This window comes from Sarcophilus harrisii, chromosome 1 (genome assembly GCF_902635505.1).
Source record: "Sarcophilus harrisii chromosome 1, mSarHar1.11, whole genome shotgun sequence".
Lineage (NCBI taxonomy): Eukaryota > Metazoa > Chordata > Mammalia > Dasyuromorphia > Dasyuridae > Sarcophilus > Sarcophilus harrisii.
In genome coordinates, this window is record NC_045426.1 from 479664762 (window position 1) to 479953119 (window position 288358).

The 288358-nt window shown below is 35.0% G+C and overlaps 1 protein-coding gene and 1 pseudogene across 1 annotated transcript; one reads left to right on the plus strand and one right to left on the minus strand.

The window, feature by feature from the left end:
- Positions 1 to 52187: 52187 nt before the first annotated feature.
- On the minus strand, positions 52188 to 56995 carry LOC116420592 (annotated as a pseudogene).
- Positions 56996 to 57014: 19 nt separating this feature from the next.
- On the plus strand, positions 57015 to 194401 carry KLHL14 (kelch like family member 14). The gene is made up of 8 exons (XM_031946473.1): positions 57015 to 58073; positions 97717 to 97838; positions 161067 to 161156; positions 175196 to 175274; positions 185037 to 185227; positions 185307 to 185465; positions 189409 to 189566; positions 192278 to 194401. The coding sequence occupies exons 1-8, from the start codon at positions 57109 to 57111 to the stop codon at positions 192416 to 192418; spliced, it is 1905 nt and encodes a 634-aa protein (XP_031802333.1). The 5' UTR covers positions 57015 to 57108; the 3' UTR covers positions 192419 to 194401.
- Positions 194402 to 288358: the final 93957 nt, after the last annotated feature.

A 288358-nucleotide genomic window follows, 5' to 3' on the forward strand; every position in this document is an offset into this window, starting at 1 on the left:
AGTGCCTTGAACTTAAAATTTATTCTGTTGTCAATAAAGAGCCCCTGAAAATTATTGAACAGAGGAGTGACAAGTAATTTCAGGAAGACTACAACAAGAAGGAGTGCAGTGAGGGAGTGGGGAAGTGTTGATTCTAGAGAAATATGTCAATTCCTGCAATCTCTGTGTGAGGTGACTAGCTTCCAAATTCTTTTGGTGATGGTACGAATCAGAAAAAAGAGGGTAAAACGTTCAGATCTGAGACAGAGAGAGAAGAAAGACTTCATCACTGATTCAATATGAGGATAAATAAGGAGAAGTCAAATCCAACTCTAAGATTTCAACTATGAAAGACAGAGAATTCTGATTAAACAAATAATGTGTTAAAAATTGTTCAAGGCATTGTTTTCTTAACTGAGTTAAATATTCCCAATCTAATTTTGTTATTCACTTGCTTGTTAAATCTTTTTTTTTTCATAAAACAAAGGTAAAAAATAAGCATGTCTTAAATAAATTATAATATTTATAATTTTAAATTAGTGAAGTCTTAATTCATACATTTTTCCTTTGACTTCAACTTGCTTATCAAAGTTCAAGCTATGTGATGTCCAGGTAACACATCAAGGTTTCCAAAATAATACACATACACATACACACACACACACACCTCATTTGATATTTATAGTCTTATGAGATAAATGCTTCAGTTATTTTTTAACTTACTTTTTATTTTTAAAATTAATTTAGTATTTTCTTTTTCTCCATTTATATGTAAAAACATTTTTAACATTTGTTTTTAAAATTTTAAGTTATAAATTCTTTCCCTTTCGCTCTCTCCAACTTCCCTCATTAATAAGGCAAACAATTCAATATAGATTATAATGTGTAATCATGCAAAATATACATACAGATTATATCTATATCTATCTATCTATCTATATACATATATATAATTATGTTGAAAAAAAAACTTGGGGCCAAAAAACCCCCTCAAGGAAAATGAAGTTTAAAAAAGGTATGCTTCAATCTGTATTCATAAACCATGAGCTTTTTTTCATTATGAGTACTTCATAATTGTCTTGGATAATTGTATTGCTGAGAATAGCTAAGTCATTCAACTGATCATCTTACAGTATTATTGTTACTTTGTATGTAGTACATTTCATTTTGCATCAGGTCACAAAAATCTTTCTAGATTCTTCTGAGAGCATCCTGCTCATCTTTCTCATAACAATAGTTTTCCATCATAATTACATACCACAAATTGTTCAGCCATTCCCCAATGGATGAATAGCCTCTCAGTTTCCAATTCTTTGCCCCCCAGAAAATAACTGCTATAGATATTTTTGTACATATGGATCCTTTTCCTTTTTTTGCTTTTTATCTCTTTTGGGATAGTAGTGATATAGGAACTAAGTCCACATGCATAGTTTTATAGCCTTTGCTTATAGTTTTAAATCGTTCTACAAAAATGGTCGAATTTTTCCCACACCCTTTCCAACATTTTTTATTTTCCTTTTCTGTCCTATTAGCCAGCCTAATAGGTATGAAGTAGTACTTAAAATTGTTTTACTTTGCATTTCTCCAATCAATAGTGAATCATTTTTCATATATCTGTAGATAACTTCAATTACTGCAACAGAAAACTGTTCAAATCTTTTGATAACTAGATCAATTGAAGAATGGTTCTTATTTTTATACATTTGACTTAGTTCACAATATGTTTGAAAAATGAGATTATCATTAATTATCATTATCAGAGATTATCATTAATTATCAGAAAAACATACTTCAAAAGTCTTTTCACAGTTACTATTGCTAACTCTTTTTCCCTCCATTCTCTTTTCCCATTTGTTTAGGTCTCTCTCTCCTTTCATTCTGTGCCTACTCAAAAATGTTTTTCTTCTGATTACTCCCTCCCCCAATTTACCCTTCCTTCTATCACCTTCCCCTTCTCTTATCCCCTTTCCCTCCAATTTTTCTGTAGGGTAAGATAGATTTATATGCCCAATTGAGTGTATATGTTATGTACTTTCTGAGCCAATTCTGATGAGAATAAAGCTCACTCATTCCCCTTTACCTCTTCCCTCTTCCCCTCCACTGTAAAATCTTTATCTTGCCTCTTTTATGTGAAATGATTTACCCAATTCTACCTTTCCCTTTCTCCCAGTATATTCTTCTCTCACACCTTAATTTCATTTTTAGATATTGTCCTTCATATTTAACTCACATCTGTACCCTCTGTCTTTTTATACTCCTCCTATTTGTCCTAATAATGAGAAAGTTTTTATGAGTTACAAATATCATCTTCCCAGGTAGAAATACAAAGTTTAACTTTGCTGAGTAATTATGACTTCCCTTTTCTGTTTGCCTTTTCTTTTTTTCTCTTGAGTCTTGTATTTATTTAAAAGCCAAATTTTCTATTCTGTGCTGGACTTTTCATCAAGAATGCTCAAAAGTCCTTTATTGCATAAAATTTCCATTTTCCCCCTGAAGGATTATACTCAGCTTTGCTGGGTAGCTGATTCTAGATTGTAATCTTGGTTCCTTTGCCCTCCAGAATATCACATTCTAATATAGAAACTGCTAAAGTTTGTGTTATCCTGATTGTGGCTCCACAATGCTTGAATTGTTTCTTTCTAGCTGCTTGCAATATTTTCTCCTTGACATTTTAGCTTTGGAATTTGGCTTTAATGTTCTTGTTAGTTTTCATTTTGGTATTTCTTTCAGGAGATTATCAGTGAATTCTTTCCATTTCTATCTTACCCTCTGGTTCTAAAATATCAGTGCAGTTTTTCTTGATAATCTCTTCAAAAATGACTAAGTTCTTTTTTGATAATGGCTTTCAGATAGTACAATTATTTTAGTTATCATCTTTCTTGGATCTAGTTTTATTTTAGTTGTTTTTCTAATAAGATATTTCACATTGTCTTCTATTTTTCATTCTTTTGATTTTATTTTATTGTTTATTGATTTCTGACGGTCATTAGTGTTTATTTGCTCAATTCTAATTTTTAAGGAATTATTTTCTTCAGTGAGATTCTTTATCTCCTTTTTTCCATTTGGCCAATTCTCTTTTTTAAGACTTCTCCTCATTGGCTTTTTTAATTCTCATTAGAGAATTGGCTAAAATTCTCCTTTACCATTTAGTCTATTCCATTTTTTAAGATGCTATTTTCTTCAGGTTTGTTTGGAAAGGTTGTGTGTCTCCTTTACCAAGTTGTTGACTCATTTTTCATGATTTTCTTGTATCACTCTCATTTCTCTTTCCAATTTTTCCTCTGCCTCTCTTACTTAAATTTCAAAATCCTTCTTGGGTTCTTCCATGATTTAAGATCAATTCTTATTTTTCTTGGAAGTTTTGGATATGGGAGCTTTACTTTATTATCTGCTTCTGGATATGTTTTGATCTTTCTTGTCACCACAGCAACTTTCTAGGGTCAGAAACTGTTGTGCTCATTTTCCCAGTTCAATATTTAGTTTTTAATTCTTTGTTAAAGTAGGATTCTGTTTCTAGGGTGGAGGATGCTATTTTCAGAAATCTTCTAGAGATTTATAAATTTCCAGTTCTTCCAAAGTGGTCTATTGTAAGGAAAGGAGTGTCTACTACTCTCCTGGCCTTTGCTCTGATCTTTGAATGACCACAACCGCTCTTTTCTATGTTAGCATTATGACAAGTATCCTTGTTCCACTGAGGCTACAAGCTCTGGTAAGCTACTGTTCTTCCTCACTCTGGGATTGCTATCCAGGACTGTGACCTATATCTGAGTATGGACAAAGTAACAAAGTCATGACTTGGTGCTAGTGAAGAGACCACCTGTAATCTCCTTCTAACCAATTGATTGACCCCTTTACTGTCTGTGAATTGAAAGCTCTGAAAGCAGTTGCTACTGCTGTTTCTGCTAATGATTCAGTAGCTCACAAGGCTGCTCCTGGTTTGCTCAAACAGGTGCTATACTAGTGAGGTCTACCTTTGCTTGCCCTCTACTCTTATCCTAGTGAGATAGATCTTTCCTGCTAACCTTAATTTTTTTTAAAAGTGTTTTATTCTTTTCCATTTCAAAATGATTGAGAAATTTTACACTGTAGATGGCAAGTTAAAATAAAAGTATCTGCTGACCTTCTAAGTTGTCTTAAGCTAGAAAATTGTTTTACTCTATCTTTATGTGGGTTCTGCTGCTATAGAATTTGTTTAGAGTCATTATTATTTGCAAGGCTTTGGGGGAGAGTTCAGATGAGTCCTTTCCTTTACTGCACCATCTAGGCTCCACCTCTGCTTCAGGTAATATTAACCCCATTTTACAAAAAAGGAAACTGAACCTCAAGAATTTTAAATGTCTTGCCCATCACCACACACAATGAATAAATACCAAAGAAGGGACCTAAGTGCAATCATCTCCTGATTCCAAATCTAACACACTCTTCACCATAGCATATCAGAATATGGAAGTATCTTTGCTTCTTTAAAATATGTTTAATCCAAAATAGAAGGCCAGAATAGGGCCAGGAAGATAAATATTAGGCAAACAATGACTGGTGCATTTCAATCACCCTGACATTGACTGATATAATGAATAGAATCAGAAAGATGCCTGCCTAGTAATGTTGGACTGAAATGTTTCTTCACACAGTTTGCAAAGCAATCAACAATACCAGGGGCTATTCTGGACTTAGGCCAAGGAAAGGAGAATAGGTAAAATGAATACTATAACATAGAAACAAGGAAACCCTTAGGGGAAAGTTATAATAATATCACCAGATTGGAACACACTTCTGAGGATATTTGTGAATGGTAATGGAAGTATAAAAATACCGAGAATGTGAAATGAGTTGAAAAAAGTTGATTGGAATCAACTGTTGTGCTTTATATTAGTAGGATGTACAGAGAGAAAAAGAGAAGACACACAGAAAGAGAGAAAAACATTTACTTTTGTGAAAACTAATTTTAATAACATAAGTGAGCATAATTTCTTTAAAATATAATCATAGGACTCTAAAATAATTTCCTTGATTAAAATGTCATTCATTTTTGGTAAAATATTAATTATAGAGAGCAGAAAGAATGGGGGGAGGGGGAAGTTAAGACTAAAAATATATTTAAAATTTAACTTTCTATGCTAGTTGTTAGCCAGATGTCATCTCCATTTCTCTTTTCCTAGCTTTGGTGATAATGCTATTATGGGCCCAAGTCCACGGCTAGCCTTATTATCTAATGTTTAGGTAGTGGAAAAGATAGAGGCATGGAAGATATAGACTTATACTCTTGGGAAACTAGGCAAATAGAGACAAGAAAGTGAATGATGTCACTTTATAATTAGTTAGTAAGCATCCATCAAAGCACAGAGCTACTGGGATAGAACAAGCATTAAATATTCAAAGTCCAAGTGAGGATTGACTCCTTTTCTGGAAATGCTAGAGGGGAATTAGAATAGAGGGTTTCTTCAAACTTTTTAAATTAAGCCACATTTACCTCCTCTCTTCCTATATGGAAGGAAACAAATCCGTGAAGGGGTTTGAGTGAAGGCACTCTTATGAATATATTGTTGGGTAGTGTTACGATCAGCATAATGGACCAGAAATGCCCAAGATTCTAGCAAAGTTACAAATAAAAATAGACACCACCATCACATTTATCTACATTAAGATATATACCAATTCCCAATTTAAAAAAAATTCAGAATTAGCCAAAGAAATTGTAATTCTATTTTAAGATAAGCCTTTTTTAAAATTACCTGTGTTCTCATCTAAAAATAAAATGTGAAATTAAGAAGAATACAGATGCATTTTCCTGTAGCATGATGGTATTGTTGGTAAGAACTTCTACAATTTTAACAATGGACATAGCATGATTTGATAGGAAGAACACTGGTCTGAAATTTGGAAAATATGGCTCAATTTATCTAAAAATGCAGCCCCTTCTAGCCCCACCATGCTGAGAATAACCAACCACTGCAATCATATTGAGACTCCTTTCTTGTTGGGGGGTCTCGGCCCCAATTCCTGAGTGGAACAGGCCTTATGTGATCAGCACTGCCTGTCCATCTGAAATAGTGACCACTATAGGAGGGATGAGAGCCAGGGTGGTGTGAGACCCATTTATTACAAAGACTGCCAATGCTTTTATCATCTTGGTGTTTGTTTCTAGTTACTACTTCATACACAATCACATTCTAGCCTGTAGTAAGTACATGATTCTCTACAGGAAGCTACATGTAGATATGATGTGTGCATTACTTTCTTAATAGGGATATTCAAGGTACTCCCCTCTAAAGTCTGGCATGCCTCTCCTGGAAACTGACATGTTGCTCCTTTGAGTGGGACCCACTTCCTCTCAGCACCATCTTGTTAACCCTTATAAGGCAACCATCAGATTACCTGAGCCATGCCCTGTGTGATGTCCAAGGCCCCCTTACACCTTCTCAATAAACCTATGTCATTGTCTCTCATATTTTCACTTTCTGAATGTCATTTCCTCATTATATAAGATTCTACCCCCCACTTAACAAATTTAAACTATGTTGACTATTTAAACTATAAGTGACATTTCTAGAGCACCTCAAAGTTTATAAGACTTCCATTAAAATAACTGTACATTGTACAATTATTTTATCCTTACTTTAAAGATGAGGAAACTAAAACACGGAAAGAAGTAAGTGTATAATTAGGCTGCTTTAGACTATTATACTCTTTTCTGGGATCCTTAAAAAGAATATTGACAAACAGAGGAGTCTCTGGAGAACAACTAAGATGATGAATTCCCTAGAAACCATAACATATGAGAGCTGATAGAAAAAAACAGAAATATTTGGCATGAAGAAATAAAGGATTTGAAAACCAAGATGGCAGCCCACCTTTCTTCTACTGCTCCTCCACAAAGATCTAGAAAATGTGATGTTGTAAATTCTAGGTGGGGATTGAGTGAGGAATAAAAGCAAGGTCCAATTATGTAGCTCTGATCCCAGGATCAAAACAGAACAAGGATCTCAATTTTAGCCTTCTTCCCAGTCTGGAGCTAGAGCAGAAAAATCAAGGCAGAAAACTCAGATCAAAGGGGAGGCTGAAGTTCTGTTACTCTGAACAAATTGAGCTTTCTAGTTGTGTCATAGTGCTTACATTCAGCCACACTCTATTGGAGTTCTAAACAAGAGAAAGCCCATAAATGAATTGCTCAAACCCAAACCCAAGTCAGACCAGGAGGGTAGCAACTTGGCTTTGCCCTGACTCAGACTGTTTTGGAAATACAGAAAGCTTGTAGGTCTCCAACTGTCCCTGGGGTCCTGGAGTAATACAATACTCACTACCCTGCCCTGAGGAAGTAGCAATAAGTCTAAAAAGAATAAAAATTAAACCCAGAGATTTCCTCTAAAAGTACACAGAATCTGGCCCTAACATAAAGGCCAAAATTAGGAAGTAGGTTTTAAGAATGAGCAAACAAATAAATTTTAAAAATTCATCATAAAGAAAAAAATTTAATCATAAAGAGTTATTTTGGCAACAGGGCACTCAAAACACAAATCTAGAAGAGGAAAAAAATGATTCCAACACATCTATAAACAAAGCCTTAAAAAGAGCTTAGGTGCAAATTCAACTAGAATTACCAGAATATATAAAGCACTAATTTTTTAAAGACTTATTTTTTACAAATAAAATAAGAAAGGGCAGAAAACAGTGGAAAATAGACAAGAATTATAGAAGAAAGATTGGAAATAAAATTAGCATCTTGGCATTAGGTAAAAAGAAATCTCACTCAAACAATAAACTTTCTGAAAATTACAATGACTGAAATAGAACTTGATTTCATGAGACAATAAGAAATATTAAACAAACTTAAAATCCTGAAAATGGAGCAAGGCATCATACAGCCAAAACATTTAATCTAGAAACAAATCAAAGAAAGTATTTAAGAATCACTGTTTTGAACACCAAAACCAAGAAAAAAATTTCAAGAAACCATAAAAGAAAAACTGGCCAGATCTTTTAAAACTAGAGGACAATGTGAAAATAGAAATAATCTATTGGTCATATACTCCAAAATGAAAACTATAAGGAACATAAAGACCAAAATTCAGACTTTCCACCTTAGAGGAAAAAAAACCATAATCTACTAGAAAGAAAGATTTTAAGTACTGAGAAGTTACAGGTAGAATCACATAAAATTTAGCAGCCACCACAAAAAGAAGCAGAGAGCTTAGCATACAATCTTCCAGAAAGAAAAAGAGACACACTTATGGCCAGGAAGATTTTACTCAGCAATACTGAGTTACAATCCTAAAGATTGAAAAAAAATGGATCTTTAATAAAATAGAGGATTTCCAAGGTGTCCTAATAGCAAGGGCAGAGCTGAGTAGAAAATTTGAAATATAAATACCGGAGTTAAGAGAAACATAAAAAGGTAAACATAAGTTAGCAATCAAAAGGGACTAAATAGGAATAAATTGTTTTCCTTCTAGTTTCAAGAAATGATAAAGGATTCCCTAAGAATTCTATCAGAGATCATTGAGGAAGTCTAATAAAATAGAGGGCCTACGAGTGGTTCTGTTATGTTTTGATGAGTATAAAATAAGAAATGAAAGGAAAGGGGGAAAGAATATACTAGGAGAAAAAGAAAGAAAAAGAATCAGAAATAATCTCACATAATCTATATGTGTAAGTAGAAAACTACTAATAAAGAGAAAGATTTGGGATAAAAGATAATACTTGAACTTCACACTCATCCAAACTGGGTAAAGGGAGAAGGAAGAAATACATAGTTGGGTATTGAAATCCATTTCACTCAATAAGAAAAAGATGAAAAGGAAGAAAAGGCAGAGAGGGAGAGAGAGAGAGAGAGAGAGAGAGAAGGATGAATTAAGAAATAGATTAATTCTAAATAAAACTAATTAAGGAGGATGGATCTTGAAAAGAAGTTTAAACAAAAACAAAGAATAAAAACCCGCAATTGTATTTTGGGTAAGGGAAATAAAGGAGGGGTAGAACAGGTTTGCACCAAACTTTAAGAACTAGTGCAAAAAATCCTTCTCTCACTGTTTACCTATTCTTTATAAAGAAAAGGTGGAAACTAAAGAGAAAGAAAAACATCAGAAAATTACAGAGGAAAACACATAATTTTGATAATTTAATATGATGAACTGGGATAATTTGCTGATGAAACAGAGAACGATAGCAGAATGGAATAGAAAGCAGAATCCAACAATGTATTATTTATAAGAAATAACAATAAATAAACAATAAATAAAATATGAAGATTCTCACAGACCTAAAATAAGGGACTGGAGAAAAATACATTACAATGCCAGCTGAAGTTAACGTAATAACTGATTCATCCAATGGCCAATCATGATTTCAGAGATCTAATAATGAATCATGTTACCCATCTCTTGATAGAAAGACAGTAGACAGGGCACAAAATGAAACATACATTTTTGGAATTGACCAATATGTGAATTTGTTTTGCTTCACTACATACATGTTTACATTCAAGAGTAATAAGTAGGAGGAAATACAAGAAAGAAAAGTTTAATGTTTATAAACTGACAAAAAGTAAAATAAAAGTTACTGTAAAAATTGTCAGAGAAGCAAAGAGCAAGACAGACATATTTGAATGTTTGAAATTAGACTTGGGCTATTTGGGTACAAAAATGTAAAAGTAGAAGAAGAAGATAGAAATTTTTGTGAAGTACTTTTTGGTCTGACATACGGGAAAACTTCTTAACCATGAGAACTGTCATACAAAGAATGGGCAGCCTCATCAGGTTATGAGTTTCCCTTCATTGGAATTCTTTAATTACAAGGGTTCTTAACAGTTCTGAAAGTCTGATGATCCCTAAAGATCCATTTTCAGAATAATTGTTTTAAGTACATAAAATAAAATATGTAAGATTATTTTAAAAAGTTACATTAAAATGATAACATTTCCAAAATATTTGAAAATATAGTTATCCTGTCCACATCATAATATTCCTCATCACAATTTTGGCATATCATAGGTCATTATAAGAAATTAAATGGGAATTTGGGGGAAGTGTAGTGGATGTTGCAGACAATATGCAAAGGCCAGCAGATAACACAGAAAAATTTAGAAACCAAAAATGCATAAAATATATGTACAGTATTATATAATAAAGCCTATGACCAAATATTTAACCCAAATTTTACAATAAGGCACTTCAAATACCCTGTAAAAGAAAAAGAAAAATAAATTCAGACTTATTCTCTGGTAAGAAAATAGAGCCAAAAAATTTATGCAGATTTTCCAGACTGTGTTGGGTAACACACCCCTAACTTCTGGGATATGAAAGAGATAGCTAAATTTTCTTCCAATCCTTCCCCTTCCACAATTAGTGAGGGAAGAAATCACCATGGAAAAGAGACCAGTCATTTTCTACAACTGCCAAACAATTACAACTCTGAGTAGGTAAAACCAGCCTGGCTGAAGCAACCAAGGTACCTTTAGGGATTGACAGGAAGCAGTATTTACTAGGAAAGTCAAACTATCACCATCACCTTAAACATTACCTTTGCTCAGATCTTGATGATCCAGGACCCTGAACTCAAGAGCTTCTGGAATAGCAATGTTTATAATTCAGAGAACACAGCTATTTTATGGGGAAGCAATCTCTGTAGAAGTACAATCTTTCAACCATCTTGGAAGGTAATGACATTACTTCTCTTGAAGATCCAGAAAAGAAATTTCTTACTCCCAAAGTCCTTGATAATGTCAAATGCCCTAATGTTAGGAATTGATAAAATTTTATCAGTGGAAATAGAATTTTTAAAAAGGCATCATCTGCTTTGCCTCTGAACCCTATGGACCATAGTACCCTTCCCTCTAATTTGCATCTAAAATCTTCATATATGTTATCACCCCTCAATAGAATGCAAATTCCTTGAAAGTAGGGGCTATCGTATTGTATCCCCAAAATTTAAGTACAATTCTTTGCATATAGTAAATGCTTAATAAATGTTTTATTCATTCATTCATAAAGATGCAATTTTTTTTCTATTCAACTCTACAGATCCTCCTAAAATCAAATGCCACATTAAGTCTGCTTTAAGGGAATGCTTGATAATCATTTGCTGTGGATATTTTTAAGATATTTAAGAGAGAAATTCTGGTCAGATTGAACTAGATGACCACCTAGATGCCTTGCAACTCTGAGATTCTTTGATTTTATAACTTTCCCAAGGTTATACACCTACTTTGTGACAGAGCCAAGGTTCAAATCCAGGATTTCTATGTCCAATTACAATTTATTCTACCACAGCAGTTATTTTTAAGTAAATATATACAAGATGCAGCAAGTCTCATTATATAAAAACTGGAACATATGAGGTGAGATTATTATCTGAAATCCCTGCCAAGGTCTTGTGTCATTGAAACCTGAAAGTTCACATAATGAGAAGCACTTCTTGGGAGAGCAACATGGATCAGTAGGTTAAGCAACAGCCTGGAAAGGACTCTGCGCTTATGAATTTTAATTTCTGTTCTGCCACTAATTTTGTGACCTTGAACAAGTCATTTACCATCTCTATATCTCAGTTTCCCCTCTGTAAAAGGGGATAGTATATTGTGAAATGATAGTGGTCTCTTTATTATAAATAATTTGAAACTTGTTCCTCATGCCTCAAAGAGGTAGATTGATAAAATTACTTCCATTTTGTGAAACAGATCATAGATGCAGAAAGGAAGATCCAAAGAATTATTTCCTATTTGTACACCAATCAATATCCTTCCTAAGATTAGAATTGAGGTTCTCCAGGTCTTCAGCCTACCACCTGGATCCATTATATTCTTTATATACTTTGTGACAATGAGAAAGTAACAAGAAAACATCAAGGTAAAATAGTGCTTGAATTCGATTCTTGTGACCTACATAACAAAGAAAAAAAAATCTACTCTATTTTTCCCCCTGGAAGATGCTCAGTTTAAGAAAATTGCATCTGGATAACTTCTCAGTCACCCCTGGAAGTTGTGTTCCCATCATGTAGACCAGATAGCTGCCAAATAAATGGGATCCTGCTCATTCAAAAATTTTGATTAGGACAAATTTCTATTCAAGGCATAGAACTTCTTCCTGAAGACACCTGAAGGAATGTGCTCACCAGCTTGATTTCTTAGTCAGTGGAATTTAGGGCAGAAAACCTTTTATTAGAAGGCTATTTTGAACTTTTCTAATGCTATTTCTATTTTCTCTTACATCCTATGATGTAAGCTTTCTGAGGGCAGCAACAAATCAAAAACCGATATTATGTGATTACAATAACCTGGGCACCATGTTGAATGCTGGGGATACAAAGAAAGGAAAAACTCTATTTTCTGTCTTATGCACTTTGTATCCTCCTCCCACCTTGCACAATACCTTGCATAGGCTAAACAGTTGACAAAGGTCCTATAGCTGGGTAGAAACCAGAGAACCTCTAATTCAGTGATGAATAAAGTGAGTTCCAGAGGAAAAAAATGATAAATTGAATTCTTCTTATTTTTATTACTATGATTGTTAATATTTCTATTACTATTTTTATTAAGCAAGAAACTTATAAATCATTGCATTACTATGATAATCGAACCCATGAGAGCTGATGAGATCAACAAGAAAAAGAAAAAAAAGAGGGTCCAGGGGTGATTTACTCACTGAACAGGGATAGGACATAATGACCTAGGAGGTCAACTAAGGAGGAACAATCAGACAAATATGAGGTTCATGTGATAATAGATTTAACATTAGAAGGTAAGTCTTGAAGGTTATTTAGCCCATTTCTCTCATTTCCAAAGACAAAAAAACTGAAACCCAGAGAGTTTAATGGGTTCACGCAATGATATATAAAAATTGAACTTAGGTCTTCTGACCTCAAATAGATTGTACTTCTCTTGTGTTACTCTGAAAATAACCATGGAGGAGAACTGAGAATGAAAAAAAAAAAAAAAAAAAAGAAGTAGGAAGAGGAAGATGATGTTGTAAACACTGCAAAGAGGTCAAGAAATATGAGGTCTGAGAAATGCTACTTAACAATTTCAGGATCTTAGTAATCCTTAAAATATTCAACATCTCAGTTATTATTATTGATCTCAACATCACATCAAAATTCACATTCTTTTTATTCTTTGTAGCAATGTAAAACTGTCCACTTGTGAATCACTATTGGAATTAATAGATGAAAGAAATCATAAAAAGGGAGAAAAGATCCATCGGCATTCAGAGAGAGAACTATGGAGGCTGAATGTAGATCAACACAAACTATTTTCACCATTTTTTCCTTGTGGTTTTTCCCCTTTTTGTTCTGATTTTTCTCTCCCAACATGATACATATGGAAATATGTAAAAAAATTGAATGTACATATATAAAAAAACAAAAGATGAGAAAATGGAGTCACAAAGAAGGGAAATCACTTGTTGAAATTTATATAAAGTGATTGCAGTTTTGGACCTGGAATGAACAATTAGAACAGTCTGAAGTTAGAATGAGTAAAATCTCCATTAGTAAATAGTGAAATTTCTATTATTAGAAGTCTTTAAGCTAGAAGACCACTCATTAGCCACAGAATTTCAGGAAAGAAAAGAATTAATGCGCAAAATCTCTAACTCCAAAACCCAGGTTTGCTTTTTGGAGTACTATAGAAAACTTTTTAAAAGTCTATATAGCAAGAAATTAAGACGCTTTAAATTGAGCTTCTGATCCAATTTTATTTAATGTGATTAGTAACATTACTACCTGACTCTCCTTTGTTGTTCTTCAGACATTTTTTCAGTCATGTTCAACTCTATGTGAAAAAAAAGGGAAAAAAAACCCTCTATTTTTTTCTTAGAAATGATACTAGAGTGATTTATTTCCTTCTCCAACTTATTTTAAAGATAAAGAAACTGAAGCAAAATTAAATGAGTTGCCCAAAATCACAGTTAGTAAAGTGTCTGAAGTCAGATTTGAACTCAGAAAGATAAATCTTCTTGATATGAGGTTCAGCATGCTATCCACTATACCACCTAGCTTCCCTTGACTTTCCCTGAGAATATTACAATTATTCAAAAACTATACATTATAGTTCCGGATCTTTGAAATGGGAAATAAAATCACGGGCTTCTTTCTCCAGAGCCAAGATAGCTATAGATGGAGCAAAAGAGAAGAGCAAAGGGTCATATGAGTGGGTTCAGGTGATATCTTTATGAATTGGATTGCTATTTAAGAGGGCAATACCACTTATGTATCTCAAGATCTATTTACAAAACTTCAGAGGATGCTGAGGAACTAAGTCTCTAAAGGCTCCAATAAAAGGTAGTGAAATATGACCTTCCTAAACATGTTGGAAGGACAAAAATATGCCTAAGGCTTCTACTCAGCCCTTCAGCTCCTAAACATTCCTTCTGACCGGCAGGGCAGCAGCTAACAACAACATTCATCCATTCTTCCCATCAGCTTTTTGATGTTTGCTTTCTGATAAGAGAATAAACAGCAGCATTTCTATCTTTGCTTTGGGTTGGAGTTGGAAGGTACATATGGACTCATGTGATGGTTTTACTGAGTTCAGAAGGAAAAAATGTTTCCTTGCTATTTGTAGAAATTCTAGTTTGTTTAGGGTTAACATTAAAATTATAGCTTCAGTTTCTAGACACTATCAATAATATATTTTCAATGAACTTGAAATTTTTCTTAAAATACATACGCTTGTAGTTCCCTCACTTTTTATCCCTCTCACTCCAACAATTTTATTGAAGTAGAATTTTGTTTATTCGACATTTTTGCTTCTATAAGGACATGGGTGTTTCTGCCCCATTTCTGTTAATGCAGTTACCAAACCCAGACATCAGGGGTGGTAGTCACAGAATCAATTAATCAATGAATGGACATTATTAAGTTTTAAATGTGAAAACAATATGGTTTATGTCCTGTGATATCTTTATGAGGTACAAACCTCTTTGACTAGGTCAACAAGAGAATCCATTGATTGACTAACCAAATAAGCTAATTATACCTATGGGGACCTTGAAGTAATTTTAGTAAAATGATAAAGTCGCCTATTGGGAATAGATTTCAAGTTTGGAACTTGATCATTTGAGATTTGTAGCCAGGTCCTTAAGGAGGAATACATCTTATAGAAGGACAGAGTGTTTCTTTTTCTCTTATTTCTACCCCATATCCTAAAACTGACCATGTAAACCAGAGAAACAGCATTGGTAGGAAACAATGAATTCAATAGGATGCTAAGAGAAGCACACTTATAATGAACACAGAAATAGATAGCTACAGAAAGATAAACATTTTAGGAAGGAAGCGGTTTCAAATTATATGATCTTTAATACAATAGGATAACAAGGAGTTGTGAATTATTCCTTTGCCATAGATGTTCCCAATTTATGTACTTCTCTACAATTGAACCTTAAGTTTGACCTCAATTTTTCCAAGGACTTGTATATTTGCCTGAGAGTATTCCCAGGCTTTGGTGAGGGGGCTTTGTCCCAATTAATCCTACTATAGTATCTTAGTAAAACGCCTTTGCTAAAGGCTATTTGAGTCTACTGGCTGGTTATTAATTGAAAGCTCACTGGTGGGAGCCTGTGAACCACAATGTTAGAAATCCAGCCCTTCAGGGTTACTATAGAATTCTGATAACAGTAGGCATCATCCATCAATGAAAACTCTAAACTATGAGTAGGATGAGTTTGTCTTGTTATCAAAAAGGACCAGTGACATCAGAAATGTGATGTTCTGACTTGTTAAGTGAATTAGATTTAAGTGAGGCAGCACTGTACAAAGTCACCAGCCTCACTCTCCCCTCCAGAGCCATCTGGAACCAGTAGATACAGATCAAGACATCTAGATTCGGCCCCAGATGTAGTGAGAGACCGTGGCCTTTTTAAGCTAATGTCTTTCCCAGGTCTCAGTTTGTTTGAGGCAACACACATTCAGTGATTAAGGTTAGGTAAGAAATGAAACAAAGAATGGTACTCTTTTATGTAGTTGGGGGGGAGGGTGTCAATCTGAGAAGGGAAGACCCTCAGTTTCTGACCAGAATGGAAACAATTGCTATTTACACTTATTCCGAGCTATTAGAACTCAAACAATGACCAAGAGAAGCTTTGGCTGGGATCTATTGTTACCAATCAATGAAAACCAGATTGATTTGGGTTTAAGGCCCATCCTTAAAAAAAATCTAGCTTGTGAACCCCAAGATATCTTATGATGTTTCAGATATATATATATATATATATGTAAATATATATAAATATTTACATTCCTTTGGGCAGAGCACCTGCAGGTAAAAGTATAATTCCCCAAGTGGACAGAGGAGAGAAAGGAGAGGAGGGAGAGTATGAATACAAGTTGAGAGTAACTTCAGTATTTCAATTTCTGAAACTTTATTACCCAAATTTCTATCAGATTATTGATTCTTACTGGCTGATCCCCCTATAGTCTTCTTTTGTCTACTTCTTTCTTGTCATAATTTCCCTCTCCGAACTTGGCAGATAGTCCATGTGTCTTGTAAGCCCTGTTCTGCAGTAATTCAAATTCCTGACAGGAGTTAATCTGTTCTGAAACATAGTAATACTAGATTTGACTTTTAGATGTTGTATACCATGAAAGCAATAGCACAGTGCAGAGGATAGAGTGCCAGGTCTGGAGTCAAGAAGGCTCATGTTCCTGAGCTCAACTCTATACTTAATACTTGTATGATACTGAGAAAATTGCATAAATTTGTTTCAGTTTCCTCATCTGTAAAGTGATCTGGAGAAGAAAATGGCAAATAGCTCCAGTATCTTTGCTAAGAAAACTTCAAATACGGTCACAAAGAGTCAAAAATGACTGAAAGGATTGAACAACAAAATCGCCATGACAACAAACATCCACAGAATAAAACTGGAAATTGTTGGCTCTTTCCAAGGGAGGTGGGGGTGGGGCAGGGAGCAGCAAAGTTGTAGCAATCTAAAGATCAAAGAACCATTTGCATCAATTGGCAATCAACAGTTCTTTGATCTCTAAATCCCTCCTGGACCCCAGCAGATCCACAGGTAATTGGCAATTCTAACTCTATCTACCTGTTTTCTCTGATCACAAGAAATATAGAAGGCAGAGGAGCCTTCTATAGGAGAAGAAGGCAGAGGAGCCAGAGAAATGTTTTGGTTTGGTTTGGTTTTGATAACTGAGGGCTATCAAAAACTGATTCCACAGAAAGGCAAGTGAAAATAAATGGGGAAAGAACAATGGGAACACACAAACTCTAGTCAGTGTGGGTCAGCCCTGTTTGAAGAAAACAGATGCTGAAAGAACTTGGTAAAACTAAATTAGGTTTCTGAATGCAGAATGAATTTCAGAAGGAAGCATAACTTTCAACTTAAATTATGTTTTTGAGAATGAGAGGAGAAAGTAACTTTGTTACTTTGAAAATTATGAGGGTGGTACCCAGGATGCCAAAATGGACTATCCATTTTTCTTTCTATAGAATCCAACACTCATTAAACAAAGAACTAGGGAACCACATTTGTGACTTAAGAGTCCCCTTCATGTGTATGAGGTAAGCAGCTCAGAGGAGGGGATTTCAAAGAAGACTTTGTATTGTTCACAGAGGCTGTCAAGCATAAAGAGGGTGGAATTCCATCTGTTCAGTGCAATTTGGTTCAGTGAACTGGTTCACTTTTAATGGTTCACTGAGTTGTGACACCTAGTTGAAATTACAACAAATGTTTAAAAAAAAAAACTTATATATGACCATTTAAGAAATTGTAAGACAAGATTATTCCCTCCTCAAAAAAAAAAAAAAATCTCTTTAAGGCACTATTGCCTTATGTCCCTAAACTCCATATTTAGGGGGTTTTCTCCCCTTGATCACTAGACATGTAGTCCCAAGAATACCATCAAGAATGAGGGATTTATTCAGTGTGTCCTATTTTGCATACAGCCTTCATTTGTCGTGGTTGCAAACAGAGAGGTAGAAAGCATGCAATCAGAGTTTACAGTCACCTTTGCCTTTGCTAGCCTTGGCTTAGGGAATGTTATAAATGCCTAACAGCCTTTGAGGTAACTTAACAGATACCCTACCTTGAGGACCAGGTAGAATTGCACTCTATTTGCTTGAATGGTTCTTTGAACAATACCAAGTTATTAAGTTTTTCAGTCATCCAGGGTGGTAGGGGGTGGGGGGAAGGAGCTCTCTCTATCTGATATCTGCTCAGTGGCGTCTTACAGAAAGTCAGTGTGCTTGCATGGACCTTTGCAGGAGGCCAAGTTCTGAACAGCATAGATTATGATCTCAACCAGATCTTCATTCTCATTTGCCTAGAGGTGAGGGGGTGGGGGTGGGGAAGGGACACGGAAGGGGTGAGGAGTGCTGAGACGCCAGGACCCTGTACAGTGATGGATGCTGGGGCAAACTGTAACTTTAATCATAATGAAGAGGATTTGAGGATTAAGGTTCTTGCCACAGTTTGAGCTTCTCCTATCAAAAAATTCATGCGGGTTTCTCTCTCTTCAGGTGATGATGGCAACACATTAGAAATCAAGTCTTTTTTTGGGGGGAAGGGGTATACTTAAGGAAGTTTTCCATTATATGCATTCTAAGAGTACTAAAAGAAAGGGAAAAGAATCTTTAAAGTAGTCATTGAAGCTAGAGAAAAGGGCAGAGAGGCTTAACCTCTAGGGACACCCCACAGAGTTGGTTAAATCATCTGGATAAGGTCACAACAACCTCAGATGCTTCCAGCCACTCTGAACTGTGATTCTGGGACTGACTCCTGACTTCATCTGCTCACTAACAGAAGAGTGAGTATAAGGGACCTGCCATCCCTATCTCAACAATAATGGACATCTTGGGAAAGGTCATTTGAATGGTGCCCGCTTCATTTGCAAGAAAAGGAAAAAAAAAAGATTGGAGCTCATTTATGTGTTGTTGTCTCTGACATTTTCCCCTCCATTGATACCCTAGGATTACAATATTTATCCTGAAGAGCTGTTCAGTTTTCCTGATGTTCTGTTCCTGATGCTGCTTTTTGACTTGCTCTCTTAACTTCCCTTAGACATCAGTCAAGGTACCTCACTGCCATCTCAAAGCAGGTAGGGATAGATGCATTCACTGAAAAACATGGAGGTAAAAGATGCAATGAATATGTTTTTTTTTTTTTAATTCTATAATTTTTTTTTTGTTTCCTTAACTTCTTTTTTCTACTGATAGGTTTTATCTCTTCATCCTGAAACTGACTCACTCATATTTTCCCCCTTTTCTTTCTATCACGTTCTATTTCCTTTAGATGTTTCAGCTGTCATCCTGCTTGGATATCTTTGGCTTCCCTCAAAAGTGGTCTGGGTGACTAATTTTGAATGGGGGGTGACACAGGTCAACTTTGTGATCTGTTAATATTTAGATCATTTGATTTTTGTTCTGACTCTTTTTATCTGATTTTCTGCTTTTCTAACCTTCTTCCTTTGCCAAAGCTTCTCAGTTAGGGCAACGAGCTCTGTTGATCAAGTGAGTTTTTATTAGATGAAATCCAGGTGACCTGAGAACAGTTTATAGCCAAACTCCACCCCCTTGCACGTCCTGTTTCTATCTTTTCTTTTTTTTTTGTTTTTGTTTTTTTTTTTTAAGAAAGTATAAGAAAATGCCTTGCTTGGTAATATGTTTGATCTCAGTTGTAAGAAAAAAAAAAAACAAATCACTTCTTTTCTTTGTAATAAGGTCTTACTTATTAAATTAAAAGTAAATAAATCAACAAACAAATCTAAACTATATTTATCTTAGAAAGAAACTTTCCAGGATTTGGAAAACCAGATTTAGAGCTAGGAGAAAACCATTAACAAAATAAGAGCAATCAGGCATCTGAGGATTATCTGAAAATCATAATCTCTCATTTAGGTGTTTGTAGGAGAAAGTTTTGTTTGAAACTGTTTCAGGAGCTTGGGTGGCATTTAGAAAATCACAGCTTGATTAAAGAGAGCTGGCATACTTTGCAAAAAGAAAAAAAAAGTCAAGCCTCACTAATTTCTTGGAATTTTTGGAAGATACAACTAACCGTGAAGACCAAGAGGATATAATGAACAAACTATTCTTTGAGTTAGGGTTTTGGATGTTTGTTTTTGTTTTCAAAAAAAACTTATTAAATATTATTGAAAGGGCTTTTTTTTTAAAGTAGGTTAAGGTATAAATAGGGCTAGCCTAGAGGATAAAAAACAAGCACCATTTTTAGTTGAGTCCTAAAAATATGACAATGAGTCCTTTCAGAAAGTCCATAAAAGTCAAATTTAGAGTGATAGAATCTCTTCTTCACCCACGATGATGATTGTCTTCACTTTTGTGCTTTTATACTAGTGCTAAATTCAATGTTATACCATATTATAAGCATTTGATAAATCTATCCCTCCCTCAACTCCCCTCAACTTAACTACTGTCTTCTTCCCTCCTTTCTCCTTTCTTCCCTTCCTCTCTTATTCCTCACATTTTCTTCCTCTTCATCACATTAATGAATAAAACCTAATCAGTATCTGGCATTTAGCTAGACACTTTTCTACTTAATAAGACTGCACAAAAGATGGGGTTTATGTTTAGTGGGGGGAGACAAATTCAGAATAAACATCAGAGCCTATCTGACAACAGAAAGAAAAAGGAGAGGTATACTCTCAGTATTCTCCCAGTTCACATAGTGAGCATGATTATTTAATATCCAAAGTCTCTGATTCTAAATGAGTATTTCTGAAATAACTGCTTGTTGATAGTGGGCATGATTTCTGAAACACTTAAAGTTTGTTCCCATGCTAAAAAATGCCTTGAGGGCATAACTAATGCTGCATAAACTCCCTGTGTTTTCATGCACCCAACTGGGACCCTAGGCAGCAGGACAAGGTATACCTAAACTTAGATTCCAAAAAAAAAAAGAGACTAGGTATGGCTTATATCAGAGCTCCCTTGATAGTGACTATGAACTGCTGTGGGGTTGGGACATCTGATTATTAAGTATTATCAATTATTATTATTGAGCATAATCAATTATTATTTATTATTGTTAGTCTGAGCAATATATAGACCCTCTTCCTAAAAAATAAACGGCAAGTATTCCTTTTTCTTTTAAAAAGTAAAATGAATTAAAATTCATTTTATTTGGGGAATATTTTAGGAGCTCCCTTAAGATAATTAATGTTACTCTGGGGTTTCATAAAATCAAAATAGGAAATTATTTGCCCTGTGTTTTTCAGACTTAAAAAAAAACCTTCTATACAGTTACTGTAGCTTTAAGCCTTGTCTACTTACTCATCTTCCTGTCTTCACAGCACAGTACCCTCAGCACTCCAGAGATAGATGGGTGGAAGGGAAATCTCTCTGCTCCTTTGACCCTCCTGGGTATACATTTAGGTACATAAATTTGTGTTAGGACCAATGTCTACCAAGTTTCCTCACCCCTTCTCTAAATTGGTTTAGGAAAACTCAACAAAGCCAGGATTTAATTGGCCAGGAAGTAGTGACAGGGTCAAATTATGCCTCCCTTAATCCAACTTCCTGATAGCCTCTGTGGATTTCTGGTTACCTAAAAGGTTTAATAGGTCTCATTTACTGAAGTGAGAAAGACATATTCCTAAATTCAAATCTACCCTCAGACACTTACTAACTGTGTGACCCATGGGCAAATTATTTAACATTATTTGCCTCAGTTTCCTTATCTGTCAAATGAGTTGGAGAAGGAAATGGCAAACTACTTCACTATCTCTGCCAAGAAAACCTCAAAATAAGGTCAAGAACAAGGTGTTTGGGGATGGGAAGCAGTGTATAGGTATTAACATGACTCCTGCTTTTTATATATCCTTTCTTGTTAGGACTAAGTAAACTTTTGTTAACTCTTCAATTACTTAAGAGGGCTTTATTCCTTCTCAGCATCAAAACTGAATTAATAGAGTGCTATACTCAAGTGTACCTCTAACAGGTCTAGAGCCAGCAATCACCCTGGGGAAATCATATACTTAAACACTCAATTTAATAGATAAGGAAATGGGGGCTCAAGGAATTTCGCTGACACCCAAAGTAAATGTGAAAGGTAGTATTTGAACCAGTATCCTTTGGCCATTAGTCAGAATTCCTTTCCCAGTGTAGAACCAGGTTCCTCAGAATTATTAAGGATACAGCATCAAAGACAGCCTCTTGCTAAGGGCCCCTAAGTACAAGCCTCATGAGCTAGTACAACCCCAGAGGTAACTAAGACAGTCATCTAACCTACCTCTTTGGTTTCCTCCAATGGCCGCTACAGTATTTGTAGGACATATTACTTTTAGTAGTCTGACTCTGTCTTGAAGACTATCAGATATCTTCACAGCCTCATTCTGGGTGTTCAACTTGAGTATTTCAATACTAAGCATAATCCTTTATATGTGCTTTCTTCTCTCTATTCTCTTTAAATAAGTACTATTTCAAATCTTTTCACAGCAGTCATAGGGACCATATGACTCATATTTAATTTTTTAAATTATTTTTTGGGGACTGGAAGGGGAAGAATTTTGCATATCTTCCTCCATAAACATCTTATATAGCAGAACCATATTGTTGTGTATAAATCTTTGAGCTTCAGACTCACTTCCATATTCCTCTTCACCTGGTATCTCACTGGCACTTCAAACAACATATTCAGAATCAAGTTTTTTCTTCCAGAGCTGTTCTGACTTCTGAGTTCATTGAGTTCAGGACAGTGTCACCTCTATTCATCCAGTCTCCCATACTCAAAACTTTGATATTATCTCTAACTCTTTCAGGCCCCTCATCTCTCCCGTTCCATCCATATCTGCTGATCTTATCTTTGTGACATAAAATTTTTTATTATTTTATTTATTTCTCCTTTTTTATTCATCTCTCCCTTTCTTTCTATACCCTCTGCTACCATCCTAGTAAATGTCCTGAATGCCAACTGCCTAGATTATTGCAACAATATCCTAACAGGCTTTCTTACCTTTTCTTTTTCCTTACTTTGCATAACTACCAGATTTATCTTCTTTTATGCACAAATCTGATCCTATCACTTCTCTATCTTCAGTGATTGCCTGTTGAATACTAAACATCGTTCAATCTCCATTGCTTGGCATTCAAAGCCATTCACCATTTTGCATGCCCTGCCCTCCTAGCCTTATCTTTTGCTGCTCTGCATAATTGGAGTCACTCTGGCTGTTCTTTTTGTCTGGAGAACTGCGATTTGAATACTAGCTTTACTACACACTGTTTGTGTGATCATAGGTGGAGTAATTTTGCTTTTCTGAGTCTTGATTATTGCATCTATAAAATGGGATGATACTACCTGCCTCCAAGGAAGGTTATGATGCTCAAATGAATTGATGACTATAAAGAACTTTAAAGGGCTAAGCATAGGAGAGAAAAGGAAAATGACAAATTATGGAGGAGATATGGGGAAAATTAGATATTAATGCATTGTTAATGGAGTTGTAAACTGATTCAACCATTATGTAGTGCAATTTGGAACTATGCCCAAAGAGCTATAAAACCACTACATAAAAGGGAACAATCCTTCTCTATTCCAGCCAAATTGGACCACTTATTAACCCTCAAGGAAAATGGAGTAAAAAAACCTATGCTTCAATCTGTATTCATAAGCCACGAGGTTTTTTTCATCCTAAGTCTGTCAGAACTGTCTTGGATCATTGTATTGCTGAGAATAGCCAAGTCATTCACAGCTGATCATCTTGCAATTTTGCTGTTATTTTGTACACAGCACATTTCACTTTGCATCAGCCCATGCAAGTCTTTTCATTTTTTTTTTCCTGAAAGCATCTTGCTCATCATTCCTTAAAGCACAATTATATTCCATCACAATCTTATACCACAACTTTTTAAGCATTCCCACTTAAAGGGAATTTCCTCAATTTCCAATTCTCTGTAATATTTTTGTATATAGGGGTACTTTTCCTTTTTGCCTTTTATCTCTTTGGGATATAAACACAGCAGTGGTATTGCTACATTTAAGGATTTCATAGCCTTTTTACCATAATTTCAAATTGTATGACAAAATGGTTGAATCAGTTCACAATCCACCAACAGTACATTAATGTCTCATTTTTCTCATATCCCTTCTACCATTTATCATTTTCCTTTTCTATCCTATTAGCCAGCCTAATAGGTATGAGGTAGTACCTTAAAATTTGCATTTCTCCAATCAATAGTGAGTTAGAACATTTTTTCATTTGTCTACAGATAGCTTCTATTATTACATCAGAAAACTGTTCAAAACTTTTGATCATTTATCAATTGGGGAATGGCTCTTATTTTTATAAGTTTGATTCAATTCACAATATGTTTGAGAAATAAGGCTTTATCACAGAAACTTGCTTCAAAATATATTTCATAGTTACTATTAACTCTATTTCCCTCCATTCTATTTTCCCCTCTGTTTATTTTGTTCTCTCTCTCCTTTCACCTTATCCCTCCTCAAAGTGTTTTGCTTTTGACTAACGTTTTCCCCAGTCTACCCTTCCTTCTATCAACTTCCCCTTCTTTTATCCGTTTCCCCTCCTGTAGGATAAGGTAGAATTCTATACTCAATTGAGTCTGTATGTTATTCCCTTTCTGATCTAATTCTTATGAGAGTAAGTTTACTCACCCCCCCCCCCCTTATCTCTGGGCTCTTCTTCTTCAAGATAAAAATTTTCTTTATCTCTTTTATGTAAAATTATTCATCCCATTTTTCCTCTCCCTTTCCCTTTCTTTAAGTATATTCCTTTCTCATACTTTAATTTAATTTTTTTTGTATCATCCTTTATATTCAACTCATATCTATGCCCTCTGTCTATATATACTCTTCCCATCTGCCCTAAAAATGAGAAAGTTCTGTTGTCAGTTGCAAATATTATCTTCCCATGTAGGAATGTAAAGAATTTTAGTCTTATAAAGTTAGTTATGATTTCCCTTTTCTGTTTATCTTTTTTATGCTTTTCTTGAGTCTTATATTTGAAAGCCACATTTTCAACAAGAATGCTTTAAAGTCCTCTATTTCATTAAATTTCCATTGTTCCCCTGAAGAATTATAATGTTTTTCTGAGTAGCTGATTCTTGGTTGTAATCCTAGCTCCTTTGCCCTCCAGAGTATCATATTCCAAGCTCCCCAATACTTTACTGTAAAAGCTACTAAATCTTGTATTATCCTAATTGTGGTTCCACAATGTTTGAATTGCTTCTTTCTAGCTGCTTGCAATATTTTCTCCTTTAGCTCTGGAATTTGGCTATACTATTCCTGCTAGTTTTAATTTGGAGATTTCTTTCAGGAGGTAATCCTTTAAATTTGTACTTTATCCTCTGCTTCTGGAATATCAGGACAGTCTTCCTTGATGATTTCTTGACAGACAAGCCTTGAAAGACAAGACTTTTTTGGGGATTATGGCTTTTAACTAGTTAAACAATCCCAAAATTATCTCTTCTAGACCTATTTTCCAGATCAGTTTTTTTTTCAATGAGATATTCTACATTGTTTTCTATTTTTTTTCATTCTTTTCATTTTGTTTTATTCTTTCTTGATTTCTCATAAAGTCATCAGTCTCAACTTGCTCAGTTCTAATTTTTAAGGGATTATTTTCTTCATGGAGCTTCTGTACACTTTTTCATTTGGCCAACTCTACTTTTCAAGGCATTTTTCTTCTCATTGGCTTTTTGTACTTATTTTACCATTTGTTTTAATCTGTTTTTTAAAATGTTATTTTCTTCAGGATTTTTGTCTCCTTTACCAAGGTGTTGAGTCATTTTTTCATGATTTTCTTGCATCACTTTCAATTCTCTTTCCAATTTTTTTCTCTACTCTCATTTAATTTTCAAAATCTTTTTTGAACTCTTCCTTTATGAATAGACTAATTCATATTTTTCTTGGTGGCTTTGGATGTAAGAGCTTTTACTTTCTTATCTTCTTCTGTGTGTGTTTAGATCTTTCTTGTCACCATAATGATTTTTTATAATCAGAATGTTTTTTCTGTTGTTTGCTCATTTCCCTAGCCTATTGCTTGATGTTTTAACTTTTTGTTAAAGTAGCACTCTGCTTCCAGGAGGAGAATGCACTGTTCCAAGCTTCATGATTTTAGTGTGGCTATTTTCAAAGATACTTCTAGAGACTGTCAATTTTCAGTTCTTCCAGGGTAGTTTGATCCAGGTATGTTTACTACTCTCCTGGCTTATACTCTGATCTGTGGGTGACCACAAGTGATAGTTTTTGGTCCTGGAATTATGACAAGGGTCCCTGATCCTCGATAGCTATAAGCTTTGGTATGCTAGTGCTCCTCCCCCTGGAACTGCCACCTAGGATTACAAATTGGATCTGAGTAAGGGAAAAGCAACAGAATCCTACCGGCAATGCTAGCACAGGGACCCCTGTAATCTGTTTCTGACCAGTTGTTCTACTCCCTTACTATGTGTGGGCTGAAACCTCGGAAAGCAGGTGTTGTCATTACTGATTCAGTAGTTCCCAAGGCCTACTCCTGGTTTTTTGGGATGGGACTCTGTTCTACTTTTACCCAGGTGATGACAGACTTTTCTGCTAATCTTAAAGTTATGTTTGAATTCTGGAGTTGGAGGTCTGGAAACCACCACTGATTCCACTGAGTCAGTCACTTGGAAGCCCATTCTTGGCTTGCTGGGGCCTGGTCTATGCTGGTGCAGCCTATACTGGGCTGAACCCCTCTCTTACCTTAGTGCAATAGACCTTTTCTGCTAACCTTCTAAGTTGTTTTGAGCTGAAAAATTGTTTCACTCCATCCATCTTTTTCCAGGTTCTGCTGCTATAGGATTTTTTAGAGTCATGATTTAATAGTATTTGGAGGGATTTGAGGGAGAGCTCAGGCCAGTCCCAGCCTTTACTCCACCATTATTGCTTTTCTTTACATACATAATTCTTTCCTGCCTTTGCTTAAAATGTCTTTCACCTGCCTGCTGAACTCCTAACATTTATAGCCCCACTTAAATGCCACCTATTCCAGCAAACATTCACTGGCACAGGCAATATGAATGACTTTTTCCTTTCAGACTTTACATAGACTTTACATAGGACTTTGTACCTTTCTTATGCACCCCCTATTTATCACTTTGTGAATATTTCATATTACTTGTTAGATTGTGAGGTTAGGTTTCATTTCATCATTTCAGCTATTTAGTAGTAGTCATTAATTAAACATTTGTTAAATTGTGTTCCCTTCTTCAATGCTAACAGATTGTATATGTTATTTAAATTGAGGTAACAGTAAATATTTATTAAGTACCTATTATGTACTAGGTACAATACTAAGTGCTGGCAATACAAATATGAAAAAGAAAAAGTCCTTTCCCTCAAAAAGCTTCCAATCTAATGCTGGAACACAACCCCAAAAAGAAGATAGAAGGGGGAAAGGGGACATGAGAGAATCCCTAGGGCAGGTAGCATTCAGTCAGAGGGAAGAAAAACCTATTGAGGTGCTGAATATCCAAAGCTGAGATAAATGGCATAATGATGAGATTTAAGGTGATCAGCTTATCCTGGGCTGGGCATCATGTTTCCTGAAGTCCAAACCATGAAGAACTATTGATGAAAAACATGGTTTAAAGAAATTAGAGTGTTGGATTTTGAGATGGGAAGACTGAGTTCAAATTTCAACTCAGTTTTTTAACCTCTGTCAAACTCAGTTTATTGTTGTTCAGTCATTTTTCAGTCCTATTTGACTTTTCATGACCTCATTTGGGATTTTCTTGATAAAAATAATAAAGCAAATTACCACTTAATTTTTCACCTGAGGAAACTGAGGCAAACAGTTAAGAGACTTGCCTAAAAATCACATAGTTAGGAAATGTCTGAGGCTCATTCAGGAAGATGAGTCCTTCTGATTTCAATTCCAGCACTCTATCCACTGAGCCATTTAGCTGCTCCAACCTCAGTTTACTCATCTGTAAAGTGAAAATTAGAAGAACGCTACTTCACAAGGTTATTATGAGGATTCAGTAACATGTAAAGTACTATATGTGAGCCTTAACAAACTATATAAATGCTAGCTTATTATCAATGTTGGATTTTTTTTTTGGGGGGGAATCCTTATATTCAATGTTTATTATCAACTAATCATTCAACATGCATTTATTAAGCACCAACTATATCCCAGTCATTATATTTTTATTGCTGTTCAGTTGCTTTAGTCATGTCGGACTCTTTGTGACCCTCTTTGGGGAATTGGTAAAAATACTGGAATAGTTTCCTTCTCCAGCTCATTTTCCAGATAAGGAAACTGAGGCAAACAGGGTTAAATGACTTGTACATGATCACACAGCTAGTGTCTAAGTTGGATTCGAACTCAAGAAGCTGAGTATTCCTATCTCCAGGACTAGCATTTTATTTATTATGCCACCAACTGACAAAGGACATTGTTGTTTATCCCTCATTTTCCAAGAAGACTATGACATTAGGGAGCTGATGCTAGGACATGTAAATGAATTGGATTTAAGTGAGGGAGAGCTGTGCAAAGTCACCAGCTTCACTTTTTCCTCTGGTACTATTTAGGTACAGTGATAAGATATTGATGAGGACAACTGGATGTAGTTGGAGATGCTGGTCTTTTTAAGCTAAGTTCTTTCCCAGGTCTCAATTTGTTTGAGGTAATGCCCAATCAGTGATTAAGGATAGATAGGAAATGAGGCAGAGAATGACCTCTTTTATCTAATCTTCCTTTTTCTTCTCTTCCCTTCCCTTCCCTTTCTTTTCATTTCTTTCATCTTTCCCTTCCTTTCCCTCTGTCCACACAGGGTATTATATCCTTACCTGTGGGTACTCTGCCCAAAGGAATGTAAATTTTGATCACAGAGATCTCACAAGATAACTTGGCATTTATAGGCTAGGACCATGTCTTAAATGCAAATCACACTGACAAATGGAATAGAAATACAAGGAATGAATCATACAAAATATGGCAAGTATCCTGGACCAAAAGCTCATGGAGGTTGGGAATGGGTTTTACCTAAATTTTGCGTTTCCCATCATCTGGCACATACTGAGCAAAGTGGGAGCTTACCAAGTGTTTGTTGAATTATTGTGGATTGTTAACAATGATAAAATAAAAACCAGGGTGGTATTTATGATACAGTTGAGTCTCTAGTAGTACCCTTGCTTTATAATCTTTAGTTTTATAACACTCTTGTTCTGGGGCTTCTTTAAGAATGGTCTGACCCCCTTAGTTTGTTCTTCGGGGCTTCATGAACAGTTGCTCCTCTGTCTGCTCTGATGAGCATTTGAGACAAATATAAGTAGTTTTCTGTTACAGGTTGGTATAGGTCCTTAGCAGTTTCTCCCCAGCTTTCCATGAATCTACAATGTAGCACTAAGCTTTACAGTGACTTAGTCTCTCCTCCATGTATTTTTGTGTTTCTCTGTTGGGACAGGAGGGACACAAGAAGGCTGGTACTCTCCAATGGCAATTTTGAAAATCACTGCTCCCCATATCTTTGGGGGCATATGTGTGTGTGTGTGTGTATGTGTGTGATCACACAATTGCTGAAGCAATTGTGGTTAAGTGACTTGCCCAGGGTCACATAGCTAGGATGTATTAAGTGTCTGAAATCAAATTTGAACTCAGGTCTTCCTGACTTCAGGGCTGGTACTCTATCCACTGTACCACCTAGCTACCTCAATAATATTTTTGATGTGATGAATTTTCATCAGAGAGTAAATTACGTTGATGGAAAAAACACACACAAAATATGAAATTCATTCAAAAATATTTATAGACATGAATTCATACTAACTTACATAATGTCACAGATTTAGAACTGGATGACCTTATACATTGTCTAATCATAAATCCAGTCATAAGAGACTCTAAAAGCTATTTAATACAACTTCTTCATTTTAAACATAGTATACAACTAGTTCCTCTCTTCCTTCTCACCTCAGGTTAATTTCCAAATTCCCACTTGAATTGCTAGGCAATTTTAGCAATTACTATACATCCCCTCAGGATTCTATCATTGAGTAACCCTGAAGGTCAGTGGGATGTTCCAGTACTATCATTCATGACCTCTTTCTGGTGTGTTTCCCTTTATTATGAATAAGACAACTTTTAAAATGGGTATTTACAAAGCAGATCCAGCTGAAATAGTTGATATTAAAATAATTTTCCTGAAATCCCCTGGTATACTCTTCTACAAATACAATAACAGATCTGTAGGCAGAGTGGACACAAACTTAAAGTATAATGATAATGAGGCATATATGAAGGTAAATTGTATTGCCAAAGGGTAAGCTTCAAAGTCTCTTTTCTTGAGTCCATATTTTTCTGGGGAAACATGGTCTTTGAAGCTGCTTCCTTCCATAGGTAATCAACTTTCTCTGCCTTTTGACTGGATACATTGTTTGTTATTGGTACAGTCTTTGATGACATGGCTAATGATAATGTTTAAGAGAGGAGTTGAAAGAACTATAACACTATCTTTGTTTCCCTCTGGTACAGTCACAAGAGTTTGCTTTCTCAGAGATAATATCAAGCCTGGAAACTGACCATTTTGCTTGTGAACTCATGCATCTGAATTGGTTTACTTTTGTGTAACTGTAGCCATTGCTAATTCTTTTTAACCAACCACAGAATATTTCCTTTTGATTTGATCATCTATTTTTATTCATTGACCAAAGCACTTACTCCTCCCCATTTGATTAACCATTTGTAATCCCCTAATTTAGCTTTTTGATTGATTCAATTGAGAAATCTGGACCTTTCATGTTTTCTTTCAACTTGCTGTGGAAACTATTACCTAAAACACAGATAAAGAAATTGGGGCTAAGGAATATTCAGTAACTTGCCCAAGGTTGTGTATATACATATAACACACACACACACACACACACACACACACAGGATGTGTATGTCAGAGGCTGATTTTAACCCAAATCCTGAGACTCCAGAGACAATGTTTTTTTCAATGTTTTTTCTTGTGAGGCAACTGAGGCTGAAAAAAGGGAAAGTAACAACTAAAGTCATAGTAGAAGAGATAGTATTCAAATTCAGATTCTGTGACCTCAAATATAGTACTTTGGCCCATACACCATGTTGCTGAAGAGGTAGCAAATGAACTCTAGGATGAAAGGGGCTTCAATTGTAGTGAATTAGCCATCCATACCATCCCCCAAGAGAGCAGCAGAATATTTGAAAATAATTGGAGTGGCAGTGTTTGGCAGCTTGCATCTGGGTAACTATAACAGAATGTGGCAAAAGTAATATATAAAATATATGATGACAAAGCCCCAGCAGATGCTATATCTCATTGGCATAGTTCTGAACCTTCAGTAGTCAGGTGGAAATCTTCCATGCCCAGGCTACAGATGTCCCAGTTCCCTTTTCATTGGGTATAGACATTTAATTTGTGATAAACTTATCACACTGGCCTCAATGGAAAAGCTGGATGTTACCCATACTGCAAATTGAATACAGATGGGGTAGAATTAAGATTCCACAAAAGTTTCTTTTTAATGATAAGATAAGCAGGCCAGGACAATCAGAGGGTAAATTTTATTTGTGTTCAAGAATAGAGTCAAAGGTAAAGAGGAGCAATTTAGTAGCCTACTGGCTCCAAGGGAAAGAGGATTATATAGGCTAATACTTCAAAATATGCATCTAGTCCAGTAGAAGCTAAGATGAGAGAAGTCACCAAGTCAAGCTTCAGATTACTTGTCAGTAGTATATACTACTGAGGAAAAAACAATCCATAGAAACAAAGGCTAGAGGGTTTGGAGATAAGTATCTGAGACAGAATTTGAACTCATTTTTTTTTCTGATTTCAATTCTAGTACTCTACTCACTATGCTACCTAGCCATCTCCATCAATAAAAGAAAATTGAAGGATAAAGGAAAAGTATTATAAAAACAAAATTAGAACTGAGTTAAGTTGTGTGACTGTTTATGAGTGGAGTCTGTGTTATTTGAGATCTCTTACAGTTTTATAAATGTATGATTCTTCAATTTAGCTAATCTATATGAGTAAGTAAAATATCCCTCTATCATTTAACTACATTCATAATTTCATTCAAATTCAGTAAACATTTATTAAACTTAAAAAGTTTACATTCTACATTTTGCTGGATACTATGCTGGATTCAAAAATATGCATGAAATGATAAAATCAGTAAAGAATCAAATGAGACATCATGTTTGAAAGTGCTTTAAATATATAAGTATCAAAGAACCATAATTAAATCCCAGTGGGTATTCCTCCCAATAATAATTTGGAAGAATTCTCTATACATACAGCTAGTCTTCAGACAATAGACATGGCTTACTGCCAGACTCACTCATGGAGTATTCCAGTTTGAGAGCACCTGTTAGAACTTTGAGTCCATTGGCAAAAGCCTTTGAGTTCTCAGGGAGGGTTAATATGAGGTACTAGAGTACATCTTTGATAGGATTATGAAAATCCCTTTATAAAAGTAGAATAGTACTTCCTCTATAACTGAAGCAATGAGAGGGTCACATGGTCAGTGTGTATCAGAGGCACAACTTGAACCCAGATCTTCTTGATTTTGAAGCCTGCTACACAGACTCTGGTGGAGATAAGAATAGTAGAGGGAGGGGAAGTATTATAATTCATCATTTGAATCTCCCATGCTGAAATGTAAGAAGCATAGCTGGACAAGGTCTAATTAAGTAGCCAAGAGTTAACAGATCAGGTTATCTGAGATTTATGTCATGTGGCAACTGGGAAATACAGACTCAGAAGATTCAAGGTGAGTTCTTTAAAGAGAATACCAAATTAAGAATGTCAATGTCAGAGTTAGAAGCTTCAGAATAACCATTTCAACCCTAGCACTGGAACTATGAGGTTTAATAACAGTGTATTTGTGTAAATGATATGGCAGTCATTTCATTAATTAATGTACCAGGAAAGGTAATCAAGTTAAAGGTTGTTACTGCATTTATAGAGGACCTGAAGGGAAAGGAGGAGAAAGAAAAAGCATTGATAAATCACTCTAAAAACTTAGTAAATGATAAAGATAGAGATAGACAGATATACTGGCGGAGGAGAAGAGCACAGAGAAGAAGAGAGGAGAGAAGAAGAATGATACACAGAAAGAAAATTAGAAGGAAGAAACAAGAAAGAAAGAAAGAAAGAAAGAAAGAAAGAAAGAGAGAAAGAAAGAGAGAGAGAAAGAAGAAAGAGATGAAGAAAGAAAGAGAAAGATGAAGAAAGAAAGAAAATGAGAAGAAATAAAACAAGAGAAAGAGAAAAAGAAAGAGAAAGAAAGAAAGGAAAGAGAAGGAAAGAAAGAACAAGAAAAAAAGGATAAAAGAAAAGGAAAAGAGAAAAGAAAAGAAAGACAAAGAATGAATGAATGAAAAAGAAAGAAAGAATAAAACAAGAAAGAAAGAAAGCAGGAAAGAAAAAAACAAAAAAGAAAGAAAGAAGGGAGGAAGAGAGGGAGGAAGGAAAGGAGGGAGAGAGGAAAGGAGGAAGAAGGAAGGAAGGAAGGAGAAAAATAGAACCTTAAGACACTCATTCTACTTGAATGTTAACTTAAGCTTTGGGACCTTTAGTGTATTAAATGCACTCTAAGGATCAGAGTGGCTCAGTAGTATTGTGTTTGACCTGGGGAAGAATAAAACTATTAATGTGAGGTAGGAAATAAAAATACATTTTACAAACTTTTTTTCCATCCTAACAAGCCAAGTCTTTCTAAATTTTCTTCAAAAGTCTTTAGAACATTGGGACTCGTGGAATTCCACACATATGCACAAATCTTTTTATGTGGATCATAACTATGTGGAGGCTATCCCCGACATATTAATTAATCAACAAGCATATGGATCTATGTGTATTTATTTTCTTTTTATTTATTCTGCATATGCTTATACAGGGTGAGTGAAAACTCAATGCACTTTGAAGTCATTAAAGCTTATTGTCTAGCTTGTTAGAATGTCAGAAAGATTCTTGAGGTCAGGAACAGTTATTCATTCATTGCATTTGCATCCCTTGTCTAGCACATAGTAAATACTTAATAAATGCTTGTTGTTTCATTGATTGATTTAGCACTTACATATATCAGATACTTTTTATACTCTGGGAGATTCAAAATGCAAAATGGCTTAAAAGAGCTTGCATTCTATTGGATGTCTTAAAACCAATAGAGAGTGACATAGAGTTTTTGAAAGTTTCTTAGTCAGACTTCCAAGTCCCCTACCATGGAGAGTGGTTACAGATATGGTCTTTGCTCTGTGGTCATCAACCACAAATCCTTCTCCATGTCTATCTGGGATGAAAACTGGGGAAAGGAGGAATGCTGCAAAATCTTCTCCCTACCAAATTATTCATTGTTTCATCATTTTCAGTCACGGCTAACTTTTCATGACCCTATTTGAGGTTTTTGTTTGTTTGTTTGTTTTGTTTTGTTTTAGCAAAGTTATTGGAGTGGTTTGCCATTTCCTTTTCCAGCTCATTTTACAGATGAGGAAACTGAAGCAAACAGGATTAAGTGGCTTGCCCAGGTACATAAAACTAGTAACTGTCTTAGTCTGGATTTGAACTTATGAATATGAATCTTTCTGATTCCAAACCCAAGTACTCTAGGCAACTAAGTGGCTCAGTGGATCAAGTACTTGGGTTTAGAATTAGAAAGAGTCATATTCATAAGTTCACATCCAACATTCAAGATCAACTCAACAAATATTTATTATTCTTCTACTATGCATATAGCATTTTCTTAGACATTAGGGAGAAACAAAGTTAGAGAGGATGTGGACTTTGCAATCATAGAATTTATAGTTTAGTAGGAAGCTAAAATACAAAAAGAAGAAGGAATTAGCAGGTAGCAAAGCACAAAGAAAAGAATACTAGTTCTCTTCAAAGGGAAGATTTGAATCCATGTCCTCTGATTTCAGAACCATAGTATGCATAAGAGCATTTGATAATTATAACAGAGAAATATGAAGCAAAATGGTGTCAGTATGATAAGAATAGTATTATTTTTATATGGAAAGGGAGTAGAGACATAGGGGAAATCAAGAAAGGCTTCAGATATGACATCCTAAAATAACTTTGGTGTAGGATGGGAGTAGAAATGGGGTATGTTTATGCATAATATAATTTTAGCACCATTTGTCTACCCATAACCAAATTGACCCTCTTCCTGTCCTTAATATACCATCTCCCTAATTCTGGGTCTTTATGCTGAATATCTCCCATGTCTGAAATATATAACTTCCTCATCTCTATCTCACAGAATTTTTCCATTCCTTCAAAATGAAGCTCAAATACCATTTTCCCCATGAAGCCTTTCCTCTTGCCCTCAATTGTTAGTATCTCCCCTCCTCTACTACCTTGTATTTAACTACTTTGAATGTATTTGTGTTTATTATCTTTATAATATTCTGCGTATAATTACACATACCCTGGTTGTCTCCCCGATTACAATGTATATAAACAGGAAATAAATATTTATTAAGCACTTACTGTATGGCAGGCACTTTGCTAAGCACTGGGGATACTAATAGCAGCAAGAAGAAAGACGACCCCTGCCCTCAAGGGGTTTATAATGGAGAAAATACATGATCAAAGGGAACTAAAAAGCAAGAGGAAAAGGGTAGCCTAGACATATTCTTCCAAAGTTCTTTCACTCTCCAGAGTAAAAATATATCATCATCAGAATGCTGCTATTCTCCAAATGTGGTTCTTAGAAATGAAGGGAAGCCAAGAATTATTAATTATTTAGTTGTTAGTTACTTATAACCTTAATTGAGTCACCAGCAAAATTCCAACCCTGGATTCACAATGGAGAATCAAACATTTGCCTTTCTGACATTCTGCAAGTTCCAAGCAGACTGGGTCCAGCACAGCAGTCAGTCTAATGAGTGATTAATAGCTGAGCTGAGTCTCTGGCACTTTATTTCCTATTCCCTGCTCTACCTCCTCTTTAACACTCTGGTAACTGTCAAAAATGGACCTAGGGATTATAGCTGACAAGGGGTAAATGCCTTCCTGTTGTCCTCCAAAGGTTAAGGTTTACCAGCCTCAGTTGGAAGCTGTGATCTCCAATAACCATTAATCCACTAACCTCCGGTAGAAGTGAACATATTTATGACAGCAGTCACTAAAGGGTGAAATAAAGATTAGTTTTTAGTTAGGAACGCAAAGCTTTTGAGATCAATACCAACCCACTGCTGAAATCAATCTAAAGTTTGGAATTTTTAAGTAAAGATTTACTGGGCTTCTTTGTACAGTTCATTTTCCGGAGGGAGAGAAAGTGAGCTAAGGAATGTAACAGTAATCAGATTGAATAAACAGGAATCAGTTTTCAAACTTACTCCTGTTTTGCACGTAGGAAATGAGGATACAGCAATAAAAAAAAACCCATAATGTGGATTGTAAATTTGTCAATTAATAGGTAAAATCAAAATGTACATTGAGACTTAACACAATAAAATATTAGAAGTTACATTGGCCTATTTGAAAACATAAATAATCAATAGACATTAATAATGAAGTTGTTCGAGCGTTTCCCTATTACTGTGCATATTAAGTGTTTCAATTATTTCTACTTAGTTTGATAGATAAATGTATACCCACATTTTACACAAGCCTTCAAATATAATATAGAATTGTTCTTGAAAACAAAAGCCACTGTTTAGATTAAGGGGGATAAAAATGTGCTGGAAATACATAGCTTATTGTATCCCTCTGCTGTTCGTGTTTGATGCATGTATACAATTTATTATGCAATTTCTTGAGGTTTAACGAAGTAATTGTCTTGTAAACCATAGCTTTAATGATTTTTTTCTCTTTTCTACAAAAGGTCTGTAGATAAGATAGGAAAATGATTGAATAGATGAGTGTCTATTATATCCATTAATGCTCATTATACCTGCATGTTTGCATATGTACTAGGTGATGATTCAAATAATAGCCCAAATTCTAAAATCCCATAAGCTAAATTCACTTTTTTCAAAAGGGTAGATACACAAAATCCCACATATAAAAGCTGCAACTTCAGAAATCATTTCATCTATATGGTAGATTAAAAGAGAATCCTGTATTTGGAGCCAGAGAGCCTACATTCAAATTTCTCCTCTGATGCTTATTTGGGTAGATAAATGCACCTCATATCTACACAATGATCTTGAAAAAGTCATTTTACTTTTTCAGGCATTTGTTTCTTTAGCTGAAGAATGAGAGCACTGGACTAGATACAGAAGGTCCTTTCCAGTTCTAAATCTAGGATCCTACTGGTCACAAATATTGACCATTTGGTGACACCAGGAGACAATTGGATTGTCCTAATCCAATTCCTTACATTAATTGTAAGCTACCTAAAAACGGGGATAGTCTTGCTTCTGTTAGTATCCTAGCATAGTATTTACTAAATATTTTATTTATTTCTTCAATTCCTCTCATAAAAAAGTCTTTTGACAGACCCTGAGATTCCTCAGGCTAGTTTTTACAGTTTTCTTTATGCTTTCAACACAGGCCATTGTTGCTTATTGTCTCTTGAGCATACACAAACAATATTTTAGTAGTCTGAAGAAAGAGAGCATTGGAATTGGGATCAGTAATTTGAAGAAAGGGAGCATGGGATTTGGGATTAGGTTTGAATCTCAGCCCTGCTACTTATTAGGGTAGCTAGGTGCTGTAGTAGATAGAGTGCCAGCCATGGAGTCAGGAAAACCTGAGCCAAAATTTGGCCTCAGATACTTACTAGCTGTGTGATACTGGGAAAGTCCCTTAACTCTGTTTGCTTCAGTGTCTCATCTGTAAAGTGAACTGGAGCAAAAAATGGCAAACTACTCTAGTATCTTTGCCAAGAAAACTCCAAAGGAAATCACGAAGAGTCAGAAATGATTGATCAACTAAACAACAACATGATTTTGAGTAAGTCATTTCCCTTCTTTCTTGGATCTCAGTTTTGCTCAAATGTAAAAGAAGAGAATTAGGTTGGATATGCTCGAAGGTCTTTCTCATCCCTATGTCTTGTGTCTCTGTGAATTGTCACAGCTACCTTGTGACTAACCATATCTTCAGCTTCCAACTCTCAGGAAACCTAAGGTTTTTTCTGCACAATCTTGCAACCTGGAATTAGGAAGTCATACCTTAGATCAACAGGCAAGGCAAATCCTCAGGATTCCTCGCTTTAGGCAGAGCTTCCTGGAATTGACCTGTGGTGCATTGGTGAATGTCTCATATATTATTAGGAAGGACAGAAGCAAACTTTTATCTGGACACTGTGGTTCTGGAACAACATCAAGATGCTGAAATTAGCACAGAAGATATTGGGAAAATATACCAATGCCTTCTCAGTTAGTCCAAAATATGAGGAGCACAGTACTGTCACTTCTTCCTGAAAAGAGAAGTGACTGTCATCCCACTAGCTAAAATCATCTAAAAATATATTGGGGTTAAGGAGCAGGTTAGAGACATTTTGTACTGCTTTTTAAACTGATTGCTTAAGTTTTCACTGTGAACATTTACATCTCAGAAATTGAGAAATGCTACAAATTGTGTTTTGATTTACCATTTTGTTCATTATCTATACTAAAGAAAGTGATGGGGAAAATGACAATATGAGGATTAAATTTTAAAGTGCCTTGTATGTACATGCTTTTACTTTTTAGAAAGCTGGTTATTAAATATAGGCAGCACATCACTATTGTAGTCCTTTATTCAGCACTACAATAAATTAAATCTCTGTTAATTCACCCATCTTGAAAATATCATAGAAAAAAGAGCTCTGGATTGGGACACAGAAAAGAGCTGAGTTCGAATCCCACTTCCAATATTTGTTAGTTGTATGAATATGGGTAAGACAACAAAATCTCTCTGAGTCTCTAATACTTTTTGTGTGAAATAGAAATAACAATATCTTCATTTGTGTCACATGGTTATTGTGAAATTTAAATGGGACAGTGTATGTGAAGTACTTTATATACTTTAAATGTCAATTATTAATAATGGAGGTACTCTTTTTTTCTCTATACTTTTATCTCTAGTGCCTAACACATAGTAAGCACTTAACATACATAGAAAGAAATCCCTTATAGATAGATATAAATAGATAGATTGATTGATTGAAAGAAATCCCTCAGAGCTAAATGTTCATCCATTTCCTTACTAATATACAGATTTATGGTGGCTCAATGGATAGAATGCACTGCCTAGAGTCAGATTTATCTTTCTGAGTTCAAATCTGGCCTCAGGTACTTATTAGCTATGTTTATCATGGACAAGTAACTTAACCCTGTTTGCCTCAGTTTCTTCATCTGTAAAATGAGCTGGAAAAGGAAATGGCAAACTACTCCAGTATCTTTGTCAAGAAACCCCAAATAGAGTCACAGGAAGTCAAACTTGATTAAAAAGACTAAACAACAAAAAGCATATGCAATGTGTCAGTGATTTCTACCCAGCTTTTCCTTGGTACATACCCTGTGCAGGCATAAGCTACTTATTATATAGATAACCAAAAAATTTCCCAGTCTCCTCTCTGCCCTCTATTTTCATAGAAAGGATAATTATCTAATGAAAAGAAACATCAGCAACCTGAGGAGATTACATTACTGATGCTGCCGGTTATATTTGCTATTTTAATTTAAAAACTTTCTTACTGCTTGCCTTATTTCTTTTAGGCTAAGGCTCATGTTTATGAGGCCTTGTGGCTCTGAACTCATGCTAGCTTACATGGTTAGCTTTATATCCAGTTCTTGGAAGCAGTGGGCTGGACTAAATGACCCTTGAGGTGTCTTCCAGCTCAGTAAATCTCTGAGTTTCTAATTAAGCAAATGCTAATTTCTGTGATGTCTGTAGATAAATTAATATGTGTCTTTATAACATAGCTATATATTCATAGTCATCTATTGTCTTTAATCAATTATGCTAACAGGATTTTTTCATATGCACCAAGGGCAGTATATAGCCCTAAGCATGATAGATAGCATTTATACAGAAATGGACTGAGTTTCCGTTATTAACCTTGTTTTCAATAGTCACGACTAGAGGCAGAATGTGCTTTTATTTCTTTTTTAAACCAAATCTCATTGCACTTGCTTATAAAGCCTAGGATTCAACAAGGAGAAATGGAAGCTTATTATTTGAAGTGATTAAGAGAGCAACTTCTTTAATACATTAAAAGATCTTTGAGTCCATCCATATGGAAACTCCTTCCACTGACGCCTTACCCATATGTGACTTTGTAGACTATCTCCATGAGTCATTGTGGCCAAAACCAGTTCTTCACTAGGTGGCCCACACTTTGACCATGCAACTTTCTATGAACCTTAACCAAGTTGACCATAAACAGTAGACATATAATCCATTATGAGACCCATACTCATACTCAAGTCTTTCCAGCTTCCCAGAGCTAGCTTCCATTTATGTATTTAGTGCTTTATGATTTCAGAATGTGACCTCCATATCACTTTGATAGACCTTGCTATTTGCAAGCTGCTGGCATGAATAGTTAGCATTTATATAATGCTTTAAGGTTTGCAAAGTGTTTCACATATGCAGTCCCATTCTATCTGCATATTGACACTATGAGGTAGCAGCTATTATTATACTCATTTTTCAGATGAAGAAATAGAAAATGAGAGAAATAAAGTGATAAAGAGATAAAAGTGGCAAATGTCTGAGGTTGGGTTTGAACTCCAAACTTCCTGTCTTCTGGTTCAATATTCTATTATGGCACTTAATTACCCTATTATGAATCTCTATGGCTCCATGCTTGGCAAGAATCTCAGACTACCAGTTCTGTGGTAAAAGACAGGACCACTTGCATAATAGTACTTCTAGGTTTGGGTGGAATTACAAAACGCTTTGTAGATTCACAGCAATAGCCCACAATGCTCATATCTTTCAGTTATTCCAATTTCATTGATATATGCAAAGTTGTAACAAGGAAGAGGAAAGTGAGATACTTGCCCTGAGAGTGCAGAGCTGAGGCATGCAAAAACAGATTTAAAATATGCATCTGCTATCCCAAGCACAGAGCACACCATGCCAGTAGGACAGAGGGTGCACAGTTTGATATCTTTCCCTCAGGGGCAAAATGGTGCAAGCTCCATGTATAGATCTGTTCTGAGGCAAAATCAACATCCAAAGAGTCATAGAAATCTATAACTTAGGAGTAATCTTGGAGACCATCTAATCCATGTTATACTAAACAGAAATCTTTTCTACAAAGTTCTCCAGAGGCAATTTTTCAATTTTTCTCCCATTGATTTGGAACTCACTATTACCAAACAAACCCATTCCATTTTTAGATAGTTCTATTTGTTAGGAGATTTTCCTTTTTATCAGCCTAATCTTGTCTCTTTGAAATGTCCACTATTGTTCTTTGTTTTTTCCTTTGGTACCAAGTCTGGTTGAAATACAGTGAGACAGATAGCTTGTACCCCTTCAGTTTTGTTTTCCAGGATAAAAATCTCTAGTTCTTTAAATCATAGTTTCTAGTCTTTTCACTATCCACCTGGTTCGCCTGCCCCTGAATTTTCTTCAGTTTATTTTGTTCTTACTATAATGTAGTACCCAGATCTAAACACAGAATTCCAGATGTAGTCTGATCATCTGGACACCTGGTTCTATTCATGTAGTTTAGGTTTCAATCAGCTTTTGGGGAGAAGGAGAATTTCTGTTACACTGTTGACTCATAATCTATTTTTTTAAAAGATCTTTTTCATGCAACTGCTGTCTAGCCACATCTGTGTCAGTGAATTTTAATAATGACCATGACTTTCAGTTGAACCGAATTGTCATGGTCCATCCACACAGCAATATAGTTAAAACAATCCTTAGGTCTCAGACACTTACAAGACAAGCTGACTCTGCTCCTTCTACCTAAGCATCAAGATTGCAGAATGGCTTGTAGAAATGAGAAAGTTCTCGTATTTTACAGTTTAGTTTGGAGTCTATAGTTTGGATTATCCCCTAAGATTCTGGATCTAAATTCTGAAGCTCATATAACTTAGGGGCAACAGTCCAAAGGAGAAGAACCAGGCTGGTGAGAGAGAGCTCATCCCATAAGAATCTCAGTTGACAGTACTGACTGAGAATGTTAGACTAGAGAGGAGAAGATTTGGAGGAAATATAGAATCGTTGTCTTCAAATACAAGAAAGATTGGTATGTGGAAGAGGTATTAGATTTATTCTTCTTGGCTTCAGAAAATAGAACAGAGTTATAGATGGATGTTCCAAAGAGATCATTTTAGGCTCAGTTAAATTTCCTAACAGCTATCTTAAAGTAGCATGGACTATTTTAGCAGATAGTGCCAATTCCTCTACTCCCCAAACCCCCTGGCACTGAAAATCTTCAAGCAAAGGCTATATGACCCTTTGAGAGTATGTTTTATTGGGCATTAATTTTCAGGATTGTATTGGACTAAATAGCTTCTGAGGTCTCTTCCAATTCTCATATTCTTTAATTAATTCATCCCTTTGATGTCTAATAATTTTCCTTTCATTTTTTGTTTTAATCTTCTTTGTATTAGTATTTTATTTTTATATTGCCTCATTTTGTATCATCTCCATTTCCAAATATGTTCTTTCTCTTTCCCCTAACTAGTAAACCATTCTTATAACAAAGATTTTTTTTTAAAAAAGGGAAGAAGCAATTTATTAAAATCAACTGAGATTTCAATTGGGGTTTAAAGTATATGTAATGTTTGATACACATAATCCCCTACCAAAATGCAGATGTTATTAAATTTCATTTTCTTAGTTCTTCTTTGAAACTAACTTTGCTATTATCATTACTGTTTTCACTTTTATGCTTTTTTATTCTTTATGTGTACAACATTTAAGTGATTGTGCATAATGTTTTCTGATTCTACCTATTTCACTTCATAACATGTCTTCCCCAAGGTCTTCAGATCAATACTTTATTATAGGACATTAAAATTCAAATACATTTAAATAACACAATATATTTAGCCATTCCACTCCATTCTAATTTAATTAGGCATTATTTTGGTATGTCCCATTGATGAAAATCTACTTTTTTCCCATAATTCATTACAACTTCCAAAAGTGTACTGTAAATACTTTCTGATATATAAGCACCTAATACTTTTGGAGATATCCCAGGAGCCATGTTCTTTAGAAGTCAGGTCATGGAGGGGGAGGCTTTCTAATGTTATTATTTTCCAGGCGTTTTGGATAATTTCAGAAGAAATGTTATTTGTAAATGAGGAAGCCCTGCTTAATAATTTGATTGTCTTTTATCATTTGCATAATTCAAATAGAATTGGTGGATCTAAAATTTGTTACCTCTTTCTCCCTTCTCCAATGATTAGAAAATGGGAAGAGAACAAAATCAAAGTGGCATGATCAAGGACTTTAACCAAACTGAGATGATAATAAACACCATCATACACTGATACTGTACAGTATCTATATATTAGAGTAAGCAGCATTGAGTATTTTTGGAATTGACAACCCTGAAATCACAGGATCACAAATAAACAATATTATCATTTAAAACAGAATGTCTTAAACTTTATCTACTCATGACCTCTTTTTGCTCAAGAAGTATTTATATAGAGATATATAAAATAGGTATACAAATCAAATATTTCCCAATAATAAATCATAATTTCATGATCCCCACATTCAGTTATGAGATACTATATGGGTGACCCTGGATCACCCTTGCTTAACCTCAGTTTTCTAATTTGTAAAATAATAACAATAATCTTGCACTACCCCAAAGGGTTTTTGTGAGAAAATTGTAAAACCTGATGAATGAGAGTGACAATTATATTTTCTGAGGTTTCTTCCAGAAGCAAGATTTTATAAATTGTAGAGAATCTATGACATTTACATTCCACCAAATATCTTGAATTGGTCTGGCAAAAACAATGAAAGCACCATTGCAGGTTAATTGATTCTATAGGAACAATGTAATAACTTAACACAAAAAAAAATTGGTCTTTACAGAGACCTGACACCCTAATATGGAAGCCAGGGAGGATTCTATAATGAGACAGATCACAGGGACATAAAAAGAAACCCAAGGTTTAAAAATATGAAAAGTCAAATCATTAAGGATAAGTCTTAGATCTCTGCTTGTGGCTAGCAATGGATGGAAGTTCACCAGAGAAAAGAGGAAAGAGACTAAATAACTTATAAATATGTGGGTAATTGACCAATTTGAAACTGATGATTTGAGGAGAATTGGTATTTCACTGACCTGGACTGAGCCAGACACTTTCAGAGAGTGAATGGAGGAATTCAAGAATTCAATGATATATTAGAAGTGGATGGGGAAAAGATAACTATACCTTAAAAATACCCAAACCTCCCATTTAAGCCTTAGCTAAAATCATGCCTAACTAGAGTCTGGATTCTTTTGAAAGCTCTCATCCATATCTTAGCAAAGAATAATCCATCTCCTAGCATGATGCAGCAGAGCCCTAGTGTCACTTATAGAAGGGAAAGGTGATTGATTATAAGAGAAGATTGTGGACTATGGAGTTTAGAATGTTTTCTCTAAGATAACGTTGGAGTAGGAGAATAGTTGGACATTGACTTTGAACTGACTCATCTAAGGGTGCAAAAAATATTTCCAACTATGCCTGAAGCTAAAGAATAAAGACCAAAGTCCTGTTCTGGGTCCTGGGATTATGCTGGTGAGAAGAGCCCAGCAACTTTCTAGCAAGTTTCCAGATTGAAGTGCATTTTGATTTAGTGATTAGAAACTGAATCACAGACTGTGGACAATTCCCAGGGATGAAATTCTTCAGGTCATATCCTTTTCTGAAATATAGGATTGACTAGGACATGGAAAAGTTAATTTTCCTTTGGACACAAAGCTAATAGGTGTCAGAGACAGGACTTTGCAGCAAGGTTTTCCTAGCTCTGAGGCTAGCTCCCAAACTCCTACTCCACCCATACTATCACATATCCAGCTTAATCAAAGACAATTTTATAGGAGGTATACCTATTTCCACTTTAATTCTCACAGGCCACCCAGTGGCCATTGGATAGCAGTGACTACCGGAAATAAGGTCAGACTGTATTAAGATGCTTTGGTCTGCTTTTTTCCTTCCATTATGAATCTGATTAATCACAATCATTGTGATTTCAGGAAGTCATCCAAGGAATCCTGTTGACTGTATTAATATTAGTCTCCAAAAGCCTTCTTCTCCTAGGTGGGGCAGGGAAATGAGTGCAGAGTTACAAAGGATTCACTATAATCAAGAAACAATATGAGGTTGAAGTCCCTAGTTAAGCCAATATCCTGGTGAGCTATATGTGCACTGGGTACTGGTCCCCTCCTCCAGATGTTGGGGAATCCTATTTGTTGATTAGTTACTGAGAAGATAATAGTTCAGCGTTGTAGCTAATAGAGCTCTCTTTGCCAACAAGACAAAACTGTACATTCTAAGGGGAGCCCTCTTAAACAGCATTCTGAAAATTGCTACTGAAAATCGCTGTATTTTATGCCTGCTTTGGATTGCTTGCTTCTGTCCTGTGAGAGAGGTCAGTGTATTCTACAGCCTTTTACAATTTATAGCAATACAGGTCATTATTGTGCACTTGTGCGCTTTTCCTTATATTTTCCAGAAATGCAATCCTATTTCCAAATGCTTTAAAAAATTTTAAGTCAAGTATAATGTATGAGTTTTTAATATATTATATGAAATATTGCCTTTGGGCAATCATTAGAAATATAAAAATTTCAAATTTGTTGCTTTCTAAATTAAATAATGTATATGTTAATTAAAGCATTATAGTTTAATTTGTTTATTAAAAGGATTTATAAGATGCTATGGGAATTTTGAAATGTATATATACCTACATTTGTAATTTATGCATGTATACATATATAATATATACATTTACATATATGCATAAATTTGCATATATACATCTATACAGTATATGATTATATATAATAGATACATATATTCATAGGTAAATAGATTGATGAAGGACAGAGGGAAAGAGAGAGAAAGAGAAGAGGTAGGAAAAGAGAAACAGAGAAACAGAGAGAGAGAGAGAGAGAGAGAGAGAGATGATCCTTGGGAAACCTTTCTCTCCCTTCAGAGATATAGAATTTAATATCAATAGTACACATATTACAGGTTTGTAATGGCACTGATAACAGTTCTAAGAAATGGGGCCCTTTATGATCTAGCCACATTAATGATCTGTGCATCATACAGTAGGAGTGTTTTATACACTTCCTTTGGGAGCTTTTGGATTCTTTTAACTACTGTTAGAAAGAGAAGGAAATTAATACATGTAAAACTGTGCCAAAGTATTCTTACAGGTGTGATTTAAGCCCCCCAAGGAAATTCAAGTTTAGTGAATCAATCAGGCTTTAACTTGACCCATATGTCACTATATTGCTACAAAGATACTCTAAATCTTTGCTGATCTCAATATGACATATTCAGAAATCATAGACTTTTTGGAGCTAGAAGTGATAACCCCAGAAAACATTTAGTTCACTCCCTACCTATAGTATGAATTCTCTTCAAATATGACTCACAACTTTCATTCAATCAGAAGATTTGCAATTGATGGTAAATTTACTTTCTCTTGGGGTTATTTATATACATATCCAGTTCTAATTGTTAGGAGGTTGTTGTTGTTTTATTTTGTTTTCACCTCTCAGCCTTGTATTTTTACAAATATTCATGTTATTTAACACTTAAAATTCTTTTTTCTCTATCTAGTATATCTTATTTTCAATAAAGAAACAATATTAATAGAATTTAGGTTTTCATTTTCACATTCATTTGCTTACTTACAGCAGCTCACTTTAAAAAAAAATCAAAATAATTTATATCCAGAAAGTTATATGCAAAACTTAGTTCCTTTTCTCTTCTTTTTTTTTCCAGCTCAGTAACACTTAAGATTTCTCCAAATTCAGAGCCTCTCCTGTTTTGAGAAGTATATTTATACTCCTCAGAATTTAAAAAGTATACAAAAATATTATGAAATATAAAATTGTACTCTACAATAATAACAGTATCAGGAAAGGGAGGCATGTAACAGAGGGAAGACAGAGAGGATAAGGAAACAAGAGAGGGGCAAAGAAATTAAGCAGAACTGAGGACAAGAGAGGCAGAGAATGGGGAAATGATCATATGTATGTTAACATCATTAAACCTGTGGGTAATAAAAGAAAAAAATTACACCACAAAAATAAGGGGGCAAAACAGAATGTTAATATGGGAAAGAGATCAAAAGCTGTAGTTCAAATGGAGCAAAAGCTTTTGTATATCTTGGTACACTGGAGGTGGTGAACAAGCAAACGTACAGACAATCTCATGATTATGAAATTTAATTCAAACAACCCGATAGCCATAGAAAAGCCTAATATTATAAGAGAAAGCATCAGTATACAAACAGTATAATTACAAAAAACCATGGAAAACTAGTTTCACCCAAGAAAAAATATCTAAGTCAAGGAAGCATTGTCTTGCTCTTGAAAAGTTGTAAAATATAATAAGTACTTTTCAATGATAATTGAAATCAGAAGACATAATTCTTATTGCAACTTATATTCCTCCCCTCAGCTTCTGTCCAGGAAGTATATAAATTTTTTTGATGTATATAAAAATAAGGCATATCTCCACGTTTGGTTCATAGCATTTTTTTTTTAAAAAACACAGCAATTGTTAAAAAACCATCGATTGAATTATATTGTCAGATGAGAGAGTTGTTTTCACAATGGAACCAAGAATGCTAGAAGCATTTGTGGATGTTCTAATGCCTATCTTCCAATAAATTCAAACCTCAAAATACTTTCACATCTATTGACTTGTTTCTCACAAGATAGGCTTTGTAAACTGTTGTGTTGTTCCCTCCCTTCTTGGCAGAAGTGGGGGACTACAGGTACAGAATGGTGACTACACAAGAAGACTTGGTTGACATTAGATAGTTTAGCTGAACCCTTTTCCTTTCCTCTTCCTCCCTTCTTTATTCTGAATAAACAGGGCTGGCTCTCTGTGTGGAGGTGAAGGAATATTGAGAAACAGGATTTTTTTTCTTCTTCTTCCACTCTCTAAAACTTAACCTTGCACAAGCTACTTAGGAAATGCCCAAATGCCTTTTGGAGATGCTTAATACCACTTATTCATTCTCACAATAACCCTAGTAGGCATTGTTATTTCATTGATGGGAAAAGTGAGTCTCAGAAAATCCTAGTAACATATCCTAGGTCATCAAATAGTCACAGAGCCTGACACATAGAAAGTTTTAATAAATATTCTATCTATTAAATTATCTGTCTTTCTATGACCAGGAATTGCATGAGAACTTCCTCATTACCAGCTCAATACTTTAAAATTTTCTCCTTCATATTTGTGGATCTGAAGGTCACTTTTCTAAATGTCATTGTTTAAAGTTAGAAAGGTATTGGTGGGCAGTTGAACCCAATATTAAAGATTTTGCTATAAGTTTTTCTTAGTTGCATCCTCATAATTTTTGGCAATCCATCCCACAGAACTTCACAGGAGACATCATATTTCAAAAGTGGTAAGTTTCTGCTCAGCCATTTTTGAATATTCCTGGCATAAGGCCTAGTGATATGGAACAGAGAAAATTCTAAAGATGAAAGTCACTGACAGTGAACAGAATAGACTTATCTAGTGACAAACTTACCACACACCAATTTGTACTTTGGAAAATGCAATCTATAGTTAAATAGCTATTCTAAAACTGAGGGCTAATTCACTAACTTTAGAAAAAGAAGAAAAAAGAAGTCATAAACTTAGAAAAAGAAGAAAAAAGAAGTCATAAACTAGGAAAACACAGGAGAATCTTGTAGCTTCATTCCTGGAGAGTTTAATTATTGTTTCTAAAACCTATCTTGGCACCAACATCAAAGTCCCAAGAACTCCAAAAAAGTTTGAACAGTGCTTAAACTGGTACAATAAATTATCATTTTCAAAATTATGAATTTTTCATTTACCTTTATTTTCATACATTTAAAATTTGCTTAAGAAGACCTTTTATTTTTGTTAATCTTGCTGTCCAGAACAATGAATGACATTTGCCAATTAACTACTACTCTTGATTGCAATGTCAAGCTGTTCCTGTTTATGGAACAAATCCTTGGTCAACAATCCTTTTTGTGCTAATATTGCACACTAATACACAACCAATCAAATATATTCATGCAATATACTCCAGGGTACACTGGAAGGATGAAAAGAAGTATAGGATATTATTTGACTCGTTAAGAATTAACAACGTAATTGGCAACATAAATATATTCATGTAGAAAGATAATCAACAATGTAAGACAAGAAATGTGAAGTGCCAAATGAGTGGTATAGACAATAAATGCCATACAGTTTCCAAAAAAGGAGATGATAGCAACCCAGGGTGGTCAGGCAAGTGTCCTTAAGGACAAAGGTTTAGAGGTGGACAGGCAGAAATTTAACAAGGAAAGAGGAGAGGGAAAGTATCTGGGAGAGTGACAGGAATATGTTTAGCAAATGTTTTAATAACTGATTTCCCAAATATATATATATATGCTCAGGATATACCTTTACATTTGATACACATTATTAACATTTTGTGAATCTTTTTCTTAAGCTTAGACAACTAACAAAATAATAATTCAAGCCCTGACTTTATTATTTGTTGATTTTGGGGATGCAAATACTCACACTAAAAATTGAACAATGAACTTTGAAGCCAGTTTGAGCTGTCTCCAGCACAACCCTGGAAGAGGAAGATATGAGCAGTGATATGGAAAAGGAAAGTTTTGCTTATGAAATTGGAGCCAAATTGTAAAGAAATATGTTGGTTAAAAACTTTGAACAAGTGGAATATAAGTTCTTTGAGTTCATGGACTATTACATTTTTTATCTTTGTGTGCTTTATAACACACAGTGATATACATATGTCTGTACAATTGAATTGAGTGATCAATTTAATTTAGCTGGAAAATTGAAAGGAGATGGGCGAAGATATAAGTTATTTTCAGGAATATAAAGGACTGTCAAAGGGAAAAATAATAATATTTATTTTTCTTGGCTCCAGAAGATAAAAAGAAGAATAATGAATAAGTATTGAACAGAGGTAAATTTAGACTTGATTTAAAAAAAAAAAAAAACTTTATTAACCATTAATAGCATCTAAAAATGTGATGTAGTGCCTTAAAGAGATAATGGGTTCCCCGCCATTTAAGGTCTTTTTTCAAGGGTTAGATGACAATTTGAAAGTTGTGTGGTAGAGATGGTTTGTTTTGGGGTATAGGTTGGACTAGATTGCCATTGAGGATTTTCCCAACACTGAAATTCAGTGATTCTGGGATCCTCAAGGCCAGTGGTCTGCAAACTTTTTTGTCATTCATCGCTCTGCTGTCATAACTTCATGACATTTCTGGATATGAATATGACTTCCCAGATAGAAGTCACAGCAAATAATAACAACTGGCATTAATATATTGCTTTAAGCTTTACAAAGTACTTTGCATACATTATTTGATTGGCTAAGTGTGAATTCTGAAGATTTTGAAGAAATCACTTAATCCCTATTTGCCTCAGTGTCTCCATATATAATATGAAGCAATTGCTACTTCCATTTTTTGGAGAGGACATAGTATAGTGGAAAGAATACTGGACATGGATTTAGATACAAAGGGTTCAAATCCAACTTCTAATGCACTTTATTTGTGTGACCTTTGGTCACTTAGCCTTTTTGAATTTTAATTTGTTCATCTTTAAAATGTAGATTAGTTGACTTCTGAAGTTCCTTCCAGTTCTCAATATGGCATGCTTTAATTTGTCTGAAAATGACAGCATTGTGAAGATTCATGAATTCTTTTGAATTGTTCCTTTTTATGTGTGATGCTTCAATATTTCAAAATATTATTTATGTATATTTCATTTATATATATGTATATACATATAATTCTCTGTGTGTATGTGTAACGGATATACGTGTATAGTTAGACAGGTAGATATCCGCATGTAAATATGGACAGAGGTAAAAAAAAAAAAAAAAAAAGAGACAGGGAAAGACACAGACAGAGTGAGTACTTGGTTGCCAACCTTCAGTGATGAAGTTATGTGATAATGAAGTGATAATGGCTCATAGAGAAAGAATACAGAATGGATCTTCTCTATCTCACATACATATCCCTATGTCCCTACTCATTGTTTTTACCTGATGATCACTCCTTATGCTTCAAAACCCTTAGAAGCTTTTCCTGGTACTCTTCTGTTGTTGTTGTTGTTGTTGTTGGATAAACTTACTCTATGCTTTTTGTACTAATTATCTATTGTTGTATTGTCCCCACCTACTATAAGGGCAAGGACTGTAACTTACCTAGATATTGTAGTTCCTCTGGTGTCTATCACATTGATCTGCATAGAGTAGGCACTGAAAAAATATTTGTTTAATTAATTTTTTTGAATGTGAAAAATCATTTCTAAAATTTAGAGAAAATTCAAATTCTAGATTTTCAAGATGTCAATGAAAACTATAAAGTTTCACTGAAAGTCAACCTGTTTGACAGTAAGATATTTTTAGAACTATTCTGAACATGATTTATAATATAACTGATCATCTATATTCCTTCTACCAATAAATTTGGGTCCTGGCTCTCTGCCAATCACACTACCATGAAATGTAGACTGATAGTGGTTGATCAGTGCAAATGATAGTCATGGAAGAGATACTTTTGATGTAAAGGAAATTATAGATAGCCTTAATGAATGATTATTTTGAGAATTGTTTCATGTTAAGCATAGTTTGTCACTATATTTAATTAAAAATAAACAAAAACCCCACCCTTTTCTTTCTAATTATAAAATATGAGAAGTTCAATCTTCTGAGTGTAGTTCCTAACTATTCCCATCCTGCCATTTTACAAATGGTAGACAGAGGTACAAGCTGTTGCTCTTTGCTCAGCAGGGTAGAGCAAATACACAGATGCATTTTCTGTGTGCTGAATAATGAAACAGCATAAAATTCAAATACTTATGACTATCTTTGCAGCTGGAATATGGTTACTACTATTTTGCTTTGTTTCTTAAGGACATTAATAAAAGTTGGAAGGGAAGTTAGAGGTCATATAGTCTCTAATCTCAATTTACAGATAAGGAAATTAAGGCTGAAAAGATTAAATGATTTGTCCATCATCACAAATGTAGGAGGGAGTATAGTCAGTATTTGGAACCAATTACTCTGGCTTCATATCCAGTGCAGTATAATATAGGAATTGCATAGATATTTTTGGTGATTTGTTAGTTCTGAAATAAATTATGTCATGTCAAACAGAAGAACCAAAAAAAAAAAAATTAGATACCAAGCAGATCTTATTTATATGATGCACATGAATAGCCTTCAAATTCAAATGTTTATTTGAAAATTCCCAACTTCCCATGCTAAGGCAAAATTTTGTATGTTAGATAATGGTGATTATTTCTTTTCTAAGATATGAAATCTAAGCAGGAAGTCATAGTAAATGAAGGCCACAGAAATAATGTGACTTACCTGATTATATTTTTCTCACTACCATTCACACACCAATCATTATAATGTGTAGCTTAGTAAGGAAAAACAAAATTCACATGTGACTCTTGATATTTGGAAGTTGTCAGTTTTCCTGACCACGATACCATTTCTCACTGATTCTGAATGAATATCTCAAAGTAAATTTGAGGCCTACTAAATATACTATTCCTCCTTTATGAGGATATATGAAGATGGCACATAGTTGTTTTTTTTTAAGGTATTAGAAATTGACCTTGGATAAGTTAATTGCTTTCTTGATAGTCTATAAAAACTCAATATCAAAATTCAGCAACAAATTTATTTTGTCTTTTTCATGAACACTTTGTATGCAGGATTATATTAATTATTAATGGAGTTTAACTGAAATGAAGCTTTCTTGTAGCCTGTCTTTCTAACATTTAAAGAAATTATGGGAACTGAGAATGAAAAACCCAACAGACAGCAGAAGAGTTTACTTTGTAACTTTTTTGATATTCATTTCTTTTCTATAAATTTTATCTCTTCTAGCTCTAAATCTAGGATTCTAAATGTCCAGTTAAAGTTTGATTATATAAGTAATAAAATTAGATGGTAGTGAATTGAAGATTTGAGAAACATCAAGATAAAAGATATCTATTCTCAGAGAAGGGAGGTATTTGATAAACATGATGAAGCTTCTATGAAGGATAAATATATCTTTATCCATTTACTTGAAAGTAAAGAACTAAAATAAGAGTTGCTTTCCATCTTTTTAGATTGGGAATTCCCAGTCTTTGAAATTTCAGAATTTTATTGTTCTTTGCTTCCTCAGGTTTCTTCGCCTCCTTCTGCAAATTAAAGAGTAAGGTAAGAGTACAGTTTTCAAACATACTCCTAATATGGATTATAATGACAAGTACATTCGTTATCAGACCAGTATAAATTGGAATAAGCCATGTTCCCAAATTTATCAGGGACCAAAACTTTATTTAACTGATGCCCAGTCTTCTTTCATTTGTATTTCATTCAAGGGCATGCCTTCCCTTTCCTTTTTCTCCCTTGACAACAGAAGTACAGGGCTATAAATGCAAGGGTGCAATACATCATGAGATAAAGTCTGGAGAACATGTCCTCTACTAAAATGCACCTTAGTCCATAGCAGAACCAAAGTGACAGAAACCTTCCAGTTTCAGTTGTCAATGCTTGGAATCAAAACTGTAAGCTGGACATGGCTCCCTTTCCAGTCAGATGTGCCCAGAAGTTGAAAGGTTATGCTTGTGGAACAGCAGCTGCTTTTCCTGTGGTTTGATTCTCACTCCTACAAAGCAAAGAAAGATTCTCAGACTAAAAGACAAATCTGACAATATGCTAATCTTCCAATAAAAAAAAAATGTGACTTCTGAACCCTTATCTGTTGAAGAGCTGACAGTGAAGTTCAGAGCCGGTTGTCTAACCAGACAAAACGATAGAGAAAATATGCCTTCAAACAAGATCATAAATCTTGAATAGTGCAGGGGAGCAAATGTAAAGGGAAGGGCTTCTCACTTATGCCAGCCCTATTCTCACCCACCCCTGTTTCACATAGTAGCCACCCACCTCTAAGTCCAGGACCAGTGTGCTCCATACTAGACCCAACCTATAAATACAAAGACAGTATAAAGTAATATTATATCATATGTGGAGATCAGACATTGTTTCCATCTCATGGGGGGAAGGGAAAGAACAGAAAGCAAATGGAGTGAAATCTGAAAACAACAGCATGTACAATATACACACACAAAAAGTTTGCATATTGCACAGAAGATCATAAATCTATGCATGAGAAAGATGTAGTGGAAATTTTGGGGGGGATTAGAGTTTATTTTTGTCATCTCTGTGAGACAGCTACTCATTCATCCAGATCACAGCTAAGAAAAAAGCTGGTCACAGAAATTAGCAGTTTCAGCTCAGCAGCAAAGTCGCCAGCCTGTGAAGGCAGAGAGAAATTGACTAATTAGCAATGCGCACTAAAACTTGACGGTTCTTTATAGAGAGAGAGAAGAGAGAGGGAGAGAGAGAGGGAGAGGGAGGGGGGGGCCTCGCTTTTTCCCCTTCTTTCTTCCAAAGATGTTTGAAATCGCAGTCATTTACGCTCGACAATTTTTACAATAGCCTTGAGCCATAATTTTGCGAGTCTCTCCAGCATCCATCCCCCTGTATGGTCTCTCTCCACTGGCCATGCACGACCGTTTCTCTCCCCAACCGTGGATTTCCTATTACTCTCGTTACGACTCACTGAGCCCCAGGCCCAAGGATAATGATGTGTTGTTTCTTGGTAGCATAATTTGTCACACGTACATTTTTTCTTCTTCTTCTCTTGCAGAAAGCTCTGCTCCCTCTCTCTCTCTCCCTCTCTCCTCTCTCTCTTCCTCTCTCCCCCTCTCTTTCTCTCTTTTCTCCCTCTCCTACATTTTCTTGCTGTTGCTAATTCATGGTGATCAAATGATGTACGACAAAATAAATTGTAAAGAGTGACTGCCTGGAGTTGGGAACCAGAAGGTGTTTTTCCCCCTCCCAAGGAGCGAGGAAACCTTTAAAAAGGAAGGACAATTGATTTTTGGGGGGGAGCTGAAGTGAGCCTTTACTTTAGCAGCTGATTGAGACCAGGTAAGTTTCTGGCCTTCTGTATACCATATATGTGTTTTGTTTTGTCTTTTGGATTGTTTGCTAAGGGTGCAGTGAGGGAGTCTTTCAGAGGGGTCGTGGGGTACTTGTGTGACAAACGCCTTGAAAGAATAAACTCCCATGGCAAGAACTGGGCAGACCAGGGAGAGGCAGGGGAGGGAGAAAGAGAAGGAAGAAGGGGGGGACAGGAAAAGGTGGGGGGGGGAAAGAGACAGGGGAGGCGGGGAGAGGGGGGAAGGAATTGACCGGGTCCACTTAAAGGGAGAGACTCAATGAGATGTTCCAGGAAAGACAGAGCAGGGGTGGGGGAGGGGGAGAGTAAAAAGGAGGTTGGGGTCCACCTGGAACTAAGCATTAAAAGTGGCTCGGAGAATTACCAGTCTCTAGTCAAAAGGAAGGAGCTCAAGTGCCGGTGCCAGGACAGAGTGATCTGCAATGGAAGGAGCAGGTCTCTGTGGGATCCCTCTGACGGGGAGCGGCAGTGGCGGCGGCGGCGGCGGCGGCGGCGGCGGCGGCGGCGGCGGCAGCAGCAGCAGCAACAGCAGTAGCAGCAGCGCTCTTTGGAGCGGGATGCGGGCACAGAGGGTCTTTTTCTCCTCAGCCCTGGAAGGTGCAATTACAGATTAAGAAAGAGAGCGTATTGATTGTTCTTTGGTCTCCCTCCTCCCCCGTCCGCTCCTGCATCTGACCCTCTACCTTTGTAAGACCAAAGAAGCGGACGCATCTGACTTTTTTTTTTTAACAGAATAGTTGAAGGCTAGGGAAGGTGGGCTAGACCACAAGGCGCCTGAGTATGGGTTCATATGGGGTTGTTGAGAGGGGAAACCGAGAGAAGCTGCCGGCTGCCAGTGAAAGATCATAGGATAGGGCAGAAGGGCGCAGCAGTCCCCTACCTGGTTTCCCTTCCCCCCACCCCACCCCACCCCCCACCCCCAGCTAGCTAGTTTCCAACTTGAACTTCATGTAGTTACCGGAGTTAAAGTGACAGCGCCTTCTGCCCAAGCGAAAGAAACGCCAGGACAAGGGACCCTCCCCCTAACCTAAAGCAGCCCAGGTGCTAACTATGATCCAAGTGGAGAGCGCTAAACTTCAAGGCTTGGAAATTCTAGGGGGCGGGAGGTAACCTCCGCCAGGTTTCAGAGCATCTTTGCAAGATTAACAAAACTGAGTGGCGGAAGGAACAGCCAACAGTTTGAGAACCAGGGGAGCGGGCAGGGCCAGGGTGGGGGAAATGAGCTCGAATTGATAAGGACAGCTCCCCGCCTCTCGGGAGTGCACTGAGCTAGTCACCACCGCGCTCCACTGCACTTTTCCAGGAGAAGAAAAGGCTTTATTTCCTCCATCAGATTGCTATTAGCATAGTCGTTCCTAGGGGCACCACGGATAATCGAAGGTTCTCCCAGATCTGATTTGATTTTTCAAAGGCCAAGAGTCTCCCACTTTACGGGCTGCTCCCGTCCCGAACTGCCCCAGCATAGCTTCCCTTTCCTTACCCCTCCAATAAACAGAACTACGAGGAGCCCAGCAGAGGAGGGGACGCACAAGTTGGACTGGAACCTGCCACAGTCACCTCTCTCCTAGAGCACCCCCAGCTCGGTCCTTCCTGGGGCTCTTTCTTTCCTCCGGTTCTGGGCATGGACAAGAACCCACGAGTTTACTCGGCCTTAACAGCCCCATGCACCACTTTGCCGTCGCTGCCGCCGCTGTTGCTGCCTAGCGCAGAGTCAGGGTTCTTTTAGGAAAGTGAGGTTGGGTTGTGTGAGTGGGGGGTTGGGGAGGGGGAAGTCGCTGGGAGAAGAGCGGGGACCCAAATCTGGTTGGCTTCAAGAAATAAAGCCCGTTCTGTTGCTACTCACGAAGACCAGTACCCTCTGAATCATCCTCCATATACCAGTGACAAGAGGGAGTGCTGTACCAGGGGGCAAACTGTGCATTTATTATTGTTCCTCACCCTCCCCCTCCCCTCCACACCCTTCCCCACCCCTACCACACCCCATCCCCTCCACCACCTTATTCCCCCCATTACTCCCCCTCCCCCTCCCCCACCCCTGTTTGCCAGGTTGGAGGAGGGTTTAAAGCCAGGTGCGCTGAGGCAGCTCGCCATGTCCAGATCCGGGGACAGGACCTCCACCTTCGACCCCAGCCACAGTGACAACTTGCTGCACGGCCTCAACCTGCTGTGGAGGAAGCAGCTGTTTTGCGACGTGACCCTCACGGCCCAGGGCCAGCAGTTTCACTGCCACAAGGCCGTTCTGGCCTCCTGCTCGCAGTACTTCCGATCCCTTTTTTCCAGTCACCCCCCTCTCGGGGGAGGGGTCGGTGGCCAGGACGGCCTGGGGGCCCCCAAGGACCCACAGCAGCAGCAGCAGCAACAGCAACAGCAGCAGCAGCAGCAACAGCAGCAGCAGCAGCAACAGCAGCAGGAGGAGCCGGGTACTCCTTCCTCCTCCCCCGACGACAAGCTGCTGGCCAGCCCACGGGCCATCAACAATCTGGTGCTGCAAGGCTGTTCGTCCATCGGACTACGCCTGGTGTTGGAGTACCTGTACACTGCCAATGTGACCCTCTCTCTGGACACGGTGGAGGAGGTGCTTTCGGTCAGCAAAATCCTGCACATTCCCCAGGTCACCAAGCTGTGCGTGCAGTTCCTCAACGACCAGATCTCGGTCCAGAACTACAAGCAGGTGTGCAAGATCGCCGCGCTGCACGGCCTGGAGGAGACCAAGAAGCTGGCCAACAAGTACCTGGTGGAGGACGTGCTACTGCTCAACTTTGAGGAGATGCGCGCCCTGCTGGACTCGCTGCCGCCCCCCGTGGAGTCGGAGCTGGCGCTCTTCCAGATGTCCGTGCTTTGGCTGGAGCACGACCGGGAGACCCGCATGCAGTACGCGCCCGACCTCATGAAGCGCCTCCGCTTCGCCCTCATCCCAGCCCCAGAGCTGGTGGAGCGGGTCCAGTCAGTGGATTTCATGCGCACCGACCCTGTCTGCCAGAAGCTGCTTCTGGACGCCATGAACTACCACCTGATGCCCTTCAGGCAGCATTGCAGGCAGAGCCTGGCCAGCAGGTAAGAGACAACAAAGAGGAAGGGAGGTGGGGGAGGAGGGAGACTGAGAGAACCCTGGAAAGAGGGGAGGGGTGCCTGTGAGGAGGGAAGGGGGTGGGGTGGGGGTGATTCGTGGATAAGCTTAAAATGCAAACAAACAATTAAGACATTTCTTCTGAAAGTTAATTTCAGTATCCCCGAAGGGTCAATAGAGAGCTGGAGCCCAGTATAACCTAAATTCCCATTTTCTAATAAAATTAGGCATGGTGGGCTCATAGGCTGACTATGGCATAGGCAGATGTGTGGGGGTGCTGGGGCTGGGGCAGTTAAAAATGATGCATGTGCAAAGCTCCTTGGTAGCCCCTAGAGTTAGCACCCCCTCCAAGTCCAATTATAAGCTGCCTGCTTCCTCGAGGGAAGGGCTTCAGTAATGAGATGTTCCCCCCCACCCTTTCCTCTTGCAGTCGTAGTTGGGTGATCAGAAGCTCTAGAGTGTTCCTGGGATTCAAGGAGAGCACCGCTGTTCTCTCTGTCAGACTCTCAAGTTTTTTGGTAGTTGATGTTTCTTCCCTTTCAAGGTTATAATTACTGAGGTGCTTTGTCTGTTAGTGATGCTGCTGGAAATCCTGTCATTCATCTGCTCAGGAAAACTTTTGCATCTTATGGACATTCTTTCTTTTTGCTTTAAAGAAGACACAACAGATGCTTAACCCAAAGGGGTTAATGGATCCCTGTGATCTGCACAGTCCAGCATGGGGTGGGGGGACACGAATTATCAGGCATAAACCATATTTGTTGGGCAAGAGTTAGTGTGTGCTTGAGTTGAAGTCATAAAGCAGTTGGCCAGTGGGTTGTTCTTGTTTATAAAGGTGCTGAATGTTGCCAACAGAATTACATTGCAAAGGCCAGGAAGGGAGAAATCATTATTTTTTCTTAAGAGCACAGTTGTAGATAAAAGATTCTAAGGATGGGCAGCCATAACTTGGTAGCTTCAATTTTAAATCCTTGTTAAAGGCCTGGGCAGAAGGGTTTTCTTGTTGACTTTAAAGAAAAATAGTATTTCATATTTACATGCTAAAGCATTAGTGATTTAAAATGCCAGAGCAGGCCAGTATAAGTCTACCAAAATGTTAATTTAACTGAAAGTATTGAAAACCCATCTTCTCATTTGTTTACCCAGAGTAATCTCTAAAATGTGCATCTTTTTGGTTCAGCTATATGGGCTTACATGTTTGTGTTTTAACCGTAATGCCCTATCCATTCTTCATAACCAAGGCTTCTAACACGCATCATTTTTTCAGTTTTCTGGACAGACCTGATAGTAAGGTGAGAACTATGGCATGGGAATACTTCAAATGGGAAGTATTTATAGTTGCAAATGGAAAACTGTAGGCAATGAATTAATGAATTGTGAGGACAGAATATGAAAGTGAGATGAGAATCAAAGCAAGAAAGCTGAACCTAGACCTGTGACTCACTAATGAACAAGTCAAGTACAAATTCAAAAAGAACATGCTTGTTTTTGTTCTGTAAGAGTTTCTCTTTTGCCCAAAATTCAGAATACTATAGATTCATTGTGATGACCTAGCATTCCAAGATAAAAAATTTATGTGAGTTTTCAGTCTACATTTTAACTTTTATCTGCTCTAAAAGAGCATTGTATTTAAAATAAGTGCATAGAACTTGTTCATATTCAAGGCTTACACCACACTATCTTTCAGTACAAATCACAAACCAAGATACCAACACATAGCATAACCTTTATAAATTTAGCATGCATTCAGATAATCAAATAGATATATAAAATGCCTTCTAGAATTTCATCTTTTCCAATGTGTGTCTTTGAATAATGTGCTTTCTTTTAAAAAATATCATGTATAAAAAGAAATGGTGAGAAACTTGTGTGGACTTTAACCCACTAAATGTGACCTAGAATTCAATATTTAGAAGAGTTGACTTTCAAAATGCAAAGTCCACTATCTATTTTAGTTGAGATTCTGCACACCACCTGGGGCATGCTGGGGCTTGAGTCCTGGTGGATTGCTAAGATACCAAGCTGTCTGGTTCAGTGAAGATACCTTCCAGCTTCACTGGTCCATATCATTTGAAGGATATGTAGTGGTGTTCTGACCACTGAATGCTTACAAGTGTCATGGATGCTGTAAGAATCTGATACTCTTGCCGTAGGAAGGAAACTATATTTTCCTTTAAAGTAAGAAGATGCAGGAGGGAAAATATCTCTTTCACGTCAATCCACACTGTTGATTCTACACCAATATCTTTTTGTTACTTCTTGGCAATTATTAAAAATTAGTATTTTAAATTTTTTTCAGTGAACCAAATATTTAATATTTTTTTTTATTTACAGTAATGAAAAAGGAATTAACAGAGTTCTCGACATTAATATAGGCTAGTTGCAGCTTTTAGAATTTTATCTTCTCTGTTCCTTCACATGTAGCATATTAGTCTACATTGTCAAGTCCTCTATTCCGGTTTACAGGGGAAAATGTTTTTATTTCAGACCTAATCATATTTGAAGTGAAATTATTTTTATTTAAAGACATTTTTTAAAAAGTGTCTTAGTCATGATTTGAATATTTATGTATCATTCCAAATGTGGAATATGGAAGTTTCTGAAATTCAGAAACTGAAGTAGAAAATTAAATCTGACTGGTCTGTTGGGCTAAATGCACGATGTGAATAAATAATATCACTTGAAAAGCGAATTGACTTTTAAAAATTATATGTATTTGCTATTTGCAGTATAATGTAATAACATCTTGTTAATAGTACATCTGAGTATTCATTTCAAGATATTTTTATAACTTTACATTTTGATGAAAATACCTACAAAGAAAACACAATTCATAAATGTCAGACTTATTATTTGTCTTATATTGCTTTATTAAGTTTATGGCTCTTGGTTAGGTTAATAATGTAAAGAATGAATAAAGAACTGGGCAAAATTTAGTATATTCACTAGTTCAAAGTCAAATATATATTTATACATTACTAAATAAATATGAATAGAAATATAAAAAGTGTTAAAGTTTTCACTTAAAGATCTTACTATTTTCCTGGAAGAACAACTGAATTAAGGAAATGAAAATCTCTTGAAAAGTTTTCTGAAAATATCAAGTTTTGATGATTAGACTTGTAAAGTAATTTTTGTGACTTTTTTATTAGATAAGTTATATGGAAGTACTGTGGAGAACTGTATAGTACACAAAAATCAAATAAGAATCTTTTCATTCTAAATACACCTTGAACTTAAGTGAAAAGTTTTCTACTTATTTCCTGTCTAGAAATGAGAGGGAAGCTAGTATTTTCCCCTAATGCTAGCTTTAAAAATCAAAGCACAAAATCATTTTGATGGGTTGGGAATAGTTATTATTTTGAGACTATCCTTCAGTTAGAGGAAAGCAGATTAGAAAACATATTATGAAATTCCCAAAGTAATATTTCATGAGTAGTCATTTTTATATATTATGGTGAAACTTAGATAAGTCATCAAATAATCACAATCATGTTTTTGAAGACCACCTGTCACCATTATTATTTTCTAAAGAATGCATGCTGTCTCCCTACAAAGATTTTACTTTGTACAGCGTATACTCTGTGTGAACACATCCGAGAGGAAATATTGCCCAAGTTGCTGGGATAACCTCTGTATAAACATCAGGGGTGCTGATAATCTGGCTGCTAGAGTGATGCTTCAGTGGCTTAAGATGTCACCAGATAGTATCCTAAGATCCCTGCTTAGCTCAGTTCAGAGTTGCTGAGTTTGGTGTGTTTAAAGGACGATAGGCTTAAACAAGAAAAGTGCTCATTTAAAATTCAGACACAGCATTTTCCCATTGATTCTGGTCTTACCAACCCATTAGATATTTTAACAATGCAAACTATATGTCACATTTATACATTCTCTAAACTGTTAATAATCCACATTAGTTTAATCATCTCAGATACAAAATTAATAACTAGTGAGATTTTTATATCAAAAGTTACTCAGCCATTTACATAAATTTTCTATTGCTTGAAATAATATTGATTACAAAATTGTTTCACAGATATGGGATACTGATTTTTTGTATATTCTTCCAAAGCAACTGAAATAAAAAGGACATCAGAACTGACAGTTAGTTATTCTCATTTTATAATCTTGAAAATGACTTGCAGACAAAATTCAAGAGTAGGATTAAAATTGCATATGTATGTTTTTCTTTTATCTTAGCAAAATGATATTTACTCATTACCTCACAGTTCCATCACTAATCAACCAATTTTCTTATCTAAAACAATAAGCTAATAATATCTCCTCTTCCTCAGCTCTCCTATCTCTCCAAAGAGAGGCTATAAGAATTAACTATCTAAGAAACCACTTCTCCACAGGAGGCTTTGTTTGATCATCTTGCAGCTAAAAGGGCAACTGAAACCATCCAGAGTCAATCCAAGTGGTAGATAAAAATTGGTTTTACCCTTCAATGATAGATGAGGAAAATAGGATTTTAAATTATTTTGTTTGGAAATAAATTGAGGGGATTAGCAGTTGAAATGCCTCATCTTTAAAAGAAGAGTCTCCTCTAACATCATCATTATTATTTTTTACAAGGAAGTAAAAAAAGATCCTGAGATAATATTCTCAGTGTATTTTTCCAATGCAAAGTAAGGTTTCAAAGTAAAAAGTTGAAAACAAAGACTTCAGGTCAAGATTTAGCTATTTTTAAAAATTATTGTTGTCAAATTGGAACAGTTAAGAGGTCATTCACTTTTTCAAGTAAAGTATATGGCTGTTCCATACCACACATTTCCTGGTAATAGAGGAAGAGGTGGATAAGCAGTCCACAGTGTTCCCTTTTGGGAACCAGGCAAGTGTGCTAATGAAGTAGTTAGAGATTTACATCAGAGAAGATGATATGTGTTGAGGATGGGGAGGGTGAGAGAGAAATGGTGAGAAATTTGATTTCTTATTTCAGTGATCACTAAAGTTCAAATGCTTCTATTACCAATCAACTAAATCAGTCATCTAAATGAAAAGATAAAAGGTAGGTATGAAGTCCCACCCTATATTCTCAACTTTTTGATTGCTTAAACTATCAGAATTCCTGGTTCATTCAACTTGATTGCACTGATGAGAACACCCTTTCTTTTCCTGTCACCATACAATATTAGAACCAAGTATGATTAGAATCAAAACTTAAATTTTGATCAAATTAAGCTTTTCAATAAAAAATTTGGTCCATTGTAAATGCTAGAAAGCAAGAATTGGAATTGAGGCAATGTTCTATATACTCTTAGTACAATGAAACATACTTATTTCAGTTACATGAATAATAATAGTAAAGGGTTTTCTGTGCATTTTGCTGTCTTTGTTTTTCTTTGTTTCTTGTGGGAAGGAATCCTAACATTTTTATAATTGCCGGCTCTTTCTTTTACTTTGTATGTATAGACACGTAGCTTTTTTTAAAGACCTAATAGAACATATTTGTGTCTTATCTACCTCCAACTTTTTTTTAATCATCTTGATAATTGTAGTTTATAGTCAATAAATATTTAGTAAGCATTTTGTGACAGGCACTGTGTTAAATGCTGAGATTAAAAAGAAAACTAAATTAGCCTTTACCTGGAATAAACACAATCTAATGGGAAAAAAACCCCAGATAGATGATGTAGGCTACCGAGGTCCAGAGCATGATGAAGTCCTACAATAGAGGTGGAAAGTGATCTGAGGAATTGAGAGCTTCAGAGTTCATTTCATTTGAAGGAACAATGAGTTTCTGGAGATCATGAAGTCCAGGAAAATAGTAAAGTGGAAAATGATGAAGTGGAAAATGATTAATAGTTGAGATTCTGGGAAGTTCTCTTTAATGTCCATCCTCTATCCTTTTAAATCAAAGGCAGAGAAGGGCCACAGAGACAGGGAGTGCTGGGGAAGTAAGTTTCAGAATTTATTTCAATTTGCAGAACATTAAGTTCTTGGAGGTTATGAAGTCCAGGAAAACAAATTTTGTAAATTTCAATAGGTCTAAAAATATTATCTAATCAGATGTTATATTAGGCCATAGAACCTCCTTCCCAGCCTTTTTTAGGCTATAAAGTATTAAAAGCACACCGAGGAAAGTAATTTTTCCAGGCATGGTTCTTTCCATCATACTTAACCATTCATTGCTTCAAGAATATAAAGAAGTGGATGCTAAGGTTAGCTACCAATGCACTGGCTTGTGGAAAACAAAATGAGCCAATGTGTTTCGAGGACTTAGTCAAGTCAGTGTAATAATTCAAAAAGCATTTATTACTTACCTGCTAGAGCTAGAACATGGTGCTAAGTGCTTGGGAGACAAAGACAAAATGAAAAACTAAAATAGCCCCTATTCTTGAGGGACTTTCATTTTATGGGGAAAGTCTAAAGGTGAAAAAAAACAAGTGCTTTTGGTTTAGGTCGTGACAGAAGCTTTTAAAAACTTAAAACTTGAGTTTTTGACTGAGGATGCCAGTCATCCAAATTTTTAAGGAAGGGGGTGTTAGAGTGGTATTGGTTACATTTACTGGAGGATAGTAAAAAGGAATCAACTAAACAGGTAGTTGTTCATGCTTCCAATATGCCTTCACCTCCAAGGGACAAGCCCAACTAGAAACAGTGATTCTGAATGTAGTCACAGGGACCAGACTGAGAAATAAAAATGAAAAACTGTATATTGAATTTGCTTTAAATTCACTAGTTATGATATTAGAATTTGAAAATGACATTTCATTCAGGTACTATTTTGTGTATTTAGAGCTTTTAATAGTAGTATATATAGTAAGATTGTATCTAATTGAAAGGCATTCCATTTATAAATCTATCTTCTAAGAAAATTATATTAGCAATTATATGTTGTGCTAACTCAAAATAAGATATTTTCTATATTCTGCCATTCTTGGAATTCCCAGAAAACATGAAGCTTGTCCTTGAACCTCCAATATGTTGCTTAGATAACTTGTAATCCTTATGATATAAGAAGTGCTTTTTTTTTAATAATGCAGATTATATTGTTGAGATATAGACAAAGGAATGCAGGCTAAGTGAGACTCCCCCAGTTTTAAGATAATAAACATAATAAAAACAATAGCTAACATTGATATGGTGCTTACAATGTGCCAGGCACTGTGCTTAGTGCTTTATAATTATTATGTCATTTGATAATAACAACAGTCCTGGAGATTTTATAGATAAGAAAACTGAAGTCAGTAGAAGGCAATAGTATTTAAGGTTTCTCTTTATCATTGTCCTTTCATACAAAAGACTTCTTGGTGAAAATACTGAAACAATGGTTAGTGACAATGAAGTTGAAATAATGAAGACTATGGAGAAGCTATAACAGTAGGAAAAGAAAAGGTACAGTGAGAAAATCTGATGAAAAAGACCATTATCAGTTAAGTGAAAAAAATAAGAATAAAAAGCAGATGAAATATCATTCCCCAAACATTTCTTAAGGTTTACTATGTACCAGTCACAGTGCCAAGTGCTGAGGATACAAAGAAAAAAGGAAAACAGTCCCTGGTCTCATGAGGCTTACATTCAAAAAGAAGAGATAACATGAATTTCTTTCTATAGGAGAGGTTGTATATGTCTACTTTGATAGACTTTGTATCTACTTTTTAGATGTCATATTTTAGATAAAAAAAATAGAGAAAGAAGGGATATAAGGTAAGTATAATAAATACCTGGGGACCAGAAAAATTTTTCCTATACAAAGTTATGCTTGACCTAAATCTTAAAGGAAGCAGGAAGGACATGGGTGAGGAAGTAAAAGCATTCAAGGAAGAGACAGAGGAGAGAGAAAGAGAAAGAGGGAGAAAGAGAGAGAGAGAGAGAGAAAGAGAGAGAGAGAGAGAGAGAGAGAGAGAGAGAGAGAGAGAGAGAGAGAGAGAGAGAAAAGAGAGAAAAATGAGAGAAAAGAGAGAGAAATGAGAGGGGAGATGAGGTAGAGATGATAAGATGTGTTAGAAACACATTGGTTAGAAACAGGGGGTGAGTAAAGAGTGAGAAGTTGAGAATGACAGCAAGGTTGTTGGCCTAGGTACCTGGGAGAATGATGGTGTCATAGTACCTTGACAGTACCAAGAAAATTCAGATGAAGTGTGGGTGAGGGACAACATGAGTTCTGTTTCCAGACATGGTTAGTTAGATCCCCACAGGATATCCAGTTTGAGATGTAGACATAAAGAATTGTAGGCAACAGTAGCAGTATAGTTACTGGTATTCGTTCAGTTCTAAGAAGAATTATTTCATAATTCTCTTTAGCACCTATTATAGTACCTTGCACATTCATGTGTGTTGTGTGTATTTTTGCACGTAGTGAGGATGGGGAACCAATGGAATTTATCAAATAGGAATGATGACATGATTAGAGCTGTACTTTGACAAAATCATTTTGGCATCTGTTTGGAAGTAATCGATCTTCCATTTCTCTAGAAATGCAATTTTATCCATAATAGGGACTTTCAGTGATGCTATTACCTCTGCCAAGTAGGAAGCTTCCCATTAGGAGAATCTCTCTACCAAATGTTCTCTATCATTCACTGTTCCAGACTGTGTTATATTTTGCATATAATTGACACTTAATAAGTGATTATAGAATTAAACTAGAATAGAGAAAAACAGAATTTTTTATCATACATTTAGATCTAGAAGGCTAAGAGACTCTTATTTTACTCTCTCATTTTACTAATGAGGAAACAGCCCAGAAAAATAAGTGATGTTATTACACTGGTAATAGGTATTGTGGTCTGAACCTAGGTTTTTGGACTCCTAATCCAGAAAGAATGGATTTAATTGCTCCATATTGCCTCCTAAGAGAATAAAAAGAGAGACAGAGACAGAGAGAACAAAGAGAGAGAGAGAAACAGACAATCAGACAGACTTCTGTTCTGTCTTCTCTTTTAAGGAAAGAGAAACTAAAATGTTAAGGGAATGCAAATCATAAAAAGAAGGGAGGGTTAGATAAGATAAGGATATGCATAGAAATAATTTAATTCTAGATACAATGAATATCTATTTAACCACTATTTAACTAGTTTATTAGTTATAGAAAAGAAGTAGTAATCATTTGAAGAAAATACTTAAAAATCTTTGGAAAAAAAACTTCCTGAAGGAAGAAAATTTCAACAGTAACCTCTAGTCAATCAAAACATCTCACAAAGATCATAATATAAGAAAGCAGTTTCAGAAGTGCCAGAGATGAGAGGTAGAAGAATGTATAAAACAAGGCTGTTTTCAGCCTAAAAGCTTTCATGTTCCCATCTCTTATCAGTTTGGTAAAAGAACTGAGAAGTGGAAGAAAGATTTAAAAAAAAAAAAAAAAAAGGCTTTCAAAACCTCTCCTAACAATGCATCTATTTCAGGGTCTTGGCTACAAGGAGTATTTGTGATGATCATGATAGCCATATGATCAGTTAAGGCAAAATAAAAGATAATCCCAAGATTTTTTTTTACACAGTTCAATTCAGGGGCAAAAAAATCAACAGCTCTTGACATCTGTGAAAACACAGCAACATTTCAAGGTGAGCTGAAAGAGGAGGCAAATTATCAGGGACTTATTAGATTGATACTAAGTAAAAAGTTGTTAAATCGGTTTTATGAATCTATATATGAACAGTCAAGATTCTCCAAGTATTTAAAGTGAGGTAGAGGAATACCTTAGAATGAAACCCAGGGTGCCAAAGGAAAATGGACAGAGGAAATGGTAGTTGTCCTTAAAACTTCCTTAATACTCAGAGTTGACACACAGCTTTTTACTTTAAAAATCCATTTCTAAGCAACTTAACAAGGGAAAAGAAAATTATTAACTTACAAAGTTTTGAATATTTTATGTCATATTAAATTTTATTTTTAATTTTTCTACTATTATTTTGTACCTCTTACTTTCTCTTCCTCATTAAAAAAAAAAAGGAAGAAAAACAAAACTTATTTAACAAATGTTCATAGTCCAACAAAGGACATACCATATTGGCTACATCCAGAATAAGTCTGACTGTCACAAAGTGGTATAGCATGCATCATTATGTGTCCCCTGGAATCGTGGCTGGTTGTTGCATTAATCAGCATTCTCAAACCTTGTACTTTTTTATTCTAAAGGATAAGCAGGGAGGATATTTCTTCTTATTCTCTTAATCTCATAAACTCAGCTTTGAGATTTTATTTACTGATACATTCCAAGTCTTGATTTTGGGATATAGGTACCACTGAACCTAAGAGTGTTAACAAATTGCACCTGCATGAGGACTCACTGAACTTAGTCAGAGCTCAGCTGAGCCACCGTATGGAGACTGACACACTGGAGGCTGCAGAGAAGTGAATGGAAGAATTACAGTCATTTTCACTTCCTTGCTTCATTTGCCTTCAGGTGCCACTGAAGACAGGCTGGGAAGAGACAAACAGAATGAAAATGGGAAAGAATAGTGTGTTATCAGCATAGAGAGGGACATTTGAAAACATCAAAGCATTCACGAAGGATGTGTGAGGGTGTATACATGTATGCATATGATTTACAGTCCAAACTCTGAGGATTGAAGGATACTGTATTTTTCTTGGAATGCATTTACAATGCTTCTATCTGTCATATGTCTATGTATGTATGTGTGTGCATGGTCACATACACATGTATATTTTATATATACCTATACCTGCATAGCATAATTTATTACATACACACTTTTTCCCAACAAAGTCAGAATTTTTTTCTCCTTCTCTGAATGTGTTTGATGTTTTGCTGATTACTACGTTGTAATATTGCATCCAATAAGAAGTTATTAGGGAGAAAGAAAAAAGAGAAATTGTCTTGGAAAGGAAAATCAAATAGTCACATTAGTAAATCCTGCTTTGAAACGGAACAATTTTATATGGTTTTGACCTGGTTTTATCCAATCCAAATTGATTATGTAACATAACTAACCTCAGCAAACAACTCTGTGCAAAAGAAAATAATTAGAAGATAAAACAATTATATGGTAGTTTGGCATAATCAAGGTAGTAGAGCTTAGAAGGAGAAAAGTTTTAAAGGCACCTTGGAATTTTAGCAATTAGTGCTTCATATGCAGAAAAAGTATTCAATTATAATATAATGAATCTTAGCCAGTATTGCTCCACTGTTGAAGGCATTTTATATGTCTGGTAACACAGAAAAATTTGGTGGCACTAGTGGACTATACATTTGATTGACCATTTCTGCCATTATCCTAACTCCTATTCTCCTCACTGGAAGGGAATCAGTTATTTAACCTAAGGCAATATCATGATATCTGCAAATAGGAGCAAAAAAAATAGAAATGATATTGGTGAACTAATAACCAATGTCTAGAAGTGATTGAGTGAAAGAGAGAAGGAAAGAAAGTAACAGAGAGGGACATGTAAAAACAGAGATAGAAGGGAAGAAAGAAAGGAAGGAAGGAAGGAAGGAAGGAAGGAAGGAAGGAAGGAAGGAAGGAAGGAAGGAAGAGGAAAGGAAGGAAGGAAAAAAGAAAGGAAGGAAGGAAAGAAGGGAGAGAGGGAGGAAGGGAGGAAGGGAAGAAGGAAGAAAGGGAGGGAAAGAGGGAGGAAAGAAGGAAGGGAGAGAGGGTGGGAGGGAGGAAAAAAGGAAAGAAGGAAGAAAGGAGGGAAGGAGTAAATAGGAAGGAAGGAGGGAAGGAAGGAAGGAAGGAAGGGAGAGAGAGAAGGAATAATTATATTTGGAAGCAGAGGACCTTGGTTCAAATCTCTGATCCTCTGTTTAATATATGTATGACCATGAGAAAACTTCATTTACTTTAACAGCAAAGTTAACTAAATTGTCACGAATATCACTTTCAATTCTAAATTTATGAACCTATGGGCCACAGGAACGTTAGGTAATAATGTTCTAAAAACTCTTGAGGAGTTATTTCAATATACCTATGATTTCATTAACTACTTAATGCTTTACCAATTCAAATGGAAACTTCTCTTAATAGATAGTCTCTGAATATTATTGTGACCTACAAGTTATAATTGAAATCAAGCACACTGTAGTAGATACTTAGTAATAAAAACTTGTTTTCTTGTATTGAATTTGGCAAAAGCCTCTCTAAACAAAGCTAGGCTGATTTTTGGAGGTTAGACTTATAGTCCATAGTCAGAACTATACTCAAGGTTTCTCCAACTTGATAAACCTGCCAGAACTTGTATGCTATTACTGTAGTCTTCAAGAATACAGATTCACCCTCATGTTACAATGGGGTATCAGAGCAGGTGTTCTGTGGATAAATAATTGGATTCATTACAAACAATTCTTAAATGCTATTCTAATAGCATCCAGATTTACCTTTCATCTGGACTGACTCAAGAACCTGTGGGCCTTTCTGATTTCCTACAGTATATGCATTTTAGGTTAATGTTTGTAAAATATTGTTTCCTTAGGATGATTTTAAAAATGTTAATTCCTCTTTTCAGATAATAATTTCTTTCCTTCATCATTCAGTGAACCAGATTCTGTCATTTAGTTTTGTCAATGTATTCCATTTATTTTTTAAGTATTCTACATATGCATTTATCTGGAAGTTAGGAAAGTCCAAACTATTTCACAAGGTACTTTGAGCATATAATGACTGTAACTAGACAAACAGAAACATCTGCTCTCCTTTTGTTGGTTTTCTTATTGATGCCCTTGCGTTTTTCTCAGTTAAGACCCTTTATCTATATATTTTTCTTTAACTATTCTGAGAAACAAAGTACTGAACCTGAAATAAAGCTGTACAATTAGGGCTTTTGAACATTAATGTCAGGCCACTGGTAAATGCGGTGTCTTATGCTGGAAAATTTTTCTTTAATCAATCAACAAGTAGATATTAATGTACTTAACTATATGCCAGGTACTGGCAATACACAGAAGAGATTATATAATCCATGTCCTTAAGGAACCCACATTCTTGTAGAAAAGACAGCATGCAAACAATTTTGTACATTTAAGGTATACATAGGTAGATAAAATGTAGTATCAGAGAGAAGGCTATAGAGAGAGAAGGCACTGGCAAGGACAGGAAGAAACACAAACAAAAAGCCTCCTTTAGAAGGTGGAGTTTAATTAGGTTTTTAAGGAAGCCAGTCAAGCCAGGAAGAAGAAATGATGAAGAAACACATTCTTAGTTTAGGGAAAAGACAGTGAAAATGGAGGGACAGTAAGAAGGCAAGTGCTATTGTAATATAGAGAAAATCAAAATTTAAGAAGATTTGGAAGGTATGAGGTCAGGTTATGAAGAACTTTAAAAACCAAAGGGAGAATTTTATATTTGATACTGGAGGTAATAGGTAGCCATAGGAGTTTACTGAAGGGATACAGTGGGAGTATGACATAATCAGATGTACACTTTAGGAGAATCACTTTAGCAGTTGAGTGGAGGATGGATTGGGGAGACACTTAAGATAGAGAGATTGACCTGAAGACTATTGTAATAGTCCAAGCACGATGTGATGAGGGCATGTGCATGTACAGGATTTATGGCTGTGTAAGTAGAGAGAAGGGGTCATAAGTGAGAGATTGGGTGAAGGTATAAATGGCAAGACTTGGAGACTGATTGGGTATGTGGAGTGAGTGAAGATGACCCTGAGGTTATGAGCCTGGTTAATTTGCACCATAGTTGAACCCCTTTTAGCCATAGTGAAGCTTGTAATTCTGTTTGGGGCATGCTGAATTTCATGTATCTATAGGCTAACCAGTTTGAAAAGTCCAAAAAGTTGATGATTTAGGACTACAGACAAGAGACAAACTAAGTTTGGATATATAGATATACAGAAATAATTGGTGTGATAGTGAGATCCTTGGGAGATAATAAGATCCTTGGTAGCTACATGTCCCTTATGGCAGTTTTGGTTAATTTCTGGTAGTTAAACTTTATTCAGAAGATATGCTAGATATTAATTGAACAATTCTTTTAGTCATTTGGATTTTTGGAGCTATTTAAATTTATAAATATTCTTGTTTTTCAGTCATTACAATTATGTCTCATGCTTCATGACTCCATTTGATATTTTCTTAGCAGAAATGCTGTAGTGGTTTGCCATTTCCTTTTCCAGCTCATTTTACAGATAAGGAAACTGAGGCAAACTGGGTCAAACACTCAGTAAACATTTGAGGCATAATTTTAATTCAGGTCTTCCTGACTCCAAATTCAGCATTCTATCCACTGAGCCACCTAGCTGGTCTTAAAATGTTAATTTTAGTTTCATCCACTATGCCATGTAGTGTCACTTTACAAACATTCAGCTGATCCTAAATATCTGAGCTTGGTACAAAATGCATAAGAAATATTTGCATAGGATTGACTAAATTTTTCACTTTATTTCTGATTTTTTTTTTTGTTTGTTTCTTCGTAGGTAGTCTTAATAGGTTGCCATAGAGTCTCTTGTCTCTCCCTCTCCAAATTGTGTTACAAAATAAAAAAAAAAAAATTGAAATATTTTAACATTATCTTCAACCTTCTCATTAATCCATTAGATCTTTTATTCAAAATATGTATGCAGTATGATTTTGTGCATATATACATATTTTGCATGTGTACGATACAAAACGTATCGTTTCATTGTTCAAAGTGAAAATCAATGGCAGTCATTTCTGTTTTGGTCAGAAATCGTGAGGGTCTTCCCCTCCCAGATTTATTTATTTATTTTTCGTGTTTATATTTTTTGACTAGGTCAAAGAGGTCAGTCTTAATCTCAATTGCTATCTAGCCTTAATCACCTGAGCTTACTAAAATCAAAGTCTCCCTTCACATCCAGGGCCCATCTCTAGGGATCCTGATCTATTTGGCCATTGGACCCAGATGTCTCTGAAGGAGAAAGGTGACCTTGCACAGCTCCCCCTCCTTTAAACTCTTCACTTGCATGTAATGACATCACCTTCCTGATGACATGGTCTTCTTTGAGAAGGACAAAAAACAACAATATGTAAAGAACTATTATTTATATACGTATATAGAAACTTACATTTATGTAAACAATCATGCATATATATAATGTAGTTATATAGTTTTTATATATCATATATGTGTATATATAAGAATTGGTATAGAATGATAAAAAAAACAGTTCTTTTATCACTGCTGAGAAAATTAGAGAAGAATGGAGTAGTTAAGAAATGGGCACATTTTTAAAGTCATCCCCAAAGAAATATATAGAAAACAAAACAAAATAAAACTGAACAAGCATTCTTAATTGAATGTTTGGCGTAGGCAGGCCTCATGGGATCAGTAGAACATATTACTTTGCTATTCAGGGTTTTCAGTCATGTTGGAGACTCAGCTCAGGAATCAACACCTACCATCAGAGTAGCCTTTGCCAGTAGGCTAGAGCTAAAGCAATTCTTAGAATTAGTTGTCCAGGCCCCTCATTCTACTCCACAGCCACTGCATAGTTTGCTTCAAGAACCTTGGAAGCAGAAGATGACACCAAGAAACAATTCCTATTCCTTATGGTAGCTTAGGTCTAGGGACAGTTGCTTTTTAGGTATGTGTAGATAATGATAATAATAATTATAACATAAACAATAAATTAATTAAGCCCCAGGTATTTATTAAGTATCTACTGTGGATCAGACATTGTATAAGAGGCTGGCTAGATTCAGAGACAAAAATAAAACAGTCTCTGCCCTCAAGGAGCATAAATTCCACAGGGGAAGGAAACAAATGTACTTTTAAGTATATTCAAAAGAAATACATTTAAGGAGAATGTGTTTGCTGTTGGAAGAATCAAGTAAGTGCTATTATAGAAAGTGGCATTTGAGCTTATCTTTGAAAGAAACTAAAGGCAGCTAAGTGGTGAGATAGATAGAGTGCTGGATCTGAAGTCTGAGTACAAATCTGTCCTCAGACGTTACTAGCGACTAGGCAAGTTGCTTAACTTTATTTGCCTCATCTGCAAAATGGGCTAGAGAAAGAAATGACAAGCCATTTCAGTAACTCTGCAAGGAAAACCCTAAATGGGGTCATGAAGGGTCAGGAATGACTGAAAATGACTGAACAACAAAAGGGATTCTAAAAGGTATGGACAGAAGAGAGTACATTCTAAGCATGAGAGATAGAGTGTGCAAAGACAAGAAGAGAGGAAATGAATGTCTTGTTGAAGAGCAGTAAATAGGCTAATTTGGCAGAACCAGAATAATGCATATAGAGGGAATACCAAAAGAAAAGGAAAGGAAAGGAGCCAAAACCAGAAAAGAACCTTGACCATAGAAAGCTACTGTGGTGACAGGACAGGCGAAAACACACTCAGATGGGGAGAAAATGTGCACAGAAAAAACTTCAAAGAATGATATGAATCGGTCTCAAACCCAAAGAAGCTTCTTGAAAGTGCTCATAAAAATTTTTAAAAGGCAAGTAAGAGAGGTAAAAGAAAAGATGACAAAAGAAATGAGGATACATGAAAAAGTCAAGTCCTTCAGCTTGGAAAAGGAAGGGAAAAATTGTCTGAAGAAAGAAGACTTGAATTTAAAAAAGAGTGAAAATAGCATACTTCAGTCTGTATTCAATTAACATCAGTTCTTTCTCTAGAAGTGGTTAGAATGCTTCACCATTAGTCCTTTGGGATTATTTTGGATTAGTGTATTACTGAAAATAGCTAAGTAGTTCATAGTTTCTCATCAAACAATATTGCTGTTAATTGTGTATAGTCTTCTCCTGGTTCTGTTCACTTCACTATGCATCAGTTTGTATAAATCCTTCCAGGTTTTTCTGAAATCATCCTGCTTTTCATTTTTATAGCACAATAATATTTCATTATAATCATATACCACAGTTTCTTTAGCCATTACCCAATTGATAAGCATCCCTTTGATTTCCAATTCTTAGCCACCACACACAAAAGAGAACTGTTATAAATATTTTATACAAATAGATCCTTTTCTCTTTTTATGTCTTTGGGATATAAACCTAGTAGTATATTGCTTAATCAAAGGGTTTATATTATTTTATAGTTCTTTGGGCATAGTCCCAAATTGCTCTTTAGAATGATTGGATCTGTTCACAACTCCACTGACAATCCATTTGTATCCCACTTTTCTTACATCCTCTCTAGCATCCAATATTTTCCTCTTTTTTTGGTCACATTAACCAATATGATAGATGTGAGGTAGTATCTCAGAATTGTTTTAATTTGCATTTTTCTAATCAATAGTGATTTAGAGCATTTTTCACATGGCTATACATAGCTTCATTTCTTTGTCTAAAAAGTGCTAAAAAAAAGGATTTTCTGAATATAATGTCAGAATATAACAATAATCTGAATATTATCATCTGCAAAAAAATGTTCATTTACTTTGACCATTTATCAATTGGGTATTAACTTATAGTTTTATCAGTTATACTCATTTCTCTATACATTTGAGAAATGAGTGTTTTATATAAAATACTTGTTGCAAAAATTCTACCAAGTTTTCTCCTTTCCTTATAATTTTGGTTGTATTGGGTTTTGTGTGTGCAAAACCTTTGCAACCTTATATAATCAAAATGATCTATTTTATATTTGGTAGTGCTTTTTATATCTTCTTTGTTTCTAAATTCCATAAATCTTACAGATAAACTATTCCTTGCTCTCTTGATTTGTTTATGGTTTCACCCTTTATGTATAAATAATGTACCCCTTTTGACCTTATCTTAGTGTATGGTGTGAGGTGCTGGTTTATGCCTAGCTTCTGCCATATTGTTTTCCATTTTTCCCAGTAGTTTTTATCAAGTAATGAGTTTTTGTTGCAAAAGCTTGGATCTTTGGGTTTATCATATACTAGTTCACTATATTTATTTACTATGATGTAAGTTGTACCTAATTTATTCCACTGATCCACCATTCCATTTGTTAGATAATACAGTTTTGATAATTATAACTTTATAATACAGTGTGAGATCTGTTACAATTAGACTACCTTTTTTTGCAGTTCTTTTTCATTGATTCCCTTGCTATCCTTAACCTTTTATTCTTCCAGATGAATTTTAAGATTTTTTCTAGCTCTATAAAATAATTTTTGAGAGTCTGATAGGTATAATACTGAATAAATAGATTAATTTAGGTAGAATTGTAATTTTTAATATATTGGCTCAGCCTTCCTATGAGCTATTAATGTGTTCCCAGTTGTTTAGATTTGACTTATAGTTCTGTTTGTATAGTTCCTAAGTTTGTTTTGGAGGGTAGACTCTCAAGTATTTTATTTTATTTTATTTTAAATGGAATTTAAAATAATTTTTATTTTAAAATACAGCTATTTCAAATGGAATTTCTTTTTTTTATCTCTTGCTGCTGAACTTTGTTGGTAATATATAGAAATGTTGATGATTTATATGGATTTATTTTGTAACCTGCAACTTTATTAAAATAGTTAATGATTTCAAGTCGTTTGTCAGTTGATTCTTTAGTATTTTCTGAATATAATGTCAAAATATAACAATAATCTGAATATTATCATCTGCAAAGAACAACATTTTTGTTTCCTCATGGTCTATTCTATTTCCTTTAATTTCTTTTTCTTGTATTATTGCTTTAGATAATATTTCTAGTACAATGTGAAATAAGAGAGATGATAAGAAGCATTCTTGCTTCACCCCAATTGTATTGAGAAGACTTCCAGCTTATCCTTACTATAGATAATGGTTGCTGGTAGTTTTAAATAAATATTATTTATCATTTTAAGGAAGGCTCCATTTATTCTTGGGATCTCTAGTGTTTTTAATAGGAATTAGAGTGTTGTATTTTGTCAAAGGCTTTTTCTGTATCTGTGAGATAATCATATCATTTCTGTTGATTTTATTATTGATATGGTTAATTATGATGATAATTTTCGTAATATTGAACCATTCATGCATTCCTGATATAAATCCCACCTAGTCATAATATATAATCATTGTAATATATTACTGTAAACTCTTTGCTAGCATTTCATTTAAATTTTTGCATTATTCATTAGGGAAATTGGTCTATAATTTTCTTTCTCTGTTTTGGCTCTTCCTTTTTTGGATATCAGCACTATATTTATGTCATAAAAGGAATTTGGTAGGACTCCTTCATATATTTTTCCAAAGAGTTTATATAATATTGGGATTTAAATGGTTGGTAGAATTTGCTTCTGAATCTATCTAGTCCTCAGGCTTTTCTTAGGAAGTTCATTGATGGCTTCTTTAATTTCTTTTTTTTTTTCTAATATTAAATCATTTAAATATTTCTCCTATTTATCTGGATAGTTTTTTGGTAGATATTCATCTATTTCATTTAAATTATTGAATTTATTGATATATAATTGGGTGAAATAATTTCTAACAATTGTCTTGAATTCACCCCTTTCATTTTTGATGCTTGTAATTTAATTTTCTTCTTTTCTTTTTGAAATCAAATTCACCAAAGGTTTATTTATCTTATTGGGATTTTTTCCCCATAAAACCAGATTTTAGCTTTTTTCATTAGTTCAGTGGTTTTCTTACTTTCAATTTTATTAATCTGTTCTTTGATTTTCAGGATTTCCAACTTGGTATTTAATTGGGGATGTTTAGTTTATTCTTTTTCTGTTTTTTAGGTGCATTCTCAATTCATTGAACTTTTTTCTCTATTTTATTGATGAAAGGAATTAAAAATATAAATTTCCCCCTAAATATTGCTTTGGCTGCCCACAAATGTTAGGATATTTTCTTATTGTTATTTTCTTTAATGAAATTGTCACTTGTTCCTGTGATTTCTTCTATGACCCATTTGTTTTTAAGGATAAGATAATTTAATTATCAATTAATTTCTAATCTCTTTCCACTGTCCATCGTTGATGGTAATTTTTATTGTCTCCAGTTTAAATATAAACAGTTTATTTAACATATTATGAGCTTTTCAGTTCTTTAATGTGGAAGTTGCCAAATTTTGTCTAATTCTGATTGTAGCTTTACAATACAATATTTGAACTGGTTTCTTGTTGGTTTTTTGTTTGTTTTGTTTTATTTTTGGCTGCTTGCAATATTTTCTCCTTGATCTGTGATCTCTGGAATTTGACTATGATGTTTCTGAGGGTTTTCATTTGGGGACCTCTTTAAGGCAGTAATCAATGGATTCTTTCATTTCTATTTTGCCTCTGGTTCTAATATCTGAAATGATACATTGAGTTGTGAGGTTTTTATGTTCTAATATATAATCAGTTTTTGTGAAGGTGCTATGTACTTCTGAGAAAAGGCATATTCCTTTCTCCTATCATTCAGTTTTCTCCAGAGATCTCTCACATCTAATTTTTTCAGAATTTTATTCATCTCCTTAAGTTTATTCTTTCTTTATTTTTTGTTGGATTTATTTAGATCTTAGAGAGGAAAGTTGAGGTCCTCCACTAGTATAGTTTTATTACTTATCTCCTGTAACTCATTTAATTTCTCTTCCAAAAATTTAGATACTATATTATTTGATATATGTATATATGTGTGTGTATATATGTGTGTGTGTGTGTGTGTGTGTGTGTGTGTGTATTTAGCATTGGTATGACTTCATTGTCCTATGGTACCTTTAAGCAAGAAAGTTTCTTTTCTCTTTTAATTAGGTGTATTTTTGCTTGTGCTTTGTCTGAGATCATGATTGCTTCTTTGCTTTCTTTGCTTCACTTGAAGCATAATAGATTTTACTCTGGTTCCTTACTTTTACCCTGTGTGATCCCTCTGCTTCAAATGTGTTGCTTCTAAATATCATATTGTAGGATTCTGGTTTTTAATCTATTCTGTTATCTGCTTCCATTTTATTGGTGAGCTCATCCCATTCACTTTTATAGTTATGATAACTATTTTCCTTCATGCTATTTTCCACTATTTATCCCTCTCCCTCTTTTATTCCACCACCATTTTTTTCCTCCCAAGTATTTTACTTCTGATCCTTACCTTTCCCAAAATACCCACCCTTTTATCCGTTCCCTCTCTTCCTTTTATTATTTCTATCCCTTCTTCCTTATAGGGTAAGATAGATTTCTATGTTTAATTGAATATATATGTTATTCCCTTTTGAGTCAGTTTTAATAAGAGTAAAATTTAAACTTTTTTCCTATTGACATAGTCACTTTTTATAGTCTAGCTCTTTTTTATTTTTGTTTTGTTTGTTTTTTTTTCTGCTCATTTTTTTGCCTTTTTTGTGACTGTGGTTTTATATAAGAGTTGGACTTTGGTCTTGCACTGTTTTAAGCCTTTTGTGTTGGGGCTGTGGTCTTACTGCTGCTTTTCACTGGGTTTTAGGGCTTAACTGCTAGGTTTCTTGAGAAGGTAGATTTCCCTTCAAGCTTGTACTCAGAGGTAGAGCCTTTATGTTGGCTTCCCTTAGGTGTGAGGCTTAGCAGTTGGCCTCTAGAGGTGGGGACTTTGCTGCTGAATTGTTATGGTAACAGAGTCTTTCTGGATCTTGTTGCCCCAGGGGTGTGACTCCCTGTAGGGTTGCTATTTAAAGGTCTTTTTGCTAGTAGGTCTCAGGAACATGGTCTTTCTGTTGACCAGGGAGGGGAGAACTTTACTACTAACAGCAGTGGAGTCAAGGTCTCTCACTGGTGGTTTATGTTGGGGATGGGGCTGATGAGGTAAGGCCTTGCTGAATTGTACAGACTGCTCACTTGCCTAGGTAGTAGCTAGGTTGCAGGAGGGGAGGGCTTCACTGATGGATTGTCCCCTGCTTGAAGCCTTGATTCAGGTCCCCAGTAGTAAGGCTGACTGCTGCTGCTGCTGCTGCTATTAGACTTTCCTCCTACGCTGAAACAGAACTTTCCTACCATGCTGGTAAGCTACTTCTCTGATTCTAGATCAATTCTGAGACAGTTTTGTAGTTGTTTGAAAGGGAATTTGGAAGAACTTGAGATAGTCCCTGCCTCACTTTTCAAAATTAGCATCAGAAATCCTAAGTTGGAATAATTTAGAGATATACTTTGGCAAAGGAGAACCTCCACTCTGAATTTCTTTGAATTTGGATCTTGTATTGAGATTGAAATTCAAAACAGAGTCAGTGTCATGGACTTCAGGTCCTGTTCAGTACCTTAACTATAACATTAATACAGTTTTTAGAGAGAGTTACTAAAGAATGCCAGGGAGGGCAGTGACTATGCTGCTAAGTTCTTTCATAATATTCTAAGCTATAGTCAGAATTACCTCTTAAGAAAGATATTTTATTAAGAAAAACCTTATGTCCTTATAGTTAAATATTCTGTTCATTTTCCAATGATCAGGCTCACAAAACAAACTTTAGGTAACAATGTGAAATTACAAACGAAAATTATGTAGATCACAGACATAAGAAGCAGTCTGGTAGAGTTGAATGAATCCTGAATGAATCCAAGGCCAGAGGAAGTTAGATTAACTCATGGAAGCTCATCTTGTTCTGCCATTCTCAAACCTTATGATCACAGACCCCTTCACACTCCTAAAAACTTTTGAGAATCTTAAAGATATTTTGTTAGCATGTGTTATATCTATCAATATTACTGCAATAGAAATTAAACCTAATGATTTTAAAATATGTTTAGTAATTCATTTAAAATATCAAGCAACATTATACATGTTAAAATTAGTTTTTATGAAAAATTATTTTTAAATGGCAAGAAAATTGGCATTGTTTTTACATATTTTTGCAAATCTCCTTAATGTCTACTGAAGAGATTCCAGTATTTGTTTGTGTATTCAATCTGTTACAATATGTTGTTTTGGTTGAAGTGTATTAAGAGTATCTGGTCTCCCAGAGATACATAATTGACAAAGGGAGAAATACTATTTTAATAAGCAAATAACATGTCAATATCTTCTGAAAATAATGTTGACCTCATAGAATAAATGAAAGGGTTGGACTCCAAGGGGTCCAAAGACCATACTTTGAAAACTACTGATCAAGTCAAACCCTGATATTTGATAAATGAAGAAACTGAGACCCAGAGAGATTCAGTGACGACCAGTGTCACCAAACTAAGTGACAGAGTCAGTATTCAAACACAAATAATCTCATTAAACCCAGCACTCTTTATTATCCTATACTCATCCTCAAACTTTTACTACTGGCTATTTTTGAGATCCAATATAGATCATTCATCAGGAAACTCTATGGGCTTCCATTCTTTATGAAATGAGAGGATTTGAGGGGATGATCTCTAAGATGACTCCAAATTCCAGTTTTAAATGATCTGATGCTCCTAAAGAAACTAAGGAAGCAAAATAAAAACTATTCATCATTATTAAGTGCTAGGACCAGGATTTCTCCAGTTAGGGAATAAATAAAGTATAATGCCAGCAATTTCAATAAAACCCATGTCAGACAGACAGGCCATACTTTGTGAATAAACTACTGCTTTAATATGATTATTCAAACAGATAACTTCAAATTTCAGAAAACATTTTGACGTGAGAAAAAGAAAACAACTTTTATTAGATTCAGGAATATTCTTAGGAAGATATTTAACTTCTCTATGGTTGTGGTCTTGGGCAAAGTAAAAAAAATGCATTAATAAGAGAAAGAATATATAGGAAATTCCTTAAAATCTCAGATAGAATAACTACCCTCTGAATTTCTGTTACTTCACCACAACTTCACAAAAAGCAGAACCACAGAAACTTTCTTGTGCTTCAATTGTCTGCATTTTCATTTTAAGTTCATATTAATTCCACTTGTAATCCCTTTATTCCCAACATTTTATCAGTTTCTATTTACAAAATGCATTCAGCATAGTAGGTATTGTGCAACAGAATGGAATAGTACCTACTACCAGACAATTCATCATTAAATATTATTACATACCTATTATGTGCATTGTATTAAGTACTGGAGATACAAAACCCAAATACACTTAAAGCATATACAGGATAAATAGGAAATAATTAAGAAAGCAAAGGCATTAGAACTAAGATGAGTGGGAAAGACTTCCTATGAAAGATTAGATTTTAGTTGGGACTTGAAGGAAGTTAGAGAAGCTCTGAGATTGAGATGAGAAGAGAGTGCATTCCAAAAAAAGGCAGACAGCCATTAAAAAAAAAAAAAAAAAAAAAAAAAAAGATGCCTGGAACTTATTTATGGAATAGCCAGAAGGGCAGTGTCATTGGATTGATGAGTCAGTCGAGAGTGAGATATAGAAAACTAGAATGGTAGGAGGAGGCTAGACTATGAAAGACTTTGGGTGCCAAACAAAGCATTTTGTATTTGGATCCTGGAGGCAATAGGAAGCCAGTGGAGTTTGTTGAGTAGGGAGTTGGCATTATTGGACCTGCACTTTAGGAAAATCACTTTAATGGCTGAATGGAGGGTGGATTGGAGTAAGGACAGACTTGAAGCAAACAGACTCACCAGCAAGCTATTATAGTAATCTTGATAAGGAGAGATGGGCACCAGAGTGACTACACTGTCAGAGGAGAGAGGAGGTCATATATGAGATGTAAAGGCAAAATCAACAAGCCTTGGTGACAGATAGAATATTGGGGATGAGAATTAGTGAAGAGAGCATTACTTCCAGATTGTGAGCCTAAGGGACATGGAGGATTGTTGCCCTTGACACTATTAGGGAAGGTAGGAGAGCAGGAGAGTTTGGAAGTAGGGGGAGTTGTTAAGCCAAGTTGGGTCATTTACTACTTAATCTGATCTTGGGTGAGTTATTCTCTTTGGACCTTCATCTCCAATGTGAAACAAGAGAATCACTAGATTAAATTGGATTTCTGTAGTACCTTAAGATTTACAAAGCTCATTCTTAGCAAAAACTAAGAGATCAGGAGTGAAAAAATCCTAATTTTATCTGTGAAGACATAAAGACGTAGATGATTTACCCATAATTACCCAGATAGCGGAATGTTCAAGATTCAAATCCTGATTCTATCACATCTAATACTCTCATTGTGCCACACTTCCCTTTTGATGGCAGCTAAGCCTTCTTTTACCTTTAACATACTGGGTTGTAGAGTAAAAATTGAGGTTCATCAGAAAAATTCATAAAAATAGCTAACATATATTGATTTAAATTTTGCAGTGGACTTTAACATTTATTATCTTATTTCATCGTTCATAATGATCTTCTGAAGAAGTATTACTGCCATTTTTATAGATGTGGAAACTGAGGTTGAGAGGTCTTAACTTATTTAGAGTCAAATAACTAATAAATGTTAGAGGAGGAACTTATTTAGAGTCAAAGAACTAATAAATGTTAGAGGAAGTCCCAACATTTAACCAACCAGTATCTCTCCTCATACCAGATACTATTTGGTTCTTAAAAATAGGAAGTTTTGCCTAATTTGCTACCATAACTTTTTTTTTTACCAACTCTTCTTGCTTTCATGTATAAACAAGGTCTTTATGGAGAGATCAGGCTTTCAGTGATTTGTTGGAATAAAATAGGAAATTGCTACAAAGTTTCTAAAAATTTTGACTAGGGGATGTGAAGAGAAGGAATCTGAAAGATTTCTAGATGAGTAGAAGTATTAGGTGTTAGGCTTTACAAATCACTTTGTATCCATTATCACATGTAACCTTTAGGTGGAATCTATAAAATGAAGAGTTCAAGTATTATTAACCTATTCTGCAGAAGGGAATATATGTCAAAGAGATAAAACAATTTGCCCAAAGTCAATCAATCAATAAACATTTATTGAGTCTACTAATAAATAGCAGAGACAGTATTTGAGTTCAATTCTTTTAATTCTTTAGCCTTATTGGGGTCTTTCTTCACCACTGGAGAGAACCAGACAGGGAGCATAAACCAAATTTTCAGATTTTTAAATTCTAAGAAGTTTTCCAGAAAATAAAACACTGGTACTTCACTGTACTCAAATAAATGCAAAAAGCAGCAACAAACTCCATGTAAGAATTTAGGTGCTAGGAGATTCAGGAGTCATTTGCTTCTAACTCAGTCCTAGATATTATAGTGCACATGAATATTTGAACAATATTTTTTTGTTGTTTTTCAGTCCTTTTTAGCCATGTTCAACTCCTTGTGACCCTATTTGGGGTTTTCTTTGTAAATACTGAGTTAGTTTGCCATTTCCTTTTCCAGTTCATTTTACAGATGAAGAAACTGAGACATACAGAATTAAATTACTTGTCAGGGTCAGACAGCTAGTAAAGAACTGAGGCCAAATTTGAACTCAAGAAGATGAACTTTCCTGACTCCAGGCCTGTCTAAGTTGAACAAAATTGAGATTCAAAAAAAGAAGTTCAGACATGGAAAATGAGACTCAGAGAGGAAAAGCTACAATCAAATCTTTCCTCTAGAAGCAAAGCCAAAATTTCATACATTAGTTTAACTCCAGAGAGAGATTCCTTATGGAAAACTAGAGTCTCCTTCCAAAGCACTCCTCCCGACAAACATCTTTCCAGTTGAAGGGTCATTGCCAAAGTGACCATGCAGAAAAGAAAGTGAGAAAAGTTTGTTTTTATTTGAATAAATTACTATACATTTTCCTAGAATATCATTAGCCATTTGGTATCATTCTTCAAGTAAAATGATTAAGAATTTCAGTCAATGCATTTTGATAGCCCAGGAATCATATTTCCTAGGAATAATATTCTGTTAAATCATTTTGGTGTTACTATATGGGTACTGTTATTCTAACTTTTGTTTGGATGTAATGGAAAGTATATATAAGATTTCTCCAGATTCTGGTTAGTGATTACTAACCAGAATCTGGATAGTGATGGAAAAGAAGGAACTCTGAGGAAACAAAATAATAGAAGGTAGTACTTAAGCATTTTACACATTACTTTGTCTTTATTGTTTTATGTCATCTTCAGGTCAACCCTATGAGATAAATAGTGCAGGTAGTACTAACCCCATTTTATAGATGGTTGTCATCCAGAAAAGTGAACTTATTTGCTCAAGGTTAACTGTTAAGTCGCCGTACACCAAGATAAGGTCAAAATGGGTTCATGACCTAGGCATAAAGAATGAAATTATTAATAAATTAGAGGAACATAGGATAGTTTACCTCTCAGACCTGTGGAAGGGGAAGGTCTTTATGACCAAAGCAGAACTAGAGATCATTACTGATCACAAAATAGAAAATTTCGATTATACCAAACTGAAAAGTTTTTGTACAAACAAAACTAATGCAGACAAAATTAGAAGGGAAGCAATAAACTGGGAAAATATTTTTACAGTCAAAGGTTCTGATAAAGGCCTCATTTCCAAAATATATAGAGAATTAACTCTAATTTATAAAAAATCAAGCCATTCTCCAATTGAAAGATGGTCAAAGGATATGAACAGACAGTTCTCAGATGAAGACATTGAAACTGTTTCTAGTCATATGAGGGGATGCTCCAAGTCATTGTTAATCAGAGAGATGCAAATTAAGACAACTCTAAGATACCACTACACACCTGTCAGATTGGCTAAGATGACAGGAAAAGGTGGTGATGATTGTTGGAGGGGATGTGGGAAAACTGGGACATTGATTCATTGTTGGTGGAGTTGTGAACGAATCCAACCATTTTGGAGAGTAGTTTGGAACTATGCTCAAAAAGTTGTCAAACTGTGCATACCCTTTGATCCAGCAGTGTTACTACTGGGATTATATCCCAAAGAGATTATGGAGAAGGGAAGGGGACCTGTATGTGCACGAATGTTTGTGGCAGCCCTTTTTGTAGTGGCTAGAAACTGGAAACTGAATGGATGTCCATCAGTTGGAGAATGGCTGAATAAATTGTGGTATATGAAAATTGTGGAATATTGCTGTTCTGTAGGAAGTGACCAACAGGATGATTTCAGAAAGGCCTGGAGAGACTTGCATGAACTGATGCTGAGTGAAATGAGCAGGACCAGGAGATCATTGTATACTTCAACAACAATACTGGATGATGACCAGTCCTGATGGATCAGGCCATCCTCAGCAACAAGATCAACCAAATCATTTCTAATGGAGCAGTAATGAACTGAACTAACTATACCCAGAAAAAGAACTCTGGGAGATGACTAGAAACCATTACATTGAATTCCCAGTCCCTATATTTATGCACACCTGCATCTTTGATTTCCTTCACAAGCTAATTGTGCAATAATTCAGAGTCTGATTCTTTTTGTACAGCAAGGTGATGTTTTGGTCATGTGTACTTGTTGTGTATCTAAGTTATATTTTGATGTGTTTGACATCTGCTGGTCATCCTGCCATTTAGGGGAGGGGGTGGGGGAGGATGGGAGGTGGGGAATTGGAACAAGAGGTTTGGCAGTTGTTAATGCTGTAAAGTTGCCCATGTATATGTCCTGTGAGTTAAAGGCTATTAAATTAAAAAAAAAAAAAAAAAAAAGGTTAACTGTTAAGTGGCAGAGGCTGCATTTAGAAAAAAAAAAGAGACAGACAAAGACAGAGAGAAGGAGGAGGAGAAAGAGGAGAAGAGAGGGAGAGGTAGAGAGAGGGGAGAGAAAGAGAGACAGACAGATAAAGACAGGCAGAGAGAGAGAGAGAGAGAGAGAGATTGAAAGAGAGGGAGAGGGATGGAGGGAAAATCTAATAGACAAGGGATCTTTGTGCTATGATGACAGTGGGATTTGGTCTCCAAAATATAGTTCTGATACTCTGCTGTTGTGAATGAAATGAAAATCATTTTCCTTTTTCTCTTGCTGTGCCTCTTCTTCCTCCTTACTATCACCAAAGAACTAGTTTATTTACTCCATTACTAGTTCTGGTTGTGAGGAAATAATTCCCGAGATCTAGCTACTTAAGTAGTAGTGGACTCAGAAAATGTCTCAGTAGAATTTATCCAATATCTGTTAAATCATCCCATCAACAGGAGGGCATCTTTGTGTCATAAAGTCATTTGGTGTTTTTCAAAAGAAATGGGAAGCTCCAATTGATATTTCCAAAGAGGCAACACAAATTCATTTCTGGATTTCATTAACTGTTTAAAAACTTAAGTTTTAATCTTGACAGTTGAGACCATGGAGTATGACACAATTCTCTTTTTGTCTCAAATTAATCAGTGTTGATTCCACAAATAAAGCTGAGATAAAATCTTATTCATGAATTCTATTCTAGCACCTCTCTTGTCTTACACAGAGAAATAATTTTCTCCCACCCCTAAAGAGCTGCTGATCCTACTAGTATGCATAGATGCTAGAAAGTCTATATTTTGGCCTGCTCCCCATCATGCAAGCAGCAGGATTTAACTACTAAGTAAATTTTGACACCCACTTTCCTCTGTGGGATATGGTGAGGATTAATGAGATGTCATTTCCTTGGTACTTTATGCTCTTCAGAAGAAAGGAATTTAGTCCCAAGTATTAGAATTAGGGATTATATAGGTAATCAAGCACAGAAGAGACTCAAATTTTTCCAGTTACTAGAGGCAACTTTAATTTTCTAGGGGCAGGAAAAAGCAGTGAGTATAAATCTGCCTGGAAACTGCAGCTCATCATCATGTAAAATGCCAAAAATGAAGTGTGAAATGCTATAAATAATATAACAATAGGCTTCTCATCCCCATTCAGTCCCTAATCTAGAAGTTCATAAATTTAGTTGGATTTAGATTTAATAGATAAAATAGAGAATAGTAAAGACTGATAACATATTTGTTCATCTGTTTGCCATTGTTGTGATTAGCAGATGTTCACACATTCAGTTCCTGGAAGAAAATTACAGAAACTCCTGCAAGACAAAACCCTTTCCCTTCCAAACTTCCCCTTTCCACCTCATTAGTTTTGAAACTTGACAAAGACCAAGGATCCTGGTGAACTAGGACATAATGGGCAATGGGAAAATCAATGAGTGTGTTCATCTTATGTTTGTTCTGAATGTCGCTAAAATGTCTCTATGTCGCTAAAAGATTGCAATCCCCTTGAAGACAAAGGCTGGTCTTATTCATCTTTTCATCCTAGGCAGAGTCTAGCACAGTAACTTACACCCATTAGGAATTCAGGAATTGTTTATTGAATCAAGCAGCAAATATTGCATAGCACTGAAAGGGATACCTAAGCTGCTTTTCCTCTATTCATCTGTAAAATGGGGATAATGATATTTAGCATTTACTTACCTCAGAGAAGCATTATAAAGTCTATTTAAAGGGCTCTTCCAATGAAAACTGTTATGTAATTAGCAAGAACAGCTATGATAAAGAAACCTAAATACAATAGCAAATCACCTGAACCCATATCAAGGAAGTTTCCTCCTCAGGAAAATTTTAAGACAAAGTAATTTTCTTTCTGGGAGTGTTTGACTATATCTCTGCCCAATCAACTTGAATAATCTTTCAAGATTCATTCTAGACTAGTTATTCTATGGATCTATGTTTTTGCTTGTACTTCTCCCCCCACACCCACACCCCCACCCCCGCCAGAATTTAAGTAGAAGCTTAATCTAGAAGTCCCTATCCAAGTTTTTTCCAAATCTTCACCTCATAAACTGTTTTAAACAGCATGAAGCCAAGTATATATGTTTTTTTTTTAAAGCACTAATAAAGAAAAAACAAAACCTTCTTTAGGCTTCTCTGCTACCATTCTGCTAAGGTATAGACAATGAGAAAAGGAAACATGAATGACATATATCCTTTGCATAATGGCAAACTGTTAATAGTTTTCAAGCACAATAAAAATCACACCACCATCTTCAATCTTCCATTTCTACTGCATGAGGGAGCAAGAAAGGGGATAAGCATTTATCAAGTGCCTACTATGTGCCAAGCACCATGCTAAGCAGTTTACAAATATCTCATTTGATACTTACCATGATCTTGAGAGGTAGATGCTGTTCTTAAATCCATTTTACAACTGAGAAAACCAAGGCAAATAGAGGTTAAAGTGACTTTCACAGTAAGTTTTTGAGGAACAGATTTGAAGTGAAGTCTTTTTGATTCCAGTCTAGCACTCTGTCCTCTCTGCCACTTAAGTACCTCATAACCATAAGATAAATATGTGACTTTTTCACATATCTTCAACCCTCAAGTTTTGTTTCTGTTTATCAGATGATATATGAAGCAAAATAGTTTATTTGGGAGATTTCCTCTTCAATAGTAATGTTCCAATGTTTACAGGAATATAGTTTACATTAAGAGAAAGCTGAGCATGTTGAAATTTGTATATAGATAAGTAGCATATTTTAAAATTACCCATAAAAATAAATCCATATAATGTGATGAAAGAAATTAGTCAATGAACCTAGAGGAAAGTAGATTCCAAGGAGTATGATTTTTATTTTCTATCTTGCCTTTTCATTCACTTTCCATTGGTTTCTTGGAGACTCCTTTGGGCATGTACAAGCCAATAATGCTTTAATGTTGGTGAGTAGATCTTATAAATATAGATTGAATGAGTACAAATACTAGAGGTATAACTGTTTTTTAAAAACTTTGTAATATTGACTTTTGCAATGAAATATTTGAATATATTTTCGATAGGGTATATCTCTTCTAGTTTATGGAAATCTTCTGAAAGTTGAGATTAGAATGAAGTAAAGAAAATGCAAGGATTCCAGAGACAAACTCCAAAACAGGTACTTAGTAAAGGTTCAGAGGACCCAGTTAATTCCAGATTAGTTGCTACAGTTAACTTTGTCATACAAAGATTCAAAGCTAGCTAGGATCTTTGGGCTAATTCTTGATGCCTTTGATAGTGTTCTATTCCCCTGAAGCAAAGAAAGCAGTTGAGAAATAATAAAATAAGCTTCCTCTAATTTGAAGAAATTCAAGGAAAATTTAGTTTCAAATAATAACTTGTAGGAATATGATTCCAAGACTATTTTCATAGAAAGGAAGCATTATTAGTTCTAAAAAATGAAATTTGAATGAACCATGCAAATCATGATTATCAATTTTTCAGATTTCACAAAGCAAGATATATCTAATAATGTTGATTTAGAATTAAAATTCAAAATTATTTCAAGTCTGAAACCATTAAGATTAAATTTAATATAGATAAAGGGGAAGTCTTCTATTGAAGTTAAAAATAATTGATTATACAAATAGGAGACAGGAGTGGGGACAGAGTAAGAGAGAGAATCTGGTTGACATCAATTGAGTTAAAAAAGACCACAGAGTTTTAACTGATCTTAATATATTTAATATAAACCAAAAGTTTGACATTAATACCATAATCTTTGGCTGCTTTAGTAGAAGTCTGGATTCCAGATCATAGGAAGAGATTATCCCTTTGTGCTCTATTGCCAGTAAGATCACAATGGGAGTATTGTATTTAGTGCTGAGAACTGTATTTTAAGAGGGATATTTATGTATCCAGAAAGGAACTACTATGATGAAAAGATTTGAAATTAGAGAAAGAGACAGAGACAGAGAAACAGAGACAAGACAGACGGAGACACAGAAACAGAGAGAAGGTAACATATGTTAAATGTGAAGATGACACTAATATGGAACAAAAGACACTTTAATTCTATCACCTTTTTAAACAAAAAAAAGTAAATGAATTTAAATCAATTGTCCAAATGGTGCAATAGCTAGAGCATGAGTTGAACATGGATTCAATTCCTGGTACTGGTACTTCAAAGATTCCTAAACTGGGATCTGGAATCCATGAATACTCCCCTAAAGTTTGTGTGTAGACTTCAAGGGGATCCATGAACTTGGAGAAAAAAAAAATTGTAACTTCATTTTTACTGCTCTTTAACTAAAATAGATTATTTTCTATAATTATTTTAAAACATCATTCAGAGTAAGAATTTTTCTTAGGCTTCACCAAGGGGGTCCATTTTAAATTAAATTTTAAAATCCTTGACCTACTTTCTATCCATATGCAAACTACCTTACCTGTTGGACCTCAGTTTCTATATTTGTTACATGAGGGATTTGAATTACATAATTTTTTAAGGACCTTTCTCAAGTTTCTTCAACCACTTACCATCTTCACTTCTTAGATGGAGGAATTATGGGCTCAGTAGAACTGGAATGGGGAGTCCCTCTACTACTATTCATTGGAGGTCAAATTTACCTCTTATCTAACTAGATGAATTGCCCAATTCTTGAAAACTATTTGAGAAGATCAAAATTCCATGAAATTAGGGACTGTAGCCCCTAAATATTTTCAGTATTCATTACTAAAAGTACAACCTGTACCTTAGGTTTAGTCTAGACTCAGGTTTGGAAGTAAATAAAGAGATTAGATGCTGTAATTTGTCTAAACCCAACACCTGGCATTGTACACAGTAGAATGTTTGTTGAATTGAATAAAATCCATGTAACACTATAATACAATTCTAATAATTTCACAGTTTCAGATGTTAGTCTTCCAAATATTTTTTCATTCACAACTTTGTCAAAATGTGGTAGTTATTACCTATTTTTGTATAGCAAATTATTTGCCAGTGAGAATTCTTTGACTCTGCTTTCTTAATTTTCATGCTATACTTTGGGGTTTTCAAATAAAAGGATATTCACCAAGTAAACATCATGGCAATCAGGGATTCAGTATCCAATACACAATCATTATGATCTGTCATAATTGCAATGATCATTATCGTAATCACACATTGTAAAACTAATGGGATTCTTTTTTGAAAAATAGTATTTTATTTTTCCAAATACATGCAAAGATATATTTCAACATTCATCTTTGCAAAACCTTGTGTTCCAAATTTTTCTCCCTCTCTCTCCCCCCCTCCTAAGACAGCAAGATATAAGTTAAATATGTGCAATTCTTCTAAGCATGTCTCCATATTCATCATGTTGTGAAAGAAAATCTGACTTAAAGGGGAAAAACATGAGAAAGAAAAAAAAAAAGCAAACAACAACAAGGTGAAAATATTATGCTTTGGTCCACATTCAGTCTCCATAGTTTTCTCTCTAGATGCAAATGGCACTTTCCATCACAACTCTAATTATCTTAGATCACTTCATTGTTGAAAAGAGCCAAGATAATGGGATGCTTTTTGCAGAAATTATTCACCCATATAACTTCTAAGGGCCTACATATTAAATTACAAAAATTAATTTGTTTTTCTTAAGGTATTCCTAACAAGTAAGGTCTATTGAATATAGTCTATTAGAACCATTTATCCCAAAGATCAGAGAATCACATTCCTTTATAGTGAGCTCATGTACTTAATTTACTATCCAAAAGTATATTTCTCTGTTAGAAGAAAGTGCAAAAGGCAAAGAATTTTTGTGGTTTTTTTAGAATTGACTAAAATTGTAAATGCTTCAAATCTAATAATGCCTTATATTGGATATAATGTAATATGTTGGAGATCCTTTTAACATATTAAAGTAATGCAAGTTAGCCTGAGAATTTGGAAAGTACAACAATTTCCTCTTTTTTAACCTTGTCATCTTTTCTCAGCTTTATAGTGTAGAAAAGATAATTAAATGTGTGAAAGCACTGGTAAACAGCTTTTAGAAGTTAAATTGTATTAAGTCAAGGTTCTTAATATTTTGTGTTATGGTCGCCTGTTGCAGCTTGGTGATCCCTTCTCAGAGTAATGTTTTTAAATTCATAAAATAAACTACATAGGATTACAAAGGAAACCAGTTATATTGAAATCATTATAAAAATCATTTCTTTTTTACAAGCAAGTTCAAAATCACAAGATTCCAAATTAAGAAATCCTGTGTTAAATTTAGCTTTGCATATTGTTGTTGGTTACAATGTGATTTCAAGCATTTTCTCCCAAAACATAAAACTTTATTATGAATTTAGAGTTAAATGTGAAAGTTGTTGATATATGAGAAAATTTCAGTTTCACTTTCTTAAAAAACTAATCCATGAAAGTAAATTCAAAAATTTATCTGATTGAGTGAAAATATAGCAATATAGAAAAGACTGGAATTAACAGCTTAATTCTATTCACTAGGGATGACCATGTATAACAGACTGGGAGCTTCACTTTACATGACCATTTGTTAGATAATGTAATCATCCTTAACGAGAGTATAAAAATTCCTTTTTACCCAAATGTGAAAGTTTTGTATGCCCTTTCCTCATCACAGGGTTCACTGTGGAATCTAGGATGGTTCAAGGGATTGGTGATGGGAATATGAAGTCTTTCTCTGCTACCTTGTCTGTTTGAATCCTGTCCTTGTTGGCAGTGACTGGATGTTGCTACCATTTGCCAGCTGTTCAGTGACTTATATGAAATGAGTTGGTGGTCTCAGTCCAGTTCTTAGAGGACAGATGGCAATAATTGGCTATTTCAGCAAAGAGGCCAAAGATCAAATGGACACAAGAATAGATCCTTTCCCTTAATCCTTATAAATGATTTCAAATTTGCAGAATTTTTTTTTCCAGTTCGAAGAGATCTCAGCAGCCATCTAAGTCAAGAAATATCTACTGTAATACATCTGACAAGTGCTCATGTTTGAAACCCTCCAAGGAAGTGGAAATCACCATTTGTAAGGCAACTCATCCTAGTCTTAAATATTTAAAATTGTTCAAAAAGTTTTTCTTGACATAAAGACAATATGCCTCTTTGCAGTTTCCATCCACTCCTCCTGGTTTTAATTTCTGAAACTTAATAAAACAAATCTAATTCCTTTTCCAAAAGAAAATCCTAATATTTGAAGACAGTTATTATGTCTCTTTTGATTTTTTCTTCCATTGTTTAGTATCCTAAGAAGCACTGGACCTTTTTATCCACGTTATAATTGTACCCTCCTCTATATGTTGTCTTCCCCACATAGAAAGTGAACTCCTTGAGAGCAAAAACTATTTTGATTTTCTCTTTCTCTCAAGCATATAATAAATGCTTTTTCCCATTAATTCATTCGAACATGCATTCATTCACTCATTTATGGACTCAGGATGGATATTGTCCAGCTTATCAATGTTCTTAAATGATACCATACCCAAGAACGGAATACAATATTCCAGATATGTTCTGATCAGGGCTTAGTACAAAGTGATTGTCAATTCCTTATTCCTGGAACTAATCGCTTTTTTCTGCAGACTAAGGTGCCATACTAAGTTCTTTTTAAATTTTCATTTCACATTATTGATTAATGCTCTCTGTCCGATAAAGGGCCATGCAATCATGCCCCTATAATCTTTATGTATTTGTTATTTAAAACTTAAATGTAAAATAAGATGAAACAAAATAGAAAAATAAAGAGACAAAATTGTCTTGTCCCCTGAATATCAGGGAGGATTCAAAATATGTAACAATAAAATTCTACTTCAAGAAAGCATATATAATGATAGAAGACATTTTATTCATAACTGTCCATCCTTTCTTTTCCTCCTTATGGATTTTCTTTTGTTCTCTGCTGTGTACTTTTTTATTTTATTACAATCTTTATATTTTAAAATTTTCTTTCATTTCAGAAGTATTTTTACATATGCTATCTTTTGATTGATTGGTTATTTTCACAACATCCCAGTGAGGTAGATTGGGACAAGTATGTTATGTAGATGAGAAGATTCCAGCATAGAGATCTCAGCACCAGAAGTAATAAAGTTACAAAAAATGGGGTATATAATTCAAGTGACTTGATACAAGGAAATATATATGTACATATCTCTCTCTCTCTCTCTCTCTCTCTATATATATATATATATATATATATATATATATATATATAAAATCAAGAAGTATCTAACATGATAACTTATACATAATAGATGCCTAATTAATTTTTGAGCCTAAATATAAGACTTCACTTTTATTCTTACTAAACTCTATCTTATTTGATTTAACCCAACATTCAAGGTAGCTATCTTTTCTCGTTTGGGATGCTTCATCTAGTATCATAACTATTCCAGCTTCAAATTCTTTGAGGTTACAGTTGGAAAAAGTATTGGCTGCAGTATAGGAGAAGTGGGCCTTGCTTTTTATTGATTTTTCTATATCTGAAAACCATGAGTTTCATATTTTTTTCATATTACCCATTTAAATGTCTTTCAAAAATAATAATATGGCATTTACTCATTTGTTCCTGATGCTTCATTGGAGTACGGAGGTAACCTTGGATTCTCTAAGAATATACTGGCAGACTCCAAGCCTGGGCAGATCCTGCCTAGCTGGAAAGGTTTTTAGAATAGACCAAATGACAGATGGAGAAAATATGATAGTTCTGGAAAAATAATGAACTTTTTTGTATGTTGAGGGGGAGGTCGGATCAGACCATGACTTCATATATGTGGAAAATTTCTGGTGTGAAAACTCCAATTCACCATCAATTCCACCAATGCAGATTGGTAACTCATTTTTTACTTTAGAGAGTCAGATCTTCCTTGTTTCCAGACTAGCCTTCTACCCACTATACAATGCTATTTCCCAACAAAACCATGGTATAGTGTAAAGAGCATTGAACTTGGAATCCTATGATTAGAGTTTTATTCAGAATAAGTCATCCCCTCTCTATAGGCCTTAATTCTCGTATATGTAAAATGAAGGGATTGGATTGGGTGATTTCAAAATCTTGGAAATATCTTCTGGCTCTGGATTCATGATCCATGACACACATACAAATGCACATACACATATATGTATATAATATGAACTGTTGCATTAGCTACATAATATGTTAAATATATCATATTATTACATTTATATAATATGTGTATCACTGACTGAGAAATATTGTCATTGCTTTGGACATATTCCTATGTGAAACTTTCTTTCAAGAGTGATAAATAGGTATTGTCTTTACCCTCAACTCTGACTAAACCTATCTGAATGGCAGTGACACTTAAAAAACAAAACCAAACTTTAATGTTCACTAGAATTGATCTCTTTATACAATTGTACAGTTAAAAGCAATCCCAAAGAATTGTTTAATGTGATCATGATTAGAGAGTCATGTATAGAGCTAGTATACATAACTAGCTATCATGATCAAAAATATACAGAATATTTTATAACAAATCTGTAGCCATTCAGAAAATCTTTGTAGGCCATGAGTCACCAAAAAGTCACCATTGCAAATAAAAAGATTATGATTCATTAATGAAAGTCATAAGATCTCCTTAGGCATCTTTCTAGCGAATAGATCATTACACAAATTCATTCTTCCTAAGTATCTATCTTCTATTGTCTTGACATTGTTGGGAATATACAATATTTTAGAGCAAAGACCATTTGGTTGTTATTGCCTTTGATCTCCAGTGTGTCTTGCACATAGTAGGCAATTTATAAATCCCCTTTCATCCCAGTCTAAAGATAGTTTAAAAACTCACTGCTCAAATATTTACTAAGGATTCCCAGAGGATGTTTTCGCCCAAAGTCATCAATTAGATGTCAATGCTAAGATCCAGTGTAGCCTTCTTGAGTTTAACCTGCTTTAGAAAGAGGACGATATCTCTATGTGAATGGTACAGCTACTTCTTGAGATGCATCACTATCCATACAGATTCTGCAGGGAGATCTTTTTTTCCTGCTGAGGAGTACATGCTGCCTTCAATGGCACTGAAGCCTCATTAAAGGAGTCTTGCTTCCTTCCTTCCCAGGGAATTTTCATTAACTGTGTTAAGTTGGCTTCCCAAATGTTAAGTTCTTAACCAACAAATGGTGGCTATCTGGTAGGGGTACATTCTACCAAATGTTCTTGAAATGGCAGAACAGAGCTGAAAAATAGAAATGAAGATGCTAAGCAGAGTGTAGGATCACCATCATACTTATGAGTGAAGCTTTTTTCCATGGTTCTCTCCCCTTAGATTTGATCACTTTTAGGCTTTAGTGGAACTGAAAAGTTCAATTATATGTAAAGTGACTGTTAAATCAGCAGGACCCTTGTGGGGGTCTGAACCTACCCTCCCTTCTTCAATTGCAAGTGTGCTAAATCCATTAATGTTACAAAGGAATGTACATCCATCAGGTATAGTGGTGGAGGCCAGGGTGCATATTATAGCTTTTACTGCATATGAGACATTGCAGTCCTGTTCTTAGGAACTGCCAGGCAGATTGGGAATCACAGTCACGGTTAATAGCAGCGAATTGCCAGCTCTTGATGGGTGGGTAGTCACTCCTTTCAGTGGTTGCCCCCTGGGGGAGAAGGTAGAAAAACAGAGGGAGGGAATTAGAGTGACTTTGCACAGCTGAGCAGGTTCATGCCGCCGGATCCGTGGCAAGCATTGGCAGGGCTCCACTCTGGGGAGGCTCACAACAACATCACAGTCTCATTTTTACCAATTGGTGTTGCTATATAGCCAGTGGTGCACAGGGGGAGAGCAAAAAGAGAAGGGGGGTGGTGTGGGCTGGGGAACAGGATGGAAAGTGGGGAGAGAGAAAGGAAGGCGGGAGTCTGGGCTAAATTAAACAAACAAACCAACTACATGTTAGAAGTGTTTAACCCAGAACCATTAGCCTGGTGCTACTAATTGTTCTCAACTAGTATTTTAAGTTCAATGTGTGATTAAAGAGTTGGCTCACAAACTCTCTGCATAACCTTAATTTTTTCAAGGTTCTTTGAGTGTAGAATGGCTTATAATAATGATTTTGACTAATACGATTTTTGACATGCAACTTTAATGCTTAACCTTAGTACAACTCCAGAGCATTTCATGTGTATTCAGCTGTAAAGAGTGATGATTTAAAGGGATAATATAAGAAAAAGGTCGTTCTAGAATGAACCTCTAACAAATTGCATAAAGGGAGCTTATTATTCCATGAGTAGAGGGATATGCAGCTTTTCTGATCATTTTTCTGCTTGGTTCAAAAAGTTGTTGAGACATGATTGGGGAAAGAAACAGGAAAAATGAAATAGAATTCTGCAAGCAAGGAACATTCTTTTGATGGTTATGATTTTGTTGCCACTAAAAATATTCTACAATAATGTGGTTATTCATCTCCTCTCTTGTTTTGGGTGAAGAATTCGCTCCAACAAGAAAATGCTGTTATTGGTTGGAGGACTGCCTCCTGGACCGGACCGGCTTCCCAGTAACTTGGTTCAGTACTATGATGATGAAAAGAAGACATGGAAAATACTGACAAGTGAGTGGTTTTGTTGATTCATTTATTTATCCATTTATTTATTTGGAGTTAGCTTTGTCTTGATGAATTTGAAAACATGGTTAATCAAATTAGACATTTTATTGATTTGTTATCCTTCAGAGATGTGTTTATGTATCACAGGGGACTTTTCAGTATAAGAATAAAATAAGATTCCTGAGGTTGCCAATTTGATCATAGAATAGGCCTAAATTAAATCTGGCCAAAAATCACTGGCTTGAGTTTTTGTTTAAAGCAAACTTTCAAGGAATTTTGCTATCATCAAAGAATAAAATCATTTAATTATTTTAGCAAAATCTTTTTCTGTGAAATTTCCTAAATCAAAACAGCCATCTAACCTATATCTCACTATAAGCTTCTTTCAGTTTGTTTAACTTTGTTTTTTTTTCTATTTTAGTTATAATCTATAGATTCTATTCATCAGTAGTATTACTGTACAGCTTAGGTGGACAAATGTATTCCAGGTACCTCTCAACTACAATAGAATGTGCTTACAGACTTCTCCCAAGATTCCCCCTCCTTTCCTTAAAGGGTGATTGTGTTTTGCAGCAAGCCTTTTGCCCTGAGCATTGAGATTTGGAACTTATCGTTATATTGGTTACAATTCCCAATCTGATTCAGTCATGGAATGAAAATCATCGTTTCTTAAGTGCAGCAAGCTATGTGCACTAGTCCCCTTGTGGGTAAAGTGGCAGCATTGGTCAATAAAACTAAATTTTAACTGTCAAAATTGCCCAGAGCTACATAGATAAAATAATAAATGAGCAATTTTGATCCATAAATCCGTACTTTTAGAACTGGACAACTGGTAGAAGTTAGATTTTCTTATGATATGCATTTTTAATGAGTAAAGTATTTTATTAAAAATACACATACACATACACATACACACACACACACACACATACATATATAGTTTCCTTTCTACTTTCTAAAACTATTTTAAGGAAATACAAATGGAAAAGAATTTTGTCCTGAGAACAGAAGTGGAGCAAAGACTATTGTGGTGTGGTGCTTGAAATAATACATTTCTGAGCTGGTTTACTACCCCACTGAAGCTGATAGTGGCATCGGCCAAGAACTGCAGTGAGAAGACTCCCTGGGTACCCATATGCTATGTAAGGAGTGGATGATGTGGTGTAACAGCCCAAGATTAAGGACAAGAAACAAAGAACAATAATTTAGAGAAATCTTAGAATCATCTTTCTTCTAGTTGTATTGTTAATCACAGCTTGAACAACTAAATTCATTGAAAAGCCATATTTCTAAAAGAATTTTCAGACATATAATGAAAATTAGTCTATTTTTCTTGATTCTTGATCAAGAGAGAGAAGTAAGCAGACTTGGAGATGGAAAGCAAAAGAGACAAAGAAAGAGACGAGGAGAAATAGAAATGGAAGATCAGTGACCAAGAGACAGGGATTCAATTCATCCCACCCCTGATGTGACTTATTAGCCTAAGTCCAACTGTCTGCCCATCTGCAATAGGTGAAGTCCTATTTGCTCTTTATTAGAAGCCTGATATTTTAATTATTCCCAGATTTAATAAGGATAAATTTCTTAGCTTCTTAAAAATACACTAGCAGAACTCAACCTTGGGAAAGACTACAGAGGGGGAAAGCCTTCAAGTATAAACCTAATGATCGACTTTAAACCTGTCATCTGTGGACCAGACTGGCTCAATTCAAAGATACTAATCAGCAGGTTTATTCATGATGTTGACTTTTCTGGTGGCAGTAGTCTTCAAAGACTGTTTATGATATCATTAAGGGAGAAACCACATTGATACAACAATGGCTTCTGGAAGCATTTACATGTAAGAAGTCATTCTTATTTCCCCCTTGAGCCTCTGACTCGATTCATTCCACAGGTGTAGGAGAATCAAACACTTTAGGCAACAAATATAATTTCTAACACTTATAGTTCTGTAACCAGAAGGTGGGTTGTGCATATTTCTCATGGCATTAAACAAGATTCGAAAAGTTTAAAAAAAAAATAAAAGAGCTTTTTTGAGTGAATTTGCTACAGTTTAAATGTAAGGGAAATAAACATGCTAATGAATAAAATATGGGAAAATACTTATAATAGTAATTCCTTACTCTGTAAGAATTGCTTAACCAGAGCATTGCTTTAGCTTTAGAAGGACGGAGTATTCTGCCTACGCTTTTGAATTCTAGCCCCCCAGTTGTGTTTAGACAATCCAAACTGAACAGAAGATTTCAGTTTTTTGTTTTTCCCTTCAACAAACATTTATTTAACACTTCCTATATGAATAGCATTCTCCTAGGTGTTAGGAAAAAATTTAAGTATGACAATGTCCCTGCCTTTATGGAGTTTCTAGTCAAAGAGGAAGAGTAAAGCAAGTACTATAATTCACAATAATACATTGCAAGTGCATCAGAGAATTATAGACATAGTGGTATTTAAAGTCCAAAGGGGAAGGTCATTAGGGACCTTATTATATTTGCTTGATTAGAAAACCAATCTGGCTAATTAATTCATAACTGCAAATTGGAAGGGGCATCACTTGGGGGAAAGGGGTATTGTGGAAATCAGTTTAATCTGATCTATCTTTGCTAATTACATTAACTAGATAATTGCCAAATCTGTATTTCACTTCGGGCCAAATAGAACTGACAATGTGGGGCTCAAGGGCTTGAAGAGTGAACTAAAGAGTTTTTGTTTTTTTTTTAAATTGGATCCTGGATTCAGAAGGAGTATTAGTGATTGAAGAAGTTAGACTCACTGTAACTGTACTGGAATGCCAAACCCATGGTGAGAGTTATCCAAGTCTGAAAGTAGCCGGGGAGTTCTTTGAAAGGGCATTGGGGATAGTAGTGAATACAGGGAGACAGACCTGTGGACTTGGCTCTGCTCAGGCATGTACTAGCTGAGCAATGAAACTGGGCCCCAGGCCAGCTGTGACCTTAGAGGTTGAGTGAGAAAATAATAAGCTATTGGGTATGAAGTAACCCTTAGTTTCTGCCACAATTTCTGCTCATGTTCCTTTTCAAAGCTTTTCAAAACTTGCAGACCCAAGTGAATACTGTGTATATAAGGTATTTGATTCCCCAGAGAAGGGCACAGGCCACTGTAAGCAGTCCAAACATACATCAAATGAGTGCTTTCAAAATTTTAAAGTATAATATGTCAGCTGTTATCAGTGTAATGATTGTACTAAAGTAAGGGAGATATCCCTAATGATCGGATTGGAAGAATGCTGGATGATTTTGTTTTATAATGGGAGTGACAACAATAACATACTTTTTATGTTTTAGAAGCATCATTAAACCGAGGGAAACATGGTATGACGGTTGGATTTGACATTAGGAAAGACCTGGGTGGGAATTTTGCCTTGACTACAACTAGTTTTGAGATCCTGAACAAATAAATCCCTTAGCTCTCTTGATTTATTCTTCTGAAAAAGGAAAATTATACCTACATTCTCTGCTTCAAAGGGCTGGGATAAAGATCAAATGTGACAATGCACTTAAAAGAACTTTGAGATCCTTAACATATTATATACATGTTAACTACTGTCACTGTAGCAAAAATTAATTAAATGGAGCAATTACCAAGGATGGACTTTTGGAACATAAAGGCTAGATAAGTAAAACTTTAGTTAGTCATCCAGTTCTTTGGTCTCTACAAGATCACATATTAAAGTATTTTCCCCCTTCTCCACTTGGTATATTTAGCAACATAGTCAGAGTCCAGATTTTCATTCTGGTCCTATTGCAACTTCATCATACAACCTTGGACAAAATCATTAAACTTTACAGTATAGAATAAAGGTCCACAGTGCTAGTTTTATCTTGCCAAAGTTTATCAGAATGGCAGTAAAGAATAAAAGTAAAAATTGCTATAAAATCCCATTTGCAATTATAAAGTATTCAGTATTAATAATAAATCAGGCATTGGTCTCCTTGCCTGTTAATAACCTATAAGAGTGAATTTGCAGTGTTCTTTCATTCTTTTCAATTAAACTGCTTTTTGTTTTATTATGTTTTAGTTTCCTTTCTCACTCTTGCATGCAGTTTCCCATGTCATCCCCAAATTGTTAGAAATACAGAACCAGGAGATAGGAGTATTAAAGTGACAAGGGTACAACATTATTCCAGTAAAATAGACCACAATGCAGTTGTACCCAACCTTAGAAGAACAGTCAGAGATTAGCACTCTTATTTCAGTGTTACTAGAGCTACCCAGTAACTTAAGAATGATTTCTTGCAATTTGTTCTTGCTGTCCACATGGGACATAGACAAATTGTCCTTTGTCAGAGATCATAGGACAATGCTAAAGATTGGACTCTTCATTCTACTCCATTATTATTCTCTAACCCTCCATGTCTTTCACTAGAGTGAGGGAAAAGTGCTGCCTTCTTTTTTTTTTTTTTTTTAAGAGAGGAAGGGAATTCTTTTTCACATGTTAATTTTCCTCCTTCTGTGGGCAGAATGGGAACTAAGAATATAAGATGTTTATTTTTATAACAGACATTTTTTCAAAGTGTTGAATATATATTTTGCCCCCCTCAAATTAATTCCTTAAATTTCCATTGCACATTATTAAGAATTCCAGTGGTGCTATTAGTTTAGTTTTATTCAGTAAATATTTATTAGGCATCTATGCAAGGCACTGTGCTAGGCACTGAAGATAGGAAACCTGGTATTATGGGAAGAATAAGATATTTTTGAGTCACGGCACATGGATTTGAATTCTAACTCTACTTGATCTATCATTAGGAAAGTTAGTTAATTGGTCTCATTTTCCTCATCTATAAAATGAGATAACAGAACTAGATGATCTCGATGGTGCCCTGAAGCTCAAATATTATTCTTGATAATTCTTGATATTCTTAACACTCCTAAATCTGGCATTTTCAGAAGTCAGAAGTAGAGCCTTTTTTCCTTCTCTCTTGTGGTTTTAATCTCCCATTCCCTCTAGTTCAAGTACCTGGTGCCTCCTTTCTTTTCTGTTTTAGTGGGGGAAAGAGAATGGCAAAATATACATGAGACTTTCTCCACATCATATGAACTATCTGGTGCATTCTAAAATTCTTTCCCTCTATCAGAGAATGTAAGTCTTGTTCTATAGTTCTGCTCATGATTTTAAGGAGAGATACAAAAAAGCAATATTTATCAAACCTGATCTTGTATATATAGTATTGATGAATCAAATGTTGTCTGAAATATTAAGGTCTGACATCTCTATAAAGACAGTCACTATGACTTAGTGGATAAAGCAGGAATCTTGGAAGTGGGAAAACATGGGCTCAAGTCCTGGCTCTGATACATATTTTCTTTCTGATCTTTAGCACGTCATTTAAGCTCTTAATGGTCTAGACAGTTCTCTAAGGATATAGTCTCAAAGTGTTGATTTTGACTGATAAATGGAGGTTCCTCATTCCCTAGTTCTCTATACCAATGAAAATCAGAAGTTCGGTCCTTTTCACTATAATATAATTCAAAGGTACCAAACTTGGGATAGCAAAACTCCCAAGTGAGGAAATAACAAGATTAAAATGTAATTGGGAAATGTTTAACAAAATAAATAAAAGTAAAATACAACATGGATAATGTTAATTGTGGTGTCAATATGTATGTACCCTGCAGGAATGCACTTATATTTCAGTTTGACATCACTGGTACACTGTGAAAGCTTGGCCACATGAAAATGTAAGCTTTAAGGCATCATAGAGACTCAGTAAATGTTGAAATTTTGGTGCTAAGAAATGCAGAAAATATCAGGATAAACAAGACATGATGCTTGCCTTTGAGGAGTTTACTTTCTAGCAAAGAAGATATAGGAAGATAACAATATTACAGACTATGCAAGTGTCCAAGAAAGGTGCAGAAAAGAACTTTGAAAATAGCACCATTAGGAATTTCTTCTCATTAGTGAATAAAGAAGCAAAAAAAATGTGATATAAAGAAGTAGAGTCATTATACTTGACATTGTACAGTGACCTTTACCTCAGAGGACTCACCAGTGTGCCATATGGTGGGGTCATATATGACCATAATAACTGTTGGTTATTCAGGGATTTTTAATAATCCAATTTGTAAATATACTTACTGATTTTCTTTTTTGATCATTTGGCTGCCCTTCTTTTGGCTATTTATTAATATTTCCAACAGAGCACAGGTCAGGAAAGAATGAGCTGTTGAAACTCAAATTAGTCAACTGCTGTTACTTGTTAGCAGCTGTTGTGATAATTTGGTAATGGTTGGAATTGTAAACAAACGAATCTATAGAGCCTTGGAGGTTTTCTTTAACTACAACATCCCCTACCCTATGATAAACTATTTGAATTGAATTTAACTGGATTCACATGGGTAGTAAAGAGTAGCCTATAGATATTATTATTCTTGATAGGTAACTCAGAAAAACACTTAAATCCACAAGAGTAAAATTTTGAAGATGTTTGAAAAATATTCACATCTGTTCTTGGAATTGGGAAAAAAGATGCCCTCTATTTTGTGTGTCTGGATTAAAATACCATGCAAGGGATAAAAAGATTAAGTAAAATAGTATTGTATCAAGTCTCTTTGCTTAAGTTAGATCTGTTGGTTTAGCTTGCAGAGTAATTGGTTTCTGGTCCATAAACAAAGAATAGATGAAAGAGAGAGACAGAGAGAGAGAGAGAGAGAGAGAGAGAGAACAAGAACATTGTATTTGGATTTCTTTTTTAATATGCTAGCATCTAATTTTACCTTCAATGAGCTCAATTCTAATTTGAGATACATGGCTGCACATTGCTATATATCTTGAAATACATGCTACTGCGCATTCATGCACCAGCGCATTAGTGGATTCTTCATAGATTTTTTTTTCAAAATGTGTGGTGGTCTTTTAAAATACTGCATTTCAAGTAAGTAGGAAGTCTATAAAATATAACTAGGTTTATTTGCCCAACCCACATTTATCTGTAGTCTATACCCTCTTTGAATTTATTGTTCTTCTTCAAAAGAGAACATTGGCCTCCTAGCAATGGTAAAGGGCTGTTTCTTAATCCTTTGAGAACTCAATGGCAAGTGCACAGAATGAGACTCTTTCTTCCAGAGCAAGGCCAGTAGCTTCTCTTCCTCAGGGTACTATGGACCTCAAGGGTTAGGATGTATTTGTCTAATGCTAATTGCTGGAGCCATCATTCTGGTGTGTGTGGTTTTTTTTTCCACTGCTAACCATTAGCAATGATTGACCCAGGTTCATTTAGTCTAGCATCAATTAGTTTTTGCAAAGGGATTTTTACTGCAAAGCATAAATATTCCCCTATGTAAGACTTAGAGATAAATATCCTCTATGCTAGCTTAATCTCTAGGGAGAGTGGGCTCAAACTTTTCAAGGACATTGGAATATTTATCCCACACAGTCCACTTCTAAATGTAATGTAACCTTTAGGTGAGTCACTGCCTCAAACCCCACTCTACAAGCTCCCTCAAATTATCCTTTGGAGTCTTGCTGCTAGCTACAAAATCTACTACAAATCTACTAATCTATAGAGTCTACAAAGTGGACTCCAGGATCTAGACCTCTGGTTACTCACCTTTCAGACTTTGGGAAGCTTATAAAGCTATAACTATCTGTCTTACTCCTTCATTTGAAAGCAGAAAAAAATCTATATAATAGGGACAAAAACAGCAACAGGATCACTATATGACGGTGGCCCTAGCTGGGAGAAATCAAGGCTTAAGACCTCTCTCTCCACTCAGAAGTTCACAGCAGTCCAAATCTCCAGACTCAGTCACAGCCAAGTGAGGAGACTCACTTTGGCTCATTACTGCCTTTTGAATGAACCCCAGTTCTAGCTCCACAGCCAATCAACAATCTTTCTCTTCACCAAGTGGTTAGCAGACTGGAACTAATTACAGAATGTCTGTGCATATTCCAAATTGGAGAGCCAGGACTTTCCATTATATGTCATCATGCCCTTCTGGAAACAGATTCTCCAACCTCTGCTGCATGAAGATTACCTCATCTGAGCACACTATGCACCCGTGTAGATATACCTGCCAGCCCCCAATTACATACTAATGATAAGATTTGCTTCTTTCTAATGATGTAGATATCACGAAAGACAGTTATAGATAGATTCATAAACTATTAAAGTTACAAAGCACTTAGTCCAAAGGAGATAGTCTAGCCTGCTCATTTTGTTGATGAGGAAACTGAGCCCAGAGAGATTAAACTGATTTGCCCAAAGTTAGCTAGCCAGGTAATAAACCAGGATGCAAACTCATGCCCTTAATTGAAAGCCTGGGGATTCTACTGTGGTAACTTTTGACTATACCGATTGGTAAACCTTACCTTTGCAGTGTTCCATTACATCTTCACTCTGACCATGCCATAAACAGGACAAGCAACTTGGCCTGAATGTGTATGTGCAAATGTTTGAAAAATATCATGCAAAAGCGTGTGCCCCATTGAGAATGTGCTAATGATGTCATCTTTATTTAATGGATGATACAGATTCTGAATTTTGTGATAATTCAGTTTGATGATGGCTATGCGTTTTTAAGATTGTTGTTATGACATAATCTGCCACTGGGACAACTTTGATACTTCAATTCCTTCTGTTTAATTTGAGTTTAGAAAAGTTCTTTAACCATCTCTCCCACTCAAGAAAGGGGAGGAACTTGAAAATGAAAAATTAGTCTTCTGCTAGCAGTTGTAATTATAGTTGTGGTGGATTAGAGGGTGGCATGGAGCAGAAAGGGAAAGACAAATGGAAAAATTAACCACTTAGCTCAATTATGACATCTTTATTTAAATTTAAGTATAAAGCTAGTTTCTTAAATATAGTTACTTTACCTTTTGGGGTTAATAATACCTCAGCTTCCCATTCATTAATACAACTAATATATATTTCATTATGTCTTTTACTGAAATGGAACAAATTTGGACAAATACAGACACACATATACACATGTATATACACTGCTTTTCTTCTAGAGAGCTGAAAATACTTCATATCTATTATTCCATTTATCTTCACGGAAGATAGAAATTATATATAATTATGCCCATCATAATAATATGTCCATAATTATAGCTGATAACAAAAAAGTAATTTTGGGAGTTCTACAAGGACACATAGCATAATTAGATTTAGAATGCATCTCAGTTGAATACAATGGCAACTAGTTAGAGAACCAGGCCTGGAATGGGGAAGACCTGAGTTCAAATTCAGCCTCAAATCCATGTGAGCTATGTGACCCTGGGCATGCCATTTATACTTATTTGCTTCAATTTCCTCATATGTAAAATAAATTGGAGAAGGGGGTGGAAAATCCATTTGCCTCCAAGTATACCTCCCAAGAAAACTTCAAACAGGGTCCAAACAACATGCTGAATCAAATATGAATCCAAACTCTGTAGCTTGGGTTATCAAATATGCAAGGGTCTAGATTCAAGTGGCCAAGGTATGTGCTTAAATAGTTTTTCAACACCATTTTTTAACCACCAGCCACTTAAAGGTAAAGCCCTTTTAAGAAAATGGTCATTGGTTGAACAGTCTGTTAACTGGTGAAAATACTGAGCAGTTGCTTCCTTCCACTACTGGGATGTCAAGATATGCGTAATGGATCCTTTAATTGTTGCTCCCCATTCTTTTGTCAATATCTTTTTCATTTCCAGCACCAACATTTTGGGGGGAAATGACATTTAATTCTGAAATAAAAACAGTGGTGAAAATGGCAAATTTAGTTTTTCAGATAAAACTATTATCATAAAGTTTCAAAGACCAGAATCGTCAAATATTTTTATGTTGAGAACTGCATAGCACTTCCAAAAACCCTACTGCTAAGGAAATGATGTATCACTTTCACTTTCATTATATGTTTTTAATCAGAGCGTGACTTCACACTAGACAAAGCGATGCTTTATGCATGGTCTCACTTGTTTTTGCTAAAATCTTTTGACATGATTAATTTTACTTTAATGCTTTTGTCTTGTTGTAATGGTGAGGATGATGGGTATAAACCAGGGCAAAAATACATGCTTTTCTATTATAATACCTCTGAGCATTAAAAAAAAATATATTAAATGAAAGCAAAAAAAATCACAGGAGACTGGTCCGACTGGAATTAAATTTCTTGCTACCTGAACACAGAATACATGAGATTCAAAAAAAATGATTCAGCCATTGTTTTTAGTTTTATTTTTGGTATTTCTTTTATAGCAGTTTATTCATCTGTATGATTGGAAGTGACGAGGAGGAGGAAGATTGTATCTTATAGCTTTCTGGATATGCAGTGAATCCCTAGTTCTAATGCAGGATTTTGTTTCAAATCTTTCAAACCAAACTCTTAATTAATCCTCTGAAGGCTTACAGGGCAGATCCCAAACTATATTTACATTATGACACCTTTGGTTAATCACAGACTAATTGTAACTTGTGCCAGTCTCTTAAAATAAGCTTGCTTCACATATATAAAAGCAGACAGGGGAGAGAAATGAACAGCAGAGCAGGAAATGGTGGGGACGCATCTACTGGAAGCAAAGCCCTCAGCTTTGGTGTTGTACTAGTTTCCAATCTATCAGAATCTGATACCGTGTCCTTTGTCCAGATGATAGAAAGCAGTTATATAGGTGCCATATGAGGAAGATGGCAATACTACATTCAACAAGTGGGAGACACAGAATAGTGGTTAACAAAAACACCCCAAAACATTGATTCTGCAAAGGAAGACAATATTCATTTTTATTATCTTTATAAATTCTAACGTTGTATATCCATATTTCTTTATTTTTTTGTTTTTCTTATGTATCTGTTTGCTTACTATAGTTGCTTTACTAAATTCCATTACTACAAATAGTGTTACAATGGAAATTGCTATATAACAAAAACATTTCCTGATCACTGGCCAAATGGCCCATTTATTTCATATAATTATCAAAATAGCAAAAGCACATAGAGCCAATGGATTTGAATTCTCCCGTGGAATTTGGAGTAATAGGATTTGACTTTCAATATACCCTTTGGTGAAAAGAAATGGAGATGTTTAACCTGGATAAGAGATAACATAATAGTCTACTCTCGGTCATGTGTAATGTAGATTGTATTTATTCTATTTGGGCCAGAGTGGCATAAGTAGCAGCAGCAGCAAGAGCAGCAGTTCACATTTATGTAGTGCTTTCCAGTTACAAAAAAATTGTATATGCATACATATATACACAACATGAATTCTTAAAAACTGTTTAGTAGACAGAGCATGTAATTAAAATCTCTTTAAAGACATGGGAACACTTGTAAGAAGCAGAATTTGAATGCAGAACTTCTGATTCATAGGCCATTATGTTCATTGTGCTGCCTTTTAGGACCATTTTTTGGGGGATGGGGGATGAATAGATTTTCAGCTCTATTGGAAAAAAAAAAATGTTTTTCAAATAAATACCATAGGGATTAGTTTGGGCTACATAGGTAGCTACTTATTTCCTTATCATCAAAGGTGTCCAAGCAAAGATGATTTTGCTGCTATTATTGTTGTTTGATGTCCTTTATAGAGAGGATCCATTTTTTCATTTGACATGGGACCAGTTGAGTTCTTATGTGCCTTGTAGTTCTGAGATTCTATCATTAGGAAAACCCTTTAAAGACAGACAGATGTCACTTGAAGAATCATATGCTCCTTACTTCATTTTAGAAATATTAATCGAATTAGCATATTAAAATAAAGCAACTTCACTTTTTGAAGTGAAATTTTTTGGTGAACTTAGTCATCATCAATACAGGCAGCTAGGTAGCATAGTTGATGGAGTGCCAGGCCTGGAATCAGAAGAGTCTGAGTTCAAATTTGACCTTAGACACTTACTAGTTATATGGTCCAGGGCAAATCAATTTAACCCTGTTTGCCTCAATTTCCTTATCTGTAAAATGGGCTGGAGAAGGAAATGACAGACCATTCCAGTATCCTTGACAAGAAAACCCAAATGTAGTTATGAAGACTCGGACATGACTGAACAACAAAGAGGAGCAGTGAATACAACAGTAATGCAAGTTCAAATCTGTCCTCAAACACTTATTAGCTATATGACCTTGGGCAAGCCACTTAACACTTCCTGCCTCAGCTTCCTCAACTGTAAAATGGGGATAATAATAACACCTACTTCCTTCCAGGATTGTCATAAGAATTAAATGGAATAATATTTGTAAAGTCCTTAACACAGAGCTTGGCACATAGTTGGTATTTAATAAATGCTTTTTTCCTTCCTTTAGCAAGAACAAACATTTCTTTATTATAAAGAATATTAATGAGGATTGAATAAGAAAATGAAATTGTCATATAGTTTATCTTAAAAGAAAAATACATACAAACACAGTTTAACAAAGCAGACTGCAATATTTGAACAGTCGTATCTTTGAAGCATTTAATGATTTTAATGAGTAGGCACATTTAATTTTTAAATGAGATAATACAAAGAAAGACAGTGAAAAGGAGAAAGGCATTGTAGAAATGCATGATTATTTCTGTTTTTTTATGCCATCCAGCTAGGCTCTAGTGACAATCGTAGGGTAGCTTGCTCTCTTCTTTCTGGGATCTTGCTAGTTTCCTCCCTTGCAAATAATGTCTTCTTTGAACATCATCTATTCAGTTTATTTACCTCTTTTGGTTATACTTTGGATTATTCCCTAACAGAAGAGTGTAGCTTTCTTTGTCAGACTTAATAACATTTAGCTCCTAGAGTCAAGTCTATTGGCTACCTTCACACCTAAATTTCATTCACTACTTAACACCATTTCTCTGTCCAGTTTATAGGACTGCTGAACATTAGTTCAGACCATTATTCCCTTGTTATTATATATCATGAAGCTCTCTCCTCTCCCATTTTCTATCCCAGTTCATAAATACTCATTAAAATATTTTATCTATTCACTGTTCTATAAGTTCCTTTTCTTAAACCTAATACCCAATATACTTATTCCCTTTGCAATCCCCCTTGGTACAAAGGGGAGGAAAGCCTTCCTTTATGCTTCTTACATATTGTCTGAAGCATCCCAGATTATTCCAGATAATATTAATGAATATCTGAGTCTTAGTTTTTAGACATGTTTCTACTTACTTAGTTTCTGAGAGGGGAGAATCTCCCTATATTTTGAGTATATGCAGCTACATTTCCCAAAGTTTCATAATATCACTGGTAACCTTATATACTATGAAACTATAGGGGCAAAGTTTGATGATTTTTTTCCCAATTTAAACTCCCTTGTCTTGGATCTATACTCTTTGGGGAATGAATGAGTAAATGAAAAAATCATTTATTCCAAATATACTTTGCTCAACAGTGTGCTCAGAACTAGGCATACAAATAGAAAAGTGGGACAGTCTCTGCTCTCAAGGAATTCAGAATTCTAATTAGAGGAGAATGTATATATATATATATATATATATATATATATATATAGGTTCAAGTACTAGGTGGATAAAAGGACCCAGTAGTCTTAAGGATGCAGACCTCCCACCAAAGCAAAGGCAAAGGCCCAGGGATAGAACACGTGAACAGGTAGATGTCAATGACTGAAAGTCTGAAGGGTATACTTTTAGTGTATATTGTAAAGGCTTTTTAGGCTTTCATCTTACCAAAATGACTATATTTGGTAATTTCCTGATCAGTGTGAGTAGTCTGCTGAGGAGGATGAAAAGAAACTAAGAGAGGGGTATAGTCTACCACATTGGGAAGGGTTATGGTTTTAAGGGATGGAGTAGAATAAGAACTCTGGGTTTTCTTCCATAGCAATGGGGATTGGGAGTAAGCTTATATCCTGGAGGAGAAAAGAGAAAGGGTATTCTGACTGCGAGTGGTAGGGAAAAAAAGGGGAGGACATTGTCATGTCCCATAAGGCATGCCCTTGCAAAGCACTCTGAGTGGAATTTGGAGAAAGAATCTGCATTGGGCAAGCAGTTTAAGACCTGCTACATTCAACTCAAGCTCTTAATTTAATAAATAAAACAATTGCCCATAAAACATTTTAGCCTATGAATGAATTATTATTTATATTTATTATTCATTTATAATGAATACTATATATGGATATTAAGAACATCTCTACCTATGTTTGTTTACCAATATATTTTCCTCTATTTGTCAGAGAGAATTGGAATTAGCTGGTGAAGGTGGGGGAGAAATTGACCAATAGAATGTATTAAGTTTTCAGGGTGTCTTGACCAAACTTAAAGCCTACAGTATAACTTTAATACCATCCCTTCCCACCTCTTCCACACACTTGATTCATTAATTATTACCACTGCCCTCTTTGCACCATCAGTATTTTTCTTTCTCTATAGGCGCCTTACTCTTGCCATCGTTTTGCTCAGTTTTTCTTCTTCCTTCTCCCTCAAATTATAGCCCTATATTCTCTTTCTTTTACCACCAAACTCCATAAAAGAGCACTCAACAGTGTACTTTTTCCTTACCACTCAGTCAATTTTTAATCCCTCAGGACTTGCTTTTCTTTCTTAACACAACTAAAGTGATTCTTTTAGTCATCAACAATCTCCTAATACCAATTATCTTTTTTACTGTCTTCACCCTTCTTGACTTCCGTGTTGCATTTGACACTTTTGATGACACCCTCTTTTTTTTAAATCCTTCATTAGCTTTCTTCTCTGACTCCAAACATTCTCTGTTCATCAACTTTCTTTGGTCCCTCCATCTCTCTCATTTATTAACTCTTATTCATCACCTTATCCACCTCCTGAAAGTTGTTGTTTCTTCACCATACATTTATTAAGCTTTTACTATGACAAGGCACTGTATTGGACAATAGGAATGAAGAGAAAAACTAAGCAGTACCTACTCTCAAGGAGTTTACATTTAACTATAAAGATACAAAATATACAAAAAGAAGTGAATACAAAAAGAAATGCAGTAAAGAATAAATAATTGGGTTAAATGAATCAAGGAAAAAATATATGTGACTCATGAGCTAAGCACTAAAGAGCAGATATAAAAAGGAGATTATTCCAGACATAGTTGCCAGACAATGAAAAAGCATAGATGAGAAATAGAAGGGCTTGTGTGGAGAATAGCAAACAGCTGATGTGGTTGGAGTGTATGAGTGGGAGTAAAATGAACTAAGCTTGGAAGAATAAGCTTGAGGCATTAGGGAACCAGAGAAGTAAGTGGACAGAACTTAGGGATATTATACCAGCCATACACAGAACAGTCAAAATGGAGAGAGACCAGAAGCAGAACGACCAAATAGGAGAGTTTTGTGATAGTCAGAGAGAAGTGATGATGAGGGTCTCCACTAGAGTAGTGTCCATGTGAGTGGAGATAATGGACTGAAATCTATCACTGAACCCAGGAATTTTTAAGTTCCTGTCCTGTTTTTGCTTCTCAGAAAAGTTTGGTAACTTCTTTGTGCCAGAAACTTGTCTGGAGCTTGTTACCTTGCTTGAAGGCTGCTTCTATTCTGCCCATTGTAATCAAAGCAATACCAGTATACCTTCAATGCTGTTCTTTTGATAGCCTTATATGAATGGTTGGGTATATGTCTGTGTATATGTGTGTGTATATGAGTGTTTTTGTATATGCCTGTGACTTCTACAAAGTAAGTGATGTCCTGCTGCATTCTCATTTTATTCATTAATTCAATATTTCAAGAGATACTTAATAAGTGCTTACTCTGTGAAGGTAATATACCTTTATAAAGACACCATAAAAAATAGTCCCTGATCTCAAGGAGTTTACAAAGACATATAGCAATAAATGTGTATATATATATATGGTATTATATACATATATTATACACATATGATGTGTGTGAGATAGACACAGAAAAACAGTACTCATTGAACCATATATCAAATATATGTGTGATTGTGTGTGTGTGTGTGTGTGAGCTAACACAGAATCAGAATCATCTTTCTGAATTCAAATCTGTCCTCAGATACTTAACTAGCCTTCCGACCTTTGTGACTTCCTTAGTTTGTCACCTGTAAAATAAGGTGGAGAAAGAAATGGTAAACCATTCAGCATCTTGCCAAAAAACACCCAAATGGAATCACAAAGAGTTAGAACAGAGTTCACACTGAAAGAAGAATCAAAGACAACCCAAAAGTAAAAAAATAAATATAGCAACATAAAGTATGAGGGAGCAGGGAGGATATAGAGATTAGAAAAATAGCCACTCGTGAAGATTCATTTGTCAAATTTATGATTTTCATCTTTTATATAATTGTAGATTCAATAAGGCCCTTATGCTACATTTAGAAATTGCCTTAGCTCACAAAATGCCTTCACTTCCAATGGACTTGTTATACATTCTGTCAGCCTTCTCTGTGCTTCCTCTCTCCTGAGCTTCATAATTGTGATAGTCTGTGTGTCTATACATATTCATATACAGAGGGAGAGGCTTTGGATTAAAGTTTTCCAATTGTTTCATCTTGAGCTAGGGATGCCAAGGCATTCCTTGGCCTGTGGAATATTGGCAAACCTTAGGTCTCTTGCTCCCTACCCATTCATAAATTTGTGTAAAGTTCATCATTACCGTAATCATTCACTTTACCAAATATAATACAAGTGGTCCCTTTTATGCCTGCATAAAAATTTCTTGAGATTAAATTAATTCTTTTACTTTATAGCTTTCACTTTTTAAAAAGTGATAAAGCATCCCTTTGGTATTTATTCTTGTCAAAACCAAAGGCATTTTCCCCACCTGAATGATAATCAGAAGATGTATGTGGAGATGAGTTGAAGGGAAATTTAATCTTTATTTCTTTCAATTTTATCATTAAATTTTTTGAGGTTTGACATCCTCTGTTGTTATTTGTCGCATATGTATGTAAATGTGTTCATAGATTTAATTCAGGGAACAATTCATGGTGTGTCTCATAATTTATATGTATCTCTAATATCCAATTCATTGGATAATCTCAGCATCAGGGTTTCATCTTCCATGCCCTACTCAAGCTGGTTTCAGCACTGCAGTGAAAAGCTTGAGCAAGCATGGGCACAATATTAAAGAGAAAGCCACAGCATTCTCTACCAGCTACTGTTGATGGACTGAATAAACTTTCTGAATCTGTGGGGAAATGATTAACTTCCTCATATACCTTAAGAAAGATAGGTAAGAAAAATAAATAAGCTTCTTCTTTTATAAGCCTTGTTTTCTTTTGAATGAAATTTTATTTAAATACTTTGATCAGACCCAGTATGATATAATGAACAGATAAAAAGTGGAGACCTCTGAGTTAAGAAAACTTGGGTTCTTACTGGGTACTACCTCTAATATATATTGGCTACATGACTGGCTAGTTATATCCCATGGGCAACTCCTTGAGACTATGGCACAGAGATGCTAATTTGCATTGATGAAGGGTGTCTTCTAAGAGAGTGAAAACAATTATTCCAACACTTTGAAAGAGTTTGTGATTGGGTCTGTCTTATTTAATGAACAAGACTCAGTGGCTTTTTAGAAATCCAGAAGTCTCCACCTGCTAATTCAGGAGGTTAACAAAATGGTATCAATGAAGTCAACAATAGGAGTTTCACTGTCAGCAAGACATCTAACTTCATAGAGAAGAAATTTATGTTTCAAATTAAATGTAGTCCAACAAGTATTTATTACATTTCTGCTTTGCACAAGGAACAAACAGGTTTAGACACTGAGGATATAAAAAGAGAAGGAGGAAAAATAGCACTTCCTCAATGAGCTCATCTTCTTGGGTCTTCAAAGCTACGTTCTGCTTATGGGTTAGCTATCTCACAAAAGTATATTGTTGGTAATAAGGGAATGATAAGCTAGTACAAATCCATGATTGCTATTGACAAAAATTATTTCACAGCAGTTGTTCTGCCAATGGATCATTAGCATCAATCATTTTGTTTTTCTGGTTCTGCTATTTTCACTTTGTATTGGTTCTTATAAGCCTTCCTAATTTTTGTTTTCATCATAGTCATAATTGCTTACAATATGGTATTATCTCTTTAAATCATGTAGCACAACATTCCCAGATCAGTGGCTAAATTCATGTAGCCCAACATTCCCAGATCAGTGCTTAAATTCATATAGCATAACATTCCCAAATCAATGGTTATCTCCAACTGTTTGGTGCTACAAAAACCACTGCTTTTACAAACATTAAAAGACAACTATTTATGTATACAGGTACTTTCTATCACTGACTTCCTTGCACTACATGCCAACTTCTGTGACCTCTGAGTCAAAGGGTAAGGACATTTTATTTATTCTCTTCACATAATTCTAAATTGTCTTCCCGAAGGGTTGGACTCATTCATAAGCATAATCAGTGAAGGTAATAGGCCTGTCTATAACTTTTCCAACACTTACTCCTATATTTTGTCTACTTTGAGAAGTTACTGAGTGGGAGATGAAATCTTAAGAGTTTTGATTTCTATTTCTTACTATTAGGGATTTGGAGCATTTTCTCATATGGTTTTTAATACTTAGCAATTATTTTTAGGAGTATTTGAATCTTCCCTTTAAATAAACCTTTGACAGAAAACTCGCTGTAAAATTTCATTTAAATGATTTTTTAAAAGGTCAAATCCTAATGGTACAATATAAGGTTGCTTTTATTTAATCTTATACTTTCAGTTTAATTCTATTCCACATTTAACAATGCTCCAAATAGCTTGTTTAGTGAGAAAAGCTAATTTTTTGATAGCCTTAAGTATTTTGTAGTTAAGTCATTTGTCAGTCATTTCTGACTTTTTGTGACCCCCATTTGGGGTTTTCTTGGCAGAGATCCTGGAGTGGTTTGCCATTTCCTCCTCCTAGATGAGGAAACTGAGGAAAACAGGGTTAAGTGATTTGTCCAGGTCACACAGCTAGTGAGTATCTGAAGCCATATATGAATTTATGAAGATGAGTCTTCCTGACTTCAAGCCTGGCACTCTATCTACCATGCATCTAGCCCTGTCAAGTGTTTTGCAAGTTTAAGCAATTAAATATGGTCACTCAGTTTTTAAATTGCTTGACCTTTCTAGACCCATTTTCTCATCTGTTAGAATGAAGTCATTGGAATGTATTGGTCAGTCTAGATGCTCCATATTTGTCATTTTCCCTTTACCAGTATTTAGTCAATATTAAGAGGAATTATTTTAAATCATCACATTTTCACATTAAAAATTAAAGTTTTGTTTTAAAATTTACATTGCTTTGTAAATATCATCATTTTTTTGCAACCTTAGAACATTTTAAAATGATGATAATAAAGTATATACTGTGAACCAGGACCACTAAAAGTAAATTTAGATGATCTACAGTGCTTTGTAGATTGTAAAGTGCCAAATAAATGTTAAAGATTATTTTTATTATTAGCATCTATACTAGGAAAGGAAAAAGAAAGCTCATATGTAAAAATTCTATGTCCAAATGAATCTTATGGAAGCATAGTCATGAGAACTAAGTAAAATCTAAGGAGGACTAGAAATGGAGGATGCTGCAAATCTCCAAACCATACTGGGGCAGCTCCCCCAAATTTTTTTCTTTAAAAAAATTTTTTTGTATTTATCTTTTTTAAAGAAAAGGTCTAGTTTGTCTCCCTTTCCAGGGTTCTAGAATAGTGAATGTTAGGAAAGAAAACTATACTTTGTTATCTGTGTTCCAAGGTTTGTGTTTGAAGATTTTTGAGTGATACAGTTATTTAAATAAAGTAAGTGCAAAGGACGGGAATGTTCACTTGAAGGTCCTTAACAAATATTTTCTGTGATCCCTTGAGGTCCTTTTAATATATATTCTGTGATTCCCCATGCTATAGGGCCAAATGGCCCTTGGTTCACAAGCAGATATGAAGTCTTAATTTTTAGAGACAAAAGAACTCCTCATCTGGTTTAAGGATAGGAGGTAAAAAAACAAAACAAAACAAAACAAAAAAACACCTCGAAACCATTAAAACTATATGGATATGGAAATCTTATGGCCCATGATGACTTTAGTTATCCACATGTGGACTTTCTTCAATTCTTTATGTTTTTATTGAGTTACAGTTTTTTAAATTTTCCTATGGTAATGGTAGGTTACAAGAATAATATTTTATTTAAAAAAAACTATGCATCTTTTTTTAAAAACTATGTAAATATACTGTATAATAAATAATTGCTATATATGAAATTATTTCAGCAGAATTCTTTTTGGTTATTGTTTGGTTGTTACCAAATGGTTATAGAATGGGAGATTGTTTGACTCTCTTGGTTTATAGCCAGGAGTGTTCTGGAAAAGGTTTATATTAGCTAAATTTTTATTGTGAACATTTACTTCTCAGAATGCTACTGTAATTCAAAACTTAATTTGTTATTTTGTTGTTTACCTAGACCTCAGAAAATGATGGAGAAAATGTTAATAATGCAGTTGAAACTTAAAAACATATAGTGTATACTTTTGGGGAGGGGAGCTGATAGTTAAATATTTACCAGTTCATCTTGATTTATAACACCCATTCAAAAATTTGTGACAATGTATAAAATAGTACCTCCCAATATACTGAGGAGAAACCCATATTTATAAGCACACAATTCATCATATTACAAAATAAAATATTTAAGGAAAGGAAACTGGTTAAAAATCATGAAATTTACAGAACTATTTGTCCCAAATATTTGTATAAATCTTTAAAATTATGTGAAGTTCCATGAGTGAATTATTCTTTTGTAAAGGCCTGTTTCATTAAAGTCCTATATGGACTCCCTGTCACCAGAACTAGGAGAAATATAATAGTGTTGATTGCTGTTTCTCCTTCTCCCCTCTGGTTCCAGAGCCCATACATTTCTCAAGCCAGCCTGGATAATCTTCTATGGCAGGGAACTTCAAAGTTTTTTAATCCAGCAACCAATATTTTGTTTTAAATTAATAAAAAACCCTAACATGTATATATTTTTATATCTTATACATATGTACTACTATACTAATATATTAATTACATTATAAATCATAAACAATAATAGAAATCTAAAAGATGAGGTGAAGAAATCATCACAATTTAAAAATACATTTTAATTTTTTACTAATAGTAAAAAATTAATTTTTTTCAACAAAGAATTATTATTTAATAATTAATAGCAAAAATATTGTTTAATTATGTCTGTTTATTTCACCATTGTAAATCTCTCATACATGTTTCTCTCTTTCTTTCCTTTGACACTCCCATGATCCTGATACATGCCCTCATCATCTTATATTAGGACTATTTTAATAGCCTACTGGTACATCCTATATACCTTTATTTCTCCTCACATTAATTCTTCCATTCAGCCACCAAAGTGATTTTCTTAAAGTATAGGTCTGATCACATCACTCCCCTACTCAATAAATTCCCAGTGGCGCCCTATCATATCAAGTAGAAAATACAAAATACTGTTTTTGACATTCAAAGCCTTTCATAAACTAGCCCTCTCCTATTTTTCCAGTTCTTAGACCTTACTTCCCCCCTGCATACCCTTTTATCTAGTGACACTGGCCCGCTGGCTGGTCGACAAATGAGCATTCCCATTTCTCCACTCCCAGAATTTTCATTGCCATTGGAATTCACTGGAATTCTTTCCCACCTCAACTCCATAAACTGACTTTCTGGCTTACTTTCAGGACCATCTAGAAGGCCATTTTTTTATAGCAAGAATTTCCCAAACCCTCTCAATTGTAGTGCCTTTCTTCTATAACACTTGTTTTCTATTTATCTGGTATATCGCTTTCTTTGTATATATTTCTTTGCATCTTGTTTCCTGAATTGGATTATGATTTCCTTGAGGGTAGGGACAGGTTTTTTGTTTTTTGTTTTTGCTGATGCAATTGGGATTAACTAACTTGCCCAGGATCACTTAGCCAGAAAGTATTAAGTGCCTGAAATCAAATTTGAACTCAGATCTTCCTAACTTCAGGGCTTGTGCTCTATCCACTGCACCACCTAGCTGCCCTGGGGACTAATTTTTTTTTTTTTTACCTTTTTTTGCATCCCTAAAGTATAGCACATAATAGTTACTTAATAGATGTTTATTGATATTATTTTTAATGAGAGCAATGTAATTGAATATGTTTATTTCTGAAAACTTTGATGTAAAACTTTATAATGTGAATTAGGTTCCATTATGTCAATACTTGACTTTAGTGACTGTTGCTTCTTTTAAAAATAAAATACTTCACAAAAATATGTGATCTAAATGAATGGATTGCATATTGGCTATACTCACTAAATCAAGATACTAATTTTCCAATCATATTTATCAAAGATGCGAAGACTTTTGTTAAAATTTGTTTAGTAAACTCCTATCTTCCCCAATGTCATTCAATTTTGTGTTTTGCTTTGTTTTCTTTTTGCAAATTTAGTTCAAAGGTATTGCAGTTTTAATTTTAACAGTTAGCTTCAAAATTAATGGAAACTGTTGCATTTTATATAGATGAAAAAAATATTTCCATAGGTGGGTTTTTTTTTGCTTTTTTAATATGCCCATATGAGAATCAGCATTTATAGGCAATTAATTTTAAGCTTTTTGATAAAAAAAGAAAAAAAAAGCTTGAGTTTTCTTAAAGTCTTGCTAAGTACTTCTGCTATATGCTTTCATTAGTTAAATTTCTTAAGGCACAATATACATTTATCATGAGTTTCATTGTTAACAATAAAGTTATCATTTGATAATATGAATTCTATTAACTGGATATAGGTAAACTGCAGTATATCAAATAGTACCATAGAATGATGATTTATAGCAGATGTTTCTTTCTGAATAAATAAGTAGCAATTATAAAACATGTTAGATAATATAATTTAGCCTTTATATAGAGGTATATATATATATATATATGTATGTATATATATGCTCAATGTTTATAGGCATATAATCATCATATATAATCAATATCTATTTTATGTAATCATATGTCAATATATGATCAATATTGTAATTAAAATAATACACAAGTGATTATAGGAACTACTTTGTATGGTAGAATTCTGTTTTGTGGAACTGCATTTTTCCCACAGGATACCTTGCATACGATATATGAAACATGGCCTGTGACATACAAACTTGAGAGATGTTAATATCAATCTTTATAGTATTAGTAAAGCTGAATTTTTTATTCTAAAAAATAGAAAAATTATAAATTCTTCTAGCACCTTGGTATATCATCAGAGCATGCATTTGTGTGTGTGTGTGTATGTGTGTGTGTAAAACACTTTTTAAATCAGAGATTTATATTGTTCTCTAATCTTTGGGTATATGCTTTTATCAAGATAAAGGCAGAAAATATCACTTGAGTCCCCTTCTTCTTTAACTATTAACATTATCTTCCCACCAATCTCTTTTTCCTCTTCCTTTTCCTTTCTTGCCAGACTTAGCCATAACTGTACATATTTCTTATGAGTACATACTTTATTTTCCCTAATTAATCAAAGTCTCTGGTGTAATATTCTTCTCTAAAATGCAGTCTTCTCTTGTTGGGGTTCTCTTGGGGTCTCTGGAGGCAGCCTTCTTTTCAGTTCAATAATCACCACAAATGCAGCCAGGGATTAAAGTCCAAATCCTTTATTATCTCTTTCCAAATCTTGTCTCCTTTCCTGCAGGGCTTAGCTTTCTTAAAGGCCTTCTGTAGTCTTTCTTCCCAGAGCTTGAGCTCTCACTTGCCTTCTCTGGCTTCAGAATCTCCCCGACTTCCAAGACTTTGGGTTTCAGCCTCCAGCCACAACAAAGGTGGAAGATGGAATGAATCTGTCTCAGCCTCCAGGAGCTTCTAGTGTGCTTCTCTTTTCTGGCCCTGAGAGCTCCTCCTTAAAAGTTCCACACTGAGTACAAACCAATCATTATGTCACTAGGAAACCATTATTTGTTGTAGGATTAAATCAGAGCTAAACTAGATTTAAACCATTGTCTCTTCAATTCCACTTAGTACTTTGTTTAAAGTTCTGTCTCATAACATCTCCTTGTAGGATTAAATCAATCATACTGAACCATGCTAAATTAGATAACTATTATATCTATCAATTCTACTGACTTAATACCTTGTTTCAAGTTCTGGCCCATAACACTCTGGGATCATTCTGTCAACTCAAACGGGGACTAGGTTGGCTATTACTTCTTCCCTTTGACTCTTAGATTAACCCTGAGGGATTATGACTCTTATTGCTCACAACTCCCATCTGGTATATTCTCCAGTTAACATATCCCTAGTAACAATTAATCAATCGACATCAACTAATTATTTACAAAAGAATATTTGCTGAAAAGGTAAAGCAAGAACTAGAGTACAACATCTCCCCAAATGAAGAGGCACTCCTCATTTTCTGGAGAGAATGGACTCAAATTAAGAGGTTGCTAAATATCACTCTCCTTAGGGCAGCTAGGTAGCGTAGTGGATAGAGCATCAGCCCTGAAGTCAGGAGAACCTGAGTTCAAATCTGATCTCAGACATGTAACACTTCCTAGCTGTGTGACCCTGGACAAGTCACTCAACCCTAATTGCCTCGGGGGGGGGGGGGAAGAAAACACTCTCTTTCCTTTCCTCATCGCATATGAAAGATTGAATTCCTTTTTTCTCTTGATGCACATGGCATGTCTAATAGATGAATAGATTAGTCACTTCTTTGCTCAATGGGGCTGAGTCATTGCAGACTGGATAAAGATTTTCAGGGGTATTGTATGGTCTCTATCAGACAAAACTCATGTTGCCACCATCTTCAGGTCTAGTTGCTAACGGGACCTTTGACGGTTTTAGTGTATTTCCTATTTTGCTGGTTGCCATCTCAGGTACTCATTCACCTAAGATCAAGAAAAAAGATATAAAAATAAGAGCAGCAGAAGCACCCATGATGTTCATGGCCATATGACTTCTGGGTATGGAGACAAGGAAGTCAAAGCTGCTTCCTTTTCCCCCATGCAGAGGTTTAAAATAGTTTTTATTGACATCTGGGAAGAGAACAAAAGATCTTCTGCTTGAAACTTATGTACACTACCTTCTCTTTTAACTCAGCAGCCAATCAGAAGATCTCTTGTGGCCACGCAGGAGATCTGTAGGAAACAGAGGAAACTTGTCCATGAACTGAAGTGGAGAGAAGGGCCCCTTCATTATGAATACCTGGAAGCAGGTTCACCAAGACTCCATATGGTTGGAGCCAGGCAGGGCATATTACACATGTCCTCATTAAAGTAATTTCCCATTATATTAATGGCAAAAGGAAAGGATTATCAGCAAATATCTCAACTCCGTAATAGTTTTAATTGTATGAAGTGGTTCCAAGGGCTGTGTAAATGGAACTAAGAGATAACTCACATATGTCTTTAAAGTTCAGAAAGGCTTTCACCTCATGGGTTGGTTGTGAAAGTCTTCTGTGGCATTGTTTTGAAGATTATTAAAATAAAGTAGATAAAAAGATAATTCACCTTTCCATCCTGCTTTAAGGTTTACAAAGTACTTGCCTCAAAACAGTATTGTCAAGTGGATAGTGCAAATATTTCAATTTTATAAGGAAAAAATTGTAAAGATGAAGTTACTGTCAAGATCATTGAATCATGGACCATCAAAGTTTGTTATTGGACCTTTACACTAGCAACCTGGCTATCCAATTCTTGATTATACATGTCTTATAAGGGGAAAACTCCTACTTCCTGAAGCAGTACATTCTAATTGGATAGCTACCTTTCTAGACATTTTTCTCTATATCAATTCTAAATCTGCCTTTTTTGCAACTTCCACCCCATTGCTCCAAATTTGATCCTCTATGGCCAAACACAAGTATAATCCCTCATTTACTGTGATAGTTCTTCTAAAAAATGGAAATATCTATCATCTCCACCTCCATACTAGTTGTCTACTTTTCAGAATAAACATTTCCAGAATTCCCTTACCTGCGCCACAGATGGTATGTTGCCATTTTTGTCTAGTTGCCCCACCTTCTATATGGCATCCAGAATTAAATCCAGTATCCAAATTTGTTCTTACCAGGGGGTTAAATCCCAAAGGAATTTTTACTTCTCTAGTCTCAGAGACTAAATTTTCTATTAATACAGTCTAAGATTGTATTAGCTTTTTTCCTATCATAACATTTTTGATTTACAGTGATTTGTAATTCACTAAAATTGCCAAATCAGCTTTTCAATTTTATGCTTTTTAAAATGATTTTTTTCCTTTACATTGATTCCCAGGTTTTTTTTCCCCTCTGAAAATTTGATAAGGATGCCTTCCTTATTAAACACAGTTAAAGCATTATAGATAAAGATATTAAACAACAAAAGTAAGCATGATATATAAAGATATTAAACAATAAAAGACCCAGAACCAATTCTACTGGGGCCTGCTTCCAAGCAATTTGACATCAAATCACAAATAACCTCCTTCACTGACTTTTCTAAATTGAGATAATTATACTGTCATCTCATCTATATCCTTTCATCTTGTCCACTAGAATCCCATGACTGATTGGTTAAATTCTGGGCTAAAAATCTAAGTAAACTATTTCTATATCATTTCCCTGATCTGGTAATCTTATTTAAAAAATCAAGTTAGGCTGGCATGACCTGTTCTTGATGAAGCCACGCAATCTCTGTGATCATCATGTTCACCGGTTTATAATTTAGAGATTCATTTTTCTTTCTTTTTGTGAAAACTGCTATCTGCTCTTCTCAATTACTGAAACACTCTCTCCCATTCTTCAAGATCTTTCACATATCATTGACAATGGCTAAGCAGTGATACTTATTAGCTCTTTCAGAAGCCAGGAAGCATAGGGTTCTGGATGGAGTGTTCTGGAACACTGACACACTCAGCCCTCACTATGTATATCTCACTGTCTTGAGAGGTAGTTCATCTTAGCCTGATGACTTAAACTCCCTCAGGGGAGGATTTGAGGATTTTGCTCTTAGACATTTTTGTTCTATGCATTCTAGTCACAAAATTATTCTCCTTGGTTAAGACGAGAAATAAATAAAAGTCACTTCTTCTTGGTAGCAGACATATAGTGAACATGACTTAATTTTGGAGTCAGAGGACTTGGATTTAAATCCCATCTTTGATTCTTATAACCTGTGTGACTTGTCAGGTAACATATTTGGGCCTCAGTTTGTGAAATGTAGTGGGGATAGCTACATTTATCATTTTCTGCTTCGTTCCATTCAGCAACAAAAGCAGCAACTATATCCCTTAGTTGATCTAAGTTGATCCAAATCAATCTCTTTAGATACTTTCCTTTTGCTTCTCATTAGAATTCTTTTGCTTTGTGTTAATGAATCAACAAATATTTATCAAGCTCCTACTTTGTGCCAAGCACTGTCCTAGCTGAGGGTCTTCAGAGTTTCATTCTTAAAAGTTTCTCATGTCTCCTAAAATGACAACACTTGGGGTCTATGTCATAGTATGAAATGTCTTCTTCTTTATTACTTTTTAAGATGGAAATTGGTTCTTTATTGTTTTTAGTCAAGAAATCAGTTATTCTTTTTGGTTAAAATCAGGCCCAAAAATGTTTCCCTTTTTTGACGTCTTTATCTATAAAAGCATGAATTTATCATTAAGCCAAACAAGGGAAAAATGTATATATGCATATTTATATTTATACGTATATATGGATACTCACTTTATTTATGGCCAAAAGCGGTATCATTTTTATATTTTAAGCCCCCAGATCCACAACCCATTCTTAGACACAATCTTCTTAACTTGCTGCTTTTTTCTACTGAAACTTACCTTCACTTGCAAAAATTATGAAAACATAATTTGTATCTCTAAAGTTTTCAGCTTCTTAACCAAGATTTTATAATCCTTAGCAATGTTTTCTTGAATCTTTCTGACAGCACTAGAGAATATTCATTACATTTCATAGGTATTGGAAAATTTTCCCTTCATACTCGGTATACATACCTCAAGAGACTAACAGCCTCCTCTATTACTAATGTTAGCTCAAAATAGCTGTCCAAATTCTCCTCAACAGAGAGTCACTGATCATTGGCTCTTCTTTTTCTGACCCTTCCTTATTATCTCCTACTACATGTAATGCAGGTATTCTTAGTTCTAGTGCTTTTTAAATATCTATCTTAATATAGTAAAAAGAACATTCAACATGAAATCCTAAAAGGCCTGTATTTGAAGCCTACTATGGACATTGTTGATTATAAGGTCTTAAAAGCAATAATTTACTTAAAGTCTCTGTTTACTCATCTTCAAAAACAGCATAATAATACTACTAGTAGCTACCTCATAGGGCTGTTCTACAGTGCAAATGAAATATATGGAAGGTGCCTTTGCAAACTTTAAAACACTGCATAAATGTGAGATACTATCTTTCCATTATAATACATTAATTATAATAGCTAACTTTATATTGCACTTACTATGTGACATGCATTGTGATAAGCAGTTCACAATTATTTCATAACATGCCCTGGGAGTTAGATGCTGTCATTATCCCTATTTTACAGACGAAGAAACTAAGGCAATCAGTGGTTAAGTACATTGTCTAAGGTCATACAACTAAATACCTAAAATAAAACTTGGATTCAGGTCTTTTGACTCTAGGCCCAGTGCTCTCTTTATTGTGCCACAAAGCTGCCCATTTCTACACATAATTCTGTCTCTTGGGTAACTATATCATTGGTAAAAAATAATATGCTTAATGTTAAATGCTTGAAAAAGACAGGATGTATTGTTCTATAATGGATTCAGATCCAATGCATTTCTATATTTCTTATACTTCTAGTAGTAAAATACACAGATATGGCCCACATGGAACCACACTTATTATTGACAATATGATGACTGTCCATCAAGAAAGTAAAATCTAGCTTTTGATTAATGGCCTTATAGTGAAAATAGAAATATATTATTTTTTATCTCAAGCTGTGAAATTAGATGCAGGTCCTTTGAGGAATTTACGTCTTTTCAAAATGTATTTTATATGGACTATGTAATGCATTTCAGTGAAAGCTTATCACATTTTTTTGTTAAGTCTAGATAAAAATATGTTTTCCTTTTATAAAATGTAACAATCCCAAATGTAACAATACATATATGTCACTGTAGAGGGACATATCTATATCTTGGACAGGATGAAAATAGTGTAGAACTTATCACACAGACTCTAGCATGTTGAAATTGCTTTTTAAAAAAAATTACTATTATAAACTCAAAGAAAAGACAAAAGATATTCAAAACCCATCTTTCTACATAAAGCCAATCTCCAAATAAAAAATACACTAATCATTTGTAAGAAGTCATATTTTTAAATTCCTTTTATTTAGTATAATATTACTATTGTTTTGAACAATGAAATTGAGCAATGAACAATATTAACTTCAATCAACTTTTATCCTGAAATGATTGGACACTATCGTTCCAACATTCACCCTCTGAGAATCTCACCCAGTGGCAATGGTTCTTTAGATAATTTAATTCAAATATCATGTATTGCTTTAAAATAGTATTTAAATTGCTGCTGAGTTGCTGGAGATTTTTGTGTGTGTGCTATAGATATGACTTTTTGTAGAAGACAGTATAGGGAGGAGCCTTTAGGTAGGCACTCTTAATCATTTCAGGTTTAGAATTATGGTTAACAAAACATTCATCAATGTATCTGTCTAGTGGATACTCTTTAGCAAAAATTTGTTGAATGCTCACTATGTACTAAGTTCTGGGGATTCTTGGCCTCAATATGGGTACCTCTTATTTGGAACTATGATGTGTCTTAGAGTAGCAGTTAATGCCAGATTTAATGATGTAGATTATATATGTAGCCTACATACATGTAGCATTTAATAAATTTCACTTAATACACATAATTTGAAATGAACCAATAGTATGGAAACAACAGAACTAGTTGGGCATATTCCATATTATCAAAAGTACTTGTATTGGGTTAGAAACATTGTTCCAACTTCATCTAGAGTATCTGTCCAAATTTTTCATAAAACAACTAATAATTCAGAATCTGATCTGCAGGCAATGCAGAAACAAGGGCAGAAGGATTAAAATATCAGGAGAATCAAAGAGGGATTTCTTCACTTTATGGCTTGGAGGGATCACTGGTATACTAAAGGAGAAAAAGAAGGAGAAATTATTTGATTCATTCTGCTATAAAAATAAAGAAGTTAACAGGCTGTTGGTTGCTTGAGACAATTCAAAGGATGGCCAAAGGTCAATTCTTACATTTTTATACATATACACACACATACACATATACCTGTATATACATATGTATGTACACATATACATGCATGTGCATATGTCTTTATATGTATATTATATTCATATACATATCTATATCTTGGACAGGATGAAAATAATCTATCTATTTGGTATGCATTGTCTATGAAACCATGGAGAAAATAGTACAGATTTGTATGTTTTGATCTGAATATTCATTCATCTTTAAGAAAAGTCCTTTGCAGATCAGATCTAAGTGTTTTACTCCTAATGTCATCCCCACGTAGGCCCAACCAGATTATATGAGGGCAGACAACTTCAATTGGGAATAATAGTGATAAAAAAAATCCCTTATATTCTAAGGAAATGTCCATTTAGAGAAAACAAAATGTTTTAGATTCTTCTTGAGGATAAAGTGAGATAATTAATTGTCCATTAATATAGGATCACAGGTGTAGAGCTAGAACAGACTTTAGAACAATTTAGTTCAACCTCTGCCAAACTAAGAGAGAGCCGAAGAGTAACAGTGGGAGGATAGAGAAGAAACAAGAGATCTAAAATCATATAGAATATAAATCATTAGCTTTTGAATCAGTGTTGACATATAACATATATATATATGAAAAAATATATATGCACTTAATATTTCATTCCCAATACCATATATAATATATGTCAATATTGATTCAAAAGCTACTGATTTAATTATATATAATTTACATGTATATTTAATAATATGTACATATAATATATATATACTAATCGTATAAAGTTATTTTTTTTTAATTTTCCTCACAATTACTTCTCAATGTCAAAGACTGAGACTGAAAAAAATGAAGATAAAGTGAGAATATCTAATCACTGACTCTATTTTCCACCTCCCCATAGCTACCATTTCTAAAATGGGTTTTAGGGTTTCTATTTATAGGAACATGTTGAAATATTTTTACATTATTATTTTATAACAGAAATAAACTTCTACTCCAAGCAAAGCAGCTAAAAGGATTGAGTTCAGCTATACTGCATTTATCCAGTGAAAAGGGGATCATACTGATTTGCTACAGTCATTCCTAGAAATTAAGGATTCAGAGAGTTGAGTGCTGCTTGAGTTGAGAGGCTATAATTAATTCATAAAGTAAAGTGTGTGTTAGGGTGTCAAGAATGAAGAGTAGAGGAGGTCATGTGAAAGCTCCCTAGTGGGAAAAAAGAATCAGTGATCATGAAATCCTTGTGATTTGTGAAAACTGAGCACAGCTTCCTTAAAACCAAAGATCACTATCACAATAGCTACAAAGTAACTGACCATTCCATCAACTTCACTAAAATATTTGCTTATTAAAATTTAAGCATTTTGTTGTGAAAACAGACAGTCAAATAAAGTGACCTTGAGGTAGATCTAAATAAAGATAACCATAATGCCTTCCAAACCAAAATGCATAATAAACCCATGGCATTTTGGGGAAAATAACTCAAAAGCAGGTTAATGTTCTATACATAAGACAAAGACTTTCTTAGACTAGAACACAGCAGTGAGTTTTGGGTATCTATGGATTTCACCCTTATAAATACTACAGAGCCTGTTTTATAAATCCTTTAAAATAGAGAAGAAATCTGTACTACATTTTGTATTTTTTTTTTTATCTAGTTTAGAATATTCTGAATCTAATAAGGTGGACTAGTAGACAAATGCTTACTGATTTAAATATGTCTCTAGGGTTGAATTTGATTTTATGGAGTAGCTGGGGAATCTTTCTTTTATGGATCCCAGAACAGCTTTGATTTTAGGCAAAACTGAAAACTAGGCAAGGGAGGGTTATAGATATTTGACTTCATAATAGTCAAAAGCTTGCACTGGTTTTCTTTTACTATTAAGAAACATTGAGTAAGAGAAAGGATTGACCAAAGTCAAGGGTAACCAAAGTCAAAAGGTAAACAAATCAAATTGTGTTCTTACTGTAGTTCTTTTCTTTTGTTTTTGTTGACTATAGAATCCCATGTCTTAAGTATTGTGATTTCTAAATGATTTTCTAGGTTAAGGAGCCAAGAACAAAGTGCACCATCTAGTGGTTTTACTTAAAATAGCAGGATTTTGAGGAAAGCTAGTTTGAAAAGAATGCGACACTAGGCTACTGCAGCCAAGGCAATTAACTCAGCTGACTTAGTTCTTCCTTCAGCATTTATTTATTCAGGTGGTTGAGAAATGTTGAAATGGTTGCAATGAATTCCAGGAGGGGGGAAAAACTCACAGAGCATGTAAGAGAGTTCAATCTGAGCTCATTCAAATATACCACACTTAAAAAACCTGCTTTATTCCATCTATGCATCTATAATTATTGTGTTTTTGTGGAAAGCTTTTACTTGCTGTTTAGTCCAGAAGTGAACATTTTTCCTGCAACACCTTGTTATTCATGAAGTAGCAATTTGGTTGTAAGAGTCAATAGGTTCCATGTATTAGCATAGGCTAGAGGAGTTGCTACTTTAAATCACATTCATCATCTATTCATTCATTCACCATTCAAAAAAGGAGCACCTGCCATATTCAAGACACTCTTTAACTATTTAAAGAATTTATTTAGAGGCACATGTTGGTGCTTTGCTAGTTGCTCCCCAGCCTGAATTAAAAAAACATAGCCCTTGCCCTCTGAAGTAATAGTGCATTAGCTCTAAAAGAGATACAGACATATGAGAAAACATTACAAAAGGAGATAAATTGAATGTGTTTATGTCCAAATATCAGTAAGTAGTGCACATAATTGAATAATTAACAATTTGTGTAAGCCATTTTTGAAAATCTTCACCTGATCACATTGCTGACATCTAGAGAATCAGGTACCTTCTCTGTGGAAACAAAATGATCATTATCAATTACTTCACATTTAACTGAAGAATGACAGACAAATTAGATGATGACATAAGCCTTTGGTTTGAAGTGAACAATAAAAAAATGTTTTAGTTAGTAAATTGAGAAAGTGCACATTCTTTCTGTGCACATTAATAAATGTTTTTAGAATTGATGAGATAACTCATGTTAAATAGCTTTTAAAACTTCAAAACTCTATGTAAATGTAAAGTACTACTAGAAAAAAGGGAAGAAAGGAGAAGATGAGAGAGGGAATGTTTAAATCTCTGTCCCACAAAAGTAAGATTTGTCTTTTGGATGTGTGTGTGTGGAAGGGGAGGACCATAAAAGGCTATTGAGTAAATGAAGTAAAACTATGATAGACAGATGAGCCACACCCAGCAAGATGGAGACAGAGAAAGAGGAAAAGGAAAAAAGAGAAACAAATGAAAAGAGAAAGGGAAAGACAGGGACACAGAGAATGAGAGAAGCAAAAAGTGGAGTGTGTATTAATTGAATGCATAATAAGTGGCTGTTTCTGTTTCTGGAAAGTGTTAGGAAGGACATTGAGTATGTATCTTCAGAGTGATTCTAGGTCCAGGTACTCCCTAGCCCCAACCCTGATCTTCATGTAGTGTTATTTGGGGAACATAGTGAGGGAAGCTATGGTGACCAAGCCCTCCTAATTAAATATCATTCTGGGATATCAAAAAAGGCCCCCATGAAACAAATTTACCTAAAGTAGGAAAACAATAAAGTATGTATGAATGTGTGATTGGGTCTACATTAGTTTTGTCCCCTTATGCTTTAAAACACAAGCATTTCTTCTGTTCCAGCATAATAAATAGGGAGAATAAATTTTGACAAGCTTAATTTGAAGCAGCTAAATATAAAATTTGTGAATAATTCTATTCTCTGTTAGGTAAAATGAGAAGATATGAAACACCCATAGTGATAGAAATTAGCTTTGAATGGAATAAGAAAAGAGAAACGTATTAATATGTCAGGGCATGTTTCAGAGTATTTGTGATAACAGAAATCAATGACAGGTTCCTTACCCTGGGACCACCAAACACCACCCTTCTATACCTTGTCATCCTCCATATTTACCAATATCTTTGTATAATTCTTTGATTGGGGTCCCCCCATTGTGCTCAGTCCTTCCTAACAGACCTCATAACATTAACTATACAATTACTAGTATAGTGTGCATATTGTTTCCTGATTATGTCATCATGCTCCTTACCTGACTAGTTCACCTTTTCTCTGGTCACACATCTTTGTAATGATATATTCCATGCCACTTTGTACCATACTATGCTCTAGCCAATTTACAGCTTCTGTATTTTTCTCTGTTGCCCTTTAAATGACTCACAATTTTGGTTCTTTGGAGGTTATAATATTTCATGATTTGCAGCAATATAATATCACCAGAAGAATACTGATTTTAAAAAATAGTGTTTTATTTCAGGAAGAATTTCAGGGTCATTGAGAGTACTATTTATTATTCTAAATGTTATCTATCCTCTTTTTTATATCCAGTCCTGGGCCCCACTTCATTGTCTATCTGTAATATCTTTGCAAGAGAATTATAGTTATTAACCTGAGCAATAGGCTGTTCATCTAACTACATTTCACAATCTGGATAACAAATAATCTTCATCTACATAGTTTTTTCTTATATAGGTAGTTGGGTCAGTGATTATTAATCTTATTTAGGGGACACCAAATGTTTAGGGGGCAATCAATGCCTTAATTTAATCAGCATAGTGTCAAAAGTGACTTCCACTTTTCTGAAAATGATCTGACTTGTGTCTCATTTGAAGCTTTCTCTACATTTCCCCTATTATTTTCTTTCACATTATGAGCCAGTGTCAGTCATGTCTTATATCATCATCTATGTAATATTATAAATGAGTTCATATTGCAAACCAATAATAATATCTCTCTATTAGGCAAGGAAATCAGTTATTTATTCTAGAGGTTTTTTGTTATCTTGTTGTGATGATTGCTTTGAATTGGTATGACAGTTCATGTCAGTATCTATTATTTTTATACATTTAGAACTATTTTGATCACATAACACACCCTTTAAGTTTGTTCTTCTAATTGTCCTGTGTTCTGTTCTGTGTTGGGTTTATTTTTGTTCTTACAAGTTAATAGTCTAACTATACAAGGAACTGATTCAAATATAATTCTGACAATGGCAACCACCCTTTTCTTACCTATTAGAATGTGGTCATTATGTTCAGAAGTTATTGCAACTCTTCATAGTAGCAATACTTGGAAACCAAGAAAAGGACCATTTATTACTAAACAAATCCTAGTGTATAAATGTAATTAAATATTTTTGTGCCAAAAGAAATAGTTTCAAAGGAAATTGGGAAGATGTCTATGATTAAATGCACAAAAAAGTGAACAAAATCAAGAAAACAGTTTGTATGTCAACAAGATAGAGAAGCATGACTTTGAAAGACTTTGAAACAGTGAGTAATTTAATGATAAAACTGTATCAAGAGGACTAAAGAAGAATCTTGTGATCTACCTCTGGTAAAAGAGGTGATAAACTTAAAATCCAGAGTAAGACATACCTATTTAGACATCACCAATGTAGGAATTTGTTTTACTAAACTGTTAGTACTTATTGTGAATTTTTAAAATTGTTCTGTTGGTACAAAGCCATGGGAAGGAGAGATAGAAAATGCTTATAAAAATAAGTGAAAATGAATTTTTAAAAGAATATAGTGGATTTCATCTTTGCTATTATTTGTTGTTTGCCCTTTGTCAATTAGGCAATTATTGTCAATTATATCCTTTTTTTCTTTTTAATGGTTTGTTTTTAAACTTAACAGAAATCAAATATAATGAGCATTTCCATATGCAAAGTTGAACATGAAACTTATTTTCCTTTAAAGTATAAAAAAATCCAATATATAATATTCAAACTTATCCTGCCTGTTCATGTATATTTCTAGTTATCCTTCTGTTCTCTTCTATACATTTTTTAAAAATGCTTCCATAATTGCCTTTTTTATTTTTTTTTGACAAACCTATCTCTCTAGTCCCTCTTGCCTTCTTTCTCCCTCAGTTAAAAAAAGAAAAATAAAACCTTTATAACAATTATGCAAGTAAAACAAATTTTCCCACTGTTTGTATTCAAAAATGCAATTCATTTTGCATTTTGAATCTATTATTCTCTGTCATTGATCACTGCTTTGAGCTTAAGTTTTTCAAAAGATGTTTGTTTTTTGATGTTGTAGTATAAATTATATTCCTGGTTCAGAGCCCTTGATCAAATGAGGTTTTTATAAAGTATTTAGCATATATTTGGCACACAGTAGGTACTATATAAATATTTATTCCCTTCTCTCTACATACTATCTTTCCTAGTTTGGCTCACTTTCTGCTGCAACAGTTCATATAGTCTTCTCAGATATCCCTTTTGTCATTTTTATTGATAATAAAATAAATAATAATATGATTATATTATATATAATAAGTAAAAATAATTAAAAAATAAATGCTATCAATAAGTAACATTACATTTATATGCCATACCTTCTTAGTTTCTATTCATTTGATATAACAAAAAGTGCTGGTAAAACAGGTTGCTACATGAGTCCCTTTTCTCTTTCTTCATCTTCTTTGGGGTATTGGCCAAGTGTTATTGCTCTTTAGTGACTTTTTAGGCACAGTTCCAAATTGCTCTCTAGAATTGTTGGACCAATTCACAGCTCAACCAAGAGTATTATTGTGCCTGTTTTCCCACAGCCTATCCAACATTTGTTATTTTCTTTTTATCATGTTTTCCAAACTAATAAATATGAGATATGACCTCAGAGTTATATAAAGTTATATTTATCTAATTATTATTAATTTGTAGATTTTTACATATCTTTTAACACTTTTGATTTCTTTGAAAACTGCCTATTTATATCTTTTGATCATTTATCTATTGGTGGTGGCTCTCATTCTCATTACTTGAATTAGTTCCTTCAATATCTAGTATATCAGACCTTTATTTTTTATTATTATACCTTTTTATTTACAAGATATATGCATGGGTAATTTTTCAGCATTGACCCTTGCAAAACCTTCTTTCCAATTTTTCCTCTTCTTGCCTTCACCCCCTCCCCTAAATGGCAGGTAGACCAATACATGTTAAATATGTTAAAGTATATGTTAAATGCAATAGATATATTTGTACAGTTATCTTGCTGCACAAGAAAAATCAGATTTAAAAATAAAATAACCTGAAAAGAAAAACAAAAATGCAAGCGGACAATAACAGAAGGAGTGAAAATGATACGTTATGGTCCACACTCATTTCCCATAGTTCTTTTGCTGGATGTAGCTGGTTCTCTTCATTACTGAACAGTTGGAACTGATTTAGTTCATCTCATTGTTAAAGAGAACTACATCCATCAGAATTGGTCATGATATAGTATTGTTGTTGAAGTATATATATAATGATCTCCTGGTTCTGCTCATTTCACTCAACATCAGTTCATGTAAGTCTCTCCAGGCCTTTCTGAAATCATCCTGCTAGTCATTTCTTATAGAACAATAATATTCCATAACATTCATATACCACAGTTTATTCAGCCATTCTCTAATTGATGGGCATCCATTTAATTTCTAGTTTCTGGCCACTACAAAGAGGGCTTGCCACAAACATTCTTGCACATACAGGTCCCTTTCCCTTCTTTAAGATCTCTTTGGGATACAAGCCCAGTAGAAACACTGCTGGATCAAAGGGTATGCACCCTTTGGTAACTTTTTGAACATAGTTTCAAATTGCTCTCCACAAGGGTTGGATACATTCACAATTCCACCAACAATGTATCAGTGTCCCAGTTTTCCCATATCCCCTTCAACATTCATCATTATCTTTCCCTGTCATCCTAGCCAAGCTATCAGACCTCTATTAAAGAAACTTGCTGCAAAAATGCCCTCTATTCTCTTCTAAAAGAATTATTTATCACATATAGATATGGAGTTGATATTTACATCCTCTCTAATCGTAAAGCCTTTGGCCTCTTTTGTTTCATGACCTCAATCTTATTTTCCTGAACATATTCTCATATGCTGAACTTTGTTACAACTTTAATAGTTATAAAACTGTCCTAAATAAGAGGTTGCTTTGCATAAAATTTGCTTAAGACTTAAGTGTTAGGCTCTTCTTTGGGGAAACTCTACATTAATAAATAACAAAATTCACCTTTAGTGACTATGGAGAGATGGATTTAGCAGTTGGACCCTCTATAGTATAAATATATATGCTGGCATGGTTACAGGGAGGAGAATTGCTTTTCGCACTCAGGTATAAAAAGATTACAATATGCCAGGGTTCTTCTGTATTTCTTCTTAAAGTATATGGCCCATAAGAGATGAGTTCAGGTAATAAGTTTGAAACTGTGCATCCGAATAGAATTCTTTTAGGATATGTTCTCTAATTCTCCACATAGCATAAGACTCAACATGTTAGAAATGGTAAGTGGATTTTGAAATGGCTTTTATGAGGAATGGATGAAGGAACTAGATAAGTTTTCAGGAACAGGTAGTATAACCCTATGGTACTCTGTTCTTAGCAGACTAAATATTCTAAGTTCTAAGTTCTAATGAAGGATGATCAGGAATCATCCTTTATTAGGATCAATTAAAGAAACTTTGGGTATATAATCTTGAAAGGAGACAATTTAGCAGGGATGGGATAGATGACATCATGGTTAAAATGCTGCTAAATGGAAAGATGTATAGCCTGTTATCCTTGGCCATAAGGATCATAGAAACATAATTTTAGATCCAGAAGGGACCTTAAAGGTCATTTGATCTAATGGCTACATTTTACAGAAAAGGAAAATAGGGGCCTAGGTAAATGAAATGTTTGTCCAGGGTTTTATAGCTAACAATTGATAGTGGTGGCATTTGAACCCAGGCCAACTCCAAATCTGCTTCACTTGTCCACAGTATCACGCCACTTCTAGTACAAAACAATGTATTGCAAAGAAGCAAATTTAGATTAGATAAGATGAAAAAATTCCTAATAATCAGTGCTGCCTATAAGTGGAATGGTTTTCCTTAATAGGTAGGAGGTTCCCTCTCTTGGGTGTTTTCATGCACAGGCTAGATGACAACTTTTCAAGAATTTTATAATTCCTTTATTAGATTGCTGCTAAAATCTCTAATTCAAATTCCATGATTTTTCTTCAGTAGTTTCTTCTTCTTGACTGCAAATATGCTGATATTACAAAAAAATTTCTAAAAGTTAAAACTGTCCAAAAGTGGAGTATACTCCCTCAAGAGGTATTATATTCACCCTTAATGGACATCTTTGGATAAAGGCTGGATGACTCCATACCTGACAAATTATATAGGATTCTTTTTCATGTATAAATTACATTTCATTCTTTTCAAGAATCTTTCCAATTTTGAGATCCTCCAGTCCTTAAGAAAATATTTACTGGGGTAAATATAATAACTACCTTCAAATACTTGAAGGTTGGTCACAAAACTGATATTTACAGAAATAAAACCTATGGAGAGCAGTTATAGGAAAGCAGGCATTGATACAATATTCACACACACACACACACACACGTATAATTAGGAATGCCTGAAAATGGAAAATAGAATAGTCTGGTTTGTTACATAGTAAGATCTCTTGTATGGGCAACATTGTAGTTATATAATAAGACTGTGAAGGATCACGTATCTGTATATTGTATTTCATGTTGAGATTGAACTAAATGATTCCAGATGTCCCTTATAGCAGAAGTATCAAACTCTAGATCTGGTGAAGCTAGAACTCAATTAAGATGTAATTATAAAATGTTTAATTAAAAAAAAAAACCAAAAACACAATGCAGTACACATGATGTTAATCCATAGTTTTCTAAATCAATATGTAGTAAAGATTGGTTACTGTTCAAGTTTAGCATCAATATCTATTGCAATTCTATCAATGAAGGATTAGAGAAGATAGCCTAAATATTCCAGTGTAATCTAACGTATTATCATGGAGTGAATAATTATTAGCATACGCAGCTTTCAGTCCTAAACTGTTGTTATATAGTTTTTCCTTGTAAAATTAAAGATTTACCAGGTATTTAGGCATGTTTTTGAGTTCAAAGCCTCTTTCATTTGAAAAGTGAACTTATTATGAAAATCAGAATATCCTCGTAGAGACCCCCAACAGAAGTCTTGTCTGAACAGCCTTAAAAGACTACTTATTCTAGATTCTCTTGTATTTAATTCAGTTATCAGAGCTGGAGCCTTAATTAATGATATATGATTTGAGTCAAACCACCATGATGGAATTGTGGAACAAATAGTATTAGAAAGCAGCCCCATACCATTTATAAAACAAAAAAGTTAGGGACTATGTTACTGTTTTCTGGATGACACCAGTACACTGTGTGCTTATATAAGATGGGTAACAGACATTCCTTTCCCCTCTTCTCTCTTCTTCTTTTCACCTTAACATCAACAGACATCTTCACCCATTATCTCTTTCTTCACTGTTATCTCTGATGAAGAGATCTTTCTTACTGGCCAAAATAAACCCCAATATGTGATCTTTGATCTAGCCCCCTGTCTGCTCCAGAAGTTTGCCTTCATTATAATACTCACTCTTACTTTATAACTTATTTTATCTATGATCTCTCTACTGGCTCCTTTTACTGCTTCTAACAAACATACCCATAAAGGCTAATCTTTTAAAAAAATTCTTTAAAAAAATTATAAAAAACACTTCATCTAATTCCCCGATTACAATTCTGTAATTCAACATCTTTCTTCTCTTTTTCTCTTAAATTCCTCAAGAAAGTCATCTATATTATATTCCTCCAGTTCTATACTCTCATTTGCTTCAAAACCTGCTATATTAGGGAGTCAAGATAATAGATTAAAAGTTTCCAGTGGAATTCTGTCAACATTCTCTTCCATACCACTTTAAAGTAACATATCAGATTAAATTTTGGAGTGGCAGATACAACAAAAGGGCAGAGTGAAATATTTTTTCTTCTAAAAAAATTTAGGACGTTGGCAAGAGAATTTTATGATCCTCAAGTGAATACCTATCCAGAGCCCACACAAATAGTGGCAGCAGTAACTGCTGCAACAGCAACAGCTTCATGAGTTCCCATCTCAAAGACAATAAAAAGGTCTAAAAACTGCAGGGGGCAGGAGAGAGAGAGAGAGAGAGAGAGAGAGAGAGAGAGAGAGAGAGAGAAAGTAAGAGTAGAGAAAAGCATTGAGGGATGAGTCACAAGAGAACAGGGGGCCCTGGTCACAGTTTCAGACAAAGAGAGCCCTGAAGTTGTGGCTGCAGGGGACCAGGATCCTTTCCTGAATAAAGACCAGAGCACAGACCAGGAGAGCAGTAAACTTACTTCTCCCAAGATCATATAACCTTGGAGCATCAAAAGCTTGCAGACTCCCAGCACTAGCCCTAAAAATAGCAACCAAAAAGCCTGCAATTTGGGACAATGACTCTCTCTCTACTCCAAGATGAGCAGAAGCCAAATTTAATATTAAATTCTAAGACAATATAGGCCGGAAAATGAAGAAAAAACAATAGCAAAAAAGAAATTGACCATGAAAAGCCATTATAATATCAAGGAAGTCCAATACATAAAGTCAGAAGACAACAATGTGAAAAGAGCTAAAGAGTCTCAAAAAAAAGTTCAAATTAAATTCAGGCCCAATAAGATTATTGGAAGAATTAAAGAAAAAAATAAGAAAAGGGGAAAGAAAAAAAAAATGATGCAAGAATGTTATGAAAACAGAATTAGCAGTAAAAGAAATATAAAAAATTTTAAAAAAGAATTGGCCTAATGGAAAAAAGGTACCAAAAATCACTGAAGAAAATAATTCTTTAAAAATCAGAATTGATCATCTGGAAGCTAATGACTCTATAAGACATAAAGAAACCAAAATCAAAGTCAAAAGACTAAAAAAGAAAATTAAAGAAAATGTGAAATAACTTAACAGAAAAACAATTGACCTGAAAAATGGAGCAAAGAAAGGTTATTTAACAATTATTAGACTACCTGAAAGCCACAATCAAAAAAATTCCTTAAAACATCATATTTCATAATTCCAAAATTATCAAGAAAAATTGACTCGATATTTTAGATCCAGAGGGTAAAAAATTTTTGAAAAAAATAACTGATCATCTCCTGAAAGAGATCCCAAAATATTCCCTAGAATATCATAGCAAAATTCGGACCTCCTGGGTCAAAAAAAAAACAACTTTAAAAAAGCATTCAAATGGACCCATAATTAGGATATACAGTAGAGGCTTCCATGTTAAAGGAGTGGAGGGTTTGGAATATGAAATTTCAGAGAGCAAAGCAGCTAGGATTCCTACCAATAATAGCCAAAGCAACAAAACCAGGCATTATCCCTCAGGGCAAAAATGGACATTTAATGAAATAGAAGACTTTAAAGCATTCCTGATGAAAATACCAGAGTTGATGGGGCAGCTAGGTGGCACAGTGGATAGAGCACCAGCCCTGAAGTCAGGAGGACCTGAGTTCAAATGTGACCTCAGACACTTAATACTTTCTAGCTGTGTGACCCTGGGCAACTCACTTAACCCCAATTACCTCAGCAAAAAAATAAATAAATAAAGTACCAGAGTTGAATAGAAAATCTGACATTCAAGCACAAAACTCAAGAAAAGCTTTAAAAGGTGAACATGAAAGAGTAATCATGAGCACTTCAATCAAGCTAAATGGTTTATATAATTATATGGAAAGATGATACATATAACCTAAACTTTATCATTGTTAGAGTTTTATAAGGATTGTACATAAAAAAGTAGCATGGATATAAGTCATTTATGTTGGAATGATCTCCCCAAAATTTTTAGGGTCTCAAAAAGAATAAATTGCTAATTATTTTAAGCATTTTTTCAAAAATTTGAATGATAAATTATTTTCTTTCCTTCCATTCCTCCTCTGCTCACTGAAAAGACAAGAAGCATAATATCTATTATACATGTAAAATCTTGCAAATTCAAATATTTATATTAGTCAGATTAAGGGAGGCAGTGATTACAAGTAAAATAGATTTTTGAGGAGGGACAGGATAAAAAGAGGAATAAGAAGAAACAAGAAAATGGGATGGAGGGAAATACACTATTAGTAATCATTTCTGTGAATGTGAATGGGATGAGCTCAGCTGTCAAACAGAAGTAGATAGCATATGTATTACAAATCAGTTGTTTCCCATAAACAATATATTGTTGGATTTGTTTATGGGAAACACACTTGAAACAGAAAGACACATATAGAGTTAAAATAAAGGACTAGCATAGAATTTAATATGCTTCAATAAAACTAAAAGGGTAGCAATCATGATCTCAGATAAAGCAAAAGCAAAAACAGACCTAATTTAAAAGTGACAGTCAGAGGAATTGCATTGCTAAAAAGAGACCATAGACAATGAAGTAGTATTAAAAAATTTTAAAGCAAGTTTTAAGGTCTAATAATGATTTTTTTCTCAAATATATATCAAGTATAGAAGTCAAATTTATAAAAAGTCATTCCTGAATTGATAAAGGGTCAAAAAGAATATAAGCAGGCAGTTTTCAGAAGAAAAAGATGTTCTAAATCACTATTGATTGGAGAAAAGCAAATTAAAACAATTCTGAGGTACCGCTTCACACCTATCAGAAATGACAAATGCTGGAGGGAGAGAAAAACAGGTACACTAATGAACTGCTAGTGACGTCATAAACTGGTCCAGCCATTCTAAAGACCATTTTGATACTCTGCTCAAAGAGTTCTAAAATGATACATGCCCTTTTACCACAAACACCACCACTCAGTCTGTATCCCAAAGAGATCAAAGCAAGAGGAAAAGGATCCATCACAATACTATTTATATCACAATACTATTTATAGCATTCTTTTTGTGGTGGCAAACAAATTGAAAGAATACCCATCAGATGGAGAATGGCTGGACAAATTGATATAATTGATTGTTATGGAATACTTTTGTGTTGTGGAAAATGATGGGGGGGGATTTCAGGAAAAAAAAACCCAACAACATGGCAAATTAAGTATACAAAATGAAGTAAGAATAATGTTATAATTATGACCAATTGTGAAAGATTTAGTTATTATGATAAATATGGTGATCCAAGATAAATTTAAAGGACCTATGAAGAAAAAACTGCTATCCTACTTCTACAGAAAGAATTGATGGATGCTTGAGTGCAAAATGAAGTATAATTTTTTTCACTGTTGTTTTCTTGCTTTTTCGGAAATTTGGCTAATATGAAAATATGGATTTGAGAGATTTCACATGGATAATCGATATTATGTTAATTGCCTTCTCATTGAGTGGGGGAAGGATGATTGTAACTTAGAATTTAAAAAGAAAAGAATGTTAACAATAAATAAATAATTAATCTTTTTTTATTTTTTATTAAATATTTTATTTTGAAGAAACAGAATAAGAGAAAAGAAAAACAAGACAAAACAAAATGAAACAAAAGAGAACATTGTCATATGCCCAACAGAACATCAGGGAGGATTCAAAATATATGACAACAAATGTCAATTTAGTAATATATATATATATATATATGTATATACATATGCATATACATATACATATAAGTAGAAGAAATTATATTCATGAGTGTCTGTCTTCTTTATTTACTTTTTTGCTCTCTGCTGCACACCTTTTTTACATTATTCTTCTTTTTCCCTCTTTCATCCCCCCTATTCTCCAGCAGGCTACAATTAAGAAAGGATATATTTATGTATACATATAAAGATATAGATAAACACACACATAGACACGCACATTATCTCCTTTTCATCTTCCCACCACCCCCAAGTCACAGTTAAGGAAAAAAAAATATAAATATATATACATATGTAGATGTATGCATATATACACACACTCATGTGCATACACACTCACTCCAGATATACTCTTCTTTCCTATCACTGCTGACTCTCTTTAAATTGTGCTCCATAACTTGGCTTACTATTACTTAACCTTCCCCCATCCAGGGATCCCTCTCTTGTCTTTTTCCCTCATCCTTTGCTTCCCCATCTATCCATTCTTCCCTCTTTATGAGATTTTAAAGGGTGCTTTACCCTTCATGGTTTATTTGTAGCGTTGCCTATTAAACCTATTCCTGATGTAAATAGGTGTTCAAAACTACTAGCCCTCCTCTCCCTTAATGCCTCTGTGTGAGTTCTTCTTAACATGATTACTATTTTAGCCTTTATTCTGCCAATTCTTCTTTTGAGCTACCCTATTGTTGATGTCAATCTTAAACATAAAGTAAACATTTCCCATGTTAAAAAACAATTTGTCCATATTTAAACGGTTTGTCCATGTTGAGTTCCAGCTTTCTCTTATATGTTAAATTTTCCATTAAGTTCAGGTTTAGTTGATAGAAAGTCCTGGAAACCTGCAAGTTTGTTGAATGTCCACTTTTTTTCATTCAAAGTTATAGACATTTTGCTGGATATGATATTTTTGGCTGCAAGCCTAGTTGTTTTGCTTGTCTGTAGATATGATTCCAGGACTTGTGGTCTTTTATTGTTGCTGATGAAATGTTTTGTACAATTTTAATTGTAGCTTCAGCATATTTGAATTATTTTTTCTTGTTTCTTGTAAAATTTTATCTTTGATCTGGGGGGGGTTCAAAATTTGGCAGTAATATTCCTGTGTGTTTTCCACAAAGGATTTCATTGAGGTGATGATCAGTGGATTTTTTTCAATCTCTACTTTCCCCTCATGTTCTATCATTCCTAGATAATTTTCTGGGATTATTCCCTACATTATTATGTCAAGGTTCACTCTTTGGTCACAACTTCCTGACAATCCAATTATTCTTATATTTTCTTTTCTTGATCTATTCTCTAGATCTGTCATTTTTCTTATAAGATTCTTCTCTCTTTTCTCGTTTTTTATAATGTTTTGTTATTTCCTGGTCTCTCATAACTTCATTGGCTTCCTCTTGCCCAATTCTATCTTTTAAAGAATTATTTTCATCTTTTTTTCATCTTTGAGACTCTGTACCTCCTTTTCTAATTGGTTAATTTTTTTCATAATTTTCTTGTTTTTCTTGGATAGTTTTAATTATTTTTCATTAGCTTTTCCTCAATGTCTTTCATTTGATTTTTGAATTCTTTTTTGAGTTCTTTTATAAATTCTCTTTGGGGAGAGAGCCATTCCATATTACTTTTTGAGGTAGAAGTTTTTCTTTTTACTAAAGTGCCCTATAACCCTGGTCTTCCCTTTTCTCATAATATGTTTCAGTCTTGGGTTTCTTTCTTCTTTTATTCTTTTTAGATACTGCATAAAAAAGGCCAGGGTACATAGCACCATCAATGTCAAACAAATAGAAATGAGCCCACTAATCCATATATAAAAATCCTTGTGGGCTATATATTGACTTAGTTTTACAATATAAGGTTATCTATGTTTAATTTTTATTATTTTGTTAAGTAGTTCTCAATTACATTTTTAAATGCTTCAGGTCACACAGGAATATTGTAGTCCACATGGGGCTGAATGTGTGACACCGCTGTTCTATTCCATACACTTGAATTGGAGTTCTGATGAATTTAGCAAATGTGGTGTTTTTCTTCTTTAAAATAATAATGGTTCTCTCTGGGAGCAGGTTTCTCAGGGAGGTTTTCTGGAGGCAGCCTTAGTTTCAGTTACAAGTAAATAATCATCCAAATGCAGCCAGGTGCTAAAAGTTCAGATCTTTTATTGTCTCCAATATAGCCCAGTTAGTTTTCTTAGAGGCCTCTCTCTCTCCTTGGAAGTAGTGAATCTATGAACCAGTTATATGACCGTAGGCAAAATATGTAACCTGGCTAGGTCTTTTTTCTTATCTGCACAATAAGAGTAGATTTAGTGATCTACAAGGCCTCTTCTAATCTGTGACTCTATTACTGTTGGGCCATTCTGGGCATATGCCAGCTGTTACACTTGCTTAAGACTGCTTTAAGTTAGGGCAGCTGGTTGATGCAGTGGATAGTGTACCAGCCCTGAAGTCAGGAGGACCTGAGTTCAAATGTGACCTCAGACACTTAGCACTTCCTAGCTGTCTGACCCTGGGCAAGTCACTTAACCCCAATTGACTCAGAAAAAAAAAAAAAAAAAGACTGCTTTAAGTTGCCAATGATCTCTTACTTGCCAGACTGAATGACTTTTTTTATAATCCTTTTCTTTAGATTATAAGATTTTTAGGGGCAAGGAGTTTTGCTTTTTTATTTCATATTTTTATCCCCAGCTCTTAGCCCAGTACTTGGTGTGTAGTAGGCACTTGATAAATGTTTATAGACTTATTTTTTATATTCTCTTCAAAATTTGAAATTGTTGACCATTTTTTCTGGATTTTCTTTTTTCTCTGGATTTTATGACACTGCTCTCTCCTGATTCTCTTCCTATCTATCTTGACTACTCCTTTACTGATAGTTTCCCCAATAACTATGGGTAACCTCCTAAACTCTGTAGTGTCTCCTGACTATAGTCCTGCATCATCAACTAACTTTTGGATATCTTAACTGTATTTCCTGTAAGAATCTCAAACTTACTATGACCAAACAGAACTTATTCTTTTGCCTCCCTTAACCCACCTCATCTTCCAAATTTCCCTTTTATTGTTAAAATCTATTCTCCTAGTCAAGTATATTCACATCCTTCATATAATTCTCTAATCTTCATTCATATTTACCCTAAGTATCCAATCTATTGTCAAATTTTGTTTTCAATCTTCACACTTTCTGTGTGTCACCACCCGAGTTTAGGCCCTAACATCTGGATTATTGTAATAGCCATATAGTTATTTTTCTTCACTCAAATCATCTCTCCACATCCAATGCATCCTAGAGTGCAGATGTGATTTATCAAAAAATTCTAACGGCTGCCTAACCTCTTGAGTTTTTTAAATTAACCTTTCACAACTTGGCATTTCCAGTCTTAGATTTTACTTCCCTCCACATAGTTGACAACTTGCTTACATGTGTTCTCTCTTTGTGTGTCTCTGTCTCTGTCTCTCTGTCACAGGCATACACACACACACACATACACACACACACACACACACACACACACACACACACACTTCACACAAAAAAACCTCCATCTACAAATTTCAAAACCTTTTTACTTTCTCCATTCCTGGAATGCTTTCCCTTTTCATTTTTCACCCTTAATTATCCTAGGTTCTGTCAAGATTCAACTCATAATCATCTTTTGCAGGATACTTTCTCCCAGTCCCTCCCACTGCTAGCTCCTTCTTTCTGAGAATACTTTCCATTTATTCTGAATATGTCTTGCAAATATATATTTACATTCTGTTCCCCAAAATAGGATGTAAACAACATTTTTATTTGACTCTTTGTACCTCATTTGGTGTTTTCTTGGCAAAGATACTGGAGTATTTTGCCATTTCCTTCACTAGATTATTTTACAGATGAGAAAACTGAGACAAATAGGGTGACATGACTTGCCTAGGGTCATATAGCTACTAAATGTTTGAGGCCAAATTTAAATTTAGGAAAATGATTCTGACTTCAGACCCAACATGCTTTTCCCACTATACTACCTAACTACCCCATTGTGTCTTAGGGAATGAATCTAGTAGGTCAGTAGACAGTAACTGGTCCAATTCAATTGCCATGGAGAATATGTACAGAAAAATGTATAGGAAAATAGAAGTAATGCAGATGAAGACCAGCTTATGTAGGTTCTTCAATACTAGAAAGAGAAGATATATTTTGTGCTATTCAGACTTTTTTAGGTGAGCAAAAAAGTAAAAACAATGTTTTAGAAAAAATAATCTGACAGCATTGATTGTGGAGGGAAAAAAAGGAGGCTAGGAAACTATTTAAAAGGCCCTTGCAAGTAAGTAAGTAAGTAATAAGGACTTGAAGCAGATAAATAAACTTGGAAAATACACTAAAACCCAGCGTTTGTAGAGTCAGTATTGGAAGTATTAGCTGCCATTAGCTCTGAACATTTTCTCTAACCGTATCCCATGCCTAGAATGCTCTCTCTCCTTAATTCTATCTTCTGGCTTCCCTGGCCAAATTACAACTAAAATTTCACCTTCTATAGCAGGGTAGGGAACATTTTTTTTTCTACAAAGGGCCATTTGGATATTTATAACATCATTTGTGGGCCATACAAATTATCAACTTATAGAACTCAAAGGGAGATACTTGACTTTCAGCTCATCAGCACCTGCTGTTGCCTTAGCAAATGATTTTGGAGGCTTTATATGGTTTGCAGGCTGAACATATCCTACCACTGTTCTATAGGAAGCCTTTCCCAACTCCCCTTAATGTTAGTGCCTTCCCTCTGTTGATTATTTCCCACTTAATCTACATATAGCTTGTTTGAACTTATTTGTTTGCTTGTTGTTTCCCTCTATTGTGACATATAGCCTCATGGGCATGACAGTAAGGAAGAACAAATGCTTTTTGTATTTGAGATTTTGATGGTAAAACAGAAAAAGACCTTTTTTAACTGTATGCCTTATCTTTCCTACTATAATAATAATTAACATTTTTATGGGCTTTGAGTTTTCCAACTTTGTATATATTGCCTCACTTTCTGTTCATAGTAATTCTGGGAGGTAAATACTATTATTATCATCTCCTTTTTACAGATCAGGAAACTGCTAATGATATAAATTAAGTGACATGTCCATGATCCTACATCTAGTATCTGAGGCAGAATTCAAACTCATGTCTTTCTTACTACAAGTATATGATTCTACCTTTTATAGTACTTACCAGTCTTACCTAGTATTATGACTTACACATAATAATACAGGACAACTGATAAAAATATTGAATTGTCATTATTTTCATTATTATCACCATCATCATCATCTTTATTGTCTAGATCTGTAATTGTGATTGCATATAGGTAGAATGCTTCCAGGTTTGGGAATTTCTACCAAAGCAGATATTTTGCAATTTATACAATCAGAGATTTGAATCAATTAGCTCTTTAAAATTTGCTGCTTCTTGAATGTCAGCACATGGTCGAATCATCCTGGTCATTCATTTCCCATTGAGTTAGAAGCATTAGTTTTCATTCTACTTCTCAAATGAATAATTTTAAACTAAAATAAAGCATTTTAATGAATTCAGTGAACTGGAAAAACTAAGATGATTAAAAGTATGAAAAATAGGATCTATGAGGAAAAGTTAAGAGAATTGGTATTATTTTACCTGGAGAAGGGAATTCTACAGGGTTACAATAATGTTATTTCAGGATCAAAGGGATGTTTCATAAAAGATGGATTCTGGCTATGTTCTAATTTCACCAAAGATAAATAAATGAAGGGAAGACAACTAGAAATAAGTTGTATTAGGAAAGGCTTTCTGTATAAGATGGAATTTGGCAGGGACTTGCAGGAACCAGGAATCAGAGATGAAGAGCAACATGCAAAGGGGATAGACAGCTAAAATGTCCAGTTAGAGGATGGAGTATCTTGTCCAAGGAAGAGCAAGATAATCAGTGTCAATGGATAAAAGAGTATGTAGAGGATTGTAAGGTTTAAGAAGTCTGAAAAGATGAGGAAGGGTTATGAAGGGTTTTAAATGTTATACAGAGGATTTTATATTTGATCCTAGAGGTGATAAGAAGCCACTGGAGTTTATTGAATAGGGAGCTGACATAGTCAGACCTGTGCTTTATGATGATTATTTTGAAAGCCGAATGAATGATGGACTGAAGTGGAGAAAGTCTTGAGGCAGGCAAACCAACCAAGAGGCTATTGCAATCAGCCATGTATGGAGGGTGAGGATCTGGATCAAGGTGATAGAAGCATTATAGAAAAGAAGGGAGAATATGTGAGAGATGTTACAAAGGTGGAATGGACAGGCCTTCCCCCTCTGCATCTCTGGCTTAGAAATATAATCACACCTCCTAATACATCTAAACTAGAATATAATAAAATAGAAGAGGTATAAATAATAAATCTTAAAGATAGAAGATCACTTCTTGCTAGGGGCACAAAGGATCAGGAAAGTTATTATATCTGTATCTATAACATTTATGTCTATATCTATCTGTGTGTATATACCCTCACGCACAGATGTGCATGTGTGTATATATACACACACACACATGCACATACACTATACATACATACATACATACAAACACACAAATACATTTGCCTATCTTTCTACATATACACCTGTGGACATTTCTATATGCAAATCAATAAATAAGGCTATATATCAATTTATATATTATATGTGAAAACTTATATAGCTATATAAAGATATATTTTCTCTTTCAGCAACACATCCATTAAAATACCTGGAAGAAATCAACACAGTTTCATGAACAGGAAGATTAATTTTATATTGAAACTGATTTCCACTTCTCCTTCCTAAGGATTCCTTAGTTTCCAGAAGTGAAAATAATTTGGTTTTAAAGTGCTAACTAATGCCACTAGGGAATTCCCATCACTATAAGATGAAAACTAAATGCTCCTTAAAGGATTGAGATTGTAGTGACTGAATTATAATCTAGGAAAAGAAAACATAAAATGAAAATTTTCTAAAAATGAATAGAAGACTATGATCTATTAAATTTATAATGAGAAATGAGCTACTAGTTTAATGAGCTACCAGAAGCCCCATTTTAGAATATCTTATACCTCTGGATATTAGCCTGTATTGAAGAAAATTGTCTAGGGATTAAACTATAAATCAGCAAGTATTATCAAATATGTAGCAAGCATTGTGCATTTTAGGGAAATGTGAGAAAAATAATGAAGCAGGGTTCCTGCTAGCTAAAACTTGCCTAAAATATCTTATCTTTTGCTCAGAGAGGGCTGCAATAATACTGTATACTATAGAAGACTGGAGCTAAAAGAGCCTTTTGAGAAGTCATTTTGCATAGCACTCTCCCATCTCTTCATTTATTTGCCATAATTTTTAAAAGCATCTATCAGCCACACCAACATCTTATTTAGCAATCTTCATCCTGTAAAAATTTTCATTATTGAGGAACAAAATAACCAAAAGCTTCTAGTAGTCATTGGGTTGAATTTTAAAGAGCAGCTGCTCACTTGATTCTGTCACAGTCTTAGATACAAAAGACACATCAGCCTCTTTCTCAAATCAAATGCTTTATATTTAATTATGTAAGTTTTCTTCAGTGACAACTGTCTGAACTGGACCACATCATACAAAGTGATGGAGAATATTGGCTACTGATAGGTTACCTTTATTTACAAGACAAAACCTCCACAGGGTTTATAATCCCTCTTCCCCCAAAACATAAATAAATCAGAAAAGAAAAAGAAAAGCAAGCAGAAACAAGGGCAAAGAAATCAATTCATGCCCTATATTTTTCATCATAATTTTTTTAAAAATATATTGATTGAATTAACCAGAAAACTGTTTTTTTCCCCAAATTGTCCTTTATAATTCTTTGGAAAGGAATTAATATACATTTGAACATAAGATGATGATTTCTTCTACTTTGTTTCTGTTTGTTCCTGCTTTTGCTTTTTTTGTTTATTTATGTTTGGAGAGCACTGTGGAATAGAAGGATGTTATTAAATGAAGAATCTTCTAGCTTCTGGACTCCTTTTGATTTGAATAGGGCTCAGGGGACTGGTCAGTAGAGAATTTTGAAACCCTTCAAAAGAGAAGAGATAGCAGGACACATAGGTTTCTTTAAGAAGTATTAAGTGACCTGACTTCTTGACATATATGGAAATATGTTTAGAAGAATTGAACATGTTTGATCTTTATTGGATTGCTTGTTGTCTAGAGGAAAGGAGAGTGGGGTAAAAAAGAGAAAAAAATTTGGAACACAAGATTTTGAAAGATGAATCCTGAAAACTATCTTTATATATATTAGGAAAAATAAAAAACTATTATGAAATTTAAAAAAAATAAGTAGTCTGCCCTGAATGATCTATATTGCAAGGTACTGAAAAACATTTCTTATAGATGTAATTTTTGAGGTATTAGCAGTGATCTTTGAAAAGTAGTTTAAGGGGCAGTTAGTGGTGGATAGAGCACCAGTCCTGAAGTCAGGAGGATCTGAATCCAAACCTGGTCTCAGATACTTAATACTTCCTAGCTGTGTGATCCTGGGCAAGTCACTTAATCCTACTTGCCTCAACAACAACAAAAAATCAGAAAAGTAGTTTAAAAAAATAGAGTATCCACAGAATTGGAGACAGTCCAATGTTATTCTTATTTATAAAAATAAAAGCAAAAATAGTCAAATTTGAAAACTATATGCCAATGATCTTTACTTCAATATTTATATAAAATATATTATTAAAGGTGAGCATTTAGAAAAGGAAGCAGTAAGTACCAATAGCTATCTTGGCTTTATCAAGGACAGACTGTAAGAGATTCACTTCACTTCCTCTTTTTACTAGGTGACAAGATCAATTGATCAGGAGAATGCTTTACACAAAGAATACATCATTTTTTGGCAATACATGTTATAGTCTTTTTTGATATCCTGTGGGCAACTTGTAAAGATGTAGATTAGATGATAAAGTAGTCAAATAGATTTTGAAAAAATCAAGTGATCAGAACCAAAGAGTAGTCAATAATAATAGATGTCAGTCAAAAGGGAAGTCTTTAGTACATATACTTCCAGGAATCCATTCTTGACCTGATGCTTTTCAACATTCTTTTTTGTCAGTGACTTGGACAAAGGCATGTCTATTAAATTTCCATATGATTTTAAAATGGATGAGATTTCCAACTCATTAGATAGCAACATCAACATTTAAAAAGTTTTCTATAAGTTGGGATGATTGACTGAGTCTAATATGATTGGATTTAATTGCATAAATATAAAATTCCTCATGCCTTCAAAAATTCAGCTGTGTAAATATAAAATGGAGGACATATGACTTATATGAAAAATATCTGGGGATTTTAGTGGACTACAAACTCAGTGTGAAACAATAGTATAAAAGACAACTATGATAGCCAGGAAATTTTAGTTTACAATAAGAAAGAGTCAGGTAACTGCTCCATCATACTCTCTGCTATACTTAATATTGAAACCAGAATATTTTATTCAGTTCTGGAAGCCATACTTTAGAAAGATAAAGGAGGGTCATCATCATGTACTAAAGAGTTGGGGATCATAAAGCACAGGCCAGGTATGGTGGATTATCTGAACCCTACACACCAGCCTGAAGAGGATAAAACTTAAGGAGACATGGCAACTATTTTAAAAATTAGAATGGCTTTCATGTGGAAGACTGCTTAAACTGTGAGCATCATGTATAAACTTGTTTAGAATTGTTAGGTTCAGTTTACCTATTTTTCTTTCTGTTGAAATGAAATACCTAAAAATATTTAATTTAACAAGTGGTTTTTTTGTGGAGACTGTTATTTGCCTTTTTGAGTTATATATTTTTATCAAGTCAAACACATGCACACACGCATATATGTGCATGTGCACACACACATAAAAGTTGAGATTTTTTTTAATTGAAAGGAAATTCTTACTAGCAATTACAACCATCCAAAACTGGAATGAGCTGCTATAGGAGAAATGTAACTATCAATAAGAGTCTTCATGCTGAAGCTGAGTGATCACTTATTGAAAATATTGCAGAAGTAATTTATGTTTGGATATAGGATTGAATTCAGTGACCTCTGAAGTTAATTCTATGATTCTGCTTCAAAGAGTTATAGTGGTGTTAGTCTAGTTAGCTACATTACTCTCAGGATCATTTTGTTCCAGTCTGAACCATGCTACTGAACTGAAAGTCTATTCATCCTGTACCTCAGTTTTTGTAATGGATATGTCCCTAAGCCTCAATTTAGTTTTCATAGAGCCAATCCATGAACTACTATGAATTATATGAACTACTCTTTTACTCTTTTTGTTCCCTCTCTGAGACTTCTCTCAGTAGTCTCAGATTATAGATTGTATCTGTCTCTCTATAGAGGTGAGTAAAAGGATCTTCAGTTCCCATTCAAGCACTCAAAGTAACAATGCATATCAGGTACAGGACAGCTGTTATTTCACCACACACACATAAAAAAATAAAAATAACACAAAAGACTATGATCAACAACATATAAATAAATGATTTCTTCCCCTGAGACCTGCTACATGTAATTGTATACATTTCCAGGCATATAATTTGGAAGAGAAACTAACTTAAAGTTGCTAAGAGAGATCTCCTACTTGACATGTGATGTCAAGTGATGAGGCCTATTTTTACCCAAGGGACCCATGAAATCCTCTAACTTTATTATAGCTAAAAAGAACCTCATAAACTCCCCCTAAAATAAAGTAGACTTAAAGTTGCCAGTGAAGCAACTTCCTTCCCTTTAGAATTGAATCATCCAAATAATTCACAGCAATTACAAAGGACAACTTCTGGTTTTATCGTGGTTCATTCTCTTTCTGTCCTTTCAGCTCCAGGGCCCCATGTTAAGTAATGAGTCTAGGAAACTTTGACATTCTTCCATATTATTAGAGCTTTAGGGACTTTGAATACTCTTTCAAAAGCCTAGGGTTCAGTAATCACTAGGATTTGCCTATATGAGTTATCTCTCCATAGCTGCAGCCTCGGGCTTTCGAAGTAACCCTGATGTCTCTCCAGGACTGAAGACAGAAACTCAGAGTCCATGTGCTCTCTAAATAGTCAGTCAGTCAATCAGTCAACAATATTTTTATTCGGTACTGTCCAACTCTTCATGGCCCTGTGGACACCGGTGGTGTTTATGGAGTTTTCTTAGCAAAGGTAGTGAAGTGATTTGCCATTTCCTTCTCCAGTGAATTAAGGTAAACAGAAGTTGATTGACTTGTCCAAGATCACACAGCTAGTGTCTGAGGCCAGATTTGAACTTGTTTTATTGATTCTAGTCCTAGCATTCTATCCATTGAGCTACCAACAACACTTACTGTGTGCCAGATAATGCCAGTGTCAAAGAAAGGAGGGGGGAATCAGTCCCTGTCTTCAAGGAACCTGCATGCTAATGGAGAAGGAGAAGTGGGGAAAGCATGTGGAAATACTTAGGTATACAACATTTATACAGAGTAGCTGAAAGGGCATCTTTAGGGAAGAAGCCTACAGCAGCTGCAGGTATGAAGGCATATGGGTGAGAGCATGTGTGACTGCAATATGCTCCTGCCCCTGAACAGCCATTAATGGTTCTTGGGTGAGTGAATGGAGGCTATGGGTGTGTTGCTGCTCTCTGATGTGGGCTCAGCTCTTTCATAATCTCCCCAGAAGTCTGGTACCTCCCTTTCCTAGGCTAAGCCAAAAGGAATAGATTTAACCCACAATGGCTGACCTCAGCCCATAATGAGACTTAATCATTGCCCTAAGTGAGTAAGAAAATGACATACACGGGCAAATCAGGACCAGCAGGCATCTCTATTTCCTCTATAGGGAGTTGCAATCCAACCAAAAATGGCTCAGTTCTTTGTAAACTCACCAAGTTGAAGGACAAGAATTGATCAACCCTCTTACAGAAAGCATAAAACCATATAAATATCAAAAGATACTATTTTAAAAATAAGAATAAAAAAGCTACTTTTTAAAGAATATGTTTACATAAGCATTCCAATAGCATAATTTTATTAAATTCGGGATATATTATAATAATAATAATAATAATAGGTAGCACTCATATGTTGCTTTAAGCTTTGCAAAGCACCTCACAAATTCAAAATTCAATCCTTACATCAACCTTGGGAAATAGATACTATTATTATCCCCAATTTTACATAGGAGGAAACTATGGTCAAATGACTTGCCCTTAATCACACAACAAATAAGTGTCTGAGGTAAGATTTGAATTCAGGTTCTCTTGACTCTCAAGTAGGCTCTCTTTTTAGGGCCTAATACCTAACTCTATATATCTAATAGCAATATAGCAATGTTATCTGCAATAATCTATTTAACTAGTTTAGACATTGCCTCTTTAAAAAAAATCCTATAAAACAAGAAATTATACTGATCCACAGGCCTTGAATCAGAGAATAAGATCTCAGTGAATTGTGATGAATGCCCTAATAAATTATGTCCTTCTTAGGTATTCTCTCTATATCAGACTTTCATGGTGACTTTGGTTTTGTTGTTGTTGTTTGTTTGTTTGTTTGGCATGGGAGATTGGTTTGGATTTTTGTCTTTTTAAAAAATAAATTCCATATCCTTTTTCAAGTAGAGCTATGTGCTTTATAAGGCATACAATATTGAGGAACCTCTCATCATTGGAAACTATAGGTAATATATACACAGGGCTAGGATATAATTAACACAAGCTTAGGTTCCTTGCTTACTGAGAATTTCCCCTTTTTTGAGGAATAGTTGCAAACCCCTTACAATTGAGGTTACAATTGGAATAAATAAGTTAGCAAAGGCTAGTACAGGATATACATATGTTGAGACAAGTAAGCATTGAATATGTAGACCCAGATAACTTAGGCTAGTGATTTCACCTCAGGATCTCCATTTCCTCTTCAGAAAAATGAAGGCATTGGACTAGAAGGGGTTTCTTAGGAACCCCTTTTTTGTGTCATGGACCTCTTTGATAAAACCCAAACCTCCCCCACTCAGAATAATGTTTTTAAAGGCATAAAATAAAATACATAGGATTACAAAGGAAATCAATTATTTTGAAATCCAATTATTTTTAAGTTCATAGTGTTCTTTAACTGTATAATCATAGATAATTGGATTATATAATGCAAAAATGTCTAGTAAGAAAAAAATGATCCACTGGAAAAAAATGGAAACTATAGATTAATAAACAGATCTATGAAACCACAGATATTTCAAATTCATCTATAAAGTTGGATTGTCCTAATCTGTGATGGGCTGTTCCATGTAGTAATGTGATAGCTAGTTCTTTTAAAATAGTATATCTCAATTTAAGCAATTTCAAAATATGAGCATTGAAATTATAGAACAGATCAGTTAGGTTGGATTTGATCTGTCTTACATATGAAGCTCTCTCAAACATATTTAAAAAGTGATTAGATTTATAGACATTGGGTTAGATACTTTTTTTTAGCAATTCTTGATAAAGTGTAAAACTATAGGTGTTTAATAATTGCATATTGAAGAATTAACTATATCTATTGTGTACAGTGAGTTTACCTGAACTGATTGTTTGACTTTCGCTTTCTATTTCCAGATACAGAATAATTTTGTTTGAGAGAGCATTTCCTCTGAGGTTGTAGTTACAAAGCATTTCACAGATATTATTCCATTTAATGGTCCTAATGATGACCCTATGAGGTGGCTCTTACCTGTTTTATTCTGAAGAAACTGACCTATAGAGAGTTTTTGATTGGCCAGAGATCACACAAATATAAACAGATCCAGGTTTTCTGACTTTAAATCCCTTTTGTCCTGTTTACCACACCACATCTCTATGGGTTATGCTGCACATAATCTAGGAAGAAGCTGAAGATAAACCAGTACAATTTTTGCAGCTTCAAAGCTATAGAAAAGCAATTAACAACTCGAGAAGTTAATTGTGACAGAGCTACCTCTTGTAACAATTGCTAACGCCCCTTGAGTGGGTGATGATTAATGTTATTCTGCGGGGTAAATAGTGTGAATTAATATCCTCCCCTGTTGTGTGTGTGTATGTGTGTGTGTGTGTTTGTGTTTAACAATATTGCTTACTATTCAGGTTTTTTTTTAATTAAAATATTGGATAGAGAGGTTTTTACCTAATTTTTGAAGACTATGTTGAGAGTTCTCAGTGCTTATAATAGCAGAGACATTAGATACAAATCATGTTGAATTTTAGAACTAAATGAATATGTCGACTCAGATGACCAAAGCCCTTCCTCTTTGGAGGGTTAATGGTTTTTGCCTCTTCCTTTTAGCTCAATGAGTTTGTTTAATAAAGTTGAGAATTCATTCACAGAGCCTTATAAACATGTGTTATTAGATTTTAAATCTGTTTTGAAAGTGCCTCTCTCCTACTCCCTCCTAGTAAAGTGACCTTTTTAAATGGAGGGAAGTGGGTTTAGATGACAGTCGTGATAAATGCGGTCATGTTCACTCAATAAAATAAGGCCCAGTGCATTTGAGGATAAATCAGTGAAATGTACAGCCCCACCTGTCTGTCTCCATCATTCATTTCCACTGTCACTTTCCCAGTGGCTGATGGATCACAGTTGCTGTAAAATTAGACAGCCTTTAATCTCATTTCATCCTGATTAGCTTCTCTTTACCCTTTCCCTCTAACTCACTGACTGACACGCTAAAAACTCACACTGGGCTGTATTTGAGCGTGGAGTACAAACTTCTCCTCAAATACCTTTCTCAGAAGGGTGAGACAGGTGTTCACCTTTGATGAAAGCTGCTGAGGGCCATGGGTATAGTCAGTGTCATTTTAAGAGCAATCAATAAACATACCAACCTATAGGCTAGATTTAGAGTGTTGATTTTAAGGACTACACAACATATTTGAAACATTTTCCAATAGCTTTAAATCAGAAATAATGTAATTTGCTTTCATAAAATTAAAACATAAAATCCTATGCAAAATAATTTTTCAACAAATTTTGGAATTTTTCCCCCTTTCCAAATGATTTTCAAGAATTATCAAGTCGATTCAAAGATACAGAAGTAAGATTCAAAGATTCTCATTAGAAAATGTAACTTTCATGATTTTAAAACAGTAATATTAAATTTGTCTGAACATTAAGATGATAGCAGGTAACCTTGAGACTTATTCTTCTTTCCCTTATTTCAAAGGATTCAAAAGGCATTGTCTGTGCAGCTGGTCTCACTGGTTGCATGCAGTTTAATAATAGGTTACTTTAATGAGAATAAAAATAAAATATTTATTATTTACCTCAGTAAAATTCTGTATGCCTAAATAGGAAAAAATAAAAACCACATGCTAAAGAAAAGGAGTGGTTATAGTTTTGGAAGGCACAGTGCTTTTTGATAAACTTCCCCTGAGGTTAAAAGAAGGGCAAAATGTTTTTTTTTTCCCCTTAGGTAGAGGATTTCCTGTCTTTAGTGGGCTAGAAGTTTTAAATAACATATATACATAGTGATGGGCATAAAACGAGGTGGTGATATTTGATGGCCCAGTTCCTTTCTTGTGGAAGATTTTCTTGAATAATATCATCATGATTTTCTAGGTTGCTCCCCAAATCGAATGAAAAAGATAGGGAAAGAGAAGACATAGTGCATTTCACAGTTAAAAAAGGAATAAAACATTCAAGTCCTGATTCACTATCCATCCACTTCTAGGGCTAAGAATTTTGGATAGACCAGTGTTGAGCTAATATTAAAAGACCCAAAAAGTATTTAGTATCTCAATTCTCAAATAATTATTTGATCCATTACATTTGTATATAATTTCCAAAACACTTTCACAGTCATTCTTTTTTCAAGATCTCTAGGACGCTAAGGGGAAGCAGTGTGGTTCAGTGGCCAGAGGACCATTCTTGAAGTCAAGAAGACCTGGAAGCAAGTTCTTTTTCTAATAAACTGGCTTTGTGACACTGGGCAAATCACTTAATCTTATCATGCTCTATTCCCCAGCTTCTTAAACTGTGGGTCATGACTCCATATAGGGTCTCATAATGGAATATGGGGGTCATGAAATCACAATTTATTATTAGTAAATGTTTGATTTGTATGCCTATTTTATATATCTATATACCCTGAGTCATGTAAAAATTTCTAAGTGAAAAGGGGTCACAAGTGGAAAAAGTTTAAGAAGCCCTGCTGACACATTTCTCTAAAAAGATATAGAATAGTCCTTGATCTATAGTAGGAAAGCTGAGAATTCCCATCATCCAATAAAATCACAGATAAAAAAAAACCCAAACAAACGACATAAAAACGACCTAATGAGATAGAAAGGGAAGATGCTACTGTCCCCTTTTATAGAGAAGGAAATGTTAGAAGCCAACAAAGTGACTTGTCCAAAGTAATAGAACACTGAACTCTGGATTCAAGCTCATGTGTCTTAGTGCAAAGAGAATTGATTCTGTAATCTGAGGTTGATGTTAATGAATTGTGTCTGACTTTTTGTGACCCTGTTTGAGGTTTTCTTGGTGAAAATAATGGGAATTGTTTGCCATTTCCTTCTTCAGCCCATTTTATAGATGAGGAAATGGAGGCAAATGGGGTTAAGTGATTTATCCAAGGTCACATAGCTATTAAATGTCTGAGGCCAGATTGGAACTCAGGTCTTCCTGACTTCAGGCCCAGTACTCTATCCACTGAATCACCTAGTTGCTTCTAGAGGTACCATCTGACACATGTACTCAAGTGACCTTGCGCAAATCATTTTACCTTTGCCTAGTCTCAGTTTCCTCATGGTTAAAATGAGGAAGTAGATAACCTCTGAAGTTTCCTCCTGCTCTAAATCTATACATTTTAAAATTCAAATCTTCTTTCTCAAAGCCAGATTAATGCTCTCTATCTATCTGTTCTATGCTCTGATAATAACAGTTTCCATATTTTTCTCGTAATGACCTTTGTGGAAATGTATTTCTGCCTTGTACAACTACCTGCAAAGCCAGATCAGAGTGATTGTAGCCATTTTATAGATGGATAAACCAAGGTTCAAAGGACTTCATCGAGGTGACCTTTGAAGTCTATAAGAAAACTAACCTGAATTATGTCACCATAATTCATAATTATCTTTTGTATTCCTAATCAGTACATTTTCATGAAATCAAGTGTACTTTGCTAATTGTTTCTTCCAGACTGGCTATAAGATTACAAACTATGAAAATTTCAGTTAACTAAAAATACTTCTTGCTTGTTCATTATTGCCAGAGGGACAAGAAGCCACAAATCCTAGGACAAGAAGCTTAACTAAACACACGGACCTGCTCGATCCTTAGGATGCTGCAACCTTAGTAGCAAAGCAGTCGCCTCTCTACTTGTTTTTATTTGCATTTGTTATCCTATATAACTGCATTTTGAGAAAAAAAAATAAAAGATAATAAAACAAAATGAAAGAGGTTATCTATCATCCAGAATAATCCAAGTATGAGAAAAACTGCCTTTCTGTCTTATTTTTCTTTTTCCTCTTTTTTTTTTTTTTTTTTTTTTTTTGGCATTGGCAAAAGAGCACAAAGTAAAAGCTGGCCCTGAGTCATATTGATTTCCCACTGCACTGGTTTCCTAAGTGCTCTGTTGATCCGTGACAAACAATAAGTTCCCTGCCTGTACATCCACATCACCTCCCCATTTGTCCTCACCTAGATTTAAGGTGCCCATATGATGAGCTGAACAAGGACATCATTTTTCTACTGGTGTCACTGGGCCAAAGCCTCTGCATAAAGCGTGATAACTAATGCTGGGCAACTATACATCAACCATAGGATATGATGGGAAGAAAATAACAGAGTAACCATACACATCACCACAGAAGTAAGTCTGTGTGCTGTATCCCTACATGGGAAAAGCAGATGAAAATAAATTTGAGGAGCTATGTTTTCAGCAGTACCTTAAAGAGCCCATTCTTCCCCCAGCTACTATCATCAGAATTTTTTTAGAGGAGAAAACAGTGTATCTTTGTGACTTTGCTGCCACAGTTTTGATCTTTGTCACAGAAGACTTCCTAAGTAGATAGATAGAAAATGTGTGATTGTGCTGCTAATGGCATTGTACAGGAAATTAAGCGTATACATTTGGAGAAGGCATTAAATCAGCAGGACCTTAATTTAAAAACTTCAAACTGTATGGAAATGCAGCTTGTTCATTGCTGTGGAATAGAAAGCTACCAAGCACCCTCAGTCTGCTTATGGAAAGCATGCCAGCAAAAAGCAGGCTAGGTTGAATGTTTTAACAGTTATCCGTATATATTCAAGGTTACAATAACACAGCATTTCCCAGGAAATGTTACCCCTCTCTGGCCGTTGTGACATACCCATCATGCTTCTCCCCCTCAAAAAAATGCCACTTGTGTATCAGGGAGTTAGGGGTGCGAGTTAAGTGAGCAAGTGACTAAATGAGTTCTTGAGAAAGTAGAGTACCAGAAGCTGGCTGTTCTGCAGCAATTTGTGGAATAACATTATGTAAAATTAATCAAAAGGGGCTGGATCTGAAACTGCTGTCAACACACCACTGATCCCCTGTGTACATAGCTCAGGATTGGCACGTACCCTGCTTTACTGCCTCCTGCTTCCTTCCGCTGTTTGTAGTCTCAGAGTTTGCACGCCTTGATTAAGGCAAATAACGGGTGTGCCAAGCTATCAAATTCTAAGATGGAAAATGATATACATCTTGATGGTGGTTTATTTTTTCATCTTTTTCCCCCACAGTTATGCCCTATAACAGCGCCCATCACTGTGTGGTAGAAGTGGAAAACTTCTTGTTCGTGTTGGGAGGAGAAGACCAATGGAATCCAAATGGTAACTATTCAGTCTTTAACATGGAACTATACCTTTCCCTGCTTGGCTCTGCTGGAGCCCCAAGGAATAGAGTAGTCAAAACACTGTGCCGAAATCCTGAGGGTCAGTCACTGAGCTAGCTGAGGGCACATCTACCATGGCGTTGACACTCTGTCTGGGGATTTCACTTCTCTATATTGTTCCCGACCCTGCATTCTTTCCCTTTCCCTTGAGGAATGCTACCAGCAGCAGCAGCACATACTCTCTGGAGTAAAGGTATCAAACAAGCAGCTGTTAAAAATATTAGCCTTCATTTCCACCTCTCTTATGTTCTTATTATAAAAAGTGGTGACAAGAAGTGAAAGCTTCTCCCCCTTCCAACACTGAAGCTTTTTTTTTTTTAACATAAATCATAGGCTTGTAGTCCTAGAGCTAAAAGGAACCTCCATATAGTCTAATCTCCTTAATTTTATAGATGGAGAAATTGGGACTTGGAAAGTTTGAGTGACTTGCCTAATGTCACATAAAAAGTAGCCATCAGAGATAGAATTCAAGCCCAGAATTTTTGTCCTATTCTGAACTAGTTCTGTTTTCATGTCTGTAGACCTCATGATATTTACACAAATTATCTCCAGGTCCCCCTTTTTTGAAGTGTTTACTTCATAAATTTACTACAAAGAAAAATTAAGTAATTTTACATGCTTCTGAGCTAAACACACAGAGAACGCTGTGTCTTGCAAAAAGCACAAAATTATCAAGATATTGTTTAAAAGCTTACACATGAAGAAGGAACTGCCTTTGTAGCAGCCTGTGTAACAGAGACAATTATGACTGAGAAACCATAAAACAGCTTGCAGGTACACATTTTTGCTTTAAAACCCCAGAACATCCAGATGAAATTACATATACTGCATATATTTTATTGTGAATGCGCCATTTCAGCATCTGCACCAAACCAAATTATAGAAAATTGTTACATCTGTTCACTTCCCAAAATCTTAAAGAAAACCAATCCCGTTACCCTCTAGACCATTTCTTTTGAGAGAAAAGGGGGAAAATGGGACAGCCTTTGGAGAAAAACCCTTCAGCCTTATTGTCAAATCTTTTCAGATGCTGGCAGGAGGTTGGTCTTATACCCTCTGAATATCAGATACATTGCATGTGGGGAAGGTTGGATTTGAAGCAGAAGCATTTCAGATATTGATAGCCTCTCTGCTGAGTTATCCCATTAATGATGGATTTGATGCATTGGTAGGAAACTGAGAGGAATACCATCCACTAGCTGCTCTCCACTTACTTACTGCACAAGTTATCCTGCCTTTAAACTGAATGGAGTATTTCGTGACTACAGACATACTCTCCAAGTAAGGGATGTCTTCAAGTAAATCACACTTAGAACTTTACAATCTGTTCCTTTTGTCACCCAAATTAAAAATAAACTGTGACAATCCCACTAATGGGTTTTTAATCCCATTTTAAAAGTTAACTAATAAGCCTTAACTCCACCAATTATAATAGGACACTTTTTTTTCTGGAAGAAAACTGAAACATGATCGACCTTCTAATATCTAATATAATGCAATAAGATGCCCAAAACTCAAAATAGGAAATTAAGTTAAACTGAGGCAAGCTATGCTGTGTTCCCTCATCCTAAAAAAAATTTCTTAATTTGTACCATATTTTTTCATATGTAATAAAATGTGAAGAAAGTCTAAATATTACCCTAATTTTCTTTTTTTTTTTCCATAAAGGAGTACTTAGAATTTCAAGATTATTCTTTCTCACCACAAGGTGCTATTTACTATTTTAATTAAAGGAAATATTATAAATGTGAAGTTCTACTATTTTATTCTATATCAGGAACTATATAGCAAAGCTTAGAGGTCAACTGTGTCATAGTGGGATAAGCACTGAAGAGCTGGATTCAAATCTCTGGCTTTGCAACTTAGTATCTCTGTGATCTTGGAAAATTCAGTTGACTTTTTCTGGCTTTGATTAAGTGTGGGAGAAATGAGAGGAAACAGACTATGTTCATTATGCTCTAACACTTATTAACTACAACAACATAATATCCTTTGAAAAATAACTGGTTTAGTTTTCTAAGCTGCCAAGTATGGTGGCTAGGTTATGGAGTTTGAAATCTAGAAGAACTGGGTTCATTTCTCACCTCAGATACATAAGCAGCTGTGTGGTACAGGACTTGAAGTGGAACAGGACTGAGTTCAAAACAGGCTTCAGATACATGCTAGCTGTATGACAGCTAAAGCATTTGATTATTCTGTACATTAATTTACTCATCTGTAAAATGGGGTTAATAATAGCACTTGCCTTCCAAGGTTGTCATGAGGAGAAAATGAGATAATGTTTATAAAGTGCTAGCTTTAGCCATGATTAGAGATTATGACCCTGAGCAAAACATCAAACTTTTCTATGCCTCTTTTTTTTCTCATATAAAATGAGGGGGTTGGATCGGAAAACCTTTAAGGTTCCTTAGAGATCTAACGCTCCATTCTCTGAGAAAAACTGACCAACCTGAGCCCATTTAGGGGATCTGTGCTATTTCTTAAGAGGAATAAGATGGTATGGCTTGGAAGTTTTTCTTTATTTTTTTTAATGTATCTGTAACCTTTATGTGAATTTGTCAGGCTTATAGTCCATCTACTCACCTTCACTTTGCCAGGCAAGTGACTCCCCAGTTAAGGCAGTACTGGGGAGAGAAGAAGTGAACAAAGCCAAAACTGCTAGTTTTGTGAACATCTCTTGGAGAATATTAAATCATTCCTAAATTATTGAATCTGGATAGAAGCTGTTTCCCTTCCTCTGACTGAGGACTCCTGATAGTCCTGGTGTCATTGATATAACTCATCATTTAAATGGCTATTGGAGGGACTAGTCATCTCCAAAAAGTGTCAGGTTGATTTTGAAATTTTATCTTTTGAGCCAATTCACAGGCTCTGTGTGACAAGTGGTGCACACCTTCATACAGGGCTGAGCTGAGCTAAATAGGGACTGAGCTCTTTTAGGCTGAGTTATTTGAATAAATTGGAATCATCTTTCAGAACCTCCCTTTGGGAGCCCTGACTTCCATTATTTCATCTGATGCAATGAGAAACCCTAACTTTCAAAAATAGACGCTCACTAGTATTCCTTAGCATGGTAGCATCCCTACTCTTATAGGTAGTCAATCAGCAAATATATATTTGTTCTTACTATCTGCTCAATATGATAAATTCTGAGGATATAAGGATACTAACATGGACTGGCAAAAGATCCTGTAAAAATAAATCATCAACCAAAGAGGGCTGAAAATGCTCCCTCCTTTCTGTCGTAATCTTCAAGGCTTGTTGAAAGGTTCTAAAAAGTTGCAATTCAGAAAGCCTTGGCTTCTAATGGGAATTAACTGTCCCTCACTATTGTCTACCTCTTTCTGTGTCTCTCTTTCTCTCATACTCATATGCATACACAAATACACATAAATACATATTCACTCATAAATCCATGTGAATATGAGAAATAATATGGCTGAATGGGCTGTGAGTAGTCCCTACAGTCAAGAAGACCTGGTTCTAAGACTTATTTCTGACACATATTCTCTGTACCACTGTGGATAAAATCATTGACATTTCTTTGTACTCTCAGGCAATTCTAAGTTACAGGTGAATTGGACATCTGCGTCCATGGTTGGGAATTACTTATACTAATGATATAACTCCAATCAAAAACATACGTACAGTGTATATACATGTGTCTGAGAGAGGGATATCCACAAAAGGCAGAATGGCCTAATGAATAGAAGACTTGAGTTTAAATCCTTTCTCTGACACACACTGCCTGGATAACCATAGGAAAATCACTGAAATTCTCCATTTAATTTATTGTAGTCCCTAAGACTACAAGTTCCATTTAACTCTCTAAGACTAAGTAAAAGTCTACACTGGAAGAAGAAAATCCCTCAATGACAATTAGGAACCCCAGGTCTTGTTTTAAAAAAAAAAAAAAAAAAAGATAGGGACAGCTATATGGCACAGTGGATAGAGCACAGATCCTAAAATCAGGAGGACCTGAGTTCAAATCTGGCCTCAGACACTTAACACATACTAGCTGTGTTACCCTGCGCAAGTCACTTAACTTCAATTGCTTTGCCAAAAAAAAAAAAAAGAGGAGGAGACAGACACATTTCTTTAGTGTTTAATAATAATTTTAGTTAACATTTACATAACTCTTTCTAAGCACCAATTACCTAAGTATTTTACAAGAACTATCTATCAATAAATATATATATATACATATATACATATATATGTATATATATATATATTTTGCTGAGGCATTTGGGGTTAAATGACTTGCCCAGGATCACACAGCTAGGAAGTGTTAGGTGTCTGAGACCAGATTTAAACTCAGATCCTCCTGACATCAGGGCTGGTGCTCTATCCACTGCACTACCTAGCTGCTCCTTTAATAAACATTTAAGTGCTGACTATGTTCCAGAAACATAAGTCCCTATTTCACTTGATCTTCACAACACCCCTGTGAGGTGCTATTATTGTCCCCATTTGACAAACTGAAATAAACAGAGGTGGAGTGATTTGTCCAGCATCACATAGCTAATAAGTTTCTGAGGCCAAATTTAAAGTCAGGCCTCCCTGCTTCTAGTCATAATGTACTACCTAGCTGCTCCTGTTTGTTCATGCATATACCTGCACATATATTCAAGAGTCAGAACTCCTAGTGCATGTTTTATAGGTGATGTCTCATCACCCTCCCTATGGTTTAGGTTGATATGTCTATGTGTTTATATTGCTTTAAAAAAATCTCAGATGTTATCATCTAAATTTTATATACAAATGGCCAGTAAAAAAGTGGCAGTAAAAGGCATTATTTCATTAAATTTGACATTCCCCACCCTACCCCATGATGTTATTACAGATCAGACTAGGTTGACTTTTGTTATCAATAAATTTGGATGGTCTCCTGAGAGTGTGCATAATTAGACAATTTCTTTGATAGAGTTATACATCCCCCTGTTTGTGGATACTTATGGTTCAAGGCCGAGTTTTATAAGGACTATAGAAGACCTTAGGAAATATAACTCTAGAGTTAGAAGGGATGTCACAGGCAATCTATACCAACCCCCTCATTTTACAGATTAGTCAACTAAGTCCCCATGAGGTTAAATGACTTATTAATTTATGGATTGATTGATTTCCCAAGCTCACACAAAGAGTCAGAGTTAGAGGTGGGTGAATCCAGATCCTCTAATGCCCAAATCAATGTTCTTTCCACTAGAACAAGAACTAGTCCACTCCCATTATTAGCTCAATGCAGCCACCTAGAGACTAGGCTTCCAATAGCAGAATTGATTTTTGCTGCTTAGTCATTTTTAGCTGTGTCCAACTCTTCATTGACCTCATTTAGGGTTTTCTTGGCAAAGATGCTGGAATAGTTTGCCAATTCCTTCTCAATCTTATTTATTTTACAGAGAAGAAAACTGAGACAAAGATTAAGTGACTTATCCAAAGTCACACAGCTAGTCAGTATCTTAATCTGGATTTGAACTTGTCTTCCCGGTTTCAGATGCAGTACACCATTCACATGTCACTGCTGGCACAGGTGCTACCAGGTTATCTAGGAAGGAGAAAATTTGGTCAGAAAAACTAAGCAGGTTAAAGCTTTTATGTTGATCATTATTGGGTTTGGACCCATGAATGTCCATTGTACTTACAATCTGGGTGAGATAGGAATATCTTATCTATTATTATCTTTCTCCCTCAAAAATGAAATGGATAAGTAGGAGAGAAATTACCAAGGTTCCAAATCAACCAGGAAGAATTGAAGCAGGAATTTCTGAAAAGGGAAAGAGATCCACCAGAGACAGACAATAGAGCACTAAAGGCACTGGTAAAGTTCATGCTTGAGGTAGTGTGTTCCTGAATCCAGAGTCACATCTATAGGAAAATTATGTGGGAGCCTTAGGAAAGCTATGTTGTCCATAGCAAAGTAGGAAAATGGAAGATCCTATTTCAGGGTAAAACCATTACAGAATGAGTAGCTATAGAGAAAGGAACTAACTTCTAAGGGAAGTCAGTGGGGATAGCATATCTCCTAAATTTAAGCTCAGACTGCTGTCTTCACCTGATTCACAGGTTACCTAGATAAACTGGGTAATCAAAGTAGGCCCGGATTGCCCCACTCACCTGCCCCCCTAGATTCTACCTTGGCAGAAGTCACTTCACTACAGGGTTATCCTTGTGGAATTGCCCTCCCCCAATATTGAAATGTATAAGACATCTTATTTAAAATATAGCCAATTAGTTCCCCAAACTCCCATAAATATGACTGACAGATCAAACTTTTTTTCAGGAAGCTCTTCTCCTAATGCTAGATATAAATGAGTCTTACACATAAAGGACAACCCATAAAAGAGCTTTTTTGCATTCCTTGTAATCATAGGCTAGGATGCCATCTTTCTTTGCACAAATTATTGTGTACTAAATGAAATTTCTATCTACAAATACTTCTCACTCCCTTTAATTTTAGACATCCTAGGATAAATCTAAGGAGGGAGATGTCTACTAAAGTGGTGTTGTTTAGAGTTCATAGAATCATATTTCAGAGTTAGAAGGAACTTTGATGGCTGTCTGATTGAATTAACATAAAAATAATAATAACCTCTTCTATGACATACTAAATTCGTGGTCACCCTACCTTTGTTTGAAGAGTTCCAAGTAAGAGGGATGATACCCCAAAGGAATCCATCATTACCCAGCGCAAATCATACCACTTTTGGATAGCTCTGATTGCTGGAAAGTTTCTTTTCCTGCCCTAGAGTCTAAAGTAGCATCTGGAAGTTCCACTGATTGCTCCTAGTTTTGTCTCCTTGGTCAAGTACAAGTTTAATCCTTCTTGCATGTGTTAGTCCTTTAAATATTTGAAAATAGCTACCATCTTTCTCTGATCTTTATTTGCTTCTACTCCAGGCACATCATCCACAGTTCCTTCACTTTACTCTCATATGGCATAAAACAGGACCTTTATAATTCTAGCTTCTCTTCTTAGGATACTTTCCAGCTAATTAATGCTCTTCCTGAAATGTAGTGGTCAGAACTTAATACTATACTTCAAATGATCAAGGCAGAGTATCTACTTATTACTGGTTCAATTAATCAATTGACATTTGTTAAGTACTAAGCTACATGTAGCCAGTACTAGTTACATAATTGTATTATGCATTAGAGACATCCAAATAAAAATGAAATAATCCTTGCTGTCATGGAGTTTACATTCTATCAAGCCAAAAGTGCACATTCCTAGAAGTTATTTCAGCCTAAAATTTACCTGTTGTTTCACATAATTGACCAATTACAACCTTCAAACGTCCAAAACTCCAAAATCTTTTTCAGATAACTTGTCATCTAGCCATGACTCCCTTATCTTATGCTTGTGAAGTTACTTTTTTGAAGCCAGATGGAAGACTTTGCATTTATTCCTAGTAAATTTTAGGTGACACAGTAGATAGAGTGTAGGTCCTAAGATCAGAGAAATTCATCTTCATGAGTTCCAATCCAGCCTTATACATTGGCTAGTTGTATAATCCTGGGCAAGTCAGATTGAGACAAATTTGCTTCAGCTCCTCATTTGTAAAATGAGCTGGAGAAGAAAATGGAAACCATTCCAGTACTTTTGCCAAGAAAACTCCAAATGGGGTCACAAAGATTCAGACATGACAAACAATTGAACAATATTTTATTTTACGAGATTGGGCCCAGTATTTTAGCCTGACAAGATGTTTTTTATTCTGATTCTGCCATTCAGTATGTCAGCTATTCTTCCTAGTTTTATATCATTTGACAATCTGATAAATTATCAATACTTTTATGGTACCATAATCTCATTTGAAATAAATCCAGGAAAAACAAAACAAAATAAAAAGACAACCTTTTGCATACAGTATGAACACTAGATATAGCTATTTGGGTTGGTCAATGCACCACTTTCATGCCAACAACTAATTATATCAAAGACTGGAAGAATTCCTGGAATGGTCCAGTGCCCCACAACTGAATGACATCCTTATCTTGTTCCATTGCAAACAAGATCACATTAAAAATATGTGATAACTTGCTTTGGCATCTTCCTCACATTTTGTTCTGTAATCAAACATCTATATCATTTGATCCTTTTCTCATTTGATGACTTTTCCTGGGCTGCGACAACTTTCAAAGGAATTCATTGTAGCTCAAGATAATATATCACAAGGTAGATCTTCTACCTTGAGCAAAGGCATAGTACTGATTTAGAGGCAAAGCCAATTTTGACCATTTATCGCCAAAAAGTCAAGGCTAATCAACCTCCATCACTAAAAAAAAAGAGCCCACTTTCTTGTGAAGTATCAAATAAGGAGACTTCCAGACATAGAAAGCGACATTAATGGTAATAACAAGCTGGTCCTGCACTAACCCTTTTTTGTAAAATAATGAAAATAATATCTCCAGGGTTACTATGGGCTAGGACAGTGTTAACATAAAATTTATGCTAAAGAAGAAAAATCTACTCCAGGAGACCTTTTGCCCTACCAGTAGCATACTATTCGCATCAGTTAATAGTGAGAAAAATGATACTGTGATGAATAGAGTTGGAAAATTAGGTTGGAAGCAGAATTTAAAGGACAATCAATAGAGGAATTTTTATTTTACACTAATAGCAATAGGTAGCAGTTAGATGGTGCATTGAATAGAGTACTGGGCTTGGAATTATGAAGACTGATTTTATTAGGTTCAAATCTGGCCTCAGACACTAGCTATATGATTCTGAGTAAATCACTTAATTCTGTTTGTCTCGGTTTCCTCATCTGTAAAATGAGTTGGAGGTGTCAAACCACTAAGTATCAAAACATCTGCCAAAAAAAACCCTAAATGGAGCCACAGAAAGTTGGCCATGTCAAAAAAAGAAGAAGAAGAAGAAGAAGAAGCAATAGGGACCCTCTGTAATTTTGAATAAGGGAGTGACATGATAAAATCTGTACTGAAGGAAAATCACTTTGGCAGTCCACTATGGAGGCTAGCTTGGAGTGGGGGAAAATTTGACTCGGGGAGATGAAATGGAAATAAATCCCAAAGAGTTATAAAAACTTTCACTCAAGGACAGAGAAAGATGGAATCCAAGACTACTATTAATGTGGGAGCTCACCTGGATCTGTGACCGTGTCCCTATTTACTGAACCATAAACCCACTGCTGTGGTATAAAATAATCACTCTGGCTTCCCTGGAACTCAGTGGGCTAGTATAATGAAAACTAGCATCAGGCCCTTTCTTTGACCCTGCCTTAAATATCCCTGCTCCTAATGAGTGAGACAGAGGAGTGATCATGAGCAGCTGCTCCTGGTGACTGGCCAGCTGCTGCTGCACCTGCATTTTGGCATTCTGCCTCTCCATGTGTTTTCAATCCTATGGAGACGGTGTATCCTTGATTCCTACATTGGCCCACATCAGGGAACATTAGTCTTTAAGTTATGCTTTTCAGAATCTGTTCCTTGTATACTACTCATCCTCATTCTCTACCCCCTTCACTGCTTGTTACTGTTATCATAAGTCCTGTCCTATTCACCACTATTTGGAAGTTCCTCCCCCTTCTTCTCTATGACAGTGTTCCTTCCATTCTTCCCACGATGGCGAATATTCCACTCTCAGCCTCATGTTAAATACGGATATTATAGATTGCAGGCCAGCTATAACTTCCTTCTCATGTTGCTGATAGAGCATTCCTTTCTCTGCATACACAAACTAATCTAAAATCTATGGAAGTGTATACTGTAAATTAAAGAGAAGGCAGCAGTTTTGCATTATACAATGTAAACTCTTTGAGAGCAGGAATATCGTTTCATTTTTGTCTTTGTATCCTTAGGACCTAGTACAATGCCTGGTATCTAAGCTAGAAAGAATATAATTGTGTTCTCCAAACTTTTTGATCACAAACCTCTATCAATAAGAAGTTTTAAATACATATTCCCAATATCTATTTACTTACTTATAAATTACATATATACATAATATGTGTATGAATAATATGTTGCTACTTTACTAATAATTATCTGTTGTTTTAATTATTCATAATTAATAGAGTGCTGGGTATAGAATGAGGAAAACTCATCTTCCTGAGTTAAAATCTGAACTCAGACACTTATAGCTATGTGACTCTGGCCAATTCACTTAATCCTGATGGCATCAGTTTCCTCATCTTTAAAATGAGAGAAGGAAATAACAAATCACTCTGGTATCTTTGTCAAGAAAACACCAAATGGGGTTTGGAAGAGTTGGACACAACTGAAATGATTGAACAACAATAAACAATCAGTAATTATGCAGCATAAAACTGGGGAAAAAATAAAAATTTTAAAAGGATAAGATAAAGATGAAATGATATTTAATCCTAAAGTAAATAGAAAGTCATTGGATTTGATAGTTTAGAGGAAGGCTAAGGTCAGACCTGAATACAAATTATTTTGCTAGCTGTGTGGAGGATAAATTACAATAAGGAAAGATTTGAGTCAGGAGGACTGAGTAGCAGGATATTACAATAATCCAAGTGATGGGGAGTGAGGCCCTGAAGTAACATAGTAACTATAAGAATAGAAAGCACAGGATGGTATGTGATAAAGTAAAAACTGCTAGATGGCAAAAGGTAGAAAGAGCCCTGAATGTGAAATCAGAAGAACTTTAGTATACACAACCTACCTCGGACACTTACTAGCCATGTGACCCTGGGTAAGTATTTAAACTGTCAGCCTCAGTTTTTTTATCTGCAATAAAAAAAAAAGATAATAGTATAACTTTTCCCCAAGATCATTGTGAGGGTAAAATGAAATGAAATTTATAAACTCTTTCCATACCTTAAAGTGTTATGTGAATTTTAGCTTTTCAAACTGACAATATTTAGCAACCAATTGGATTTGAAGTTGGGAACTTAGCTGATTAGGATAGCCATGCCTTTGACAGTAACAGGGAGGTTTTGAAGAGGGAGGGGTTTGGAATCTGTTGTGCAGCATGAGTGTCATCCTGGGCAATTCAATTCCACTAAAAATGAAAAAGGTGAAGAGAGCTCTTATAGAATACTATCTGGATCCCTGAGCCTGCACCTACTAAAAGGTGCAAAGCTGCACAAGGGTCCCAAGCTGAAGCCATGGCATGATCCGATGGAGCAGGATGGGTATAATCTGGGAAGCAGGATGGGTATATTCTGGGGGCTGGAGGGATTTCCTGAATGAAACCTGTTTGGCATATGCACTGGTGAGGATTAGGTCTCAACACTCTGAGGGGCCTTCTCAAGGCAGAAGGGGAGAGGTGGAGAGTTAACATAGAGAATGGAAGAAGAGTGAGGAAGTGTGATTGTTTGGGAACACAAGCTCTGGGTTAGAGTAGTCCTCAGGGAGAGTGAGATATACCCTTCCTCACCCTCTGATCAACTAATCATAAACTATTAAGAATACACCAAGGTCGCTGTGGGGATATAAAATCTACTTTGTAGACTACTGGCCTAGAGCAGGGATTCTTAAACTTTTTCCACTCACAACTCCTTTTCACCCAAGAAATTTTTACATGACCCCAAGTATATAGGTATATAAAATAGGTATATAAATCAAACATATACTGATGATAAATCATAATTTTGTGACTCCTATATTAAGTTATGAGACCCCATATAGGGTCACTAACACTTTAAGAACCTGGCTACTAGCTGGCATGCAAATGAATAGAGAATAGGGATGTACCCTTTTATCAAAAGCACTCAGAGAGGCCCTATTTGCTCTCATACCCAAACATCTCTGTCTTTACATCCTTCTGTACTGTGGACATATCACCAAGATAGAAGAGAAATAATGAGCTCTGTGCCCCCGGGCATAGCTGCCTGGTACTATATTACCCCTTAAGGTAAATGCTTTTCCTTTCAGAGTATGCCCATAATGGAGCCTAGAGCTTTTAGCCCTACTACCAGAGAGAAAGCCCCTGTCCTAGTACCAGTGCTGTGGACAGTTGTGATGGCGTTCCTGATTCTATTCTTATACATTACTTCCCTCCAGACCTCAGCCCTATTCTTACTCTTTATCATTTATTCTTTTATCTCCCTCTAAGCTCTTTTCTACTGATCCCCCACCCTACTCCATTTGAACTACTCCCAGACTCTGTCCTAGGACCTAGGAGATATACAAAGAAGTATTCAAAAAGCCATCAGTAGTATGAGAGGAATCTCTCATTATCAGGCTATAACATGGATATCAGAAGTCCTTCATATCTCAGCTTGGAAATTTGAACACATTTTTTCCCCTCAAAATACTCCTGTCATAAAACCCATAGAAATACACAATCAATTTGTACATTAGGGGCTATGTCTGCCCCTCTATACATTAAGGAAAATTTGGAGTTCCTCTTTATGAGTTTAGTAACAAATACATTAACAGAGATTTTGTCATATTGAGAGCACTTAGGGTTGAATTCTTAGTTGCTTCATGGAAATCGGTGCATGCTATTTTGCTTCAGACTTCCTGATTTACTGTCAATCTGTATGTAAACTAAGGTGCATTTTAATATCAAGGAAGCATTAATATGCTTCTGGGGCTTGACAGAAGGGATAAGCTAGTTAACCGGCTTAGGTCGTTCATGTTTCCCATTCTAACAAACACACTCAGAATATGACATCGGAGAAGATTCTTCCTCAGTGCACACCTATAATTCCCCCTAACCTGTACTGAAGAACTATTCTGTGCCCTCCAGCAAAACATGGCTCTCCCCTAACCTGATTCATTCATTACAGTAGCTCTCTTAGCCATTTTTTACAAAAACAAAAAGGATTTTCCCTCATTTATGGGGTGGTTAAACCATTTAGGTTTTGTTTATGGGGCCATGGGACAGATGGTACAACAGGAAAAAAGGCTGGATTTGGAATCAGTGGTCTGAATTCAGATCTCAGGTCTGTCACAGGGATGATTTGCTTAACCTTTCAGAGCCTTAATTTTTCCTTTTGTGAAATCAAGGGGCCCAAAACAACAACAACAACAACAACAACAATAATAATAATAGCATTTATATATAACTTTAAGGGTTTACAGAGCTTTTCTGATTTGATCCTTATGACAACCCTGGGAGAGGTATTTATTATTCTTATTATTATCCCATTTTACAATTGAGGAAGCTAAGACATGGAGGTTAAGTGACTTGATCAGGGTCACAAAACTATAAGTATCTAAGATCTTCCTGAAAGCTGGTCCAATGCTACATCTACAAGGTCACCAAGTTCCAAAGTCTCTTTTAGTTCTAAATCTGTCTTACCACTGGACCCAGACAGCTTTGGAGGGGAAAGTGAGGCTGGTGACCTTGCACAACCCTCCCTCAAATCTAATTCACTTGCATATCATGGCATCACCTCTCAGAGATCATGGTTCTCTTTGAGAATGAAGGACAAACAATAAAATTTTCTAGACAAAGAAATTATATTCATTAAGAAAAGGAGAGAAGGAAAAAAGCATTTATTGAGACCTACTATGTTCCAGGTACCATTCTAAGTGCTTTACAAATATTATCTACCTGAATCCTTATAACAACCCTGGGAAGTAGGGGCTATTATTATATTTAATTTACAACTGAGAAAAATGAAGTAGATAGAAATTAAGTGACTTGACCAGAGGCACATAGCTAGTAAGTGTCTGAAACAGGAATCAAACCAAAATTTCCTGCCTCTAAGTCCAACACTCCACCTACTGTGCCACCAGAGTAAGCAGTGTGACGTGTAGACCAAAAAATGCCTAGCACCTCCTAACCACTTTAATTTAATTAACATTTCCAAAATGGAGAGCCAAAAGATAGACACTGCATGTTTTACACTTGTTTTGAGTGTCATTAACTTCAAGTATTATAGAATGCAATTCTTTTGTTGAACACATCCCTCTTCTTGCTTCCCTGATGAACAATATCCCTTTTTATAAAATAAAAGCAGTTGAGTTGTATAATACAGTCATTTTCATCTAAGTGTACTGTGTCTTAAGTGCCACATGAACATATTTTTACAGGAAAACACAGTACGAACTTTGTCAGCCGATACGACCCAAGATTTAACAGCTGGATCCAGCTCCCACCCATGCAAGAAAGGTAAGAGTATTTTCTGTGTCGTCTGTATTTTCTCTGTCTGTCCTACAAACAATATTCCCAATTTGTGATTTTCAAAAATAAAGTAATTAGGGGTGACTAGGTGGCCCACTGGATAGAGCAGTGGCTCTAGGGAGAAAAGGACCTTGAGTTCAAGTCTGGCCTCTGACACTAGATGGGTAATCCTGGGCCAGTCGCTTAACCCTGTTTGCCTCAGTTTCTTTATCTGTAAAGTGAACTAAAGAAGGAAATAGCAAACCATTCCAATATCTCTGCCAAAAAAAAATACCCAAAGAGTCCAGACATGACTGAAGTGACTTAACAACAAATACTGTGTGGAAGGCACTGTGGTAGGTATTGAGGATGCAGAATCAAAAACAAAATTCTCAAGGAACTTACACATTGCAGCTGTCAGTTTTTGTTCACCCTTCTACTTTAAAGTTATAACCTAGCCTGTCATGAAACCCAAAGAAATGATGTTATTATTGTTTTAATTTTACATGTTAAACAGCTGCCTCATATATCCACTTTCCCAAGTCCATCTTTTACAACTCAGATCCTAAAGTCAGAAAAGAACAAAGTTTCAAATGTAAAGTATACACTTGCTTTTTTATGAAAACATATTGCTTTCTTCCTTTGCTGAAATTCCATGGCTTCCTCCTAAGCCTGACCTAATCTTAGCTTCCTAAGTAAGGACTGAACAAGACTAGGGCAATGACAGTGCTTTCAAAATCATAACCATAAGAATGATCATAATATTTAAAGATCTTTAGCACAGTGTTCTGTGATAAGTCTTTTATTTTTCATGAAATGCTTAAGTTAATCTGAATTGGAACAACTCTAAAGTGTGATGATGATCACGACATTAAGATTTCATCATCTCAAAAGAAGTTTCCCGTTTTTCCCCTTGAGCCCAACTCCAGCAAAAACCTACTTCTGTCAGTTATCCATGAATTAAATAGAATGAAAGCATTTTGTTCATACATGCATATTCACATGCTGGAATTTGGGGCACCATTGTTTCTTTCCAAAGTGACAGATGGCTCTACTTAAGCAAACATTAACTACAACTTTTTTTCCTCAAGAGGAAAATTCAGGAAAGTTTCTGCATCCTTTTTTTGTCTTATTCTTTCCTTCAAAATCCTTTGTTCTCCAACAGTACTTTTTAGGAAAATATTTCCTTCTTAGATAGCCTCTACTATGTCAATAAGCTGTGTCAAAGATGAATTGCAAATTAAAGAGAAATCTCGCAATGATACTCTAGATTCCAAAATATGCATTAATAGAGCATGATGGTATAAATTGAGACCATAAAGCAATCCTAATTCTTAACTCCATACTCTGTGTAATTTAGTCAAAAGTTACTTCCAGGTCAAGGAGAATATAGTCTTGAAAAATGATGATATTTAAGGTATTATGAGCCTCATAGGTCTTTTTTATATAATATCTAATTCAGACATTCTTGAAGGCATTATTTTAATCAAGGTAGCTTTCTTAGGTGCTCTTCACATGAACTGGAAGATCCCTATCCTTAAGGTCTTTCCTTAGTATATGCTATATGGCCTTCTCCATGGGCTTTATACTCACCATTAATATTACTCTCTCATTCTGCCTTATAATCACAACTATTTAAAATAAGATTTAAAAAAATACAAAGAAAATAAAAGAAATTTAATCTGTTTTGAAATGTCATCTTCTCATCACAATAGTCCCCTTTGCTGGGGGCTTTAGACCAAGATAATTAACCTTCATGCCTTCAGCTTGGGATGCATAACTCACGTCGCGGTCAATTATCTCACTGTAGAGCCCCTAAGGATGGGAAGTATTGCTGCAAAACCTAATTAGTAATTTTTTTTTAAAATGTGTATTGTTTACTTGATAGTCCATAATGACTTCCTCTGAGGCATTATGGCCTATCATGGCAGGGTCCTACTTAGACAATTTTTAGCAGATCATTGACCTGATAAAAGGAGCTGCTATGGTCTGCCGGCACCCGGCAGCCACCGTTGACAGGATGGACTGTTTAACGTTTCTTTCTGAGTCATTATGGTCTATCATGTCAGGTCCCTACTAAGAGAATTTTTTTTTTAATTCAGAACAATCAACTCGATAGACCAAATAAAGAGCTTCATATAGCACTGAGTGGGAAAAGGCAGATCTCACAGAAGCCCAGCCAGTCTTCAAGATTCAAATCTCCTATAGGTCACTTTACTCAGGCAGTAAAATGAAATTTTGCTGTCATCAAAACACTTCCACTCAAAATAACAAACAAGATCAGTAATCACTGTGGATTAATCAGTATATGAGAAAGAAAAAGAGAGAGGAAGGAGGGAAGGAAGAAAGGAAAGAAAGGAGAGGAGGAAGAAGGAAGGAGAAAGGAAAGGAGGAAAGACAGAGGGGGAGATAAAGGGAGGGAAGGTGAGAGGGAGCACCATAGGTAAGAAAAATCCAATTTTTAGCATGATAATTTCCCTTTAAAAAGAGAAGAGATAGGCAATTATATGATCAGTTTATAACAAAGGTTTTTCTTCAAACTGGGATAATGGTTTGGGTAATCCAGACTCATGCTTTGGAGACATAAACTGATCACCTCACTTCTAGAGGCCAGAAATTCTCCCCACCCCATAAACTGTACTACACTATACTTAACCATGTTTACTAGATTATGTTGTGATTTTTTTTTCAAAAACTTCTTTCAGAAATATCAAACATTGCTTCAAAGTAGGAGTCTGATAAACAACCAGAAACCAACATATTCTCATCTTATATAGAATTTGTTGGGTGTCTTCTGAGCTTTTTTTTTTCTTAAAAGCAGTGAAATAATCTAAGGCAGAGAAGTCTTTTTCCATGTTTGCAAAAGATATATTCCCAAAAGTAAAATCTTATATATTGAAGTTAGACCATAAACTCTATCCATTGATACATGTTGAACTTTCTTGAAAGGAGGAACTGTATTTTTTCTTTCTTTGTAATTCCAGTGCCTGGTACATAGTGGGCACTTAATAATTGCTCACTGACTAAACTGGTATTTCTTTAGTGTAATTCATGAACATTTTCACTTTGGGGTATCCAAAATTCTATTCAGAGACTCATAACCTTTTATGTTGGAATTTCTATGTAAAATTAAGCAGTCTTGGCAAGTAAAACAAATCTGACTTTTTTTTTTTTCATTTCACTCTTAACAGTGACACTGTGTGGATGAAGTTAGGAATACATGTTAAAGAATCAGATTAAGAAAATATTAAAACAGCAAATTCTGAAAAGCTCTTCTTTTTTTGTACAAGGCAGATATAGGACTAAGATAGAAATGTTAGGAATTCTTCTTAGGTGAGAACAAAAGAAAAAAAAAAGATTCTCACATCTATTAAAGGGAAATCTATTTCAGAATTCAATAAAATATCTGGCTTAAAAATTACAATATCTACTATTTTTTATTAGTTTAAAGAGATTTTAGCCATTCTGGGAAAACCTCCAGCTATTACTCCAAAATGTAGATATGCACAAAAACATATACACACACACACACACTAGAAATTTTTGTTTTTTATATAAAGAGAAGTCAGAAACAAGCAAATGGATACTTTCAAAGGCTTGCAATGGTATTATTGATGTAAGTTAGTATCATGAAGAAATGTAATGTGCTCTACACATTTTGAGTGATTTTTCAATTGTATTCAACTTTTTGTGGCCCCATTTGAGGTATTCTTTGCAAAGATACTGGAGTGGTTTACCATTTCTTCCTCCAGGCCTACATCTAGTATGTACTTAAGAAATGTGTGACTAATGAATATTGTAAACTTTGTATTTTTGGCTATAGATCAATGTTTTAGTTTCATAAATAATTAACATGAGAAGGAAAAGTTGTAGCAAGCACTGGTTAAAATATTTCTTCAAGGAAACTTTATAAAGAGTAAAAAAAAAAAAAAGAAAAAAAGAAATACCAATTTTCACAGAGAAAGAATAAATACATGCTCCTTGAGGACAAATACTTTTCATTTTTGTCTTTGCATCTTCAACACCTAGCATAATTTGGCAAATAGTAAGCACTTAAGAATTACCTGCTGATTTTATTTGAATACTGTATCTTAGTTGGGAAAAACAGTCATCTTCCAGGTTATATGTCTTTCAATTAATTATAGCCTGGTATGGTGTAAAAGTATATTTTCTTTTACCTACCTCAATTAACCTACCTCAGTTATGGTCCTGGCTTGGCTTCTCATTTGCTATGTGACTCCCAGAATACACTTGATTTTTCAACCTGCTTTAATTGGTATAATATCTATGTAGTTTTATTCTAACAAAAAAATTCTTCTTTTCCTTACTTTTGCCTTTTGTCTTGACCCATGCTCTTCCTTTTGGCTTTTTTACAGCACAGATTCAGCAATCTTTCATGAATATCTAATAAGTGTTATAGAAGATACAAAGATAAATGAGAATTTTCCAGTCTTGCAGAGTAAATAAGATGTATACAAAAAGTCAAATTATGAGAATGTGATATGTACTCTTTAATAAAAATAGTTGTCTAGGGTACAGAAGAGGGAAAGATCTATTTTTAGTTTTAGAGTACTGACTTTTTCATATATTCACGAATCATCCTCGAACAAAGACAGCACTAAGCTTTGTGAAGTTCCTATTTTAGTTAGCATATGAACTGCTAACAGTAGAACAAGAAATCTAGAAAAGACTGCAAAATAACTGTCTCTCCTTAGATGGAAAAATAGGTCCAAAATTTGGAACTAGACTTCTTCAGAATAAAATGCATGAATAAAAATGCCATATTGTAGTTAATAGCAATTATTTTTTTAAATCATCGTCATCATTATTAATCAATGAATGAGTCAGTCAGCAGGCATTTTTTTAATCACCTACAGTATGCCAGGTCTTTTGCAAAAGTTGGAAATACAAAGACCAAAGTAAAATAGGTCTTGACTTGAAGAACTTTGCATTCTATCACATTAGAATACAGCCAGATACCATATTTTTTTTAAAGAAAATAAAGACCTTTCCTCCCACATACTCATACATACCAATTCCTGAATGATAGGAAAATACCTATAAATGATTACTATATTGAGAAAATAATGACCCAATAGTTAGTACAGAGGATTTAAAAATGAAAATGGCCTAACAGGTTAGCCAGGCCAACCTACTCAACATCATACAAATAGTTAGCAGCAGGTCCAGAAGTCAAATCAACATTCCCTGAATTAGCCACCTCCCTCCATGAGAAATTACCCCTTAAAATGTTCATGTAAGTAATGAATAAGAAATGCATGATTCCAATCAGAATATAATTGTCCTTTTTTTTTTTTAAGGAATAAGGCTTTCTAAATAAGATGGTAAAAAATTTAGAAGAAAAGTAAAAATTCTATTAATCTGATTGTTCTCTATAAACATTTGAATGTGTACCCATATAATACATCTGGATGACTCAATGATATTGTTTTTTTTGCTTTTCATGCAGATATTTTGAGACAATATAGATACCACATAGTAGAGCATTAAATCTTAAATCTGAAGTGAAAACTTCACCCTATGGTGAAAGGGTCATTAATTGAAGGAGGGAAGCTTTTATTTAGTACAGCAATAGGTCAAGATTCCTATCCTTGCTACTATCATTGCTCAAATGTTATTTTTTTTCTTGCAAGCTAGACTTATTCCCTGTGATTTTTATTCCTTAAGAAAATGTGTAAAAATGAGTAGGGCTTTTATTTTACTTGATGTCCTTCTGAAGCTGTGATTGTTTATAAACTACTAAAGAGTGTCACCACTCATTAGACTCCATAGATATAAATTTACTTTTACGTGGAAGTATTTTTAAAAAGACATAATAATTCCTCAAACTTGACCTGCAAAGACTTTGCTCTCTAAAGAAATAAAGTTTTCTTTGTCAGACAAGTATTCTTAAAAAAAACAATTCCCATTTTCAAAGAGGGAAAGATGTTGATGCTGGTATTTCTACTCTGACTGGAGCTTTGAATTGATGGTGTCTATCATCATACATAATAAGAAATTAGGCAATATAGGGTCCTTTAAAAGTGTCTTGTACCCTCAGATAAACATAAAGCAGTAATCAATTTATTCAAAGCCAAAGTACAAAAAAAAAAAGTAGGTAAAAGTTTGTAAACAAAATTCATGTTGGAAGACTAATCTGGAAGAGATGGTTGAGTTGTTATACAACACAGATATAGAAGGAAGCTTGGACATTATTCAGCTTCCTCCCTCCCTCACATTCTAAATGAGAAAACTGATTTAGGGTTAAAGCCTGAATCATGGAAAATAAGTCAACAACCAGAGATAGCTAGGTGCATAATGGTTAAAGTACCAGTTCTGGAATCAGTAAGACTCTTCTTCATGGGTTCGAATTCAACCTCAGACACTTAACTAGCTATGTGACCCTAATCAAGTCACTTAATGCTATTTACCTAAGTTTCCTCATCTGTAAAATAAGCTGGAGAAAGAAATGGTACACCACTTCAATATTTTTGCCAAGAAAACCTCAAATGGAGTTACAATGAGTTGGACATGACTGAAAACTACTAAACAATAATAAAACTTCATGTTAAAAGAGGGTTAGTTCTTTCATGGATAGTACAGCAGTTATACTTTGAGGCAATATTGCCTTCACTTGTCCCACATGAGATATTCAGCAACTGAAAGCTAGCTTAGCTTTTGCTCCTTCTATGAAGAGAGGAAACATGATATATTAGAAAGTGTATAAGTCTTATATTCAAGAGACTAGAATCCTGGGTAAGTCACTTCCATTCTTTGAATCTGTTTCCATAGCAATATTCAGAATTGCAAAACGACCTTACATGTGCATTGTGAAAAAGCACTAAGTAAACTTTTGAAGTGCCAAAAATGTGTTTTTATCTATTGTAAAAAATAAATTCAGAAATAAAAGGACTGAACATGAGAGAAAAATTTTGAAAGGAGACCAGAAAAAAAACAGAATGAACTGTCCCTCTACTGATATATAACAGAATTACAAAATTATATAATTTCAGAGTAAGAAAGACCCTCAGCAGCTACCTGGTCAAACCATGATAAACCAAAAATCCCTTCTTCAACATACCAATCATTCAACCTTTATTTGGGGGCCTCTAAGAAGAGGAAACATTTTACTTCCTGAAATATCCATTTTATTGTACATAGTATCATAGCTCAAGAGTTGAAAGGGATTCTTTTTATATAGTTTTAAATGACTGTTTATTTGATTTTATTTATTAAGCATCTACTATATGCTAGGTACTGCCTTAAGTGTCCAGAATACAAAGAAAAGCAATGAGTAGTCCCTGCTGTTCAGGAACTTATATTGGAGGAACCAACTTGTAAGCATTTATGTTCAAACAAGCTACCTACAGGATAAATTGGGAAGTTAGTAGAGGGTAAGTGCCAGAATTAAGAGAATTAAGAAAAGGTTTCCTGTAGAATGTAAGATTTTAAGAAAGGTGGGACTTGAAGGAAATCAATAGACAAAGATGAGGAGGGACACCATTCCAGGAATAGAGGAGAGTCAATGAAAGTGCCTTAATTCAGGAGTTTTCTCCTTACATTTGACCTAAATCTGCACATTCTGCCCATTTTTCCTCATTTCACAACTTGAGGACAAGAAAAGTCAATATCTTTTCCATGTGATAGTCTTTCACATACTCAAAAACAGTTTGAAAATATGCTTCATCCCCATGCCTTCTCTTCTTCAGCTAATAATTCTCAGTTCCTTCAACCTATCCTCATATGATGTGATCTGGAGGATATTCAGCACCCTACTTGCCTTTCTCTGGACATTACCCAGATTATCAGTAACTTTCCCATATTTAAGGCCCAGTACTTGGCATAATACTCCAATTGGCACCTGACTAGGGGGAATACAATGGGAATATCATTTTCTGAGGCCAGAATTCTATGACTTCATTAGAACAGACAATTATTACATCGACCTTTTTTAAACTATTATATCATGATATTTGTTTGCTGACTTTCATTGGTTTTATTTTGTTTTTATATTTTTTCTTCTCCCTTAACATAAGGCCACCCATTTCCATGCCAGACAGCTAAAGTGTAAAAGTTACAGATTCAGCATGTCCTCTTTTGTATCCTGAGTTACATTTTACTCACTCCCAAATCCAGAGGCTCCCAAGAGGGACAGGATATGTGCTAGAAATCAGACATGGTTCTAAGGATCCATCTTACATCTTAGAAACATATATTTACATCTTAGAAACATAAGGTTCCTATTCAAGCTGGTCCTGTTCTCTGTTTCCTGTGAATTTATTGTTCCTGGGACAGAAGGTAGTTCACTGGCTGCTGCTGCTTCTGTCACATCAGTAGTCCACATATAGTCTTAAATTTAGTTGGCAAGCTCAAGGTCAGATAGCCTCAGTAAGTCTGAGAGTTTTACCCATACACACACACACACACACACACTCATACACACACTTTAATTTCAGGAGTAAATGTCATCCTAAGGCAAGAGGGAGGTCCCACAATAGTCTATGAAGGGTGGAAGTAACTCTCTAGATAATGTTGAGTCAGAAGCCCCATTATGAAAGAAAAAGAATTTGATGAAAAGAGGATTATTTAAACTGGTTCGATATCATCCAGAGAACTAATCACCTTGCCTTTGAAAACATAAGGCAGTAAATCTAGTTAACACCAGATCTTGAGAAGAGACCCTGATGTTAATCTTGAGTCACTTGTGAAAATTGGTCGGTAGATGAAATGCCTTTGGAGCAAAGGGGCAGGATTTAAAACATTGGGTTCACTTAAGAGAACAATATAAGGGAAGTTGTTCTATTTGTAATACTGCACAGGGGAAAAAAATAAGAAAATGATAATTGAAGAAAAATTTTGATGATGTGGTTCTCCTGGTAAATTGGGAACAATGACCCTTGAAGGACCATAAAGAAAGTGAATGTCAAGATAATTTATTATTGTTACATTATCTGCCTCATTTTTCACTTTGTCTTCCTGAGCTCTGAAATTCATGCAAGGTACCAAATGCTCCAAACATTAATGAACACCTTTTTCTCCTTCCAGAGCATAAAAATATCTGAAATCACTAGCATGTAGTTTTCTCTTTAGATGAACAGAGAAAGAAATTGGATTTGTGGTAATTTCATTGGTAAAGGGAACTTCTGAGTGAGAAAACTCCTTTTACCAATGCAGGTCAGCACCTTTCTCTGAAACTTAAAACCAGTCAGTGTTAAAAGAGAGAGGCATATAAAAAGAAAGATAAAAGCATGTTCTGCCCTCAAGATGATCATATTCTAATGAAGAAAATGCATGTAAATGACTATAGGTATAAATATATAGAGTTTATGGAGTGTAATTTTTGAAGAAGGATCCTGGATAGGTGGGTAGAAAGAATAATGAGCTTAGAACAATGAGTGGCATTTGTGTGTGTGTGTGTGTGTGTGTGTGTGTGTGTGTGTGTAACTTACACAGAATCACATAGCCAGGCTGTGTGAAAGGACATACTTGAACCCAGGACTTGCTACTTGTAAGAACAGTTTTCTCTCTCGCACCATTCTCCTTCCCTTTAGATGGTGACAATTAAAATCAGAATTTTGTTACATTTAGAATATAGATAGGATGGCTTTTTTGTGTATGTTTTATATGTGCATATATGTAGTCTCCAAAACTTTGGGACCCTCTCTGAGGGGACTTCCCTCATCTGACTTAGCTGACGGGGTCCATGTAATTTTTCAATAAGATTTCTCCATTGCACTATTAATTTTCTGTGGGTTGTTGTTTTTCCCACAGGAGAGCCAGTTTCTATGCATGTCGCCTGGATAAACACTTATATGTTATTGGTGGGCGGAATGAAACCGGATACTTGTCCAGTGTGGAATGCTATAACTTAGAAACCAATGAGTGGCGGTATGTTTCCTCATTACCCCAACCTCTGGCAGCTCATGCAGGAGCCGTGCACAATGGGAAAATATACATTTCAGGCAAGTCCCTGATCCATTTTCTGTTAGTAACAAAGTCTGCCAGTCACGCTTCTCATTTTCACGTCTGTTTATTTCACAGGGGGTGTTCACAATGGAGAGTACGTCCCATGGCTGTATTGCTATGACCCTGTTATGGATGTCTGGGCCCGAAAACAAGATATGAACACAAAACGAGCAATCCACACTTTGGCTGTAATGAATGATCGGCTATATGCAATTGGAGGAAACCATTTGAAAGGTCATATTTTTAATCACAATAATATTTGAGGTCATACTTCTTGCTAAGGGGATGCTTATTAGCTAATCATAGTCAACCAAGTAAAAAACATGTTGACCAAATAAAATCTGCTTTGTGCAAATTAGCAGTACCCTTGAGCAGGCCTTTATTGGGTCTTTTATGCAGACAGGATTATTTTAAATTTAGGATAATTCTGCACACATTAAAGAAATGAATAATGAAGTCCAAAGGTAATAAAATGGGTGTCTTCATAATTCAAGAGCAAGAACAATTTCTTGTAACCCTGAAATCAATGGAATAAATTATTCCTTGGCTCCAAACTACAGTGATTCTTTTTCTTCTATAAATTGGTTTTTTAGGAAATGTAGTCTAGAGGAACTTTAGTCAGTTTCACAGAGAAACTAACTCCTGGTTCAGATTTTTTAAAATAGCTCTATTACAATCTGGGTGGCAAAAATTACAATCTTTTTCTAAATATTATTGACCATATTATGCTCTGTAATTCTCAGACTTATTTTAGAGACTACTAAATCTTGGCTTTTTTTTCATAGTATAAATTTAACTAAGAATATTGCTTAGAGAACAAAGAACTTGGAAAACTACCAAGGGCCACCCAACCAATATATGTCAGAGAATGCACTTGAACCCACAGCTTCCTAACTCCAAGACAGTCTTCTTCTGTCCAATAAGCCTAACTGTGTGTGTGTTTGTGTATATTTTATGTATACACATACATATATATACACATACATATGTGTATATATTCCCATGCATGTGTATCTATTTTCATATTTATATTGTATAATTACTTCAATCATGTGTTATATAATTTTATATACACATAATATAAATTACATGTATCTTATACATAATTATATAATATATAATGTGTAAATTATATTATTATATAATATATATCTAACTTAATATTGAATATATTAATATAGATCTACATATATATATATACACATATATATATATATATATATATATATATATATATATATAAAATTGCTATTGCTACTAACAAATCTTTCTGTCCAGATCACTTTGTATAAAAAGGAAGTGGCCAAAAATATCCTGGTTCCACATCTTTGAGAATGAGCATTAAGTTTATAAAATTCTCTTGAGGTTTTTTGCTCAATCACGTTGGGGAAGCAAACATATTTCTATTTCATTTGTCATATTTGATGTAAATGGCAAATAATAAATAATCTTAACTTTGATTCTCTGTTCTCAAAAATTTCAATCTGCTATATGACAATGAAGCTCTCTGTGGTCATGGATAGAGAGCCAATCTCAGAGTTGAGAAAATCTGTGTTCAAGTCTCATCTATCAAGTCCTTTAACCTCTTAGTCTCCAGGGATCACTAAGGCTATCAGTTGTAGAATAATTGCTATCTACTGGTAACTTTCTTGTCAGGAATTCCCTATGCCAATGAAATCATATGCCCATATCTTTTAAAAAATGTTGAAAATTCATTATTCATCAGAAGTTATTGACTTTCTATCTTGACAAATAGAAACTCTTAACAGAGTCTAGGAGTCAGGTGTAGGAAATGCCATAATTTCAATAAGAGCCTCCTTTCCCACAGTTCTCCAAGAAATGTTAGTAAAAATTCTCACATTTGACCAACCATCAGAAAATGAGCCATAGAATGCACAAGCAGTCACCAGTCCCTACAGGCTTTCTCCACCATTTAGAGTCTCATATTATATCAGTCAATTATGGACATGTGGATCAATATTCCAACAAAGTTAGAACTCAAATTTGATCATCTGAACACAAAGTATTTGGAAAATATTGAACTTTAATCTGGATATGGAAGTTAACACTGAAGAATGGAGGAAAAAAAGAGGTAGTGAGAATGAATTTATTTTTAGCTTTGATCCTCTTCAGTAACTAAGAATAGAATATCTATTTATGGCATTGTATCCTTCTCGGGTACCTTATCTCATCCAACTTTATTGTGTAGATGCTGTATTTTGTTAGAAACACTTTTGACAGATTTTCAGAATATTTCTGTAGTTCCTCCTGAAATGCTTTCTAAATCTATAGATTCATTTTAATCAATAAATAAACATTAATTAAATGCTTAATAGATGCCAGGCACTATCCTAAGCATTCTTCATGGCCTTAGAACTCTGACAGCAATTCATAACTCTAGAGGACTAAACATGGTTTTCTACCATGGCCACATCTCCTATTTCTTTGGTGTGGGATCATAATCCCATCATGCCTTAGTAGGCAATTTCATGAGTTTCTGTAACTGAAAAAAAATTCTTTACTTGGCGATCAATTTTATGAATATGAGCCATGCCAAACTAATTAAATTGAATTTTGGAAAACAGATGCATTACCCAAGCCATACTCAAAGCCTGGTAGAATATCCTTCATTTACTCCATTAGCAGCATTTCCAAGAACTCAGCATCATCTCTACAACATGGTGTCTCATAAAAATAGAATTTGAATGGAGTTCCTAATCTATTACATCACAAAATTGAGCATAATAACTAGAAAATCATCTTTGATTATAGATGTATATTTGTTTTTCTTTTAATATCAAAATGGAGGACTGACTCTTCCCCAGGGATCCTTTTTTTCCCTTTAGTGATTTAAGTATTTGGAATTGTTTATATAAAGAATTTTGTGATTCACATGTACAGTTCTTCACTTTCAAATTCTATTAACCATTAGGCCTATTCTTACAAAGGAATGGGTTTGTTCCTCAGTTTTTCATTCATTCTAACAGCTTCTTGTATTGTTCTTCATAATCTTTCTTGACTACAACTCAAGTCTATATGTCAGATGAGTGTAAGATTGGGTCGGTATTCTTTTCAAAAAACAATTTCTGGCTTTTCCTTAGCAAGATGCAAGTGGTGAAAGGATATGAAGAAATAATTTTTAAAAGAAGTGCAAGCTTTCAATAACCATATGAAAAAATTATCAAACTTGCCAATGATGGTGAAATGAAAAACAGTTCTTAGGTTTTACCTCACACCCATCAAAAAGGGGGAAATAATAAAAGATGGAAATTGCAAGGGTTGTGGGAAAACAAGAACATTATTAACTGTTTACTGGACAAATAAGTCCTGCTGTTCTGGGAAAGAAATTGTAATTAAATGAGAAAATTCACTAAAATGTTTATATCTTTTAATCCATCATTCCCACTTTTGGCATATATCTCAAACAAATCAAAGAAATAAAGGTTCCATTTTTATTATAATAATCATAGCATCTCTTTCTACAGTAAGAAAAAATTTAAAACAGGTCCCCATCAAATAAATTACAGTATATAAATGTAATAGAATGAGATTGTTCCATAAGAAAAAATTGAATAATTTTTTTTAAGGAGAACAACTGTGTAAACTAATATAGCGTTAATTCTGAGCTGCAGCAGTCTAAATCCATTGACAATATGGAGAGCCTTTAGGAGAGGAGGGGCCATTAGAATGCTGGAGCAAACCAGCCCAGATCAAAACCAAAGTTTGTCAAAGCTCTTGTGCCCATCAATAATAAGATCAAGCTTGTTTCTGCATTTGCAGCCTAAGCAAAATAAGCAGACCCAGCCTTGCCAGGATAAAACAAAATATACCAACTTTTATGCAAAGATTCCAATTATGTAAACTAAACAAAACAGAAAAAAGCATTAAAAGGTATGCAAATTCACATTAATTTTAGTTGGCAATCTTAATTTCAAAGAACCATGAGAAAATGCACTTCCCTTGCTCAGTATAAAGGTGAGGATCCATGGGAATAGAATATTCTTTATGCTAGCAAATAAAGTCATCTTGTCATTTTGGTTTTGCTTAATCGTTTTGCTTTATTACAAGGAGAAGTAATATCAGAAAATGACTATGCTATAAAAAACAGAAGAGCATTAAAAAATTTTATTTGTAAGAGAGACTGGCATTTAAAATTGGTTCCCATTATGTCGCTCAGGTTTCTCCCACCTTGATGTCATGCTAGTGGAATGCTATGATCCCAAAGGTGACCAGTGGAATATTCTGCAGACTCCCATTTTGGAAGGCCGAAGTGGCCCTGGTTGTGCTGTCCTTGATGACAGCATTTATCTTGTAGGAGGCTACAGCTGGAGTATGGTATGTATCTTCTTCTTGCCATCATTCTCATTACCTTCCCTTACAACCAGGAATAGAAGTGTTTTTCTTCTGCTTGCTCCCCCAGATGTTGACATTCTTACCTAAAATCTCTCATGCCTTTATTAATTTTTAGGTGGGTTTACTTAGATTTACAAATTCATTTTACAAAGTTGTTGTTATTTTTTGTTTCTTAGGCTGTATCAGATTCTATTTTCACTTCTTTTTTGTATTAGGAGATTATGATCCAAGCAGGAACTTTTTGTTGTGTGTGTATACTGGTTTTTAAAATTAAAAGAGGTCTTAGCTCTGCCAAGACAAATGCACAAATCTTACACATAAGTAGATATCTATATATTCCAACTCTGGAGGCACACTTAATTAGCTATTTACAATAGGGCAGAGACAAAGGGTTGTGTTTCATCAAATAACTGCCCATTCAAGACAGTTAGATGGTAGGGTGGATAGAGCCCCAGCCATGTGACTTCATGGACGCGAGTTCAAATGCAGCCTTAGACACTTAACTCTTACTAGCTGCATGATCCTGGACAAGTCACTTAAACCCAACTGCAAAAAATAAAATTAATAATAATAATTGCCCACTCTTCATCTCTATCACATCAACAAGCAAGAAGTTTCTATATTGAGGAAGAAAAATTTTCTAGTCTGATTCTTAAGGCTGATAAGGTAAATAAGACTAGTAATATTGTTTACTAGCTTAGATGACTGTTTAGTCTATGTGAACAGAATTAGAGGAAAATCGGGAGATATTTGGTTTTTTCTCTCTATTTTCAGCACTCCTGTAAAAATTTCACTCTGATAAGATCTAGGAAGATTATAAAACAGACAAATATGAAAAAATCCAAGAACCGGGAGTCAGGACTGAGGGGGGCCAGGAGAAAGGAGGAATGACTTCCCTTCCAGCTATTCTCTCCCTCTTCCCCTCAGTCCCTCCTTCTCTCAGTAACCTCCAGGAGGTTAAGGTCCTGAGGCAGTTAGAACATATAGGAGCAAAATCAAATGAAAGATTAAGGCAAAGTATTCAGATAATTCAAAATCCAAAATTAAAATGTCAATTTTAGTCATTTAAATGTTTAAAGAAAAAAGACATTTTTCTGTCTTTGACTATCTGGGTAATTATTCCACTATTTGAACAGCTCATTTAAACAAGCTTTTCTTAAAACACCAGGGATAATGCAGAGCCCTGTGATAGGGACTGAAGCCCATGGAGTCCTCCTACACTCCACTCCCCTCTTTCTTCTCTGTGACCCAGCCAGACTGACCTCCTTACTGGCACCCACACAACCCTCCATCTCCAGCTTGTTTTCATTGGCTTTGTCCTCTGGCCTGGAAGACACCTCCTCATTACTTCTACCTTTAGAAACTCTAGTTTCCTTGAGGACTCATTCCAAGTGTTACTTTCCATAGGAAGTTTTTCACCTTCTGCCAGTGAATTCATTCCACAAACTGTCGTATATGTGTGGGAAAAGGGGAAGAAATACATATTATATATTATATTATTATATGTTAATATGTTAATAAATAATGTAATAATAATACATGTTAATATATGATTATATTATAATATAATCTATTTTATAGATAATTAAATAATATAATATAATAATTATATAAGCATAATGTATATTAATATGGATGAATAGTATAATTATATATAATATATGTGAATATAGAGTAATATATTGTTGTGCACTCATACACATGTATGTATCTCTGTGTGTTGTACCCTACATAAAAAGTGCATGTGTATGTAGATTGGTATATTGTGCACATACATTTGTATGTGCATATCTATGCATTGTACATATGTGCAAAACACAGTTTTGTGTGTGCATATTTGCTCACATGCATGCATACGTCTCTGTATATACATAGATACCCTGGGTACATGTGTGTAATACAGGTGTAATACAGTGTAATACACTGTGTGTGTGCATATACACCAAAGTGTACATGTATTATTAATATATGCATGTGTGTGTGTATACATGTGTTGTCTACATGCATATGTTACAAAATATACACAAATATACATGTGCATGTGTATATATGCACATTTGAAAGCTTATATGTATATACCCATGCATAAATTATCTCCATCATATGGACAAAAGGTCCTTAATGACAGGGACTCTTTATTTTATCTTGGCATTGCAGCACTTATCCCATTGCTAGTCACATAGCAAGAACTTAATAAATACTTGACTAACACATTGAGAAAATTTTTTAAAGCTTGCTGACACACTTCTTGCCTTCCTGATGCTTATAGTCTATATTAGTAGACTATGACATGTAGACAGATAATTTTCACAAAATAATCTGTATATGAGATGCAAAGTCCTAGGTGAGGCCAAAGCAGCAAAAGAGATAAATCATGTCAGTAGTCATTTATTGTACCCATATTGTAGGAGATAGAGAAATATAAATTGTTTTTTCCCCTAAGGGACAATCAAATCGATTTTCCACTTCTCAATTCATAAAGGACTAACTTTAGTGACAGTCACCAAAACAGATTTTGATAGCTTTGGGAGAAGTTTCCCTTTAAATAAAAATGACTTAAAAATTCCTTCCTTCCATAAGTGTTTTGGGATGAAAAGGGGGAATAAATTCTCTAGAATTCACAGAAATAAATAAGCCTGGATTTGTGCCTTTCTCCAGCCATCCTTCAGTAAAGACTTCTTATTGTTTTCCAGGGAGCCTACAAGTCATCGACCATTTGCTATTGCCCGGAGAAAGGAACCTGGACAGAGTTAGAAGGAGACGTAGCTGAACCACTTGCAGGTCCTGCTTGTGCTACAGTTATTCTGCCAGCCTGTGTACCTTACAACAAATAACACACAGGATACATTAAATTGAACAAATACCACATTCTGGGAAGTGATGACACAAATATTTTAGTAGGGAAAATTATATTCTACAGACACAACTACCAAAACCCACCTTTGGGTTTAGATTGATGCTTTAAAGGCAAACTACAAAAAAAATTAAAAAAAAAAAATTTAAAAATCCCCATTCTTGGACACATATCAGTCTTGTGAAGCAAGTAGCTAAAGACCACACCACACCTCCCATGTTGACAGATTGCCATCTCAGGCTGGTTTTCACTAACTTGGCCCAACTACACGGAAACTCCTCGCATTGATATTAACTTTCAAAAGGAGAAAGATAGATGTCAGAAGACTGCCCCAGAAAGATCTAAGAGCAGTGTTGTGCATTGTAATCTACCTGCATGTGATCCATGTTGACGTTTTGGAGATGTTGTGTTCTCTGAATGCTTCAAAAATTCACCCAGAATCACAGAAATGGCATCTTTTCTGGTTATCTTAAACTCTGATGATTACATAGGCTCTGCAGGCCAAATAATTTTAGAAAAAATACCCAAAGCTAACTTCTCTTCATCTACCCATGTTTTCCCAGCATTACAAATGAACTAAGCAAAGAGAAGGAAATGGCAAAGAAAGGCAGGGACTCTGTTAGAGACCCAGTGACTATTGCCCTTCATTGTCATAAACTAGAGCGAGTTCCTAATTTTGAGGCTCTCCTCCAGAGCTATTTGTCCAAATAATTTGAATTGAGTATAGACTGCTGCTACAGTCAATTTCCTGAGAACTGTACTCTCCTATTTTGAAAACCCTATAAATAGTGAACACACTTATTATCTGCTTCAAAAGTCAGATAATATCTGATTCAAATTTTGACCCATGGGAAAATCAGCCCTGCTTGCCCTTTGCAACTCAGAGACCAGGAGCTAGTATACTTACTGTAAAGTATAATCTCACTTATTTTTCTGTCACTGAGAAACATGAAATTTAAATAACTTTAAAGAATCACAGCAACTTCCATTTATTTTATTTTAATCCTCAACAAGGCATTGGGCATCTCCTCTCCCTCAGCTGGCTGCGGGACAGCACATGATTTACCATCATTATTTGCCAAACTGGGCACATCTTTATTGCTCTCATTGGTAATGCTTACACACAGAGACAAAAAATTAAATTGTTCTCTTGGCAGTTGCAGCAACAGCAGGAATTGTTGAGGGGAGGGAGCAGGAGTGAGAGAGTTTACGTTTGTCAAATCAGAAGGGACAAAGCTGGAAAAAAGAGAAATTTTATTTTCAAGCTTTTAGGAGTCAAATAAAACACCAGTAAAAAGTAAAGCAAAGGTATAAAAAGATAACGAATGGTTGGATTGTTTGATAAATGGATTCTTTAAAAGCAGTGTGAGGCAACAAGTGGGCATGCCTTGATGAGACTCTCTTATTGAGGAACATGGAAAGATCAGAGTGAAGGTGCTCAAATCTGAAGCTGTTCCTACAGTAAAGTGCAATCGTAATTGTTTTTGTATTTATTTGTACGTTCAGATCCAAAGGATCCCTTGTAAAAAGATATCCAGTGCAATCAACTTTCATTTTTTCCCTTGAAAGTATATATAGAGAGAGAAAGAGAAAGAGAAAGAGAGAGTAACCAGTTATAGCACTCCATATAAGAACCTCAGCTGATACTCTGAGGAGAAAAAGGTTAGCTTCGGTCTTTTATGGTGAGCTGACACTTGTTCCCTCTAAAATGTACAACTAAGGCTTTCAAAAGGTTCCTTGTCCTTTGACTGGTTCTTTGTCTTATTTTTCTTTTCAACTGAGATAAATTTTAGCATTTATGAGAACTGTATGTAAAACTTTCTGTCTTTCAGGAAGGCATGACCAAGGAAAAGGTGATATAACTGAGTAAGTCACAGAGAATGTAAATTTTGTACAGTATTAGAATGTGTAAATGACGCTTGCTTGTAAGGGAAAAACTTTAAATAAAACTTTATGTACTAATTCAACTGTCTGCCATATTGCTACTTAAAAAGCATATGTATAAATATCTACATTAAATTCTTTGGAAGTTTTTTTTATCATGTAAATGTGTAATTTTTTAAAAAAATAGTGTGGCAGTATTTATATTCCTTATCTAGACAAAGGTATAAATACCTTTAATAAATAAATAAGGTCTCTAATAAAATAGGTCTCTAATTTAGGGCACTTTACATTTCCTAGAAAAGGAACTTCTAGGAGATAAAAATTTTAACACTTTCCTTCAGAATTAGTAAATCTCAATTGTACAGTACCTTGAATATGGTAGAAATGTACCAGATTTTGCCAATTAATTCAGTAAAATTAGCACTAAAGAGTTTTCAAGAGTCTTTCTCTGGCAAGACATTGTGATATAGGGGCAATCTTGCAATGGTAAAAGCCACACCAGCAGATATAAAGTTTTACAGAACCAAACAACTTTAAAAAGCTTCCATCATGAATACAGCAACAAAAAACATGTTTTCTATCTAAGAATTTCACCAACTAATAGGCCATTAGATGATGTTTTATTTTCTTTTTACCCTGTAACAAAAATCTTAAAACAATCTAAGATGGGATAATATGACCTTCATCAGTGATGGAGATGCAAATGAAATGACAGCTACTTGAAGTATTACATTAAGATGACATTATAATGAAGAGGTCTTTCAGGCCAGAATGGCCTTCACAGACATACATAGCATGTAAGTACAAAAACATGGATGATGGAGCATTATGTATGATGCACAAGAAGGATCAGTTTTGCTGAACTGAAGTGCAAATTAAGGGAGGTAATATATAATAAGACTAAAAATATTTTTATAAGGCAAGATTGAAAAGGCCTTTAAGTTCCAAACAAAAGGATTTATATTTTTTTCTATAATAAAGAGGCACTAGAAGATATTGAATAGGGGAGTATCATTATCAGAAAAGAGGTCTAGGAGAAACTCTCTAGCAGATATGGAAAGGGGGATAGATTGGAGTGGAAAGAGGGCTGGCAATGCAAAGAAGGGGACAATGTCACTTTCTTTCACCCTAAATTCAAGGAAGTACCCATTTTCGATGTAGAGAAATTATTGGATATAGGCTTACAAAACTTGCTAGTAATGATCACATTTATGTTAATGCTTTGAATTTAAAAAATCACCTTCAGTAGAATATTCACTTGAGAAAGTAATGGAAGTATTATTATATCTATTTTTAGATGATGAAATTGAGGCTCAAAGTAGTATGATTTTCCACTATAAAACATTGATACTCCTTTTGATAAATTTCTTGTCTGTAAAAGTGAAACTTGCCTCATCTTTCCCACACACACCCCTTAAGTAGTTGGGGTTGATTGATTTGACGAGGGTTAAGTGTTAAGTGTCTGAGGCTGGATTTGAAATCAGATCCTCTTGACTCAGCAGTGTTGGGTGCATCTAACTGACCCTGCCTCATCTCTAAAATGAAAGTGTTCAACTAAATGATTCCCAATAATAATCTTTTCAGCTCTTTAAATTCTGGTTACTAAATTCAGGATCAAAATACAACTTCAAAGACCTGGGTAAGGATGAAAATTTTCATTAACTAGTAGCTAAGTCTCTAATGAATAGCCTCTCCTATACCCGAGTAGTGAACTTAGTACTTGATTAAAAATAGTTATTGAATAAATGAGCTCCAAATTTAGTTGTCAATAGATTTAGCATTAGTATTGAAGTTATTTTTATTCCCATTTTACCTGTTTCCTTACTTAAATAACTTAATCACTTATTTACCATTAATAGCATCATCAGTTTTTATTCCTTTTTTTAATTGATTAATAAATATTAAGTGCCTACTTTGTGCTAGGTATCTTGTGTCCTTAGAGCAATTTGACTGTATCTCCCCCTTAGATGTCTAGGAGTATCCATAACAATTGAAAGTGTCTTCCTCTAATGATTTTAACTTGAGCTTATTGAATAGGGGAGTAACTTTATCAGGTTTAGGAGAAACCCTGTACAAGTTGGATGAAACAATTAGTTCTGTTTCACAAACATACTTATACTATTAGTAAACAATGACTAGGGCCATAATTCTATTAAATTAATTAACGCATATTATTTTTTACAAATTGATATTTACTCTGAAGATGTAGCAAGAGCCAAAATTACAAATATTTCCCCCACAACTTAGGGGTCCACTCTCTCTTATACTACCTCAGTCTTTGGGAAGAATGGACTCAAATAGTATGATTTCTATATAATCCTGACCTCATCAAATTTACATTCAGAGAAAGCTTCTGAGTGAGTCCCTGTCTTAACTACCCCTTGGCTGGCTGTAGATTCTACCACAGATTTTTACCCTAGGACTTTCTGAAGGCTCATAATCCAGACCTTTAGAAATTCACAAAGTAGTAGCCTCCAATCTCTTTGATCTAAAACAAGAGAACAAACTTTGAGGCAAATAACCAAAGCCTATGTTCATACTCCATCATATGGATCTTTTTCCAAAAAACCCAGCCCTAACCATAGCCATCAAAACTTACTGGATCTCAGTTTCCCCAATTGTAAAATGAGAGGTTATATAAAATGGCCTCTGAAGCATCTTCCAGTCTTCATTGTATCTATGATTCAATGATAATAAAAGCCTGGACTCCTTATTTTAGCAAAAAGGATTACCACAATCTGATCTACGTTCAAATTTATCTAAAGCTTTACCCCAAGATAACTTATATTTTAACCAAATAGGTTTTGCAATTTCCCTTCTCAACAGCTTTGCTCATGCTCTTCCCCTCTCCTGAAATTTCCTCCTCGCAATGAACACCTATTGAATTCCTCTCTACTCTTGAAAACTAAAAGGTTCCCATAAGCTTTTATTGAACCTCCTCCCCATCCTCCATTCCTGTTGGAAGTGCCGTCTCCTTTCTCTGGGCTACTACTTTATTTTTTTGTACCCTGGTGCTCACCACACTGTATTTATTGTTATCTATTGTAGAGGGCTGAAACTCTGAAAAGGTGTACTTAAATCAGCTAGCAGAGCACTTAAGGCTAATTACCTATTCCATGTGAGATAATGGTTCTATATACATATATTTAGATGAGATGGTGATGTGATAGATCTCCTTACAGTTGGTGCTTGCTGAATGTGTGGTGGTGAGGTAATCATAAGCAAGGATTAGAGGATTGAGGGAGAGAGGTCAGAGTCACTCAGCTGTAAGATGAGGAGGAGAGAGGCTTGAGGCTCCAGAATCTGGAGTCCAGGATTCATCTTTGGCAAGCCGAAAGGCAGCTTGCCTGCCTCCTTTACTTCTTCCCCTAAAGACCAAGGACTTTGATTCTGATTCTGACTGATCCCAAGGCCCTCCAGAGAGTTAGCCCAGACATTATAATCTATGTCTGAATTTCCCTACTACTTTTTAAACTTCATGTGGCCAGGGACCACGTCACATTCAAATTTATATTGACTGTCACAACTAGTAAGTATAGTGTTTTAAATATAGAAACTATCAAGTCTTTACTTAATAAGTAAATGAATAGATATTGAGTTAACTGTATGCTTTGATTTAGATACTGTTAATTCAGAATGTCCTGAGACAATGTTCACATATGTTTTTCATTATTCCACTACTGAATTTATGCCACTGTATTTGAAGACAACTTCTACCTCTCAATAATGCATTGGGCTTTTTTTTTTAATCATAAGAGAGTAAGAGCTTCTAAATGTCCAGAAATAATACTAAATTTGATCATCCCGGTTCCTGGATCTCGTGTACATTTCTTTCGGGAAGCATTAAAAAAAATTGTCAGCCCCCTCTGGATTAACAACAAATTGTACTTTGATTGTGAGTTGGGCCAGACCACTAAAACATCCTCCTTCAGGCCAGTTGGAATTCATGAAGTCTGGCAAGAAGTCTAGTCTCATATTGGCAAATTTTTCTTCATAGAGTAGAAACAATTTTAGAGACTATTGAAACCAGCTGGAATGGAAGGTATTCAATATTCCTCTGGCAAGACTGGCTATGGTAACCTAATTCAAAGGCCAAGAAACCACTCCATCCAAGATATATCTCTAATGGTCATTTATGAGAAAAATCTCAGCCAGGCTTTTAGTTTAGACCACCCCAAAATGTTCTTCTCCTCTTTTTGACTCTGACAGAATTTATTATTTTACAATTCATAAGATACTTGTCATATTTTCCTTACATTTATTCGCTATTTCTTCACACATCTTTTCTACCTACTTAGTTTATAAGCAAATAGTAAACAGTAACCACATACTATAGTTTTGAAATGCCTTGAGTAATAAAGTGGGTGATAAATATGTTAGCACTTTCACAGGGCTCATATATAGAAAGATTCAATGATTTTTCCCTTGGTTACAAAGATAATAAATGTTATAATAAGGATGGAATTAAAATCATTTAATTCTAAACCTATACATTCAATCCAGTCTTTCTCTTGAGCTAGCACCATTCGTTTTCAAGTGCTCTTGGAAATCTTAAAATGGAATTTCAACAGTGTTTCAGAATCAACATTTTTCTGCTATCATACAATGACCTAATGATTAGATATTATTTACATCAATTAGCTTTTGTATAGGAATATTTATTGAGAACATATAACAAGAAGAGAAGTATAAATCGTCCCTCCTAAAACTGGAGGGACATTTTCAATGGGGATTGGGAAAAACTTCCTGTAGAAAGTGAGATTTTAGCTGGTAATCCAGACAAGACAGAAGGCTTAGATGAGGACAGAGAGAATTTCAGACATGAGGGACTGCCAGTATGGAAGGAAGCGATTGTTATTAGTTTGCAGAGATTGCAGAGTTTGGTGGGGTTAGTAAGGTATAAGAAGACTAGAAAGGTAGGGAGGGAATAGATTATAAGGGACTTTAAAAGTCAAACAGGATTTTATATTTTATCCTGGAGGCAATACAGAACCAGTGGAGTTTATTGAATAGGAGGTTGATGTGGTCAAACTTGTGTTTTAAGTAGATAAATTTTACAGCTGAATGAAGAATGTACCAGAGCAAGGGAAAACGAGGCAAAAAAGCCTAAACAACAGAATATTGTAATATTCCATATGTGAATTAATAAGGGCAGTGAAAATATTGGAGTAAAAGAATTCATAGAGTAAAAATGATTACTCAGATTGTCTTGTAAACTTATATGTGTGACTAATATTCTGTGTGTATGTGTTTCTCTCTTACTCTGTAATGTCAAAAGTTCAGACACACAGGATCATAGATAATGAAGATAAATCATGCAGTGTTAGAGCTGAAAAGGGCCATTTGGGAGAAAAGACCTTAATTCCAACCCTAATTGAATACATACTAGTTATGTGATCATGAGGGAGTCCAACATCTATGTCCCTCAGTCTATCTGTTAAACAAGGTTAATACTACAATAAACAAGGATTGTTGTGAGGAAAGCACACTGCAAACCTTTAAATACTAAATAACTGATGAGCTATTTTAACTTATTTTTTACCATATAATTGAATTGCTCATTTTAAAGCCTCCAGTGAGGTGAAATGATTTGCCAAAGTTCATTAAAGCAAGTTAGTGGTGGAGCCAGAAAAAGAAATGAGGATCTTAACAATCAGTCCAATGTAGCCTACTAAGAACTATACAAAATCCAAGGAAAGATGTTTTTATTATTTTTTTTCTACGTTTCCAAAGTGATTTTCCTTGCAAATTATAGTTCCTCTTCTTTTCCTATTTGGATATGTGTTGGGTGAGGGGGGATAGTACCTGCGAGAATCTTTCCCATTTTGTAAACTTTGATCCCACCATATTCTTTCTATATGCATGTATGAGAGCCAGACAGATAAAGAAAGAGACAGAGGCAAAGAGCTCTTGACCTAACTGGATTGTAAATAATGGCCAATACAATGGGGATCTGGGAATTTGTCTTTACTGAGAAAGCTTTCTTCACCAGCACTCTTACATAAGTCAGTATATATGTTTCTAGGAAATTGCCTAAGATGTGAAGAAATGAGGTAACTCCCTCATAGTCATACAATAAGTAAATGTTTTTTTTTTTTTTACTTTTATCCCTTAAATCCCCAGGGATTTAAACCTCGGTTTCTCTATTTCCACTTTGCTGTATCACCTCTCAGGTGTTATAAAACCCAAATTCCTCACCTACATTGTCATTCAGAGATAATGTAACAGTAGAAAAAGCAATGGACTTGGATGTGAAACTTGAATGTATGAGTCTGAGTTTGAATCTCAGCTTTCCCACTTCCAGTATAGCTTGATACTGGGAAAAGGTCTGTACTGGAAGAAGAGGAAAGGAGAGGTATAATGGGACAAATTAGATCATATGAAGAGGCAAAATAGACCTATAGCATTAAAGGAAAAGAAGGGAGGGGGATGAGCATTGTCTGAAGCTTCATCTCATCAGTTTTGACTCAAAAAGGGAGTAACTTAATCATTCAATTGGGTATAGGAATTTATCTAATCTATAAAGAAGTAGGAGGAGAAAGAGGAAAGAAAAGGGAGGGGTTGCATAGAAGGGAAGGTTGAAACACTAGGAAAAGGGTAAAAGAAGGGGGGAAGGGGTGATAAAAGATAAGATAATGGGTGGAGTGGGTAAAAAACCAAAACTACTAAGAGAAGGGGGAGGAGTAATAGGACATAAGATAATGAGTGGCTCAAAAAAAAAAATCATAACTGCTAAAGACAGGGTGGGAAGAGAGAACCAAAATATATATAGGGAGAAAATAAGATGGAGAGCTGGTAGTCATAACAGGGAATGTTAATTGAATAGAAGTTTTTCCCAATGGAAGGTCTAGCTCCTCTGAGTAAACTTACCTCATCTAGCACTATAACTTTAGTTAAGATTTTTCGTACTCTTTCTAAAGGGAAACATAAGGTTTTGTGATTTATAAGTTGCTGGCTATGCTGGATGGTTGGTTGAACTTTTAAAAATTTCAGAATCACTGTATGGAATCAGAGTTTGGGGAAATATTTTTGTGCCAGATTAGACTTGGTGCTTAATATTACATACCTAGCAAATATAAAAATAGGTTATAAGCTTATAAGCTATAAAAATAGCTTATATAGGTAAAATGCTGAACCTACAATCAAGAGTTTCAAATTCAAATTCAGCCTCACTCATAGCTCTGTGACCCTGGATTAAATCAACTGACCTCTATATACTTCAGTTTTTTCATTTATAAAAGGAGAACCACAACACCTACATCTCAGGGTGGTTATGAAGATAAAATAAGATAATTTTTATAAAGTGATTTATAACTTGTTAAAGCTCTATAACAAATAGCACCTATTATTATTATTATTATTATTATTAATTATTATTATTATGTATGGTACAAATTTTTGACCTGATATCCAGATAGAATCCTGAAAAAATTAGAGCTGGAGGAGACCTTAGAAATTATCCATTTTAACCTTTTTGTTTTAGAGATAAGGAAGCAAACCTAAAGAAGGTAAGGGAGTTTCCTATAGTCATAAAGCTGGTTAGGATAGAAACAGGCCAGGAAGCCAGAGATTCTCAAGAGTTATATAACCTCTTTTCTATATCAATTGTTTGGTAAAATGGATTCTGGGGCTTCCTGAGTGTTTCTAATTTATGTCTTCCCATTCTCCACCATTGGACTACTTTAACAATTTAAAAATCATACAATAATAAGGTAAACCTAGGGATTGAAATACAAGGGTAAAGATCAGGGCCAGAGGGAGAAAAGGACATTTTCAAGATAAAAGGAATCAAGTAACATTTGTGTATGGAGTGAAACAAATAAAGAAGTGACTAGTCACATTAGAAAGATAGAAATTGAAATTCTTAGACAAAAAGAAATTCAATGTATCATTGAACTTAGTGTCTGATGATTTCGATTTAAATCTTACCTCAACTTCTATGGTCTTGCAGAGTCATTTCATCTTAGCATGTGTCAATTTCCTCATCTGTAAAATGGGAGTAGCAATACTAATAACTTATTTTGTGAGGATGATGTGAGGAAAGCCCTTATTTAGGAAAGCCCTTATTAAACTATAAAATGTGCATAATAGTTGATATAATTTTCCTAATATTATTAAAAATAAGAAAGACCCACAAATTGAATTAGATGCCAAAAGAACTCTTAAGCTATAGATCTGAGCCAGGGAAAATTTAAGAAAAGTATGAGAAGGAGCTGATAAGAGCAGGTTGTTAATAGAAGGATCTTCTAGTATTAATGAATTCCAAAGTGCTTGGACCCGCATGCGAGATTCCACTAATCTGCCAAAGCTGAGCTCGCAGGACCTCAGAAGACATATTCTGCTTGTGTCAGTGTTCCACACCAATTACAGATTTCAGAAGGGGTATTCAAGCAAAACCCTGCTCCTTAATATGTGAGCCAGCAGAGCTGTAACTAAGATTGCAATTGGACTGGGACAAATCTCTATGATCTTGATATACGAAAATCCAAATAGGTGGTTTCCATAGAAATGAAAAATAAAAACATTTTCAAATTACTTCTCCAGGATTAATCCTCAGCAGCCCTGCTCAACAAATGTATTCTATGGTACTTAATAAAGCAGCCCACAAAAAAACAAGCTAAAACTGTCATGTGAGGTGATTCCCTTAACTAACACTCAGCGACCCATCTCCATGTAAGAGACAAGGTCCAATGAGGCATTATTTTAATAGTAAGGAACTTGACAGAAATGCTGGCTTCATGAAATCATAGAATATCAGAGTATATACAGGACTTTATTATCTTATCCAATCTCTTCCTTTACTAAGGAAACTAAGGACATTAGAAATTAAGACATTTGAGAGAGATTATTCAGATAGTCAGGAGCCAAGTCAGAACTTCCTGATTGTGATGCTTAAAAAAATTTAAGAGACCTAATTTCTTGGTAATTCAATCATTTCATTAAGGAGAGCAGCATGTTTATTAGTAAAAGGATGGTTACTGTCTGATAGATTTGACTTGGATACATCTCTGAGAGAGATTTCACACACTAGTTGATTTCTAAATGATGAAGTAGATAAGGTAAAAAAAAAAAAAAAATGGTCCTAATAAAATTGTTTTTTTTTCCCTTCACTACCCCCTCCCTTCCAGGCAATTAATGTTAAGTGACTTGCCCAGGGTCACACAGTTGGAAGTGTGTGTGTTAAGTGACTGAGACCAGATTTGAACCCAGGTCCTCCTGACTTCAGGGGGGTGCTCTACCCACTGCACCATCTAGCTGCCCCCAATTTTTTTTTTTTAAATACAATGAATATTGATTTCTCACCCGATGTTGAATCTAGTATATTTTCCACAATATCAAGGTGGTTTCCTAGCTTTCCCAGCTAGGTGGAACTGTCTACTCATAGAGAGTGAGATGGGGAATTGCAACAATTAATTCAATTCTATTTAATGAACACATATGCTATAAGTAAGACATTGTTTTGGACCCTTGGGATAAGAAAGTAATATAGTTCTTAACCTCAAAGATTTTTCATTCTCATGTAGGTAGAGATAAAGAAAATATAATTGTTTCCTTTCAAGTGTTATTTTGATACTTTATCATGGCATGGAGGTCATTTTCCTTAATTCCCAAAGTCTATCTGTTAGGCTCCAACATGCAGCAATGACTTCAAAGATGTTCTAAACATTTTAAGAACCAGCCTGGCTATTTAATAATGAATTCTTTGCTGATTATTATTGTTGTTGTTCATCCTTCATTTTAAATAAAGACCAATGACATCTTGGGGTAAAATCTTAATATCTATAAGTTGGTTAAAGTGAAGCAGAGTTGCACAAAGTCTTTAGTCTCACTCCCTCTTGTAGAGTCATAGAAGTCCCTGAGAAGACAAAAAGAGGAGACTCCTGAGAACCTGGGAAGCAGTGGATGACCTTGCAAATTTGATATGTGACCAAGCTCTAAGGGTTCTACAGCAGCTGCTTCAACCCTCTTCATGTCCATTAGAACAAATTGTTTTCATCCACCCAGTTGGCCAGGAGAAGTCTTTACATGCTTGGAGTAGACATCCTCCTTATTCACCAATGGGTTTGAAGGCAGGAAGGACTAGCACCTCTGGAATGAGGGTTTGCTGAGCACTTTTCAGAGCTGCTCGTCCTCCTTTGGTATCCATCTGTCCCTCTAATCTCACGTTTGACTCCAAGAAGGTATAGCATGTGCAGTGTCTACATCCCAGTAAAACCATCTTGGCACATAGCTTAAATCAGGTTGAGTATAACTGACAAACCCCAAACCCATCAGTTACTCACAATAGCCTATGAAACAAAGATAAATATGAAATAGCCCTTGGTCATTATACAGTCTCCTTCAGATCCTGTTATAATGGTTAGGGATTAGAAAGGAGATAGAAGTTCATGGAATCATAGTTTTTTAAGCTGTCCATAAACATTAACTTTCTCGTAAATATTCTTAGCACTTGTCTAATGGCCAAAGGGTAGATATCCTACTAGAGTAACTGAATCATATTAATCTTGACATTTACACTGTAAATGAAATCTGAAAACAGAAAGAAATTTCAGCTTAGTGAAAGGATGACTTACAGATTCTTCTTGGAGAGGTGAAGAAAGGAGATGGCAGAATTGGTTTGATCATGAGTCAAACAGCAACAATAAATATCATTTCACGGGCCATTTTGGTCATCTTACATCCTATTAGTCATAAGAAGAGGCCCTGTCCAAACAGGTAGGTAGGTGGTATGGTTGCTAGAGCACTGAAACTGTAATCAGGAGGGAAAAGGAACACAAAGTAGAACAAGCATTTCGGAAGTGCCTACTATGTGCCAGGTGTTGTCCTAAGCTCTTTATAAACATTATCTTATTGATCCTCAGAAGGACCTGAATTCAAATCCTGAGTTCTCAGATATTTATTAACTTTTTGGTCCTGAGCTTCGATTTGTCCTAGTTACCTCATTTACAAATTAGGAAAAATAATATCGCCTACTTCCCACAGTTGTCATGAGAGAAAAATGAAATAATATTTGTAAAATGCTTCCCAAACTTTAAAGTACTATATAAATGCTAGATGTTATTATTATTAGCAAAAAGACCACCATTTAAATAATTATAATTTTTCTGCCAACATTTGATGAACATAAAAAACTTAGAAAATTTCTTTAAAGAATTCAAGAAGACCTTTTAAATTAAATCAATATATAATTTGAACAAAATAAGAATAAAAATGAGATAAAAATTTGTTATTTCATCAAAAAAAAATCAAAAAATAAATCATATGCCACCAAAAGACTTTTGATTTTCAGTGATTTCAGCACAGATGGGAATTACAGATGATGAAAATATGTTAGGAAATGTGGTATAGGAGTAAAGAATAACAAAAGTCCAAGATTCATTAGCATAGAAGTCTCTACCTCAATATCATGAATACTTTCTTCAAAAAAGGAATCAGAAAATTCTAAAAACAAAAAGCACCAAATAATATTTTTTAAAAATGAAATTTATTGAATTTTAGCAGACATAATATGACTCAATCCAGACACAGAAGAGATTCCTGAATCAGCTTTATGTAGTGAGAGGACCAACTTGTTAGAGCAAATATCGAATCTAGTACAAAGATAGAAGACAGAATAAAAACAAGATTCGGTATGGAATTAAAACAACTTCAATCTGGTCTATTTTGGAAAGTTCTTAAATCCAAAACAATTGAAAAGAAACACAGTTTTTAAGGTGTCTTAAGATATCTGAAGGAAAAAGTCATTTAAAAGCAAGGAAAAAAAATAATGGATTTGAGGGATGTCAACAGACATGAGGGAATATTCATTACTACTGACTTTATACCTACTTCCCTATCTCATATTTAATAATATTCTATCCATACATCGTGGCTATCCCAGGCAAAGGTATTAAAATGGAATAAGCTAGCGTTCAGAAATGATATGCCATAGTAGACCACATTTTTACTACTGGGAACAATAATTATAAGATTTCACTGTGCTTATATTTCATTGACTAGGAAAAAAGTATTTGATTAGGTAGAACAAAATGCTATGTTGAAGGTACTCCTACAAAATGTCTTCCATGAAATAGGTAAAAATTATAAAAGATAATTTGAAAGATATAAGAGATAAACATGTTCTCCAGTCTTCTGATCATCATTATCAATTGAAGCATAAAATAAGATGGCCTGTGCTTGCCAAACTGTTTGCCTCTGTCATGGAGGAGATTTGGCACGAGAGCCAAATCAAAGATGTGAGGTCCTCCAGATGCTCCCGATAGCTGATGACATCTTGCCAACTGTAGCAAGCACTGGAACATTGCAAAGCCTTCCAAATGAGATCTATAATCATTCAAAAGAATTTGATTTATCTATCCACAAAGGAAAAACTAGGTGAATAAAGAATGTTTCTTGTTCACACAATGAACTATAACTAGATCATAACCTATAGAGCTCTTCCAACAGTATATATATACATATGTGTGTGTGTGTGTGTGCATATGTGTGGTGTGTATGTTTATGCATGGAATCTTGGAAAGACATTACAAAGAATAAATTTATAGAAAATGGACACAGATGACCACATTGCAGATTTACTTTAATGATTCTAAGCTTCTTCCTGAAACAAAGATTAATAATCCAACTTTTTAATTCAAGCATTCTTCCAATGAAATTGTAAGGTTAAGAGTCATAGAGCAATAGAATCTCTGGAGGACTAAAGTTGAGGACCAGAGTCTCCTGATCATCTTTATCAACTGAAGCATAAAATAGGATGACCTATGCTTTCCAAAGTATTTGCCTCTGTCATGGATATCTGGCACAGAAACGAAATCAAGGATATAAGGTCCTCCAGATACAACTGGCAATGGAAAAGCATATAGTGCGAATGGAAAGGCTTTGACACATTGCAAAGAATTACCCAGAAAAAAATAGGTAAAGAATGTCACACAGATATCACATACACATACATATATTATCAAGAAAGTGGATGGGATAGTCAAGAACAAATTACAGACAACTACAATCCAGTTGTCCTATTACTGTCCTTAATATGTCAAAAATTATTCATTAAGCTTTTCTATCCTACTATCAACTGGACTTTAGCATTTTGGAGCCATTCTGACTGTCCATTCCCATATTAAGTTATGATGACTAGAAAGGCTCTCCTTAAAAAGGGTAGGCTGGACTCTTTTAATCTGTATATAAAGCTGGAAATCATCATGTCCTAGATGTAGACAACCAAAACAAGCCAGTCATATTGGCCAAAATCTATTCTTTTGACTGCTTATATTTACCACTAATTCAACTATTCATTTTCAGAGACTTCTTATCTCTCTTTGAGTTAAAAAAGATACCTCATAATACCTTATAATATTCCTTATAATTATAGTATAACATAATAAGTTAGGCTAAACCTACCTTAAAGATCCCATTTACCTTAAAGACCCACTATACTCATTTGGAAAATCTATTTTTTTAAAAATGCAAAAGCTGTGTTGAATGTATGGCTACCAAGCTCAGCTCATTCCCAATATTCTGATTGTCATACAAATGGATTTGAGCTCTCTTCCTAATCCATATTCCTGCTTTTTTTTTTTTAACCAACAATAAAGGGGAAGAAACTTTTGCTCTGATTAACTCTGTCAACACAAATGTGATTATAAAAATATGTTTTACTCCCCAAAACAAACATATATCACACTAAATTTGTTTTGTTGTTTGGGGTTCAAATATACTATATTTAGCACTTACTATTTTATACAGGTTAGAATGGCCTGTTATCCTAGAGTAATCCCTGAAACTTTCATAGGATTCAAAAATTTAGAGTTTGGAGCAATGTTAAATACTTTCTAGTCTAATGTTGTTCTCTCCAGCCCAGTTTTAAAAGCAAGTTACATAAAGGTAAAATTATCCCCTAAAAGCCACACAGATAGTAAGGGGAAGGAAAGAATAACCCTTTCATAGAGCCTACTATCTGCTAAGTACTGGGCAAAATGCTTCACAAATGACTCATTTGCACCTAACTTACCTGTGAAATAAATGCTGTAATTATCCCTGTTTTACAGAAACTGAGGAGTCAAATTCAAATCCTTTAATCCCAAATCCAGGGCACTTTCCACTAAGCACCCACCATTGTCTCTCTTTTATGGATTTAGAAATTAGTTTGAAAAATTTTTAGTTTGAGTGACACTATTACAACTACTAATGACTCACCAGCAACCAAGGACAGATAAATAACCTTTATTATTTGTTTTTATCTGGTTTTCATTCCTTAAAAATCTTCTAATATTTGAATAAAACTTAAGTAAAAGTATAATAATAAGAGCAAAGAATCATTGACAGAAAATATGATGTGGTTCTTTGGTTCAAATTGTCTTGAAATGTTATATAGAATTTTTTTAAAGTCCTTTAGCTTCTTAAAAAGCAGAGGCTGCCCACTTGACCTGTCAGTTCCTAGTACGGTGACTTTCATTGAGCTTCAAAAATAGAGTGAATTTGTTCCACTAAAACCAATAGAAAATATATAGATGTGTGTATGTATGAAGGTATATATAAATGTATATGTATGTGTTCATTTTGTTGTTGTTGCTTGTTGTTTAAGAAATGGCATAAATACAATCAATTCTACCTGTGGCCAGTATAGAACTGTCTTTGCCCTCTAACCACTTCCTCCCCTTACAAACTGAGGCAAACAATGCTAAATGACTTGCCCAGCATCACATAACTATTAAGTATCTGAGGTCAGATTTGAATTCAAAAAACTGAATTTTTCAACTGCAGACCCAAGCACTCTATCCACTATACTACATAGATACTCTAGAATCTCATTTTCTTCACCTGTAAAATGGGCATAATAATAGCATCTACCATCTGGGATTGTGGTGAGGTTCAAAAGAGATTGTGTGGAAGTACAGCACAAACCTTAAAGAACTACATAGATTGCGAGTTATTTATATTCATCATTTTATTTCCCTTGATGCTCCACATCTATTACGCTCTACCTAACTGTTGGATTGGAATCAATTAGAGCTACACTGAAAGCTAATACCTGGAAATGCATAGGTCACTTTGGGAAGAAAGAATAAAAACCAGTACATCTTAAAGTACCGGGAATGGCTAAGATCAGGATGCAAGGTGGATCTTAGGAGGGTGGGCGCTGGGACACAATGACTTAGCTGAGTCTTCCCTGCTCCCCTGCTCATGCACAGGCTGCTGACTTATTCTGAGTGTACACAAGTGGGTCATTTCACTGTGCATGGAAATGGGACCCCCTGGGTCCCAGAGAGTGGGTATTGGTGGAGCGCCCATTAAAACAGCACCTGCTGAGGTAGTACAGGCATCAAGCACCCTTGCATAGAGCATCCTTTGGCTTCCCACAACTAGTGGGGCCCTAGGTTACTGGATGTGTCCTAAGAGAGTCTTAAACTGCCTGGTCTTTCCCATATCTCCCTTTCTACTCCGGCAATCTTATTAAAGTTCCAGAGGCCCAGGTCATTCATGATTAGATGTACCACCTGTTGACCCTTAGTTTTACTGAGCCCCACTTGTAAGTAGTTAGTGGTGAGCAGCTCCAAAGGTGAAGTTACTTGTCTAAATGAGGTAGGTAGGGGAGAGAAGGGAGAGGAAAGAGAGAGAGGAGGGGGAATGGAGAGGAGAAGAAAAGAGGGAAGAAAGAGAGAGGAAGAAGGAGGAGAAAAGGAGGGAAAAGAAGGGAAAAGAGAAGAGGAGAAGGAGAGGGGAGGAGAAGAGAAAGGAGGGAAGGGTTAAAAAACAGAGAAAGACAGAAACAGAGAGAGAGAAGGAGGGAAGGAGAAAGGGAGAGATGGTGGGGAACAAGAGGACTTTAGAGCCCTAATAGCAAAACTTGAGTCACAGTTTTGTTATTTAGTACCTTGTGACCCTGGGCAGATATCTTAGCTCTTTAACCATCCACTTCATGGTCAGGAAAATGGAGACAAACTAATTAGGCTTTAAGATCCCCTTCAACCCAGATTCTTTGGTGTCACCACATAAGTGATTCAAATTGGATGAGGGATATCCTTACTAGCCACCCCAGTCCTAGCCCACAAGCCTCAGATATTTACTAGCCATTGCCAAGTCACTTAGCTTCTGCCTGCCTCAGTTTTCTAATCTGTAAAATGCAAATTATAATAATATCTCAAAGTCATTGTGAAAATCAAATGAAATAATATTTATAAAGTACTTTGCAAATTTTAAAATGTTCTATAAATGATAGTTATTATTATTATTGATAATAACAATAGAAAAAAATTTAGATAGAATGAGAATAGTACTTAGGTATGGGACTATAGGCTAAGAGTGATGTTGGACAAAGGAATTTCCAAAAGGAAATTCAAAGATCACAAATAGAATTGTAAATCCTTTCCATTCATTTTCTACTACAAAAGTGACAAAGTAAAGGAAAAATAGAGGAAATTCAAAATCATACTTTTTTAAACCATAATTTAATGTCAACCTTCTAGTTGTTGCTCTTTCCATTCCCATCACCACCCCTGGACAGAGCTGGACTAAATGTGTTGTAGATGCTTTTCAGATGGTATACTAAAGTTTAGATCCTTGTCTGGTGATCAATTAGTTGAGATATTCCTGGAGGAACTGAATCATTGCAATATTTATATACTCACCATTATAAATAAGACAGACATAAAGAAGCCTGAATTAAATGGAAATTCAGCTCACAAGTTTTGCTTGGAAAAGCAAATAAAGAAGTTGGTTGAATTATTTCAATCTGTTCTCAAAGACAAGAAACATTATTCCATGAGCTATTACTAGTGATCTTAGGTTCAATGCTCATCATGTGCATAAGCAAAAAAGTCCAGTTCAAAAATAATTGCAGTTTATGCTCCAACATGTGAATACCAACATTTCTAAGTTAACCCAATATTCAGTAGATACAATGTCCCTACCAACTCATTGTTCCATTATGTTATGAAACAAAAATTTGAATATTGGCCCAATATCTCTCCAAAATATTTTTATTTCAGTGCCAGGCCAGTGGATAAAAACCAACAAACACAGCAGATTAGAACTCAGAACTGACTTTGTCAGTACAAGTCACCCTGAGCCTCAGTTTCCTCATTTGCAAAATGGGAAAAATAACTATGGAATAGTAGAGCTACTACAATTTCTTTCATAATAGTTCTCAGAGTAAGATCAAGATGTGAAAATAAAATTAAATATCATGTTATGTGATGATCAACTGTGATGGACTTGACTCTTTTCAACAATGCAGTGATTCAGCCAACTCCAATAAACTTGGAATGGAAAATGCCATCCTCATCCAGAGGATTAAACTGAATGTGGATTAAAAAACCCCAGTATTTTCACCTTTGTTGTTATTGTTGGTGATGGTGGTGTTTGCTTGGGTTTTTTCTCATTTTTTCCATTGTAATCTGATTTTTCTTGCACAGTATGATCAATATGGAAATATATTTAGAAGAATTGCACATGTTTAATGTATATCAGATTGTGTGATGTCTTGGGGAGGGAGGGAGAAAATTTTGGAACATCAAGTTTTGCAAAGGTGAGTGTTGAAAACTATCTTTGCATGGATTTGGAAAAATAAAATATTATTGAAAAAAATTAAATATCGTAAGTAAAGCTTCCCCAGACAGAGGATAAGTAGCTCTATTTGGTAGCATTGTGCATGGCATGGGATAAAAAGGAAAGAGACTGGTGGGAGAAGGAAAAGTGAAGCCTACCTCTAAAGCAGAGGCTACACAAAGTATTGGAAAAAGCATTGTACTTAAAGTTTAAAACCAGGAATTTAAAAACCAGTCTTCCTACGCAATCAACTGAGTGATCATGAACCATTTGCAAACTCTCCAGACTTTCGGGGTTTTTTTAATCTATGAAATGAAGATACTTTGGTATAAAAACAGTCTTGTTTTATTTCTATGCAATAGAACCTGCATAGTACCAAACACACAGTAAATGATCAACAAAAAGGGAGCCTGGTTTAGATAATCTCCAAGTTTTCTAACTAGATTATCCTTTTCTTTTAGCATCTCTTCTCTTATTCCCCTCAGGAAATAGGAACTAATGAGCAAACTCATTAACTTGCCTCAAGGTTCATCTCTGGTGCATCTTCCTAATAGGTATCTTTTCTGATTCCCTGCTCCCCACCCTAAGTTATCATTGCTCTTTCCCTTCTTAAATTATCTACTGTTCACTTGTCTGTGCACATGGCTTATTCTCACACTCTCTACGATGTAACGTAGGTTCTTTTCAGAAAGGAATTGATTTTTGCATTGTTTTTGTATCTTCCAGCCAAACTGTTGCTTGCCCATTTTAGGTACTTTAAAATTAGTTTAATTGCGTTGAAATTTTTTCCTCATAAAAAAAGGCAGATTCTTCTTATCAAGTCTTCTCATCCCATTTTTCTATGTCCTCAAACAAAAATATGGGAATAAACCTTTTAAAAAAAATAGAAAGAATGGTACAGGTGGAAGTAGTATTTAACCACTACTAGGTCTTTTTTCAAAGATGATTAAAGGAAAAGAAAAATAACATATATGTTCTTAAATATTCATAGCAGCTCTCTTTGTGGTGACAAAGAACAGGATATTGTAGGGATGCCCATCAATGGGGAAATGGCTGAACAAGTTGATGAAATACTATTATCTAAAGTTGGCTTGATGATCAGGAAAACCTGGATAGTTTGCAGGAAAATGGAAAGGTAGAACCAAAGGAAATTTATATAAATAAAAAAATATTTTTTTTTTTTTTTCTTTTTTTTTTTTTTTTGGTTTTGTTTTGTTTTGTTTTTTTTTTTTTAATTTAATAGCCTTTTTTATTTCAGGATATAAATGGGTAACCAGCTTAAAATTAAAACCTCTTGTTCAATTTTCCCTCTTACCCCCCCCCCTCCCTAAATGGCAGGATGACCAGTGATTTAAATATATTAAAATATAACAGATCATTAAGTATACATGACAAAACATTATTTTTGCTGTACAAAAGGGAATCAGACTCTGAATTATTGTACAATTGCTTTAAGGAAATCAAAAATGCGGTGTGTAAATTGGGTTAGAATTAATTAATGGTTTTAGTCATCTCCCAGGTTCTTTTCTGGGTATGCTGTTCAGTTCATTACTGCTCCATTAGAAAATTTGGGAATCTTGTTTGCTGAGGATGGCCTGATCCATCAGAACTGGTCATCATCTATATTTTTGTTAAGTATACAACGATCTCCTTCCCTCATTTCACTCGCATCAGTTCGTGTAAGTCTCTCCGGCCTTTCAAATCATCCTGTTGGTCATTTCTTACAGAACAGTAATATTCCTAATTTTCTTACCCACAATTTTTCAATTTCTCCAACTGATGGACATCATTCGTTCCATTTCTCTACACAAAAAGGGCTGACAAACATTCGTGCACATACAGGTCCCTTTCCCTTCTTTATAAAATCTCTTTGGGATATAAGCCCGGTAACACTGCTGGTCAAAGGGTTGCCGTTTGATAACTTTTTTGAGCATAGTTAAAACTCTCTCCAAAACGGGATTCGTTCACAACTCCACCAACAATCATCAATGTCCCAGTTTTCCCCTCCCTCAACAATCATCATTTTTTTCCTGTCTCTTACCTCTGACAGGTGTGATGTATCTTAGAGTTGTCTTAATTTGCATTTCTTATTAATTGACTTGGACATTTTTCATATGACTAGAAATAGTTTCAATTTCTTCATCAGAATTGTCTTTCTACCTTTACCATTTTCAATTGGAGAACGATTTTTATAAATTGGTTAATTCTCTATATATTTTGGAAATGGGCCTTTATCAGAACCGACTGTAAAAATTTTTTCCCATTTATTCTTCCCTTCTAATCTTTCTGCTGTTTTGTTTGTACAAAAACTTTTCGTTTGGTATAATAAAATTTTTATTTTTGATCGTAAGTTCTAGTTCTTTTGGTCATAAAGACCTTCCCCTTCCCAGTCGGATTAAATATCCCTTTTCCTCAATTTTTAATGATTTATTCTTTATCCTGGTCATAACCCATTTGATTATCTTGGTGTCGGGTTAAGTATGGATCAATGCCTAAATTTCTATATTAGTTTAATTTTCCCAGCAATTTTTATCAAAATAGTTCTTATCCAAAACTGGGATCATTGGGTTTTCAAAATAGGTTTTATATTTGTTGACTGTTTTATCCCGAACCTAATCTATTCCACTGATCATAATCATTTAGCCAATACCAAATAGTTTGGTAACTGCTCCTTTATAATTTTAGATCTGGTACATAAGCCCCATTTTGATTTTTTTCATTAATTCCTTTAAATTTTTTTTGTTTTTCCATTGAACTTTGTTTTTATTTTTTCTAGGTCATTAAAAAGTTTTTTTGGGATCGTTGGTATAGGCGCTAAATAAATAGTTAGTTTAAAATTTATCATCTTTATTATATTTTTCCCCTATCCAAGAGCATTTAATATTTTCAATTGGTTAGATCAGACTTAATTTGTGTGAAAAGTGGTCTGTAATTTTGCTCATAAAGTTTCTGAATTTCCCTTGGCAGATGATTCCTAAATATTTTTATATTATCATAGTTACTTTAAATGGAATTTCTCTTTGAACTCTGACTGTTGGATTTTTAGTGATATAAAAGTGTGATGACTTATGTGGGTTTTTTTATAAAGCAACTTTTGGTGGTTATTTCTAATAACTTTTTACGAATCTCTGGGGTTCTCTAAATACCATCATGTCATCGCAAAAGAGTGATAATTTGGCTTCCTCATTTCCTATTCATTTTTAATCTTTTCTCGCTCTTATTGCTATAGCTAGCTTTCTAATACAATATTAAATGTAATTTGATATGGGAATTGTTCCTCAGTCTTTATTAGGAATGGTTGATTTGTTCCATTACATATGATGCTTACTGATGGTTTTAAATAGATGCTGCTGATTATTTTAAGGAAAAGTCCATTTATTCCTATATTAAGTTTTTTAATAGGAATGGATGTTGGATTTATCAAATGCTTTTCTGCATCATTGGGGATGATCATATGGTTTTGTTAATTTGGTTATTAACATGGCCTTATTGATAGTTTTCCTAATTTGACCAGCCCTGCATTCCTGGTATAAATCCTCTTGATCATGGTATTTATCTTGGAGATGATTTTCTGTAGTCTTTTGCTAATATCTTATTTGTTTTAAATCAATTCATTAGGAGATTGGTCTATAATTTTCTTTCTCTTTTTCAATACCTGGTTTATATCATACCATGTCTGTTAGAAGGGAATTTGGTAGGACTCCTTCATTCCCTATTTTATCAAATAATTTATATAAATTTGGGGCCAATTTTCTTTTGTTTTTAAAATTCACATTAAATCCATCTGGGCCTGGGGTTTTTCTTGGGGAGTTGTTTAATTGCCTGTTCTTTTCTTTTTCTGAAATGGGACTTTCCAAAATTACTTCCTCCTCTTTAATCTAAAGTCTTTATTTTTGGTAGTCATCCATTTCCTTGGTTATAAATTTATTGGCATAAAGTTGGGCAAAATAACTCCTTATTATTTCTCAATTTCCCTCTTTCCTTGGTGGAAAGTTCTCCCTTTTCAAAGACTATAATTTCATTTTCCTCCCTCCTTTTCTAATCAGATTTACCAAAACATCTATTTTATTGGCTTTTTATAAAAACTCTTAGTTTTATTAATTAGTTCAATGATTTTTTTTACTTTCAATATTTTAATTTCTCCTTTTAATTTTAAATTTCAATTTAAGTATTTGATTGGGGGTTTTAATTTGGTCTTTTAGTTTTTAGTTGCAACCCAATTCATTAATCTTTTCTTTCTCTGTTTTATTCAAGTAAGCCTCTAAGGATATAAAATTCCCTCTTATTACCGCTTTGGCTGCATCCCACAAATTTTGGTATGATGTCTCATCATTGTCATTATCTTAGTGAAATTATTAATTGTATCTATAATTTGCTGCTTACCCTCATTCTTTAAGATGAAAGTTGTTTATTTCAATTACTTTTTGGTCTTTTCCCCTAATTTTTTTGTTGAATGTAGTTTTTATTGCATTGATTGAAAAAGAAAATTTACTATTTTGCTTTCTTCATTTTAATTTTAGGGTCTTTATGTCCTAATTGGTCAATTTTTGAATGGTTCCATGAACTGCTGAGGAAAGTATATTTCCTTCTATCTCATTAATTTTCTCCAAAGATCCAACATACCTAATTTTTTCAATATTCTTTTCTTCTTTTTTTTTCTTATTTGTTTTGTGGTTTGGTTGTCTAATTCTGAGGTGCAAGGGTTGAGATCTCCCTATTACATTTTGTTGTCTTTTCTTTTGCAACCTCTCTTCTCCTTTAAAGCTAGTGCCATACCACTTGGGATATATGTTTAATATTGATATTGCTTCGTTGTTTATCCCTTTGGGATGTAGTTTCCTTCCTTATCCCTTTTAATTAGATCAATTTTTTACTTTGCTTGATCTGAGATGGATTCCCTCTTTTGACCACCTAAGCATAATAATTTTGTCCAGCCTTTTACCTTTATTATAATCCCCCTTTTAAATGTGCTTGTAAACAACATATTGTAGGGTTCACGATCCAGTTTGCTATCTGCCTCCTCTTTTTAGGGGAGTTCTCCCATTCACATTCGTTAAATTACTAAATCTGTATTTCCCCCTCCCTAATAATCCCCAGATTTTGCTTTCATTCTTGCCTCCCCCCCTCTTTCCCCTTTTTAAACATGTACCCCTCTTGTTCCACGTCATCTCTTTAAATCCCCTCCCTCCCCCAGTTCCCCCTTCCTTCCCTTTTCTTTTTTTTTCCTTTTCCTCTCCCCTTTTAATGGGCGGGAGAATTTTCCTCTAAAACAAATGTCAATTATTTTTTCCTTTGAGAACTCTGATGAGTAAGATTCCACAATGTTCTCCCCTCTCTAAATTCCCTCCCAGTTGATAAGTTTCCTTAGCCTCTTTGGGGATGTGGCCCTCTTTTTATCCCCTCCTTTTTATTTCCCATCATCCCTTTTTCCATATCTACTTCCCTTTTTATTTATATCAGTACTATAAATTTTACGTATTTTTTGTATATCCACAACAAATACAATTCTCAAGTTATTTTTACCTTTTCCATCTCTTGAGTTCTATTCTTGGAATCAAATTTTTTTGTTTAGTTCTGGTTTTCTTCAGAAACAAATAATTCATTTGTTTATTAAATATCCATCTTCTTCCCTGGGAAAATGCTCAACAGCTGGGTAGTTTTTCTTGGCTGCATCCAAGTTCTTGTGCCTTTGGGAATATCATATTCCAGGCCCTTCTTTCCTTTAATGTAAGGGGCAAGATCTTGGGTGATCCTTTTTGGCACCTCGTATTTAAATGGGTTTTGGCTGCTTGTAAAATTTTTTTCCTTAATCTTAGTTCTGAAATTTTGCAAATTTCCTTGGGTTTTATTTTGGGTTTCTTTGAAGGTGTTATGTTCTTTCAAGTATTTTCCTTCATTCTTCATCGGGCAGTTCTCTTTGATGATTTCTTGTAAAATAGTATCTAGGCTCTTTTTTTTCATCATGTTTTAAAATCCAATAATCCTCAGATTATTTCTCCTAGATCTATTTTCCAATCTTCATTTTGAAGTAGATAATTCATGTTTTTTCAGTTTTATTTTTTGGTTTTGTGACTGATTCTTTGTCTCAATGTATTAGTTTCAATTTGTTCAGTTCTAATTTTAAAAAATTATTTTTCTTCATTACTTTTTTACTTCTTTCTTAATTCAATTAGTTTTTGAATGTATTGTTTTTGGTCTGTAATTTTTTTCCATTTCATAATTTTTTTTTTAATTTTTTCTTTTTCAATTCAGGATCCTTTTCGTAATTCTTTATTTTTCCAATTCCCATTCTTCTTTCCTGTGTTTTTTTTTTTTCCATTAAATTTACTTCCTGGGAATTTTTTTTTCCAATTCTTTTCAGGAAGTTGTTGCTCTCTTTAAGGCTTCTCTTTCCTTTCCCCATTTTCTTCTCTCTTTTGGACTTTTAATGGTCTCTTAAGAGCATTAGTAAAAAAAGGGGAAGTCTGATCATTTTTTGCTGTTTAGGGTCTCTTCAGGTTTGCTGGCCTGCTCTTTTCTGCATAAAGCTGTCGATCGTTCTTTTTATCTTTTATTCATGTTTTAAAGCCTTTAGGGTAGGTCTCCCAGGCAAGGGGTTACCAGCTTCCTCTGCAGAGCAGGGAAAGATTTAAAGCGATTTCCACTCCGAGGTAGGGAGTGCTCAGTAGGATTTCCCTTCCCCAACAGAGTGGATTCCAGCACTGGCCGAGCTATCAAAGGCTTAGTAGGGCTGAGTGGATTATCATTGCCCTCGGCTGAGGGCTAAGTGGTGAAGTGTCACTGCCCCAGGCCGGAGCCTCTTGTGGGACTGTAGTTTAGCAGCTGACCCAGACCACAGACCGCCAGAACTCTGCCCGTGTCTCTGCCCAATCAAATCGGCCCTGGAAAAGCTCTATGGCCCCAAGAGCTCCCCACTGTGCAGATTGAGGCTACCGGCTCTCCTCCTGCCGTGCAGGATCACAACTCCCAAGGAAAAGCCCTTACTGCGGGTTGGGACTGCCTTGGCTGAGATCCTGTGCTTTCACCCTCGGTTTGAGACTCTCCTCGGAACCTAATTTCTCTCCCGTCTCGCGATCTCCCCCTGGCCCCGGAACCAACCTTTTTGGGCCGAGACTGCAGATTTTCTTGACGGTGAGTTGTTCTACTTCTTATCTTTCAATGTAGCAGTCAAGACTATTTTTGAGGCTCGATATAATATTGATAAAGAGGGTAAGAGAAGAGCTTAGAAAGTCGCGTGTGTCTTCTCCGCCATCTTGGCTCCGCCCCCCAACAATATTGTTTTAAGAACAACTTTGAGTGAATAAGTCTATTATAAGAGTTGATTCCTAATAAAATCCTTCCTCTGACACTTAGTCATGGGACCACAGTCAGATTAGTTAAGCTTGCTAAACCAGAGTTTCTACATCTTTAAAATAATGATATCTTTCTGATGCATTTATACAACTTCACCTACCATCCTTTGTGAAGACTGAGTTAGCACCCTGGATATCTTAGAATCAGCCGGAGTCAAGATAAGCAAAAGTCCTTGGTCTTTATTCTTGGTCTTTAGGGGTAGAAGTGAATTGGATGGACGCAGGATCTCCACGACCTCCCTTCTCCTCGTCTACCACCAAAGTGATTCTGGCTTGTCTTACTGCACCCTCTAATCTCTCCTACAATTCTCTGTATACAACAAAAGATTGAGCTAGCACAGAATAGTGAGAAGGGCCATTTTCCAAGCATATGCTAATAAAGTATTGTCCAAAAGTTAGCCTTAAGTGCTTGGTTGTCCCACCTCAGTGCATAAACTCAGAGTTTCAGCCCTTTACATCTTCTGTCTTCTTTTGTTTTGGAACACAGGAAGTCACGCCATCCCTGACTTCTCAGGAAAAGAGGTGAAAACACCAAAAAGGAGGTGATTATGCCCCCCCCCCCCGACTTCTCAGGAAGGGATATAAAAAGCATCAAAGGGAAGTGGGGAGTCAAGCCAGATATTGCTAGCGGGTTTCTGGGCTGAAGGGCCTTACTAGATTCTTCAGATACTAAGGTATTTCATAATTTGTTGTCATATAGCATTGTTAAAAGATTATGGATTTAAAAAAAAAAAAAACTTTGTTTCATAGAAAAGATTCAAGTCACTGAAAGCTTTCCCAAAGCCAAATAATCTCACTTTATTCTTACTATTCAATTCTAAGCTCCTCAACATATGAACATAGCAGTATGTTCAGATTTACAAATAAAACTGATTACCTTCTAACCAACATAAAACAATCAGTTAACAATGTCAGAATCACTTTTGGATCATTAATTTATGAACACTATGATCAACAAATGGTTAGTGCAAAGATCAAAACCAATACCATATGAATAGAATGAATAAAAATAAGAAGCTATGGCATATGGTTGAGGAAAAGTCAAGCTGATCTATTCAAATAAGCTGTGACTAGAAGTAGATAAAAAATAGATATGTCTGTATAACATATATAAATATATAAGCATATATATTATATTACCATTTTCTGAGGAAGTATAACTTACATAAATCAATACCCACAATAATAATTAGCCAGAAAATCATTTCATTTCCTTACCAAAAAAAGGAACATGACAGTCAAAAACATTGTTTCAAAATAAACTTATTTGTAAATTTTACAAAGGAGGATAGGGGAAGACTATGAGCAATATGCATCATAAAACAGTGAGAAGTAGTTGAAGGGAAAACAAGGCCATGCAAGCTTGATAAAAGTCATAGCTAATTTATTAGACATAAGATCCTTTCAGAGCTATGAGAATGCAAAGCTCTGCCATGAAGAACTGTGACTGAAGTATCCAAGGACATTGAGAATTGATAGAAAAAAAATTGAGGGAATCCTGTGTTTGTTGTAGCCAAGATTAAAAAATACCTTCTACCTGTTTGTTGCTCCCTTCATGTCACTACCCCTGGAGGAAATAGTGTCATGTTGCTATCCAAGATGCAGAAGGAGAGAGATAAAGGAAGGCTTCTTAGTAGTTGTGCTGTCAATGCTTTATAAGTAAACCATATATATCATGAGGAATAGGATTTTGAGTGTTGATGTGCTGAGTAAGCAACCTCTTTAAAAAAGAATTGGCTTACTCTTTAAATTTAATTAAATGTTTTTTAAAAAAGGATAAAATAAAATGAAGAAAACTTACAGAAGAAAAATAGGAGAAACAATCAAGTATAACACTTTTTTCTCTCAATAATGATGGATCCATTACAAATGTATGTTATATTATGTTTACTGTGTGATATATGGAAAAGTGAAAATTGCACTAGTGAAAATAAAACTGGGAAAGGAAACTGAATACACCCAATTGAAAGATGTTCATCTTGTGTAGGGGAACATACTTTAGAGGACATTCTTAAAATATCTGAAAGAAGATGGGATAGTTAATGATTGGAATAAAGTAGGGACTTCATTATTATCAAAATAGAGAGCCTAGGAAATATCAATGAATATAGAAACATTTATTCAATCCAATGTCTCTACAAAATCACTATGAGAATAATCTATATATGTATTGAGGGCATATTGATAAAACCATGAGAAAGTCATAGACAGGCATTCATAAATTATAATGTTCAGCAGCCCACAACTTTTTAATTACATAACTGATTGAAAAGTTCAGAGAATTCAAAATCTCACTGTACTTTATTTAACCAGTTAATTTTTTCAATTGACAGTCAAAATTCCTTCTTAAAATCTCTTCTCCAATAAAGTATCTCTCATGCATCTGTTAAATCCCACCAGATTTCTTTAAGTATGCAACAAGAAACAGAACTTTCAACATACTCTCAGTGATAAATATTACATAAGGCATAAAATAGGGAAACATATGTTTGGCAAATGTATTTGTCACTATATTGCAGGATAGCTAGCGTAGAGTTCAAATAAAAGAAAATTTCATTATTGATAGTTGAAATGTATAAAGATTTCAACAATGAAGACATTGTACTGATATGATCAATTTTGCAAGTGAGCAAGATCCATAATTAAAAGATTCTGACCTGTTGTTGTTTAGTCATTTCAGTCGTATCTAATACTTTGTGATCTCCTTTGGGTTTTTTTTTTTTTTTTTTAGCAAAGATACTGGAGTGGTTTGCCATTTCTATCTACAGCTCATTTTTACAGATGAGAAAACTGAGGCAAACAAGATTCAATGATTCACCCAAGATCACACAGCTAGTTCTATCTAAGGCTGGATTTGAACTCACGTCTTCTTGACTGATGCTCTGACCACTGTACCATTTGCTGCCCAGTAGCTTTCCAGATAGAAAAAAAAATCAATTAAATGAAGAACTCCTATTATCCAGACTATGACATTCAGTTTGATAGACTGAACAAAAAATTAAACAATCAGCACCTATATATCATGGGCTGTTTTTACAAGCACACATATTTTAATGTGTTTCTATCCTCTAAGGGGGGCAGATATTAATTTTGCTAAATAAGATGTGTACCAGTGAAGGCTCTTTGCTTCTAATGGAAAGCAGCTAAGAAGGGATGCAGTTTTCACACCAAGATGCAATATCTGACAATATCATTTAATGCTAAAATGTTGATATAGTACTATTTGTTATTGGACCCAAGCTAAAGGATTCATAAGATTTCAGTAGGCAAAAAGGAGGGAAGGGAGAACATTTCAGATAGAGAACAAAGGAGTCAGAACAAGAACAGATTTTACATGACTTTGTTGTTTTAGATATGAATTCAAATGCAGACCCAGATACCTCCCAGCCATGTGACACTGGGCAAGTCATTTAACCCTGTTTGCCTCAGTTTCCTCATCTGTAAAATGAGCTGAACAAGAAAATGGCAAGCCATTCCAGTATCTTTGCCAAGAGAACCCCAAATGGGATCACAAAGAGTCAGACATGACTGAAAACAACTAAATAATAAGAACAAGTTTTTAGACACCATAAACAGTTATTTAATTCAACATACATTTATTAAGTCCCTAGAAATTGCCTTAGCCAAAAAAAGACACTGTGCTAAGTGTGGAAGATATGGGGAAAAAAATATGTTTCAAAACTCATTCTAATGGGAGGATACATTCCCGGTAACATGGGCTACATGAAAGGCTATGCGAGTAGAGAGAAGGTCCCAGGTATAAGGCATGTGGTAGAAGCAAAAATGATCAAGATTGGTTAACTGATGAAGAAGAAGGAAGAGTCTAAGGTTATGAACCTTGATGACTAGAAGGATGCTATTACTTGGAACAACTATGTGTAAGTGTAAAGGAGAAGAGAGGATTAGGGAGAAAGATGATAACTGTTTTAGACATGAGTTTGGGATGACTTTAGAACATTTAGATGAAGAGGATTAGAACTAGATATATCCAGTCATCAGTGCAGATATGACAAGTGAATGGAGGGAAGATTTGTGGAAGATTGGGATGTAGCTGAGATCACCAAAAATTGTAGAGGGAGAAGAAAAGAAGACCTATAACAAAACCTAAGAAGGAGCCTTGTGAAAACTTAGAGTCCCTAGAAATATCTCTGAAAACAGCCACACACAATCCCTAAAACTTGGGACGGTGCACCTTCCATCCTGGAAACAGAATTCTATTTTAACAAAGTAAAAAGTTAAATAATAGGCTAAAAATGAACAAACAAGAGAAAAAAATTCTAAGCATAGAAAGTTACTGGGATAAAAAGGAAGACCAAAATACATACTCAGAAGAAAGTTACAGAATCAAAATTCCCACTTCCAAAGCCTCCAAGAAAAATATAAATTTGGCTCAGGCTATGGAAGAACTCAAAAAGGATTTTAAAGATCAAGTACGAGAGGTAGGGGAAAAATTGGGAAGACAAATTAGAATGACACAAAAAAATCATGAAAAATAAGTCAACAACTTGATAAATCATACACACATGCGTATGTGCACACACACACATACACGAAATACTAAAGAAAATAACACCTTAAAAATAGAATAAGCCAAATGACAAAAAAAAAAAGATATAAAAAGTCAATGAGGAGAGCAAAATTGATCAAGTAGAAGATACAAAAAAAAAAAAAAAAGGAGGGATACAAAGACAAAGTGAAAAAGTTCATGCCCTCAAAGAATTTATATTCTATTGGGGTAGTTGACACATGTACCTATATTCACAAGGAAAATATGTATAAAATAAATGCAAGATAATTAGAAAAGGCACTACCAGCTGGAGTAGAAGGTACTTTTCATGTAGAAGGTAATATTAAATTGAAACTTTTTTAAAAAAGAAGTTTAAGAGAGTCAGAAAATACTTTTTGGGCATAGAGGCAGCCATCCTCATAGATTTGTTGGGAATATCAAATAAGATGTTTGCAAAACACTTTGCAAATCTTAGTATCCTATATAATGGAACGTTATTATTATTAGTGAACCTCTGCCTCAAACTTCTTTTATAAAAAGCTTACTGAAAAAAGTTCATTTAATCCCTTGAGTCTGAATTTTTTTCATTTGAAAAGTCAGGGATAGAAATTGGACCTGTGATTTCTCTGGCACAGGCAACTCCTGAATATGGAAATTCCTTTTTCCAAGGTAGATTAGGACTTACTCTGCAATTTACTTCAATGTTCTAGGCAACTCTTGAAGACTATAAATTGCAGAGTAAGTCCTAATCTACCTTACATTAAATGAACATGCCTATAAAGATATTTCACATCTATTTTTTCATTTTTTGGTTTTGTTTTATTCTTTCTTGATTTCTTATAGTCATTAGCTTCCATTTACTCAATTCTAATTTTAAGGAAATTTTTTTCAGTAAGCTTTTGTATTTCCTTTTCTGTTTGTCCAATTCTAATTTTTTTGTGAGCAATTTGGGTTAGTTGACTTTCCCAGAGTCATACAGTCAAGTAAATATTAAGGGTCTGAGGTTGGATTTTAATTCAGGTCCTCCTGACTCCAGAGTTGATATTCTATCCATTATGCCATCTAACTGCCCCCAATTCTACTTTCTAAAGAAGTTTTTTTTTTTAAGTTTCAATTTAAGTATTACCTTCTACATGAAAAGTCTCTACTATTCCAGCTGGTAGTGCCTTTTCTAATTACCTTGCATTTATTTTATACATATTTTCCTTGTGTCTATAGGTACATGTGTTAACTCTCCCAATAGAATATAAGTTCTTTGAGGGCATGGACTTTTTCACTTTTGTCTTTGTATCCCTACCTAGCATTTAACCTAGCATCCACACACAAACTTCTTTTATAACCTTGACATGATCACATATATAAGTGATTAAATTTGTCTTATTCATGTCTCTAAAATGTGTTTATTCATATCTCTGTAACATTTTCAGTTTCCCTGAAACATCTAACAATTTGCAGATATATCAAACAGAATTCTGGTATTTTAAATTGCTAGTACCTCTCCTTACTATATTTCAATTATTGTGATTGTAAGTCATATCTTTAATACCAAGCAGAGTTCTCACCACTCAAATGTTTAAATGAACACATTTCTACTTAATGTCGTATCAATATTTAATTATATTTATACTTTATTGGAATACACTAAACCTCTGATTTTCCCCAAAAAAACCAACTCTTGGCTTCTCTGAGTATCACAATCTCTCTTCCCTGTAGAGTAAGAATTCCCTGATGCTCTCATTGGTGTCAGCCATGAATAGTTTTACAGCCTCTCCAGTGGGCTCCATGCTCTGGCATTTTTCATTGTCCTGGGAAACATTTATTAGATTCAGGGAACTTATAAAGTATGGTATAAAGTGCGGAAAAAGATTTAGTCCCTTGCCAGTGCCCTCTCAATCTAAATAGCACCAGAAACCAAATAAAAATAGTAAGTAGCTAAAATTGGTTTCAATTTTCTTCATTTCTTTTTAAGATTATGATGTCATTTTTCAAAGAGCATGTCCAGCTCTTCATTCTAAGGAGAGCCTGTGGTCATATAAGATTAGAGAATGTTTCACCAAAGAAATGAGTTTTGAGCAAGACCCAGTGAAGCAAGATTTGGACCATACATCAGGAGCAATGCTGAAATAGTGCCCCAAATAAAAGAGCTGAATTGCCAGGTCTTTAGGCAGCAGGGCCTAGCAGATAAAACTTGGAATTGGGAGCCAAGAAATATTAAGCCCTGGTCCTTATTCTCCCCCCAATTCTATCTGTGACCATAGGCAAATCATTTCACCTCTGCACTTTGGTTTTCTCAAATGTGAAAGAGCATATATTTGCTTAACTTTCCCCTCCCCTGAAAGATGTGAATGCAAGGGATAGGATACATGCAAAGGACATTGAGATTCTTAGAGAAAAAGAGGATTATACGCTTAAACTGGTCAAATAACAGAAGCTAGAAGAGATTGCAGATGCCATCCAGTCTAAATCTCTTACTTGACAGATGAGGAAGAGTTTGAGGTCCAGTTAAGTTCTACAGTTATTCGATGTTATGCAAGTCCTTGAAGATTGTTGGTATTCATCTCTCTTCCCTACCAATCTTTGCTTTGCTTTAGATTAGGGTGTCTTAATCTGAATAGTAGGCAATCTGTTAACTTGGATCAGAAAAAATATATAATTTTATATACATATATGTGTATGTGTGTGATATATAATTCACATATACATTCGTGTGTGTGTTTGTTATCTAGTTAGTTTTCTAGTTTCTTTTATTTTATGCATTTATAAACATTCTGAAAGGAAGTCCCATAGGCTTTAGCAGACCATCAAGGGGTCCATGACACACACACACACACACACACACACCCACACACACACAAAGTTAAGGTCCCTCCAGCAAGAGGTGATATAAGCCTTCAAGCCTGATTTTTTTTTTTTCCTTTCTGTCCAGAATTTAGAAAACCTTACTTAGGTGACAATCTTCTTTTTGTTCCCAATCTCAAATTTCTCAATCTGGGAAGAAACAGAAGCATAAGCCATTGATGCAATTCACCAACATTTATGGAATATGCTAGCCTCAGTGCTATACCCTAGTCATAAAAAGCTGGGTAGTGCAATGGATAGAGTTCCGACTCTGGAGTCAGAAAGGTCTGAGTTCAAATCTGGCCTCAGAAATTACTAGCTGTGTAACCCTGGGAAAGTCACTTAACCCTAGTTGCCTAAGTTTCCCCATCTGTACATGAGCTAGAGAAGGAAACAGCAAACCGCTCTAATATTTTTGCCAAGAAGATCCCAAATGGAGTTAGAAAGGATATGACATGACTGAAAGGTGACTGAACAACCATAACAACAACACAGATCCTGCTTAAAAAATGCTCATGAGTGACAAGTATACAAATAATTACATTCTAAGAAAGAGAGAAATAAATTCAAATCAGAAGTCTAAGTAATAAACTTAGAGAAATTTATGAAAGAGAGCACTTCAGCATGGGAAGTGCTGTGAGTTTAAAAGATTCCTGGAAGAGATGATCAGTATGAACTAGTCCTAGAAGTAAGGAAGCCATTTCAGGGAGATGGAGGCAGGGTAGAAAGTACACTTTAGGAAGGGGAAAAGGATGTGGGTACACAAAAATAGGACAGGGCAGAACGAATAAGAGGTGCAAAGAGTAACCCAGTTTAGCTTGAAAATCAATTGTGTGAAAGAGAATAATATGAAAACTAACAATCAATAAGCATTCACCAAGCATATAGCATATGTGTGTCAGGCACTGTACTGGGCAATGGAGATACCTGGACCTTTAGGGAGCCTTGGAGTAACATGCAGGAAGACTGGAGAGATAAGGAGGGGTCAGACTGTGAAGAGCCTTAATTGTCAAAGTTTATATTTGAATCTAGGGGTCATAGAGCCAGGGTTAGCTAAATGATACAGTGGATAGAACACTAGGTCTTGGAATCAGAAAGACTCCTCTTCATAAGTTTAAATCCAGATTCAGACATTTACTAGCTGTGTGACTCTGGGCAAGTCACTTAACCTAATATGTCTCAGTTTCCTCATTCATAAACAGGAGCGGAAGAAGGATATGGCAAACCACTCCAGTATTTTTGCCAAGAAAACCCCAAATAGGGCCATGAAGAGTCAGATAAGACTGAAACTCCTGAATTATGAAGTAAGGCTCAATCAGGGAAAGGAAAAAAATAATTATTAAAAACCTACTATGTATAAGGTACTATCTTATACTGTACAAATATTCTTTCTCATGATACAGTTAAGTGACTTGCCCAGGATCACACAGCTAGAAAGTGTCTGAAGCTAAATTTGAATTTAGTTCTTCCTAAATCCAGATTGAATGTTCAGTCTGAGTCAATTGATTGCCTAGCAGGTAAGAGGAGGATAAAAAGATAAAAGGCATCAGTGTAAGGAAATCATCAAATGATCTTGGAGAGAGTTATGTCAGTAGAATGCTAGGAGATAGAAGCAGCTCACATACTGTATTGAGGTATGGACTAAGTAGATGATGTGGAATTGAAGAAAGAAAAAATAGTTTGTTGGTGAAGGGGGAAAGAGAATATCAGGAAAGGAGTGTTTATTGGGTTTTTTGTTTGTTTTTGACTAGGTCAACCCTGAGCATATTTATAGGCTGAAAAGATTGTTGTTTATCCTTCATTCTCAAAGGGGAACATGACACCAGAGAGGTAATACAGTGACATGCAAATGAATTTAATTTAAGTGGGATCTGTGCAAGATCACCTCTCTCACTTTCCCTTCCAGAACCATCTGGGTCCAGTGCCCAGATACAGATCAGGACAATGGGAGATGACCTTGGATGCAGTGGGAGATCTTGGTCTTTTTAAGCTAAGGTCTTCAATAATTCTCATTTTGACTGAGGCTGCAGCCATTCGGTGATTAAGACTAAATAAAAAATGAAGTGAGAATGACCTCTTTTACTAGTCCAAAAAAAATTCAATCTGGGAGGGTTTCTGGCTAAAACAGAAGCAAATGCTATTTACATTCACTCTGAACTAATCAGGATCCAAAGGATGATCAAGTGGGGCTTGGCTGATCAATGAGAGCTAAAGTGATTTGGGTTTAAGGCATGGTCCTTAAAAGAAATCTATCCCATAAACCCTATTTTGCAAAATTTCAATAATCAAAATTTACATTCCTTTGGGTGTAGGAATGGCATACCCATAAGTAAGGGTATGATGCCCTATCTATAAAGAAGAGGGGAGGAAAGGAGAAGAAAGGGGAGGAGAAGAAAGAGGATGGGGGGGGGGGGAAGAGAGGAGGAGAAAAGAGAAACTATGTTGCCCAACTGGTTAGTTCCAGGTAGGTCCTCAGTGTTTGACCTTCATTCTTAAAGAGCTCATGACATCAGAGGCAATGCCATAAACATGCAAGTGAATTGGATATAAGGAAGTTGAGAACAAGGCAAAGTCACTTTCTTCTTCTGAGTCATCCTGGCCCAATGGCAAGACAGGTGGAAAAGAACCATAAGGTATAGAACTTCAAAAATCATTGAGTAGAGCCCACTCAATTAAAAATTGAGGAAACTAAACCCCAGATTGCAAACTGAGGAACCTACTCAAAGTCTTTCTCTCTCTCTCTGTAGTTCAGTATGATTGATTTAATCTTACAACAAATAATGGTTCCCTAGTGATATGATTGGCTTATACTCAGTATGATGAATGGATTTAATTGTAATAGAGTATTTAAGAGGTCAGAGTCAGACCTAGAGAGAGGACTCAAACAGACTCAAAGAAAAAGACCCTAATGGTGGCTGGCCTGTCATCCTTCACTTCTACACTGAGACCAAGGCCCATCTGAAGGTCCCCCAGAAAGCTGGCCCAGCCCCAGGCAAAGGAGACAGACTGTGAATGAGATAATAAAGACTTTGGTCTTTATTCCTGACTATTCTTGTGATTATTCTGCTAAAACCAAGATCCACTGGGAGGACCTCCAGAGAGCTAGCCCAGATATTACAGTCTCTCTCTGTCTCTCTCTATCTCTGTCTCTATCTCTGTTTCTCTCTCTCTCTCTCTCTCTCTCTCTCTCTCTCACACACACACACACACACACACACACACACATACATGTGCTCTTAGTGAATATAAAAATTGAGATTTAAACTCATGTATCCTAAAACCAAATAAATATAATACAAAGTAAAATAAAAAAAAAAAAAAACATATGAACAAAATACTATGAGAGCTTCTTGGAAGAAGCAATTATTACAAATGTGGGGAGGTATGGGAAAGTGTAGTGGAATAAGGTCATTTCTCTCACTTTTCCATAATGCTATAAGGTCATATGGGTGAGAGGATGGAGAATTGAGAAGTAGAAAAAGGCTAAGACAGTGAACTCTTCATGAAATGGAGATAGATTCTTCTGGGACATCCCCACTGCACTGGGGCTCCTGAATAAAGTTACAGAATGACTGTACCAGAACCTCTCAACTACTTCAGGGAGTCTGATAATGAAAATGCTGAAAGCTGTGTATCATTGATCAGACAAGTCTTAGCATGGTAGGGAGCAGTGTATGTGAGAATAAGTAATGAGGGTAAAAGTAGTGCAATGACGCTGGGATCTTTGGACCTGGAGCTTTTTCCCCTTGCATCTTCATTGTAATGAATGAGTTGAAAGGTCTGTTGATGAGGGTCCATGTTAGTCCAGGACTTGTGGCTTGAGCTCTACTACAACATTGCCAGAAATTAGAGTGAAGAAGAAGGCAATGCTTCAGATCCATCCTCATGCCATCCATCTGAATTGTACTGACCAAAAATATGTCCTGTCACCCTCCTCAGAGAAGGAGGTATCTAGCAAGGAACTTCAAGATGGTTAAAAAATTCATTTGAAAAATGATTTCACAGACATCAGCCCATTCTCTTAGCAATAAAGACAACTTAATGTTGTGTTCATTTTACAAGCAAGAAAACAAAACTTAAGAGGAAAAGACATGCCTAAGGTCACCCAGCTAACAAGTGGCAAAAGCAAGTCTTCTCACTCCCAGTTACCTTTCATTGCCCTTGACTCCCTTAGGGCTTTTGAAGCCACAGATTAGTGGGAAGGTGACACAGATTTTATATTGGCTCACTTAAAGCCCTTTCCTATTTCATTTAGATTGTGAGCGTCTCCACCTCCAGTGGTGGGTGTCACTGCTGCATGGGGCTTACATTAATGCCATTCATGGTGTGAATCATCCCTTCCCTCGGCAGGGAGCGCTTGCACCATATGGCATTCACGTTTGTGTGATGCCCAGATACACTCCACATCCCTACTCTAAGGGAAAAAAGCCTCCAATGTGCCATGTAAACAAAGCATTGGGCCCAAAGATTCATTCTCTCACAAGGCCATTTTTGGTGGAAGTGGCAAAAGGCTGTGGCTATACACTCAGAATTCAAGGTTTAACTCCATTATCCTCTGCTGCAAAGCCTTGTGGGTTGTGATGTGGGAGCATTTGACGGCTGCAGAACAAAGCCCACATTCCGAAAGGGGGCTTTAGAAGAGGAAAGAGCATCAGTGGCTTGGAGAAAAAGAGGGAGGATCTGTTGCAAAAAAAAAAGGAAAATTTCCTCTGTACCTTCCTGACTTCGAGGACATTGTGTGCATCTCAGGGGTGCACTAAGTGGTGCAGTAAAGCAGCAAATTAGAAGAATGTAAATTCTTTAGTAGGAATTGCACGCAGGGGAAAAATGTTTCCTAATGCTGATATTTGTTTTCATGTAAATAATGTACACTCTCCCAAAAATAAGAGGGGTATAAGGCTGAGTAAGATATCAGATCCCAAAGGAGATAATACACTGGACTCAGAAAAAGGAAGAATGAGGCTTTTTTTTTTTCCTTTGTGTGCAATTCTTCTGGACTAATTAAAGAGATTTCTCTGAATGCCTAAATTTGGTCATAGATCTCTCCCCCCACCCCATTCCTCTTCCAGAACTCCAGAATGTATTCATGTATTCTCTCTCTCTCTCTCTCTCTCTCTCTCTCTCTCTCTCTCTCTCTCTCTTTTCTCTCCTCCCCCTTTCCATCATTTCATCATTTATTTCTTATTAGTACACTAATGTATTGAGTGGTCCCAGATGAGATTATTTTTATTTTAATTGGAATGGCTGCCATCTCTTTCTCATCTTTGCCGCTGGCCCTGCACAGATCTTTGAATGCTCAGAGCTCCCATTTAAGACAATTGAAGCCAATATAAGAATTTTGTAGATAGATATAGTCTAAACTAGTGGAAAGGACTGTGAACAGAGAATCAAGGGGTATATCTACATTTTATTCTTGGCTCTGGTACTACTGGATAACTTGGGAGAAGTTAATTAATCTCTCTTTATCTCTGGCTTTTCACCTCTAAAATTTCTTATCTATCTCATAGGGATAAAATCCCTCTCAAATTTTAAGCTTTTTGAACTGTCTGCTCTTTTTTAAATAGTCACAATAACTAACAGTGATTTTTCTATAAAAGCCAGTCAATAATTATTGAATGAAGGAATAAAAGGAATGAAGAAATGAATGTCTCTCTTTCTCTTAATTCCTATGACATTTCTAGTCTATGCCACTCAATTTGCATTCAATTATACATTGTCTTGTCCAGGAGTATTATTTTATTGGTGTAGGGATTATGTCAGGGAGGAAACTTACACTAATTTAATCAATGAAGTTTGAGTAACTGTTCTGAAATGTTTAGAAAGCTGCCCACAGAACTGAGAGGTTAAGTGATGTTTTCTAGGTTTATGTAGTGGATATGTGTCAGATGCAGGTCCTGAACTCAAGACTAGCTCTTTATACAGTGTCTTTCATATTTTTATTGTTTCCCACATGGTTCTTCCAACCCACATCTTCCCAAAAAGAATGTAAGCTCCTTTGGGGGAAGTGGAGAAGCAGGAAGAAAGAAACTCATCATCTTCTACATTCTGGGCTCTTAATAGGCTTATGCTGCCCTGAAGTTGGAGAAAAATATATTTATAGAATACTTCTCTGAATGGTCTCTCTACACTCATTTTGAATTTAGGAAAATTTCAAGGCCTAGGACCAAGAAGTCCAAACTATGTACCTTAAAGTATCCCAAACAAACACAGTCTCTAGTTAAACTTCCTGCTCAATTGTGCTTCCTTTCCATTAGCTCAATGGAGCTAATAGTACCTCTGGTACAATGCCTAAGGCCATAATGAGAAAGATATGTTTCCTCCCCCTAGCCTATTTATGAAAAGTTTCCAATATTCAACTACCAGCATTTCTCAGTGATTGTACATTGCTGCTCTTCTCATCATAGAGAACAATTCTTGATGAAATTGTCAAGAAAAGGCAATGGATCTTCGGTACCCCTGATTTTACTATTTTGCTTCTTTCTCCCACTAAAAAGGGCGTCTTCCCAACCTACCAATGAGTTCCTTCTTGGAAAAGTTGAAAACTTCTTGACAAAATTATTTATTCCTGATGGCACTACTTCCTCATGACCTACTTTTTCATCAAACCCTTAACAGCTGGCTTCCCTCTTCACTATTTTAATGAAAATATTCTTCCAAAGGTTTCCTTTGACTTCCTAATGTGCAAATTCAATGGCCTTTTTTATTTCCTATTGTCATCTTTCATGTCCCATCAGGTGGCATTATCGATCACTCTTTCCTGGCTTCTCTCTCCTCCTTTTGCCTTCAGAAATGACACACTCTCCTGTCTCTAACTGCTCCCTTTTTGTTACCTTTACTGGTTTCTTCTCCTCTTCCACATCTTTTCAGGTAGATATTTCCCCCATGGATTTGTTCTCTTCTCCTTCTCTTTGCTTTAGAAATCTCATTCACTCCCAGAACTTTGGCCCTCACCTCTATGCAGATGATTTCTAAATCTATTTATTTAATCCTAACCTTTTTTATAAGCTCCAGAATTTTGTGTCTGACTGACTATAGAACACCTTTACATAGTTCTAATTGTTAGCAAGTTTTTCCTTAAGATAAAAATAAAATCTTCCCAATTCTATTAAAGTTCACTGGGTCCAGCAGAATGTTTATTCTTTTATTCACAAGCCAGAAAAGTTTCAAAAAGGAAGTGGTTATCTTAAGATATGCAGGGAAAAAAGAAAAGAGAAAAGGAGAGGTTAAAAAAGAGTCTGGAAGTTGGATTTCTTATTAAATACATCTTGTAGACATCAGCAAAAATTAGCTCATACTTTCATTAGGGCTTTGGCAAGAATATGCTGTTTCCATTTCAAAGGAAGTTTAAGACTAGGAAGATATAATTAAACCCACCACCACCACCATCAATGAGGAGAAGGGGAAAAAAAACTAGAAAGTCAGTAGGAATAAAATTAAACTCAGGAATCTAAAATGTATCAAGCCACAGATCAAGAAAAAAATTGGTTTGCTTTTGCAGGTAACTATGGGTGTTGGCCACAAGTCTAGCAAAAACCAAGGATCATCTTTCCAGGGAGTATGAAGGACAAAGGGATTATGCAGTGGCTCTCAGAGGAAGTTATTTTTCTGGTTCTGTTGATGTCAAATAAATTATATGTTCATATAGTATAGCTAGTCTCCTATAAGAAGAGAATATCAAAAAAGACAGAATATGAGTTATTAACCTGGAGCCTGAACTTAATTTTTTTCCTAAAAAAAATTATAACTGTATTTAAATACAAATGGCTTTCTTTCTAATCCCATATATTTTATTCTTTCCATTTAAAAACATTATTCAGAAAATGCATTCATAGACTGCCAAGGAGGACCATGATGAAAAAAAGGTTAAGAACCTCTGGTTAAAAGACATTTATCTATTCTAAGGAGATGGTCCCTAAAAGAATAAAAGTGTTTCAAAGATCAAAAAATAAAAAAGCTAAGGAGAATTTTCTGTGGATAGTAAAAGTTAGTAACTAGAAAATGACTGAAATAGTTAGGGAAGGACATTTTTCTGTAAGACTTTTTCCCACAGTAGTTAGAACTGGGACCTCCAAAGAAGAAACAGCTCTTCATGCTCCAAGGAATATTGTTATGGATACATGGATACCGTAAGGAAATAAGTCATCCAATACTACATAGAGATAGAAAAGTAGTTGTAGATTCCTGCATCAAGTAGATTCTAAAGTAAGCAGTCATATGTCAATCTGACCTAAACAACGGGAGGCATGTTCTCTTCCCAATTTGAGTCTGACAACATTTGTCAACCTAATTTTTCAATGGGAATTATGAAGTCCAAGTTAATAAAAGAAAGATGTTGGGTACTAAAATAGTATTTTAATTTATACTTCAGATTGAAAATAGAAGAATCAAATGAAAATATTTGGGAATTGAACATTTGTTCAGGAAAATAGTATTTGAAGATAGAATTTCTGGACCCTAACATATAACAGTGATGGATTTTTGACCATAAATGAAATCAAGGTAAGAGCCATTTAGTAGTTAGATAGGTAGATAAATAGATATGAATGTATCCTAGAGATTTCTGATGCTGATCAATATGTCTTCAACTTGAAAATGGAGGGAAGGAAAAAATGTTCCACATATAGCTAATAAATCACATACTAGAGAGTAGCAGATATAGTACAGGAAAAATTACATATATATACACACATATACATATATTCAGTAAAGAAAACCAATAATTCAGAGGAAGCAGTATGTAAGAAGATAGACAACAATAAAATAATAGTCTCAAATGCCTACCATACAATAATAAACAAGATGAACAAGAGATCTTTGGGGGGAGATTCATACTTTATTAAAACTCTTTAAATTACATCTTTTGAAAGACTATTATTTCATGATATGTGAATATATTTTCAATATTCAGTGGTGTTTTTCTATTTTGTTCTTATTTAATATGATGCAGTTTTCTATACCTATATACTAGTCACTTATTCCATGATGCCAAATTATAGTGATAGGTACAACATTGATCCTTGCAAAACCTTGTGTTCTAAATTTTCTCCTCCTTTCCCCATCCCCTCCCCTAAATGACAAGTAATCTAATATATGTTAAACATGTGCACTTCTTTTATATATATTTCCACAATTATCAGGCTGCACAAGAAAAATCAGATCAAAAAGGAAAAAATGCAAGCAAACAACAACAAAAAGAATAAAAATGCTATGTTGTGATCCACACTTAGTTCCCATAGTGCTCTCTCTGGATGTATATAGCTCTCTTTATCACAAGATTATTGGAACTAGTCTGAATCATCTCATTCTTGAAGAGAGCCACATCCATCCCAATTGATCATCATATAATCTCCTGATTCTGCTCATTTCACTTAGCATCATTTCATGTAAGTCTCTCCAGGCCTTTCTGAAATCATCCTGCTGATCATTTCTTACAGAATATTCATATACCATTTGTTATTCAGCCATTTTCCAACTGATGGGCATCCATTCAATTTCCAGTTTCTAGCCGCTACAGAAAGGGCTGCCACAAACATTTTTTGCACATGTGGGTCCCTTTCCCTCCTTTAAGAACTCTTTAGGATACAAGCCTAGTAGAAACACTGCTGGGTCAAAGGGTATGCACAGTTTGATAGCCCTTTGGGCATATGAACTAGATATCTTAAGAGAAATTTGATGTTGTACCTATCACTATAATTTGGCATCATGGAATAAGTGACTAGTATATAGGTAAAGAAAACTGCATCATATTAAATAAGAACAGAATAAAAAAACACCACTGAATATTGAAAATATATTCACATATCATGAAATAATAGTCTTTCAAAAGATGTAATTTAAAGAGAACCAGATTTAGCAGAGTTAATCCTGTAGATAGGGTAGAGGTTGAAACTGATTTCATTTAACTTTTCATTTAAAGAACACATTGGTTTTTTTCCTGTCTTATTTTATTTGCTCTTCACTGCAATGGAAGGGGAATGGCAAAGGGGCAAGAAGGAGAAGATACCCCTTTTTTATTTTCCACAGGGGTGACCAACATTTATATGCTATATAAGTATTCACCAGCAGAAAAGATCAGGTAAATAGTAGAATGCACATATTTAAGTAAGGTGATATACAATACTTGATCACACATAGCTCTGGAGATGCGCTATAAAAATGAAAAAAATAAACAAAGTTTAATTATGATCTTTTTCTAGAGGTAATAAATATATTTAATCTAAGTTTTGTTAAATGTTTGGAGTAAATATAATAATACATTTTTAAAAATAATAGATGTTAATGATAGATGTCAGAGAGGAACATCTCTTGGTATAGTATATGTTACTGAAAATGTGGCCCATTCTAGGGAAGTACCTGCATTAGCTGATATGAGTCACAGCACTCATCTGTCCTAAGCATGAGGGTAGAAATGAAAACTGGAACTTTCTTGCAATTTAATTCAGTAATAAAAATAGTGTTATGGAGACACATACACAAAAAGAAAATACATTCATATATAAGGAAATCTGAAGGGTAGCATGGTGGAGGGCATTAGGATAGGAACAAGAGAGAAAGGAAGACCAAGCGATATTCTTGGCACCATGTGAGAGCTTAAGAAATACTTGTTGATTGATTGTGGTATTATCTAGAATCTAGCTTCTTAAACCATGGATTGCACCCCAGAGGGGATCTTATAACTGAATGTGGAATCATGAAATTATATTATCAGTAAATATTTGATATGTATACTTAGTTTATATACTTATGTAGCCAAGATCATGTAAAAATTTCTCAGGCGAAAAGGGGTTGTGAGTGGAAAAAGTATAAAAAGCCCTGGTCTAGATAAACTAGCTTATTTAATTTATCTACTAGGGCTAATATTTTATTATTCCATCTCTACACTTTTGCATAGGTTATCCTCTATGCCAGAAATATTCTTCTTCCTTATCCTCACTTTTCAGAATTCTTCAAAGCTCATTTTAAACATCTTTTCCTACATGAAAGCTTTCCTGATCCCTCAAGTGCTAGTACTTCTTCCCAAACGAAATTACCTTGTTTTGCAAATGTGTGTGTGCATATGTATGTGTGCACATATGTATGTATACAAACATATATCAAAAAGAAAGGTGGCATTATAGGTCTGATTCTAATCAAAAAGAAAGAATTAGATATTTAAGTAGAAATGATGGGAACTCTGGAGAAATTTTATTGTGGAGAAATTATATGTAAGATGTACCCAATTAAGTAGAATATATATGTATATAAATTGAAAGTTTTATATTTTATGTGCATATATACATGTATTCAAATATATACATATATACATACATATGAACTCACACATCTTAGAGTTCATGATAAAGACAGAAACAACATTTGGGCAAAATCTAACATTTGCTAGATTGGGTCATGAGGGGAATAAATTTCAAGAATAAAGAGAGAGGATAGGTAGGATCTAAAATTCTTTATGGATAGGAAATTCTCAAGAATGAAATTCTGAAGAGGTAAATCCTCACTAATATTTCTAAAAAGGAAAAAAAAGGAGGAGATAGCTGAAAAATTACATATTGGCAAAGAGGGTCGTGATTTTTTAATTTTTTACTTTTTAGTAAGAGATGGTTCTCCATCTTTCCTTCAAACAATAGGTCAATGAATTTAATTTTGAGCCCTGGAAAAATTTTACAATGTATCTTAAAAGGATAGTTTATGAATATTTAGAAAGGAATACAGAGATTAAGAACTAGCATGGTCCAATCATGAACAGGTCACATTAGATTAATCTCATTTTCTTTTGTGAAACTGTTACTAGACTGATAGGTCAGAAGAATTCTGTAGACATCTAATACCTGTTTTTCAGCAAAATGTTAGTGCTCTACTTTTAGATAAGGTAAAGAGATATGGACTATTTGACAGTATACTTATGTGGAATCAGAATTGTCTAAATGAGCAACCAGTTTAAAGAATGAAAGACAGTCATTAAGGAATCTGTGTCAACTTAAAGTGAGGTCTTCATTTGAGTTCCAAAGTGATCCCTGTTCCATGCTATGTTTCACTCTGCCCTCCCTAACTTATCAAGTCAGCACCCAAAAATCATCTAAACTGTCTAGAACAACAGGTCAGATTGAACAAGATGAAACCTGAAAGAGATAAATTATAAAGTTTCACATTTTCAGAAGGAATTCTTGAAATACAGGATGAGGGAAGCATTGGTAGATAATAGGTCTCATTAAAAAGATATGTCAGTCATGTTCCCAGAAGCTGGAAAAACTATACTGGCTTCAGTTTCATTAAGAAAATCATTATGTCCTGAACAAGGAAAGTTATAGGAATATCAGATCATATATCACAAGTTGAGGATTCAAAGGGATCTCAAAGACCATCTAGTCCAACTCCTTCATTTTTAGATAAGAATTTTCCCCTTCCCCTCCCTCAATAAACTCCAATAGCTCCATCACCTTCAGAATCAACTTAAAATCCTATTTGACTTTTTAAATTTTATTTTTAATTTATGGACTAAAGCAAGCATTTTCATTACACAGTACAATAAAAAAAAGATAATTTTTACATGAAACTGCAAATCTACTATACACAACTTACTATTTCTTTCAAATATGAAACAAAACTATAATATACTTTGTTCTTTTTTCTTCCCTCCCCATCCTAGAGATGACAACCATTAGACACAAATATAAATATATGTAATATATAACATATATATTTATACATATATATGTAAAATTATTCTATACATACTTCTCTTTATCATTTCTTTCTCTGGATTCAAATAGCATCTTTTTTGTATGTCCTTTATAGTTGATTTTCATATTTATAACAAAATAATGTATTTACTCAGAGCTGTTCTTAAAATAATATTGCTGTTTCTGTTTATAATATTTTCTTGGTTCTGCTCATTTCATTCTTCATTATTTTGTGCAAGTCTTTCCACATTTTTCTAAAGTCACTGAGCTTATCATTTCTTATATAGCACAGCAGTATTCCGTTCAGGCCCCTCCCCTACCTTTCCACTCTTTTTAGACTTTATACCACCTTCTTTCCGTCCCCCAAAGTACTATGCAATCCAGTGACATTAGCCTCATTGCCATTCTTCAAACAAAAACCTCTATCTTCTGACTGAGCATTTTCATTGGCTGGCTTTTCCTCATGACTAGAATATATTCCCTCCCTATTTCTGCTTCTTGGTTTCTCTGGTTTCTTTCAAGTTCCAGCTAAAATTCTACCTTCTACAAGAAGCCTTTCTTGTTGCCCCCTTAATTATGGTCCCTTCCATCGATTATTTCCAATTATCCTACATAATTTGTTGTCACATAGTTGTTTGCATTTTGCCTCTCTCATTAGTCTGTGAGTGCCTTAAAATAGGAACTGTCTTTTGCCTTCCTTTAAAACTCTGGTGCTTATAACAGTGCTTATAACACATAGAAGGTGCTTTATTTTTTAACTAACTTAAATAGGTTAAAGGATTTCAGTATGTTTAGACTAGGGAAGAAATGAGCTAGACAGAAGGCGATAGCTCTCTTTAAGTATTTGGAGAATAATTTAAATAATAGAATAAGTATAACTAAAATAATAGAAATAAGTATAATCTTAATAGCAGAAGAAATCAAACACTTTGAGTTATATATCATCTTCATTATCATGTCTGCTATTGGAATTTACTAAGGCTTTCTGTAAACCCACAGGAAATCAGTTAATTTTTTTTCAATTAAAAAAAAACAATTATTTTGTCCATTTATGCAAGAGTTCATAGAACATTAAATACAAAAGAATAATTATAAAACAGCAACTTGTCCTAAAACTATTTCTATAATTGAAAAGATAGAAAAAAATAAGATGATACTAATAATAATTAAGAATAATAGCAATAATAACCAAATATGATATTTACAAATACTTTGTTCTACTCTAGGCCAGAGACCAAGCCTAAATCTATTATGGGTAAATCTGTGGCTATGTGTTTAAGAGAAATACTAAAGTTTAATTGGAAAAACATTTTTAAAGCAGCAGATACCTTTGTAATATCAAATTTTACATACACATTTACAATTATTAATTGGACAATATTATTGTTTATTAAATGGACAATATGTTTGAAAAGTATTCTAACAAAAAAAATGTGCTTTATTAACAAACTTGATCTCTTAGACTTCTAAAGAAAGAATAACATATTCTTGACCAAAAAAAGAAAAAAAAAAAAAGGAAGATGATTGATAGATGTTCTGAGACCATATGATGAACAGCTTTAAAACCTACAGAAATATTTTTGGAACAGGCATTATTTTACCCAGCTATAGTAATGATTGACAACAGATATAATATACAGACAATAGAAATAACTTGTTATCAGAGTGGCTAGAACAGTGGGCAAGTCAATAATAGATGAATTCAAATCCATCCTCAGATATTTCCTAGCTTTGTGATCCTAAGCAAGATACTTAGCATCTGCCTCCCTCTCTTTCCTCATCTATAAAGTGAAGATTAAATTCAATACAACTTACCTCTCAGATTTAGTGTAAAAATAAAATTATATTTATAAAGTGCTTTGAGAACCTTAGAAAGCTATGTAAATCTTAATTGTTGTTATTGTTACTTCTAGGCATAAGCTGGATTTGTTGACTATAAGCTGAAAATGAGTTATTCCTAAATGATAAAACAGCTAATATCTAAATATAGAATTCAAAGTCCCTCCAGGGGTGATACCCACATGAATTTTATTAACAATACATTAATAAAGAACCATCAAGAAAATGACTAAGTGCTATGGATTTCTTTCTAGAAACTGAAGGGCTTTATGGTGGCAATCAAAGATCGGATTTTTCTTTGCCATAAGAAATTACAAAAGGTTTATTTAATTATTTATCTTTATGAGTCTGATTTATGATCCATGCAGATTATAAAAGAAAATATTATACATTGTATGGGATGTGTCTGAAGATTACCAAAATGTTGTACCTACCAAATGCCTAACAAAACATGACCTTTTGATTAGAATTAAACACCAGAAGCTCCCTGTTTTTCATAAATACATGTCAAGGATTCTTATTTAAAATGAAGCCCTCAAAATGCCATTGAAAAATCATACATAAAGAGAACTGAAACTGGAGGATTACTACCAATAAAACTGTTGATCAAAATCACTCAAATACAACATTTATCCCTAACAATGTAAGAACAGTGTTTTTAATAGGGGTTACCATAAACACTCACAATCTCCAATCTTCATGGAGATTCCAAAATATAGAGATTTCACAGAGAAAATTAAAACAAGGTGGGAACAGGGCAAATATTTCTTTTTTTCTATATGTTAATTGGAGTTATCAGATATTTTTACAGAGAAGGTTGGGAATGAAATTACATCCCAATATTTTTATTCAAGTATAAAAAGTAACTATTTTAGCCACCTGTACAATATTTTGCAGATTATTTTTCAAAGCATATTAGAAATCCATCCCAAGATCATTTCTATCTGAATTCTGTCGAAAGATATTAGTGTGTTAATATTATGCCCTCGCTCATAATGTAATGGGTGTCTTCAAGTACATGCTAGATGACCATTTTCAGGGGACACTTCCTTATCCTTTTTGGGCCTTGATTTCCTTATTTGTAAGATGAGCTGGGATCCCCTCAAATTCTAAATTTATGATCCTATGATAATTGCAAGTAGAATTCTTGTTTAGGTATAGATTGAATTAGATGATCTCTGAGGTTCCTTTCAACTTTGAGGTTCCATGACTGAAGACTGATAATTTCCTTTCAACTCCCCCCCCCAAAAAAAGTTTTATCTTATTCTTACTCAGCTTCCAAAGTTCCTTCAGCTGAATTTTTAAGAGCATTATTTCTCAGTATTTTGTAATCACTCAACAAAATATAGATTTACTATATCCATAGAGTTAGGAATCAGAGTTCTCACTAAAATGTGATTCCCAGAATTGGATGTCATTGTCATTCTCTGGATCTCATCTGAGTAGTGCTTGCTGATGCTCGTCACTTGGACTGTTTATATACATCCCTGGGGCTGGGATGGGGGGATGGGGGAGAGGACAGGGAGTGTTGTAGGTCAAGGGGGAAAGAAAAGGGATAGTTGCACCAATTAGAATTAGCCTAACCTGCAAAGAGAGGATTTATTGCTCTTCCCTAATCTTTCCTATTCTTCCACAGTCATCCTCTATTCTTCTTTCAAAAAATGCCAATTTTGTCATCAAAATCATCATCACTAATTATAAGAAGCCTTCTCTGATGAACTAGGGAAGATGAAATCTGCTGAGAAGGGAAGTGAAGTTGGAGGAGGGAGGTTGGATTTACTCCCTGAAAGCTGTAATTTACCAAGTAGGATCCTTACACCTAAAAAAAAGTTCATACCATTGAAGCAGGAGGAACTGTTGTTCCTGGATAGTATAATATCTCCTACCACATGTAAGGCAGGACTTGGTCTTTCCCTCTAATTTGGAATAGATCTTTAGTAGGGCAGCTGGGAGTTTTCACAAGCATGAAGGGAATTCCCTGAGAAACCTCCAGGGAAATCAAGGCAGGTTGGCTAAAAACAAGGTCTTGGAGCAACTGGATTCAATTTACACCAGGGAAATGGGCCAGATGCAGCCGAGGGATGAATTTTGTTTGGATACCATTTTCTCTTCTAGTGTCCCAAGTTAGCAGGACAGGTAAATCAGAACAAAGCCCAGGAGAGGGATTTTGACTGCTTTTTAAGCCAGATTAAAACAGCTAATTAATCTTTCCTTTAAAACACTGTTCAGACCTGAATTGACTTGGTCATTATGGGACCAGTCTTGATTTATATAATGTACCATTGTAAGGTATGTAAACTACTTTATATATTGCATTTAATTTGATCTTTGCAGCAACCCTGTCTATTAAAGTTATCTGTTTTATTATCCTCTTTTTACAGATAAAAAATAATGGTATCAAAAAAAAAACTTTCAAAAAGAAAAAGAAGAAACTGTATCCAAAGTCTTGAAGTGACTCAGCCAGGATTGCCCTAGAAGAGGGCAAAAGCTGGACACAGATTTAACATGACTCCAAGGGGGGCTGGTCACTTCATTCCAGGTTCCTGAGGGGAATCACCAGCACCATTATACTGACTCAGTTGACTGTGTTCTTACAAGAGTAACTATATGAATGAACTCAATAAGTACAGGTGTGGGGATATGACAGAGAATAAAAAAGGAGAAAAAGATGTTGAAAAGGAGATAACAAAGAATTTGGAATCAAAAGACCAGATTTGAGTCCCAACTTGCCCACTTTCTAGCTTAGTGACACCCAAGGCAGTTTATGCTCTGAGCTTGTTTTCTTATTTTTAAAATAAGGGAGTTGAACTAGATTACCTTCATTTCCTTTCCAGTTGTGGCACTTTGTATTCTAAGCCCACTATTAGTGTCTATGTATGTTTCCAGCTAAATAATCAAATTCACAAGTGCTTTTGAAGGAAAATCTCAACTAGAAAGTACTACTACTAACTTGCTAACTTTTACATTAGGTTATATGCCTGGAACTGTGCTAAATACTTTATAAGAGTTTATTTTGGTGTCAAATCAGTAGAGATCACTGGAGGGGATTTCTATACAAATACAAGTTTAAAATTGAGCAATCATTCATTAAAATGAGCTAAGTAGATGATATCAAGGGATTTCTGGACTATCAATGCATATTTGACTCTTTGTTAGTGATATATTTGCCTGATATCTTAGAAGTCTAATTAAATTGGTTTTAAACTAAAGAAAGAAAGAAAGAAAAGAAAAGAATACTTTACAAATAGTATTCCTTTACAATAACCCTGAAAGGAAGGTTGCAATTATTTAGTCCCATTTTACAGTTGACATATAGTTTTACATGCTTTATAAAATGGTATCATACTATTATCCCCAGTTTGCAATTGAGGAAGCAAACAAAGGTTAAATAATTTGCACAAATCGAGTATTACTACAAATTATTTTTGGAGACTATTAATATTTCCCATATCCCCCACCACTCCCTCCCAATTCCCCAAAACTCCTTTCTCTGGACCTTAAGCAGGAATGAAGGTAACTGAAAAGTTCAGAAAAAATATTCTATTCTCTAACCATCTACAAATATAAGCTAGTACATGTTCCCTCCTGTGGTGAGAAGCAGTTGGCAGTTGAAATTGGAAGACTATTAAACTCCCTTACAAAGCTATTCTGATGACTGAACACCTGCATGGCACTCTTACCTCTCCAATGAAGGATGCTTCTATAAAAAGTTATGAGATGCTTCACCTTCCTTTCAGTTGTTCCCTTCCCTCCTTTTAGTCTCAGGAGGAGAGTCCAGATCTTCAAGATCTTTCACTAAGGCATCCTTCACCTCCACAGTGTCTTTTTCTCTTTGTCAACTTTCTACTTGCCTTCAATAGGTGGCCTTTAATTTGAAATTTTATCCTCATTGCCTTATGGGTAGCTAGCCAATTTGATAAACTATTCCTTGCTTGTGTTCAGTGAACAGTCCAAGTGCTGATATAAGTTACCGTAACAAATACTCAAGTACTACTGCTTGTGAGTCTGTCAGTCATGCATCAAATTTGTATCAAGTTCATGTGAACAATCACTGGAGGTTAATCTAAATTGACCACATGGTTAGCAAGAGTGACTTGTTATTGTTCCACAATCAAACCCTAAAAGTCTCCAAAATGTTGGTTGAGGACTCGTCCAGCTGTCATTTTGTTTCAATAGAGTTCACCTGAAGTGATCATATCTATTTATCTCTCCCATCTAAAGTAATCACATCTATCTACCTTAAAAAAAAATTACAAACGATTTTTGTTTCAAGATCCTTCACAGATCACTGAATAAAACCAAGAAGTTGGAAGAGATTTTTTTAAAGGGATGACAATCAAGGTTCAGGACAAAATAAACCTTTCTGGTGTTGGGTGTTCAGTTGCTTTCAGTTATATTTGATTTCTCATGACCCTTTTGAGGGTTTGTTTGTTTGTTTTTTTGCAGCCTGGCTGCAAACCATGCTCAACATGTGATCTGGACAAAACATACAACTAGATGCTCACATATCACAAGTTATAGGATGTAGAGCAAGAATAATATTTCATTCTTGATAGTATATATTTATTAAAGAGGTAGTAATGATGCAGTGGAAAGAGTTTTAGACTTAGAATCAAGAGAGATCTGGATTCAAATCCTAACTCTGATACTAATTGTATGACCACTTAATTCAATCTTTAATTCATTATATGATAAATTAGAGTAATAATACTTGGACTAATCACTTCATAGATTTATTCTAAAGAAAATTCTTTAAAAACCTTAAAGCACCCTATAAATGTGATTTGCAATGTAGTTAGAATAGAAACAAAGTTTACCTGAAAATATAATTTCTATTTTGTTTTTAAGTCAAATGAGCCTTGTGTTATTTGGTTTTATTATCAAATAAGTCTGGCAGCTTGCTGCCACAAAGGATGGAATGGAATGCTGAGCCTTGAGTCAGGAAAACCTAAGTTCAAATCTGGTCTCAGATACTTACTAGCTGTGTGATCCTGAAAAGTCACTTAATCCTGTTTGCCTCAATTTCCTTACCTGTCAGATGAGCTGGAGAAGAGAATAGCAAACTACTCCGATATCTTTGCCTAAGAAATCCCAAATAGGGTCATAAATGAAATTATAACTGAAATGGCTGAATAGCAGCAACCAAATAAGTTACAGAAAATATCATTTCAGAGGTTCCAGGAAAGTTCTTCCCTGGTAAGAAGTTAAAAAGCAATAGGTTAAAGAATTATCCTTTCCAAATATCAATACACACAATATTTTAGCAGGGCCCTTTTGGAACAAAAATGCCTTAACTGAGAAGAGTGATCCTAAGAACAGAAATTTCAGGCACTATGAAAAAGTGTAGGAGAGAGCTATTGAGAAAAAAAGAAGACACATTTTCAACCTATCTTCAGGACCATGGAAAGAGAAAGACTCTGGAAACAAGCTGACAGGCTCTAAAATATCCCTGTCCCTAGTGTAGCTTGCTACACTGGAGACTTCAGGGAATTTCCCCTTGAGTGAAATTTAGAGGTCTCTCCCCCCCCCCATTCTTATTCATTTTCTTTCTCTCTCTCTCTCTCTTCCTCTTTCTCCTTCTCTTTACATCTCTCCCTCCCTCCTTCTCCTCCTCCCTTCCTCTTCCTCTCCCTCTCCCTCCCTCTTTCCCTCTCTTTTCTCCCTCTCTTTGCTTCTCTCTCTTTTTCCCACTCTCCCTCCCACTCTCTCCTCCCCCTCTCTCTTTTCCTCTCTCCCTCTCCTTCTCCCTTCAACACCAATCCCTCTTTCACTCCACCCAAACACACACACACTTGCAGTTATACCACTACAGCACAATGCAAGTTCCTGGAAAAGTTCCTTAAATTGGCCCTTTTAGTCAACTCCTGCTACCTGGGAGGCTCAGACTGGTAAATGCCTTAAGCTCAGGGGTTTTAAATTACAGTTAGACTAAGCCAATCAGAGTCCAAATTTATATGCTGAGCCCCAGGGGTGGCTACTACTATAAACATCTAATTGCTAAAGTATGTATACTTATTTAAAATTAACTAAGTACTTTCTATATTTTATCTCATTTGATCTTCAAAAAAATACTTTGAGGTCCATGCTATCACAAATATAACTATAGTTTCTATATATACATGAAAGTATGTATATATATATATATATGGATATGTATACATATATATGTATATATATTTACATATATTGTGTGTATGTGTATATATGTGCTATAAGTCCCAGTTAAGTAAAGCCCTTTACTGATGCAGACAGCCAACTGCTAGGTAATTTATAATTTCAGAGTACTGCCTAAAGACTCTAAAAATTGAAGCAATTTGTTCTAGATCACATAGGCAATTTGTAAGAGGTAAAACTTGAACCCAGATATTACAGACTGACATTACACCCAAGCCCTATATTGATTATGCTTTGCTTCCATGTCCTATGTATATGACAGCATCCACATGGGGAGGCATGGGTTTTGAAGAAGCACTACCTTCAGAATATTCCCTAGATAATCCCCATCTCCCCACACCCCCCCATCATTAAAAAATACACCACAACTTAATTCACTTGCTACATTAACAACCAGTCTTCCTATCTTTCAAGAATGGCATGCTTGGCTGCCTTTATGTTCTCATTTAGCATCTCAAAATGGGCACTTCCTTTTTGAGCTGGGTTACTGCATGACTCAGCCACTTAGTTAATCTGACTAATTAGCATACCATCTCCTATTAACAGTATTGTAACAACAACTGTGATTCTAAGTAGTTCTCAGATTTCAAAACAGACCTTTTGAGTGTCAAGGACACCTTTTCCTCCCTGCCCTTAAGGAACTCTAAGGATACAGGCAAGGCGTTCAAAGACATTTTAGGAAACAGGATATAATTTGTGTTAATGTCTTCTATTGGACATCCTTTTGTACCACCTTCTGGGGAAAACAAGCCCAAATTAAAATTCTGTGTCACAAGGCAAACATCAGCGGAATCACAACAGCTCAGATGCGGCTCATTTCCCACAGGTGAACTGGGATGAGGAGTGAAATTGCATAGCTTCCTTTGACTATTCACAGCTGTGAGAGTTGTAGCTAAAATTTAGAAAGAAAATTATAGAGGTCAGATTGAACTTTTTGCCCTTCAAGCATATGGGTGCAGGAATGAAAGACCTAACTCTCTATTAAGCATAACCTGTGAAATAATTTCCATTTTCTGAACCTGTAACATTATATTTCATAAGACACATTTTGTAAACTTAACAAAGATTCTCCACTCAAAAGGACAACCTTAGAAAGCATTTACATGAGCTAAGATCAAAAAGGCCAAGATGAGCATATTGGAATTCTACTTGACCAAGAACAATCTTTCTAAGTCTCTTCCTATCTTCTTCAATTTTATATATAAATTCCTCAGTTGATCTCTAATCTCATTATAAATTAATTCCTTTTCCCACACTGAAAGATTCAACCAAACTAGCTTTTTCTCTGTTCTCCCATTCAGTTCTGGGCCCATTCTTTTGTGCTATTTCCCATGCTATTACATCTCAAGTTAGCCTCAAAGAATCCTTCTTTTCTTTCAGTATACAGATATAGCAATCTACTTTCATCTGCACTTCTACCTATTTCAGCTCCATGATCAAGATTCCCCTCCCAGGATAAATTCATTACTTTTAATTTCATCACCATGCTGCTAGCTCAAGATCTTAGATACCACTTCCTTCTGGCCTCTGATTGGAGAAATGGAAGGTGGAGTTCTAAATTCCTCCCAATGCTATCCTTTGTAAGGAGGCAGAAACGGGATTTACTCAACTCAATCCACTTTCCCTCTGCAGTTTTGTCTAGTTTCAACTCTAGCAAACAGGATGTCTTGGTGTCTATTCATACCCATGCTCATCAAATATAAGCAGCTTTTCAGCTTCCTTTTATGTGTTGTCTTTCCTTATTAAATTATAATATCCCTGAGAGCTGGAACTGTCTTTTCTGATTTGTATCCCCATCAGTTAGCACAGTATTTGGAATATAATAGACTTTAATAAATGTTTATTGTATTATATGTATGTGTGTGAATATATATACACATGTATATGTATGTATGTATCTTTGTGTATGTGTTTATATGTATATATGTACATATACATATATGTATATAATGTATCTAAATATACCTATAGAGAGAGAGATACATACACACATAGATATGTATGTGTGTATGTGTATATAAACATACATATATGGAAAGATACATATAAACATTTATATGCAAATAATAAATATGGAGAGAGAAAGAAACAGAAAGACAAAGACAGAGAGATTGACTTCAAGTTTATATATATTTACAGAGAATAAATGCAAATAAGCAAAAAGCAATTAGGAAAGGAAGGCACAAGCAGCTTTTCCTATGCCTCCAATGGCTAGTGCCTTCCCTCCCTATCTGGTTTATATTTATTTGTATTTAATTTCTTTAAATTTTTTATATAAATATACATTTTCCTGACAAACTCATTAAATATTATGATTATTTCCTTGTTTTCTGTCTTTTCATCTCTTGTATCTGACAGAGTAGATGCTAAATAAATGCTTTTGATGAATGAATTGATTATTCATCTTCATTGTATTCTTTTGGTGCAGAAACCTGAGAGGAATAAGTTCCTGCATCTTTTATAGAGGCTTTATATTCTAAAACATCAATTCCTAAATTCTTTGGCGTACTCAAAGTATCTTGCATATTAATATATGATATACATACCAAGTATACACCTATCTCTGCACTAGAGGAGTAGTGAATAGAATCAGGAAGATGTGGTTTCAAGTCCTGCTGCTGACAAATATTGGATAGGTGACCATAGGCAACTCCCTTAGTCCTGTTGGTGCCCCCAGATCACTCGGTAGGAAAAAACATTATAGATAAAAGGCTGGTCAACAGTATCAAATGCTGCAAAATAATTAAGAATAATAGCTAGCTAGCATTTATATGTGTTTCAAGTTTTGTGTAATATTTTACAAATATTCTCCCATTTGATCTTTACAACAACCCAGGGAAGTAGATGCTATTATCTCATTTTGCAGGTGAGGAAACTAAAGCAGGAAGAAATCAATTGATTTGCTCAGGGTCCCACAATTATAAGTATCTGAAGCCACATTTAAGCTCTGGTTTTTTTAGCTACAGGTCCAGTGTTCTCTTCACTGTATTACCTAGCTGCCTAACTATCTCAAGAAGAATAAGGATTATGAAAAGACCATTAGATTAGGCATTAAAGGAATCATTGGTAACTTTGGAGAGTATAGGCTCAATTAAGGGGTGGAAGCAGATTTTGGGGCACCAAGAAATAAATGAGAGTAGTGGAGTCAATGCACATAAATGAGTTTTTCAATAGATCAGATTCAAGGCAATAATTTTAGGTCATGGAAGAGTAAGATTTTTACATTTGAGTTAATGTTTTAAATTGGTATTTTTGTAGACTGCCAGATCTTTCCCTTTAACAAAAATAAATAAATAAATATAATTTGTACAGACTTAAATGGTTTTCAAGGTGGTTTTTTACCTCATTGTAGTTATTTGTTAGTCAAATTTTCTTAGAAAATAATGATAGTCTATATCTGTTCTTTTATCAGTTTCTCATTTATGGGAGAAAGTTAATACCTTGTTTAAAATAGGTTAGCTTGAAGTTGTTTAAATTATATGCTAGACCTTCTTTATTTTTCTTCTAATTTAATTTTTATTTTATCTTTGCTCTAACAAGTTAAGGGTCAGATTTTAGATTCAGATATGGTTCCCAAATAAATAATCACACTTTTTAGATTACAATTTCATTTTTGTCATATAATTCAGTGCTCATCCTGTCCAACACCTTCAAATTGTATTTTTGAAGAAAAGATTCACAATATATCTAGACTTGAGGTTTATATGTAGTCTATAACAAGCTTTTAAACATCTTTTATTTTCCACTCTACTTTTATTTTCCAACATCTTAAAATATTGTTTTCCTATGCCAAACTTTGCTCACTTTTGCCTTGGAATTAGCAATATGAAAGTCTTATAGATTTCTTTACAGAATTTCTGCATTTCTTCATCTTCCATATTTGACTATACATCATAGTATAATAGGAAGCATATTGAATTTTAAGTGAATAGATCTTGTTTCAAATACTACTTGTCATTTACTAACTGTGTGATCTTGGACAAATCTCTTATCCCCTCTGAGTCTTTATTCCCTTCCTTAAAAATAAGGAGGTTGAATTAGGTAACCTGTCATATTGTGTCCTTCTCTAAATGTATGAATGTGTCTATAATCCTCTGTTGGTACATAAACTTCAATTATCACGATGGACTTTTTTTTGCAAGTTTTCATCATGAACAATGGCATGAAAAAATGCCTAAATATATCATAAAATGTCTGTTATTGCCTTTGGACACATAATAAAACCCAATCTGCCAACTCTTTTATTTGTCTTTCCAAGAGAACTTCAGAGCCATTCTTCCCCAGAGCTACAACTTGCTTTTGTCTTCTGGTTTCATTTATAAGATCATAGATTTAGAACTCAAAGAAATTTAGAGGTTATTCAGTCTAGTCCTCTCATTTTATGATGAGGAATTAAAGCTAACAAAGATTAACTGGTTTACAGTAGGTCATGTCATTAGTAAAGGACATAGCAACAGCTGAACCCAGGTTTTCTCAGTCTAAATCTAACAAACTTTCCAATGTGCCTTGCTGTCTATATCTATAGGTAGTATTGATAGGATTCAATTCTTTCAGCATTATGTCAGACATTGAGCAAGGGAGGGATGTTTGAGTTGCCAAGTTAAGTTACTTTTTATAAAATAAATGTCAAATTGAATAAATCAACAAAATTAACAAATAGTAGTTGTACACAATAGAAGTCCTTTTGTTTTCAGATTGTCTTTGGTATTTGACCAATACTACTTTTAAAAACAATCAATCATCCTTCCCTAAAACTGGATCTAAATCTGTGTGATTCCTGGTACTATTTGCCTCCTTGCCTCTACTCTGCTACCATCACTGTGGAAGCAGAAAGGGACCATGCATGACTTAAGGACATTTTGCTGGCACTGTGGGGACCTGAGGTCAAATCTGACCTCATATACTTATTAATTGGATGACCCTGGCCTAGCCACTTAATCTGTGCCTTCAATTTCCTAATCTATAAAATGGGGATAATAATCGCACCTATCTCCCAAGGTTTTTGTGAGGATACAATGAAATAAGAATTGCAAAGTGCTTAGCAGAGTACCTGACAGATGATAAGCATCAAATAAATAATCACTAGTAGTACTTTTGTTTTTTAAAAAGTTTCAAGGATTGTCATGGCCAACCCACTGATGCAAGGTCTGTCTGTACTTATATCAGCTGAAACTGAGAACATACACAAAGCATTTTCAACTTCATGGAACATAATAGAGCTTGTACTCCACTGGCATAGCCTTTGACCACCCAGGTTGACTCCATACCATGATGAAACATCAGAATAAGATCATTGTGGAGACAATTAGGGAATCAAAGCAACCAGAGGTATGCAATGGTGTCAAAAATGCTAACCAAGCCCTAGACAGGATTAAGACAAAGGAAGTATCTAGAAATGAGGATCTGAATGAATTCTGCACTGGTCAGACCATGTCTAGAGACTTAAGTTCTAGGCACCATGCTTTAAGGAAGAAAATGTCAAGTCAAAGAATGTCTAGAGGGAAATGAACAAGAATAGTGAGATGATTGGAGACCACATCATATGAGAATACTTGAAGGAATGGAGAAAGTTCATGTCTAGAGAAGAGAAGACTTAAGGGACTATGAAGCCTATTTTGAAGCATATCAAAAGTTGTCTTGTGGAAGAGAAAATAAATTTATTCTGTTTGGCTGCCGAGAGAAAAACCAGAAGAAATAAGTCAATGTTATAAGAAGACTAATGATTTAGGTTCCATGTAAGGGAGGGAGTACTTCATAACGATTTGAACTATCTAAAAGAAGAATGGACTGATTTGGGAAATTCCTCTTTGCTGGAATTCCTTACATGGGCACTGAAGAACTGCTTGTTATAGATATAAAAGGAAAATCCTTCTTTAGTCATAAATTTGACTAGATGTTTTGCGAATGAGACTATATTTGTAAAGCACTAACATGGTACTTAAAACATAGTGTAGTTGTTCAGTCATTTCAGTCTTGTCCAATTAATTCTTTATCACACCAATGTTTTTTTTTCCCCTTGGCAAAGATGCTAGAATGGTTTGCCATTTTCTTCTCCAACTCATTTCACAAAGATGAGAAAACTGAGGCACATATAGTAACTTGCTCAGGATCACATGGCTAGTAAATGTCTGAAGTCAGATTTAAACTCAAATCTTAACTTTAAGCCCAAATCTTAACCCACTATTCCATAGTAAGTGCTGAATAAATGTTTACTTCTTCTTCCCTTGTTTTTCCTTTTTTCAATAGTTTGTGATCCAGAGTCTCTCCTAAATTCACATGGAGTGGGTTTGATCTCAGAGACAGACTAAAAGTTCATTCTCTTTTTGGCTTAATATAATCACCTAAATTTTAACCTGAAAATTTTCCTGAACAGAGCTTTTCTCAAGGTTTCCACAAATGTTGCCAACAAGATTTTAGATAAGTTTTCAAGGTAATAAATGCATATTGGGCAGAAATTGCCTTTATTTTACCCAGAGAAAACGAAGACACAAAGCATTCATAGAAGCCCATAAACAAGTATAGAAAACACATAAAGCACTCATTACAGACCATATGCTTTCTTTGGAAAGGAATGGATTTCAGGATTGTTGGCAGAGTGGAATTCTGAAGCATATCAGTGAATTCTAGTGAATCTTTAACTGTCCCAGAGAGTGCTACATAATCTCTTCCAGACTCACAGTGGACTTCACGCCCTCTGGGAGGCCAACACATTTTAGGGTTCATAAACAGATAGTACACCCCCTTCAACCAGACCTCCACTATCCAAATAACTCACAATGGCTACTGAGTGTAAATTACAACATAGTATTTTCATTTTATGGTTGTTGTTTGCTTGCATTTTGTTTTCTTTCTCATTTTTTTGCAGCATGATAATTGTGGAAGTATGTATAGAAAAATTGCACATGTTTAACTTTTATTATATTTATTACTTGCCATCTAGGGGAGGACAGGGAGGGAAAAGAGAGAAAAAATTGTGGAACACAAGGTTTTGAAAGGGTGAATGTTGAAAATTATCTATGCATATGTTTTAAAAATAAAAATCTTTAATAAACAACCACCACAACAAAAAGTAAATAACTCGCAGTAACTGATGGGAGCAAACTGCAGTTTACCCCATCTCATGGCTTTATTCTTTACTGCTCCTCTAGCTATAATAACCATGCAGATGATCCTTTTTATCTGAGATGGCACACAACTGATGAATTCTCCATTCCTTTCTAGGTCAAATTTTTCAAATCTCAAATTTGGCGATATTATTAAGATGACTACTAAGGCTGGAGCTGAAAAAGAAATCTCCATTATTTTCTAACAGTTTGGATTCTGTGATAATTCTCCCAAGGAAGTCAAGATCTATCCCTCTCTTCACTGAACTTGAGTTTTGGTTGCATGGTCCATGAGCTCCCCATATGAGCCACAAAGACTCAAGCATGTGCAGCTAGCCATGTACCTCTGAAGGATTGATTCTGCAGCATTGGCTCTGCTGCTCCCTGCCATCTATTGGGCTAGGAATGTCTGCTATCAGGAACTCTTCTCCCTGGCCTAATAAGGGGAAAAGCTGCAGGAAAAGACTATATAACCATGCTTTTTTGCTCCAAAGTGTCATTAACAGCAGAGAAGAGCAAAATAACAGGGTTTGAAATGTCAGCTCAACCATCTTAAAGGCAACCTGAGGAATGGAAACCCAAGCTCCTCGAGCTACAAAGTGGGGGTTCCACGCAATCTTGGTCCAAGGAATTATCAGGAATTGTTTTGTCATCCTAAGAAAATGTCCATGAGCATGTGTATGAGTTCATCAATTAGACTACTGGAATATCTTTGATGAATCCCTGGAAAGATTATCAAGGTATAATTAAAAAAAAAAAAAAAAAAAGAATACCAGATTTGGAGTAAGAGAGCTTAGGTTCAAATCCTATTTCTGCCACTTACCACCAGTTCAAACTCATTAGTCATTAAACAAAGACTTTCAATAGTTAGACTAATGTCTGTAGAGCAGTGATTCTTAATCTCTTAATGTCATGAATCTCTTTGTCAGCCTGATGAAGCCTATGAATTCCTTATCAGAAGAATGTTTTGAAATGCATAAATAAAATACAGAGGGTGACAAAGAAAACCAATTATTCTGAAATAATTATCAAAAAATTAAGTTCTTGGATCCCAGGTTAAGAACTTATACTGTATATGTGAAATGTGAAGAACCAGGAGAGAACACAGTAACACAAGATTATGTTATCTGATAGACTTGGCTCTTTTTAACAATGTGGTAATCCAAGGCAATTCCTATAGACTTGTGATAGAAAGTACTATCCACATACAGAAAGAACATCATGGAGACTGAGTATGTATCAAAGGATAGTATTTTCACACTTTTTTGTTTTTGTGGTTGGTTGGTTGCTTTTTTTTTCTTTTCTCGTGTTTTTTTTTTTCCCCCTTTTGATCTGATTTTGCTTGTACAGCATAATGAATATGGAAATATGTTTAGAAGAATTGTACATGTTAAACCTATATCTGATTGCTTGCTGTTTTAAGGAAAGGGCCAAGGGAAGAGGGGGAAAAAAAATGGAACACAAGGTTTTGCAAAGATGAAAATTCTCCTTGCATGTTGTTTCAAAAAATAAAACACCATATATATTTTTAAAAAAACAACTGCTGTAGAGAGGTTAAGAATGTAACGCTTAAACCTTTTGTCCTCTTCTCCACCACAGAAACAGCCACACAAGATTTAGAGACATTTTGATTTTTTTTGTTGTTGTAATAGCCAAAAAGAATCCATTACCTTATAATGAGTTTGGGCTAATGGAGCCCTTCATCCTTAGCTAGGAAGGTCTTTTGACAATAGATCACTGGACACCTCACTAGAATCCTTTCTAGTTAGGTAGGAATTGTCACCATTTGCATCTTTACAGTTTCCTTAGAAGACCCAGAATCATTTCTGTACCAAGAAGAGGTGTTGGAACTGGGCTTTTGTAGAAGTTGAACGAAATTGCAAAGAAGATATTGCAAAATACCATAGTATCATCCTACTTTTTAAGGATGATTGGACTGATTTTTTTTCCTATTGATCATATAATTCTTTTCAATGCAAAGTCTATCAAAGAAGAGATAACTGAGGGGGTGTGTCACAACAAGTACGGAGAAATAGGCAGAAAGATCACTATCACTCCCAAGTGGCACTTTAAGTAATTTGTTATGTTCTATTATCCCCTTCCATTCTCTTCTTCCTCTTCTTCTCCTTGTTATTGTTTTTCCTCTTCCTCCTTCTTCTCCTCTTCCTTCCTCCTCCTCCTCCTCTTCCTCCTCCTTTTCCTCTTCTTCTACTTGCTCCTCTCTCCCTCTTTGTCTGCCTCTGTCTATCTTCCCTATCACTTTCTATCTGTGTCTCCCTCCCTCCAATCTTGTCTTGCTGAAGGCCACAAATGGCAGACCTGGGATTCATTCATCACTAGTTTTATGAGTGGAGAAACTCAGAAAATACATACTCCTGTTCTAGTTTACAAGAACTATGGGAGTAGGAGAGGACCAAGTCTCATGTATGATACCTGGGCCTAATATGATCCAATTACTTCAAATATTCAGGTTCCTTCTGGTTTCCAAAAATAAAAATAACTAATATTAGTATTGCTCTTTTTATAGTGTCTACATGGCTTTATATACATTATCCCATTTGAACCACACGATAGATATTACCACCATAATTTTACAAATAAAGAAACTGGGACTCAGAGAGATTCAAAATGTCCGTGGGTCACATTTTCATAACTGCCAATGGTTTTTTTGGCCTCTAAGGCCAGCACTCTAGCCAATAAAATAGGTGATAGAAACAGAAATTTGGAGATAGAAAGAATCTTATAAAATTTGGTAGTCTTCCTCCCTCATTTTAGGTGGAGAATTGAGAGATAAAGTCATTCGTCTACACTTATATAGTTAGCAATTGAAAAGCTAAAATTCAAACCCACGTCTTTGATGCCAAATCCAGCACTTTATTCAATACTATATATAGGAATAATGTTTAATAATGATGATGATGATGGTAATTGTGATAGTGATGATAATGATAAAACCCCCACTTTTTCTTGCTAGGACTTTTCTTTCAGTAAAATAAATTAAATTTTTGTTTTAGTTTTGCTTTGGGGATTGTTAACTTATTTGTTGTTTTTGCTGTTGTGCTGTCTCTAGTTACCAAATGTCTTTTTTAAAAAGTAATCAATATTTTGCAAATCAAATTTGCAAAATCTTTACCCCCCAGGTGTTCAATTGTATATGCCTACTTAATTGTAAATAAATAAATCAGCATCCTGTGAAAATTAATTTTTACTGCTCTCTATACATAATATTGACAGAATGTGCACGTCCTTTAGGAATAGCTAAAATTAAACAACACGAGTTATGAAATCTAATGCATCTAAGTAAAGGGGTTTGTGATCATTTTATTGTTCATTCTTCCTAGGATCCAGCTGAGAAGTAAATTTTTATTGCAATTTAAGAAGAGAAGAAATATGTTCAATGATTTGCCCCTTGTGACCAGTCTAGGCATTTACTTTACAAGCATTTCTGGAAAGCCTACTATGTGGAAGTATTATATCATTTAAGGAACTGAAGATACAGGCTGGAGATACTTTTGTCCACTCATCTTTTTCATTTGAACTTCTTTCCCAGTCAATCTTTTCTCATCTTGATCAACATGCTAAGACAAAATTGGTCTTTCTCTGCGGCTTGAACATCAGTTCCTCCTTTAAGGCCTTTGCTGTCTTCCTTTGTCTTCATTGATGTACTGCCATCCTTACAGAAGGTAGAAATAATATATGCCAAGTGAACCCTTCATGTTACTTGGCACATCAGTTCATGGAATGAATGCTCAGGAAATGATGAGTATTTTGATGTGTGATGTCAGAACTCTCAGTATATATTGGCCTGACTTCTTTCAAAAAGAAATGGTCATGTCCTAGGAAAATGTTCCCAGGGCACACTATGATCCCTGTCCTCTCTAATGTGTACCTATAGCCATAAACATAATTGATGCAAGCCTGTGGAGTTTTAGAATTTGGTCAGACATTGAAAAGACCAAGGTCATCTACCTCATCCTGGGACATTACCAATGAGCCTGACTTTTGTAGACTTTGATTACTCTGGAAGAAAGTGAAAAGCTGATGACTTTGTGCAATTTGCATCATTTAAATCCAATTCATGCACAGGACAAGATAATCACCCCACAATGTTATTGATCTTATTCAAAAACAAACATGATTTTGATAATGAACAAACACCAATCTTTCTTTCCCATCCTTAAACATATGCATATATCTCAAATCAACATATCCAGACCAATCATACCAAGCTCCCCCTTGAACACACTATATCCTAACCAACCTGGTCTACTTTCATAACAAATGATCAAATTAACAATTTTCATTTTAAATCGCTATTAGTTCAAAATCACTACTAGTTCAAAAGCTATTACTTCTCTAGCATTTATTGCTTTAAAAAAAAAAAAGGACTGTTGGTTCAATAAATAATGTTTTTATTTCCAGTTGCTTAATGCACTGATCATATGTCCTCATGCTCTTAAGATTCATGTCAAAACATTCTTTCCAAATAGACCCTCCTTGTTATGGTGCTGAGCTACATGAGCCTGAGGGAGATAAGTGAAGTCAGCAATAAGACTAATATAAAAAAAAGCAAAACAAAAAACACTAAACTTCAGAAAATCTGAATCTCAATTGCTCCTCTGTAAAATGAGGGGATTGGATTAGATGGCCTCAAAGATCCCTTCTAGCTCCGAAGCTTTTCCTCTATGCTTTTTTTTTTTTTTTTTTTTTTGGTATGAAATAATGGTTTTAGGATTAGATCATTGATCTCCTAACAACTGGGCTCACATTACACAAATCCTTCTCTATTTCTCTTTGGGACCCCATCATCTTTTTAATCACTTAGGGTCATTGATTTAGAGCCAACTTCAACTATTCATGCTCCTTTATCCTCTATATCCAATCAATTTCCATGTCTGGTAGATTCTATTATAACATCATTCACATCCATTTCCTATCAATGGCCACCATTCTAATTCAGCCATTATAACTCCTTATCTGGACTATTGCAAAAGCCTCCTGATTGGTCTATGTGTCTACAATCTCTCCCCTCTCCAATTCATTTCCACACACAACTTCCAAGTGTATGGAAAATGTATGGATGAAATCTGATAATATCACTTTGTTGCTGAAGAATCTTCAGTGGCTCCCTATTCCTTTAATTGTAAAATATATCCAATTGTGGTTTTAAACTCCTTCACACTCTTATTCCAACCCATCCTGACTGACTGACTACACATTATCACCCTTCGTGCACTCTATGTTCTAGATGACATTATTTCTCCCAATTTCTTTCCTTTGTACATGCTGTCTCTCATGCCTGGCATGCTCTCTGACATGACCCCAACCTCCTGGAATGCCTAAAAATAAATATTATAGCAGCTCTCTTTTTGGTGGCAAAGACTGGAAATTGTGGAGATATACATCAGTTGAGGAATGGCTGAACAAGTTGTGATATATGATTGTGATGAAGTACTACTATTATGCTATAAGAAATTATGAGCTTGATGATCTTAGAAAAACAGGGTAGAATTGCGCAAAATAGGTAAGAGAAAAATGAATAGAATCAAGAGAACATTATATACAGTAACAGTGATGCTGTCTTAAGAAGAACATTGATTGATTAAGTCATTTTGACTATTATTAACTATAAAAGACATTATCTGGGTCCAGAAAAAGAACAAATAATTAAAAGTATGTATAGAAGAATTTTTACATGTGTACATGTATATATATATTTATATATATATATATATATATGTGTGTGTGTGTGTGTGTGTGTGTGTGTGTAGTATGTGTGTGTGTATGTGTGTGTATATATATATATATACACACACACACATTAGTCTCCAAAGGTATCTATCTAGGTAAAGGAAAAGGAGAGAAAAAACTTTTTATTTACATGATAATTTTATTATATATTTAAAATAATATCAAGTTGTATATAAAATAAATTTCATATTCAATCATTAATAGCTTACCAAGGAGAGGAAATCAACTAATTCTTTCCAATGCACAAATAAAGAAGGATATTGTCTTTCTCAATTCTGAAGCTTGCAAAGGAAAAGCCAGAAATTTTTTCAAAAATAAGCCACCTCAATTTTACACTTATAAGGCAAGGATATGACTGTAGTTCAGACAGATTATGAGGGACAAGGCAAGAAATTGATAGAATTAATGGGGGCTGGCCCCCAACTGGCATGAATAGACATATCTGATCTGGGTTCTATCTTGCCTCATCTCCAAAGGAAACTGAGATTTCTACCATTGTTAGGAATAGGAAGAAGATATCTGGGCACCTACCCCTTCACTTACCTATCCCCAGGGAGGGCATTGATCTAAAATTGTTTCTATCATAACTCAAATATTATAATCTAGGAGTATGATTATTTGAAGGTATAGCATAAAAGATACTTTCTGGGTTGCGCTACAGGGAAAAATTTAGCATTCAGCTTATTTTTATCAGTTTAGCCTACTTTCACTGAACACTGGAGAACTATAAGAACTATGGGAACAGCTAGTTGGCTCTATAGTGCAGAGTGCTGGGCCTGAGTCAGAAAGATTCATCTTTTTGAGTTCAAATGTGACCCTATACACTTACTAGCTATATTATCCTGGGCAAGTCACTTAATCCTGTTGGCCTAGAGAAGGAAATGGCAAACCACTCTAGTGTCTTTGAGAAAAAAAAAGAATTTTAAATGGGTAAGAAAGAGTTGGACAACACTGAATAACAGCAATTATAAATAGCAAGTAAATGTTTTTTCACAATAAATAATAACTAGAGAAATTATAAAGGTACAGGTAGCTAGACTAATATACAAGACTAAATAAGCACTATATGAAAGAATGCTATAAATAATAAGAGAAATGCAAGAGATGCAAAAACAACCATGAAGTTTATCTCAAGCCCAGAAAACTGGCAAAGATGACAAATGGGTGCATTGTTGGTAAAGCTATGAAATATAATAACCATTTAAAAAACTAATTCAGAATTATACAAATAAACAAATAAAGTTTAAATGTTTATACTCTTTGACACAGAGATTCCATTTTTAGGCATATATCTCATACTCGTGCACAACAATAAAATATTGAGGCAGCAGTTTTTGAGGTATCAAAGGATTGGAAACAAAACAGATGTATCAACTGGGAAATGGCAAAACAGATTATGATACATTAATATAGTGGAATATTACTGTGCTGCAAGAGACAAATACAAGTAATACAAATAAATATGGACTTACATTAACTAATACAAGGTAAAGTAATCAAAATCAAGAAAACAATATATCCAATTATATAAGTAAAAAGAAAAAACAAAAAAGAATTCAAAATGAATTTTACAAAATTACAAAAATAATCATGACTGCAAAGAACAAGTATGAGAATCCTTTGTAGAGGTGAGAGGTCTCCAAGTGTGGAACATTGCAAATAGTTTCAATTTTTAATTTTTTTTTTCCTTTTTCTCTCTTTTAAAAAATTTATCTATTATATAGGATGGATCTCTGGGACAACAACAACAAAAAAAGAGAGACATGGCAGCAATTTAGTTGATATAAAAATCTAAAAATATTAAAATTTTATTTTTTAAAAAATGAAATTAGCTCTTTGAGATTGAGATATTAGTTCAACGAAAAAGAGAGAACAGGGGGGCAAGGGCTGAGGGAGTCTGCTCTTAATAGTATCTAAGGTAGCAAGTATTAAAAATAGAGAAACATGTGGGAGCCATCTCCTACACATGTCTGGCTTTGGGGAGATCTCCCATCAGATACTCAAAAACCTATACTTAGCTCTAACTCACCTCTTCTCTGCCTTGAAAATTTGCATCCTAAAATAATTGAGAAAGAACCCACAGTGAAGTGAAGTTACATGATTTTAAGGCTAATTAAATTCATTGTTGTAACCAGAAATCTATGTATCTTAAATAAATAATAATTAATAAATAAAAGAGATATCTTATAGAAAAACTCTAGCCTTGGAGTTGAAGGGTTAGGGTAAGGGTATAGCACAAAAGAAAGTCTTACCTCCTGGAATATATCATGGAAGGAGAAAAGTATGGTTAGAAAGAGAAACTACTCCCTGTCTGAGAGAAGGAAAGCTAGTATCCCAAACCTAGCCTCACAGTGACACCTGCTGGTTACATTAGCAAGATGTCTCTCCACAAATTTTTTGCTTTCTGAACCACCACCACTACCACGAAGGTGTGATTACTTGGAATTTGTAGAACTTGAGCCTTTCATATTCATTGGATTGAGGCCAGGAATCAGCTTCTTGAAGCTGCCATCCCTATTGGGCAGGGGCAGAGGAGACAGATGGAGCTAAGCCATTCTCTAGGGCCATAGGATCTGAGCCAGGGAGACGGGAACACAGGGAAGAAAACCAACTTAAGAAGCTTTTAAAAAAATCAAATTAAGCTCTTCCATCAAACCAGGGAACTGGTACTAAGAAGAGTAATAAAGAATCTTGCTCAAATCTCTCTCCTTTTTTCTTTTTGGATGAGCTACCTCACCTAGCTATGGCTCTTGCCTTGTATTTTACCCAAAATATTACCCCCAAACCCATGGGAATGGCTATAATTTGGCTTTGAGCAATCAGTTCCCATAGCCCCATTACTGTCTTCTTGCTGAATCTGCAATTTGACAGTCTGATAAACAATAGCACCCAGAGAGGTGTGAACTTCCACTATTTATCTCAATGGGCTGTTAACTTTGAAACCTAATTATGATCACTTAAATGCCAACACCGTTAATCATTTCACTGCTGATCACTGTACCAGAAACAACCAGCTACCTAATGTGTTTCTCCATGGAGGATGCTGGACTCAGTTGTCATATCCTAAGGGTCAGACTTCTACAGCTATTAAGGACCTCCTTTTCTCTTACCAATCATCTTTGAGTTGACCAAATGGTCATATTCAACACTAAAATCCTGAGAATCCTTATTTAAGTAATCAAATCATTTGCTTCTGTATTTGATAATAAAGGGAAAGGAGGAAATGTGAATAAGGAATTATTGTTTATGATACAACAAAGTGCTAGATTTGAAGTCTTGAATACCTAGATTCAAATATTACTTCAGTCACTTGCTATTACTCTGGGCAAGTAATGAAAATCTCTCTGTGTCTGTTTCCAGTTGTAAATGAAGATAGTGGAATGAAGATATGGGACCTTCCAATTCTAATACTATGATTCCATATAACTCTTCATCAAGATGAAGTGAGAGCCTGAATGTGTTGAGGGGCAGCAGATCATCAGAGAATCATAGATTTAGAATTTTAAAACTATCAAAAGTCATCTATACAACCCACCCATTTTAGAGATGAGGAACTGAAACATAGAGAGTTTTCACAAGTTTGCCCAAGGTCACCCACTTAACGTCATTATAGCTAGCATTCATAGGGTACTTTAAGATTTGCAAAGCATTTTATAAATACTTTCTTAGTTTATCCTAGGTGCTACTCTTATTCCCATTTTATAGACAATGAAACTGAGGCAGATAGAAATTAAATAACTTGCCCAGGGCTGTTCAGCTACTGTCTGAGGCCAAATTTGAACTCAGGTGCTACGATTATGAAACTAGGACCTCTAGTTAGAGATCTAATGTATTTTGAAGTGTACCAAAGTACAGATTGGGAGCCTATAGATTGGGAGACAATAAAAACAATTTCCACAAGTCAAACTGCAAATCTTGATTTTTTTCCAATATGCAATTCCCCTGGGTAACAGAACATTTCTGTTTTTTTCTCCAACCTACATCCTACATCCCTATTGGTAAAAGTCCAAGTTCCCCTTCCCCTTTCTTCTTCAAAGCCAACAGGCAAACACCCAAGTGCCCTTTTGGAGGGATCCTGCTATAAAAGGTACATGGGTTGTTTCTATAGTTAAACAAGGACAAGATCCCAGAGATTTGGGGAAACTCTTGAAGCCAATGACTTTGTCCTTATTAAGCATATTTTAAGTTTTTATCTTTAGATTTCCAAAAAAGGAAATGCACAGAAATTCAATTGCCTGAATTATGGAATCACTAGGGACATGGATTTATAAATCAGTGGTTAAATAGCCCACCTACCCCAGGTTCTGTGTTCCACACTAGTCTGCTGGGTCATATCTAGGTAAACTGCAGGATGCCACCATCTAGGTGCTGCAGTAGATAAAGTGCTGGGCCTTTAGTTCAATCTGCTCTTACACACAGCTGCAAGTCCCCTACCCTCTGTTTGCCTCAGTTTCCTCATCTATAAAATGAGAATAATTCTAGTCTCTCAGGGTTATTGAGAGGACCAAATTAGATCTCAATTGTAAAGTGTTTAGCATAGTTTCTGAAACACATAATAGGTACTATATAAATAAATCATCTATTATGATTGCATAAGAGGAATAAAATGGGCCATCCTTGAAGAAATAACATTTTTTAAAGAATCCCTTGCCAGACTTTTGGCCAAACTACAATCAGAAACTGGCCATTAAAGAATACAATTTTATTTTAGCAAAAAAAAAAAACAAAACCTACTTAGTGAAACAGATTTTACTAATCATGGACCTCAGATTCCAAGGTCTCTGTCCAGGTGAAAGCAGATGTCAGGAACATTTTTCCTTGAACTCCTTATATTGCCAACTGACATATGACTTGGTGAGCCCGGAGATTTTATTCAAACTTGTTTAAATTACATGCACATATCTATTCTCTCCCTAAATTTTCTGCATAGTAGCTCAGGCGCAATACTTACTCAGGATACTCTGGGGGAAAATAGCCAAAATATGCAACTGTGCAGGCTCCTGAGCAGGGTTGGGTCAGTGGTGCATTGGAGTACAGAGTTAAAATATAGGCCTGTGCTTTTCCTCCTCCTCTTTAATTTTGCAATTGAATTCATGGTAATGAAAGCAGAGGACAACTTGGAAACAAGTACAATATTGACAGGTGCTCAGAAGTTTCCTGAAATCCCATTGCTTTGTTCCTTCTCTCTGCCCTTCCCCCATACACGTTTAAAATGATTCTGGGCTAACTGTAACAGTTTAGGGAAAGAGATAAAATAGATGAGATTTTGAAGCTTTTTTTTTTTTTTTAACATTTCATGTAAGCACTAACAAGAGGACTTCAAGTATTTAAAGGTAAAAATATTAAAAGTTCATTTTGTGTGTGTGTAACATTTCAAGATCTAAAAGCTCTTTCCTGTGAGAAATTACCCTGTGAGAAAAGTGACATAATTATTATTGTTGGAGGGAAGTTCCTCAGAGAAACCTCTGATAAACTTGACAAGTCCCCCAATCAGCTTGATGAGAACATAGGGCAGGATTTTCATGAAAAGGACAGCTTCTATAGAGGTAGACATGTTCCCTGGAACCTTGCCAAGAGGACATGAGGAGCCCTACAGAATGGTTCCCATAACTGAAGCTGCCCCTTTGATGACTGGCAGCTGAGAGTCCCAGGGCCCAGGTTCCTGGCTGCTGTATGTTTCTATTTCCTTTTCTGGATATATGTCAAAGACTAAATCTGGAAAATGGATTTTCCCAGATTTAGGGGCTGCCTAATGGCTAAACCTAAACTCAGGAGTTCCCAACTTGAAAAAAATCAAGTATTAGATTTCTAGAGCAGGAGTTCATGACTTTTTGGGGTATCAACATGCCTCTGGATCCCTTCTCAGAAAAAAAAATTAAATATATAAAATAAAATACATAGGATTGTAAAGGAAATCAATTATATTAAAACAATGATCATTTTGTTTTTAAAGTTTGTAGACCCCCAATTAAGAATTTTTGCCCTATAGAAGATTTTCTCAACAGTTAAATTCTCAGAAAAGGAAGAAATAGGTCATTGTGTCCCATGTTAAGCTAGAAAATTGGAAACAAGTCTTGATAGAAGCTAGAGCAGGTGATCACCTGGACCACTCTAACCTTTCTTTATTATTATTCTTGAGTTGCTCAGATAGAGCAAATGTGAGGTAAATGAGTGATACTTATTCAATAACCCCCAAGGTATCTTTGCCCTATGAAAGAAGTCTAAAGAATTATTTGAGTGCTTTGAGATTCCTTTGAGTTTTTGATGATGTATGCATATTCTGTGGGGATTTTAAAAAATCCAAATATTCATATTCTACATTGAATATCTTTGTGGTAGTTTGGAGTCTTGTTATACACATTTCAGGAAACCTACATGTGGGCTTTATTTTGGATAATTCCCTAAAGTAAAATTTCAAGGTAGGGGCAGTGATCTACAGAGGAAACCTGACTTTCTTAATCTATGTGAACCCTGACTTTTGGAGGGAAAGAGAGAGAAAAGGGAGAAGAAGGAGTTAAAGTTTTGGGTAAAAGAGGGAGTTAAAGCAGGCATGGAAAATGAGATTTAGAGAGATTAAATAATTTGTCCAAAGTCTCATAGCTAATAAGTATCAATCAAGGCTTGAAATCATGTCTTCTAACACCAAGCCCACTGCTTTTTTGACTTACCAGCTCCATGCTGAATGAAGTTGAGTTTCTCAATATTCTTACTGTGAAGTGTTCAAAATAAAATTCCTTCAATAATGCATGCTGAGTTCCCTATATGACTTCTTTCCCTTTCTCCCCCAACACCAATTATCCCTTATTTCCTTCACATTTAGTCAACTAGCCTTGATTAAGCACTTACTATGTACCAAGCATTATGTTTGGTGCTAAGAATACAAATACAAATGAAAAGAAAGGCACTCACACATACACTCACAGAGAGACTTTTCAGTCTCCTTTTATATGTTGTCTTAACCTATTAGAATATATACCCACAGTGGGGTGTGTGTGTGTGTGTGTGTGTGTGTGTGTGTGTTGGGGAGCAGAGTGGACAGAAGGAGAAGCATCCTCACAGCCTGGAGGAGCCGGGGTTGAGGAAGTCCTGAGTGCAGTCTGGGAAGGAATGAGACTTTGATTATCTTGGGCACCTTCTCTAAATGAAGGACCTGAGAGTAGTCATCTAATCAGAGGAAAAAACTGCATAAAAGACCGGAGGATTCTTGCAATGCACAATTTCTTGGAAGGAGATTTCAAGATGAAGAGCTAAAAAAGGAAGGGTTGAGGAAGTCCAGAATGCAATTTGCTCACTGATGGAAAGGATCTTGAGAAATAAATACTAAATATTATATTCTAAAGCCACTTTTACTATAGTAGATAATATATGAAAAGATTCTAGCAGACCTTAAAGAACAACATAAATGTCAGTTATGAGTATTAATGGAAAACAAGTGATAATAAGAGAACCTTATAAAGTCACAAGGATTTCATTCATTCAATGAACAATAAGTACATCTCGCATTCATTTTCTCCTCATATAATGACTTCTTCCATGAAATGTGCAAACATGTTCTGGTCTCCACCATCTTTCAAAAAACTTCACTTGATGCTACTATATCTTCGAGCAATTATCCTAAATCCTGTCTTCCTCTCATGGCTAAACTCCTATGAAGGATCATCTATTCATCTAGCCTATATTTTCTCACTTCCCACTCACTTTTCAATGCCTTGCAACATGGTTTCCAATCCTCTCAACTGTACAGAAACTCTTCTTCCATATTATTGTTAACTGCAAAATGTTACAGTCCCATTTGGCAACTGGGAATCTTCACCTGTATTTCTATATGAATATTAAACTCAACATGTCCAAGATAAAATGTGTTATGTTTAAACAAATATCCATCTCTCCTCCAAACTTTCCTATTTCTCTTGAGGGAAGTTCTATCTTTCTAGTACCCAGATTGAAACCTTTGAGTCTTTTTTGACTTTTATTTCTGTTTCATCATCTGTGTCCCATCAGTTGCTGGGTCTACACCATTTTACCTCATTCTTAAATCTGTCTCATGTTTACCACACTGTGTCTTCTATAATTTATACACTCATCACCCCTCATCTAGATCCATGGTTTCCATTTAGTAGTTCCTAATAATTTTTCAGGATAATGATCAAAAAATTCACTAAAAATTATTTTAGTGATTCTTAAGCAGTAAAGAATTACTGAGTATTTTACAGGGAAGGCAACATAACCTCTAGTCATTCTTTATGTGCTGGACTCTTTCATAAAACAGAAAAATACATAACATTTTAGGTTTTAGAGACTATTAGATTTTGTATTTTATGTAAATAATTACCTGTTAATGATCATAGTATCAGAAATTTAGAATCGGAGAGGATCCCAGTGACCATTTAGTTAAGCTTCCTCATTTTATAGTTGAGAAAATTAAGGTCTAGAGAGAACAATTTAAGTGACTTAACCAAGATCACAAGTATCAAGTGCTAGTCAGAATTTGAACTCAAAAGCTTTACCACATATTTACCACAACAGCACATATTTGCAAGGTATAAAAAATAAAGGTGTTGGGGGCAGCTAGATGGTGCAGTAGAAAGAGCATTGGACCTGAAGTCAGAAGACCTAAGTTCAAATGCAGCTTCAGACACTTAATACTTACTAGCTGTGTGACCCTGGGCAAATCCTTGCCAAATTTTTTTTTTAAAAGATAAAGGGCTTGGAATTTCATAAGAAAAAGTTATTAAATTGTTCATACCTTTTAAGCCAGGTATCCCACTATTGAACCTATCTGCCCAAATAGAAAGACTGATATAAAGCCAGAAACCCTTTCTTTATTCACTGAATTGAAAAATATGCAACAGGGAGAAAGGAATAAGACTGAAAAAGTAGAAGAAAGATAGAATATGAAGGGTTCTGAATGCCAAACAGAACATTCTGTATTTGCTTCTGAACACAATAGGAAGCCACTGGACTTCACTGAGTAGGAAGGTGATATGATCAGACTTCTATTTTAAGAAAACCATTTTAGGGGCTGAATGGAGGATGGATTGGAGTAGGGAGAGACTTGTGGCAATCAGACCTATCAATAAGCATGCAGAAGTCCAGAGAAGAGGTGATGAGGGCCTGCACTAGAGTGGTGGTCAAAGGAGAAAAGGAAATGTATTTAAGAGTTATTGCAAAGGTGAAACAGCAGGCCTTAGCAACAGATGAGAGAGAGGGGTTCCAGATCTGAAGATCCAATACAGAGTCTGTCAGATATACCCCAAAGGGGAGCAGTAGGCATTGGAGATTTGGAGGTTTGTCTCAGCAGCTTCCTTGTTCCAGACAGCATTATTTTTCAGAGACGACATACGGAGTATGCTCCCTCCTTATTTCACTTCATTACAGCATGAGCCCAAACTCATGACTATTTATATCAGTGTCATCTCTTTTAGGAAAAAGCACATAGAGACCAAGGGAAACAGATCTGATTTATTTGCTTTGCACAGCCCCCAGTTTGGTGCACTCTTAATAAATTCTGATTGATGATAATGAGTACAGGCTGCTCTCTACTTAATACAGTACATGCAGAGGACAAAACATACAAATTTCTGCTATTATCTTAAAATCTTGGAAGTCAACATACTAGTGGCTAAAAAACTTGCTTTAAAATCAGGAAGAACTAGATTCAAATCCATCTCTGAAATATTCTAGCTTTGTGAGTCTGAGAAAGTCATATAACTCCTTGTTCCCTTCAATATTGTAAAGTGAAGAGCAGTTGCTGACCTGAATTTGTAAAGGGAGTTTCCTTGAAGGTAAGCTCCCTGACCTGATGAAATCACAGGTGTGATGAAAAAAAAAATTTTTTTTTTAACATTTTAACATCAAAGAGCTTATTAGGCCTAAATTAGAGCAAATGCTTGGTATTATAAGGTATACAAAATAAAGGCCTTGGAATTTCATTAAAAAAAAAAAAGGTTATCAAATGCCTACCTTTTCACCCAGGTGTTCCACTATTGAACTTATATTCCCAAAGAAATCGATGACAGATGGAAAAGCTGATATAAAGCAAGATATTTGTGATAGCTCTCTTTGTGGTAGCAAAAACTAGAAGCAGGGTGGGTACCCATCAATTGAAAAATAGCTGAACAAATGGTGTTACATAAATCAAAATTAGGAATTTTAGAACCTGAGACAAGAAGACAGAAAGGTGCTGTGAGCTGGAGGCAGTCAGAAGAGGGAGGACAGAGGATATATAGAGACCTGAGGGAAAAGGTCAAGGGAGGGAGATCATTCCTTCAGACTATCTGGTTGGTTTGATTGTTATCCTTTGTTCTTGAAGAGGACCCAAGTGACATCACTATTAGAGTCAGACCATCTAACAGCTTCTTGATAACTGGTGCTAGTTAGGTGCCAAGATGGCAGAACTAAGGATGGGGAGAGAAGTATGAAACTTACTGTCCAAATAACCACCATCTCTGAATAATTGCAGGTGCAACCCACTTCAAGCTGATAGTGGGAGAAGCCCACATATAGACAAGAGCAATAGAGGGATAAAACCCTTACTGAGGTGAAGATGATAGAAGCCATAGGGCCAAGGTAATGCATGCCCTTTTGTTCTTATCCCTAATGTGAATAGAGAGGAATAGAAGAAGGGGCAGTTAGTCATTAGGACAACTGGAGGGAGGAATGGTAAGAATGGGGAAGAGAAAGGGAGGGAGAGTAACATGTGCTCTCACTTTCTCTTGCTCTTTCTTTTCAGGAAAACTTGCAAAACAAGAAGAGATCTGGACCCTCTTATTCCATCAAAATTTCAATGGGGTGGGAGGAAGGGACAAAGGAGAATGATGGGTAAGATAGGGTAGTTTCGTGACTAAAGTTCCACTCTAGATAGCTGCTGCTTGAAGGTGGGGTGACCTCACATTTTCCCCTGCCTAAGTATCCAGCATGTCCTTAGTTTAAAGATTCAAGAATAGCCCACTATTCCTACCTTTGTGTCCCACTTCCAAGTCTTTAACTGGGCAAAAGATGTCCAGGATTTAGGGATCCAAATGGGCTAGGAATGAATCAGTAACTGGTTTGGACTTCCCCAGACTTTGGTGAGACACAATGGCATATCACAACAAGGTTGGCCCAATGGCAGACAAATCATGCTTGGAAAGGAATGGGTAATATGGAAGGGCCTATTTCCCCTGCCCTCATCTCCTCAGGAGGTCCTGTAGCACTGCCTCACTATCTGATAGGTGACATGGGGAAGAGTAGCTGGCTTTGAATTTGAGCTCTCTAAATTTGGCAACCTTCAATTCAGGATAATAGATGATCAGAGCTACCAATTTAGATTTTGTGTATTTGGCTTATATCAAGGAGGTTGTTTAAGATACTTTGGGTTTTAGTCTTTAAATCTTCAACTTGTTCCAAGCTTTGCAACAATAGTAATAATTAATTTCCCAAACTTTGTCCCTAAAGGCCATGTCTACCAGTTGTGAAGGGGAGGGAATAAATAGATATATAATGTCCATTCTATGTCGAGCACTATACTAAGTGCTTCTACAAATATCTCATTTGATCTTCACAACAACCCTGGGAGGTTGATGCTATTATAATTCCCAATTTACAGTTCTGAGGCAGATAGTGATTAAGTGACTTTCCCAGAATCACACAAATAGTAAGTTCCCCCAACATTATCCACTGTGCTATCAGAGACAGTCTATCCCACCAGTGAGTACTTTAAGACAGCTTTCCAAATTATGAGATGTGAGATTCTAAGAATAGGAGAACTGGAGAGGCACAAAAAAAAGCAACATTGTCTAATTCCTAGTCCACCTTTTAATGACATTCACTTTTCCCCTGTGGGGGAAAAAAAGCTCAAAGCCAACAAAACAAGACTAATTTCTAATTAGGGTTATTTCTAATTGGTTAAAAGTTAACAGAAGTGTTAATAGGTGGTGCTATTTATGGATGATGGGTGATATTTTATATTCTTCTCCCTGAAATGCCTATTTAAAACCCTTCCCCATCTTTTAAGATCCAGCCTACCATTCTTCTTCCCCTGAGTTTTCTCAAATGTATGTAGTCCCCAGTGATTCCTACCTTTTCTATTCTGCTATCCATGTTACCTGTAGTTCTCATTTAGCAGTATGCTAAACATATCTTGCAAAATTTCTTAAAATTATGCTTTGAGGGAAGGTAGGTGATGCAGTGGATAGAGTATCAGCTCTGAAGTCGGGAGGCCCTGAATTCAAATTTGATCTGAGACACTTAACACTTCCTAGCTGTGTGACCCTGGGCAAGTCACTTAACCCCAATTGCCTCAGCAAAAATAAATAAATATTAGGGGGGAAAAATAAAATTTGTGTGTTAAAAAAAAGAACTATGCGTTGAACTATTGTTTATCTTCTGTATTCTCATTACTTTTTCAATTAACATAAAAATGTTCCAATTAGAATAGTGCTTCTGGATGAAAGGGATTGCACCTGCTTCCTCTTGATGTCTTCTATAACATCCCACACAATATCTTGTATATAGTAGACATTCAATATTCATTGAAATTTGGTTAATTTTGATAATAAGTATTGATCAGTTTTTAAATCAATAGTGAATTGAGCAGAAGGCCTAGATCAGAAGACAGATATTTCTTTGTTAAGAAAAAATATCATAGGGAGTAGAAAAGACATGAAATGATTGTTTATATGTTAATCTAGTATATAAATCTCTGCATGGAGATGTTATAAATAGGATATATTATGAGTCAAACGAAGAACTTTTTTATAGCTACATTTATATCAACTCATACTCTCATACAGTTGCTTTAAAAAAAATAGAAACCATTGCATTTTTCTGTATTAAATAATAGTTTCATCTTGTTAGAACTGGCTCAATATTTCATTCTAACAAGGTCTTCTGGGGTTTATCAATTCTATTGGGATTTGACCCAGTGTTCTATTAGATCAAAATCTTTTTGGATCCCCTCTTTGTCACCCAGAATATTAGCTGTCTCTCTCAGCTTCTGATCTTCTGCAAATGTGATGCCATCTATGCTTTTATTTAAATCATTGATTTTAAAAAAAAATTAAGTAGCACAGTGCCAAGCACATAGCCCTAGGACACTGCCCTGGAGACATTTTGCCAGGTCGCTTTAATTCTGCCCGTTCAATTAAGATCTCAATTCATATAATTTTATCATCATCTAGTTTACATCTCCCAACTTTTCCACAAGAAGTACACGTGATATTATATCACATTCTTTACTAAAAACATGACTTGCACTTGCAAGCCATAATGGCTTTTTTCCCACTAATCAATTTAACTTATTTTCTTTTTTCTCTCCAACTTTTCTCCCTCCATTTGGAAATATTAAAAACAAAATCTTTATAATAAAAAGGTATAACCATGCCGAACAAATCCCTAAAATTGCCTTGTTTTATCCTGCATATTAATCTCTCACTTCTATTTCAGGATATGGGTAGCATTTTTAGTCATCTTTTTTTATGGCAGAGGAAGGAAGATTCCTAAGTCATTCAATTGATATCATATTAGGTTTTAGTAATCATTTCTTTTTATTCATCTCTTTAATCATCCATTTTAGAATTTTTCCAGGAATCACAGCCAATCTCCCTAGTATAGTCTAAAGATTTTCTTCTCTTCCCCTTTTCAAAAATTGGAAGAGAACATTTTCTTTTCTTCAGACCTTAATAGCACTCCATTTTGTACAATCTTTCAGATATCATTGACGATATCTCAAAAATCACATCTTCTATTTTTTTCAATACCCTAGGAAATTGCTTGCATTTTCTAGAGGTATAGAGTAGTTAACTTACTTTCCCATTGTCACAAAATTATATGTAAGAAACTAGAATGAAACCCAGGCTTCCTAACTCAGAAGCCAATTTTCTAAGGTTCCCTTATTATTACTTTAACAATGCATTCTAAAATTTGGCCAAAAATCTAAGTTAGGCTTATTAGTTTATAACTTAAAAATGTACTTTACCATTTTTCTTTTTTGTGAAGTCAATTTAACATTTGTTCATCTCCATTTCTGAAGTACTCTTCCATTCTCTATGATTATTGAATAAGAAAATTCAGCATGTTCTGATTTAGAAAAACTGTGGGTACAGAATTTGAGAAGGATAATTAATAGTCCAAAAGTACAAATGAGTGATCATTGATTAACAATAGAATTTCAAAGAGTATTGTTCAGGAGGACCCAAAATCAATGGACAAGAAATTTGGTTGCAACCACATTGTTTTTAACCAAAAGACAACGCGGTTGTAAACTTGAAACTGAAATAGGAAAGGTGAGAGGTGGGGAACAGTGAACCTTGATAGTACAAAATCCCCAGCGAACAATAGATCAACCTTGTGGTAAAAATTCTAAGCACAATGGGATCAGCAAGAAGAATTATAAACTGGGTAAGAATTTAAAGGAAAGACAGAAAAACTATCATAGTATTTAGAAATGAACAGGCCTTTTGAGATCATCTAGTCCATTTACATATAAGGAAAGTGAGGCTCAAAAGTAATTGAGTAGCTTTCCCAAAGTTACTTAATTAGTTAGCAAAGATGACATTGACCTATTATCTCCTGACTCCTTTTCCAATACTCTTTCTACAAGTCTAAAAGAGGTTATTTAATGCACAGTTATAAGATTTAAAATTTAATGGTCGAAGTTACCTTAAAAATCATCTCTTCAAGTCCCTTCACTTTATAAATAGGGAAATTGAAGCCTATGAGATTAAATAATTTGTAAAAAGTCACATAGTTATGAGCAGAGCTGAGATTCAAACCCGAGTCCTATTGTGTTTTCCAGAGGCCACATGGAACCATGGGGCATCTCTTTAAATATGGATTTAACTTGATAATGTAAAAAGAATCAATGACTCCAGCTTTTGAGACTGTCATCATCCACAGGGAAACAAGTTTACTTGAATTTACCTCGTATAAGAGATTATACTGGAAAAAGGTGCGAACAAAGAATCTGAAAAGGAAATGGGTAAAAACTAAAAATCCAGGAAATAGTCAATGATAAAGAAATCTGCCTCCTTGTTTCCCTGTGGATGATGACAATCTCAAAAGCCACTGTCCAAGATGTACCAGGTACAGGTTGGAGACTCCCTCTAGTGGTGAAGAAAAAGATTATTTATGGGAGTTTTCTGAGAAAATGAAATCATTTTTAATATATAGGTTAATGAGAATAGGGATTTTGAACAATTTAATAGGATTCAGAATCCATTGTTGGTGTGCTTAGAGAAAGGAGCGCTCCAAAGTGAAGTCCCCTTTACCAAAATAAAGAAAAAGAATAAAATGGAAGGTTCAGAAGAGACAGCGTGGTCTGGCACATGGGAACAGATTACTATATATTTGGATACCTAGAAAGAATCAAGCTAGTTCTCAGGGAACCCTACAAATGAGTGATTATTCTACAAAAGTCTAGCTTAAGACATGGGAGCAATACATGATTTTCCTTCTTTTGCCATGTTGCCATCAGTACAATCTCAAAAGCAGCTATTGTTGAATTTGTAATGATTGATCACAGAAAACATCACACTTACTATTACTAACTCTTAGAAGAAGGCCTGAATTTGGGCTTGGGTTTTGCCACTCACTCGTTTTGTGAACATAAAGAGTTATTTTGCCTCTTTATGATTCCGTACTCTGTTATTGTCAATAATAGACTGTATTTAGAGGTAGAAAAACATGTGTTCTCGCTTTGTCTCAAATACTAGCTATGTAATTGTGCAGATTTCTCTAGGTTTCTATTTCCCAATTTTTAGAATGAGGTGGTTTGGACTCAATGACCTGTAAGTTTCTTTCCAGCTTTAAATCTATGCGTCTATGATCCTAGGGAATGAACTATAGAAATTATATAGAAGTCAAAGAACAGGCATCAAACAAACCTCACTAAGAACCTATGCCTAGAATAGGTCTTTTTTCTAAAGTTACTTAAATAAGAAAATGTATATTTTGTTTTTGTCAGGTAATGCAATAGATATGCAATAGATAGCCTAGATAGAATCTTTGTGCATGTATGTACATGTACACACATACATGTATATAAATATATGTAAATTATATTATCATTGTACAACTATTATGACAATTTCTGTGTAATATTACTAATATTACTTATATTGTTGTTTTTCAGGAATTTTTTTTAGTAGTGTCCAATTCTCTGTGATCCCATTTGGGATTTTCTTGGCAAAGATACTAGAGAGGTTTGCCACTTTCTTCTTCAGCTCATTTTACAAATAAAAATCTGAGGCAAATAGGATTAAGTGATTCGTTCATGGTCACACAGTTAATAAGATTTGAGGTCAAATTTGAACTCAGGAAGATAAGTCTCCTTGACTTCAGATTCAGCATTCTGTCTACTATGCCAATTAACTGCCTATTATTTATGTTATACATAATATTTAATATTAATATAATTTAATATTAATATATTTAATATTAATATATTTAAATATCATATATATACCAATATGTACTTATACATAATATATACAATGTATATATAACCTAGAATTTTACTTTAAAAGAATAAAAATAGTATTTATATAGCAATTTAAGATTTGAAAATGCTTTACAAATATATCATTTTATCCACACATCTAGCCTGAGAAATAGATTCTATTTCTCATGATAGAATAATGATAGAATCTATTATTCCCATTGTCCATATGAGGAAACCAAGGTATGGACAATTAACTGCCTAAGGTAGGATCTGAACTTAATTCTTGATTAATTCATAATTCTAAGTCCAAAATTCAGTCTACCATGTGCAACTTAACTACCATGCAAGTTGAGAATTTACTTCAGAATGTATGCAGAATTCATGAAAATACATTTCACTCCATGAGCCTCTTACCCCTCCAAATGGAAGCAGTGAACTAGAAGTGTAACAGACACATTTTCAGACACAAGGCTGATTTACTTTGGTTCATCATATTTATAAAGAAGGATTCATTGTGGAGGAATCTTTGGGAACTAACAATAAAGCTCAAAAAGAAAAGCAATCAGTAAAATGATTTTTAAAGGATGGAATGGAATTCAACATTAACCCTTGTCAAGCTGTATTATGCAAAGACAGTAAAGGGTAGCAAATCCTAGAGATGACAAGATGGAAAGCCTGGCAAATCAAAGAAAGGTTGGGAATGAGAGATGAGAGGACATGACAACGAGCCAAATCTGTGATGTTTCCTAAAACACAAGGATCCAAGGATCCAAAGTTGAGTGTACAAGCAAGATTCAGGAAACAACTATCAAAAAAGAAATATGGTTAATTTAGAATGTCAAATTTGGATAAAATGATGCTGAAATTAAGGTAGCTTTTTATAATCACTTCCTTTTGCAAATTCTTTAATGATCCATTTTAGAATTTTCCCAGGTATTGAAGTCAAGTTCACTAGCCTATAAATTTGTAAGCTTTATTCTCTTCCCTTTCCCCCCACCTCACTTTAAAAAAAAATAAGGACATTTACCCTTCTCAGTCCTATGGTATTCCAAATGATATCCTTTCAAATATTTTCATTTCCTTCCCCCTCTCCACCACCAAGTCTTATTTTACCCGACTATTATAGTTTCTTCAAATGATCAACATGCTGCTTGAATATAAAGGCTTTCACCATCTTGTTTGCTCTCTTCTGAACACTTCTCAGCTTATAAGTGTCCTTAAACTGGGGTCAAGAACTAAAGACCATACTCCAGGTCAGAACAGATCAAAGCAAAATGCAGAGAGACTCTCATCTCATTTCTAGAAGATATACTTCCCTTAATGTAGAGCATGATGGCACTGGACTTTTTGGCGACCCTATTGTACTGCTTCTTCATATTGGCCTTGCAGTCCTGTAAAAATCCCTAGTCTTTTTTTTTTTTTCAGAAAAAAAAAATTAAGTTTTTTGTATTCCCTCGTGCTGTCTTTATGAAACTGAATTTTTGAACCTAATTGTAAGACTATCCTTATTTAATCACATTTAACAAAACCCAACTAGTCAAAATCTTTTCAGGTTCTGACATTATAATCAAGTATGTGATCTATTCCTCCAAATTTTCTGTAAATTTGATAAGCATGTCACCTATTTTTATCCAAGTTCATTTATCAGAAATTGTCAACAGAAAAGTACTAAGCATAAATCCCTAGAAAATTGTATTACTTGCCATCTGATCATTAACAGGAATCCTTAGGTTCCCCCTATCCAACTAATTCTTTTTTTTTTTTAATTTAATAGCCTTTTATTTACAGGATATATACATGGGTAACTTTACAGCATTAACAATTGCCAAACCTCTTGTTCCAATTTTTCACCTCTTACCCCACCCCTTCCCTAGATGGCAGGATGACCAGTAGATGTTAAATATATTAAAATATAACTTAGATACACAATAAGTATACATGACCAAAACATTATTTTGCTGTACAAAAAGAATCAGACTCTGAATTATTGTACAATTAGCTTGTGAAGGAAATCAAAAATGCATGTGTGCATAAATATAGGGATTGGGAATTTAATGTAATGGTTTTAGTCATCTCCCAGAGTTATTTTTCTGGGCATAGCTAGTTCAGTTCATTACTGCTCCATTAGAAATGATTTGGTTGATCTCATTGCTGAGGATGGCCTGATCCATCAGAACTGGTCATCATCTAGTATTGTTGTTGAAGTATATAATGATCTCCTGGTCCTGCTCATTTCACTCAGCATCAGTTCGTTAAGTCTCTCCAGGCCTTTCTGAAATCATCCTGTTGGTCATTTCTTACAGAACAGTAATATTCCATAATTTTCATATACCACAATTTATTCAGCCATTCTCCAACTGATGGACATCCATTCAGTTTCCAGTTTCTAGCCACTACAAAAAGGGCTGCCACAAACATTCGTGCACATACAGGTCCCTTTCTCTTCTTTATAATCTCTTTGGGATATAATCCCAGTAGTAACACTGCTGGATCAAAGGGTATGCACAGTTTGATAACTTTTTGAGCATAGTTCCAAACTACTCTCCAAAACGGTTGGATTCGTTCACAACTCCACCAACAATGCATCAATGTCCCAGTTTTCCCCTCCAACAATCATCATTATTTTTTCCTGTCATCTTAGCCAATCTGACAGGTGTGTAGTGGGATCTTAGAGTTGTCTTAATTTGCATTTCTCTGATTAATAATGACTTGGAGCATCTTTTCATATGACTAGAAATAGTTTCAATTTCTTCATCTGAGAATTGTCTGTTCATATCCTTTGACCATTTTTCAATTGGAGAATGGCTTGATTTTTTATAAATTAGAGTTAATTCTCTAGACATTTTGGAAATGAGGCCTTTATCAGAACCTTTGACTGTAAAAATAGTTTCCCAGTTTATTGCTTCCCTTCTAATCTTGTCTGCATTAGTTTTGTTTGTACAAAAACTTTTCAGTTTGGTATAATCGAAATTTTCTATTTTGTGATCAGTAATGATCTCTAGTTCTGCTTTGGTCATAAAGACCTTCCCCTTCCACAGGTCTGAGAGGTAAACTATCCTATGTTCCTCTAATTTATTAATAATTTCATTCTTTATGCCTAGGTCATGAACCCATTTTGACCTTATCTTGGTGTACGGCGTTAAGTATGGATCAATGCCTAGTTTCTGCCATATTAGTTTCCAATTTTCCCAGCAATTTTTATCAAACAGTAAGTTCTTATCCCAAAAGCTGGGATCTTTGGGTTTGTCAAAGACTAGGTTGCTATATTTGTTGACTGTTTTGTCCCTTGAACCTAATCTATTCCACTGATCAACTAATCTATTCCTTAGCCAATACCAAATAGTTTTGGTAACTGCTGCTCTATAATATAATTTTAGATTTGATACAGCTAAGCCACCATCATTTGATTTTTTTTTCATTAATTCCCTTGAAATTCTTGACCTTTTGTTTTTCCATATGAACTTTGTTGTTATTTTTTCTATCCAACTAATTCTTATTGTATCCCATTGTATATTGACTATCACATGTCTCTCCATCATTGTCCCAAAAAATAACATGAGATATGTTATCAAATGGTTAGGTAAGTTTAAGTTTCTTTGTAGAATTCACCTGTTCTATACATTTAATAGTCCAATCAAAAATAAGAAAGTCAAATCTTCTAGCTTATCATTTATGGACTTGTTTCTCATTTCTTTTTTTTTTTTCAATTGGAACATATGATTTTCTTGAGTTCTATAGTATACCTCTCCCTTTTTCCATGATCCTTCATATATCACCAATGATTATCACTTTCAAAATTTTGGGCAGTGGTCACAGAATATAGTCCATCTATTCCAAGAGACTTGAATTCATCAAGACATTTTTTTGTTGTTCAATTTCCTTATTTATCTTGGAAATCAACCTCCTTTAACCAGTTTTGTGCTGTCATTTCAGATATGAGTCATTGACCATAGCTGAGAAAATAAAGGTGAAATTAAAATCTAATAGTTCTGCCTTTTCTCTATTGTCAGTTATTATCTTTTCCACCTTTTTGACTAACCCTTCTTTGGCTTTCCTTTTCCTCCAAAGTAAAAAAATAAATAAAACAAAATAAATAAGTCATTTTGTGGTCCACACCTTTTCTCTCTGGCCATGACTCATTGTAAACTTTAACCTCTTGGCTCTATTTTTACAAAACCATAGCACATTCATGTTCCTCTTCCATTACCTATCTTTGCTTTAATCTTTTATGTATGTATAAAAACATACACACATACATACATATGCATATATATATACACACATATACATGTGTGGGGGAGGTATAATGCAATTTATTAGTACTTTTCCTGTATACTCATATTAGTCTCTTTAGATAGCAACTTTTTTGTCCTCATTGGAATATTTTATCTCTGTCTTCAAAATGTCACTTTGTGGCTTACAAAACATTTCCCTTCTAAAAATCCTATAAAGCATATAGATCAAACAATATTATCCTCATTTTTTCACATATAAGTAAACTGAAGTACAAAGAGATTAAGTGACTTAGCCTCAGTCACATACAATAAAAATTGGAGTTTGGAGTCAAATCTATATTTTCTGACATCAAAGTCCACTGTTGTTTTTATTACATCATGTAACCTTTCAACATTATTCAATGATGAATATTGGCAAGGTTCCCATGTTGAATCATAGAATTTAGAGTTAGAAGAAATCTTCTTGTCAAGATTAGAAGGGAAGCAATAAATTGGGAAAATATTTTTACAGTCAAAGGTTCTGATAAAGGCCTCATTTCCAAAATATATAGAGAATTAACTCTAATTTATAAAAAATCAAGCCATTCTCCAATTGAAAAATGGTCAAAGGATATGAACAGACAATTCTCAGATGAAGAAATTGACTATTTCTAGTCATATGAAAAGATGCTCCAAGTCATTATTAATCAGAGAAATGCAAATTAAGACAACTCTAAGATACCACTACACACCTGTCAGACTGGCTAAGATGACAGGAAAAAATAATGATGATTGTTGGAGGGGATGCAGGAAAACTGGGACATTGATGCATTGTTGGTGGAGTTGTGAACGAATCCAACCATTCTGGAGAGCAGTTTGGAACTATGCTCAAAAAGTTATCAAACTATGCATACCCTTTGATCCAGCAGTGCTACTACTGGGGTTATACCCAAAGAGATTATAAAGAAGGGAAAGGGACCTGTATGTGCACGAATGTTTGTGGCAGCCCTTTTTGTAGTGGCTAGAAACTGGAAACTGAATGGATGTCCATCAGTTGCAGAATGGCTGAATAAATTGTGGTATATGAATATTATGGAATATTACTGTTCTGTAAGAAATGACCAACAGGATGATTTCAGAAAGGCCTGGAGAGACTTACATGAACTGATGCTGAGTGAAATGAGCAGGACCAGGAGATCATTATATACTTCAACAACAATATTATATGATGACCAGTTCTGATGGACCTGGACATCCTCAGCAACGAGATCAACCAAATCATTTCTAATGGAGCAGTAATGAACTGAACTAGCTATGCCCAGAAAAAGAACTCTGGGAGATGACTAAAAACCATTACATTGAATTCCCAATCCCTATATTTATGCCCACCTGTATTTTTTATTTCCTTCACAAGCTAATTGTACAATATTTCAAAGTCTGATTCTTTTTGTACAGCAAAATAACGGTTTGGTCATGTATACTTATTGTGTATCTAATTTATATTTTAATATATTTAACATCTACTGGTCATCCTGCCATCTAGGGAGGGGTGGGGGGTAAGAGGTGAAAAATTGGAACAAGAGGTTTGGCAATTGTTAATGCTGTAAAGTTACCCATGCATATAACCTGTAAATAAAAGGCTATTAAATAAAAAAAAAATAAAATAAAATAAATTTTAAAAAAAAGAAATCTTGTCCCTTTCCTTTTTGTCCAATTGGGGACATGGGTTCATAAAAATAAATGATTTGACCAAAGTCATCTAGGTAGTAATAGAATTGGAATTCAAAGTAGATTTTTTTGATTTCCAATTCCTTTCCATTGTACTATGCTGGAACTCAGGAAACCTGGGTTCTTTTCCTAATTCTACTACTATTTATCTAAGCAGACTAAGGACTTTGGGCTGTCCAATCTACTTGCCAACTTCCAAATTTATTAAAATTTTAGATCATCTTTTGTGAGTAGCATCCTGATGAAACTGAGTCCCCATGTAGTTTTTTTGTTCATATTTTACATTTAGTTTGTGCTATTTGACAAGCATCTTTCTAGTATTAAACTGAAGAAAATTCTTGTAAAGGCCATCTACAATGATTAGCTAGAGAGAGTCATCATGGAGAGATGGAAGGCACCTTCCTTCTCCCACGGTCAAACACATCCTGCCATTTCCACCTCTCCACCCTGCTGCTTCTCAAAAGCTATTCTCGCATTTTCAAATTATTAAACAATTTCATTAAAGAAATTAAACTACATTTAGATTATTGACATTTAAAATTGCTTGATGTTAATATCAAGTAGGAGAAAGAGAAAAGGACACATTTAAAAACCAATTATAAAAGCTAAATTCAGTCTGACAATTTGCCTGCAATTCATAAATGATTACCAGCTGTCCTGTCCTTGGTTTGTAATATTTGAAGTACAATTCTGAATGCTCCCCAAGCCCACACTGTGTCTTTATTGATTCTCCTTAGGTATCTTTATGGGCAAAACCCCAGGTTTTCTTTCCAAAAAAATTTAAAATAAAAATACTAAAACATTGAGATTTCCTCCCAACTTTTAGATTTGAAGATTCTGAAAAATAACAAATTGTTGCATCATTGTTAGGATTTTTAAAAGGGAAAATTCCTGGAATGCTATATAGCATCTACCTCTATTTTCTGGCTAGATTCCTCTATTCCTGTTTGTACAAATATATATCTAAGTAAAAGGCCTGATTTTTCTGGGGGGTGGGGGGAGAAGAGAAGAGACATAATATCATTTGGTCATGATGGTGACTGAAGATTGTGCGGTACAGTAAGAGAAAGATTCCCAGAAATCAGAAAGCTTGGGTTTTAGCTGTTTAGCAAAGTGCTAGTAAAAGCTTAATAATTAGCTCTCTGGGAAAATTTTATATGTGTGTAAGTATATTTATTTATTTTTATACATACACACACATATATATGTGCATGTGTATATATGTGTATGAATGAATGTGTGTATGTATATGTGTGTGGACATGTTTGAATTTTAGAGTATTAGAAATGAGTATATGAAAAGATTTATGGTTTCAAGGGTAAAAGAACACACATTTTTATGTGATTTTTTCCCATTTAATCTTACTTTTCTTGCACTAAACAACAAATATAGACACATGTTTAGAATTGCACATTTAACCTATATTGGATTATTTGCTATCTTTAAGAAGAGATAGAAGGGGAAGAGAGGGAGAAAAATTTTGAACACAAAATTTTGCAAAGGTGAATATTGAAAATTTTGCATGTCATTGGAATATAAAATAATATTAAAATAAAAAAAATAAAAACTAAAATGAACTTCTCAATCTAGCAATTATGTATATTAAAAGAAGAAAAAGAATACATCTATAGAGATCAGGTAGGAATTAGCATCCCCTTAGTTAGAGTCTATATTCCTGAAGTGATAGTGTTAATGATTGGCTTGATCTCAATTTACTGCATTTACCTAAGATATACTACAAATTCTGTGGATATCAAAAATGTACACTGATTTCGGCAAAGGGTATCAACTCATTCTTTATTTTTTCCACTTTTCTTAGAGCCATAAAAGTAATAACAACATTGATGTACCACCTACTACGTGCAGGGCACTATGCTAGGTGCTTTATAAATATTTCATTTTTTCTTCACAATAACCTTGAGAGGTAGGTACTATTATTTATTCTCATACAGTAAAAGAAACTGAGGTTGTCACTTGCCCAAAGTCACATAGCTAGTAAGTTTTTGAAGGCAGATTTAAATTTAGATTATCCTGACTCCACTCCCAGAACTCTATTTACTGCACTCCTTACCTACCTATTTTCTAGCAGAGTCACATCTACAAGAATAGACTCAAATAGTCCACAGTTCCCTACCTGCATCAGTGCTGGCTTATTGTCAAAGATGAGACTCTTCCAAAATGAGAACTGACTCCATAGGAGGACTGTGTACAGTATGTACAGAAATCCCAAGGAAAATGAAAAGAAAGATAGAAATGGAATTATACTAGACAGTCCAATGGACACATAAATCAACTATTAGTAATTAAAATAATTTGAGTTATATCTACAAAGACAAAAAATGTGGTTCAACCAACCATTATCCTAAACAAGGGTGTATTGATTGATTTGTGCCTAGACATAGGTGCCTCAGACTGATTATAAGCTATATCCTTTTTCAGAGGACATTGCCATGTGTCTCTAAGGGCAAACAAAAATCAGGAAATGCAGTGAGGACTGTCTACATTACTGTCATTTTTCCAAAGTGGGTAGGATAGAAACTAGTGAAAACTTGATACTAGGAAGTAGAAACCTAAGCATTGTTTGAAAACTGTAGAATGTTAAGGGGTATGTTCAAAAAGGTTTAATAACTGTTTTAATATTTTTTATTTAAGTTTTAATATTTTCCCCATCACTTTTTTAAATCTAAAGAGTCGATAAAATGATCGATGACTTCTAGCATTCAGCAATTCCCCAGAAGGAAATACTCACAACAAAAATTTATCAATCAATTCTAAAGTGATTTGAGCTAGCACCAGGCCATCCCTAAGTATGGACCCATCACATAGTAGGTAAATAAATACAGTACAGGTTTGAGCCCTTTCAAACCAGTTTTCCTGCCAATGACATCACTGTTTTTCTTTATAGCATCAAGTGAGGAGTTTATAATTTCATTTTTCAGAGACAATATAAAATTTGCTGTAACTCATCTAGGAACTTAATATGTAGATCTTCTTTCCACTGTTATTTCTCCAAGAAAATGTGCTTGTCAACTTCCAGGAAAGAGCTTTATGCTGAGACCCTAACTGGCCAACTTGACTTTTAAGAGATTAATAATTATTTTACCTTAGTCAATAGTCAGGCTCAAAGTCTCCTCCAAGTCCATTGTCAAGGATTACTAATGTAAAAGCAGGATGATGGTGGGGTTCAACTTATAGTTGAAATGGAAAAAAATGAAACAGAAAAGTGTAAAAGGAAATCTGAAAACTATGTGCATGCATGAATTCAAATAAATTTTACTAATAGTACAGAAAGAGTAGGAAATAGCCCCTGTTTAATATTACAATGAGACTGAACAAAAAATAAAGGCTTGTTCTTAGAGATTTTTCATTGTCAATGGGGGCAAAATAAAAGGAAATAGATTTATATCACACTAGGTAGAACAAAAGGGTAAATCTCTGCTCACAGACTGTTAATGAGTTATCTGACTGCTTCTTTCATTAAAAATGGGACTGGTCTGCCTCAGATATCATGTGGACTGAAAATAGTATTAAAGATTAAAGAACTCACACTTAAGATACATTGTCTACAATCTGTTGAATTCAGAAAGTGGGACTACAGATTGCAGAGTTAGGCTCTCTCTTCTACCTTTTTCATTCTCTTTTGAGAATGAAATGAGACAAAGTGGGAACTCTGGCTTCCAAGCTTACAAATTTACAGGGAGCAGAATAAATTATGCCTTCAAAATAGAAGTAACTCCAACTTTGGGTGGAGGAAGTGTTTTCAAAGATATCTTCTACCACAAAGTGTTCCACAGTGATAGCAACTCCAGTCCAGATTACATTATTCCAATGCAATCTCACCTCAGTTTTCCATCTCACCAGGTCAATTTAAATCACAGCCTTTTCATGGAGTGTGTGACTTAGCACTAATAGCAATATACCTATGGAGGTTAGAGGAGCAGATTTCCTCTCTCACATTTAGGACACGTAAATAAAGCCATCTGAAGCATCTCACCCAGTTTATTCTTTCCATATTTGGTGGAGAAATTGTGCTGTGTGATTTGGAAACTAATTTGGACATAATCAGTCACAGCTTCTTTCTCAGGACTGGTTGTAATTAAGAGGCTTTTGAAGTTTGTGGTGGAAAGAAGGAAGGGGAATGGAGAGTATTCAAGGATACATTATAGGATTTGGGCATTTTAGTGGATACACTAATTGGATTCATCTGAGCAGGTTAGAAGCAATCTCTCTTCAGGTATTTCTTATCCCTACAAACATACACACACACACACACACACACACACACACACACACACACACACACACACCTCCTTGATTAGTAATGGAATATACTCCAAACATCCGGCATCCTTCTGATTGAAACAGCTCAAAGCTAGAACAACTTAAACTCTATTCATTAGTGTAGGCACTCCCTCTGTCTTACCAGATGCTTTAATGAGTTGCTATAGCCAAAAATAAGTCTTGGCCAACTTTCTAGTGATTAACTCTCTACTTTTAACCATTCTGGTTCTCAGACAACAGATGCTCAGACTGTCACTGAGTCTATATTAAAAATTTCTCCAGTTTGATAAAATGTGGCATCAAAGCTCATACTCTAATAGAATAGCTTCACACCATGATGAGGTATCACAGAAGTATTTTAGTAGAAGGTTCCTTGGTTATCAGAATTAAAATATTTAATGAGTTCTTGAACTTTTCTGGTCTTTTCTGGACCCCTTTACTAATCTATTAGTATTCATGAACCCATCTCAAAATAATGTCTCTAAATGGTTAAAATAAAATGGATACAATTAGAAAAGAAACCAATTTATCATATTGAAATATAGTTATCAAAATATTTTTAAAAGAAAAGTTTATTAACCCCTGGCCTAAAAAAAACATGAGAAAGAAAGTATGGTGATATGACTTAATGATCTGATCTCCAAATTAGAAAGATAGGTGTTCAAGTCTCTCTTTTTGCAACACTATCCTCCTGATCTCTCAGGCATTCAAACTAGGAGTCATCTTGGATTCCTCACTATCTTGCACACCACGTAATGTTTAAAAAGGTATAATTCCTGGGTAATTTAATCATTTTATTAATAATGCCAGCATTTTTACTAATAAATGTATAATCATTTGGTCATCCCTCTGTAATGATTAAATACAATCATGGCAACTTCTCACACTTATATACCCATTGGAAGAGGAGTGTTCTCAAGAGTGGCAATCAACTCTGATTGGCTAACAATTAATGAGAGAAAGAATGTTACAATGAGAGGCTGGAACTAAACTTTGATTATATTATTCACTTCTAAATTATTCCCAGTCTCAATCTATATAAAGAATTTATTGCCCACCCAAGCCTGAGCAGAACACAATGGTTTTTCTACTCAGTAGGAGCCTAAACCATAAAGTAAGTCTTATCTCATTACAATGATGTCCTTCAAGAAACTGAACATTTAAAATCAGGAAAGGGGAGATCTCTGGATCTTCCCAAATCATTGGTTATTAATAATTATTTTTATCACCAATATATCCAATCTGTTGTGTTCATATGAGATAACATTTATAAAACACTTGGCACAGTTCCTGGCACATAGTTTATACTTAATAAATACTTGTTTCCTTCTTTGATCACGTGTGTGTGTGTGTGTGTGTGTGTGTGTGTGAATAGCACTGATATTTGGATTTTAACTGTTTGATATCCTCTCCTTTTTCTTTTCAGATATTTTGAACTGTATTCCTTCAGCTCTCTCAAAACTCATTACCTTCAGCACAAACCTCTTCAGGGTGTTCTGTATATACTTGATCGAATTCAGCTACTCATTACCACTTTATTTTCACTAGTGCCTTATGCAGCACATCAGGAGGTTACTTTTAGAACCCCGTTGCAATTGCTCCCCC

What these genes read in the sequence shown, in the direction of transcription:
- KLHL14 (XM_031946473.1), top strand. Translation starts at nt 57,109, where the DNA reads ATGTCCAGATCCGGGGACAGGACCTCCACCTTCGACCCCAGCCACAGT. An exon ending in AGGCAGAGCCTGGCCAGCAG is followed by an intron (nt 58,074 to 97,716) that starts GTAAGAGACAAC and finishes TTTTGGGTGAAG; the next exon opens with AATTCGCTCCAACAAGAAAA. An exon ending in TGGGAAAATATACATTTCAG is followed by an intron (nt 185,228 to 185,306) that starts GCAAGTCCCTGA and finishes TTTATTTCACAG; the next exon opens with GGGGTGTTCACAATGGAGAG.